This window comes from Aspergillus uvarum (assembly GCF_003184745.1).
Source record: "Aspergillus uvarum CBS 121591 unplaced genomic scaffold BO82scaffold_48, whole genome shotgun sequence".
Classification (NCBI taxonomy): Eukaryota; Fungi; Ascomycota; class Eurotiomycetes; order Eurotiales; family Aspergillaceae; genus Aspergillus; species Aspergillus uvarum.
Window position 1 is genome coordinate 1 of NW_020291345.1, and position 222,206 is coordinate 222,206.

Consider the following 222,206-nt stretch of genomic DNA (forward strand, 5'->3'; position numbering starts at 1 on the left):
AAAAAAAAAAAAAGAAAGACAACTTAACCTCTGACACCTCCCCTCCATCCCCCAATCCAGCATCCAGAAACACCTCCGATCCCATCGAAGCGACGACTCGAGACCCCTACAAACGAAACCTCGCAAACCTAATAATCGGAGCCTGCCTAGGGTCACGGGGATGACTCACTCACGAATGGAACGCCATCCTGATTCCCTGACATCCCCCGAATCCTCATGACCGCGCCGTACTTCAACCAATGAACTGGATCCAAAACGCATGCGGACGGCCGTCGTGCAACTATGCCCATCCAACCACCGTCTCTGTCCACCCTCTCTATTCCCACAGAAGTGGTCCACAACGCACCTAACCTGAATGCGGATGGCTCTCAGAAATACCAGTAGGTGTTAGTCTACAGATTCGAAGAGTGACAAGGTGTTTTGGAATTCCAATTCCAATTCTCAGAAGCTGTAGCTGGCGTAGCTGGCGCAGTGGTGGGGCGAATCATTCCATCCGAAAATTGGGCTTTGTCCTACTTTGCAGGCCGTTTGACTGGGGGTGTAAGTTTATGCTTCTTGTGTTTGTTTAGCCATCCCTCCACTTCACTCCACTCCACTTCGATTCAAGAAAAAAAAAACCCCCCAATTGGTGAGTTGTATGTATTCTGGGTAGCCAGGCCGGAACGTACACTGGGATTCCCCGGAGCGAGAAAAGCTTAATCTTAAGCTTAACCTTAACCAGCATTAGGCAGGCCAGGGTAGGTAAGTACGGCGAGTGCCCTTGTTTCTAGCTTCGTGGCGTCGGTGCTTACTGGGTAGTACTAGTGCTTGACCGGATTGGTTAAGGGTGGGTAAGAGCCTGAGGTATGCCTGCGCATGGTTGGCGGTGCCCGAGTGTCCGGGTCATTCGGTTGATGTGGTTGGCTGCGGGCAGTGAGCGATCAGGTATCACTATGTGCCCTTTAGGCGGTGTTGATGATAGTGATACTACCGCTGCGGTGGCTTCCCGCTGAATAGTAAATCTGTACATATGCATGCACTTGAGTATCTACTGAATGAGAGGTGGGGGGAGGAAAGAGAGACAAACAAGGACAAGAGGGAAGCAAGAAACCATGCATGCCCCCAAAGTGAACTTGTTGACGAAAAATCATGACTGCCCCCTTAGCCCTTCTCTCACCGGCATGAACGAGAGAGGTACAGTAGGAATGATGTCAGACTGAGTTGAGTCTCCTACACACTAGCTACGTAGCGAGTGCACCCCTCTATCACCGGGGATCCCTCCCCTTCCCCGGCCAGGACTGTCTTCTGCCGCTGTAGCCAAACCCCCATTGGATTCCTTGTGGCGGCGGATGCTTGGTGCAGTTATTCTCTGAGACTCACACCCAACTGGCTGATGAATGACCGTGGAACATATCACGGACTGGCACTAACTTACCTAGTAGACAAGTATTGTCATGGATGGATGGATGGATGGATGGATGGATGCACCGCACCGAGACGTTCCCTGCTGAATGTACCTCTGCACCTACCTGACCTACCTACCTACCTACCTACTTCCCCTTTAGGAAAATAGGATTCTCACACCTACTATAAAAGCGCCAGGTTGGTACGTAACTGCTGTCTTCCAAGTTGCGCAATGGATTCAGCATTTGGTTTGTAGAGGACTTGCCACCCACCGTCGAACAAGCGAAAAGCTTTCTCAGTCCAACCAAAACTACGGCACAACCTTTTAATTAGTGCCTGGCGGGGATGGGCCGTTGATGAAAAGAAAAGCCCTTTGGCTTTTTGCCTGTTGGGAGGAAGATTTTTTCTTCTTCTCGTGCTGTGAAGGTGCTTGGAAGTTGGGTGTAGCATGTTACAGTACTAGGTAGTTCTCTTCGTGCCCATCCGTCCTGGTCTCTCAGGAGGAGGTCATCAGACTAGCATCTTACCATGACAATCGTAAATACTGCATCTGCTAGCTGTACTTCTTCCCTCGCCATGGACTTCGCAACTCGCAGTGAACTTCACAAATCACTTTTCCGCAAAAATGTTAAGAGTTTGGGTTTGAGGTGGAACCTTCCGAGCATTTAGTTATGTCCTTTGGTCTTCAGAGTAAAAGGGAGGGTATATTCAAATCCCTTCTGATTACATTATGCCATCTATCTATATGTGTACCAATCCATCAATCTATCAATCTAAGTTTCCAAGTATCCAACCAATATATCGCTTTTGATGTACCCCGCCAGTATCAAACCACCTCTTCCCCGAGAAGGACAACGCATGGATAAACCAAGCGTGAAGAGTAAAAACCGAAAGAGGGAATGGCAAGAGTCGTGGCACCGAAGAGAAGCAAACGGGACAATCGAGAACCGCACCTCAGCCAACCACACCATTTCCCACCAATCTGAACCATCCCTCCCAAAGACACACCACACTGCAGATCCCTTTCACAACAAACTACCTACCAACAGCATCCTCCCTTCTCTGCCGTCTAAACCGCAAACCGACTCCACCCACGGATCTTCACCCCCCACCGATAGAACCCATACGGCACGGGCACCATGAGCGCACTGATGGCCCCCAGGATCGTCAGCGTCCAATGCACGCCCATGTTCTGGTAGAACGGCACGCCCACGACGGTCATCCCGCCGGCGGCACAGTAGCGCGAGACCGTCATGAAGCCCAGCGCCGACGCGGCGTAGATGTCGTACGCGTCGATGACGTACATGTACGAGGAGATGAAGACGGTGATGGTACCGAAGCCGAATACGGCCGAGGCTACGATGGGCGACCACACCGACACGCTGGCGTACGAGGTCCAGCCCATCCAGAAGAGGCTGACGGGGATGAACGGGCTGCCGATCATGGCGAACCAGAGCCGGTTTTCGGGGCGCGGGGCGTGATGGTGGTGGTGAGGCTTCTCGTCGGCGGTGGCTTGGGGCTGCTGCGGCTCGTGCGGGTTGTTCGGGTTGGGGTCGACTGGTTCGTCGGTGTCAGAAGATGATGGCGACGAAGAGGCAAGAGCGGCTTGTTTAAACTCTCGCTTCGTCCAGCGGTAGATGAGCGGCACGAATAACCCCGCGAGGACGATCCCGACGTACATCGCGACCCAGACGATGTTGGTGAGGCCCTGCGAGAGGCCGTGGATGTCGGAGAAGATGTAGGTGTACCCATCAAAGAAGGTGAACAGCACGATGTAGATCACGGTCATGTAGAGGGAGATCAACAGGATGATGGGCTCGTGGATGGTGAGACTGAATTGTCGGATGCATGCGCCGCTGATTCGGGAGAGCAGCGCGGTTTTCTGGAGATCCATGGAGGACTTGTAGCGCGGATCCCCCGTGAGGTTCCGGAGGTGGCGGGCCTTCCATTTGAGCAGCATGGGGCCATACGTTTCCGGCTGCAGCAAAAGGATCAATGCAAAAATGAGTCCGGACATAATCAGGATGATCCAGTTGGTCCACCGCCAGGAGAGCGTGCCCTCGCCCATGTACGATGCGATCACCGGACCGAGCACCGGCCCGCCAAACGACAGGATCGCATACAGAGGGAAGGTGAGTGTCTTTTCCAACGGATTCCACAGATCAGCGATGGTCCCTCCAGCGCAGGTCAACGGAGGACAGCCAAACACGCCAGCCAGGAACCGAAACACGATCTGCGCCCCGATGTTCGGCGCCAGCCCAGAGGCCATGATGAAAATCATGAACAGGGTCAGAGACCCCGTGTACACAGCGTTGCGGCCAACGACCTCGGACAGAGGGCCAGACACCATGGAGCCAGCGGCGAACCCAAGCAGGTACATGCCCGTGGCCAGAGAGGCGACGACATCGCTGACATGGAACGCAGCGGCATTCTGAGGCATCACCCCCGACTCAATCGACGACGCACATCCCACGGCAAACGCCAGCGCCGTCACGAGCAGGGTCGCCGAAATCCGCGCGCCGCGGCTGTAGTTGCGTGGGTTGATGGGGTCATGGTCATGTTCCCATTCGACGAGGAGAACGGAGGAGGTGGTTCCATCGTCGTCGACAATCTCTTTCAGCTGCACTCCGGGCAACTGAAGGTACGGTGGATGCCGCTGGGCGTTGTTGCTCGTGACATCGCCTCCGGTCAATTCGTCGGTCTTCTCGGCTCGGGAAAAGCCCGGATACTCTTCTTCGAGCTGCCTGCGCACGGCGTGGCCGATGCGTCGATACTGAAGATAGGCCTGCATGAGAGAGTCAGTGAAACAGACGCAACTGTTGCGGGTGGGATAAAAGCACCAAAAACCGGAATGACAAGACGGGAGTGAAAAAAGAAATGGAGAGAGAAACCTTGACGACATGGAGACAATAAAAGGCCCTGCTGATTAATGGGACGGTGATAAGAAATGAGAAATTGCGAGCAAAAAGGTGGCTCGAGACCGGAAGAACGCCGACCTCACATCCTTCGAACCCACCAGATCCACTTTTTCGAAGGCCAGAGAAGGAAACTAATTCCTAACTCCTTGGACTATCCGGGAGGGGCAGTATAGTCCGCCTGTAGGAGGTGAGGGATTTGGGAGGATTTGGGATGATCCTCGGGTCACCGAAGGCGAAGAATCAAGTCGATGACGCCTGAGGCCACACTAGCCACACTAGCTCAGTGGGTCTGCCGGAGATCGGCCTGAAGTCCGGTCGGTGCCTTAACTGACTCGGGCGAGAAGAGAACTTCCTGCTTGCCCGCCTACGTAAGTAGTGCTTGCAGTGCTCGCAATATTTGCAAGTCGGCTTTCCTTGCTTCCAACTCATGATCCCACCCATCATAAACGAAAAAGCCCGCAGGAAATCTCTCCCTTTGCAATTTATGAACACATCCTATTAATAAACAAAGAATAGAGATCCTGTAATGAAAAGAGGTAGGAGAGATACATAATGAAAAGATAACGGGGTCAGGGCTTCCCATGGACGCTCAGCATCGCAAGATCCCTTCTAGATTTCCATGAATCCCAATCACTCGCTCCTTACTCGCTATCTCCAAAGTCATCTCCCGAGTCATTGCCCCCTCCCACAATATCATCGCTATCATCATCGTCAATCACATAGGTCTTCTTCTTCGTGGTGGCCGTGCGCCGCGAAGGCCGACTGACCGGAGCCGCCGGCGAGTCCAAAATGTCATTGGCCATGGCATCGATGTCATCGTCGGACAGATCATCCGCCAGCTGCTTCTTCTTCGCAGCGGCGCTGGTCTTCGCCTGCTTTGAAGCATATGCCTTGGCTGCTGGAGACAGGGTTGTCTGTTTTGTAGGTGCGGCAGCTGCAGTCTTGGTGGTGGCATCCTTCTTCGGGCGACCACGCGTCTTGGCGGCCGGTTTAGCAGCAGTTGAAGCAGCAGCCTTACCCTTGGCGGCTGGCTTCGCCTTAGTGACCGCTGGCTTCACAGGCTCATCCTCATCGCTATCATCCAGCAGAGTAACGGGTTCCTTGGACTTCACCTGAAGGGAACGCCGGGGCGAGCCCTGGGGCACCAACTTGCTGTAGTCGGTCTCGTCCGCATCGAAGTCAGGTGAGGCCTTGGACGGCTTGGTGCTGGTCAGTCCCGAGCGGCTGCCCGGCCCAGACTGCTCCGAGAAGAGCTCGAGAGAATTCGACGTGGACCCGCCCGCGGTGCCACCGATCCCCTTCACCATCTTGCTCACGTCTCCCAACAAGTCATCTCCGTTGTCGCTGTCCGAATCACTCAAGGCGTACTTGGTTGCCTTGCGAGCCGCCCGCGCGGGTTTGGGGGAGGGCTTGGCAGCCTCAGAGGCCTGAGCTTTGGCGATTTCGAGGAAGGCATCGTCGTCGAGGTCGTCATCGTCTGCAGGCTTCGACTTGGGCTTCCGTCCACGCTTGGGAGCTTCTTTGACTTCGGAGCTTTCAGGGTCTTCAGACTTCACCCTAGCAGAGGCCTTGGAGGTAGCTCGACTTTTCTTGGGCAAGATCTCAATGTCTGAATCACCCGAGACTGGCTCTTCCTTCTGGACAGATTCGGGTTTCGACGATCCACCTCGGCTCTTCTTAGGAAGGATTTCCAGGAAATCGTCGTCGGAGTCGTCGTCGATCGGCTTCGCAGCGGGCTTGGCAGGAGATTTGCTCAAGAAATTGTGCAGTGTTCCCTTCGGTGCGGCCTTCTTCGCAGCAGCCTTCTTGGTCTTTGGCGCAGCAAAGTCTTCATCATCGGGATCCTCATCAAGGGCCGCCTTACGCTTCCGACCGACAGGTCCACGAGCGGCAGTCATCAACTTGGAGGAGGCACGACGACCCATTTGCATGACCTTGCGCTCGCGACGGGCCTCGTCTTCCAGCTGGAATCGCCACTCATTGATGAAGTCATCGAGATCCTTTCTCCAGATGTCTTCCTTGGACAGCTTGATCAAAGCGTCAACTTCCATTTCCTTGTCCCCAATTTGCTTCCGGAGTTTCTCCACGCGCTCCTGCGTCAAGGACCAGATAGCCATGCCCAGCAAGTAGTCGTACGCATTAGAGAGGTTGTCAGTGTCCTTCTCGTTGGCCGACTCCTCCTCTTCATCCTCGAGAGCCGGCTCAGTCTCGCCCGCCTTGACGGCTTGAGCAACCTTGGGGAACGGCTTGAAGCCCTTGTCTTTCAATTCAAGAACGAGGGCCGCCTTCTTCTTCTTCGAAACAATCAGATCCCCGTCAATAATCATCTGAATGAAGCGGGCCTGGTTGCTGAGTTTGTCCAATTCTTTTTGCAGCTCCGAGAGCTGATGTTGCTTGCGTCGCTCGTAAAACTTCAGACGGAGCGCATAAAACTCCTTAAGGATGTCATCGACTGTCGCATACTTCGTAATCCGGCCTTCCGGATCGAAAGCGACCAGATTGGTGGTGGCAACAGTCTTTGTAAGCTTGAACTTCTCTTCCAATCCTTCAGACAATGCGGACTTCATGTTCTTTTCGTCCAGCTGGATGACGAAATGAACCTTGGTGTGGGTGTTGTAGTCCTTGTAGTCCTTGATGAAAGAGGGCGTCTTCTCGGCCTTGATTATGTCTTCAAGCTTGTCCTTGAAGTCCTGAGTCCAGGTACGGATAGGGAGTTCGGTGATTTCCACTTCCTTCTCCCCGGTTTCCTTGATGACACCGCTGAATTTGAACCGATCGCCGCCAATGTCGGTAACTTCACCAGTGAAGCCTCGGAACCAAGGTTGCATAGGCTTGGTTGGCTCACCGTCCATCATACGTCTCAAGTTGTCCACGATATCCTCTGGGTTGTAGTTGGGAATAGAAGAACTCCAACCTGTACCGATACCATCTGCACCATTGATCAGGATCATGGGAACGACTGGTACGTAGGTCTCCGGCTCAATCGTAGCTCCGTCATCAACGTTGTAGGTCAGAAGAGGCTCATCCGCTTGGTGGAAGACACGACGAGCGAACGGAGACAGCCGAGTGTAAATATAACGCGCACTAGCACAGTCGGATCCACCCTGGAGACGACTACCGAAGTTACCACTAGGCTCCAGGACGTTGAGATTGTTGGAACCAACGAAGGTCTGCGCGAGGCCGACAATGGTCTGTTGCAGTGAAACATCACCGTGATGGTACGCGGTCATACCCGAAACGTGACCAGCAAGCTCGACAACCTTCATATCCTTCTTCAAGTTGCGACGGAAGCAAGTGTACAAGACCTTGCGCTGACCAGGCTTAAGACCATCAACAACTGAAGGAATAGACCGGACGTTATCCGCCATACTGAACAAAATAAGCTCCTTGTTGATGAAGTCGGTATATGTAATCTTGGACACGGAGTGGTCGAGGAACGTTCCAGGCTTGAACTGGCGAAGCCATTCCTTTCGCTCATCCGCCTTCTTTTTGGAAAAGGCGAGTTCAATGAGCCCAGCCTCGTTATCCTGCAAAGTATGGAATTCCTTCAAATGACGATCGAGATCACGGAAGTAGACCTGAGCATCTTCAGTGGTGCTGGTACCCAGACCCTTGTAGTACTTGTGCTCCCAGCCGCGTTCATGTTTGTGCTCTTCCTTCCACACCTCATATTCTGGCATCGTGAAGAAAGACCGTTGCTTGGTGGGATTCTTGGGATCACCCTTCCACACCTTGACAATGGGAGTGATGAACTCGATCAGGAACTCAGGAATTTTCAACAAACTGGGGAATTGGGCCTGGAGGAAGTTGATGAGCAACCCCTTGATGTGACTGCCGTCGTGATCCTGATCCGTCATGATCATCAAGTGACCATACCGAAGACCGCGGGTGTCGGTGTATTCCTTCTTGTGTTGAAGACCAATGAAGTTCTTGATGTTCTGAATCTCTGCATTCTTCGAGATCTGATCAAAGGACGCATCACGCACGTTGAGCAGCTTTCCTCGAAGCGGGAACACACCGAACAGGTCAGGACCAACAACTGATCGTCCAGCCACGGCCAGACCTTTGGCTGATTCACCCTCAGTCAAGATCAAGGTGCAGTGATGGCCGTCCTTAGTACCAGCTTTGTTAGCATCCGTCAATTTGGGGTTGTTCATGCGGCTGCGCCGGCCACCGTCGGTCTTCTTCAACATCTGATCGGCCTTTTGCTGGGCAAAGTGCAAGATGTTGTTCATCACTTCTGTCTTCAGGACCTTTTTGTAGAAATCGTCATCAAGAACGCATTTGCTACCGAATTGAGATGTTTTGGTCGTGAGTTGTTCCTTGGTCTGGGAGGTGAACGCTGGGTTGACAATCAGGGCGTTGACGAAGATGAAGATGTGGTTGCGGATTTGGGCTGGCTTCAACGTGGCGCCATTCTTGTTCTTCTTCTTGACAGTCTCGGCGAGCTTACTACAAATCTGATCCGCGATGTAATTCACGTGTGTACCTCCTTGGGTAGTCGCGATGGAGTTGACAAAGGACACCTGCTGGAAGGAGCCATCAGAGACCGCAAACCCGACCTCCCATCGAGGGTCCGGGCTGCAGGTGATGATTTCATCTTTGGCTCCCGCGCCCTCCTCGCCGCGCTCCCTCCTGATAGCCTTGGTGTACATTTCCATATACTTCTTGAAGTTCCGGACGGGAACGCGTGTACCGTTCAGCTTCACGGCCACCTTCGCTGTTCCAGCCAAGTCATAAACACGGCGTTTGACAAGCGCCTCGAAATCATCGTCAATGCCCGTCATTCCGAACTTGGCGAAGTCAGGCTTGAATGTGACCTTTGTGTAGTCTTCTCCCTTCGCATCGGTGATTTTGGGCTTTCCACAATTCAACATGTTGTTGGTCCAGATCTGCTTATACCTTTTCTTTTGGCGTGAGTCCTGTGTTTCCAGTATGAACTCGGTGGAGAACACGTTACAGAGCTTAGCACCATAACCGTTTCGACCACCCGTGACCTTCTGTTGCTCGTCGTTGTAGTTGGACGAGGTTAAGAGGTTACCGAAGATGAGCTGCGGAATGTACATATCCTCGGTCTTGTGCCATTCGATGGGAATACCATTGCCGTTGTTCCACACGCTGATCTCGCCGGCTTCCCGGTTGACCGTCACGCGAATCTCATCCATGCTTTGGTCATTTTGTTTGTTGTCGGCGGCGTTGACGACAATTTCGTCGAAGATCTTATAGAGACCTGGAACGAACGAGACCTCGCGGAATTCCATACCATCCATTTCCGAGTTGTAAACCCACATCTGCTGTTCTGTGCGTTCGACGGATCCGACGTATGTATCGGGACGTTTGAGGATATGCTCGCGCGGATCAAGCTAGAGGACCAATTATCAGCTTCCCTGTCTACCGGCGCAACAACATTTTCAGCATTCGCAAGTCTTACCCTCTGGAACTTTTCCGATGCGTCCATAGCAGCATCATCACCAGCGGAGTCAGCCTTTCCAAACGACTCGTTCTCAACGTCGGCAAGCGGCTTGCTGCCTCCTTTCTTCGAAGCGGCCGGTGCCTTCTTGGCCTTCTTAGGAGGAGTGTGAGACATGATAGAGTCGATATCGGACAGGGGGTCGGCGTCGTCCATTTCATCGTCGCTGTCGGGCTTGGTCCGCTTCTTGGGCGCTGGTTTGGATGCAGACTTTGCCGTCAACTTAGTCTGGGTTGGTTTCTTAGGCGCTGCCTTTGAAGCTGCTGCTTTTTTGGGCGCCGCCTTGGCCTTGGGTTTCTGTACCGCGATCACGCAACAATTAGTGTTCGTCGAATGAAAGCCGGGGGCAGATCGAAGCATACAGGAGCGGGTTCAGGGGCGAAGTCGGATCCATCGTCCTCGAAGACGGACTCCACCATGGAATCATCCATTGTGGATTGAGTACGCTCGGGGCGCGTGTGAAAGAGTGAACGAGGGGAAAGGAAGGCAAAGAGTGACAAGATAGGAGTACGGAAGAAGAAGATTAGTTAGTGTGAAATCAGCCTCGCTGGTGGAGACTTTCTGATGTACAAGAGGGAATAGTTGGGTGTTGTATGAAGAAGTAACCTGTCCCCCAACTGGTTACCTTTGTTGTCGGCCGTGTTTAGTTGTTTTGTCGTCGTTCTTTGTTGACGCGCTGTTGCGACTGAGCGGCGATTCAAAGAAACTGAACAGCGACCGGCACGGATCAAGGTTGGTCCGCCCCGCGAGTGGCGCAGGCTTCACCCGAAAGAGTAATTCCCAAACACTTGAGCCTAAAGCGGAAGGGACGACCAAAACATGCAAGGACCATTGGACCAGGCGCGGGGGAGGGGAATCAACCCCGTCATTGACTTTGACCGTTGGTTATTCTTAGCACAAAGCGAGGATTCGGGAGTGGCTTCGATGCTTTGTATGCTCTCTACTGCAGAAGAATGCCACGCGAGATTCTGATCTCTTTCTCTTTGTTAAGGTTGATTTGCCTTGAAGTTCAGTTGACAGCTCGGGACTGCAGTGAGTCTCCCTGGACAACCACCACCCGCGACTTCGGCAAACCACCTCCTTTCTTGAGTTACTGAGGTCGATCAGATATCAGTTTTATCTTATTGAAAACTCAATTATATACGAGGTATAGTCGATGGCCTTACCTATAATTCGTGTACTTAGGAGGTTCTGGTCGATGTACGACATGTTGATGTGCCAGAACTTGTTGTCTCAAGAATACTGTGTTGAGTGGTCCACAGCACATTGAAAATATGTATAGATTGACCTTTGCTCCAATCCAGTGCCTCAAGTCATTATTTCTTTTATAATGCGCTGTGACTTCTCTTTACTCGCCATCGTGCAGACTCTAGTTGCAGCATTGTAGAGTGGAACTCGAATAACCTATTTACAGACACAGCATTGTGAGACACCAAGCTTGCTTGGTCCTGCCACCATGCCTTTCTTGGTTTTGGCCCGACTCATCCGCAGGCCTTCTAGAATCCGTGGACGTTTCGGACCCTGACAAGAGCTCGGCAGTAACGTACTGTAACCAGCCTTAGAGCAAGGCCGCCAAGGCCAATCATACCACTTAGTTTTCAGGTGTTATCCAACCAGAGTGCAACCTTATATTTGCTCGGGCACTTGAAACGCGTCAAGCCAGGTTTGAAAATTACATTCAGGGGCAGTTTCTTCCAGTCCTTTCCGTCAGCATCATGTGGAATGCACACCAACATACTGAAATCCTGGGAAGATAAGTAGCCAACTTGCTGCGATCGATGTCGCAGTTAAGTGTCTGATGTTGGATTGGGTCCTCTTCTCGAATCATTGGTTTCTATCCGTCCCTGTCCCCTCTTTCTGCCCGTCATCTGCAGTGCTAGCGAACTCATAGTGGATCGATCGCTAAGATGACGATAAGTTTGCAGTCGTACGGGGTCTTGGGAGTTGTTGGATCGACCAGCTGCCGAATAAATTGGATGGCGGAAACTTGGAAGGGCGTTAGAACTACTACTATATTCAAGATAATTAATCAGGCGAGACTGGTTCATACCTAGTGCCTGTTCGAACAAGGAACGGGGTTTCGGGTTTAGATCAGGCAATTTCCATGGTTCACAATGCGGACAGATATCAGGCATCAGAGTCCCATCAATCGTGAAATCTAGACAATTTGTACTCTATAGACTGAAGATAAGTGAGCGAGCAACCGGAGTCATTGGTTGTCTAGCTGCTCCTCGGCGATAGGGAGGGATGATTATTGGCAAGCGATCGGCGGGGCGAGGCTCGGTGGATGCCCTCAAAAACCGACGGCGGCCCCTGAGCAAATGGTAGACTAGAAGAGGGGGAAAGAGGAGAGAGGAGGCAACTTGGAAGAGTGTCAGCGTTGCTAGTGGCTGACACTAACACTAAACCAGTTCATCGCGACTCACTCTCTTGCTCACTTGATTTCCCAATTCCCGACCCTGAAACCTCCCCTCCCTCTCTTCTCCCCCAAAATAACGCCGTCTCCCTTTCTCTTCTTCTTCCCTCCCCCCCTCTGGCCTTCCCTTTCCATCATTTATCTCGCCCCCTGTTCAGATCACGCAAACGACGAGCACAGGCGGTGATCACCTCTATTGACGGAGCAGAAGCGCCAATTCGACCCACGCAAGATATGCTGTCGCCATTGACGGCCCCTCTTCCGACTGCCCATCTTCCTTATCGCGTCTCGCTTTCAAATTAACCCCACCGTTCTTGTCGCGCTCATCAACACCCTCCTCGCCCTATCAACACACCCCCCTGACGGCTAGATCTGTTCGAGGAATGTGCCAGCGGACTGCCTGAACAAATAACGTCAATCGCATTTTGAACAATCATAATGGCCTCTGAAAGCTCCTATAACACTCCATCGCACGTCCATTCGGACTCGACAAATACTGTGTCGCATGACACCGACTCAATGGTCACCGTACCTTTGACCTCCAACTCAGAAGACACACAACCCGACTGGCGGACACTGAATATTCCTCCCACACCGATCGACATAATCACTCCGACGAGCGGGAGCTCAAGCGACGAAGAGACTGACGCAAGGACCACACCGACCCAAGACCCACAAACATTCGAGTTACAGCCAGTTGCGTACCGTGACGATGCCAGCTCAACTCGATCCCGCCGCAGTAGTGGGGAACATGATCGACAAGATGCGGTGGATTGGGAGGAATTGGAGAAGACGGAAGAGCAAGAGCCCCGTTGTGAAGGATCGGACGAGGTATGTCTCTCAGAATGAGCTGGGGGTGTCACTCACAGACTGACATGAGCCAGTCAACCGCTCTGCTTCTAGCACGCCTTGAGCAGGAGAACAATGCGCTGGCGACTAATCCAAAATCGGGACTACCCAAGAAGAATCATGCACAGCAAGTGTCGCAAAGACCGTCTCGATCTCAGTCCCTGCATCAGATCAAGCGCCTGATCGACGAGGACCCCCGGTCATCCCTCCGATACTCGCAACTACCTCCCCCGCCTATGACTGAGTTGGAGTTCTGGGCAGCCTTGGTCGCGGATTATCCACAGACAGCCCAGCGTCTCCCGACCTTGACCTCGAACAAGATCAGAAGCGGTGTTCCTCCCCCGCTCCGCGGCGTCGTGTGGCCCAGCTTGGCTGGTGCTCGAGACTCGACCTTGTTATCAGAATATCAGAGGCTATGTGGCGAGACAAGTCCGTATGAAGGGTTGATCGGCAAGGATATAGGGCGTAGCTTCCCCAATGTGGAGATGTTTCGTGATCCCAATGGCGAAGGACAGCAGATGCTCGGTCGGGTATTGAAATGTTTCAGTCTCTACGACACGAAGATCGGCTACTGCCAAGGACTAGGCTTTGTGGTTGGTCCCTTGCTTATGCACATGACGGATGCAGAAGCATTCTGCGTGCTTGTGCGGTAAGTTCTTACACCACACGCAACTTTAGCCTCAATACTAATGTCGCCAGATTAATGGATCATTATGATTTACGGACTTGCTACCTCCCCGACCTCTCGGGTCTTCATCTTCGAGTGTATCAGTTTCAGAATCTCTTGTCTCGTCTACGACCCGGCTTATTTGCACACTTGGAGGAACTCAACGTGGAGCCTGTCTATGTCTCGCAGTGGTTCTTATCGTTCTTCGCAGTCGCATGCCCTCTTCCAATGCTTCTTCGTATTTACGATGTGATCTTTCTCGAGGGAGCTTGCGAGACCTTGATGCGCGTGGCTCTGTCCCTCATGACGCGGAATGAAAAGAAAATCATGGCTTGCGCCGAGTTCGAGGACGTCATGCAGCTTCTATTATCGAGAAGTCTTTGGGATACGTATGTGAATCGCCATAAATACCTGGAAGCTTCAGCTAATGATCTACAGTTACGCTTGCCATGCGGATGAGTTTGTCAACGACTTCGTCTCACTCACGTCGCTCGTTACGAAAGAAAGTCTTCAAGCCTTAGAAGCCAGTTACAATCAATCCCAGGGTGTGCCGACCGGTATTTCTTTTCCTCAGATGCAAGCAACGGCCTCACGGTTCTTGGGGCGGCTCTGGGCCGGCTCTTCCCACAACTCCACCAAGTCGGTTAATCTCAACCCTAACGCCGCTAGCGCGGCTATCCGGCGATCGGCGTCTAAACAAAGCATGACATCCACACTTAACTCGGTCGAGTCGACATCCGATGCCAGCACAGCACCGACAGAGCTATCAACGGATGCCCCGAAGCCGCGCGCAAAATCGGCAATGTCGCAACACAAAGATCGTGATCTTCATACACAAATCGAGGATCTCTTGATGGCTCTGAGCGATCTCCAGCGCCAACATGCGAATCTCACACGTGAACTACAGCAAGAGCGGGAGGAACGCGAGGAAGACCAAGCGCTGGCCAAGTCAATGCTGCAGTACATCAAACAAACCAGCGATGAGCCTCCAATGGACCTGGTTCATAAGGCTGACGCACGCTTCGCCACGGTAGAATCTGCCAAGCATGTCCCGATGGACCAGACGAAGCAACAACTTCGCGATGACCTCAAGCGATGGAAGGAGATGCATGCCACGGAAGCCAGTCGATGCTCGGGCCTAACGCGCCGTATCGACGAGATTGACAAAGACAATTCGTCGTTGCGGGAGCAGCTCCGCGAAGCCCGTGGCCGCATCCAAGATAGCTATCGGGAGCGACAGCGCCTGGAACGCATGGTACGCGAGCTGCGGACTGTGAAGACCCGCAATTCGGATACTCCGCCTGAATCATACGGATCTCCCACAAGCGACACAAGTGAAGGATATACGAGTACGGGCCTGCGAGAACTCAAACTGGTACGCACCAATTCGCAGAAGAGCCAGAAGAGCACAACATTCAACAAGCGGTCGAGCAGCTTGGGGCTGCAGTCGGTCCTGGCGACGGAAAACAACAAGCCAGCAGCGGAAGAAGCATTGCTTTTGGAACTGGTGAATGCAAAGACCGCGGAGGCAGTGGCACGCCAGGAACTCGAAGAGGTCAAGGGAGCGCTCGACGCACTGCGCAAGGTGGTGTCGCGAAATGGCCAAAACACAGAGGCTCGACTTTCATTCCTGGGCCGGTCATCATCTAGTCTGGGTATACCTTTATCCAAAGCACCTGCAGAGCCTGCGAATGGGGGCGGGCTCTTCAGTGGCTGGGGACGACGAGCGGTGTCAACAAGCAATGAGACTTTCGATGGTCGGTAGAGAATGGAGGATACATATCTGAGTATGTATGGGCTTGATGCGGGATTGTATCACGAGGTGTTTGATATTGGTGTAAACAAGATTCGGTGTTGGACTGTTATGATATCCATGTATACGTATATTTGTATAGCTAGACTAGAGTTGTTGCATTCTCTTACCTTAATTTCAGGGTCAAAGAAAATCAAAGGAGATGATGAGATAGTAAAACACCTGACTTGAAACATGTGCTTTTCGGCGGTCATGGAAGGTTTCTGTGGAAATATCATCCCATACAGTAAGCTTCGTCTTCTGATGTCTGCGACTATGTCTGCGGAGGTGAATGTGAGATGATACTAAAGTCAATGTTTTAGAGTCTCTCGCTGGAAAAAAGGCAGGTAGGGGATGATCAAGGCGGTGCCTTGTTGGGCGGGGTTGGCTGAAGAGGTACTGAGGTTATACTTCGCTGATTTTGAGGCGTTCCACCCCCGATGTTCAGAGATCAGACTATAGCTGTTGAATATGACACGTCAGTTGATCTTGATCGGTTCTCTCAGAAAAGAGTGCCGACCTCAACCGCTGACTCGGTAGTAGCTGTATGGTGCCTAGCCAACCACTACCATTGCTGGGAATCCTCTACCCGCTCTTTCCGGTTTCCAGGCTGACATTGTGGTCTGAAAATTTGTTTCGCGCAATGAGGTCGCTCTTCCTCCAAGTCTCAATCTGTCACAAATAAGTTGTCAGATTTACCCAACGATCCTTTTCCACCAGGCGAGCTAACAGGTATATACTTCAATAGTGTCCATAGGCAGATTGTGATGAGCACCGAGACCGCCGAGAAGACCAGGTACCAGGTCCAGTCCGGGTTGTCTTTCAGGAGATCAATGTTCATTCCGAAGAGACTCTGGATAGAAAAGACCCAAAAATTTAGGAACTTATCGAACGCGGTCGTCATGTGGGGAGAATTTGCGATTGCAACATACCGAAGAAAACATGAGAGGCAAGAAGATAATCTGCCATTACTATAAGTCAGGGTTGTAAATGGACATGGCGGCATAGCTCCGAAACTTACAGTCATCCAGCTCAGGCGCTTGACGCTAGCTGCCTCGCTGATAGAGACCCAGGCTAACTCCTGCACACAAGGGATCAGGATTCAATCACTAGGCAAGAAAATAAACATGGCCCACTTACTAGTTGTAGGACTTCTTGAGCGGCCCGCTCCGAATCGTCCAGTTGGGACTTGATTGTCTGGTCCAGACAATGCACCGCCTCGAACAATTCCTGCTTTTCCGACCCCGGAAACTTCTTCTGAGCTGTGATCATAGTTTGTAAACCTTGAACATGTCCACTCAGATACTCACGGAGCGTACCGCGCAGTTCACTATGCTGTGCGAGATGATTGATTATCGTCTGATTTCGACCCTTTCGCCGGATCTGACTCTGCCGCTATGTGAGAGAATTAGTCTACGAACTCTGATGCACGGAACTGAATTGGAGTGAACAAGAACTCGTCTTACCAGTTCAGCTATATGGTCTCTGACATACTGGGCTCTGATCTCCCACTTCTGCCGCAGATTTAGTATGAGCTGTTTACAGAAGCTTGCAGGTGTCGCTGGTAACTCCTGGGGCAGAGCACTGATGTATGTGTAAAAGGCTTTGTTCTCCGTTTCCGATGACGTTACAGCCCATTCCATAGCCAGTGTTTCGGGTCGCAGCAGTTGTGCCTTCTTCCTGTAAGACTGCTTGGCAGGTGGAAAGAATACAGACAGACGATTCACCGTAGTGTCCGGGCCGGATGCTCGCTGATACCGAACGTATGTGGTTGACGTTATGATATCATTGAGGGTCCTGCCTGGAACCGTCGGATGAATTGGAGCGTTCTCCATTTGCACCGATAGGGACTGAGGATCGCATAATCTGCCATAGTCAGCTTGAAATACGCTTCTAGTGGGACTGCAGCATCGATTCTCACAGTAGCGATGAGGAGGTCGGCCTGGTATTCCAGTCACGCGCTTCACTGCCCGCCAGAAATGCGAGCTCGAGACCATCTAGACCTGTCCTAGTGAACCGGACACAGCGGCGGGCTCCTGTCGGGTCCAACTCTTGCCATATGTTCAACGGAATTTCAGGGAATGCCGCTCCCCGGCGAAGCAATGCGGTCACATTCTCAAGCTTTTTGTTCTCAACCGCGAGTTGGAGTGCTGTCTTAGAATCATTATCGAGCCCATCAATTGAGATTCCATGGTCAGTTAAGAGTTTTGTGATTTCGGAACCTGGCAGCTCTGCAGCGTAGTGTAAAGCAGTCTTGCCTTCATCATCGATTCTATTTAGAGACTCATCTTTCAGGCAAGGCAGAAGTTTCTGCAGGAGCCGACATGCTTCAGGAACGCTTTCTTGCCTTTTCTTGGCTTCCTGAACCAAGGACAGTACAGAGATATCGTGAGTTGCAAGAAGCGTAGCGGCCTCCAAGTTATCTTTCTCTAGGGCCCAAATTACTGGGGTTCTGCGTATGGAAGGTCGCGAACCCTTGGGAGGCATCTTGTCGCGTTGATTTCGGTCAGCACCGCGGCCGAGTAAAGCCCGCAGCCAGACAATATCGTTGTACTCGGCAGCCCAGGAGAGCAGTGACCGACCTCCATCGAATACATCAATGTCTGAAAGCTTACTGAGAATCTCAGAGAACTTGTACTGTTCGTAATATGGGCTCCCAAAGCCTGCTCTCGAGTTCCGTTTGCGGGCTTCAATGAACAACGAATAGCATGTCCTGCCCTCATTATTCAAACACAGATCTGATTCGCTCGAGCGGCCATGCACAGCCATGAGAACAGTATGAAACATTTCCAATTCACCCGTCTCCGCGGCAATGTGCAGTGGGGTTTGGCCCCCAGTGTTCTTCTGGTCTGTAGTAGCTCCCGCGTTGTCCAAGAGATATTTGACGATATCAAAATGAAGTTCACGAATTGCCCAGACGAGAGGGGTATCCCCATTCTTGTCTGCCTTGTTGACCGCCGCTTTCCTCCTGTGAAGAAGTTCAACTAGCGGCAAAGATCCTTCCCTGGCAGCAAGCGTCATGGCCGTCCGGCCACTGCCATTGGTGACATTGCAATCAATACCGGGAAGCTCCAGGAGCTTCCGAGCGGCATGGAAATTGTCTTTTTCCACTGCCAGCATGAGGGCAGTGTAGCCTGTGCTGTCTTTAAGGTTGACAATAGCGGTATGGTCTTTCAAGGCGAGCAGTAACAACTCCAATATGCTTTCCCCGGATTCTCCAGATACATTTTTGGAGTGCAATAACCACCACAAAGGAGTGCGACCTTCCTCATCTGTGGAACCAGCTTGGGCTCCAAATTCAAGCAAGATATGGACCAGCTCCGGGTCGTCTTCCTCCACTGCATATGAAAGAGGTGTGCGGCCTTGACATGGGTAATTGGGATCGAATCTCCTGGTCTCGAGAATTTTGCGCAGTATGCCGTGTCTGCCGTCCCACTCTTTGAAATCAAAATGCTCGTCCCTGTACGCATGTTTAGTGCAGGCGAGCGCTATAGATGTGAGCGCAGAAATCTTGGGTGCAGAAATGTGGTGCGCAGAATCTGGAACATCAATCATGACGTCGGCTGTGGACTGGGAATGCTGCTTCAGACGATTAACTATGTACTGTAAATTGTCATTTTTTAGTCTTGGATGATTTTGAATGAAGTTTTCTAGCTTCTCTCTGAGCGCTTCGTCGGACATAGTTGTCTGAGGATCTGGTTGCTGAGGGTATCAGTCGTTTGTATTGTGATATGGTAGCCTCGGACGTGGGGATCGACATGAGGTTGTACCTGGGGAGAAAGTCTGTTTAAATGCACTACACATGTGCGAGAGCAATCTGTAGTTACTGTACATGTTGGAAAAGCAAGGCTGAGCGGAGAACGCATCGCTGACTGCGTTCGTTAGCGCGACAGCTGCGCCGCGCCATGTTACAGATAAGGCCTCTCCAGCCACGCCCAGGCAGGGGTTTTCTCCCTAAGCGCCGTGCGAATCTGCGCCTGTCAATTCATACCAGGCGCGATGCTGCGCCAGAAACGTCACTCATTGTGCGGAGGTGGGTGCATTAGTTGGGTGAAGGGGCGCAGGGTAAGAAGCAAGACACCGTTTATGATGAAAAAGACAAACATACCAACAGCATGTGTATGACAGTGGTCGCCAAGCGCCCTCTTGTAAGTGCCCTGTGCGTCGTTTACTCGCCGTCCTAGGGTTCTCTACTCGGTATTTTGATAGAATGAAAGAACCTGCACATGTATGATCTATCTTGTAAATGAGTTGTTAGATGCTTATACTGGGCTACCGACGTTGCACGCGCACTGAGGATGACTAGATACTGTTGATTAAGTAGGGCGGTATTGACTTACGCTTCCCAGATAAGAGTTTCTTTTGCAAGGCCTGTTGGCCTAACTAGATGATATCCAAGACTGTAATTAATGATGAGAGTTGATCCTTCGATGGTGAATGGGGGACGCCCGGCACTTAAAGCTATCCCTACATTTACCCGTTGACAGCAAAAGATGCTATGCCCATACATTGTCACAGATAACGGACAGCCTGGTATCTCAGGGCTGAGAAGGTTCATGCTGATACTGGATCTTGTATATACTTCAAGGCGGAAGGAATGTGAATTATGAGCCTTCAAATGCCACACAAAATCATACAAGATGAACAATGTGCTCCTATTCAGAACTGTAGATATCATCAAGTAAGTTCAGGCAGAAGGATAATAACCTCCGAGACCCAATGATATTTGGAATTTCCGGCCTGGGAGCTTGATGGCGCTAAGCGTCCCCTACGTGGCGGCCATGGCAGCCTATGAATTTCAACTCCAAGCGCGACACAGGAGCCTCCAACACGAAAAAGCCCATCTGACTGTCTGTGGATTGGGCATCGCTAATCAACATGCCCGAGGCACGAGGCGTCAATGCCATTCGATGAACATCTGCCACAAGCCCGCATTGACAGTGTCGATCATCCCACCGGGTCGGGAATGCTGTCACCAGGAGCTCCCCTGCCACTGGCTGCACTAATCACAGCCCCGATAGTGCTTCATGGGGTGAACAACTTTGCGTCATCGTCGCGGGGTCATGAGGCGGCTCATCTGACCGAACCTTTTTATTGTACAGTACCTGATGTTCGTATTTAGACGTTCAAGCTCCCGAGATGTGTGACTTTGAGAATCTGGAACAGCATTCGATTTGACTTTGCATCTATAGTCGACACGACCACTGACTGTATCGATGGTGGAGCGCAACATCAGTCTCCTCAGCCTAGATGGCGGGGGTGTCAGAAGCCTCTCTTCACTTTACATTCTCAAGCACATCATGGAGTCTATTGACGGCGAGAATACACCACGGCCATGCGACTATTTTGATCTCATCGGGGGTTCGGGCTCGGGCGGGTAAACTGATCTTGCGCAATGCCTGCGCATCGGTCCCTAGCTAAACTATCATAGGTTAATTGCGATCATGTTAGGCCGCCTCAAAATGGACATTGACCAGTGTATCAATGCCTATCGACGACTCCTGAAATTCGTTTTCGCTCGCAAAAGACATATCCCTTTCACGAGCAACCTGTGCCGGCAGTCGAAATATGATGGACGAAGGGTGGAATCGGCGATGAAAGCAATTCTCCACGAGCTTGGGTATGAGGACGATTTACTTCTGAAGGACGTTGATACTTCGTGCAGAGTGTAAGCATGCTGTCGGACCGACCATCCTCTTCAAGTTGGCAAGACTGACCCGGCATAGCTTCGCCTACATTACAGATGACGGTTCCAAACGAAACTCTGCCCCCTTGACGAGCTACCCCAGCAAATATTGCTCCAACGAGCTGTTCAAGACCGCGAAAGTGTGGCAGGCAGGGAAAGCGAGTATGTCCACACCACCACTGTTCGACCCCGTCCCGATCGGCCCCAGCGGGCGGCAGTTCTACAACAGCACCACTGAAGCAAACAACCCGGTGCGGGAGGTCTGGATAGAGGCCAGAGGAGTCTGGCCCTCGGGGTCGTTGGACAGCCAGATCCAATGCCTGATATCGATTGGCACCGGCGTGCCGTCGATCAAGCGACTCAACAAGTCGATGTTCGGCTTAATCAAGACGATGCCCACGGACTATGTCGACACGGAGAGGGACATGAACAAGTTTATCAGGGAGCATACCGAGCTGGATGATGCAAGCCGCCTGTTTCGCTTCGATGTGCCAAACGGGCTGGCGGAGATAGGTCTCGATGGTGTGGATGAGCTCGATACGATTATCGATGCGACCCAAGATTATCTCGCCAAGGAGCTCGTTTACAAGCAGGTTCAGCGGTGCGGCATTGCCCTTGGTGGCTTTCGGTAGACTGACTGGCTTTTATCTGTTTGCCGGCCAATCCATGCTTGGGCCAGGACCGATTAGAGCGCGAAATGACCGCTTTGGGTATATCCGGTGACAACGAGCCTTCACCAGGAAGCTCAGCGACTGAGAAATTCATGTCGTGTAGTGTCCCTTCGTGAAGTGCACTGGGTCCATGAAAACAGGTGACCTTCTTCGGGAGAGAACAAGCTGCCCCGGTCAAACGCTTCTATAAATCGTTGTGGATCTGGTTTATCGTTAATTGTGCAACAGCAAAGCCTGCACATTCATGATGTCTGAATCCATGTCTGTTATAAAGGAACTAACCATAAAGACAGTCTACTTCACTGTTTGGCATAAAGTTGTCTCACGGGACGGGCGATCCTTGTCACCTTATCCAGCTACCTTTCTTGCGCCGTCCCGCCATTCTGATTGACGAAGGGTTTTGATCGCCCACAGCATGAGCCACAGCTCTGACAGAACTACTGAACCAGCAGATCTCTTAAGATTTATATGATGCTGAAGTCGTCGATACGCTCGTTACCCCGGCTAAGACCGACATGGAAGCCCCTTGATTTCTCCAACGCGAACTTCGTTCCCATCCCTTCTAGTCAGAAAGTCGAAGAAGAAACTATACCTGACTATGTTGCGTCTCACTATTATCCGACCCGGATAGGTGAAGTCCTCAAGAAGCAATATCAGATTGTGGGAAAACTTGGATTCGGGACCAGCTCGACTGTGTGGCTTGCGCGGGACATGAAGTGAGCACTCCTTGCTACTTATAGAACTAGAAATTCCAAAATAACCCGTCGATGAGCTGAACTTCAGCTACCGTCGCTATGTGGCCCTCAAGATCTACATCACAGCTGCATCGATTGGGCAGCATCTGGATGATGAGCTTAACATGTACAAACGTATAGAGAGTGGCTCAAGAAATCACCCAGGTCGTGGCGCTGTTAGGCCATTACTTGACTCGTTTGATATCAATGGGCCCCATGATAAGCATCGTTGTCTCGTACATTCTCCTTTATGGGACAATGCCTTGACCTTCTTGTACCGGAATCCGGTGCGGAGACTGCCTGTACCAGTCCTCGCATTCATCCTTAAGCGCGTATTCTTGGCCTTGGATTATCTGCATACCGAGTGCCAGATTATACATACTGGTATATGAACCTTCAACCACATGAATTGCCTCATCATTATACTAATACCTCAAGTCTATCAGATATCAAGGCTGACAATATCATGTTCGGGGTTGGAGATGAATCTGTCTTTCGTGGTCTTGTTGAAGAAGAGCTTGAAACCCCTAGTCCAAGGAAAGAGCTCGATGGCAGGACTATCTACGCGTCCCGGGAGCTGGGGTTGCCTGGGGAATGGGGTGCCCCGGCCCTTTGTGACTTTGGCTCAGCTATGCCTGGTGATGTAGAGCACCTAGAGGATATTCAACCCGAGATCTACCGCGCACCAGAAGTGATACTCGAGGCCCCATGGACGTATAGTGTTGATATCTGGAATGTTGGTTGCATGGTAAACAAATGAATGATGATCCTGGTCGCGACCTTGCTGACTTTCTCTCTTCTCTCACAGATCTGGAATGTGTTTGAAGGCGGATCCCTGTTCACCGGATACGACCCGGAATACCAGACTTATCGAAGCAGGGCTCATCTCGCAGAAATTATTCGCCTGCTTGGACCTCCTCCATCCAGTCTGCTTGCTCAAAGCCGGCTAAGACACAAGTTCTTCTCTGATGAAGGTAAGGTAATTTCCATTGTGATAACTTCGGAGTTCCGCTCATCCCGTCTGACATTACAGGTGAATTCTGTGCTGGTATCCCATTGAAAGAACCAATCTCGCTTGAGGTGAGGGAAACGACCCTTGAAGGGCAGGAAAAGGCCGATTTCTTGCGCCTAGTGCGGAAGATGTTGCAGCGGGACCCTGCCCAGCGTAGCCCAGCGAGAGAACTGTTGGAGGATGAGTGGATCTGTAGGCATACTCGCAATTGAGCATCAGGGATTCTATGGCGCACAGCGTGTTTTTGTACTGCATGAGTTTCCATCGAGGGCTATCTAGAAATGCTCTAACTGGTCACCCGAGAATCAAACCAAATTTTGAGGTCGATCAAACTCTACTAAACTCTACCTAACTTGGTGAAATTCTGCGCAGAATCTATGATCGAATCTCGGAACCGACCGCGTTTGCAGCCAGCTCAGATGCACTACACACGATGACGCCGGTGTTTGCTCGCGGAAAGGGTGACGTCACGCCTGACCGGCAGAAGGTACAAAACAGCTGGTAGCTCAACTACCCAGTACTTTTTATCCCTTGAAATACAAACCAATCCCAAACAATCAACTCCAAAATGGTTAAAAGCAAGGATACGGTTATCGAGTAAGCATAGAATAGCCATCCCAATGAAATTAGCGCTAATCAAAAAACCCCAAGCGAATTCAACGAGCTGGTCAACATGACCCCCAACGAGCTCCGCGACTGGCTCCAAGAGGAACAGTCCCAATCCTCTGGCTGGAGCAAGGATAGCGAGTCAGGCGAGACGATCGGGCATGAGAGGTAAGCCGACTTCTTTAGCTTCTTGCGTCAGGGATCATCCATGTAGCCCTGCGTGTAATGTCGCATGTATGCTGAGCTTGAGTGTGTCTCTTTTTCTTTTGGTTGATAGTGGTCGCAAAATCGTGGACATCCTCGAAAGCAACCCATCCAAGGATGCGTCCAAGTACTCGGATGAGGACATCGATCATATGCGCAGGGTGGTGTCATACTGCAAGCGGCATCTGGCCCAGGAGGAGACCGCAAAGCAGAACACCGATAGTAAGAGCTATCGGTCTTTGAAGAACTGGGGCCATGATCCGCTGAAGGAGTGAGGGCTGTTACTTGTTCTGGAAGGGGGTTCGGTTTCCTGTTTGGATGTGTATAAATAGGTTAGGGGTAGAATTATTGTATGGATATAGTGTGAACTTTGCAAGTCTGGTCGCGTTGAGCTGGAGCTGTCTTAGGTGTAATAAGAGTACATTACTTAGGTGTTGGGATTAGATCAGCGTAGAGGCGCAGAAAATAGTTAACTAGTCAAGCAGGAATCGTCCTATTTTGAGGCATTGCATAGTTCTGATCTGACGCCGAAAGGAAGTATCAAGAATCGCACTTTGTAGTACCGCCTCTACCTTCTTTTTCTAAATGCCCATTACACTTATAATGCCTGTCAGAATAGATCGAAGCTATGGAGCTAGTCAACTCACTAATTAGATCCTCATATATCTCACATAAGGACCGGTCGCACTAACGGCGGTGCTGCACGCAGGCGTCGGTGTATGTCGATCGGCTATTGCCATTAACTCCGCAAATTCGTCTCCGATAATAAGAGAAACCCGTGGGTTGCGATCTCTTGCTCCAAGTGTGTGGAGATAGCAACCAATTCAAGCAGGCCAACGGTGGCAATCGTCGGTTCATCAGCATCGCTTGTACTTGTGCTCCTTTCGCCCGCCTTCAATCGCCCTGCTTCACACCAGTCCATCATATCAGCAAAGCATCATGCGTGCGATTTATTTGCGGTGCAGAGCAAGAAAATATCTGGCGTAGCTGAGGAGTACGTAATTGGCGTCGCGATAGCTTCATAATACCCCGGCTAGTCCCCGCACAGGCCGCTCGGCTTTGCGCAAGTACACTCTGGCGAGAGCCGAGCTCAGAGGCTTCTAGATCTCTGACTTGTAGGTCTTGGGGTTTCTTGTCAGTTGGCCGATCTCCGTTAACCAGGGTATGTCCCACACCGTAAAATTGTAAGAATTGGGTGACCGCTTGGCTGACCTTTCGCATGCTGCAGTGTCGAGTCTTTGCGGGAAAGAAAGCAGAGCGTTATGGACGGAATGGGGGCAATCTCGCGATATACGAGACAACAATCTAGTCTGTCTCTTGGGGGCTTTGCTTGCAGCCAAGATAATCCCAAGGATTTGGTTGTAGGTCAAAACAAAGGTGAAGGCGGAGATGGCGTGATCCCCAACAACGTGGAGGATGGCCGCCAGTGCCTGCCTTTCCTGCCCGTCAAAGATCGCCATCTTCGGTTAACTCTCCCAGCTGCTTGCTTTCCCCTCCTCATCCGCCCACCAACAACTCTACCCCCCTCACTCCGGTCACTTCTCCTCCACAGCTCCAGGGCTAAATTGCCGATCCTGGATCTTGCTTATCAGCTAGTAACTACTACTGCGGCTACCAGAACCCCGGCAGCCTGACTTCTACTCGTGCATCGAGGTCATGATTTCACGATTGGCTGTCATGCCACGACCCGTAGGTCAACAACTTGGCACCCACCCCCGACTGCATTACTGGCTAAGAAATACTCCTGTGCGTCTTAGGTGGTCATCAGAATACGATGTACAAACACTGAAGGGCAATTTCTCAATCAGAAACAAAGAATTAAATAACCCAAGGCTCCACGTGTGCCGCGTCTTCGTGGTGCTTAACAGAGGTCCCAATGCCCAATAGCACAAGTTAGCACGATTTCTAAGCGGCATCTTCTCAACGCTAACAATTGGGACACGCCATCTCACTCTACTAGTTTGCAGTGACAGTCCTGGTCAGAATGCCCCAGCGATCTCCAATAAAGAACAACTGATCACAAGATCCCCAGGTCCAGCAAGTTGCCTCAGTACTGGACCAGGAATATTGCAGGACCAAGACTCCACCCTGGCAGCTGAATACACATAGCAGGAAGCATAGTTCATGCTACTAAGTCCCCGGATATTGGTTATTCTCGCGAATGGTCTTGCTCTCGTCAAGTTTCCCCCAAATTTGTTCTTGCGCAGGAATCATTATGCCTCTCTAACACCAGGGCTCGGTCTAGTGAGGTCACAGCGTGCACTTGGTTGGCTTCAAAATCAGCCGGGCACGTGGCGAAGTGCACCACGCGGGTCGGTCCTTTGTGCGTGCGACAATTTTCATTTCCCCCCGAACCGAGAGAGCGTTACTCAGACATAAAGATTACCGTTGGGTCGGTCCATCCGAAAGTATAGTAGCTGGAATCCAGATTCGCCAATTGGAACCCACCGCAAGGCATTCTGTGCGTCATGAGCGCGCCCGTATCTTCTCGAGTCCCTGACGCTTAATGTCTCTTCTTCAAGGAATAAGTCATGAAGTTATGTCCAGCTCATGTTCAGTGTATTTTACCCCTCATGAAGGAGGGAGCAGAGCTGGCGACGTTGTGCCAGCGCATACCGACTGCCCCTGGCGTTCTGCAGGGCATGAACTCGTAACTTTCGGCCAGGTCCTCAACTCCCATTCGGGCTCTCCGATGGGTTGAGGAACTTGAGCTTGGCTATTGTTCCTATCTCCAACTTTGAGCTCGGATTTTGGCTTGAGCCGCCATTCTACTAGTCACGTCATACGGCCCGAGTGGGTTTAGCTGGCGTGGTTTCGCTAATCGGGTTCGTATAGAGTGCATTCGTGGCTTGCGGGGCCGCTTTATTTGCCAATCTATACAAGGCCAAGATTCGTGGCTTAGTGCCCTACAATGGGCCCGGGATAAGCCTACTGCATCAGAGGCTTTCGTTGAGAATATGACTCTTCAGTTTTGGCCTGGAAAATGCCTGACAAGGCGGATCCCTCAGTTGCTTGGCCCTGGATGCGAGTGGTTCGATTTTGCTTTTTTTTCCCATTCCCTTTTTCTACCCTTCTTTTTGTGGGATTTGTTCTTCTTATCTTTCTATGCAACGCGATCATCTGGGTACCCTCAAGCGAGACGTTACATTCACTGGGGTGGCCGACGTCCTTTCCTGCCTGTTAGCAGAAATTCCGCCCCAATCGCCAAGGCCACCACGCTCGCCTGGCCCCGAGGCTGCGGTGTCTCCCCACAATTGGCCAAGGATCTTCTATCTAGCAAGGTGCAAGGTCCCACGTCATTACGTTTCCAAACAGATTCTCCTCTTACCGAAAGTTTCTCGCCTGTCAAGCTATTTGCTTCAGAAAGTCATTTTCACCTAGGTTCTATAATTAACACAATGAGCCCCATGGGTTGCTCCACCTTCAAGAACGGACCTGTGAGTGATGAGCCGCCTTTCAAGCTCTTTACGGGAGGACTTGATATCTGATACGTCGAGGGAATGAGGATCATGTCTGAGCGGTGTCAGGAAAAGACGACTAGCGGTCAGCACCATTCCCAACGCGCCCGATATCAGCGTCAGGCATGCCATGTGCTGGCGGACGGCAAATGGTGCGGGTGAAAATGACCTCTACCTTTCGGGCTTGCAGTAATGTGAGATTTCCGGTGCACAGTGTGCGCCACGGTAGTCGGCTTCTGAATTGTCCAAGACATGAATCATGACATATATCATTCTTGGAAGCAGAACTGGCTTTAATCCGACTAGTGCTTCGGCCAATCCGCTTGAACTCAATGTTCAATATGCATTTCTGGGGTCTGAACGCTCACACCTCTCATAGGCGAGGTTCCAGAGACTGATTTTCTCCCTAGGATGGCGATCCATGGTCGCTTATTCACAGCCTTGGGCCGACCATCATGCAGAAGTCGAAATGCCACGAGGTCAATGCTCATTCCTTTTCAAGCAGGGCTTGCGATGTTAGATACGAGCATGAGTTAGTTTCAAATCAAAATTTGAGGCTCGAATTTCCTCCTCACAACATTGCTATCTAAGAAACTACTAAGTTGCTGCGCTAGCGGTCATTTCAGAACTCCGTCGTGTCCGTCATTGGATGCCTCCATGGGCTCTCATATGACTGGGTGGAGATCCGTACAGCTGGGGATTGCTTGCATTAGGGCTATTTTAGATCCGAGTATGAACGATGGGTCGGAAGACCTGTCAAGGACAGTGCTGCATGGAAGTCACCGAGCCCTGCAACTCAGTCTTCCCCGGGCGAGACAGACTGGAAGGCTGATTCATGGAGACAGAGCAGACAACATGAACCGAATTGAAATCCTGAATAGGCCAAGGCTCAACATTACGGTCACCAGCTCACCCTGCTTGCTGGTAGTATAAAGCCGTGGATCCAAGGAGGGGACCCATGTCAGGATAATCAGTAATCGATCTATTCGTTTGTGGTCCTCGTTTCCATTCCCCTCTTTATTCAATGAAGTTTCTTTTTCTTCTATGGCTCCTGGCCTCATTGGCCTTGAGCAGTCCGATTACACCCGATCTCTTTCCATTCAAAAAGACGTCTCAGCTGGAGGCAAGGGCCACAAATCAGAGTCAGTCGTTACAGAACTCTCAGGTGCCTTGGAAAGGATTTGACATCAATACAAATTATTATGAGACTGCCCCGGATACAGGTGTTGTGCGGGAGTATTTCTTCGACATCATCAATACCACTCGTGCACCTGATGGGGTTGAGCGGCAGGTGCTTCTTGTCAATGGGCAATTTCCAGGCCCAACCATTGAGGCCAACTGGGGAGACACTGTAAAGGTGCATGTCACAAATCGCATGCAGGACAACGGCACTGCCATCCATTTTCATGGAATTCGGCAGCTGAACAATAACCAAATGGATGGGGTAACAGCTCTGACTCAATGCCCTGTACCTCCCGGATCAAGCTACACATATGTCTGGAAGGCAGAGCAGTACGGTTCAAGCTGGTACCATTCGCATTTCTCTCTCCAGGCCTGGGAGGGCGTTTACGGAGGCATCGTGATCCATGGCCCTTCAACGGCTGACTATGATCAAGACCTGGGCGTCCTGTTTCTGAGTGACTGGCTTCATGAGACCTACTATAGCTATTATCAAGAGGATCTCAATAGTGGCCAGCTGCCTACCATGGCGACAGGTCTGTTGAATGGGACGAATGTCTGGGTTCCTAAGCATGGTCCTACTGTCGGCCGACGATTCCAGACTACCTTTGTGCCAGGTCGAAGATATCGGATCCGGCTGGTCAATACTGCCATGCACACGCAGTTCAAATTCTCGATCGACAATCATGACCTCACCGTGATCGCGGCCGACTTCGTTCCAATGGTTCCATTCAAGACGAATCACGTCCCGATTGGAATGGGTCAGCGGTACGATATCATCGTGACCGCCAATCAAAGACGGGATAACTACTGGATTCGTGCGATGCCGCAATCGTACTGCAGCAACAACACGGCGGCAGAAAACATCAAAGGTATCTTGCGATACAAAGGGTCCAACACAAACTCGGATCCGCAGTCAAAGAAATGGGATTACGGAGGCGACGTCGACTGTCAGGATTTTCCGACGTCGACCCTTGTCCCGAAGCTTGCTCTGAACGCAGACCTCGGCGAGGCGAACACGGTAACCTCTGATACTGGCATCGGAGGCATTGGCAAGCCACCAATCTACCTATGGAAGATGGGAGGTGAAATCTTCAATACCTCCTGGAGTGATCCAACCCTACTGCAAACCTCCGATGCTCCTAAGAAGTCCAGCTGGGAGCCAGGCCAGGGAGTCATCCAGGCGAGTGTTGCGAATCAATGGACCGTGCTGATCATTCAGACGACCATTCCTGCCGTTCATCCCATTCATCTACACGGTAAGTTTTGGTCGTGCTTCCCTGCAATGAACTCGAACTAACCAAACTTCATCAGGCCATGATTTCTACATCCTAGCCCAAGGCCTTGGTACCTACGACCCCTCTACCGTAAAGCTGCAAACCGAGAACCCCACGCGCCGCGACACCCTCAACCTCCCCGCAGCGAACGGCAAGGGCGGCTACGTCGTCATCGGATTTGAGGCTGATAACCCCGGAGCATGGCTGATCCACTGCCACATTGGCTTCCACGCGGCGGAGGGATTCGCACAGCAGATTATTGAGCGACAGAGTGAGTTTGAGCGGTTTCTGGACAGAGATGTCCTGGAAGAGACGTGTAATGCTTGGAATGAGTGGGCCGAGACAAATCCCTACGGGTTCCAGCACCGAGGTGATCATGGGCCGTATGAGTCTGGTATCTGATTGGGGTTAGTATGGCGGGTGTGACCTCTGATCGAGGTCGTCGTTCGTTCGTTCTTTTCCTTGCTTATGACTGATGATGGGAAAATGGCTGCACGGGATGATATGATTTAATGTCTTAATGTTTTAATAAGGGTTACATTTTGGGGGGAGATGATAGGGGTGTGCATGATTCTACGTTTTGTGGCGATTAATGCTAACCATGCAGAGAGAATCGGGTCGTGGTTGGGAATGTGTTCCAACTCACGGCATAGCAATGAACTTATACGCTTAAATGACTTCCTCTCATCCGTACATCTAATTTGGCCGTGTTGTTCGGTAGGTAAAATCGAGGCCAGATCATGCTAGCTCACCATCTCAAGTCAAGCAGAGATAAGATGACAGTGTGGAAAGCATTTCTCTCTACAGGAGCCTGGAACTTTTCCTCTGAGCTATACACCTTCTCCTTCTGCTTTCGATGAGAATGTCATTTCTCACATTTCAAAACGTAGTGCACATGTCCCCTGAGCAAGCAATCAGACTTGAGCTAGATAGACCCCTCAGCCTCGACGATTCAGCAATAGAGTACAATATCACCCAGGGAAGGTTGACAGGAGACTCAACCAAGTCCCACTATCACCTTTTTGCTACTCTCATTCCGGTAGTCACATCTTCAACCATTACCCCCCATTGAATGGCACTGGAAGACCACCCATCCACCCATTCTCCTCCTACAATCATACATAGCCTTCACAGCAGCCCGTCAACAGGCAACTACCTTACACCATCCTGAATCCCACATCTTCTCGCGAACCGTATACTCTCTCATAAGTATCAATCAATCCGACTGCACGAGCCATCACAACAGGATGAGTGAAGGACAATACACACCCCAAAGCCCAGGCCCAACTAAGCTTACTAGATAACGTTGCTGCCTAGCTAATCTGATCTGATATGTCGTGGCTTGGCCCTCGGAATTGTACTGTGCTGTGGACACTAAAGTTTAGATAAGGTGTACAGTACTGGACGGTGGGTTGACGGTTCCTGCATCTGGGCCACGCGTCCCCAAGTACAACATCTCTGTGCTGCACATGTCAAGAAAAGGGGTGCCTGCGGCTGGTTACGTGGGCTGCATGGCTGAGTTCACGGCAAATTCTTTGACAGGTCTGGGATTTAGGGTTAGGAAGGGCGTTAGGGTTGTGGGGATATGTTGGTGCCTACGGGTTGCGGGGGGGGCTGTGGATGAGCTTGTTTTGACTTCGTGCTGGGCTTGCTGGGATCTGTTTGTTGTAGGCTGTCTGAATGCTCTGGTGTTGAGATTGGCTCGGTATGATGCACTTTGATTGGATTATAGTAAAATAAACTGGGTTGGAGCATTTACCTAGATTATGTATGTAGGGTGGGGGTGCTTGAACTAGTTCGTGGACATCCACTATCTACCATACCACAGTGCTTGAACATGAAATATGTTTACAAGAGAGTCAACAAACAAGACGACTACCTATACCCACATCTATGCTCCGCCACCACAGGGATAATCTTGAAATCCCCCCAGGAGGAAACGGTAACCCGACGCGCCGCAGCCTCGATCAAGTCATAGACCTCTTGCTCAAAGACACTCTCGCCGTCATCCCACGCGAGGTGACTTCCCAGCGGCCCCCGCACTAGCTGCTTTCCCTGACGATTCTTTAGCGTTTCCCGGTCAGCTCCCAGCTGCACCACCGCCTCCGCTGCTGGCGGCGGCGACGCCATAGCAGCTTCGGCAGGTAGCCCCCTTCCGATTGCGCCCGCACTTGCCGGTAGTCGTCCGGCGAGACGTAGACCCGGTTATCGCCATAGTCCTTGGCGGCTTCCCAAGAGCTCTGCCAGCAGTTGGTCGTGTAGTGCACAATCCCTCCTCGTGGTCTTGCCGGGTATATCGGACCAAGCAGAATAACCAAAGCCTCTCTAACGGGAAGTCTGAGTCGGCTTCGTAGGGAGGACCGCATTCCGCCGCCCGGAGCTCTTCGTAGCGAGCCAACTCTCGCCTGAGTCACTTCTCAGCAATGTGGCGGGATGTATGGCAGACTTGCTTGAGAGGTGGGACCGGGATGTGGAGCCGTTGTCTGATTTCGGGCTGCTGGCCGGGGGCGCTGTCCAAGAATCTCAGGTTCATCGGATAGAGACTTATGACATCAAAGTCTTTCCACCGGAGAAGCCCAAAGTCCTCGAGGGACATCTCCCAGACTTGGAGCTGTAGCTCGGGTGGAAGCCGGAGGAAGGGATGGAAAGTTGTTAGGCGTTTCGTGCGGGGAGACTGCGAGTCTCGACCCGGGTTGATGATCTTCATGGCTTGAACTTACACCACTTTTAGGGTCGGTTGTAGACGTGAGCCTTGTATAGTTCGTTGAAGTTGATGGTCTTGTCTTCAGTTTGGCTGTTGCTCATCATCTTATATGCTGTCAAGCGGGCTTTCGGATGCATAGGTTTGAGTATATACATGTGTATCGTTCTTGGTTGAACTTGCACAAAGTGAATGATAAAAAGGGTAAATTCCTTACTAGTCCTTTGTTCTTAGCCGAAGTTTTTTATAGAGCCTTAAAAACTCGGGGTGATTCTCGGTGCTCAAAGACCTACAGTACTGCGTGAAGGGTGTAGTCCGTAGCAGAAGGGCTTCACCTGAGGCTAGGCCGGTATCTTCTAGCTGGTCTTGGTGGCCTTAGAGCAAGTGTTCTGTCAAGACGACAGGAAGGATAAGTTCGATAATCATCGCGTTGGGAGATATTTTGATCCCAAATATTGGAGCATGCAAAGAAAGTAGTCATTGTGATGACAGTTCTCAAAGACTTGTTGCAGCTAGACAGTAGATGGCAATCCATTAGGGTAGTGACAAATCTGGTCTATTCTCTTTCACGAAAACATGACGCATCAACCACTCATACTCGGAGGCAGATCCTCATCTCGGGTCCCCCAGTCGCTTTCTGCAGTTCCCAGCGCAAGCTCGAGCACTCCACCATCCGTGAAAAAGTCATGGCTAATCCAGTTCCTGGTCCATGGTTGACCATCTCGGGTGGCATTCTGGATGTAGATTGACTGATACGTCGGATCGAAATTCACATTTCGGATTGTGGCGGTCTTGCCCGTGACTTTGTTTAGAATGCTGACCTCCTTGAAGAACGGTGGGTTGATTAGATAGACATCCTGCCCGTGGACTGGAAACAGTCCCATCATGCTTAGAGCTGCAAACGCTCCCATCGCTCCTCCGTCATCGTTGCCCGGGATACCTGAGACTGAGGTGTTGAATTGCGAGGGAATATATGCATGTGCCTGCTTTGTGGACAGTCCAGGGCGTCCAGCGTAGTGAAATTGATGAACAGTGAGGAATGCTTGCTCGTCACCGATGTAGAGGAGGCCTGAACTGTGCAAGTACGTAAGTCGAGAGACAAACATCTCACGCCCACCGAGTTTCTCGACCAAAGAAGCCATGTCTTGCGGAACGTAACTAACAGATAATTAGCTCTCATCTGAGCTCGAAGTATCAGGCATACTCACAATGAGTAAAGCCAAGCGCTGCCCTCATAGGTTTCATGGCCATTAGCATTCAGGTAGCACGAGTCAAAACTCAGCAGCGGACTACAGAAGATCGGGTCCTGGTATCCCCATGTTCCATTCGGATAGCGTGGCTGAAGAAAGCCAGTGAAACCAGTGTTCACCCCGCTGATGGTTGAGTTCTGATCGTCTTTGAACATGTTCTGCCAATTTCTGGCGCGCTGTGAATACTTCTCGCTGTCGCTCTCATGGCCTAGGACCTGGGCCATTTGAGCAATGCAGTAATCATCGTAGGCGTACTCAACTGTCCGTGAGATGCTCCGTGTGTGCAGTCCCACTCCGTACGGATCGAAGTCATCTGTTGGTATATAATTGAGAGTCTTCCAGCTAGTCAGGCCACCCCGTCCCTCAATATTCCAGTTGGACGGCTCGACTTCGGCATCTTTCACCACGGCCTCATACGCAGTCTCCCAATCAATATCACTCACGTTCTTTAGGAGGGCGTCGGCCAAGAGTACATCTGCATTGGAGCCTCCCTGGGTATAGCCTTTGCAGAGTGACATGCGGCAATCGGGGAGATAGCCTTCATGACGATAGATATCAATAAGGCTCCGGATCATCAATGACTGCGAGAGAGGATCCACCAGTGTCAGCAGTTGATGCACACCGCGGTAGGAGTCCCAGATACTAAGCAAATATGTTAGATGAAGCTTGACTGGAAGCACGGCGCTACTTACCAATAGTAGCTGTCATAGTAAGGTTCGTCACTCTGCCAGAGTGGGTTCTCCCCAGTGTAGTCCTGTGGGCTGATCATTGCGCGATAAATACCACTCCAGAACACTTTCTGCAGGTCGGTCGATGTTCCTTCTGTATCAACACTGATTGCGCTCAGTTTCTCCCTCCAGGCACTCTCCGCTGCCCATGCCGTGCCAGCAAAGTCAAAATTGGGTTGTTCATTCTCTACATTGGTACAAGCTTGATCCACGCTGATGAAGCTTACACCTACCCTGACAAGGATCGTCTCATTTGCTGTAGGTGCATTGAACCTGACGAATGTACCACCACTTAGGGTCGATGCAGAATTGCTGCCATCCGAAGTTAGTGATAAGAACGTCTGGTTGAGACCCGCCCGGTTGTTCTGCCAGACGCCAGTATCTCGGACTTGTGCTCCTCTAATGTCCGCGCAAAAGTGTAGGTCATACGTCCCAATGCCGAAGCTAGGACTAAAGGTGCCGTTGCCTGTCAGTCTGCCTGTAGATGGATCTACTGATGCGGTCCCATTGGTGCGAGACTTAGGAAGATCCATAAGGTCGACGAGGACGACAGGACTGAATGTTTCGCTAGGAGCGTTCTCGAATGTGAAACGATATAGCGCAGAATGGTTAGTGACGGTCATCTCAGCAAAGATGCCGTTGTCTAATGAGATCGAGAAATATCCTGGTCGAGCCTGAGGCGATGACCAGGCTGTGGCTCGCACTGATTGCTGCCAGGCGCATTGATCCAGGTCATCATTGGGACAGCTTGGGTGCACGAAGATAGGAAAGTTGCCCAGGGATGGAGACTGTCAATAGTTATTGAGGAGCTCAGCCATCGGCTAGGAAGGTCGAGCTTACACCACCAGTCCCAGAGTCGTGCATATGAGAGAACCCAGAGACATTTTGCGTGTCATAGGCAAATCCGGCCTGATTCTCACCAAGAGTATCAGCTACTGCTTTAGCCATGCCTGTAAAGAAGTTAGCTGTCAAGAACTTTTAGATGTGAACTAATCAGATAGGGACGTACCAAAGGGCAGAGTTGCACCCGCGAATGAATGACCTATCAATATTGTCAACTTTTGGATGCCCTTTCATGGCCATGCCATATACCTACCTCCATTGGAAGTTCCAATTAGCGGGTCAATGTAGTCAAGTACATTGGAGGACACGCTCGAATCGTCGACTATTCGTCGGGTTACAGAAGCAGAAGCTAAAGCTGTCAGCCCAAGCACTTCAAGAAGCCTTGAAAAAGAAGCTGGGGCCATTATCAGACAAGATCATCCAAGCCCGAGTTTGATGGATTGAGAGTTGTGGGGATGAATTGAAAATATAGTCTTTAGGAACATTCCACAACAACAAAGGGTCCATGGCACAGATGCGGGGGGCAACCACTCTTCTTAAAACAATGAAAGCCACCAATGCGGTCGAATCAAAGCTCATCGATGCTCACATCTGGTTATGTTTTATTTATTGAGCTCTGTCTCTTCAAACTTGCCATTTATCCTAGTCATATCCCAAACTGGCTGCATGAATGGGTATAGACCAGCCGGCCATGTAACCATAATCAAGCTACTGCATGTAACACAACCTCGACAATAGGGTGGCAGTTTCTGCAAGGGATGGTCGCGCGCTTCCGAGTGTTGAAGGGCGGGGATTTAGGATAGTCCAATACTTTCACGTTCTTAGTAGAGGGATGTTTCTTATGAGTCGTTTATCCCTTGTTAGCTTCATGACAAGTTTTTGTGTCATCCCATGACTCCTTGGTCGGGCCTCGGTCACTAGAGCGCCGCAAGCGACAGTAACAGAGAACACAGCTTTGCCGAAACATTGGCTTGTTCATCTCAAGGAGAGAAACGTTTTTATACCTGATGTGAAGGTTGACTCCCACCGTCGCTGGACGTCGTGCCGCATGCCGAGCTTTGTTCCTATTAAGCTTATTTGAAACACAAGTCTCTTTTCGCGATAACAATCAACGATAAATTATTGAACCGCTTTTTGTTTTTTTCTTCTTTTTTCCTTTTGGAGGCGTAAAGGTGTCTTCTCGAAGGCGCAAGGCGCATGTGAGGCAGACGCCATTTTCGTGCGATGTGCAGCGCCTGATGAAGCATGTTTGCAATTAGCCGCAGTCGCTATAGATCCCAGGCAGAGAACTCGGAGTTGGAAAGCTCATACCATAATCATATCCTTGAAAGTGTTGATCAATGCTCTTTGTGTAGTCTCATAGTGTACACTTGATCTGTTCTTGTGATACTCCGCGTCGTTTGCGTGCGGGGACGATGCGTCGGCTGACTTGCTAGCAAGTATCACGCTATATCAGTCCGACTCTGCACAGATGGTAGGTGAAGGTTACATCAAATGTGGAGAAGAGGACTTAGCATACAATAACAGTGAAGATCTCTGATGGAGCTTAGGTCTCTGGATGTTATTCCTTTTCTGTAGTGCGGCCATCTTTGAATGATGAGAGAACTTGAGTATGTAGTTGGTGTAGGGAGGTGGTAGGTAATTCTTAGTAAATGCCAATTTAGGAACAAAGCCGCTAGCTGGGAAATATAGCAGCGAGTCCTCATCAATTCACTCCACCGCACGGAGAGATACTCATAGATATCCAACAGATGCTCACCATGGCACTCTTGCAAACATCATTTTCTCTTCCCATGTTCCCTCTCACACACCCTCCCCATCTACACTCGATGCAACCCCCTTGAAACTAAGAATACAAACATGGACCTCCCAGCTGAGATCATTGGCATTGTAAGGCCACTCTGAAATCAAGATAAGACGCTTAAGCTGACTATTGCTCACAGATTGTAGCCTATATTGCCAGTTATGATGCCATATATTGCTTTGGTGTCTGTTTATCCCATATTGATTCAATCCCGATGCATGATCTGGCCAGCTTACAACTGGTCAACAAACCTTCTGCTATTTTACTTCCAAACACTTCTTTCGAATCTTATCGTGGGGAGGGGGGCTATGGGATGAGATTTGCTACAGTCCGTATGCGGTACATGTCCGCCAGATGCATCTAATTGGCCCTGACCACGGTTTCGACAAAATGAGCTGGGAAATGCTCACGATGCAGCTGCCGATTGGCTTGTCTTGCTTACTTTATCTCGAATCTATGGTGGTTCATCTTGAAGTCTTGAGTACAAGTGATCTAGAAGCGATCAATCCTCAACGAGTCCTCGTGCAGAGCTTCGAGAAGGCACCGCTTCTCAAATTGAGGAATCTACTTGTCTTTTTCGATGGGCTGAATGCTTATAAAGCGGGCACCCTGCGCGAACTTGTTACTCCAAAGAAACAGGTAACACGACTTCTCCAAGGACTGCGTCGTCTTAGCCTTCAGACTCCGGATGCTATGGTTCCTGACACTTGGACGAAGGCTCAATCTTTAGCTGCAGATTGCTAGGCATGCCTTCTTAACTTACCCGAAACCTCTCCAACGCATCTTGCACCCGAGACAGAGGACGAACCGGAGCAGGATGTACACCCGGACTCTTCCACGCTTAAACTGGAGTTACTTGCGTGGGCCGAACTGGCAGTCCCTGTTTCTGTACCCGCCGCTTTCGCAACCCTGGCAACGCAATCGTTGCGCTATTTCGATATGCATCGGGTCTTGCTTGTCTCAGGGAACTGGTGTGATATTCTATTATCACTGAGCCATATGCCACAGCTAGTCAAATTCAGGCTCAAAAGATGCAAGCAATGGGAAGCGGGCTCCGATCGTTAACTCATTTGCGTGAACCTGGTGCCTGCACCTGGCGTGAAAGCTGAAGTTGACGGGCGTGATTACAAGGCTCCCCTTGCTTGTCTTCCTCTGGAGCTGGGCCTAGCCTATGTTGCTGCGTTGCGTCAAGTTAATGTGAATCGGAGTAGTGCTGGAATGTCTCCACTGTGGCATCAGAGAAAGTGGTGGACCTGTCAATAGCATGATCCAAAGTATGTTAGTGTGCTTGCTCGAAGTGATTTTGTTTCCTGATTGCAAGGGCCTTCACAGCACCACTATCATTGTGCCCCGAAGTGCACCTGGAAGAGGATATTTAAGCTTCCGAAAGAGGGAAGAATCTGCTGTTACATGTCGATTTATGAAGTTACCTAAACTTGGAGATAGTGAGTCACAAATTTCGGAACTATGAACATCTAAAGAGTCTAAGAATCGTAAAACGTCAACGAATCTATAGTGACGGGGAGAGGTGCAATGTGTGAGTTTGTGCAACAACAGTACGGAACAATGTTGTTCCGCAAACGGGAAAACATACCGTTTTCAGCCAAAGGATCGCCATGCCAAGCTTCTAGCAGCTTCAACTTCCTTATCCTTATCAACCATCTCCACAACCACACCTAGAACCATGAGCATGCCATCGGTTGATTTGCGATGATATGCGGGTCCTTTCGACTCTATCACAGAAGACGCGACCTTCATGAGTTGTGGCCGACCCAGCAGACACAATGCCTGGAGTGCCGTCCAATAAAGCCTGCGAGCGGTGCAAGAAAAGACACCTGAAGGTTGGTCCAGTGTTCTGCCCTTGACTAGGAATGCTTGCTAAATCATTCAGTGTGATGAAGCGCGTCCGAAGTGTCAACGATGCATCAATGCTGGTGTAGACTGCCCTGGGTATGTTCAAACTCGCAAGTTCATTGATCAGGGCGCTGCCGTGAGGCGCCGGTACGCCCCTTATCATGGCGAGGAAGTTTCAAATCGTCACCACAGTCCAATGGGCGCCCCAACGCACGTATGTACTTAATCTTCTCCTATGGTCCAGCTGTGTAAGGTTGTGTATGAAAGTCATATACTGACATGTGACTAGACGCTTCCGGGCGATTTATCGAGCTTGAATCATGACGCCACCAAGCAAACAATGCCAAGCCCAAGTCAGTTCCCATCTGGAGCAGCAACAGCGCCAGCATCAGGATCAACCCTTGGCATAAGTCAGCTTGTGTCGCACTCCCCAGCAGGGGCCTCGTCTCAGGCAAGCTCCCCAGGCGTAAGCATGCAAGCACGTCACGCAATTCGAACTCCTGACTGGGCCGGTCGAGAGATTGATCCGACCGGCATGGTAAGTTCGGATCCCGTCATTGGTCCTGGATGGAATGATGTTCGAAGCTCAAGTGCTTCGAACCACGCATTTGATAACGCATCTTACCCTAATGCTGAGATGGCGCCTCGACAAAGTCAAGCTTCATCACATACGGGGCATACATCGCACAGTCCGTCTCAGGCGGACGAAAATGAGAGCATTCAAGACATGTATTCCGATCTCATCAGTGGTTCTGGATATGAAGAATCATTCTTAGTACGATACTACGTCGAGGCGTTGGCGCCATGGTTTGTGTCCCCCTCTTGCGTGCTGCCATTTTGCTCATCCGTATGCAGGTTAGATCTTTCCGACCCTCGCAAGTTCTTTGCGACTCATGTTCCGCTACGAGCCAAAGACGATGTGGCTCTTCAATACTCTATCACTGCTGTGGCCGCGAAGCACCTCGGTAGAATGAAAGGACTGAAAATTACCGAGAATACTGCATTGTTCACGACTCCTGCGATACTGGAAACGTACCCTGATGTGTCGGACTCGGAGTGGCTGCATAAAGCCACTATGTACGGCTACCTGGCTGGTCAGCGACTAAATACTGCTCTCTCCGAGTCCTACACAGCGGTATCTAGCTCAACTGTACTGAAATCCCCTTTCGAGACGATCAATGACTGGCTGCGTAGCCAATCGAAGAACGCCCCCTTCGACCCACACACACAATTGGCCCTGGGGAAGAAACTAGAAAACTCCCTCGCTGTTTCGACTATCCTCAATCTGTACAAATCGATGGATGAGCCGGCAGAGAAAGGGCATTCGTGAGTTTATCCCTGTGGAACTCTACCATCTTGATGAGGATTAACGAATACAAAATAGACATCTCTCCGGTGTCAAACCGCTCTTCGAATCCATCGTCAGCCTATATGAAAACATGACACCAGCCCCTACAAGCTTCCCACATGGCGTCATTGCGGCGTTCTGTAACTTTGCCCGCCAGGACTACCTGAGCTCGTTTCTCAATCGCGTTCAGACCCACTTGGACCCCAGTGATTTCAAACTCTGGAGGTTTGCCGGTATACCGCTCGATGACGAAGGGAACATTGGGCCTATCAGCGAAACTTTTCTTCTCCAAGAAGACCTCTCCTTTCACTCTCTGGCATGGCTCTCATGCAAAGTTGTCAACTTTCTAGCCGACTCGAAGAAATCGTCCCTGCAACAACTGGTTTGCTCTCCATCCAGCGAGGGCTCGGAGGGCTCCACCCCGTATCCCACGACGTCCACATGGCTGAGGCTTTCGTTCGAGTATCAAACGTGGGTCGAACGACTCCCAGAATCGATCCGCCCTTGCGTGCGCCTTGAGAAGCCCCGAAACCTGTCACATCCGCCCGACACAAGTCCTGTCCCGTTTCCTGAAGTCTTCTACTCCTTACCGTCGTATGCATATGCGATGCAAGTGTGTCATTTCGGCCGCCTCGCATTGTCTCTAAATCGCCCCACCGACGCAGTCACAGCTCCAAGCACCGCCTTCGACCGCGTGCAGGGGTATCGTGAGCTGACCAAGGAGGTCGACTACCGGTGCCGGGAGATCATCGGGATTGCGCTGGCGCGACCGTCAAGCTGTGCGCGTGTGCACATGACACCGCTGCTGTTTGCGGTGGGCCAGTTCCTCGAAGCGCCGGAGGAACGCCAGATTCTGGTGAACCTGCTGCGCGGCATCGAGGCGGATCTGGGGTGGGAGACCGAGTCGAAGACGAGGAAGCTGCAGACGCTGTGGAGTCATCAGTAGCTGGTTGCTGCGGGTGGGCTGGTTAAGCCGAGCTGAGATCCAAGGACTTGACCCTCTGCCGCTGAGTGCTGCTACCCGAGAGGATCCACGAGCCCATGGAACTAGCACATTACAGACCTCTCGCGCCAACTTTGTATTAATGACACTCAAGAACCGCCGAGTGTGGATAGTCGGAAATTTCGCAACTATATCTTGCTCATCTATGCATGTCTTGAATTCCAACGGCGAAATTTATACTATGTTCCCTTCGCATCTCGGATGCCTAATAGGTGTATATCTTGCATCTGTACAAATTGTATAGTCGCTTCGATTAAGTCAACCTCAAGTTTGAGCAATCATTTACAGTGAGATAATCCATAAGACAAATACCGAAATAATTTCAAAAGCTCGTTAGGTATGACTCAACCTTCGAAAGTGACTAACTATAGTTGCTATGCTTGCTGAGGAGATGTAAGCATGTGTCGCATCTTGCTTTGCTACTGGCAATGTGGTCCAGGTTGGATGTGCTTTCTCCAGAGCTCCGGAGGTGCACTGGCAACCTCTCACCACACAAGGCCCCATGGTAAGGAGGAATGTTTTGGTCTTGGTCTTCGACGCGGAGGTGGTTGGGTCAGGGGATGACTGAGATGAGTTCGCCATAATGACAGTTTGATACTAGAAAGCTTAGGAGTTACTGGCTAGCAGTTCTGCTTTTATATCAAAGCTCTGATGCCGACCTCATTTTTACCTATGCAGGCAGCCGTTATAACAAACACGCACAAGGCTTTTTCTGATGCTCAATGGAAGAAAACACATACCCAACTCAAGAGTAACAAGAAAGATGATAAAGCAACCACACTACATCTTAAGTCACAGGTAATTCACAGCGTAGTGGCTTTCTTTGTTGATCGAAGCGGGGCGGGCTGGTAGCATGGAGGACGTGGCAAAGAGCTGTCCAGCCTGGCATAATCAAACCTACATTTTACAGTATCCAAAAAACAGATACTACCCAACCCAATGAATTAGCATGAGAGCTAGAAGACCTCAAACCCATCGGATTATTGCCCTTTTCTAGTGTAACCGTGCCCTGTAGCTGCTAGCTGTGATACCCAGGTAATTACTCCGTAGTCCTTCTGTGCATGGTTTAAATGGCCGGTTTCAGATATATATACTCTATACGCAATCGTTGGTATCCTAGAGCACAGACAGATCACTTATAGACTATTAGGGAAACACAGAAAGTAAACAGCGAAGGGCTCTCCGCATGTGAAACTACATGGGACCCATATCCCTCGCCCAATATTAGACACATTTCGCATAAGTCATCAATCAAGACAGACCAGCTGCCACCGTACCGTACACAAGATCACTCATCATCCTCATCCGGATCATACAGATCCAAATCCAACGTAGCCTTGGGCTTCGCCGGCGGCCTAGCACTCCCACTCCCACCAACAGTAGTCGTCGCTGAAGCAGCAGACGAGCCCGCCGCCGCCGCCGCCCTGGCCGCCTCATCCGCATGCCTAGCCTGCTCCGCGACCTCCGGCCCCGGCGCGGCAGCCACCGGCGCCGCGACGCCCAACCCCTCCGCCTCGCGAATCATGCGCTCCACCTCCGCCTCAACCTGGAAACCCGGCCGCCCCTCCGCCGCCACCAACTGGATCTGACCCATCAGGCCCATGCGGATGCGATCCTCCATCGGATACGGCAACATATACACCTGCCGCGCCAACTGCGCGCTCTCGTCCAACCACGAGGTCGCCCCTTTGGTCACCTCGGCCACCGGCTCAGCATCAGCGGGAGCAGGAGCAGTGGCATCCCCGGCTCCATTCGCGCCGCCAGCCCCAGCTCCCGCCCCCATCCCCCCCATCTCCGCATCCTGCGCCGACCCCCTCCGCGCCGCAACCCGTTCCTCAACCCCAGCAGCCGCATCCGCTGCCGCCTGATGATTATACTTGCTGATGCGCCGCGCAAAGTCCAGGAGCAGCTTGTAATCCACCTCCTTCACGCCGCGTAGCTTCGTCTTCTTCCCAGCCCCTAATCCATCCGTGCCCTGCATCTCCGTATCCCCATCCCCCTCCTCCCACCCCGCCTCAGAATCCAGATCAGTATCATCCTCCTCGTCCGAATCACTCTCTGAATCGGAATCCCCACAAACCCCCCGAACCACCCCCTCGTACTCCACGACCTCGCGCACGATCCCCCGGACCTTCTCCTCGAGGGCCTGCGCCTCCGCGCGCAGCCCCAGCAGACGCGCGTAGTTGCGCTGGTGCACGCGCAGCACGTCGATCGTGGACGTGAGGGCGTCGTCGGCGGCGAGGAGGGAGAGGGCAGCGGCCGGGGCGCCGGAGGCGGTTGGCGAGGTCGTCAGCGTGGTGAGGAGGGTGTGCAGGGCCGATTCGAGGGTGGAGAGGGTGGTGTGGGCTTGAGTGTTCATTTTGCTGTCTTCGTGGGGGATGTTCGCGGGGAGGTGTTTTGGTTGGGTTGTGGGGCTGTGTTCGTGGATGGCTTGAGTAGTGGTGGTGGTGGTGTTTATTGAGGCATTGGTTTCAGGTGTATTCCGTGTGGTTGGAGTTGGTGAGTGGAGAAAGGTAGGTTGGTGGGGATTGAGGTTGAGTTTTGGTGGTGGTGGTGGTGATGCTTGCTTGGCAGCTGGAGCTTGGGCTTGGCTGAAGCTGGACGGGAGCTGGGGATTGTTCCGGGTGGAGGCACGTGAGAGGTGCGGGTGGGTCACGTGGTGTGGTTCTCCGCTGCAGGCTGGCGATGGCCCGAACAAACAACTAGCACACACCACTGGCGCAACTTGCGTCTACTTATGACCACCTCCTTGCTTTGCTTCGGGCTAGCATTAAGCAACGGCGACCGGCGTGTGCCACACAGTGGTGGCAACGGGTTAGCTCCGTGACGGAGTAGCAGATGCACATTACGCGAGAGCGCCACTCTATCCAGGGCCGTATGTCCAGTCACTACTTGATTGATATTTTCGCCGCATCGTAGGAGGAGGTCGACGGTGGCGCTTGGGTCTGCATCCGGCCTGTCCATGGATCTCGCCGCCATACAAAAGATGTCAACCTGTCGGGGCCGGGAGAGACGAGTGTGAGACCCCGGATCAATCAGAACTGCACTATCTCCACTCGGCCGGCGTTGGCCGCCACGCAGAAAGCTTCCTCACAGGCCATGCTGGAGAGAATCTCCGGGAGGAGCAGGTCGTCCCATCGCTGCTGTCGCAGGAGAAACTCAAAGACCGCTCGTCCGCCTCCAATGGCTTGGTGAATGAAACTGGCACGGCCCATGAGCAGCGGCAAGTCAAACTCGCGGTCCAACAGCATCTGCACCAGTGCAGTCCGACCCGAGCCCAGAACCGCGGCTGCGACTGTCGTTTTTCCCACACTCATCCCATCAGGGCTAGCCCCAGCTTCCAGCAGGCATCGGAATATTTCCTCGGACGGAATGGCCACCATAAGAGCAGGATTGCAGGTTCAATGGTAGACGTCTTCGTCGTTCGATTGGCTCCCGCCTCGAGTAACAGTTCAATGATGGGCTGGTAACCCCCGTGAATTGCTTGAAGAAGTGCATTCTGTCTAACCACCTGATTCACGTGTGGCTCGCGAATGATCATCGCAGGGTTTTGAACGACGGACATCTGCCGAGTTATGATCGCCTCTCTCGATGGCTGAGCGCCACGCTCAAACAGCAACTCCACAACGGCTGTGTGGCCTCGGTTCGCCGCTAAGGAGCTGTGAGAGAGCCATTGAGTGAACCCTGTACAGACCGGTTCACAGCGTTCGCATGGCAGCCAGAATTTTCCAGAAACCCCTGGACAGCAGCGAAGTCCCCTCGTGCAGCGGCAACACATAGCATCGCACTTAGATTTGTGCCGAGCTGAGCGTAGCCCTGAGGCTGCGCCAGAAGGAGGTCAACCACAGCCGGGTGCCTGCTTCTAGCGGCGCACACAAGAGGGTGTAATGGTCTCGTTCAGACTCGGCAGGCTATCCATCACGCCGTCCGCATTGATGAGACACCGCACGCATTCGAGATAGCCATGGTGAGCAGCTTCGGAGATGGGCGGCGCGGTTCCACTGTAAGATCCGGCGTTGGGATCAGCACCCCGACTCAAAAGGAACTCCACCACCTCGTGATGACCGGTTCTCGCCGCATGCGCCAAGGGGGTTTGGTCGTCGTTGTCGCGAGTCTCGAGGTTCGCGCCCGCATCGACCAGGCAGCGGACCACGGGGAGACGGCCCATCTCCGCGACGCCGATCAGCGGCGTCCTGCGCAACCCGTCGGCCGGGAAATCGACATCGCCCTTCCGCGGCAGGTAGTCCAGGAGCATGCGGGCCAGCGGCTCATGGCCGCGTTTCGCCGCAATCGCCATGAGACTCATGGTCTGCGCAGGGGAGGACGAGTAGTCCCGGTGAAGGGGGTTTCACCCAGTCGCGGGCCTGACGCAGATCGACCCCGTGCTCGCGCAGGAGTCGTACGATATCTTTCTGGCTCTCGTAGATTGCTAACGCTACTGGTCGCCAGTCCCTGTGCGGGTCGCATTCGTGGGGGGACGCGCCTGCGTCCAGGATCAGCTTGACAGTTTTTACAGTGATGCGCGATTCTTCACGCTAGCGCCGTGCTGTCCCCATGGCGCACATTGTATCCGTAGAGCCAGGGGTTCCGGACTTTGTGTAAATGCTTGTTGGTACAGGCGAGTGCGTTGATCTCGCGGTCATATTCAAGCAGGTCCCCGATGATCTCGATCAGCTCAACCGAGAGCTCCGCGATGCCCATATTTGCGAGTCGAGTAGTGATGGTGATATCGAGCCTGACGTGTGTAGATGGGTGAAAATGGGACTGGGATACCCGCGATCCGTGTGCTCGAAGGCCTGTGGGCTGGATTGTGGTTGAATATCTCTCAAATAAAGTAACGCAGCTACAAAGGAATTATTCTCGGTCCACTCTATCGTTAACAATGGAGCACAGGGACACTGCGCATCCGACGCAGGGAACAATGAGAGGCTGTTGAGGTTGCGAAAGAGCATGAGGAAATCCTCCTTTCCAGAATTCTGGATTGGTGTCCGAGCCACAGTGATGCTCTTAGGAAAGTCGAGCTTTTGCAATGGGAGGATCATATAGCTCTTTTGCTTGTGACTGCGATGGTCTGGACCAAAAACAGGATGAGGTGTCTGAAGGCCGCCATCTCGGTTGAAATGGCTACATAAAGAAGGCGCTGGATACCACGGGTCAGGTGACAATCGCTCACTACTCTTCGACACCGACATAAGTCCGCTTCCGGCTGGATCCTTGCTCTGATAATTTGCCATTTAGTTCGGGTTTTCTCTGAATGACGACCCAGATGCTATCATGACTATTTTGTATGTTTTCTGAGGGCTTGACCTAGACTAGTACGACTACCGGTGATACATAGCTCAAACCAGACAAGTTTAACGAAGAAACCTATAGCTGCTCAATAGCTCATCAATGCCTCAATCTGTGATGGACTTCAAATCGCCAGCGGAGAAGGTTAGGTTTGCATACTATAGTGGGTCATCTTAAAGAGACTAGTAATAACACAATACCACGCAACTCCACAGCCCTGAACGCCATATGCGTCTTACTCATCCTGCAAAGATCCGCTTAAGTTCTTCCGGTGTTGAGACGACAAAAACAAGATGATTTGATCGGAACATCCGCTCGAGCCAACGCCATCCTAAGCTGTAACCCAAGAATGCGCGCCTCAGATTCACGACCCAGTCTCACAAGACACTCGTGGTACCCATGCAACGACCACACATTATTCGGATGCTGTTTGGCTCGCGGTAAGGAGTCATCCACCCCCAGATCCGCGGCATAAACGTTCGCCGCCTCTTCCACAAACCCTTGCTCCAACAGCAAAGCGCCATGAACATGGCGGATGGGCTGCATCCACCCCCATGGCTCGTCATATGGAAGTTTATCATAAAGACTGGTGGCATGGCTCAAATGCTGGAATGCCTTGGAAATATTGCCACGGCGGTACTCCAGCTCCCCGTCGAGCATGGCCTGTGCGATGGCTAGAATGTCACGACAAGTGTTGTTGTGCAGGGTGCGCGTTGGTGGAACTCGCTGGAATGCTTTCTGGAAAAGTTCCTGTTCCTTACTGGCCTCGTCGATTTCTCCCAGTGCAGCCAAGGCGACAGCTTTACCGTAGTGTATCACGGCGGTAGTCACGCAGTATAATTCCTGGTCCTGTGGGAGTTTGATCGCGATGATGTCTCCCCAGCGCCCGAAGCGGATTAAGACATGCACGCGCATCGGCACAAACGACTCCAAGAACATGGCCATCGGGGGATGTGGCGTGCGTAATATCTCCTCGGAGAGTGATTTTTCCAGCTTGATGGCAGTGTTCAGTGCGACCTTGAACTGCCCCGCGAGCATAGCTGCATAGATCAGGAAGTGGTAATTGTGGGATCTGTACATCGTATAGATACCCTGAGGCCGAGACAGGGCAAGATGTTTCTCATCAGCCCTCACTGCATCGGAGTTGGAGATGATAGCTCGCTGATAGTCCCCGCAGAGGATATCTATGTGAGTCGGCATATGATGAAGATGACCCGAGTCGGGAACCAACCCACGGAGATGATCAGCGATTTGCAACACCGCCTCCGGCTGGCTGGACATCTCCATGAGATGGATGTACACATGCAATAAACCTGGGTGTGCATAGCCGCCGTCTTCATCCAAAGCGCGGTGGAGAACATCTTTAGCCTCCAATGTACATGACCCTGCTGTCGGATGTCCGGTGTGCAAGTCCCAGAGCCGCCATGGCGTTAAGTTAATGAGGCTGTCAGCATATAGTGCAGTGACATCCAGGTCACCTGGGAATCTCTCATAGACGACCCGCATTGCCTCCGCATAGGCTCTGCTCCATGACTGGAGCTCCTGTGGGTCCTTCGGCGCATGTTTCTGAGGAAAGCGGGCTTGAAGGGCTCGAATGAGACCTTGCTCGACGGGCGTCGCAGCTTCACTGTTCTCCAAGGCCTGGGTGAGCGCAGAGTGTGTGCGGCCCACAACCATCTCCAGTGCCTGGGGAGGGAAAGCCTCCCACGACATGTTATAGTTTGGCCCGAGCGCAAACGCTAGTCCCCAGTATGCCATGGCACATGTTGGGTCGTGCGCGATCGCCTGATTGAAGCATTCGGCGGCCTGCTCGTGGTTGAAAGCATAGCACCAGGTAAGGCCACGGTCGAACCAGACCTGAGCATCCCTGCTCGCAGTGGTGACTGATCGATGGAAGGATCCAAGGTCATAGTATGGGGTATCCGCGGAAATAGCGATGGTCTGTCTGTTGAGATACTGGGCCATGTTGGTGGATAATTCACATTGTGTCAACCTAGCTCAGTGATTGCAATGCGACAGGTGGCAGGGAGAAGAGACAACGGTTGTCTGATTATAACTAGCCAGCCAGAAAGACATGTTAGTCATCGAACCGTCATCTTGTGATCCGTGACATCAAGACATGGACGCGCGGGATGGAACCAAGACAAAGAAACGGGTTGTACGAAGACAACAGGCCATCGAATGTTTTATCCTGCAGGTAGAAAGTCGTAATGGCCGATGCGATCTGGGGTTTGAAGTCCGAAAACGAGGAGAAAAAACTCCGAGAAGAGAGCCAGCGTTCCATCAATCTCACTACAGAACACCGCAACCATGCTCAGTACAGCTCAAATAGAGAGGTACTAAGACAGATATACCAATGCATCTGTAAGCGGAACGTAGCAGCAAACGAGAAGTAAAGGAGGGGCAACGGGGCAGGTAAGTTTAGCCGAGCAATGGGGGACAAGCTAAGAGTGGGGATTGTGCAGCAGGAATACGAGGGAGAAGTGGACTTGTGGGAGAGGAAGTTAAAGCTGAATAAAGTCTCATTCTCGTGACTTTTGCCGACAAGGGACGGGAAGGGTCTAGCCTCTCTGCCAGTTTGCTCGCTTGTCAATTGGACTGTCACTGACTGCACTGTCACATCCGTCAATGCCCGAATCCCCAACCCCATCAGCCCATAATTACACTTTTCAGACCATTGCTCTTCCTTTTCTTCAACCCAGAAAAAGCTTTTACCTAGAATTAAGGTATAACTAGAGCCAGAGGATCTCAGGTCGATCATGGTTATCTGAGCCGAGTGCCCTGTCATCTGCTAGTGGCCTGGCCTGCTCCCGCCAAGATCCTCCGCGTCTGCTTGGCGGGCGCACTACTCCGCGAGCTACCTGCAGTGGGAGACTGTTTTTGGAAACTGGTGTCACTCCAATTTGCTCATCGTGCAATCTGTCTGTTGATTCCTAAGAATTAGATAATGATTAATTTGTGATTGCAATCCTTCATCATGGTGAAAAGATGAGTGGTGGCCCCATCGACTGGTTGCCAGTGCAAGCAACAGAACACCAAGTGGGTCCGTTCTACGAGTTGCAGCCTGCAGGAGAATCGTCAACGTTTCTATCTGACAAGCAACGAGCCTCAATGCGCAACCTGACAAGCATCTACTCTCCCTTGCAAGACACCTTCTTGCAGACTCGAAACGGTGAATACCTACCTCTTGGAGGTTGCTTCAGCCTCTTCTCATGCCACAACTGCGACGCGGAACCATCACGAACAGGAGCGAGCTATAGTTCGTGATGGACAACCCGCCGTAAGCTGAGCTGACTAGATGGATGGGGGACTATATTCCACCACTTATCTTCATCCGGCTAGTCAGGCTGTAGATCGCGCCGAAGCGAACCTGTTCTCAACTTCTCACCTGCAGGATGGAGGATATACGGAGCCCCGGTGCATACGTAAGTCTCCTTCAATAGTGCCATGAAGATAACGAACGATGCTCCATCGACCTCAGCTGAGAACGAGAGGGAAACATCCACTGCCTTGCTCACGGAAACAGGACGCGTGTAGCAGCATCAGGGCGAGAGAAAAAGCTATATAAGGGCGGTCGTTGACCCTCGAGAAGACCTCGAAAGATATCCAGATATCACATATCAACAACTCCAGCCCAAATCCACTCTATAAACCATCCATCCCATCCAAACCACCTCAGCCCTTCAAGATGATGACCAAGGTTCGCAATCACCCTCCCCGATCGTCTTCACCCCTCTATCCGAAGCCCCCCTGCCACCCTCGATCTCAGCCCTACTAACCCTCAACTCAGACCCTCGCCCTCGTCGCCACCACCCTCGCCGTGGCTGTCACCGCCAACCCCACCGTGGGCTACGCGGGCTACTTCTACGAGAACTGCACCACCCCCAGCATCGACGCGGGCAACGCCTACGCGGGCTCGTGCCTGAACGTCGAGAACTTCCCCATCAAGTCGTTCACCGCATACGTCGAGTCCGGCAGCTGCGCCGACGGCACCTCGGCCGTGCTGCACACCTACACGGCCTCGGGCTGCGACGAGTCCACCCTGTTCGAGACCGTCAGCGTTGACACCGAGAAGCAGTGCTTCGAGGCGGATGTGACCCTGGTCAGCATCAAGTCGGAGTGTGTTTAGAATTCGGACTGCATGCGATGATTGCGGGGAGTATGTATCTAGACTTGTTGAGCAGTTGAATGTGATGATGTCGATGATGTCGATGATGAAGAGGTGCATATATGCCAAGTAAATTGTATGTTGGGCGGTGGGACGGCTCAAGGAGATAAGCTATGGTCGATAGCTTGGCGTTGGGGTGCTCGCTGCTTGGTGTTTGCCTGAGGTACTGTCGCTCTCGCTTGATACTGGTTGGTTGGTTACTAAGTATGTGCCTGAGGAATCGGGCTACCGAGTAATGTGCCTGGCATTAGAGTCGACTCTAGTCAGCCATCAATAAATACCTAGATATACTTCAAGGTTCTTCGATTTCAATGCCAATCACAGAGTCATAAAAATCTTTGTTGGTACAACTCATGCTTATTCTACCAGACTAAACCAGTATGCCACCGTCCTCCCGGAGCACCAACCCAGAATACATCGAATAGCATAGAAGGGCCAGATTCCAGATCTGCATTACTTTTCCCTACTCAATTATGACAACAATTTCCGCGTCCGGATTCTCAGCCGTATGCTGGGGCTTCAAAGAACGAAACTTCTCCTGCATTCCCCTCAATCCAATCCAAGACCCGATAATCAGAGCTAACCCCTCAGTCCAATTATATCAGATAGCACCTACCTCAACTCCCATGCATAAAATCAAAAGCAAACTATCATTCAACCTGAACTGGAACAAACCAACCACCTACCAATTCCAGGATTCTATCCACTTCAACCCCACCGTTCTCACACCTCACAATCCACATCTATAAGTACGAACACAGATCTACTCGTACATCCTGATCTCGGTCGAAGGGTCTCAAAACTCAAGACCGAACAAGTACGTAGTCTCTACAACCGTGCCCGCAACTGGAAAAAAAAGAGTGCCACACGCGATCAGCGGAGCAGAGAAACAACTGCCACTGCCCTGTTTCCCCCCTGCTCGAAACCCCCACACTCTTACCCTCTAGGATCATAAAAACCGGGAAATGCAAGACATGCGATATCATATGTCTTGGATAAACTCTTCCTGCAAGATATATCGAGAAAACGATCGTCGGGGGAGTACAACTTGTCTTAAACCAAGATTCCACTGCTGATCGATGTGGTTGGCAGAAGCCTGGGAAGGTGGTAGGGTTCGGCGGGTGGATCCGATGTATGGAAAAGTGGTTCGCACGAAAATTCTCCGTGCTCACCCCCCCCCCAAAAAGTCCTATCCACATCGGATACCCCCGGTGCGAAAGTGGCAAAAGACAAAAAGTATTGACCGACGCAGGGCTCGAACCTGCAATCTCTTGATTCGTAGTCAAGCGCCTTACCATTGGGCCAGCCGGCCTTGTTGATAATATGACATAATTATAAAGCTCATATTCACTTCTGAGGATGTGTTCGCTTTCATTCATGTGCGTATGCTAGTTAACAGTAAACATGCTACATTGGATATCTTCATAAACAGGACAGTAAGGAAATAGAAGGGAGTGGAACGTGAGGCAGGAAGGGAATGTGGATTAATCGCGGGGAAGATTGGCTTCGGGATCGGAGTCGCTGTATCGCTCCATCAGCGCCTCCTTCTCCGAGAGGGGCTCCTCTTCTTCGACCGTGATGACGGGGATTTGGGGCCGGCGGCTGTCCTGTGCCCAGAAGTAGACAGAGATGATCATCCGACCAAGGAGGAATCCAATGACGCAGGCGACGCCTCCAGCCACGACGCCTAGAAGAGCAGGGAAGATGATGGCGCGGATCTGTCGCATGACGCCCCGCTCGCGGCCGCTCCAGAAGAACTGTCCGTTGTGGCTCGTGCGGAAGACGGGAGGGTACTTGGTCGAAGCCGACGTCTCGTGCGAGTTTACAGTCGCGGCAGGAACCGGGGAGTCGTGGGGGTGGGGGCGGGCTTGGTCGTGGTCGTGCTCGTGCTGGCCGTGGGAGAAGGGGGTCGTCTTCAGGCAGTCAGTTACCGCTTCCTTGGCGTTGTTGACATAGGACTCGACCTTGGACTTCCACTCCTTCATGCGCCAGATCTTGTTGCCGTGGCCGTGCTCGCGGCTGGAGTTGGGGTCGATCACGGTGATCTGGAGGTTGTCGGCGGTGTCACGGACTAAGCCGATTGCAACGGCGTGGTCGGTGACGGGACGGCCGTGCAGGTCGAAGAGGCGGAGCTTCAGGTGGTAGATATCGCCCACGGGAGCACCAGGGTGAGATGGGAGTGGTCGGACATCCAGAGCGTAGGCGACGGAGACGGATTGCTTGTTGCCGTCCCATTTGCGGTCCACGGAGAACTGCATCGGCACGGACGCGGGGAAGAGGGGTTGTTTGTTGGCCAGCAAGACGCCATTTTGCGTGGAGAAATCAATAGTCTAGACATGGTCAGTTTGAGATTCGAGTTGTTTTCCGGGGAGGATTAACATACAAGGTGTGCAAGGGGGTCGAGTGCTTCGTTGCAGCTGGAGTCGGAGAAAGCACATGGAACGGCAGGCAAGTTTATCTGGTGGGCGCTGGCCGAGCGGGGGGAACTGATGTAGGAGTAAGGCACGGCAGCAGCGGCAGCACAGCTGCTGAGGCAGAGAGCGCCTGTCACGGACAGGTGGCGAAGCAACATGGTTGATTGTAGATCGTTTGATGATTTAGAAAGAGAAGGTGATGGTGGTTGGTGTTGGCTACTTGGTAAGTTGTATAGTGGTAGGTTGGTGTGATAATATGGCGGCGGTGATGGTGGTAAGTGGTGGTGGTGGTGGTGGTGTAGTAGTGATGCAAGGGAACGAATGTTTGACCAGGTCCCAGAGGGAAAGTAGAGGGAACGACAGAATGTTTATAGGATGCAAGACCGGAAGAAACGACAGAGCCAAGGCTGGAAAAATCATGCAGGGTGCTGTGAGCCGGGAAGAGGCATATAAAAGCGAGCAGAAAGCGACCAAGCAAACGCTAAGATTTGGCCCAGCGGGGAAAGCAAGACAAAGGCACAGCAGGAAGAAGCAGACGAGGGGGCGAAACGGGAATTATTCTGGGTCAATGCAGGCCAAGTTGATGGAGTGGAGTCAGAATTCCGAGGACTCAAAAGTAGAGTTAAGTTAGTGGAAGTAATGGAAGTTAAGTTGTGAGTTAGGTAATTAAGTTGTTGTTGTTGTTGTTGGTGTTTACTGCCACAATGAAATTAAGAGTATTTTGGTGATGGTTCTTCGGCTTACTGTTCTGGGTGCGGAAGAAGTGAAGGCTCTCCGTACTGTAGACAGGCGGCTTCCAACCATCCTCCATTCCTCCACCCATTCACCCGCCCCAACAAATAAACACTGCCTCAACTCGTTGGTTTCACTACTCTACCTTCTCTTCCTTGATCTTGGGGGCCAGGGACACTTTCATTTCTTCCACCTGCGCAAATTACTTGTGCAACCGGTTCCTGCTGCTTGTGTCACCGCAGTTGAGCGCAATGGCAATCCCTTGGGTTTGAAACAACCCCCATGGGCGGTTCTCGGAGGGTATTTGGCACCCGAGGATGGAGTATCTACTCTGACTGTATACCTACAGCACGCACTTGGACAAGTCCGGCAAAGTTAGAGACACAGAGCAGAGACAGACACCCTGACAACCAGCCAGCACAGCCATTCGCCCCCTCCCTCCTCTCAGGCTCTCACACTAATTAAATGCGCTATTATTAAGTATAGACCCTTTTTCCCTTTGGGCTTAGCCGTCCGTGTTTTAGTGCCTGTCGCTCTCCACTTTTCCATTGTCCGCGGACACCGGCGAGCTGTGCTATTTCATTCCTTCTTCTGCTAAGCTCTGCCAGCGCTGCCCCCCTCTGCCAATGATCAATCCAGCTGCACCTGGTCGCCCCCACGGGCCATTCAGGCTCTCACTTTCCTCTCCCTCCATTCATGGGTCATTGGAAGCTTAGCGATGAGGTTATCGCCCGGGGATCAGTTTAGCTGTGGATTCACTTTTTCTCCCCTCGGACCTCTCTATCTTCCGACCCAGACAGAGCACCCAAGGACTCACTCTTCAGAGGTCTCAGACAAACGGCTGCCTAATTTTGGACAAATCGGCGTTCCCTAATCTTGCTACTTGTCGTTCGATATGGGCAGACCGTCCATCTCCACCCCTCAGACACCTTACCAATAAGCCTCCGTCTGTCACTTCGACCGGCCGCCTCCGTTCGGCTACCGTGGACGAAGCCTTCGGGATTCTACTCTTCGGGGAAAATGGACAATCACCCAGCCCATCAGCGTGCGCTTGAAAGGTGCAATCGGACCCTGCGATTGGCACATCATGGCTCCGGGACATTTTCTTCGGCTCCCTCTTTGGCAATTCGAGCTGTCTTATTTGACAATCCCTGTATGACGCAGGGCATAGGCGATTATCGTATTCTCAAGATTTAAGGTTATGGGAAAACATCATCTCTCATAGCCTCATAGAGTCATTAGGCGACCCCGAAATGGTCGGTGGCTTGGGCGATTGGACCTGATGTCCATAAGTTCCGTGCCGGCCAACTCATCGGGCGCCATCCCCACTGTCAACTGGAGCAGGGTCGCAGCGTCACGGACAAATGCACTTATCCATTCTAGTGCTGCAAATCACTGGAAGCTAAGGCAACTCCGATGGGGGAAGTAAAAAAATGTGCCTGAGCTAACGTGCTGAAGGTATGGACCATTGGACCAGAAGTTGAGAGGGTTTTTTTTCTCTATGGAGTACCAAACTCCAATCTTTCTTTACCCTCAAGCTGATTACGGTTCACCCTTGAAACAGTTTAGCTCACTTCATTGGTTATTTTTAGTGCTGAGTCAGTCCGCCGAATGTTCCACCCAAAGGGCAATTCCAGGCAGACAAAAAAAAAAAGCAAATTTCGAGCTTATACATTGTTTATCCAGAGGCTGAACTACATTAGACGATGTGGTCAATTAGCGACGTCGGAACATACGCTTGCATCATCTATGCGATATCTCACGTGCTTATGGCTGCAACGGCAAGCAAACTTGAACGCGGTTCTGATGCGCGCATTCCACTACCGGAAGACTTACCCCTGACTGAGATCACGGATCCGGCCCGTCGGCAGAAACTCGCCCTGTGACTTGTGACTTGGGAAAATATAGCCACCCGAAGCTCCACTGCGCGGGTGGTGAGCCTTTCGGTCATGTTCGAACCACAATGACACTGACAGAGATTTTCAGCACCGGCGGCTGGTGGCAATGATGCCCGCTAGCGCTCCAATCTGCCCCCGATCATCCATTCAAGCATGGCGCACGATCCCACGTGGGTCATATAGGGGGTTCCCTCGCCGAATTGCCTTCCTTCTCATTGGAGATGGACTTTTTGGGCGAACTCATTCGGCTGCCATAGACACTACCTCATGCGACCAACGTATAGTTCTAAAAAAACTAGTGATGCGGCTGGATGTCCACCATGTCAGTCCATGCAAGGGTTCGCAATGGCGTCCTCCTCAGGAACCATGTTCGCAGGTCACCTATACAGTATTGAACTATAGTTCCAACCGTGAGCCCCCAAAAAAGGGATCCCTGTTTCACCACCATCCATCGTTCTTCTTTCAAAACCGCCCCCAAAGCCTAAGGATTGCCAGAGTTTCTTTCAAACATGGCCCCTTTCCCAAGGCGCACCGGATGCCAAGTGTTGGCGGTGTTCGATACGAGCGGTTCCGCGCTCGGATAGTTCGAGTTCACTTTCCCCCTTGCGTGCGATCAGCCGGTGATATTCCACCACGTCTGGCATCGATCCATGTGCACCGGATCTGGGACGCTTGATATATTACCTGCTCGGATGTTCAAGACTTGGCCCTGCGGCCAATAAGAGTTCCAGGCTATCGCATCGGCAACGGAAGAAGAGGGCTGCCCCTCTTGCACAAAAGAAACAATATAATCCTGCATGACCAAAGCAACGTCGACATCGACAACGCTTGGGTCAGGGCTTGTAGGGTCATAAAAGGTGAAGTATAGATCTTCCGAGTGCAGTCCTGGAGCCACAGCGAAACTGTACCCGTATACGGTCTCCAAGGCAGTGCTCAGGTACAGGTTCTTGCATCGGAAGAAAGCGTCGCTGATTGTCAGAGTCAACCTTCCAAGCGCATCGCTATAACCTAGAATGGCTGCTGAGGTGTTGAAGCTGGGTGGATAGAGCGTTTCGGCGATATCCTCCGCCAACTCGGGACCCAGATTCGGGAGAAAGTCGCTCAGGATGGTCGAATAGGCCGAGCTGTTCACTCCTGCCGGTGGAGTGAAGATGAGGCCTTCGTTGGAGGCATGGCCTGTCATTATGCGAAGATCCTGCCATTCGAAGTCGGGGTCGAGCAAGATGTTACTCGGTAGGTTTTTGATGAGTGATCCATCCACGACCGGTCCATAAGTGAAGGTTCCGTAGACGGGGGTGTTCACGATTTGATCAGCATTGGCCGCAATCAACTGATCCGATGGAAGAGATCGTGCTTCTTCAATGGATGAGACATTCAGCAGTTCGAGGAATGCGTCTCGCGCTGACGTTTGCTGGTTTACCGTCAAGGGATACCACATTGGACTTTGGATTATGGCCTGGCGAAAGGGGATGTCTCTTGCGTCCCTGTTGCCTCCATAAGCGGCCAGCTGATGAACGATAGATCCTGCACCAGCCGACTGGCCCATGACGGTGATGCGATCTGGATCTCCACCAAACATGTCGATATATCGCTTCACCCACTTCAGTGCGAGATTTTGGTCGTAGAGACCAGCATTAGCAGTGGTTCCATTGCCATCCGACAACCAGCCGAAAGCTCCTAGCTGTAGAAGTTAGCATCGTCGTCGAGCCCCTCGGTTCAAGAAAGGGACTTACCCGATAATTGATTGCAACATAAACAATCCCATCCTCGTCGAGCATACTGCGTTGCATCAAACCCAAGGGGTTCTGCTCCGACTTGTCGCCAGAGATATATCCCCCACCATCAATCCAGACCAGGACCGGAGCCAGCCCATTGCCTTGTTTCTGCTTCTGCTGAAGAGTTTTCTGCTCAAAAATTGCCTTGGGAACAACAACATCCAAGAACAGGCAGTCTTCAGTCACTCTCTCGTCGCCCCCTATCGACCCGGCGAAGGGAGAATATTCCCTCGCGGGACTTGATGCTGCTCCCCCTTCTACTGATGCTGATGGCGAAACTGCAGCCGATGCAGAAGACAACACCTCGGCCACAAACCCGGGCATAACCTCCTCCTCCCACTTCAACGTAGCCTGCGGACACACCCTGCCCTGTGCTCCGTTCTGCACTACCGACCGGTTTACCTGAGCTGGGGGGATCGATGGTCGGAAGCGAAGGGACCCCATCGGTGGCGCAGCGTAGCGGATATTGCTGAAGTTGTAAGTTTGCGTTTGTTCCTGGAAATCGGTTAGGACCGGGTATTTCTGCGTCTAGGGATCGAGGTGGGACATACATCCAGAGAGAAAGCCTGATGGAGCTCGTACCCCAGATCTACGATGGGGAGGTTCGTTTTTGTTGATGCTGATGTTGTTAGTGGTGGTGGTGGTGGTGGTGGTGGTGTTGCTGCTGCTCCTACTATCCCTAAGTAGAGGATAGATTGGAGGAGTAGGGGGGTTGTGACGTGCATTTTCCTTGTCTGAGGGAGGGGGCAAGTTGTTTCATTTCTCGGGTGGGTTGGTGTGTTCTGGTGGGTTGATTGAGGATTTTAATTTCTCTCGTGGGGAGGGCTCCACATATCATATTATATAGGATCCTCTAATCTGAGATGATTTCCGTAGGCAGGGGCAGAAACGATCAATCAATATGCAATCAATTCGGATGGTGGATCGATAGTCTTGTAGCCGGGAACGGATGTGGACTTTCCGGATTCGGAAGCGACGTATACAGGCCGCGGATAGAAGTCGAACCCCAACAAGGGATGGCCGGCGGCGCCCCGAGGGACTGGAATGTGACGGGCCGCAACGGCGTCCGTCTCGTATCTTTCCTTCCTTACTTCGTAGTTTCCGGTTCACTGATTGCCGGGGACGAGGGGAGAAGAAGGATCCGTGATACCCCATCCCACTGGTTAATTGATAGTTTCTGCTTCACCGAATAGAAGAGACCAACGCAGAGAGGATCATAGCTAGATTACCTGCACTGAATCATATACTAGATCCGCTTCACCTCAGACTTTCACTCCATGACCTGTATACAACCGCTGTAAGCTGCAATCCTACTCTATCCCGAACGATAGCCCAGCAGGTACAAGTCGATATTCTCAACACACCCTATCCTACACATCCTAACATACCAACCACCCCCCCCCAAAAAAAAAAAAAAAAAAAAAAAACCCCCCCAACCACCCCCCCCCCCCCCCCCCCCCCCCCCCCAAACTAGGAATCCTCCACCTCCCGAACCTCAAACCCCATCATCCCATTCGACGCCACCCCAGGATCCCCCCGCAACTTCCGCGCAGTCTCCACCCCCGCCGCCGGCACCCGGTACTCCCATCTCCTCCCCGCCGCCAGCTTCTCCCCCTCGCCCTCCCCCGCAGGCACCGCATACGGAAAAGGGAGATACTCCGGCAACAGCCCCAACTGCCGCAGCACAGTCGCCTGATCCCAGGCGATATGCTCATGATACAGCCGATCACCGCGGATATTAACGACGGCGGTGAAGGGGACGCGGAGCGGGCGGCCGGTGGGCGGGATGCCAGGGACCAGCCAGTCGACGACTGTGTCGTGCGTCAAACAAAAAATAAACTCGTCGACGACGCGGTCCACGCCGACGGTGCGGCTGATCAGTTCGAGGGACGTGTCCGCCGGGTTGGTGAAGATGAAGTGCCGCTCGTAGAAGCGGGTTAGGGCCGGGCGGCCGGTTCCGCCTGTCATCTGTTGGCCATCATCATCGTCAGCATTATGGTGTTAGTGTGGTGTTGGTTTTCCAGCCAGTCAGTCGCTAACGGCGTCAACCCACCCCATCCACATCCTTCCTAGGGGGGGAAAGGGGGAAAGGGAAAGGGAACATACAGTCGGAATATGATTCACATACGGCTCCTGCACCATCGTCGCCATGGTCCTCTCGACCGACCGGTCCCCGAACTCGTGGTGCGTGTGCTCCTCCCAGATCTGCTCGAGGTCAAAGTACGGCCCGCCCATCCGGGGCTTGAGGAAGGTCAGGGACCGCGTGTGCGCGACCCCCGCGGCGCTGGGCGTGAAGTCCGCGTGGCCTGGGATGATGAACCCGGGCGAGGGGGTGTCGGGGTAGTGGTGGATCTTCGTGGTGTTAGTACTCTCTGGGAGGGTTTGTCCCGCGGGGAGGTGGAAGAGAGCTGGGAGGGTGGTGGGTGGATTCGCCCATTGGCTGAAGTAGATTGCTGCCACGGGGACTGGCGTTTCGGGGGTGCGAGCTGTAAGGGATTGTTGGAGGAGCTGGGGGAAGGAGGGGGCGTAGTCGTGTGGGGAGCCGTAGACTTTATACCCATTAGTTCAGGCTTCGCTTTCTTTGGTTTCGCCTTGCCCTCTTAGTGCAGAGGCGACTGTTGGTAGGAGAACTCACCCAGGACCCCAAACTTATCACCGCTCCCACTGCACTGCGCGAATCCGGACAGCGCCAGTACAGCGGCGGAGATAGCATCCGCTACACCCGCCGCGTCGCCGCTGCGAGCAGCGTCGAGGGTAATCTCCACCACGGTGTAGCTCTCCTCGGCCCATTTCTGGATCGGGGCTGGGTCGAGCGTGGTGTTGTTTGCCTGGCAAGTTACCAGGTGGACGGGGCGGATGAGGAGCAGGCCTGGGCCTTCACCGCAGCGGGAGAGCGGGGGTTGAAGGGTGATGATTGGGGATACGGGGATGGGGGGAGCGGAGGGGAGGGAGGGCGAGGTTGTAGTCATTGTTGATGAATGGATTGACGTGGGACTGTATTGTACTGTGCATTTAATCATCTGGGGAAAGCTCCCTGGGACGAATGACGCTTTGATATATGAATGGCGCCCCCGCTATGTCGGATCGGATCCCGGCAAGTGCAACGGGTGACAGGTGATAAGAACGGTAAAAGCAAAACATTGAAACTGGATGCGGGGATCAGACTGATATCGATAACGCTATCAGCCTCTGGTTGGGGAGGATATCGATCTGGAGAAAAATAAAAAAGATGTGCATCATCCGTGAATCGAACACGGGCCTCATCGATGGCAACGATGAATTCTACCACTAGACCAATGATGCTAGTTGATGCGTAGAGTAAAAGAGATTGATCTTATAGGTGCACGACTAGCACGATCACAAAATCGAGTTGTACGGCTGGGGTTTACTCAACTGTGACTTGTCATGATTCAAGCGTTGATTTATTCAATATGTTTTAGTGAGTCTATTAGTCCTTGATGAGGGACTCTGCAGTATCATAGATTGTTGGGATGCTTCATCACCTTGCAGCCTAATTGTCATCAGAATAGCCAGGCCTCATCACAATGAATATATCTTGATTGCCTTGCCCGGTATTGAGACGACCAAGACCCCCCCAAGAGAAGACCTACACCCATCGCAACACCCTAAACCCGAACATCTACAAAACCTACACCAATTTATACACCAACAAAAAGAACCACCCAAGAATCTATTCCGCTACCAAGCACGGAAACAAATCCCATAAATCAAGACCATAAATCACAAACAGGGGAGACATAACATACTCCCCCCAAAAAACCACCAAAGAACAAACCGCAGCATACAGAAAAACCACAGCCATGTAAACCATAAGCCACAACCTCGCGAAGCATGAAAAATAATTCGGAAGAAGAAAATGTACCCATAAACTGCGCCAAACGCTGCCCGCGCGATGCACGAATGCGAAAGAATCTCTGCCACCTCAAGGGGGGAAACCACCATCCCATCAAGGTCTACTCCTCGCCCAAGCTATCGCGAACGCACTTGCGCACCCGCTTCTTGAATTCCTGGGGATTCTCGCGCCATAACCGCGCCGCCTCGACGTTGGCGGGACTCTCGTCGTTGGGGCTGGACAGCATGGAGATGACGGAGAGCAGGATCGTCTCGGGGGTCTGCACGGGGGACCAGCGCTCGGCGGCGGATTCGTAGCCGTATTTGTCCTCCTCTGGCGGGTGGAGGATGGAGATGCAGACGTCGCCGTTGGGGTAGACTATCCGTTCGAGTCGCGTTAGTAGCATGTCCGAGAGAAAGGGGGAGCTGCTAGCCGGGTCCGAGTGCTTGTCGGGCTCGAGGCTCGAGGCTGCGAGAAGAAAAACATACTGTTCGGGTGGAAGAGAGGAGTCTCGAACTTCATCTTCGGCGGCATGTGTGGGTAATCCGGGGGGAAGGAGAGTCGGGCGCGGAAGAAACCGCCTATTTATGACTCGGTGTTAGAGCCATGCCACTGATCAAATATTGATGATGCTAGAAGACTCACCGCCGTAAAGCTTGACATCATCGGAGATCATGAGCATCACCTCCCACTCGAAGACGTTGCTGTCCACCAATCCGCAGCTGATGCCCGGAATATCCTTGTCGGATTGCATCTGCTGCAGCTGCCGTGACAGCATGCGACCGGCGGCGGTGGTGGCCATGGCGTTGACGTGGAGGGGAAAAGAGGGGGCGGCGGGGGGAAGGGAAGCAAAGGAGGGGATTGCGAGGGGTGGAACGAGGTGGAACGGGACCGTGAGAGGGATGAGAGGGGTGTGTAGCGGCGAGAGAAGCACGCGGGGCTTCAGTGGCTCTAAGAAGAGTACGCTCGTACGGCAAGAAAAGGTGAAAGTCTCACAGAAGAGAAGAGAGAATGGGAGGAAAGTGACTCTGTATAGTCTACCTGGGGGAAGAGGATCGACAAACGGACTGACTGGTCAGAGGAGAAATATTGATGGATCCAAGGCGGTGTGCTCGAAAGGGAGAGTGGGGTGGCGGGGCCGCCAGACGATAAGACATTTCATCCCCCGATAGCCTCCCCTTCACTGGCTCGATCGCCCTAGGTGGCGTAAGGGAACTGCCTGTCTACGTAGTGATGGAAGGATGTATCATTCTTCGCAAATGCCGGACAAGGCAGCTCTTCTCTTGCCCAAGGTACTCACCGCACATGCGTGACCACGCTCTTGTCATGTTATTTTGGTGTCGACGTCAGCGATTTGATCCTACCCCGGACTACAATTCAAAGCTTTAATTGATTTCAGACCGACGCATGCATGTGAGGTCCATTCCACTATTGAGACCGTGCTGATAGATACAAAGAGTGGAGGGCTCAACTGATGTTGAAACAGTGAAACAGAATTTATTCACATATATAGAACGGAGACACGTAGTCCAAATGACTGGAGGGGGGGTGATCGTAAAGGTGGAGGTAGAGCAAAACGTCAATCTGCTTAAGCGTTGTTTCCAGGAAACCCGTAAGTCACAGCTCCGGCGAGGATCTGGCCGGTGAGCAGCATCGTGAAGAACATGGCCACGCCGGCCTCGATAGCAACAGCCTTGCACATCGACTTCACGAAACGGGTCAGTGCAGGGCGATCGAGGGTCTTCCAAGCATCGGAGATGCCGAGCTTACCACTGCCACCCAGGATGGCAGGCTGCACCTTGCCGCCGTAGGAGCGGTCGAAAGGCACAATAGCCTCATCCTCTTCAGGAAGCATGGAAGCAGCCACGCGAAGGAAGATGGCCCGCGCAGGAATGGAAGCCACAAACGACACCACGGTGGGCAGAAGGAGGAGACCATAAATGGTCCAGATAGCCTTGGTGAAAGAAGGATCGGTAGGGGTGAAGGAGTTCACATCCTTAAGTCCGTCAAAGCCGCCAAAGGCATCGATGAGGAAAAGGGGACCGTACAGGCCGGCGCCAGTGACGGCATGCTCGAAGGCCGCAACGGGAGCGATCCGCTTCCACGTCTGGAAGCCCCCAATGCGCTGGTAGAAGCGCTTGGGGGAGGGCTCCGAGATGACAATGTGGACCCACGCGAGCTGGAGGTTGGCCACCAGAACGCCGCTGACAACGTACATAATGTAATGAGGAAGGAACGCGGCGGCAGAAAAGGGCACCAGGGAGTATACAGCCGACTGAGCAAAGCCGTATGCCAAGTACATGCTCAACCCGCGGAAACGGGACCAGGGACCGGCCCGGGCGCGAAGATGACGGATGGTAGTGCATAACTTGTTGGTGATGGGCTGCAAGCGGGTCTCGATCTCAGGCTCGGTCGCATCGGCGGGCTTGTTCGGGTCGAAGTCGGTATCGATGCGGACGTAGATATCAGGGTTCGTGTCTTCCACAATAGCGAGGGTAGGAATCAGCTGCCCGTAGGTGTACTCGACCTAAAATAGATAAACATTAGAATGACGCGACAGTTTAAATCACCCTGGTGGAATGCTTACCGAAAGAAGAATGGCAATGAAAGCAAGGACGGTGAAGATGAAGAAAGCCGACAACCACCCCGCCAAATGGATGGTTGGCTGGCTCTGGGAGGGCTGCTTGGACTGGTAGTCCACAGCAGCCTCCACTCCTCGACGAAGGAGGGAAGAGATAGCCATGGTGGGTGATGAAATCAGTGGGACTAAAACGTTGGATGAAGGAACGGTGATGGGAAGATTGTTTTGACAAGTTTGATAGCGAAAGACGAACAGTTGGATGATGGGATGGATGGTGGAGTGAGGAAAGACAAAGAATTATAAGCCGGGGGAGGGAAAGGGAAAGGTGGGCGAGATTCAAGGTTAGTTCATTTCGAGGGGGTGCCTGGAGGCTGCCACAACCTGAAGGATCAGGCAGCCATCCAGTCACAGGCAGTAACGCGGCTGAGCAGCCTATCAGTGGTTTGCCCAGGTTGGCTAGTCTAATATTAGTGCGGCCGATGTGGGCCGATACGATGGAGAAGTTCAGGAGTTTGAGATGTATTCTTAGCAGCCGATGATTGCCAATTGTCTTCTGAGAACAGATTCATAGAGAAACTTTAATCTTTATTTAATATATCGATAATCTATTGTATTGTCCTGATTGATGTACTCATTATTCAGACCCTTGATAAAGCAGACACCTTTACCGACTGCTCGGTGCGATGCAGGGTTACTTCAAGCAGTGGTTTCAGCCACTTACTAAACAACGGTCGTGCACTAATCGCCCACCTACCATTCGGTTCAGCTAGCATCCCTCGAGAGTATAGGCAATCTCCTTGTAACTCTCAAGGTATGCAAAAAATCGTGCATTGCTCATGACAGACATCATCGTCACAGAAAAGAAAAAGCTAATATACAGTATCATACACATCGCCCAGACTGCTCACTTGAAGAACTCAAACCTCGCTATAGAGTCATCATCGTTGTCATCATCATCATCGTCGTCGTAACTATAAAGCCCAACCAGGGGCTATCTCAAACCATAACACCAGTAACCCACCGCGCCGCGGCCCTCACAATGCCCTCCACGATATCCATCTCCGCCTCGTCGCGGGGCGCATACACCATGACCCAGCCCTGCGGCACGGCCGGCAGGGGAAACCGCTGGCCCCAGCCCTTCTCGATGACCTCGCGCGCGTCGACATCGCTCAGCCACACGTGCAGACTGTTCTCGGCCGGGTGCATGTGCGCGATCTCGTAGCTGAGGATGCGGTCGCCCGCCAGCGGGTTGAGGGTGGGCAGATTGCGGCGCGCGTACAGGCCGTCCGTGGTACGGCCCTCGGTGTGCGAGGGCATCAGGTCGAAGAGCTCCGGGTGGGCGGTGGCCAGGTCGCGGACGAGGGCGCGCAGCCGCGCCTGCACGGACGGGTCGATGGGCTCCGGGTACTGGCGCTGCGGGAGCGTCCGCGGCATCATGCGTGGGCGCGGCCCCGAGCGGAGCGGGAGGGTGCCCGTGGGTAGGTAGGAGGGCCCCGTCTTTTGCAGCGGGGCCGGATCGCGGAGGTTGTTATTCTTGGAGAGGGCGCGTCGAGCCCGGAGTTTTGACATGCGCATGTATCCGCTACATTGTTTGTCAGTGTCAGTCTCTGTAGAGAAAAGGCAGAGGGTGGATGGAGCCATTTTTAAGGGAGGGAGGGAGGGACTTACGCCCAGGTCGGCGGAGTCCCGCCCGTGCCAAAGGCTTTCCATTCTCGGAAGTCGTTGACTGTCCTATACACCGCAACGCATACCCCGTTAGCGCCTTGGACCATAGACCGCTGAGACCAGGCTTGTAGAGTGATTGTTCTGAAATAAAAATAGGGTCGTTTCATTCAAGGTACCAAACAAGGCCAATGATCGCGGTCGCACACAGCCCTGTGACCACCGGATTGGTTTTCAAGGTTTCGAAGACATACTTGGATGAAGTGGGTAGCGCTGCCATGATTTCCGTATGCGAACAGGGAAGAAGACTAAGGTATGGGCGAGTCTGGAGTCAAGAGACAGAGCGATGGGATCGGTGAGATTGATGACTGACGTCAACTGCTGGCTTGTTTTCCTTGCTGGAAGGCTTGAATTTTCCTACTCCAAGGGTTCAACTTCAGGCTCATTTTAATAGCATCCATTGTGTTGGTAGCTTAGAGCTCTGTTCGTCTTCGCTGATGGTGGACATACGCAATTGACCTCATGCCAGCGTCATGAATGGCATGGAACGCCATCGGAGAAATGAAAGGGTTCGCCACAGTGAGGGTAAAGTGAGGTGACCGAAGTATGGGGAGCTCATACACATAACGCAGTTAGCACAGTAGCACAACTCATTCACTTAGTCAGATCCTCGATTTGAGGGGAGGCGATATGCATCGATGGGAGTGGTTGGGGTATGAGGTATGTGGATCGGAGAAACATTGTTGAGAGGTGAAGATATGATGAAGAATGATGCTGATGGGGGGCTAGAACGGGCGGCGATCGTCCATAGTTCCTGAATGACGTTATCCTCGCCTCGACGGTTGCAACAACTGGCAAATGAACGCATCGTATCCCATGCCCACTGCAGTCCTTCGAGAATCAATCGAAGCCGAGCTTCAGTGCGGCATGACCCGGGGTATAAACTGCCAATTTGCTCTTGACTAGGGCCACAAAGCTGCTGAGGTGACTTCCACGATTCAAGCTGGTAAACACACAATTTCTCCAAGTCGTAGGTCGTGCAAGAATCAGATGTCAAATATGCATGCAATCAGTCATAGCCGGTCGTCCACTGTTTGTTGTTGGGAGGCAAATGCCCCTGCTGGGAAGAGCGGGGACCTGATAATAATGGCTTTGTTCAGCTCGGTGCTCATGTGGGGCCGGTCTATTTGACGGTTGCATACCGAATCTGCAAGTCATCGTGGTGACATTCCTTGGAACCATTAAGGTCGCTTCGCGAAGCCGACTCGAATCATTTTACTTGGTGGCTCTTTCGTATATGCTCAAATCTTAATGCACAGACATCTGGAGTCATAAGACCCTGAGATCTTTGCATGCACATATCGCAAATCGTAATAATGGCATAGTCCCGAGAAGCTGCGTAGAAGAATATCACAAGAATGCGAAGGAAGCAGAATTGAAAGAATGTATTGATTCAAGAAGCTAATGACAAGTCCTTCATACCATTAATCCATCCGCCCTGCTCCAACCCCTGTGGCCAGAGCAAGAGACTGGCACATTATCTACTAGTCATTATCGCATGACCCGTCATATTAGAATATACAAGCCGCATTAGAAACATCACAAGTCATAAACCATAATAGTGAGATACACCCGAGTCATAGTTGTGCTTCGATGCTGGACGCGAACGCAGCCAAGATTAAGCGACCAACCTATCGTAATCGTTCATTTAGATGAGAAGCATGGCAGCAAGTCCGAAAGCACCGAGAGCACCGCTACTGGCAACGTTCATCTGAGAGGCAGCGCCGGTGGAGGTCGAGGAGCTTGCGGGGGCGGTGCCGGTGCCAGTGGAGGAGCTGCCAGAAGAGCCGCTGCCGGAGCTGCCGGTGGAAGAAGATCCGGTGCCAGAAGCCGAAGAGCCAGTGCTGCTGAGAGTAGCAGTGCTCAGCGTCGTGCTGGTGATGGCACTAGTGATGGTGGTCTTGGTCTAGGTATGGTCAGCATACTAGCTCGCGAGATAGGGGACAAGAGTGTACTCACGGTTCCAGCAGAAGTAGTGGATGCGCCACTGGTGGTACCAGAGTTGGTTCCAGTAGTCACGGTGGTGGTGGTAGCCGCACCCGTGCCGCTAGAGGTGCCACTGCCACTGGAGGTCGAAGCAGAGTTGGTCGAGGCGCCCGCAACACCAGTGGTGGTTCCGGAGGCAGTGCCAGAGGCAGTTCCGGTGGCAGATGAACCAGTGCTAGAGCCGCCTGTAGAGGGAAGGTTAGTATCTTTCGAGTCAAAAAGCACACGCAGTGTTGCTGATTGGGTCACATACTGGTCGAGCTAGGGCAAGAAGCCAGAGCCGTAGACAGCACAGCAGCAGCGTTGTCACCAGGGCAGGCCTGAGCGGTGCAGTCACGGATACCATAGCTGTAGTTGACGTTGTTACACAAGCAGCTGAGATCGCCGCTAGAGCAACCCAACTCGGAAGCCTTGTTGTTCATGTTGTTGACGCACATTTGCTAGAACGCGAATAAGTTAGTCGTCATCGATCAGCACTTGTTGCTGTCGGGTAAACATACTGCGCAGTCGCTAACAGAGATGGCAGCATTGGCAAGGTTGGCAGCAGCCAACAGCACCATGGAAAGCGAGAAAGTCTTCATCTTGATGAGATAGAGAGCTGGCACGCGCAAAGAATGAGGATAGATTAGAGAAGCGAAGTGAGGCGAACAAGAGGGGGTATCAACGAAGCGATTGACGCGGAGCACGAAGACGAGTGTGTGTTGTGGAACGGAACGATGGTTGATGTGGAAGGTAGAAGGAAAAGAAGTGTGAGGCAACGAGGGGGGGGGGAAGATGAGCCGATTTAAGTTATGAGGAGGTGGGAAAGAGCGCGCAAATCATTCATCGCCTGAAGTGCTTTCCTTTTCTTTCTTTCTGTTGTTGGCTGTATCGAGACTGCTTTTTTTTTTATTTTTTTCCCTTTCTTTTTTTATGGTTTACCCGCTGCGTTGATCCCTAATTTCCACTCTTGTTTGTCCACTTAGTTTCCTTTCCAATTTTGATTTTATTTCATTTTTTCTTCTTTCTACCTAGCATCAGTCTAGGACTAACTAACACGATCGTCACTGGCTGATGAATGGTTGTTTTTCAGGCAGCTGTCCAGCCAACGTGGCTGAGGACAGCTTCACGGTCACGGTCACGGTGCCGGGTGAAGTCATGGAGTCAAGATCTCCACTCAAGCTAGCCCTATCGTTCTTGATCCCTACGTAGCAACAGCCTGTTAGATTGACTGCCGTGGCTCAGTAGAAGCTCCTGGCTAGCCCTACAATGCCCTCATAGGTTGATTGTGAAGGAAGATGCATTAGTTTACTGTAACCAGTGACTATCACGAGTGCCAGAATCAACAGCGCTGCAGATGCGCCCAGATGGGGTTCCGGGAAAAGGGACTGCTGCTGTGGCTGGGAGGGTTGTGATCAACCCAGACCCAGACGGCGAACTCCACCCATCATCGACAACTCGAGCTTCATTGGTCTACCTCACTTTATCTGGACGGTCTGCTCACCGAATTTTCTAAGTTATCATTTGGGATTACTTCTTCGGGGCCATTGACTGGCTTTGGAAATGGCCGATGGTTCAATTGTTGAAGCTCTGAGCGGGTGTTTCTCTGATCGGAGAGATTTGTGTAGGAATGACGGCACAATGAGAGATGGGCTGTCCTACCAACTACGTCAGAGTCGATGCCACTGCATGCTGGGTACCCAAGATTTGACTAGGGATACTCTACTAGTAGGGTTTTGCTGGTGGTCTCTGCTGGCTGGTTAAGACCGACAGGATGGATGCAGGGGATCGTCTCTGCCGATCCTTATTGGGCCCTTTGGCAATCAGCCCACCGCTGATGTGGCTGACCGTCGGCTGCCTAGCCACTTTGGGATGTGGATGGTGGATGCAAAAACAAATGAGGGGAACCGGGCACCGCACGGCACTCTTTTGCAGTGTCGCTTGAATCGCTTCCAGCAGCTGTGGGGAAGTGTTGCTGAATTTTCCACCACCACCAGCTCGAAGTCTCGAACTTTATCTCTGGCCAGTCGGTCGCTAACCATGGACCGACACGGGATCTATCGAGCATTCGCCCAGACCATCCATGATTAGCTTCGGCTGCCGCGAAAAATAGAAGATAGGTAACCAGCCACCTGTGTTTACTTCTCTCAAGTTGCCTGAACCTTGAGATCCTGTGGTGCAGGAGGGGTATGTTAGGGACTAGACTGCGTCGCAGAACCAAGGTCATCCTGGATAAGAAAATTGCTGGAGCACTGGAGCTGGAGCACTGGTCGTGGAGCACTGGTGGAGGGCTCCCATCGAGTGGTCGAAGCATGGTCCAAACAAAAATCGGGTCTTTTCCACTAGCGATCCAAATACTCCGCTCGCGAGAGAAAGAAGCTTCCAATGCGGTCAGTCAATGTCAATTGCTTTTGTGTGTGGCGGTGCAGTTGCTGTTATTGCTTTTCCTCTTTTCCTCTTTGGGATCAGCCCCGGAGCTCGACCGAGAGAAGAAATGACGTCATCTCTTCTGAGAAGGAAGAGGGAAAAGAGTGCCAGGTGAGGGCCAGCACTGCTTCAGGCTGTAAGGGATTATTCCCGTTGTCATCACCATTAACATCACTCTCATGTCACCCTCTTAATCAATATCCTGGCTGACTGCCAGGAATGTGGCTTCACGCTCATTTCTGATCGTTGCACATGCGAGGGCCACCCCTGACGCTACCTTGGGACCCATGATTATGCATCACAGCGAACAAGAAGATCCAGGGAGTATGACTTCAGAGAACATGGGCAGAAGTTTCTTTGGACCCTAGCAGCCCCTTGACCCCCTGAGCTTAGAACTTTATTTGACTCTAAAATTTAAGGGAGTAGCTGATCTGCTAGGGCTGACTGACCACATGCAGCTGCATCATCTTGCATTTCCCAAACCTACCATTGGATATACATGGCGCTTTCTAGTTTCTACTATGTACTTAAGCAGCAAATTGGCAGGAGTCTCATTACATGCCCGGTGCCTTGATCTGAGGCAATTTTGTTCGCTCCGTCATCTCATGCGACAAAAGAGAGAGACCGAATCAAGGATGACCCAATCTTTGCATCAACCTCGTATCAGTTTGTGCACCTCACGATCGTAAGACAGAATGATCAAGGCTCATGACATTACAGAAACCTGATAGCTCATGAATGATCTCCACAATTACACAATATTGACAATATTTGCGCAGAATCAGACACGTCCGAGCGCCGCTATCATGAAAAACAACCCCCACAGAAACATTAATCATGAGATGAGAACTCTACTTGCCTACTCCGTACTCATACTAGTGTTCTTGATGGAAGGCAGCAGCATTCTCACCGGCTATCCTGCCGAAGACGACACACTCTAGGAGGGAAGAACCTCCTAGACGATTCTGGCCGTGAAGTCCGCCCGTGATCTCGCCTGCAGCCCAGAGGCCTTGGATAGGAGCACCGTCCTTGTCCAGCACCTGGCTCTGCTCGTTGATCACGACTCCACCCATGGTGAAGTGAACAACAGGCGTGACATTGCCCACGTAGACCACCGAATCGGAACTCATGTCCTTCAAGGTCCAATTCCCAAACGCGGTCCGCCCGAACACGTCCGGCGTCTTCCCCGACACCACATCGGCATAGCCCTGGAGCGTGTCGCGGATGGAAGGGAGCGCAAGCGCCAACTCGCCGACCGTGGTCTTCCGCATCAGCCCCTTCCACAGGTAAAAATCGAGATGCGTCTTCGACGCCGCCGCCGCCCCTTCGTCCATCAGCAGCGTGACATCCCACTGGCGCAGACCGGTCCCCTCCAGCGGACTCGCGCTCGCCATGACCGCGGCGGTGACTTGCTCGCGCGTCGTCAATTCATCGACAAAGCGCTTCCCCTGACCATCCAGCAATATACCCCCCTCACCTCGCAGCGCCTCGGCAGCGAGAAACTTCACCCGGGCCGAGCGATCCTTCGCATCCACGAACCCCGTCGGATGCACCTGAACCTGCTCCATATCGACGACCGCAGCCCCCACCGCCTCCAGCAGCGGCTGCGTGCCTTCGCGCGCGTCATTCGTCGACGGGATCCCCGCTAGATCCGGCCGGTACTTCTCCAACAACCCATGCGTATCACCGGCAAAGCCGCCCGTGGCGAACACCAACGGCCCATACAACGTCTCAGTCCTGTTATCCCCCTCCTGCCCCGCGACCTCCACCCCCAGCATCCCTTCTTTCCCCTCCTCCTGGCCTTCTTTCACTTTAACCACCCTCGTGACCCTTGCCTCCGTCCGCAACTGAAACAGTGGCTCCCGATCCAACGACTCCAACAGCGCACTCACGATCGCAAACCCAGGCGGCTTCTGGCCGGCGCCGCCGCGGTGCGTGCGCGCGCGACTGTGGCCGCCCAACTGCGCCACGGTGCTCAGATCGACGCCCTGCTCGTCGGCGAGCCAGTCGACCGCCTCCGCCGAGGAGGTGACCAGCGTGGTGATGAGTGTCTCGCGCCGGGCGCGCTCCGCGTCGACGGAGGTGGCGAGCGGGCGGCCGGCGGAGCGGCGCGTGTCGGCGAGGAAGATGTCCGCGGCGTCGTTTTGGAGTGGGGGCTGGAAGCGCGTGGGCGCGCCGTTGATGCCGGACGAGGCCTTGATGCTGTTGCCCCCGGGTTTGGCGGCGCGCTCCAGCATGACGACGGGGATGCGGTGCGCAATCAGCTGCGTGGTCGCGCAGAGGCCGGCGAGGCCGGAGCCGATCACTATGACGGCTTGTTCGGGGGACATTGGTGGCTTGAGTTGTGGAATTTGCGTAGTGGTGTAAGGAAAGAGACGAGCTTGTGGAAGAGGGTGGGTGTGGATGGGTGGGATGTTAATTGTAGAAGGTGGTGAGATGATGATGATGGGGATCATACGGTGTGGTTCCCCGCATCGCCGGATAGGCCCTGTATCACACCACTGCACTTGGGAAATCGTACCGTGGACCACAGTCTTGTTTTGCCGGGATGACCCGTGGTATAGGGGGTAGTAAGCTTTGATCGGGAGTTTTATTCTGATTCCAAGGACTCAGTTGACTATTGATGGAGATGAGTGCTGATTGGGTGGGGGTGTCTATCTATACAATGATAGGGCCAAGTTCAATCCATGATAGAGAGGGGTATATCCAAAACAACCATTGTCGAATCCAATCAGCTGAAAAGGAAGAAAGAAAACCCCCAACACCACAACCTGTCATAGAGTATCAAGACCTCACTCTTCCAGAAGGGTCTCACTGTAGGATTTCAGGTTATGCATATGCGGAGTCCTCAGAAAACTCTACTAATAAGCAAGTGGTCGCCCATGGGCAAACCCGTACAAAGCCAATCAATATGCACGGTGTACCCGGCACATATTGTAATTTAAGTATAAGGTCTAAAGTGTGAAATAGCGTGATGAACGAATAGCTCTTGCGAGGCCTAAGGTGTCAATGTATCGCCTTAAGGTGGTGTTGCTAATCTCTCTAATTCGCGAGGCAGCCGCTTGCTCGCTTAGTTGTCACATGACGTATGCCTGAGGCCTGCTATATAGATTTCCCTTCGCGGAGTATACGCGAAGGTTGGAAGGGCTGGTTGGGCCCTTACAATATAACAGTTAACTACAGTTAACTGTTCTATTTAGCTGTTGATGTACTTTTATATCTTAATCCAACTGCCAGGTTATAGTCATGCTATGGTTAAGGTATAACAGTTAGGTTAAGCCAGTCTACCTTTTAATCGGTAGATATAAACAGTTAAAGTGATAGTTAGAGTTTGATCCAATTTTAACTATACAGTCAAAAATCTTTCATATCTTGACTTAGCCGCCAGATTATGGTTAAATTAAGGTTAAGGTATATAACAGTCAGGTTAAGCCACTTTATTTCTAATATTATTGCATTTTGCAGATTTGAACAGGGAGAGTATTTTGTAGGTCCCTGCAATGAGTCGGCGCAGGGGCCCCGCAAGGCACCCAGCAATAGCCAATATCCGAGTTAAAGTCCCACCTGGCGACTAATGAGCGGCTGGAGCCTTCGCTTGCATGGAGGAATGCGATAGCGATTCGTCGGCACCGCAATACCCGGGCTAAGCAACCGAGCCCTCCGTAGTTTAGCTAGTTTTGGCGGTACTTTATTGCGCAAAAGACGCCAACCCGCTCCTGCAACCTATGTTATGCATCCAAAGTTTTGAGACCGCACAGATTTTGCACCTGGGAGGCCTCAAGAGACCTGCAATGACCCCTACTAATCCTGCTGATGGTTCCCAACCCGTGACTTACGCCCACGGCCGTATCATCGCCCGCTACCGGGTGATCGTGGGGTCTTGCCGCAGCCCGGCCATACATTGACCTCACGATGCGGCATTGGCCGGGGTCTAGCGCATGCGCGGTATCCAACATCATTTGCTCGCATTACCGTGGCTTACGGCCGTGATTCATCGATTGGGTGCAACCACACCCGAGAGGCTGACAATGACGACGAATGCGAGGTCGAGACGTTTGTGAGCAAGCGGCTGAGAGCACTTAAATTGGCGACTTCAGGGATTGTGCAATGTAACATCCAATGAGGTGTCAGATGTGGCAGATGAAGCAGAGCAGACACGCAATCATTCGACAAGGTGGAGGACAGTGCGTCGGGATGAGAGCACGGGTGGGGCCGAGAAAGAAAGGGACCAGAGGGGGGAAGCATCGCTAAGCTTTGGAAAGGTCATTGGAGAATAACCTAAATAAGTCGCAATCTCCTTTGTATCGTGTGCACAACACAGACTTTACCTCGTTCAATATAGAAGAATTGCTTCGCGCTGAGTATGCATCGTTGGCACTATACTGCATTCTTGCTGCTGTATCTCTAGGAATCAACATTGTATTTCTCTTCTTTTGGCGACAACACAAATGGAGTTTTAAGGTTCTGCATTTATGCGCCATTATTGGATGGTCCGGTACACTCTTCTTGTGCGTTCGATCTGCTTCTGCAAACTTGGATATTAGGAACTAATTGCTCACTGTTATCTACAGGTATGAGCTGTTTAATTGTGCAGTGAGTGGCTTGACGGTGTCAGGCCCCACTACACACTTATCTTTATCTTTCTGGTACATAGGGCAGATTCTGGCCGTTTTTTTCAAGATGTTTCGACTTGCATCCTTTTCTATATCTTCTACCACATTGTTGACTACTTTTTGCTTGGATACGGTGGATCATTGGGCTCCATTTCAAAAACCCGCATTGTACACTGGACTTTGCTTGGCACCATTGGAGTGGTCTCATTGATCCACTGGATATTCCTTGCAATTGTACTAGGATATGGCTTTTGCACTTATGTGACGTATGAGACGTGTTCAGCCGACTACATTCCTGACGGAGCGATTAGAGGTCATAATCAGATGAATGCAGCGTATAGCATTTGCATGTGGCTGTTTTCGGCAGAGATAATGAGCTGGATTATCATGGCCACGGTGAGGATGACGAGAAGACGTGGGTCTTTAAGTTTCAATGTAAGTGATCCAGTCTCGTTTTAGAAAAGGTTTTCAGTTTCCGTGGAGTTTTTCATTAATAATTCCAATAGGAGCCTAATACCCTTGCACTTCTTGGTGTCTGTCTTCTCTTCGGTCAATTTCTTATGGGTCTGATCACCGCGATTGACTGGTACTTGGTGGGTGATTGGGGCTGGGATTATTATCCGACGATGATCACCATACTCAGGTCTATATCACAAGCGCATTGCAGGGAATCTTCTATTTCGACATTTACCTGGTCATTGTGCCAATATGCTTCAAGTGGAAAACAATTGCAGAAATTGAAGGGGATCATATTGAGGACGTCACACACGTCGAGGAGTCCTCAAAGTCGACACAGTTGATAGAGCCTGCGGAATTGGAATCCCAGTCCGACCCGCGCTTGAATGAGGCACATTCAAGCATGCTTTATGAAGCTGATTCAAGGCAACTTGTCGAGGCTGATGCCCAAGCAGGATACAAGAATCCTCAATCGGCACAGGGCGCTTCAAAGGCCGAGCACCCGTTGATGTATGAGTTAAATGCCACTCCACGTCCCTGAGAAATATTTTAAGTCGTCCGATTCAACGATGCGGCACTTGTCAAAGTCAATCTGATAATAGTTAGCAATGATTTAAAAACTTCGGTCTTTCGAGGACCAACGAAAGGTGTCTTATGGCCCTTTGATTGTGGGCAATTGAAACAAGAATCCCGCTGCCATTTCCAGGATATCTTTTGAGCGCGACATTGAAGAAAGGGTGAATAAATAGCTCGCTTAGTGCCACTATTCATACGCTTACTATATTGAATCTATCGCGCAGTTTGTGAATACTTCTGAACTACTCACAGAGTACTTAGAATACTTGTATTTCGGCAATTCGTCTAGCTTCGTTGGCTGAATATCTTCGGAGGGCAACCGGGTAGGTATATCTATTAACATGACTAGTTGGATACTCCGGAAGATCATTAATATACTCAGTATACTGGGTTGTCAAAGAGACACTTTCCCCTGCGTTAAAAGAGTTACAGAGTATATCTCCTATAATGAGAATTGTTGATAAGTACTTCTTAAGCAGTTCTGAGCATACTTCAGGCGGACTTAATTCATCTTCAAAACTAGCATCAATAACATAGGATAGATCCATTTTTCTGAAAGTACTTTGAAAGTACTTGGAAGGTGCTTGGAAATTACTTTATAGATGAGATATAGCAGCGATTGAAGAAAATATAAAGTTCAAGGGTGGAATAGAGTGATATATAAAGGTTCTACAACTTTAAATGAACAAGGTTTTAAGTACAATATAAGATTTGATTTTTTTTTTTGGTTCTATAAGGACTGGTGGTGAAGTACTGTAGTAAACGAATGCCTCACGCGAAGGTTGGAAGGGCGCCCGAGGGCCCTAACAATATGAATCAGCTCGCCTGATTATGGGGATTACATAATGTTCATGGGCAAAAGTTAACAAGTTCTTTGACTTTATCTATACGACAATTCAGGGCAATTTGACTTGTGCTAAGAGCGCATCTGAAGTACCTACAGAATTGCTTGCCACTTTAGGGCCGCACCTCAGAAATACTTACCCATCCACCGTTGGAGATAAAGGTAAGCAAACTGATATTATTTGTGATCATAAATTCTATCATTGGGAGCTAGTTCGCCATTGACACCAGTCATGAATAAGGATTTGCTGGCAAACTATGGTGCTGTATATTTATTATAGAGTGTTGAACTGCGGTTTTGACTAGGTACATGAATAGTACTTATTCATGAACATATTTTATCTGAAACAGTATATCTGATGAAGCATCTAATGATTATCACCCAAACAAAGACAAATCAATCAATTCAACACTCAATCCCAATCAGCTGCTGGGGCTCACAGAGCAAGTCCACGCTCCCCCCTGGCTGATCGCGCAGATCCGATGTGGACTGCTTCTCCACACCCCAACTCCCAGGAACTCCCCTTGGATCGAATGGTAGGTTCCAACAAGGGGATATCTAGTCATGACACCCGTCGGGCGCAATACTACATTGTGTCGAATCTGATTGATTCTGCGCTGGACAATGCAGGTTCCACCACCCGTAACTAAGTGCGAGGAGCGCAGGCCCTCCAAGCTTGACATCCAGTTAGCGGGATTGATGTCTTCGCCAAACACAATCCCATCCCCCTTTCCACTTCGGATCGGCTTGAGGATATAATCTTTTTTCAGGTCAGGGTCCTTCTTGCAGGATTCGATCAACTCTTCAAGTTCAGCTGAGCCAGGGAGTATCGTATCGGCAATGCCTTTATCAAGAATCTTCGCCTGCGCATGCGTGATAATATCCCTTTCTACTAGAGAGTCGAGCTCCTGTCTGACAATCCCCAGCATTCGCTTATCGTGGACAAGTAAAATAGTACGCAAGTCGTTGAAGCACCGGAGGCTGACTTGGCGGAGCATCTCTGAACTCAGAGCACGAAGTTCCTTTTGGTAGAGCTCCAGGCCAACCTGATAGATCTCTTCCATGGTCTCTCCATCATAATAGATCACTGGTTTCACGTGCTCGGTGTTTTGGGCTTCAGTATCTCTTATCACGCAACAGAGCCGGTAACCGCCTTTGGCTTGTGAACATGGCACGAGCCTGAGATCAGCTGGCAGCACAAAACGAGGCTTGATTCCAAAACGTGTTCTGAGATACTCCACAACCATATGAATGTCAATGCCAGGTTCGTCCCCTTTGAGAAGGTGCAATGGCAAGTTGGGATCGAAAAGCCCTAGAAGGCCACCCAGCATCTGTTCCGGTTTGAAAGATTAGCTCCTGTAGAACAAAACCCTAAAGAAAGCATAGTACTATCTTCAGCTCTTACCTCGGCGGGTTCAGTAGTGCCGACTAATCCATTACCTGCATCGCAGATACCCTCCTCCTTCAGTGCCTGTTGCCCACAAGCCGCATACATCATTCCATTGAACGGAAAACGAGCGTTTATTTCACTGATTCGAAAATTTTCTATAGGGCCCGGGACACCTTTGCGGCTTTCATCTTCAATCAGAAAATCCGGTCTCCACGAGCCGCGGCAGTCACGATATGGTGGGAGGTTGCTTGGTACTTGGCTATCAATCCACTAACGGAGGAGAGATCATTTAGCATTCTATACTGTACAGCACTAGGTAGGGCAACAACATACAGATATGGTCCACTCGCAGAAATGAAAGTCCCCTAGGAAGAGGAATACAACCCCACAAAGGGAAACAAGAATCAGAAGGACTCACAGAATATGAATATTTCATTTACTTAGAGCTCAATAGTCTAAACTCCTTCGGCCCATATATTCATAGTCGCAATATCATACGCAGATGACTAAATAAAAGGATGACGACCAAATCACGAGCTGAAAATTGCGAGAATTGTATGATTACTGCCTGTGTTATACGCAGACCTAGTGAATCGAGTCCTGAATTTTTCTAAGTACCAAGGAATTGAAGATCATCTCACAAGAGACAATCTCTTGCTTCAAAATAAATGACAGAAACCCAAAAAGCCCGGATCATGCTTGAATACAGCTCCACACCTGTTGGACTTTCCTAATGCAGCGTTTTGTTCCTTTGATTTCTGGTTAACCAAGTAACGCGACGTATTGTGATCAGAGTGCTATTACATGTAAGAACTAATGCATTATCTAGTATGGAGTGGCCTATATATCCACAGTATAGATTAAATAATTTGAAGGTATTAAAATCTCATATAGCAGGAAATAGTGGATACAATCTCGAGTGTAACCTTCTTATGCACCTCACCAGTCATGATCCACATACAACTAGCGCGGTGCCTTGGCTAATATGATAATGCTTTCCGCCCAAGGGTCGTCCCGGCCCCCAAGATCATCCGCCCATCAGGGTCTCTTTCTTCGCCGGACTCATCGGCGAACCCAGGATCTCTTACACCTACCCCATCCTTCATTCCATAGGTGGATCCTTTCGTTCATTGTAAGATCTTCATTCCACTTACAGGAAACTTTGTAGTGGCATGGGGATAAGTACCTGGTTCTCCGCCCTTTTTGGTTAGGGCACAGCGCTTCCTAGTAATTTACCAAGTAGATCGCCACTGTAGCAGGCGGAACTCAGTCAGTCGATTGAATGGATCGTCTGCTTTATGGGTCCCTGAACCCAGAAGATCATTGAGCAATCTCATATTTGTGATAGAGGGAAAGTTCTGAGAAGATAAAAAAAAAAAAAAGGAATAACGAGATATGGCAATGAGGTTGGGAAGGGTGACAGAAACTTCGGACTCAATACCTAGGTACAGAGCAAAAGGATAGCTTACTGTAAGCCCATCTAAATTGGGTCGCAGGTGCCAAGGAGTACGCTATCGATCTAGCTTTCAGCTCCATCCCAGAACAGTCGCAGGGCCTACATAGTGGAAGTGGTACCAAAAATGCCAACGACCTGTAAGAAAACACCTCGGCTTGCAGGATAACAGCACCGCTGACGACAATGTAGACAAAAGTGACGATGAATCCGCGCTGCTGTCCTGATCAAGTCAATTGCTCAGCGTGTCGCGGAGCATTTGTGCAAAAATCGGGCTAACTCGTAGAAGGATAGACTATGTAAGATGTGCTCTGCCTAACCAGGAATTGGCAAAGGTGCTTGTGTGGGTCGTGCATATCAGCTAGACACGGTGGCAAATGAATTCATTTAAATTGGGAATCCAGACTAACCAATTGATACTTAGCACCAAGAGCAACGATCGTGCCATTATCATCGGTCCTAGCATGTTACCTAAACAGAATTAGTTACGTCAACCGACGCGGAGTACGCGGAGTCCCTGATTCCAGAAAAGCGAGACTAGGCAGATGATCGACACGGCCATTTTCCCAAAGATCAAACGGGTTCGGAGCTGAGCGAAAAGCGATTCCTGTAAGAGTATGGCTCATTGTGGCAAAAACGAGATCTATTGTGTGCTTGTCGGAGAAGGTGGTCTTTCTAGGAGGCTAGGAGGGAAGATGTGGGCGTGTTCGATGTGAATATTTTGAAGCAATCCCGTTCAGACCTTGCATTCTTCTATGGTCTGAACCACGACCTTCGTCGAGAATCATCCAGGATGAATACCAATAACTTCCCACTGTCAGACGTGCTTGCGGTCGCGAAGATCCATCCGTTCTACAACTCCGATGTACTTTATCCACCGGACCCTGAGCAGATCCGGGCTGCTGTGCAGTCTGGAGACTCCCAACCTAGAAAGACTACGAGTAGCAGTCTCGAGTCGCTGCCACTCACAACGAAGAAGAATCTGTACGTGTGCTCTTCACCTCATTCCCCATCAAGCCCAGTCAACTAAACTCACACCTCTCAGCTATCAGGTTGTCGAGCGATTGACCAAGGACACGAGCCCGCAAAACGAATACCGTCGCAGTGCCTATGTCAGCATCACGGGTGGTGGTTCCGGGGGTTTGCCGCTGATGTTTTTGTCGGACGCGAAAGAAAACCGGCAACAACGCGCAGCATTTGGCGATTTCCTGAGGATCTGCCGCGTGGTGGAACCGCATGATTGGATCCTGACAACGCATGCCGCGGGCTATTGGTATAGGTTCGTTTCGGCCCTCCGCGGCAGAACTAAGGGTGTTAGAGCTGACCTTGGAGCTTTCCTTCACGCTTGGGCAGGTCTCTTGACCTCATGAGTGAGATTCTAGAAAACGCAGGAGGGACGATCCTCAGCGCGGGTAATTTCATGACCCCCGATGAGGTTGTGCGCGCCCTTGAGCATTACAATATCAACGTCTTGACAGGCGATGGCAGTCAAGTCATTCAAATCGTCCACCGGATTGGAACCCTTCCTGCGGAGAAGCGCAAAGGGATCAGGTTGACGAAAGTGATCTACACCTCTGAGCCGCTGACTGACGGTCAGAGACAATACATCCGCGCGACGCTGGGCCCGGTCAAGATATGCTCTGTCTTGGGAAGCGCAGAATCCGGGCCGTACGCCCTCCATAATCCGGACCTGACCGGGGATGCCGGGCTCACAGGCTCCATGGACTTTGTCTTTGACACCCGGAGCCTTGTGGTTGAGATCCTGCCCCCTGCCGTTATGGAAAATGGCTCCCCATCGGGCTTCAAGTCCCTGCCGGAAGGTCAAGAGGGAGTTATCGTCCAGACGTCCTTGCAACGGCGGCGTAATCCCCTTGTACGTTACATCACTGGCGACCTCGCATCGGTCCACCCACTCCCCGACCTTGCACGGTCCGTGGTCCCGGAATCTGATCTCGAACACTTGCGGGTTCTCCGTTTGCGGGGTCGTGATCGTCGCTTCAGTTTCAAATGGTATGGGGTATATTTTGAATTCACCAACATTGAGAAGCTTATGCAGAGGGAGGACTTCGGGTTTCTGCAATGGCAGATCATCAAAGCAACCCATGATTCATCCCCGCAGACAGTCCTTGAGGTTAGGATTCTTCGGGAGGTAGCTAGTGAACACCTGATCGCGCTACAAGATCTCGTCTATGAACTGGAGTCTTTTTTCTTCGTGCTGCCCGAGAATCGGCATCTGTTCCGGCTGGCGTTTGTGGAAGATCTGGGTGGCTTTGAAAAGAGCGGCACGGGGAATAAAGTTATGAAATTTGTGGATCGAACACATTAGTATGTTGCGGACACGCTTCCACAGGTCGGGCACAGATGTAGTCCATGTGTAGACAAGATACTTACAAAACCATAGAAGCGTTTTCCTGTTTCGCTTTAGGTAATTCGCACTCGCCTTATTACTGCTTCCTTGTCGTGTAATAGATACTTACAGCGTGTATCTTTCCATATATCTAACACGTAACTCGTCGGGGCCTGTGGTGCACCACATTCCTCTATCCGAGATAATCAATATGATATCATTCAGCGTGTTTAATATACTTCGAAACAGGTAGTCAGATTGTCTAGTTGACAGCGTGGCCACACAAGTTCTATCTATTGCCACTAGTCAGGCTCAGTGCATGCCCCAGCAATGTAGGAGTTACTCGAAATAGTATTTATGGTTGCACATCGCTCACGAGCCATATAAACCCGGTGTTGGTAACCTGTCCTGTATGATTGTGTTATATTCTTTCAAGGCTTCCAGCAAGCATGACCTCAAAAGGCATCTCAGATAGCGATGCCCATGCGACATCACTCCCAGCAGAAAAGCTGGAGGCGAATGATGACTCGCAAGATGAGGATAGCATAGAGTACCCGACAGGTGCCAAGCTTGCCATTATTCTTGTTGCCATCTTCTTGTCTTTGATTCTTACCGGGCTGGTCTGTAAAATTCCATGGCGGCTATCCCTTCCCCTCCGGATCGCTTACCAAGGAAAGGATTAGGACTTCAACATGATAGCGACAGCATTGCCTAGCATCACCACACATTTCCAGACCATCGCCGACGCTGGTTGGTACTATTCAGCATAGTGAGCGTTCTCCCTTGTTGTTTCAAGACTGAGTAGTCAGTGGTTCTAATAACGCACATCAGCCGTTTGACCTCTTGCGCATTCCAGTTTATTTTCGGCAAGCTATACCATCTTTTCTCTGCCAAGTGCGTATTTCTTGCCTCCGTGCTCATTTTCGAACTGGGATCTTTACTCGCTGGGGTAGCGCCCACGTCTAGCGTGTTGATATTAGGGAGGGCAGTATCTGGCATTGGTTGCGCAGGTATTATTTCTGGAGTCCTGACGTTAGCTTTGCCTCCCCGATCCCTCGCTGTTTCCCGGCTCCTCTACTCCCGCATGGCATTCCAGCTGACTCGTCGAATAGCATCATAGCGCAGTGCTTCCCTCTGCGCAAACGTCCGCTATTTACTGGATTGGCAGCAGCCTTTGAGGGTGTATCTGCGGCTGTTGCCCCAATGCTTGGGGGAGCCCTGACACAAAGCATCTCCTGGAGATGGTGCTTCTACATCAACCTCCCCCTCGGAGGTCTTTCCTTCCTGTTGATCCTATTGTTCTTCCAAGATCCATTGACAACAGCGCGCAAAATGCTGCCATGGAGGGCCAAGCTTCGGCAACTTGACCTTCTCGGCGCTGGGCTTTTCGTCACCTCGGTTACCTTGCCGTTATTGGCTTTTCAGTGGGGGGGCACCACATACGCCTGGGGCAATGTTCGGATCATCGTTCTCTTCGTCTTAACTGGTGTCATCCTGGCTGCCTTTGTCTGGCACCAAAAGAGGAAGGGCGATCATGCTCTGCTCCCCGCACGAGTAATGCGGTCACGAAGTGTCTTTGCCGGAGTGTGGTTTGGCCTCTGCCTTAATTCATCTTTGTCGGTGTTTGAGTATTATGTAGGCGCCCCCAGCCGCCTCGGAAAGCTCTCTCCCTCACTCTCAATGATAACAAACTGACGGACTGTATTCTGGAACTAAGATGCCCACCTATTTTCAAGCCGTCCACGGGGTGTCTGCCACGCTATCCGGCGTGCTTTGTCTGCCGATCGTGGTGGGGCTGACTCTGTCCATTCTTGTCGGAAGTTCCCTCACGAGCGCTCTAGGATACTATACTCCCTTTATGATTGCCACAGCCGTCATCAGTCCGATTGCAGCTGGCTTGCTCACCACGTTACGAGTGGAGCAGTCTCTCGTCTCGCTTATTTTCTATCAGGCTCTTCTGGGCGTCGGCACAGGCATTGGCTTCCAGGGCCCCCAGGTGGCCGTCCAGACGGTCCTTCCCGTCGCCGATGCCCCGATTGGCATTGCGCTGATCATCTTCGCCCAGAACGTGGGGCCGGCAGTCTCCGTCTCAATTGCGCAGACTATCTTCACCAGTGAACTGGTTACCAGGCTCCGGGGAATAGTGCCGGACCTGGACGCCCAGGCACTAACCCAGATGGGGGTTTTTGAGCTACAGCAGCACGTTGCTCCGGCGGACAGGTCGCGAGTGGTCGATGGGTACGATCGAGCTTTGACCACAGCATTCTTTCTGCCGGTTGGCTTGGCTTGTGCTACGATGGTTGGTGCCTTGGCAATGGAATGGAGAAGTGTGAAAAAGTGAAGCGGTGGCGGAAGAGGGCTTCGATGCGCTAGCTGGCTTTAGATATATGTGCAGAACACTGATCTGTCGTTCCTCTGGACTGACTCGCTGCTTGATAATTTTCACCGCTCGTGTCTTCATCGCCCGCATACAATCTGACGGAAGTGAAGAAATCCCGCTGCATCGTGTCCTGATACTAAACCGAAATTACCATGAACTTGGGTTAAGGATGCCGGTGGTTTCTGTCATGGTGTTCGGGGAAGACCATTGTACAACGTTGTCTAGGAAGAAGTTGCAAGATGGAGGATCCATCGGGTCATTTATGTCGGGGTAGAGAAAGTCCTGGCCGAACCATGACGGCTCAATCCCTAACGGAGCTGGGATAAGACACCGAAGACCCCTTATCTCTTATCGACAAGACAAGAACAGCACCGTCTAGTGGTGATTAGACGCGCTCTCCTCTCAATGGCATGGCCGGGCGCCATTGTATCTCGTTCCAATCATAAAAACCCACATCAGGGAAAGATGCCAATGACGAAGTGACCTTTCCGATACGTGACCTATCTGTGCTGATCACCAGTTTCTGAAGCTCTCGAATTGGGTGGTACCTCCTGGCTACTGATACGCCGTGAAAGTGCTTCTACTCTCAAGGGCACAGCACGGAAGCACTGTTGACTCGTTCAGCTTGATTCGGACTTATTCATCTGATATAAGAATGCATCCAAACTTAAATTCCGGGTATCTCTAGGTGTATCTGTATCTGTGTATATATGTCAATAAATATGAACCTCTATGCCTTCTCCGTCTGCCGTCCCTTCCGCATAGACGGAAGGAAAAACGCAGGATACACGACGGTAAGGGCGCCCACTCCCAGCGCGATCATCCTATCACACATGTTAGCCACTCTCATACAATACCAAAGCATCACCCGAGGAAGGACGACATACATCCCATCCAACACCAAGAACTCGTCTTCCTTCTGCATCAGGGGGTTCCCCCATCCACCGGCCATCTCGGGGATACTGTCAACAAGAGCATCGTTAGCAATCATCTCGACGATGCGCATCCAACAACAAGGCAAAAGGAAGCTGCCTACCGATAGATACACCGAATCAACACGGTGAAATACGCGAAGATCTCCGCATAGATAACCAGTCGAATATGCTTCACCCCATCCACGTTAAGATCACCGCCCAAACCGGGCCCGTGCCGGACGACCCGAATGAAAAACTCCAGCGCGATCAGCCCGCATACCGACATGGTCGCCACCTGAAATGCGATACCGGCGATGATGATGTCGTCTCCAACTTGCAGGAGGGTCTGGTCCGTCTTGCCGGCGGCGGCGGCGACACCACCTCCGGCCGCTTGGAGGACGAGGGACCCGACGTCACAGCTAATGAAAATCCAGGTGAAGAGGCGCGGTTTGAGGCGCGAGTACTGCGGCCCCAGCGAGAGGACGATGTGCTTGAGGGTGAGGTAGATGCCCGCGGCGACGAAGGTGGGCGCCAGCACGAGGCAGACGATCTGTAGCTTGAACGCGTTCTCGTTCCACGGATTGTAATGCATTTGTATGCGCCCGATATACCCGGCCAGCTCCATGAAGGCGCCGATGACCATTGCGATCGTCAGCGTCCAGGAGCGGAAGTAGATGCCGAATCCCAGCTGGAAGACGCCCAGGATGCCGTAGAAGATCGCAAAAAAAATGTTGCCGCCGAGGTTGGGGTAGTAGCCGTAGGTGGTTGCCTCGACGGGGCATTCTAGCGAGACTTTTTCGCAAGTGCTGTAACTCATGGTGATGGTTCTGAAGAGTTTCGCCGATTTCGAGATGTGGAACTTTCTGCTGGTTATGTCTATGTCGGAATCAAAATTTGAGATCCAACAAGAACAGAATGAGAGAATGCAAAGTTCTAACGATAACGCGATGCAGGAATAACCGTTATGATAAGCAAAAGAACGACAAAGAAGAAATGAAGAGATGGACGTGTTGTCTCCGACAAGGATTCATGCTCGTAGTCTGGAGGCCTGAGGGGGGGTCAGACCTATTTTAATACGGGGAGTTGTTTGAATTGGTTCCTTAACCCCGATTAGGTGGCGTTTTGGTGACTGGTGGACCGATATCAAGAAAAACGTGGTTAACAACCACGGTGATTGGGTCGCTTTCGTTCTCGTTCTCGTTCTCGTTATCGCAAGGCCCCACAAGCGGGGAGAGCCGATTGACTTTTTCGACCTCATCTTCGGCTAATTCAGGTCAACACGCATTAATCAGCGTTCTCGCGTCTAGGTTCCAAGGGTCAAGAATTCGTGGGAAGTAACGTGATCTCAAATGTCTTCACAAGCGGCGATTTCTGCATTAGATACCGCAACAAACGGGGCAACTGCATATGACAGCTGGGGCAGACGGCCAGTCCGTTCGAAGACCTCCGCCTCGATATGCATGGAGGCTAATTTAACCTGGGCGAATCCAACGCTTCCTCCAACTCATCAGCCATAAATCCTCATGTCGAATCCCGTCACCGTTGTTTTCTCAGAGCGACACCCTTATAATAATAGCCTAATAATACATGGACGCAGAACCGTATCCAAGAGCAAGTCATCCAACAGACATCGATCACGCCTTCTCAGTTGGACCAGCCTCTACCTCGTAACCTATATCTGTTAACTCAGTCCTGCCCATGTCCTGACATGAAAAAAAAAGACAACATACCTGACCGTCTAGGTCTGAAGGAAAGAACATAAAAGATAGCAGCCATATACATGGACACAACAATAGTCTGCCCTAGACATTCCGTCACCAGGAGTTCTGTCCATCCATTCTCGTAACCCTTCCACACTATACCAACTATATCGACAGCCCCAATCGATGCGTACCCCATCAGTGCGATGACTATGCTGTAGCTAAGCCCAGACATCCGGACGCAGAACCAGACACTGAATGCTGGCGGAGCTGCGCGGAACAAGCTGCGCCAAAAGGGAGCCCACCCCGGCGAGGGAGGAAGCGAGGACAGAATGTCTGGCATCTTATTGGATATGATATCGAGGAGTATCGGGAGAGGTCCTCGGATCATGTACTGTATGGTGACAGCAATGCCGATCCAAAAAAGTGACGACAAGACCGTCTGAAAGTTCCCCATGGCGTATTTAGGCCACAGAGCTCTTTTTCGACTTCGAGATTCTCAGTGCTCGGAAGGGATGATATAGAATGGATGATGATGGTAATCGATGCAAACTGCTGCTGCTGCCACACTGCGTATGCGAATGAAGGAGGCTGAAGGGTTTTTAATGATTTCCCACCTGCTTGTAAGGCTGATCTCCGACCATACTCCGCCGTTGAGTACCCACGGCAGTATACATAGCTGCGCTGTGCGGGGAGCTGGGACGAAACCTGACAAATCCCCATTGAAAGCTTGGCTGAGGCTCTGAGCTAAAGTCAATAGTTCAAGAGAGCCCAGGGGTTGGACAAGTTCAGCGATAAAGCATCTGATTGAATCATCGTTTACAGTCGACCCACTGCTCTCACATGTGGGTCGGCTCGCTCCTAGCGTGGGCGGGTATGGAATAACGATTCTGAGCTCACTGGCAGAATGGCTGAGCTAGAAGACAGCATACATTGAAGAAATGAACCTAGTATACTGAGGATGGATGGGGCCTCATGTGCTGAGCCTGAATTGTTTGAGCTCTGACAGTATAAGCCAATGCTGAAGGCGGGTGTCTGCGCCCATGTGATGTTGATAGGCTGTTTATTTGCGTTGCTTGACCTGTGTCGAGCAAACTTCAGGATGATCTTATGTGCTGTTTGTATTCCAGATATGAATAGCCTGAATAAAATACAAAACAAGCCGAATCAGCCTCAAGAGCCCGATGCTGATGCTGAAGTTGTAAAGAGAATCTCATACAAGCAGTGGCTGCTGGTGGCCGTAGCGGGTAAACTTCCAGAACTGCCCAGTGCCAGCGGACGGATAAGTCCGGTGCACGTGATCTCTACCGGCTTTCCCGACGTGTCGCGCTCTCTTCCCACGTGGGAGAATCACCATTGATTTGTCTTCCTCATCAACCCCGTCGAAATGGAAGATGCCGCCTCGGAGGACCCATACAAAGTCACGCAATGGCTGCGACCAGTGCAAAAAGCGCCGAGTTAAGGTAGGTTGCGTTTTTTTCCCCCATGCCTTTCGGATGTGCCTGCCAACTCATGCACTGCGCCACAACTCCGGACCTCTAATGTTTAAGTATAGTGCGATGAACAAGGCCCACCTTGTTCGAACTGTACCAGCCGCGAGCTCAAGTGTACATACTTCAAGGCTCCAATAGCTCGGAGCACTATCAATTCATCTTCTACCAGCTCTATACCTGCTTCAATCCCTTCCATCAAAGGATTATCACCCGAAATCGCAAGCCACAGCCGGACTTTGTCCCGGTATGGCAGCTCTGCTCCGCCGAAGTTTGCTAGCACACGAGAGCTGGAGTTGATGCACAAATACGCCACGGAGACCTATCAGAGTCTGAGCAATGAGCCAGTAGACCACTACACCTGGCAGACTGTCATTGCGCGAACAGCTTTCCAGCATGACTTCCTCATGAGTGGGTTGCTTGCAGTCGCCTCGTTGCATATCGCTGCCACCACGGACCCACCGGAGGCTCTGTCCTATATTGACACCGCATTGGAGTATCATGACCGGGCATTTGCTCCGTTCCGGCACGCAATAGACAACCTGACTCCTGCCAACTGCGATGCTGTCTTTGCGCACTCGGTTATTACCACAGTCATTGGCATTGCCCTGCCTCGGCTATCTTCTGACAGTCAGGAAACCAGCACGATGACCGAGAACATCATCGTCGTTTTTGAATTGCTTCATGGTGTCAGCAAAATATACACCCTCAGTCGCGACCATCTGTCCACGCAACTGGTCACTTCTCGAAAAGGATTCTGGGAAACGCAACTCTCAATCCTCGACGCCGAGACTGAGACCGCCTTCGATAGACTGACTAGCTTGAGCCACGCCATGCAGGACAGCATTACTGAAGAGCAATATCGCATAATCGATGGAGCGATCGCACTTCTGAGGCGCTGCTTCTGTAGATACAACCATGCCCGCGATATAGCATCCATTCTAGGATGGCTTGCGATGGCTAGCAAGGAGTTTGTGCATGCTTTGAGGTGTCGTCAGCCTCTTGCGCTACTCGTTCTCATGCACTGGGGAGCACTTCTAATGGAGCTTGATGGTAAAGTGTGGTGGGCAAAGAACTCGGGCAGAGCGCTGGTCTCTGAGCTACTAAGTGCTCTTCGTCCTTGTGATACACAGTGGGAGGGTGCTTTGCAGTGGCCAGAACGGAAGATCAGAGCTTAATTTCGACTGCAATCGACGCGGTCTATTCGTCAACAGCACTGCATTAGACTTTGCATGGCTTGTGCCTGCTTGGAACCGAAACCGGAGCACTATCCACAGCTACTAGACCAAAGTGAATCATCACGACGTAGCATCACGGACAGCCCGAACTAAAGCTTTACGGACCGCAACACTCGCTCCCATGCGTCTGTGGCCCGTTGCTTATTGATTCTGTCTGCATCATGTTGACATGCTGCCAAACTTAACGGACCACCCAGCTGTTTTAACCAGAATGATCGACCGCAGTCAAACAACCAATTGCGTGAACCAACCTTGACCAGGTCCGCAAGGAAACACTGCGGCGTGGTTCGATCTTTCACAAACAGTACCGTCGGTAAAGCATGTCGCATGCCTTCTGGGGCGTACGTATCCGCCAACTGCATAATTCCGTCTAGCGTCGTCTTCACATATAGCTGCGATCCAAGATGAATAACCCCTCGCGTACCCGCAACCGTGTGAAGAAGACATGCATTCGCCACAAGGTCAACCGGCATCTCATCCAACGTATTCGCGCCACTATCATAGCCCTCAGCCGCGTGCCAGGTCTGCGTTTCGCCATGCGTCATCAGAAATAGCGAGGCGAATCTCTTCAACGGGATGGAATTCTCCGGCGCATAATGCGGATATGGATCCTTGACCGCAGGACCAAAGATTGTCGGACGCACCAGTAACATGGGCAGCGTTGGGAACCGTTTCAGCATCAGCCGTTCCATCAGATACTTCGCATGGGTATATGATGACGAGAAGTGCTCGGCGTGCGCGGAACCTTCGCCTCTGAGGATTGCTGCTAGTAGCTCCTCCGGATCATCCTCCTCACCCTTTCCCCCCACTTCCACCCCAACGGAGTACAGCTTCTCCGCCACGTGCCCATCCGGCAAGAAACTATTCACATATGCCGTCGACACCTGCACGAAGAGCTTCAACCTGCGGAACCGCGCGGCGATTTTCGCCATCTCCAACGACGGGAGACAGTTGTTCTCCACCGCCTCCGCAACGTCCGCGTCCAGGGTGATTTTGGCAGCCGCGTGGATCACCAGCGTGACCTGCTGGCGCAGCTCATTCATCACCGCCACATCGATCCCAAAGTCCGGCTTCGTCATGTCCCCCACAACAAATTGAATCTTTCGGGAGTGGAGGACCGGCTGCGTCTGCACGGGCATCGCCTTCTTCCATTTCTGGATCGCGAGGTCCGGGGACCCCCGGATCAGGACGTATATCTTGTGGGTAGGGACCTGCACCGCGAGTTTGTAGAGGAGCACGGCCCCCAGCGCGCCGGTGCTCCCGGTGAGGAAGACGGTGTGTTTCTCGAATAAGGTTGCATAGCCTCTGCGTTTGATCTCTTCCTCGTGCAGTGAGGGGGTGGAAAGGAGGGCGAGGGACATCAGGGGCTTTTTTTTGATTGTGTATATCTCGTTGCGCTGTATATCGCGTAATCCGCTGTCTCTGTGATATAGCAATGTGCACTGAATAACAACTGATGCAGTATCAGCAACTTTTGGACGCCAGCAGCTTTCGCAATGCTAGAGCCCTCCTTCTGTGCATTATGCAACTACCACAATACAACGAACAGAATCCAGTGATACCTTCCTGCAACCGAGTCAGTCAAGTAAACTTTTAAAAAGAACCGAAGGGAGGTCGCACAGGCCCTTGATTCTCCATCTTGCAGAGCGACCAACCTACATAAAAGCATGTCGTAGCTACCCAGCCAGTAGCTAGTACATGTGCACGAACAGAACCAGTCCCGCGTCATTCCCTATCCTACCTATTTCTGTTTCTTTCTGTTCACATGCAAGGCCATTCAGTGTACAGTATACACACACATGCTTTGACCCCAGCCAGCCTCTTTCCCCGATGCTATACACAGAAATCAAAGTTGCTTGGCTAATGCATCCAAAGAGAGTCTCAATCCTGCCCAGACCGTTCAGCGTGACATGATCCTACATCCTAGATGTAGAGTACCCGAGTTGAACGCCCCGTAAGCCCCCCTTACTTGAATCGATGAGAAGAATCAGGCTCACATGACTTGTACAAAAGTCTAGAGAAATCACATATCTCCCCGTCATACTTATCCACATCGTATCTTCCTGGTAGCTTTTCTGAAAAGAAACCATTCGGAGGCCCGATCCAGACAATTCATCGATAAACAAGATAATTCAGCGTTTGTCCAAGTGATTTCGATATAAGGATACACCCGTGGCTCGCTCCGTGCGACCATTACGCGTTCCGTGCTGGAGGGTGAGGAGAGCTATGGTCGAGGGGGCAGGGCAGGGTCCTCACAGCTTGGTTGCATCTCATGTGAAGAGCGCACATGTGTGACGTGGCTATATGTAACATGGGGGGCTCATCCGAGGTCGACGTGGGTCGTCTTTTGTGCGTCTGGTTTCTATTCCCTTCTACCCTTCGGGTTCAGGGGTTACAGTATACCGGGCATGAGGCATATTACTCAAGGAAAACTACTTGATCGGGATCTGATGCCATGCGGTAGGAAACTCGGAACTCGGTTGCTTTGCATATATGTGTGTGTGGATAATTGAACAGGTTGCGGTCACCCTCGATTCTTATACACTCTTAGATAACTATAGTACATACTCGTCGTTACCCCTTCGGGACGACTCACTAAAAAGTAATCCAGATCATATACCTATTGGCGGACCCCGTCACGAACAGCCGCCCCAGTTGCTGAGAACATGAATGCCCCGGTTTCATCAAGCAGAAAAAAAAAACGGGCGAAAGTCAAAGGAGACATAGATACATACATACATACATCGACACATACATACAGCATCATGTGAAGTAAATTGGGAAAAAAGTCAGCGAAAACCCCTTGAGACCGGTCTAACCAGCCCTGCCCAGAGTCATCTGAAATGATTATGTATACTTTAGAAGGGAAGAAGAATTGTGAAATGGTTTAGGAAGTTTTGTTTCCACCTCCGCCGCACCAACACCGGCCGTCTCCTTCGCGCTCGACCTGAACAAGGATGTTCATGTCTTTCTCGCGAAGATAGTTGACTGTGCGTTGGCGGACGTCTTCGAGGTCAGCGCCGCGGGAAGCGATAACATGGATTACGCCGAGGAGTTTGGGGTTATGGCTGTCGTGGGAGTGATTGTGGTGGTCATGGCTGTGGGAATGGGTGTGGCTGCCGTGATCGTGGCTGTGGCCATGGGCATGATTGTGGGAGGGGGAATGAGAGTGCGAGTGAGAGTGATCACTGCCATGACCATGGCTGTGGGAGTGCGAATGGTTGTGATCATGATCATGGTCATGACAGTGACTCTGGCTATGGCCGTGGGAGTGGCTGTGACCATGATCATGGCCATGGTGGTGGTGATGACCAGAAGACTCCTTCCCTGTGTCGTCCAGCCAAAATCGAGGTACTGTGTACCCGACAACTCCTCGGAGAGTACTGACCCCGGCTAGGGCTTCGCGGACATTGTACTCCACATCAGCCGGTAATGCCAGTAACAGTGTCTTCGCTGTGCTGCTGACGAGCGGGACTGCCGAGGCAAAAATCAAGATTGCGATCAAGCACGAGGCGATGGGATCATACCCTGGCCAGCCAGAGTAGTGGACTAGAATGGTAGAGATCACCACAGCCACAGATCCCAGCGTATCGGCGAGAATATGTAAAAAGATGCCGTGCATATTTTCGTTACCATGCGAGTGTCCGTGACCGTGGTCGTGTCCATGTGCATGTCCATGGTCGAAGGCCATAATTCCGACGAGGTTCACTAGTAAACCCGCAATGCTGACAACGAGAAGCTCACCAATGCGGTGCATTTGGCTGCCAGAAGACAGTCTCTCAACCGCTTCATAGATAATTTCAATACTAATGATCCTGCATGCCGTTAGTTGTAGGTCACAGACTCAACAGTTCGCAGTGCTCACATGAGGAAGATGCCGTTGGCAAAACCTGACAGCGTGTCCACTTTTCCATAGCCGTAGGGGAACCTCGAACTCGGAGGCCATTTGCTCATGACAGCAGCACAAAGACCAACGACTAAAGCAAGGCAGTCAAAGAACATGTGAATACTATCGCTGAGCAGCCCCAGGGACCCAGTCAAGAAGCCGTATGCCAACTGCACGAGCATGAAGCTGAAGTTAAGGCTGAAAAGAGTTAGCAATGGTGAAGCATAGTAGAGTGGCACGAAAACTCACCACATGAAGTAGAAAATGCGTCGCGAATCGCTTTCTTTGAGAATACTGTACAGAAGCGGATACGATTCGCTGTGATGGAGGATAAGCTTGGTAACTTTGGAAGCATCGGCAGATGAAGGGCTGTGCTGCTCATGAGCATGCGAATGCGCAGAATGGCGCAGACTCTTTACATCATAACGGGCAGCAAGGTAGGAGACGAGTGAAACAACGATCCGAGAGACATAAATGACCTGCGCGTTGTCCTGCAGTGGAGGTGAGGAGAAGAAGGCAGCGCTACCCATCCCTAGAACGAGGCCTAGTTTATGCGGCGACTGTAGATGCGAAGGGGCAATAGCGAATAGACTGATTGCAAATGCACCAGAGGCGGCAAGGTGATAAACCATGTCAGTGACCTCAAACGAGATGTTCCCGGAAATGACAATTGTGACTAGTGTCAGAGACAAGCCTGACAAAACAGCCAATACAGAATCATTAGCTGAAGTAGCGCTTGCACCCGACTCTGATAGCGGCTTCTTGGACGATGCGGGCGTAGATAGGTCAACATCAACCGACTTGGCCCCTGAGAATGGAGGACGGAGTACAAAGACGGACACAAGCAAAGAAGCGTAACCGAAGAAAGGATGATCATCCCAGGTTGCATTCAAGCCCAAGAAACTCAACACGATGACCGCGACAAGAACAGCACCGCTTGCTTTCTTTTGACCGAATCGAAATTGGCCACTGCTGTGGGTTCCATTCCCCTGAAGGAGCGTAGGCACTCCAGAGGCTACTGCAAGAAGCAAGCTGAAAGCCACCAGGAAGCCTCCAATCTTCAGACCAGCATATATGGGCAAAGCAAGAGAAGCCGCTTGCAGAAGTGCCATCCTTGCCGTGCTTGAATTCACCGGGGGAAGTGCAGAAGCGGAGTCGGATCCTCCCCGCTGTGCCGATCGCACGATCTGTCCGCATCCATATAGTATCAGTGTAACTGCTGTCAGCATGGCGGTCTTCCGTTCGACTTGTTCTAATTTGCCGATGCTCGAGGCGGTCGCGTCGGGATCGCCTGAGATTCCTTGTTGCATCTTCCAATGCGCATGGTGTTGGTAGTACCAGGAAAGGGCAATCCATGGCAGAGCCAGGAGGGGTCCAACGATAGCATCTTGACTTCTCAAATTGTTATTACGGGCTGGGCGAGCGCGACTGGGGAACTCACATTGTATTTGGTCCAGACTCGGCTGATGCATTCAGCACTTGAGCACCAATTGGCCCTGCAGCGCTATCATTCTTCGTGTGATGTGCATGGTTGCAAGAAGAGGCGGAGTGCTCATGAGTAGATGCTTCCCAGACGCTATGATTCGATGCATGGGAGTGTGTATGGTGATGAGCATGTCCGGCAGAATCTCGAGAGTTGACATTGAGAAGTACAGGGCTGATCACAGGTTGTGGGGGCTGTTGATTTGCTGAAGACAGGTCGAAAGAGGAGGCCGAAATGGAAACTGGCCCGTGCGACCTGCGAGATGATCGCGAACGGTGACCACGAGAATGCCCAAGCCCATGGTTCGGAGGAGCTGTTTCCACGATAGATACGGGTGTCCCGGCCGACATTGTGTCTGTTTCGCTGCGCTATGCACGATCGTTGCAAGTGTCCAGCCAACAGCCGGAGGGGGTTCGTGAGAGGCCGGTGCTGGAGCCGAGGTTCCAGGAAACAGCTGCCTAGAAGCAGAACAATTGAGCTTTAAGAGCTCAGCAAAAATGATAGGTCGGAAGATGAAAGCAAAAGACGCAGCATAGCGCCCGTGCAAAGGGAATGAATGGAAGAAAAAGGAGCGACCGCGAAGGGCGCTTGTGGCGATCTTAGAACGATGATGATGATGGACGAATAGCCCCCAGATAGCGGCGCGACGATCGGCCGGCGGTGATAACGAGCGCCACGTGACCAGCTTTTCAGCTGGGGCCTATCTCGGTCGTTGCCTGACATTTCAGGAACACACGTCAAATCGAGTGTATGGAAAGAGTAATCAATCATTCCCCAATGTATTAATTTGACTTATGAGGGGATGATCCGGGGTAGGACAGATAGATAAAGCTCCAGCTAGACCGAAAGATAACCAGAGGAGAAAACGCCGAAGATACTTAATTGGTCCAGTGGCATGTAACCTATCAATGCGAGCCGCGCACCTGTTGTCAATTTGCCCGATTTGTTTATTCTGACGCGCCCGGCGTGTGTGTTTCTGTGTGTGCCGTGCCTCCGTACTCCGGTGTGGGGTTCCGTTCATCGGCCCAGGATTCCTCCTCCGGCCAGCTTGTCCCCAGAGCTCTAGATTTCTTTCTTCCATTATCGCGCAGGGTCAGGATCGATAGACATACTTCTGCTGGCTTAGCGATACATGGTTGAGACGCCTATTGATCGCGCGTCATTTATTTGATTCACTATTGCCGTGCATAATGCTGGATCATCTGTCATCGACTTCATAACCCCCTCAAGAGCTTGATCCGTCGTACATCATGCTCGCAACTCTCATCAGCATCGCCTTTTACGCATCTACAGCGCTCACGCTGGCAATCATTTTCCTCTCCCCATCAAGATATACACCCCAACTTGCCTCTGAAAGTGATGGCTCCGACAAACCAAAGACAACCGTCCAAGTTCTTGTACTAGGGGACATCGGTCGCAGCCCGCGCATGCAGTACCATGCGCTCAGCGTAGCGAGAGGCGGAGGCCAAGTGGACATCATCGGCTACCATGGTGCGCAAAGATAATCAATTGCAGTCGCATAGCTCGAAACTAATACACGGCTTCTTCAGAATCGGAAGTCCACCCCGAGATCACCGCCCACCCCCGAATTTCCATTGTCGCGCTCCCCCCGCACCCGACCTTCCTCCAAACAAGCAACAAGCTTCTCTTCCTCCTCTTCGGACCCCTCAAAGTGCTATTCCAGCTCGGCTGTCTCTGGTGGATTCTCGCCTACCGAACCAAGCCCGCCAAATGGCTTCTCGTCCAAGTCAGTCACCCCTCATAACCCACCTACCGTCCTTGCTAAACTCAACCCCCATTCCCCACGACAGAACCCCCCATCCATCCCCACCCTCGCCATCGCCACCCTCACTAGCCTCCTCCGTCAGACCAGCCTAATAATCGATTGGCACAACTTTGGCTACACGATCCTGGCCCTCAAGCTCGGCGACGCCCACCCGCTCGTCCGCCTCTCCCAGCGCTACGAGCGCTTCTTCGGCCAATACGCGACGGCGCACCTCTGCGTCACCAACGCGATGGCCACCGTCCTCGCACGAGACCTCGGGATCCGTCGTGCCCCGATCCTCCCTCTCCACGACCGGCCCGCCGACCACTTCCAGCCGATCTCCGACCCCGCCGCGCGCGCCGCCTTTCTCCGCTCCCTCCCGCAGACCGAGCCCGTGCGCCCGCTCCTCGCGACCAACGCCCTCCGCGTCCTGGTTAGCTCCACCTCCTGGACCGCGGACGAGGACTTCTCCGTGCTCATCGATGCCCTGTGCCGATACTCCGCGCTGGCGCGGCAGCAGCAGAGCAGCCCCTCAGAACTCCCCGCCATCCTGGCGATCATCACGGGCAAAGGACCCCAGAAGGAGATGTATCTCCGGCGCATTCGGGAGCTGGAAGCAGCGGGGAGGCTGGAGAAGGTGACGATCTGCACCGCGTGGCTGAGCATGGAGGACTATGCGCGCCTGCTGGCGTCGGCGTCGCTGGGCGTCAGCCTGCACACCAGCAGCAGTGGCGTGGATCTGCCCATGAAGGTCGTGGACATGTTCGGCGCCGGGTTGCCGGTGGTCGGGTGGAATCGGTTCGAGGCATGGCCCGAACTCGTGACGGAGGGGGTCAATGGGCTTGGGTTCGGGAGCTCGGAGGAGCTGGTGGGCCATCTCGTGGAGCTGTTTAAAGATGATACGAAGCTGGAACGTCTGCGGGACGGGGCTCGCAAGGAGAGTGCCCGTCGTTGGGATGATGAGTGGAATCCCGTGGCGGGGAAGCTGCTGGGGCTGTATTAGTGCCATTACCGATATAATCAATACATATAGCAATTTATTCCTTCTTCAGCGAGCGATTGGCTGAGAGCAGCATTGACTTGTTGTTAAGTATTTACTGAGCTATATACCGGCAACTAACACTATGGACGGAACTTCCCGCCGCAGAAGGTGCACGTATCGAACATGTCGAATAGCCGCTGACAAGACCGCTGGAGATCCGCGTCTGACGAGTCCATCTCGTCCTCGTTCAGATACTCTTTTCCGCAGCCAGAACAGAATTTGGACATCCCGGGGTCTTGGATAGCTAGTGACGTCAAGCCACACCGCACTGCATTCGAGAAAGGGGTTGTCAGTTTGTGATGTGCAGGATAGCATACGCTTTCTTCTGGGTGTGCTACATACCGAAGAGGTGGCCCGCGGCGCATTGCGCTTCCTGGTTCGAATACCAAGCAAGGCCGGCATCGCAGATCTCGCATCTCTCGAATAGAGGGCTGCCTGGCCCGCTGAGCTTATCGGCTGACTTGACATTCACCGTGCTCTTGGAGGTGGAACATTTGGAGATCTCCTCGGTCAGATCTGCGCCCGTGATGGTCGCGAGTCTGATGAAGACCTGGCGGGCTTGCGCCATGATCTCCTCGTTGGCGCAATCGACTATGGCCGAGCACGCTGCTGCGTATAATACTTTGCCAGACAGTGGTGACCTGTCGCCTTCTTCGTCTTGAGAATGTAGAATGTGCCGTAGGGCCGCATCGCGCCGTGCACTGGGGGCGTCAGGGCCAGAGGCAGAGTCGGGGTCCGATGTTGCTATTGGCCCGCTGGGGAGCTCGTCTGCGACTTCACCGGTGGTTGTAGAGAAGGTTACTATCACTCGGTCTTCGGCGGCTGTGCGGTATTCGATGACGTCTCCGGGGTGGAGCGTGGTAGCGCTCGCAACGATGCCTTTGCATGAGGTCAGACCCCAGATCCTGGCCACGGCGAGGCCTCCGAAATCTCGATTGAAGTCGAACTGTTCCCGCATATCGTCGATTTGATTCTTCCAGGAGGCCTTGGAGATTAGTAGATCCTGCTGTTCGGGAGAAAATTGTTTCGTTATTGCGTAGCCTCCACCTGTTCCTATATGCAGCGCGAGATTCTGAGATTCAGGCTCTCGTGTGACAGTCATGGCTTTCTCGTGTCAGCGTGGGCGAGTGTGGTTGACAGGATATCGCTCACATGATATTGGATCCCAATGCCTTGGGGCTTCGGACTGGATCTCTGTCGCCGTGTCCTCATAGAATGGTAGGTGTTGTAACTCGATTTGTGAGGCTTTCTGCTCATTTCCTTCATATGCCGAGTGAGGCATAGTAATAAGAGCGAGGCCCCCAAAGACACCTGCAGCCAAAGAAAGACTTTGCGCATTGTCCTGGTATAATGGTTAATCGAGTAATATCTCCCTGTCAGATGTGGTCTTACCAGACTGATCCATTCAATAGGACCGGTGAAACGAAAATCTTCCAGTCCTTCGCAAGATACTGAAGCGTTCTCTTCTGATTTGGCCACTGGCTCGGGAGGCAGACCCACGTCTGCTCCGTACTTGAGAGATGCTGGGTCAACTTCTAGTCTGAGGACCCGCAATTTTGTCCCGTACACAACGGCCAGATTCCCTATCGCGTGACGGGCAGTTGGGCGTTGCGCCTGATCTTCTTCTCCCGGAAAGATCCATGGGCCCCAATTCATTGACGAGACAATGGCTTTGGACTGTAGCGTAGCGGAAAAGAGCGATGATGGTTGAGCCTCAGCATAGCTCACGAAGGGATTATTCAAGGAAGTAATGGCAAGCACATCAGCTGTATACCTTGGACTTTGTACTGCTACCAAGCTTCGTACTCGGAGGAAGATCACATCCTTAGAGTCATTTGCCACTGATAACAGGTGATGGCCCCAGCGACTCTCGACGCCGGGAATTGCTAGTGATTCCGCATCTTGCTCCGCGATAGGTACTTTCAGAGGCAATGACCACGAAAAAGACCGAATGTATGATTTCCGCAGGGCCAAGCCCTCATCCTGGATCTGGGGTTGAAAGTGCAGTTTTAGGGAATCGTTGACGATGGCTACGCGCGTCCATTTCCCTTGGATCCCGACAGGCTCATAGAGGGAAAGCAGCAGATTGGAGGTGAAGACTGCGAGCACACAGCGCCGGAACTTAGCGAGTCCGGGAGGAGACCAGGCCAGACCTACCACGGTGCTAAGGGACTGCTCGCCGCCAAGCGAGAAATTGTCACGCTTCTGGGGATAGATTGTCGGCCATTCGCTTTCAGTGAAAACATTGACCCTGAACCGATTGGAATGCCAGTCGTTGATGGCTTTTTGCACAGGGCCCTGCTCCGCTTTTTCATTGGCCGTCTTGGGGGTCTGTTCGCAGTTAGGAAATCATTCGTAAAGGCTCGGTAGTGATGGGCAGGCGACTGACCAAGACCTGGACGTATTCCCCCGCACCGATGGCCAATTCCCCGTCTGCCGACCAGGCCAGGCAATCTGAGCAGGAGGGGAATAACGGTAATTCCAACGGTCCTAGCATCTTGAAACGGCGGTGGTAATCAACAACTTCTCATGATTGTGAAGAAACTTCAAAGTGTGTCAGATTTATCATAGAACATTGGGTCAATGACCGGCACTGTTTGACATCCCTTTGGTTGCTGGAATGCAGTGTCCAGCTATAGCATTGTATGGCGGGACGAATCTATAGTTGTTCCTGCTTCGGGTTAGTCCAATGTGGGCGGGAAGGAGAAAGATTGCACACTACATGCGCAATCACGTGCAGTGGGCCGAGCCTGTGGTCCGGCTGCATGCTACTTCAATCAAGCGGGCGGTGAGAGCATGAGCTCACGGGTCTGACTTCTGGATAAGCATTAGGTAATTCGAATGGCATGAGCACACCATACCTATTGTGGTTAGTTATCCAGGCTAAATCAGCGGTCAGTGAGTGACTGGTCTGACAAAACTAACAAACACTCACTGTGACGGTGCAGTAGTAGACTAGCAGCGAGGATCAACGCCCGCCATCCCATCCTCCCGCTCCGACTATCGTCCGTTCGTTCTCCTCTTTCCGAACTCCATCCGACCAATTCTCCACTGTCTTCAACTCCTCGTTGTCTTGTTACTCAAGTTTCGGCCTGAGATCTCTCATCCTCTTCGCCACATCTTTCACCCACATCGCCCACCCCTCTGTCACCCATTCGTGGTCTTTGCCACCTGCAGTCATACATCCTGACTTGTTCTTGGACCATCTTCCGATAGCTCCTCCTTCATCGTCAATACCCCGCCACAATGTCGACCTCTGCCCGTCGTCGCCTTATGCGCGATTTCAAGGTATGTACCTGCCCGCCGCGTTAGTGCCTATGTCCCTTGCGTTACAATGGGTCTCTTATCACAACTCTCGCTTCAAGCTTTGTCTCGACCAAGGCCAAGCCGAGCTACATTAGCTAACAGGTATGCTTTATTTTAGCGTATGCAAACCGACCCTCCTGCTGGAGTTTCCGCATCTCCTGTAGCAGACAATGTCATGACTTGGTGAGTAAGCCTAATCATCCCGATGTTCTCTCCCGCAATAGAGTCTGAGTCTGACAACCCCTCCAGGAATGCGGTCATTATCGGCCCCGCTGATACGCCCTTTGAGGACGGCACATTCCGGCTCGTGATGCACTTCGAGGAGCAGTACCCCAACAAGCCTCCAGGCGTCAAATTCATCAGCCAGATGTTCCATCCCAATGTCTACGGCACGGGGGAGCTCTGCTTGGACATCCTACAGAACCGTTGGAGCCCAACCTATGACGTGGCCGCGATTCTTACCAGTATTCAGAGGTAAGGACTCTTCTCTGCCTTGCTCGTCCCCAATCCATCACGAGGCGGGAATAAAACGATGCTAACGATTCCTTTTCTGTCTATAGCTTGCTCAACGACCCGAACACCTCATCCCCCGCCAATGTAGAAGCCTCGAACCTATACAAAGATAACCGCAAGGAGTACATCAAGCGGGTGCGCGAGACAGTCGAGAAGAGCTGGGAAGATTAGAGACGAGAGAGGAGGGGAGACGACTATGATATATTACTATACGCGGGTTTGGGACTCTTGGTTCATGGCGATGTTTACAATGTCTTGCCCTGTGTTCCACTTGGGCTTGGTGCCCGAGGCATTGATCATGCTCTTGTGGGAATGCAAGGGCAGTGAATCTAAGGGACTGGCACTCCGTTGATGACGTGCACAGCGTGGGGTTTTGGCGCCTGGTTACATCTTGATCTGTTCTTCTTATCGTGATCTCCCATTGGTAATTATGAATAGCTGCATCGGTTTCGTGTTTATGTTTATGTCGTTTGTTGTTTCACTTGATTGCATTTGACTTTGGTGTCTCCTTGCTCTTTGCCGCTACTGCATGTCAGATACTCGGCCCGACAATTCGGCTGCTTTGAATTCTTTTAAATTTGAGTTTCCATTCACAGACCGTCTGCCAGCGATTCCAGCTCCTTCATGATGTAGTCTCACCCCAACATTCTTGCCTAGGCAAATTTGCACAGCGGAACTAAGGCATTCCAATGAAGTAATGAAGTTGGCAGGCGAATGCCAGGCAGGATTCGGTTTGGGTAGAGAAAGTCGAGCTCGGGAACTTTAGTTATTGCAATAGACAGGTTTGATGCGCCTAGTCCATTCCCCCCCTCCCTCAATGCCCGATAAGAATGCAAAACTTCTTCAGACTTCTTAGGCAGAGATGGCCCCACGTCAGGAGCATAGGTGGTTGACTGTGTTGTACATACTTCTTTCTGTCTTCTGAAACACAGAATTGGGAGATGCCAGTCGTGGTTCTGACCGCCCGGCCTACTCGTAATCGCACGTGGACCCCTGACCCAAACAGTAGGTAGTTTAGTCTACCTTAGTCTGTCCCGTCCCGTCTGTCCGTTCTGTCCCTCTACTCTAACCTACTGACTTACTCGTTAACTTACTTACTCTCCGCTCTCCATCTCCCAAGCCCGTTCTCTCATTACCTACCTTCTTGTGATTTGAACGAACCGCTCCCCCATTTTCGCATCACCCCCTCCCCCTCTGGGGTTCCTTATTTTCTTTTCTTTCTCTTTATCGGCCTCACCTTGAGTCCGGGTCAGAGTGATCATGGCGTACGTTTGTTTTGGCTCTTGCTGCTTCCCTCCTCCTTCACACCGCTTCAACCCACCTCGTGGGCAAATCTCACAATGCGCACGCGGCAGCAAGAACCAGTACTGATGGAATTTTCGGCTTGACAGGTCATCTGGCCCTAACGGCCCCAACACCATTAAGGGTGCGCATTCTCCATCTCCCTCTGTTTTTGTGTTTAGTTCCCTCTGGTTCTTCTGCTTGAAGGTAAAATCATGGTGTCCGCTAAGCTAACCGCTCCGCGACACAGTGGTTGCGAGATTCCGACCGCAGAACAAAGTCGAATTGGCATCCGGGGGTGAACCGATCGTCGAGTTTGAGAATGAACAATCATGTGTTGTCAACGTGAGTCCTCCTGTTCAGGTGAACGTTTTGAGTTGGCCCTCAGCCATTCTCTCTTTGCACCCTCTCTTCCGAAGAGCAAGAGTGCGGGGAAGCGAGAAGAGGGAGGGGTTATGTTCCCAGACTTGCTAAATTCCGACTTTTCGCGCATGTCAACAGTCCCGAGAGGGCTCTGGAGCCTTCACTTTCGATCAAGTGTTCCCTATGGATTCGAAGCAGCAGGATGTCTTCAACTTTTCGATCCGACCGACTGTGGATGACATCCTGAACGGCTATAACGGCACGGTTTTCGCGTACGGTCAGACGGGTGCGGGAAAGTCGTATACGATGATGGGTTCCGACATCGACGACGACATCGGCAAGGGTATCATTCCGCGCATTGTCGAGCAGATCTTCGCTAGCATCCTCACCAGTCCTAGTAACATCGAGTACACGGTGCGGGTCAGTTATATGGAGATCTACATGGAGCGGATTCGCGACTTGCTCGTACCGCAGAACGATAACCTGCCGGTTCACGAGGAGAAGTCTCGTGGTGTCTACGTCAAGGGCCTGCTGGAGGTCTATGTGTCTAGCGTCCAGGAGGTATACGAGGTGATGCGCCGGGGTGGCGCGGCCAGAGCGGTGGCAGCGACCAACATGAACCAGGAGTCCTCTCGGTCGCATTCGATCTTCGTCATTACCGTTACACAGAAGAATTTGGAGACCGGATCGGCCAAGAGTGGTCAGCTCTTCTTGGTCGATCTGGCGGGTAGTGAGAAGGTCGGTAAGACCGGTGCGAGTGGCCAGACTCTCGAGGAAGCGAAGAAGATCAACAAGAGTTTGAGTGCTCTGGGTATGGTCATCAACGCGCTGACGGATGGCAAATCGACGCACATTCCCTATCGTGATTCCAAGCTCACTCGAATTCTGCAAGAGAGTTTGGGAGGTAACTCGCGGACAACCTTGATCATTAACTGCTCGCCCAGTAGCTACAACGATGCGGAAACCATCTCGACCCTGCGATTTGGTGTGCGCGCCAAGGCTATTAAGAACAAGGCGAAGGTGAATGCGGAGCTCAGCCCGGCGGAATTGAAGCAGCTCCTCCGCAAGGCCCAGAGTCAAGTCACCAACTTCGAGACCTATATCTCGGCGCTGGAGACGGAAGTTCATGTGTGGCGCAGTGGTGAAGCAGTTCCCAAGGATCGTTGGACCCCATCAAGAGGTTCGGAAGTCGTCAGTGCGGCTAAGGCTGAGGCTCGTGCCCCTCGACCTGGCACTCCCTCTCGCTTCCAGGACATTCCCCGCTCAGAGACTCCTCGTCCCGACTCCAGACTAGGGGACCGATCCAGCACACCAAGCCTGGTTCTCGAGAAGGATGAGCGGGAAGAGTTCCTGAGACGGGAGAACGAGCTGCAAGATCAGATCGCGGAGAAAGAGTCTCACATTGCTAGCATTGAGCGGGGCCTGCGCGAGGCTCGGGAGGAGTTGAAGAGCATGAAGGAGAATACCGCACGCTCAGGTAAGGACAACGACAAGCTCACCACCGAGGTGAATGAGCTTCGTATGCAGTTGGAGAAGGTGTCGTATGAGAGCAAGGAAGCTTCCATCACCATGGACAGTCTTCGCGAAGCCAATTCGGAGTTGACCACTGAATTGGACGACGTGAAGCAGCAGTTGCTCGACGTACGGATGAAGGCCAAGGAGACCAGCGCTGCGCTGGACGAGAAGGAAAAGAAGAAGGCCGAAAAGATGGCGAAGATGATGGCGGGCTTCGACCTGGGCGGAGATGTGTTCTCCGACAACGAACGGAAGCTCCAGGAGCTGCTGTCGCGCGTGGACGAACTGCACAAGATCAGCGAAGCCGGGGAGACGATTGCGCCCGACGACCTGCTGGAGCTGCGCACTAGTCTGCAGGAGACCCAGGGTTTCATCCGCCAGGCTGAGCTTACGATGAATGACCGGGGCGAGCTAAGCGAGCTGCAGGACAGCCGCAGGGCGGAGGTTGAGCAGAAGCTGGCGACTCTCGAGCGGGAATACGAGACCCTTCTGGAACGGAACCTGGGCGAGGGCGACGTGGAGGAGATCCGGGAACGGTTGGAGAAGGTGTACGTCACGCGCAAGGAGGAGGAGATGCAGGCTGTCACAGACTTGCGCAGCGAGATTGCACGCAAGGACGAAGAACTGGGCAAGCTGCGCCAGTCCCTTGCCGACTCGCAGACCCGGGTGTCGACCAACGGCGCAGCGGGCAAGAACCTGCAGCAGCAGATCGCCGACTTCGACGCCATGAAGAAGTCCCTGATGCGGGATCTGCAGAACCGCTGCGAGCGGGTGGTCGAGCTCGAGATATCGCTGGATGATGCTCGGGAGCAGTACAACAACGTCCTCCGCTCCTCGAACAACCGGGCGCAGCAGAAGAAGATGGCGTTCCTGGAGCGCAACCTTGAGCAGCTGACCCACGTGCAGCGCCAGCTGGTCGAGCAGAACAGCAGCCTCAAGAAGGAGGTCGCCATCGCGGAGCGAAAGCTGATCGCCCGGAATGAGCGGATTGCCAGCTTGGAGAGCCTGCTCCAGGAGAGCCAGGAGAAACTCACCCAAGCGAACCACCGGTAGGGAATTCTCTCGGCTAAACCCCGTATAGGACAAGACCTCAAGCTAACCACGCACCTCACCCAAAACAGCTTCGAAGCCCAACTCACCGCCGTGAAGGAACGCCTTGAGGCCGCGAAGCAGGGCTCGACCCGCGGACTCCCCAGCATGGACGCCAACGGCGGCTTCAACTTCAGCGGCTCCCGAATCGCCAAGCCTCTCCGCGGCGGCGGCGGAGGAAATGAGAGCAGTGCTCCCGTAGCCGGCGTCCAGTCGCAGGAGACTGGCGCCAAGCGCACGAGCTGGTTCTTCGATAGACGATGATATCTCACGATTTTTCTTTTTCATTGTGTATTATCTTTCTCATTCTCCGAAAATACTTTTTCTGTCGCATCATGTGTGAAGCCGAAAGGAATGAAGCCCGCCTCGTGTTGTTTTTTTTTTTTCGCCCTCTCGTATTGATTGGGGGGGAAAGAAGATATCCCAACCATTCTCTCTCTTTTTTTTTTCTCTGACTGTGAGGCATGAGGCATGATTACATATGATATCTCTCTCTGTTCTTGTGCTTCTTGCCTTGCCTTGCTTTACTTGGTCTCGAGAGTTGCGGGGATATATTTTTGATTCTCTGTTTAGATGGAAATCTCATACCCCCACTGGCCCCTCGCCGCCCTACAGTGCCTCTACCTACCTATCTCCTTCCCACCTCTATCTATACCCATCCCATCCCACTATCACCGCTCTCTGTTTCATAAGGATTCGCCCTACAGATTATAGATGGACAGCCGTTGTGTCTGGATGACAAACACACCGGATCTCGATTCTTCTCTTGTGCGTGACGATGCAAGATAGAAAAAGAACTAAGAAACGTTGTTGCCATTCCATGTAGAAGAACATCCTCTCAAGCGGAATCGCGTTTTGATATTGGGACCATCAAGTTAAGGAAACCCCCCAAGAGGAGTGAGTTGTCATTCAAGATCGAGATTAACTTACATCCTTATGGTTTCCTGATACTGTGATTACCACCATGAGAACCAGGCCGCGGGTGATGATGGTAACGAAATATCGCAACGTTTGCATGAGAAGCTAAGCTAGCAATGGCGTCTTGAAGTGTAACGTTATTTACAAATCGCCTTCCTCTTCCCTACCCTACCCTCGAACCCGCTTCTGGGGATCTATCGCGTATGCAGCACCAGCACCAGCACCAACAAACCCGTACATCAAGCAGAAGAAGTACCCGGAAAGGAAGGGAAAAGAAAAAAAAAAAAAAAAAAAACCAAGCACATGACCAGCCGCCCGCATTCCACGATACACAGAGGAGGACACCTGAAGCCGATGAACAAGGCAAAAACCATGGTACAGAAGGAAGAACGAGAATACCATCAAATTTCAAGAAGAGAGAGAGGGAGAGAAACTGAGCAACAACGCTGACTATGACGTACCTCCCACCCGCATCCTAATTGGGACTGTCTTGGAGTTGATAACTTGAAACATATACACATACAGCCACATAAAAAAAAGATCCCATAAATGTCCCGCACACATCATAACGCAAGCACAAACATATTCGTAGGGAATCCTTGGCAAAACAACAACAGCAGCAACAACAACAACAAAAGAAAAAAACATACATGTATCACGTAACGTAACGTAGAGCTCACCACATCGCACACGACACAGCTAAAAAACAGGCAGGCATGAAGTAGCAGAAGACGAAAAAGCGAGAACGGGTAAGCGCCGGTTTCACCGAGTGGGGAGAGAGAAAGTAGAAAACAACATGCAAGAGGACTGGCTCTATACCAACCCATCGTACAGCGAGAGGGCGCTCACGATTGTCTCGTCCCGTTTGCTCCCCTCCTTGAACTCCTCCATGTCCAGGCTCCCGTTCTCGTCCTTGTCCATCATGCGGAAGATCTTGCGCACCCGTTTCTCGGGGGTGTCTTCGTCCTCGGGGAGTTTTACCATCGAGCCGACCTGTTGGACGGGAATGTTAGTCAGTGCGGGAGGGTGCGGAACGGAATTCCAATTGATGAAGGAACAGCCCGTGCCAGAATTACAGGTAAGGCCGGGGAAAACAACGCACCATCTTATAGATCGCCTCCACGATCGCCAACATCTCATCGTACGTGATCTTCCCGTCGCCGTCGATGTCGTACAGCTGGAACGCCCAGTCCAGCTTATCCTCCATCTTGCCCCGCGAGGTCACCGACAGGGCACAGATGAACTCCTTGAAGTCGATCATTCCGCTGTTGTCCGAGTCGAATACCCGGAACACGTAGTTCGCGAACGAGGACGGGTCGCCGAAGGGGAAGAACTGGCGGTAGATCTTCTGGAATTCTTCCTTGGTGAGGGTGCCCGACGGGCAGTCTTTGAGGAAGCCTGGTTTATAACCGGGGAGAGTTAGCTCTTGACTATTTATTTTTGGTTCTGCTTATCGCGAGTGCCTCTTTTCGCAGGCGGTTCTTGGCTTTGCGTCCCATGCTGCTGGTGGGCTGTTGTGCTCGCTCGCAAGTCATATGCTGCATGTGTATAGATCCGATGGAAAAGGAACTCACCCTTATACCATTGCTGCAGTTCCTTCTTATCGAAATGTGTCGCCTTTTGGAGTTCGTCCAGCTGAGCGGGGGAGAGCTTCGACTGTCTGCAGTGGGAAGGATATATGATGTTAGCCTTTGGTGTAGTTTGCGGGTAGGGTGATAACATGAGTACATGTTTGGGACGAGGGAGAGCGAGGGCCGCCGCGCGGTAGCGGATAAGGGTTCGACCGGGGGGAGGGGGGAGGGGGGAGGGGTTCATGCAAGAGGTTTCGCAGAAGCATGGGGTGCGCAGAGAACCAGGAATCAGGTCTAGACTGGGTTTGTCTCTCTGGAGAGAGAAGTCCTAAGAGATTCATCTGCGACACAAGGCCCTATGCCATTGTATCGCGCCCTTGCTTGCGTCCCCATCTCCCTTCCCGTCTCTCGAATGGCGACGCGGGGCAACTGGGGAAGCGCATCACTTACGACTTGCCCATTGTCAACTATGCGTACACCACAGTGTCAAATTCGGTGATATATGAGGGTAGGAGAGGGGTGCGTCAGGGATGCGTGTGCGGGATGGACGGCGCAGCGAAGGACGAGAGAAGACACGGAGTTTCGGATAGCGCGGGGTAAAACAAGCGGCGGTGGTGGGACCGATAAGAGGGAAGAAAAGGGACCGAGGCTGCTGCTGGTGGTGGTGGGAGGTAGTAGGTAGTATAGTGGTTGGGAATCGTGTAAGTCTAGTGTAGTGTAGGTGTAGTCGAGTGACGTCGCGAAAGAGCAGGATAATTTAGAAAGAACAGAACACGAGCGAGACGAGGATCAAGTCCGACTTAATTAGAAATGGGTAGACTAAGAGGAAAAGTAGTGGCGACGCCCGAGGGATCGAACCGGTGATGCTTCCTTCATAGCCCCGAGCCGCCGGTCCAGAACATGTTTATGTGCGGCCTTGGCAATTGCCCTTGCGGTCGAAACACGACTCGCGTTGGCCTAGATCCCAACGACTTGCACATCTCTTCGTCACCCTCTCCCACTGTCTCCACTCCGGGCTTGTCCATCGTACTGTACACATACAAAGAAATATCCAATGCCGCCGGGCATCCCCCCATCATTGCCCTTTTCAAGCATCAACGGTCGATCCGTCCGTCACTCATTCCCCCGATTTATGTACAGCCCTCCCCCCCAAAAAGAAAACAACAAAACAACAAACACCAGCGCAGTATGGCAGAGGAAAGCAAGAATCATGCACAGAGCAATAGAACAATGAACTGCCGCTTTACATGGGATATCCTAGACAAGGGACCGTGATAACTATCTCATAAAAATGACAAGAGCAGCGACCAGCGACCAGCGACCGACTGGGCTTACGAGGTACAAAAACGACAAGGTTCCCAGGGAATGGCCATGCTTCACAAATGCGAACCATTGTCCCAGAGTCTGCGAAAGTCTAACGCCGGGGCAAGATAATAATAACAGTCATACCCCGAATGAGGCAGTGAGGGGGTTTTTCCTGGTTGGCCTGGGCGAGGCAAAACGCCTCGGTGGCTCCACAGGGAGCGGGCCGAGTTGACGACGCGATCAGTTACTCAGTAATGTCACGGCAAATTCTCTAGTCGACCTTGATCGAGCCGTAGATGCGCTGCACAAACGCCCAGCTGGCGAAGAAGCCAATAGAGCCTGTTCATTAATGGTCAGTTAACTGCTCTTAATGCACCCTATTCTCAGATGGGACGACCACATACCTGTCAGAATAAAGACCACGAAGCCGATCAGGGCGGAATAGCCGATGTACAGAACAGCACCCGTGAGGCCACCAAAACTGACCCGCGTGATCCAGAACAGCAGAGCGTTCAGGAACACGTACACTCCGGTCATTCCCGCTCCGGCAAACGCCCTCCAGTGCCACCGGTAGTTCTCCGCACACAGCAGGAAATAAACCAACAGCACCGTCGTGGCAGCCGAGGTGATGACCATCAAGCCATAGCAAAGGAACAGGAACCCAAACATGTAGTAGATCTTGTTGGTCCAGAGCGAAGTCATGATGAAATAAAGCTCCACAAAGATGGCTCCAAAGGGCAGAATGCCGGTCAACAGGAGCGACGGAATCGGGCGGAGCGTACCAGCCATGGGCGGCACTTGGCGCGGGATTTGGTTGGTCTTAGTCGGACCCTCAATTGCCTGTCAACTCGTTAGCAAGACTCGCCTCGGCACGCTCGGGTGTGATCTACCTGTTGCTTGAATCCCAGCCAGCTTCCGGCCACACTGAGAGGCACGCTGATGACGAACCAAATCAGGACCAGGGCGAGCATGGTGGTGAAGGGTACAGCTCCGCTAGATCCCTTGGCCCAGACAAAGAGGTTGAGCAGGAAGAAGGTGCCGAAGATAAGGGCCGGAACCAGCACAGGGGTCATGATAATATTGCGTTTCCAGGCATCTCCACCCAATGACTTGTAGACACGAGCCGATACATAGCCCCCGATGAAGCCAAAGAGGGTGTAAATGATGAGAATGGCCGTCGCAAGGAAGCCACGGTTTGCAGGGGAAAGGAGACCGAAGAGGGCGAAAACTGTCCACAAGAGTCAATAACATGACATGCAAATCGATCGCAACGCAGCTTACCAACGGTGACACCGGTCATCATGAAGAGCTGAGCACCATTGCCCACAAGCACACTGAGAAGCAGAGGAGCTTTAGGACAGCGAAACACATCACCATGAACTAACTTCCAGCCTGAATCCTCCTGAATGCCGTCCTCCACGGCTGCCGAAGTGCTGTCAAAATCATCCAGGTTGATCATGTCGAGTCTGTTATAGCGAGCGATATCCTTCTTCAGAGCCCGGATAAGAATCATGCTCACCATACCCACGAGGAACACAACAAACACGGCCGAGTTAATCAGAGAGAACCAATGGATCTTGGGATCGTAGACGTGCAGGTACTTATCCCAACGGGTCGCCCACGGGGTGGACGACTCACGCCAGTAGACACTGTAGGTCCAAGCCACGGTGGTCTCGACCTCCTCGTTCAGGACAACGCCAGTCCCATCCGTTTCGCACTCCGCGGTCCCGTCCTCCAGGATCCGAGCATTGGCCCGAGATTCGGGTTGCACAAGCACACCGACGACACGGTACTTATCCTGGGCCCCGTACCCGACCCGATGGTAGTCGATCAGGATCTCGAAATGGTTGTTCAGAACCGGGAGGCCGTCATCGTTGATCGAACCGAGCGCAAATCCCGGGCTGTAGAACTTGTCCTGGGTCACAGCTTCCATGTTGATCTGGGCGCCGGGCAGGCCGTCGACCAGCCAGTTGATGTTGTATCCCTGCTCGATCCTCCGGTTGACGAATTTCGCACTGCGGGCGTCGAAGGTGGCCGTGCCACAGATGGCTTTGCAGGTCTCATTCTGGCCCATATGCAGCTCCAGCGGTGACGTCTGGATCCGGTCGCCGAACAGAATGGACCCCAATGATTCCCGGACATCCTTCGGTCCGCCCTCGGGAGCGCAGAATCTGAAGGCTGGGTGATAGTAGTCGTAGGAGAAGACGGAGTGCAGCTGCTCATCCTGCTGCGCGAGACCGGGGGTGAGGTGGTTCACGTAGAGCGGCACCGACTGACCCTCATCGTACGAGGTCGGGGCGACACCGGGGAGGTAGAAAGCGGCGGACAACGAAGGGGCGCAGAGAAGAAGGGTGGTTAGAGGTAGGGCTCGATTGCTGAACCACATGGTGGGCGATTCTAAGTAGAAGCGGGCGGTGTTAGCTCGTGTCCGTGGCTCTGAGAGGCCAAGAGATAGGATGCTCGGGGCCGGGCCTAGGCACCGATTGTAAGCGTAGCTTTCTGGGGGGATGGAACTCACAGATTGTAGCTTTCCACGCCACAAGCGAATCTCGAAGATCGCACGAGTTGGCCACTCGGGGGAACAGTAGCAGAAACCAACTCGAAGGGCGGAATGCGGCACCTTTAATAGGGAACGGAATGGGAGAATGGAAGAATTGGGAGAGACCAAACCGAGCTGTTCCCAGAACGGCGGGAGCGTCGTCACTTCACAGGCTCTCCCGTTGTTGAGGCCAGCTCGTCGCTCTTGGCCCACGTGACATCCCGTTATCCATTGCTGCACGAATGACTAAGGACTTAATCGGCACGTGCCGATAAGCCATCTCTAAAAATTTCCCTTCGAAATCTTCCGCGGCGGCCAAACACATCAGAACGAAACCACACACATCAAATGACAATGGCGGCCGCAGTGTCGCAACCTGCGCCTTCGGGCCTACGGAATGTCTCCGCTCTGCTGGAGACTCTCACCACATGTTTGAACAACACCGGCTCGTCCTTGCCCCAGGCCACCCGGGAAGCCCCCTCCGATGTGTCGATCGAGCCGCCGCAAGACGGCATTTCGCTTCTCGACACCAAATCCGACCTCCTCCTGTCATACCTTCAGAACCTCGTTTTCTTGATCATTTTCCAATTGCGAGGCCTGAAGAAAGATGAAGAAGAGGATGAAGAGGTCGACGAGTCCCTCCCGGAGGATATCGTTAAGAAACTTGTGGAGCTACGCGTCTACCTGGACCGCGGTGTGCGCCCGCTGGAAGGTCGACTCAAGTACCAGGTGGACAAAGTCATCAAGGCCGCGGAGGATGCCGAGCGCGCAGAGCGGGATGGTGTTTCTACAGGCAAGAGCAAGAAAGCCAAGGGCTCCGACGCCGATGAGTCGGGATCGGAGGGTAGCAGCGACAGCGAGGGCGACAGCGACGAGGAGGACGAGGAGGAGGGAGATGGAGCGGACATCGACGAGATGGCCTACCGGCCCAATGTCTCGGCCTTCTCGAAGAAGGCGGAACCCCAAGCCAGACCCGACAAGCTCAACAACGAACCCGCCGGCGATGGTATCTACAGACCGCCGCGGATCATGCCTACGGCCCTACCCACGACTGAGCGGAAAGAGCGCCGCGAGCGTCCCGCCCAACGGTCAAATGTCATTGACGAGTTCGTTAGCGCCGAGATGTCGTCCGCTCCTATGGCGGAGCCGAGCATTGGTAGCACGATTGTGCAGGGTGGTCGACACACGAAGTCGAAGAAGGACCGCGAGCGGGAGGCCGAGCGGACCGCATACGAAGAGACCAACTTTGTGCGTCTGATGAAGGAAAGCAAGAAGGACCGGGCCAAGCGACTACGGGCCGAGGGGCCGCAGAACCAGTACGGTGGTGAAGATTGGAGGGATCTCACCGCGGGCGCCGACCGGATCACGAAACTCACCCGGAGGGCCAAGGGCAGCGGAGGTGCATTGGACAAGAGTCGGAAGCGCAAGATCACCGAGGATGGACAGCGTGACGACGGAGTGGGAGTTGGTCAGATCTTCGAGAAGCGGCGCAAGAAGGTGGACAGCTGGAAGCGGTGATTTGTGCCATACTTTGTTTGCTTGGTTTTTGTGTGGAGTATTTTGAGATAACATTCGATACCATGAAAAGTAGTGATTCTATTGAGAGAGTTTGTTACTGTGTGTGGGTGGGTGGAGTTTCATCGTATCCGAGAATCCGGGCTTTTCACATGCAACGCAACCGGTGACATCATCCCTCAATCACTTCATTGTATCAACCACTGCCTGCCTATATTTAAATCTATTCCCAATCAAACCAGCATTATCCCGACATCAATTCAACCTACTACCTAGGATCATTTCACCAATTAACCTCCTCCCTCCACATTAAGCACTAATCAAATAGTCAACATGGAAGACCCAGGTAAGTGACCACCATCATCACCAACACGATCACAGTTACTATCACCACCACTAGTATGACCACCACTAACCTCAAACCTCAAATAGCCTCCGAAATCAGCACCATAATCCACCACCTCACGCAATCCACCCCGCAAGACCAAGAGCGCACGATCCAGAAATTCTTCACCCCGTCCGCCGCCTTCGTGCACCCCTTCTGCCGCGTCTGGAGCTACCCAGGCAGCCGCTGGTTCGTCGAAAAGATCTACCAATGGTACAAGATCATGTCGCCGCGGATTGAACTGGAGGTGCAATCGGTTGGTACGTCGCCTAGCGCTCACTCTCATCAAGCCCCAGCCCAGCCCCCCCCCAACCCTCAACAAGACACAGGACCAAACTAACCCCCAACAGCCTTCGACAAACCCTCCCTAAAACTCTACCTCACCATCTCCCAAATCTTCTCCATCTGGCTGGTCCCCTTCCACGTGGCGCCGGTGACCCTGACGACCGTGCTGGACCTGACCACGGACCCGGAGGACGGGCGGACCCCCGTGCAAGGGTCCGGGAAGCGGTACTACATCAAGAAGCAGGAGGACTTCTACCAGCCCTCGGAATTCATCAAGTTCGTCATGCCCTGGGGCATTGGGCAGTTGTTGGTGCTGGCGGCGCAGACGTGGGCGACGCTGTTCTGTATCGTCGGGTGTGCGGTGTTTTGGCCGCTGATGTGGTTGGAGGAGAAAGGGGTCGTGCCCGGTAGGGTATTGAGGAAGGGGAATCTGGGTGGGGATGTGGTCGGGTGGGAGAAGAGGAGGTTCTTGATGGCTAATGGGACTGGGGAAGAGGATGGGGAGGATTCCGGGGAGAAGAAGGGAGAAGGGAAAGGGGGGCAGAAGGGGGAGTAGGTTAGGCTTTGAAGGATCTGAGTGCGTGATGGGAGAATTGGGTTTGAGAGTGTAGGAAACAGGCTGGTGGATATGAGTTGGATGCCGGAATTGTCTAGGCCTAGTGTTTCTCTTGAGTAGATATGTTTATGATCGCGATTTAATGCAATGTTTCGTGTACAAAACTACACTGGTTCAACGTATAGCTGCTATAGTGATATACCGGTGAAAGAATGTTAAGAAGCTCAAATCTCTTCTCATTTTGGACTCAAATAAGTGAGATACCTAAAAAGCATCGCACAGTGTCAGTGATACGCACCATTGTCACAGCTCTCAGCAGGACCGCGGGTGTTGGACGGGCTCTTCAAGGTTAGCACCACCGGTGACCCAGTTAACGGACCAGCGACACTGCTTCACAGGCACTGATTTTGAGATCGGCATTTTTTCAGGTATACTAGATCCTGGTTGCGTCTAGAATTTCAGCATACAAAATGTTTACTGATCAGGGCCCTTTTTCTCGGGTTCTATCAAATATATATATCTGGTGAAAAAAGAGAAAAACAGAGAGGTATATTATCCGCGAAATCTATATCCTAAACATGCGATTTATCCTAATGCTGCCTCGGATTCGTCCGTGCTATATCGAGGTGACATCTCCAGCGACAGCGGCTTGTATCCGCGGCGCTGCGACCTGCGATTTATAACCCATCTCCAGAGCAGAAAGACACACCAGCTCAGACAACCACCCACTAAGACCAGCGTCGTCTCCACTTCACTCGACATGGGGTCGAGATATCGGCTCGCGAACCGCTCGCCCCAGCCTTGGGATTGCTGCCCCATCACTTGGGAGACTCCGAGCACCTGACCCTGCGCGTCTAGGGCGGCCACTCGGAAATAAACCGTCGTCCCTCCCTCGTCAGAGAGAGGGATCTCGGTCTCAAACCCGTCGCGAGGGACAGTCTGCTCGGCAGTAAAGGCCATCTGCTGACCCATTTTCTGACCGTCCCAGCGCTGGACCCGCCACCTCGCCACCTCCGTAGCGCCATTCCAGCTCACGTATACAGAGGACCCGCGGACGACTGCGTCAGGTCGGGTTCTGGGTCGGCCAACCCAGCGGCCCCTTGTGATCCGATAAGACATCACTTGGCCCAGCTGGAACCAGTTACCAGCCCCGAAATGGGTGTCGCACAGCACTTCCCCGTCGGGCGCAAACTCCGTGAACGCGGCGCAGTGGCCCCAGCCGATGAAGACGTTGCCTGTGTCTGGCAGCAACTGCATGCTTCCTTGCGAGAGCGCCCCGGTTGGCTGCTCTACGGGGGTCTGGTAGGTCGCCTTGACAGTCGCGATGCGGTTGGGCACGTCCAAATCTAGAACTAGCCCACGGCTGGCGGTGGGCTCGTCGAAGAACCACTTGGCGCCGTTATCGAGCAGGGTGATCGTCTGGCTATCCTGCCACCGCGCATGGTGCTGCCAGGCAAAGTCGGTGGCGGAGCCGTTAGAGGCATCCGCAAACTCGTTCAGCGCTCCTCCAAGGGTCCAGAGCACCGCACCTGTGCGGCCATTGATGCTGGTGATCGAGTGCGTGTGTCGGGCAGAAACCAGGTAGTTGCCGGCCTCGTCCTTGTCTACGCTGTTCATGTGGAAAACGTCGTAGGGATGCGCGGGGCTCCACCCATTGCCCAGTAATGCCTCGTAGGAGCTGGTTAGGGGCACATGCTCTGACATGCGCCATTCAAAGAGTAACTCCCTGGTGGCGATGTCGATCTCCTGAAAGAGACAGTCGTGGATATAGCCGTGCTGTGGCCCGCCCAGATCGCTCAAATCCGCCGGTTCGGTGGTGTAGACAATGACGAGGGCGGTGTTGTTGGGTGTAATGCGGAATTCGTGCATGTCGCCCTCCGCCATGCCCACGGCGCGGACTTCGATACGGGGAGTATAGGTCGAATCCATCTAGCCAGCGGATCTGTCAGAGATGTGTCAATTGACGCAGCATGGGAACGGGTCAATATACCATGATCCAGGAGCCGCGCCCATGGCCATTCTCCCCGACCCCATGCCAGTAGGTCAAGAAGGTCTCTCCGCGGTACTTTTGCACTTGAAAATTGTCCAGCCGCTCGGAGGTCGGTGGCAGCTTCCATACCAGTTCCCCCTGGGCATCGAAGATCATGGGTCCCGGCTGCTCGACCGCGTCGCCGCGAGTCGAGAGGAAGACCAGGTCGTTGCTGCATCGCGGGTCCCGCGCCACTTGTTCCAACTTCGGGGACGCAAGATCAGTCGAGACATATTCACGAACGGGGTACAGGCCTAGAAATCCTGAGTCGTACAATGAGACGCCGATACGTAGGCGTAAGCGCTGTAGACTAGGGATGCCCAGAAAGATGATAGCTGCAAGCAATGTGCTCAACACAAAGAAACAAGTTATGAACCCAATCCAGGGGCGGCGAGAGAGTGGACACCGCATATCATGAGGATAATCGCAGGTTGAACAGAAGAGCAAGCCAGTGTCGGCGTGGCTGACACTGCCGACGGGAATGTATATATTTCCATCTCATCACTCATCCACATCTCCTTTGTTGCTGAAGGGAAGTGGACTGTCTATAATTAAAGCATGACGCAATCAAAGCACTGCCAAGCAAGATTGGGAGAGTTCGCGTATCTGTATGGAGGGAAAAGAGAACAAGTGTTGCTCCAGACATGAAGGTCAAGGTGTTATTCGCAAGCCGGTTCCTGAAGGGGATGAGATTGAGCGGCCGGGCCAAGCTTTGCAGCTCCACTTTTGGATGCCGTCGGATTGCGCAAGCCAAAAGGCATCCTCATCAAAGTCACCAGTTTCTCTTATCCGCTGCCACAACGACTGACGTGGGAGAGTTACTTGCCTGAAAGAATAACACTGCTTGATGCACCGATGTATCACTCTTTTTCTCATAATTTCCGTCATTTTCCGGATACTCATGGCCGGAGAGAGCTAACAATTCTCACATTTCCATAGTATTTATCCGGCTCGACACCCCATAACCCATTCACAACACCAACCATCTCACAAAGAACATTGAAAAGTGGGTCAATCAAGATATCATCACTCCAACTATGGATACTCAAACGTATGCCTTCTGTCTGCTGCGCCACTGTCCGAGCGCACGGGTCATAATTTTGGGGAGCTCATCCGACGCTCTCCCCTAAATGCATATCGCGTCAACCTTGTTGAACGGCGCAACTGCGCTACAGCATCTGTCACAGTATATATGTCCCCAAGATATTATTCTCTTGGCCACAGGCTGCAGCTTGCCTATCAAACGTATCGTTTGCTCACCCGGTCAAGGTTATCGATACTGTGATGGCCTCATGTTTGCCGATCGACGCTAAACAGCGTCCCAGCGGACACTGATCTAAAGACGTTGGAATTTAGGAACGACATTCGTCACGGTCTTTCTTAGTATTCTTCTTATTCTTGCCATTCGACAACCTCCGCGCAGTTTTATTACTCATGTGATCGCACGGACATGGCCTCTTTTACTTGCGGGGTTTATTCAAGCTACAACCCCCCTTATCAGTCTACGACTATTTTCACCTAGTACTGTACAAGACTTGACCATTTCATGTGCTTCATTCAAAGGATCTTTAAATTTGATTCCACGATAAAAAACCTCGGTGCCGTCGATTCTGCCATGCCTCAGATTGTCTGTCAAGTTTCTAGAATGGTCTTTTGAACAGACCAGGCTTACTAGCAGTCCGTCGTCTGAAGCACCACAGGCAGGACGGCATAGTCACTAAAAAACACCCGAGTCTCGTCCCGATGCGTTTCGAAAGATGGTCTGCGAACTTGGTTAACCGCATTATCAATCTCTCCAGCACCTGAGAATCGTTCCAGTATATAGTACCGTTTCGGTCGGATAAGCCCTTTACCCGGTCCAGAGGTACACCCCTCACTATAGAAGGTGCTTCTAGATCCAAGAAGATATCTATGAGTATGCTTCCATCTGCCGCCTCGAGAGACGACAAGACATCCCGCAGAGCTCAACCTAGGAGGAACAGTGTCTCGAACGCCTGGCCGGGGTAAACACCGGGAGTACCGTACATCATACATCATTCCCTACAGTTCCCAAAGCAGAACAGGAAGCTTCTTTCACTTCCTGCTTCAGACTGGTCTGGCAGCACGCTAGAGCGTCCACACCTCCGTTATGCCAACGCCTACTTTTCCTATACTACCTCCATCTCTTAGGAAAGATTCGTCTCTTACCAATCTCTACTCAGGCGGGACCTCTTCATCAATTTCTTCCGGGGAACCAAAACAATATACCCATATTCTCTACTCTCTATTATCTACTTGTGTTATATACCAGATCTTCTTAAAATTTGTAAGATAGTACATGATATAATATATATTATATAAGAAGAATATAAATAATATATCATATCTGAATAGTTCTTCTTCCTACTTATCTCCAAGATTTTCAAGGTATTTGGCTCTCCTTATTAGGTTATGTTCTCTCACAGATTGAATTGATGTATTCAGGCGGTGATGGATGCAGGTAGCGTGAATCTTCTTGGAGAGTGTACTTACTATAGGAAACGAGCTGCTGTATATTGACTTGGGTTCTTTGGATTTTTTGGGTAGTTAATTATTATTTCCACGTAGATATATTGTGGACTCTATTTGATGCGGTCAATCTAAATATGAGACGAAACCACACACAGTTTCCAAGTAAAGTAGCTGCTATATAGTAATATACATGTGAAAGAATGTGAAGAAGCCAAAGTCCCGTTCCCATCCGGCGAGGACTCAAATCAGTGAGATACGGACAATGTCCGAACTCAAGCATCGCACAGTGTCATAGTGCCACTACACAACCGATACAATCCACCAAAACAATTACGAACCGTCCCAAACTACCACTCAGGCATCGTCGCCATCCAGCTCTCCACAAACTCAATCCGCGCATCTTCAGCAGAAAGAGGGCCCGAGCCCCAGGAGTTGCCCAGCCACATGGTCTGCTGCTTCTCCTTAGTGCTGGGGGGGAACTCGGGCAGTCCATCTCCGTTGGGGTTGCCGGTCCGAATGAAGTTCACCCAGTAGTTGGACATGCGCTCCTCCACAATGTAGTCGTAGGGGTACCAGGTCACGTTGGAATAGTCCGAGTAGGGGATGTTGTTAAAGGTGTACCAGAGCTCCGAGCCGTGATAGGCACCCTCGTCGCGGTTCTCGGCAGGGCTGCGGGTGAAGTAGTAGGTGTAGACGGGGCTTTTGGCACCGCCGGCGGCCCAGTCAACAGACCACTCCCAGGTGCCGACGCGGCTCAGGTCGCGGTAGAACTCGTTGGAGTTGTTGTTCGCCTGGGCGAGGCTCTGGCCGGGGTAGAGCTTGAAGAATTGGCTGGCATTGTTGGCGAACAGCTCGGTGTACAGTTCCTTGTAGCTGGCGACGGTCAGGCCTGCGTCAGTGCTGGCGCCTGACTCGTCCTTGTTGTTTCCAGTGAGAATGGGCACGTCCAGGTGCGCGTCAAGAGACAGAGACTCGCCGTAGCCGTAAGGAAGGACGTAGCCATCGATGTTTGGGCGCCACATGGGAGGCTCCATGAAGAAGCTGGACAGGTTCTGGAACTGAGTGCCTTCGAAGATGGTGTCGCTGAGCGAGTCGTATCCGATCAATGTCTCCGTGGGGACCTTGCGGGCCGCAGCAAGACTGGTAACATTCAACTCCTTGAGAAACTCGACACCCTGGGCTTCAGCAGCAGCTTTGGTGCGGTAGCTGGTTGCTGCACTACCCGTCATGGGGTCATGAGGGCCACGCGCACCACTCTCGGCGATGACACCCGCCACAAGGCCCTTGTTCAAAGGACTCCACATGGAGTCGAGGGCACTGGCAGAGCCGGCAGACTGCCCGCCCACAGTAATTTGACTGGAATTTCCACCAAAGTTGGCGATGTTCTCGTGGACCCAACGCAGCGCAGCCTGCTGATCAAGAATGCCGTAATTGCCGGAGCTGTTGTGGCCCGACTCGGCGGAAAGCTCAGGATGAGCAAGGTAACCAAACGCGCCCAGACGGTAGTTGATGGTCACAACAATGATGTCTTTGGCCGCGAGACCGGTGCCATCGTAGGTCAGCACATCTCCCGAGCCTCCTTCGAACCGACCGCCGTAGATCCAGAAGTACACAGGTAGATTCTTAGATGTGATGTCCGAGGTGTCGTTGTAGTTGGGTGTCCAGATATTCAGGTATAGACAGTCCTCGCTCGTAGTAGTCTTGCCACTGCTGAAGATACCCGCACTGCTGATAGTCTGGGCACACTGAGGGCCAAACTCAGTCGCATTGAGAACACCACTCCACGAGGTGGCAGGTCGAGGAGCCTTCCAGCGGTTGTCTCCTGTGGGAGCAGCAGCAAAAGGAATTCCTTTATAGACAACAGCCACATCACCGCCACGAAAAGGTGAGTATTGACCCTGGACATCACCCAGGGTAGTATTGATGACTGGCAATTGCGAGGTGGAAGATCGTGCCAGGGGACCAGCGAACACTGCCAGTGGCGCAACGGCTGCCAGACCGGCCAGGGTGGAGATAAAGTGCATAAGGAAAGATTTGAGCCCACGTACTGCCACTGAGAAGAGGATAAATGAGGACGAGATTGGTTGTTGGACTAGAGGATGTCTGGGTACAACCCTCCTTATATACCTTCAAGCTCAAGTCGCAAGCAAGCTTGTCCCGCGGATTTGTCTCGCAACTCGGTACGGAGGATCGTCCGGCGTCGTCATCGTTTCAGGTAGCTAGTTTAACCATTGGAAGTGCCTTCGTGCAGCTGCACTATAGATTTCTCAACAAGAAAGCTGAATGATGTGGGCCGCAACCACCGGGAGGATCCGCAGGCCGCAGCCAAGATTTAAATCCTATCCTTCATGTGTGCTTACAGATTCTGCTTGCAGGATTACCACCATCTGGACTCGAGCCAGGAAGTCTGCAGAAGCAGGAACCCGCCTATAGTCGGGTCGGCTTTAAAGTTGCAGATCACAGGTTCGGATGTTGCGATAGGGCCGAGATCTCGGGCCCGACCCCGAGCGTCAACGTCTGATCTTTCCCTAGTCACGGCGCGTGATCTAAAGCAAGTGTCTCGGGGATTAGGATTAGGCGGCCGTAATTGCTCGATATGTAATGGTCGGTCTTCGGAAGTTCGGATCTCCGAGACTCGATACCAAATGCGAGTATATTGAACTGAATCTCATATTACTCTGCCTTTCGGGTTCAAGGTGTTTCATAGTCGTCTAGTTGGTATAATGCGGGAACAAAACACGATGCTTATATACAGGAATCTAGCTTGTCGATGTGGTGAATGGAAATTGTGCCGAAATCGTACTTCATTGAACGCCAACAGGTCGTGCTCCCGAGAGATTGACCACTCTCCCTCCGCCAGCCGTAGGAATTGCTGCCGCAGCTGGAGGCTGAACCCAGCCTGGAACGTTATCATCTTCACTTTCTCGAGCGTAAATTGTCTGCCACACGTTGGGAAACCCGGTAGGTACGGCCCCACGAAGGCGTGCGCCCGGGATGGCCAAACGGGGATTCTTGTGGGTCAGGTAACCGCGCATCAGACCTTGAATCAGGAGGGAAGCGAGAATTGACTCAATCTCTCGCATCATCAATGTAGGCTTCCCCTCTTCTGGCTCGAGATCAGGGCGGCTGGCGTAGGGGTCAAGCTCAAACTGCTTGTAATCTGCTGATGGCTGGCCATCAACCAGGTTCCCTGCCGGGTTGGCTTGCCATTGCCCTTGAGCATCGAAGTACCCATCAGGCGCCAGGTAATCAGCATATTTGGCTATTAGGCTGGGTCCGGGCATGGCTTCTTGCGCATCAAGGTCGTTTACACCTTCAAAGTCCCAATCGAGTGGTTTGTAAACTATCTGGGAACCAACACGATTGTTTCCAGCCTGTGCATCAAGCTCGGGTCGCGAGGCGAAGAAACCATAAGCCTGCTGAGCTGGGACCGTGTGCTGAGATTGTATCCACTGGATAGCGACCTCAACTTTGCTAAGATATAAGAATGGTGGCGGTCCGCGACTCTGGCCCTGAGGGTCACCGTGAAAACCACCATGGATGAAAACTTTACGAGCAAGCGACCTCCACACAAGAATCTCACATCTATTGCGCAGCGGAAGAAGAATCCCCTTACGCGCAAACCACTCTGTTTCGGGTGAACCAACAGCCAGGTGCTCCCGGAAGGCGATATAGTCGCCACGAGCGATCAATCGGCAAATCGGAATGAATTTATCTGCCAGTCCCTCGGCTTCCGGGCGTTGTAGTAGTTGTAGGGTGGGAAACCGGCCCAAGATGATATTGCACGGGATCAGGTAAGTGAGGATGGCTCGCTTCTGGCTTAACGCTTGGTGATGGCATTGGTCGTACGAGGCCTGTAGGGCAATCTGTGCAGGATAGAAGAGATTGTTGGCGAAAAGATAGCGCCCGAGGTAGTATAGATAGGTCACCCTCTGGGAGGCCGGGAAGTATTTGAGGGGCGGGGATTGTGCGCTAATACTCGCGAACATTTGCTCCGCATTTCGAAGTTTGCCGCACTGTTGTATGGTCATGGTTAGAGCACTAGATGCCGAGTTCACAGTTTGGTATTACCTGGAAGAGTAGCTTTAGGCAAAGGTTGGCCATCAAGTAGATACCAATGCGCTTGCCTTCGGGCTTTCCATGGATCCCTGGCGTACCACTTCGGTCCGTAAGGCACTTGATGAAGGCCTCCCGAACCACGTTTGCCGATTTCTCCACCAGTGTCACCTTCTCCACAGCTTCATCCTGGTTTGAACGGCCGTCGAGTCGGAGTAGGTGTGCAATCAGTTCGGGACGACGGTCGAGGCCCATGGCCAGCTTCGCGAGGACTTTCGAGAGGTACAGAACAGTCGGTAGGACAATAACGCCCATTTGGCTATCACCCAATGCAAGAACACATTGACTTTATGCAGTTGGTCAGTGTCCGCGAATGTGATTTGGAGAAAAATGCAATGCATACTTGACAAGTCCTTTGAGAAGGTCATATGTCTCGAGCAGATTATCGACATTCACGTCTCGTAGGAACGTGCAGTAAAGTTTCATGAAAGTTGCAAAAGCGGTCCAGGAGCTACCCTTGGACTTTGGAACCAATCCTTCACATCGTCGCAATAAATCTGTTTCCCGTGGACCAGAAGGATGGTGTTGCCGTAACTCGTTGGTCATCTGGCGATAGACATCGGGGAGAGGAGGCTCAATCTGCAGAAAGTCCTGTAGCTTGGCTCCATCGCGGGATTTGACGATATCTGCGACGCTGGCTAAGAAGCGATCCAGGGTTGGTGTGGCCATTTTGTCCGTAGTGGAAGGAGTGGGAAGCGAGGCAGCCCAAGATCGCGGATTCGCTGTCGGCGCGATGGTCATCGATGTCGTGCGAAGCTGTTGCAGAAGGCAATTCAACGAATGTCACACATGATGCGACGGCGAAGAGAATGCACGAGACCCTGGTCTAGGGTCTGGAAGGTAGAAGCCGGCACGCAGCTTGGATGAATTGTAGCAACAACGGAGGTCTGGACGGCGGCAGAATGAATGATGGGATGGATAAGCTCCCACCGCCGCAGCTTCACACTAGCCTCAATCAGGAAGTCTGTGCTGAGGCTTGGCGGCCGTCCTTCGGTCGTAGGCAACTTGCCTAGTGCCTTCAATTCTCTACTCATCTCGCACTACACTGATGACTTCACCATGGCCATTTGGTACTTCTCGAGAGCACCTGAATACTGCTGTTTAGGGACTTGGAAGGGATATAGCACGAACGATCATTCAATGCTCGGGACATTCGCAATGGTTCGCGACCGAGGCCTCGGCTATATATAGAACCACTCAGATCAGCAACTCATGTACGCCATAGCCCGTCACCATACTTGCAGTCGGAGCTTTTGTTGCAGACACCTGCATTCGGAGTGTTGTTTGAGCATAGCCGCTCTCGAGTCACTTTAATTGAGACCGGCACCGTTGAGATTACCACCGTTGGTAGGTAAATCAAGGTGGTCTACAGACGGACCGTTCAGATCGAGGTTACACAACCACGTGGGAAGCGATATGGTGTTACAAAAGACCAAGCGAATAGAGTCAAAACTTCACATACTCGATCCCATGAAATGCTCAAAGGACTCTTGGTTCTGGCATCTGACGACCTGATTCGGAGTGGACAGTCCCACCAGCCGGAGGACCCCGGGATCTTACGCGCAAACATGAATGAAGGGACAGATAACCGAAGAAGAACAAGGCCAGCTCTCTCGGTTGGTCCTGCGGGAATTATGCAATCGCAGTCATTAGTGCATGGCTCTTTCATCCGGAGTGTGGGTGGTTCCCGCATTCACATGCTTCGCACGATGGCCGATCCACAACTACGTCATGCTTTGAACATGGCTGTTTCAAGCCCCCATCATCATCGTTTTCCCTTCTGAGTCCCATTGAAAAGGTTCCTGCTCCCCCAGGGTTCTCTCTCAGTCCCGATCTATTAAAATCGAGAAATCTATTCGAGTCTTACCTTATCAGCTACTTTTGAGTGGCATCCAACCCCCCTCTCTCCCATTGCCTCCGAACAACTGCCTATCATGGCGGAAAAAAACCAGTCGGGACTCTCCATATCGGCTTTTCTGAAGCATCCATTCCTCCAGACATGGACTGTCTTTTACATGCTCTTTCAACACCTGATCACTTGGATCTTTGCCCCCAATCCTCCCAAGCCAACGGCTGATACAGATGGTCTCCCGAAGAAGAGAATTGCTGTGATTGGCGCCGGTCTGACCGGAGTTTCAGCGGCAGCACACTGCGTTGGTCATGGGTTCGATGTCGAAATCTTCGAAGCGAGATCGAAGGACAAGGGTCTTGGAGGTATCTGGAGTGTAAGATTCCTCGCACTCCTGCGCAATCGAACGAGCTAACCCAACCCGCCAGCGTGTCAACTCGACATCCTCTCTGCAAATCCACAGCCTTATGTACCGGTTCCACCCGTCCGTCAAGTACGACGCCGCCTACCCAACACAAGCAGAGATCAAAGAACAGATCGCAAACCTGTGGAAGCGCTACGACCTGCAGAAGCACACGACCTTCAACACCCCTATCACCTCGGTCAAGCAGACCAAGAACGGCAGATGGATTATCAACAACGACGAGTCCAAGTATGGTCGCTTCGACGGCATCATTGCCTCCGTCGGAGTGTGCGGTGACCCGAAGATGCCCCCCCTCCCGGACCAAGAGAAGTTCAAGGGCCAAGTCTACCACTCCTCCGAGCTCGACGGCAAGTCTGTGGAAGGCAAGAAAGTGCTCATCATCGGCGGCGGTGCCAGTGCCATTGAAGCGCTGGAATTTGCCGTCAAGAACCACGCCGCCGAGATCGACGTGCTCTCCCGCTCCGACAAATGGATCATCCCGCGCAACGTGTTCGTCCAGTCCCTGCTGGCGATGAACATCCTCGGCCAGGAGACCTCCTTCTCGTGGATCCCGGAATCGCTGCTCCGCAAGTTCTTCTACCGCGACCTGTCCGACATCGCCCCCTCGGGCGGTCTGTTCACCGGCACCCCGATGGCCAACTCGGAGCTTTTCGAGCAGATCCGCCAGGGCAAGGCGCGCTGGCTGCGCGGCGACATCGTTTCGGCCGAGGCCGACGGGATCCGATTCAACTTCCGCAGCCGCGGCGTGCCCAAGGGCGGCCCGGGCCACGAGTCCCTCGTGCCGGGCGATGTAGTGATCATGGCGACGGGCTTTAAGCGGCCTTCGCTCTCGTTCCTGCCGGACGACGCCTTCGAGGAGCCGTACTCGCCGCCCAGCTGGTACCTCCAGACCTTCCCGCCCAAGTACCCCAGCATCTGCGCCAACAACAGCACCTACGTCAACGCGATCGGCACCGTCGGCAACATGCATATCGGCATCTACACGCGATTCCTGCTGATGTTCCTGACGGACCCGCTGTCGCGGCCGAGCGAGGGCCGCATGAAGACGTGGATCGACTTCACCCGGCTGATGAAGAAGATGTCGCCCGTCGGGGCGTTCGATTTCTTCACCTACACCGAGCTGATCTACTGGTTTGTGTTTTGTATCTTGGTGAATCCGTTCCGGTGGAAGTGGGCGCCGTTCGTCCTGTTTGGCATTGGATACATGCTTCCGCTGGAGGTGGTGAAGCAGGAGGCGGCGTTCAGAAAAGAGCTGAAGCGACAGCACTAACGTGGTTCTTGGATGTAGATACAGTTGGACACTTACATGATTGTCAGATAGTTAGCCACTGTCTCGACATATTGTACATCTAATGACCTGATGATACTTTTTTTTACTTTACTTGTATTCATAAATGAATTCATTGCTATGTGCGTCTAATCTCCACACAATGTACAGCCCCTCCTCACACAATCCAAAAATAGTCCCAACCCCCATCACAAAGCCCTCCCCCATCCCAAAACAAACCCCTCTATTCCTTCAAATAATACTCCCCCCCCCACCAAGCCCTCCAAACCCCATACAACCCCCGAACCGGCCACACCCTCCCCACCAACCCCCTCCCCCACTTCACCCACCCCACCCCCTCCCCATTTTCGGATTGCCCTAACCTCACCCTTACCTTCTCAAACAAATCCGGCAAATACACCGCGTGATACCTCTCCCTTAACCCTTGGTACCGGTCCCAATCATAGATCTCCCAGAACTCGTCTTCCGTGTAGTACGCATGCGCATACAGCCACTTCTTGCCGCCGAGGGCGTGGACCTTCCGCTCGAGACGGCGGTTATGGTCGATGAAGGCGGCCCCGCGGTACGGCGAGGGGGCCCATAGGCCGAAGTTCATGAGGTACTGGTCGTCCTCGCTGTCGTCGGCTTTGTCCGGCCGAGTACTAGGGGCTGTTTGGGTTTGGGGCCGGCGTCTTCCGGAGGTAGTCATCAGCCCGCCGCCTTCCTCGCGCACGCGCAACGGACACAGCCAGATGGGGTAGTGGCCGAAGTTCTCCGACGAGTCCAACCAGTCCAGGAAGGTGGGGGTGGCGGCGTACGGGACGGCGACGTCCTGGATCAGGTACTGGGCGGCGAGGCCGCTCTGGTGCAGGGCGTGGTACATGACGCGGGTGTGCATGAAGCCGTCGAGAAGGTAGCGGGTGAGGTGGGTGAAGGGGGTCAGGAAGTAGGAGTAGGCGTAGCGGCCGGTCCAGAAGGCGCCGCGGTCGTAGCGGAAGAGGTAGTCTTGGAGGGGGATGTGGTCTTTCGGCGGCGGGGTTTCTGGATCTGGAGAGGAGGAGCGCGGGGCGCGAGATTGGGCGTGGAGGTAGAACCATGGGTCGTGGGGGCGGGTGAATTGCTGGATACTTGGTGGGGATGAGGCCGTGGGGAAGGTGTCGGTCAGCTTGCCGGCGCAGATGACGATGTGGTCTTTGGCGTAGACGATCCCGTCCAGGTACTCGACTGTCGGGTCGGCGGTGGCGGCGCGGATGGTGTCCAGGGCCTCGGGCATGCTGGTGGTGGAGAGGTAGGTGAGCTCGACGAAGGGCAGCGCCGGCCGGCATTGGATCTCCAGCATCGTGACGACGCCCAGCGTGCCGAAGGCGGAGGCGGCGCCCCAGAAGAGATCGGCGGTCGGGCCGGTGCGTGACGCAGACCGGATCTCCCCGTTCGGGATCACGATCTCGATCTGCAGGACGGTGGCGTCGAAGAAGCCGTGGCGGAACGAGCTGCTCTCGCCGGATGTGCCGGAGAAGCCGCCGCCCGCCGTGATGCCGGGGAATTCCATCACCACTAGCGGCACGAGGCCGTGCTCGAGGGTGGCGGCCACCAGGGCGTCCATCGGCACGTTGGGCTCGACAGTCACGGTCTGGGTGAGTTCGTTGACGTGCAGGACATGGTTGAGGTCGGCGGTGCTGATGGTGTTGTGCGCGTGGTGCTGCGATTGGCGCGTGGAGTTGGTCGAGCCATGATAGATGCGGAAGGGCTGCTGACGAGCGTGGAATCGCTTGACTTGAGCGGCCAGCGTGTCTACGGCCGTTTTGTGAGCTTCCATTGCGAGGTTGTTGAAGGTGGTCAAAATCATGGAGGATAATGGACGATATGCGGAGAGTGCGGAGGAAGCGGAGGCAGCGGAGATAAGATGCGATGATACGTTCATGGTTGCCTGATCGACAATGATATCATCCACTCATGCACTCATGCACTACTAAATCTTGGCTTCTTCTGCACCTAATGACTCAATTGAGACTGTTCGCATAATGAGCATAAGTATTGCTACCTCCTCTCCACTGGTAGAGCCATGCCGCCATTTACAATCGGATTGCTGATTATCTGTTCTCTATAGACAACTGTATGAAACATGCTTTATGGAAGCCAGGCACCGGGTTATGCAGAGTCTGAAAGATATTTTCACCTGTGGAGAGCCCTTAGCTCGAATCGCACTCTCGAGTGCTGATACTTCTCTCTGGCATCCTGACTGAGTGTGTGCTCATGGATGAACAACGACTTATCCACTGTGTGTGGATCAAGTCGACCTTCTTCGACCACCATTTTAGCCCTACACCCTTGTACAAGAAACGGAGCTTCTTGTGCGCAGTCCTTGGCTGGAACTTCCCTTCCTTCGTGCGTGCGAAGGTCCTTGAGATCTGCAGGAAAATAAAAAGTTCGAGCCTTACACCAAAGATTTTGATCCCTTTTCAACTCTCAGGTCGCAGCCTCTCTTCGCTGCACCAAATGACAGGTGAGATGTCCATCCGACGGAAATATTGTTTCTTTCTGCTGCAGCCACCAAGAGAGCAGGTATGCATAACAACGGAGTTAAGATAATCATAGAGTACATTAGCCATGGCATTTTGGCTGGAGTAGGATGACTGTAGGTTTCGGTGATAAATGGTTTGGATGTTGACCCGCGTCCAACGGATAGATTGTTGCAATTGTAACTTCCAGCATGTGGTAGATTCCTTTTGTGCAGCTCCTGTGGCTGAATGCGATGAGTGTTCTCAACATAAGCAGAGACTTGAAGAATATAAGCATTGAGTACCCAAGTCTCAAGACAAGGATTAGAGATGCTGTAGTGTTCAGCAGGAGCTGAAAAGGCATAAGAAAACGAGGAGGATCTTATTACTCTCAGGCACCGCCGGATGTTAGATGCATGGCCGAAGACCAGCAACGATATGCATGCAGGCAAGTACTATCGGAAATGGATAGACAAATCATAAAAGAGGAAAGTCTGGATAATAATAAAGAGTAGAGAAAGTGAATTGTAGGGATCTCGTTTGCAGCAGCCTCTTTTAGCCGGAGCCAGGCTAGTAAGGACTCACGGTTACTTGCTCAGAGCTATTAGTGGTAGTAGCAGTAGAAGTATCAGAGTAGGTAAGTAGTATCAGTTTAGTATACTTCTGAGATGCTGTTAAAGGGCTTTGATTGGGTTCCGGTCCAGGACTGTGGCGCAAGGTTCTTGTTGATAATATATTGTAATTCTTTGGTAAGCTGATGCAGCGAGAGCTGAGCCATGTGCCATCGAGCATTATTTTTTCGATTCTTTTCAACCGGACCATCCCTACCCTCGAGTGGCAAGATTGCCCGCCCAATGTTGCACGTCATGGAGGCCGGCCCACAGGTGGTCAACAGCGATTTCATAATAGAGCTGAGCATTCAGGTCCGATGTAAGTAACTGAGCCTTCGAACTATTGATTAATTAGATGTGATGGCACCCAATCATGGTGTTTCAAGTACTTGACAAGTAGTTACCACCTTCTGCAACCCGAGCCCCCATGATTCTTGTGAGAAGTACATAGGCCATAGATCTGGCCCTATGGTGGGTATATGGCTCTCGCTTCACGGCCTGATCATCGCAGTGGGGAAAGTATTGTTTGAGGACATTGGGTCAGAAGTGGTCCACTGCTTGCTTACTGCGCACCATGCAGACAGTTCACATACACATGCAATCACCTCCAACCTGGGGTATTGAAGTCTCACCAACTGCGTCCTGGATGCAACGTCTGATATTCGTCGCGAAAAGGCCGGATTTTCTAGAGAAAACTTGATCTGGGAGATGAGGAGTTACACTGTGCGGCTTTAATCCTTGCCTACCCATGTGGGAAGCCGGAGCGTTTGCGAACTCGCCCACAATGATGAGGGCTGGATCGGATCGAGTCGTCGCGCAGTGGTAAGTATCCGTATGTCTAGAGGATAGTTCATTGGTCCTATCTCAGGCGGAGAAATGAGACCAGCCAGAAAGGCAACGAAACACGTTTTGGAAAGCATACGAACTATGTCGTGAGCGATCCGGTAACAGCTAATCGTGTAAATATCTGCACTTGACGGGGGATAAAATCCAATCCGAGCTCTCCGTGACAAATTATCATATTTGACCACTGCCCACTATCACGTTCTGAGGCATGCCTGGGCTGTGCTCTCCCCCGAGGCTTTCCCGAACAGCTCGATCTTATCAAGTGTCAATAGATCACTGCACCCAGCGAAGTCAAACACTCATTGCAGCCTCAGCAGTCACTTCTCAGATCGGCTACGGCAGAGCTCCGGCAATAGAACAAAATTATTGTCTTGACTCAATTCGTTTGCAAGGATGAGAGAAATGACCGATATGTGCCATCTCGAGGAAGTCATGGTCAATATTTGATCTGAACAAGAGAATCACCAAAGCAAGCGCCAGGGACGCTGTGGATGAATTGCTTGCTGGTGTCCATTTTTCGTTTCGATCCATCGTTCTCGCTGGCTTGGGGCGTGGTGGTCGTTGGGCCGGCTCGCTGTAGGTATTCATGGCTTGTAAATCGAGCCCCGAGATTCTACCTATTTTCAAGAGTGTACACAGTCTACAGTCCTAAGTTCTAGGATAAGTGCGATCGTAGTAGAAGCCGAGAAGATTGCAATGATAGCAATGTGTCGCTCTCAAGCCGTCCTCGACACCTTGTTTTTTCCATCTTTACCTTTCATGGAAGGACGGCGTTCTGAGCAAGGCGGACTTTCCCTCAGATTGCAGCACATCTGCAGCCCTCGCACAGACCGTGCGCTTCGCCATCGTTGCCAAGATTCTCCGTCAGGGCATCGATATAGTCCTTTTATGACCTTCTTGTTGTTGTTGTCATCAAAACCTCGTTCTCTTTTAACTTTGTCTATGCCGGTCTTCATCAACCAGGATAGTCAGAATCAACAAAGGTAATGACCACTTCCTCAACATGTGAACGCCACAACCGTTGGAGAGGGCAGTTATCAATGTGATGACTGACATACTGCCGACACCGACAGTAACGCCAGAAAGTTTAGGGCACTGGTATGAAGATCGATCTAGTTCCGTCCAACAATAGACTCTGGTGCACTTGATGGTTCTAGGTCAGGTAGTCTCATAAGAGAAATCCCGAGCATGTAAGGCTTTTACCTCCGTATCTTGGTCCTCTTGGTTCTCTTTAAAGTGTGCAATAATAGCTGGACGAGTTTATCACCGCAAGAAAGAAGGCGAGAGCTATCCCTACTGTTGTTAGTTGGCAGTAAATGTCGTGTTTCCTTGAAGACTCACAACCTCACACCCACCGTGTCGACATCATTTCAGCCGTCCACGAAGGTTTTTGGAATTCGAATGAACTCGAACTGCTGAGGGTTGACTATCTGAGCCTATCTAGACCTTGGCGTTTCTGATTCTGGCAGTCTGTCACGCCAAGCTGCTCTGGCGCTGTTCGATTTCCCACGGCCCAAGACGCTCGCTCTGGAGACAGGCCGCGTAGATTGCAGGGGCGTCGGCTCAATCCGGCCATGGGGTACTGTACGCATGGCGGAAAGGTTAATGAGTAAGCTACGCGGTGGCCTTGAACTTATTTGTTCGCCCTTCTCAGGTCCTGAAGACACAGGCGTGCTGATACCACCATGAATATATCCAGTCCTCTCTCGCGGGCTATAGGTTGGTGAACTTCACATACCCAGACCGCGCAGCATTCAAGGCAGTGAATCAGCACAGAGATGCAATGGTGGTAGGATTGCTGTGTGTACCGGATCTGGTGCTCAGGTTGATGAGCTGAAGATATCGTGATTCTATCATATCATAATAATCTATAATCAATGCCTCAGTGCACTGAGATTTCAAAGTCTTCAAGGTCACTGCACTCTTCGTCTGCGACATCTTCCGCATAACTCTTCGAGTAGGTTTAGAATCTGCGTGAAGTACGCCTTAGTACCCACTTCGTTGCCTCCAAAGCACGTTCCCCACACTTCGCCCTTGCTGCCATATACCAGTGTTTCAGAATCGCCCGTGTCGACCATACCGTAAGCGATGCTTGAGTCAATGATGATCTTACGAGAAGCGAACCTGGTTGAGAGACCACTGCATCTGCACTAGATCATATAGACCGGCGTTCATTAAACTGAGTGATTGATGCGACCTTGGAATACGGTATGATCAGATGACGACGTTGTTAGGGACAATTGACCTTGACAAGAAAAGCACAAAGGCAGCGAGGGAGGAGTTAAACTCGCTAGTTGTCTACTGTAAAGCGCTTTCATCAAGTTCTCCGGGGCAAGGCCGATATCTCCCAGAGTAGATGCGAGCCTTATCCGGATCCAGGCAACAGTTCTCATATCTGGCGGCACCACATATTCGGTCCACCTTCTCCAACCCAAGCAGCACCGTGACATCAATTGGCATTGTGTTTGGCGATTCCACATGTCTGGATTGATCTCGTCTTTCGTTTATATGAGTGGTGCAGCGTATCGCATGTATAGGATAGGCTGGGTGTCGCGGACGCGTAATGGCAACCGCAAGTTCTCGCTGAGCACCGCGGAGTGATATTCCGGGAGGACAAACCAAGTGATACACAGGGTTACTGATGCGTAACGAATTTGCGCGTGTGATGATTGTGCGGATTGGCCTGCCACATTAACAATGCGGTGGACATGGGCCGCCTCGCCTCCGCATAGAATATACTATCTTCATAGTTGGGGTAAAAAGTAAGTCATAGAGTCTGAATACGAAAATGTGTCCGAACAGGACCATGTGGGCTCTGATCCTGCCCTTAGTATCGAAATCACCGGGGTAGCGCTTGTTGAACCCCCCGAGGTCAGTGGAAAGACCTGTTTAGAGAAATAGAATATAGCAACTGCAATGGCCAGAAAGTGTTGGCAATACTATGAAGTCGATAGTGCAGGGGGTCCAAGAAAGTGCCGGGAAGTGATCTGGCAAGTATCATGACCTTTTCATCTCTGCTCAATTTTCTCATCACCGAACCGCAAAGATGAGCGCACGCGCGGAGAATTTGGGCCGAGTGCACTCCTGATAGCAAGTCTTGTTGCGAACAGATAATTGCGCACCAAGCTTGTATGCTTCATACACGTGAAAGACGTAAGAAGACGATTTGAGACGAATGTGGCATATGTTAGATGTACGCGTAGGTTCCGATCTCCCAACTAGTAGACATCGCAGCACGGTGATAACCACATGATTCGCCTTTCTGATTTTCCGGTAGCTTGCAGATGATGTCAGGTTCTTTTTCTTCAAGTTTTTGATCGCTTCATGAGGCGTAACCATACGCCCCCGAGAGATTTTGATCTCGATTAGAGATGGTTATAGTGGTAAACCTCATTTGATTACGGCGTGGTGCTGAATGTCTACTTTTCGCCGGCCAGATTCAGATTTTCGATGATGGTGTTGGCAGTGGTGGTGGTGCTGCTGCATATGCTGTGTGTCCACGAAAAGGCTGGGAGATAATAACGCCCTGTTAAAAGGCTCAAAGCCGCTGAAGATGGTAAAGCCTTCTTAAGACTTTCGACATTGGGGCCATGGAAAGCTCTGAGGTGAAATTACGTTCTCGAGTATAGTCACCATCCAAGTTGTATCCTCAAGGATTGTCTTGTCGTCCACTGATTTCCCAAACTGAGCAACGTGTTGAAGATTTGGTCGCCGAGCGGAATCTACCCTAATAAAAAGAGCGGCATGTGCACGAGAGCGCGTATGAGGGCTGGAGCAGCGCAGCTAGAAGCATCGTAAGCATACTCATAGGATGGCTGAGGCACCCACACATCCCAAGCGCGATTGGAACCATCAGGGGCAAATCCAATAAGTTGTACTCCCCATGTGCACATAAAAAAGACGTTCCAGCCGTTCTCAATCAGATGATCACAAAGCAGGCGAGCAAGGATTCGTCTTTCCGCTCGCAGGAGAGTGCCCCGAACATGTGTAGCTAGACTGGATTCGATGATGTCGGCAAGTACCGAAACTGTGTCTTGTCGAGGACAGAGGTTCGGGTCCTGCGCCTTAGGCGTGACTATGACCGCTGAGACCTCGGAGTTTGGACTGTGCTAGTATACAGCAGAGTCATAGTAGGGTCACAATTGGAAAACCTGGTGTAACCCGACCAGGATAACCGAGAGGCCGCGGATAACAACTGCTTGAGTTCCGTGTGCTAAGACATCTGAGAGATAGAAGATACGTGGCCCCTGGTACCACGACGATTATCACGACGAGAGGATGTGCATCGCCATAGAAGAGAAGGAAGGCAAGCTCTTGTACCCAGGATCCAATGGAGTACTGCACCCAGAGTTCATATCTCGTTGGTCGAAACTGTAGTGCTCGTCGAGAGTCATTGGCGCTTATCGTAAGGTCACAATTCACGCGACAGGTTCCTGCCACTTTGGATGGTCACGAGAACATGCTCAGTCGTCTGAGCTTGGCGGCAAATGTGAAATGCCGGAATTGGCTCCTCGCTCAAGGCATCATAGAGCAACCCTTGTACTCAGGGAAGCTGTATCGTCATCACGGTCGCCAATTTAACTTCTCGAGACGCAAGGATAACTCCCAGCCCTTCAATTATTTCCTTGTACGATTCTCTACCCTTGTCTGGCGGGACGGCGCCGTGGACGCAGATGAGGCGTCCGCGGTTTGTACAGTACTTAACGTAATCGTCGCGGTAGATGCGAGACAGACGGTCCGCCTCGTCCCCCTCGCCTGCAGCCACGGCCCGCATCCAAGCCACGACCACATATTCAACTGCATCGTCAACCAGTGACTGCGATAGGCAACCAACCATGTCAGCCTTGTCAGACAACTGGGACGCGAGAAACTTACGGGCGTGCACCCACCGGCTCCGCGCTTGTGCATGCGGCAGCGCGAACAGTAGGTCTCCCCCGCCGCCGAAGTGACAAGGGGGCACGCCAACCCTCATCGCGCAGTGGGAGCAAAAAGCCCATGCATGCCATCAGAAATATGCACAGCTCGGGGCTTTGAGGTTGGAGCTTGGCTAGGACGATGGCATACTTCGGGGGATGCTGCGTTTGATTTGCAGGGGTTTGACCATCGCGTTCCGCGCTGCCCGAAGGATGTGACTGGAGCTTGGACGTTTTAATAGCCTGCATCTGATTTGCAGGGACTTGATCATTGCGCCTCGCGCTGCCCGAAGGACGTGACTGGAGCTTGCCGCTTGCCTAGCTGACTTGGTTCTCCTCCAAATATCTGGGCGCGTCTTGCGTGCGGTGCAGTACGAACCATCAAGCTCCGTGCTCATTCGGGATTCCCTGAGTCGCCGCGGTATGATGGGACGTTCAGGTGGCTTGTGAGAGGCGCCGTTTATTCATTTGCCTTGACATGTTGGAGCAAACCATGGGTTAGCGGAGGGGCTATCATGACCAGGAGATTTTTGTATTCCCGTTCGGATACCTCCGTATGAATTTAATCACTCCATCTTTGGGGAGACCAGACTTCTTCATGATACAGAGCTCACGTTGGCAGGTGATATATGATATTCTAGCAAGCGAGTGTCAGGTCGGCGCCGGAATAATTGAATGCAGCCGGCCTACATACCTCATATGGTGGACTTTCCAAAGCCATTCAGGCCATTGAAGGGCCTCCGAGGCTACCTCCGCAGAAACGTCTTCGTACACGACGTTTGTAGGAGGACATTTGCATAAGTCACAGAACCGTTCTTGGAAATCATAAATTCGATACTCCACGACGGAGATGCGTCGATGGCGATACCCTCCGAGATGGCATGTGGATCAATCGGCGCGCAAAAGCTTTATCAACGGCCATCGATCTCAAAGCCAGCCGCAAAGCCGAGAGAATACCCAAAAGGTACCGCGCACGTAAAAAATTGCCACGCGACAGTTACACTGCAGTGTAAGATGAATCGAAGCCGGATCGATGTTGTCCAACCATTGCTGCTTTCCGCGCTCCATGAAAGAATGCCCCTAGCAAATTTTCATGCAGACAAGAGATGCCATCAATGGCAAATCCTCCCCCAAAGGGTCCAGGTGCATTGGAAGACCCTGTACGGACTGCTCCGAAGTATAGCCCGAAGCAACACTATCCCAACACAGCAGTCAGAAGCACCAGCCTGGCAGATAGAAGCTTCTTCTTGTAGTTCTTATTGGAGCATTGCCCAAGCTACGTATCGAGACCCAGGACAAGAGATCTGACAGTGCCCAATAGTTTGTGGCACTGTACTCCAATTGGATGAGTCGTTTCCATGTAATCGGAACGAATGACAAGACAGTCCAATAAATAAGGCCGTAAGTCAGTGGGACACTGTATTTGGGAGTCAGATACCTATATTCCCAGTCAGTCACTTTCTTATATGGCCCTCGGGAGTCCAAACGTACCAGAAGCAAATTACTGCTTATTCAGACGATAGAAGTGGAATTGATCACCGTCTGACAAAAGACTAAAGAGCGGTCTAGTAGTTATGCCAGCAGCTTGCTGGTAGTTCTGGCAGCAGTTGAGGATGTTCCGGGATATTTCCCGGAAGTGATGTCTACTTACGCATGTACCCCAAGAATTGGCCTCAACCACAACAAGGTGCTTCCAGACATCGTCTTCGGCGCTGAGATCAAAAAGATGATAGCAAAAAGAACAAAAAGACCAACAAGCAGTGCTCGATACGTTGGTGTATCGATACTAGCCTAGCCAAGCTCTCAGAGGAGATATTCTCTGATATTGTGCGGAATGACAATCCCATCTCACGCTGGGGGCTTAGAAAAGCAATGCCCTAATCGTTGCCCAGGACAGCCACGCCACATGTGCTTGGCGATAGACGTGAGATACCCAATCTATGGTCGGGGTTCCCAATCATGAAGGCATAGATATGACCCCCGCAGAAAGCCAAGACAACCAAGGTACCACAGGGCAAGCAGAACGCAGACGCTGGGATAGGATAGTCATCCGCAACCGCAGCCAGCGTTCGCAATCTCATGTGACACCATTCCCTGTATCGACAGCAATTCCCCTCGAAGGAGGAATCCCGAGCAGCAGCTGAACACGCACGGCTCCGAAAGCACTGACGCAGCACACGCCACCTTAACGAGGTGATGCTCTTCATAGCCTTTTCCAGGAGCAAAAGGCTACAAGGAAGACTAGAAAAAAAGAAAAAAAGTCGAAAAGTCGAGGACTGTGAGTACGACAGTGGCCATCGCATCTCGCCCCTTGAAGGACCCGTTGAGCTGCCTCGGATTATTGTTTGTCATGTCTACCTCTGCATTAGCACCCCAATTAAAATTCCGGGAAGCGCACTCACCTAATTCTGGCACTTCGCTCAACAGCCAGGACACAGCTATTCCTGATTGAGCTTATCGCGGATCCTTAGCTTGAGCGCTCGTGTGACAATCAGAACCAGACAGAGTGCAAGTTCCACAGTGGGCGGGGGTAGAATGGCTCCGCAGAACGAAGATCTCGTCTTTTCGGATAGGGCAAGTCTGGGTCGATGGTGGAAAGCCTCGATTGTCTGTTGACATGAGGTAGGTTAGGTAGGATAACCTATGGTACTTTTCGAAGGCAGATGGAGTGAAGAAAGGGACATGACAGCACAGACCCAATATCTCCTCAGTATGAACCAAAATAACCGAAAGGGATACGAGGTTTCAGGGCTCTGCCTGGCTTCCAACGCAATGCCCAAGAGTGACCCTTGGGTGTGGAAAACAGGCCTGGATCATGGGGAATCGAAAGACTAGCTAGGGAATTGAGCACCAAAGATCTTTATGTAACGGTTAAATGTCGCCATGATCCAGATTATCCAGGTTGCCTTGGGGTGTAGAAGAAGAATGTAGAATCAGGATCAAGAAACAGGATATAGAAGAATGAAAGACTGGCTACAGGAGGCTTGATGTATCACCAGAATGTATCACCAGTATGTAGATACAGGCAGGACATGAATACAGAAGTAGATGAAGCTAGGAAGGAAGATAATTGAGAAGAGGGAAGTGGGAAAGAAACTGAGAAGGAGGAAGATTTTATGATAGACCAAGCTGGCTGGCCAAATGGTAGTTAATTCCCACGAACCTAAGAGTGTGAATATGCCTATTGAATTCTACATTCACAAACTGGGAGTATTCATCGTTTGTGGAAGATGCTGAAGTGTATTCACTCACAAGAAGATCATATTGACTGAATTCCATGGCAGGGTCTGTTCATCTTTGGTAATTGTCTGCACTATGTATCATGTGCCTCATTCACCCTTAGATTGAACGATGTTCTATGCTACCTAACAATTAGGTTCTCAAGACAAATGGGATCATCAGGGGAGGGACGGACCTAATCAGATGGATGCGCATGACAAGATCTAGATCGCCGGAATTTATCCGAGGTCTCGCATAATATTCGCCACCGTAAATCCGTTGCGCGATGCCATCCGCCGGATTGCATAATAGTAAGATTTCCACTCTACGTGTATAGACAGACATGATTGATGATTCATAAACTATTATTTATGAGTCTATTATGATTATGACACACCTGAAACCACTATGCCAACGCTGTATATCATGACTCATATCAAACCCGAAATGCTCTCAAATGCTTGTACCTTAGACAAATCAATATTCAATCCAATAATCCACACCCACCAACAAGAACTCAAACTCCTTCAATAACAATCCTCCCTTCTAATCGCGGAGAAATCCCCGGCGTCCAGTTCGGGGTGAACCCGCCCAGCTCTTCGGAATCGTTGATCGGAGATGGCTGCAACCCGGCCTTGCGCATCCAGAGCCGAGTCACCTTGCGGGCAAGCCGCAGACGGCGTTCCTCCTCCGTAGCCGACTTAGCCGGGTGAGTGACATAATTGGTGATCGGCTGTGGCGACGTCAAAACCTCTGGGTCGGTGTCGGAATCCGAGTCCAGCGACGCCTGGTCAGATCTCTCTGACTCGGATGAGTCGCTGGGGGAATAGCGTCCGTAGTAGTATTTCTGCTTCGTGCGATTTAAGGTAGGCCGCTGGACGTGGTAGGGCACTTTCTCCGAGGCCGGTGAAGTCTGGGTCGAAGGGGCCTTCAGCCATTCGTCTCTGTGCAGGTTCTTGTGCACTGTGTCCCAGTGGCGCGTTAGGCTCTGGCTCCATCGCTGCCACTTCCCTAGGACTTTCAGACTAAGGAAGTACTGGCGGAGCAGGGTGCTGATGAGGATGCCGCTTTCCTCGTCAACCACCTCTTCCACTTCGCCACCCTCCGACTGCACGAGCAGTGACGCAAAGCCATCTTTACCACGGCCCATATAGCCGCGGGTGGCAAGCAGGTAGCTTTGGCTAAAGTCAATGGGCTGCCCACCGATCTTGGCCCAGTTGATCCGCGAGCCGGGCGGCGAAGATGGATTGTAGCTGAATGAGATGTTCGACACCTGCGGGAACCGCCCCTCCAACGCGGGAAGCTGACTGACTCCATTCTCCAAGGCATCAAAAAGCGCTTGGCCCTTGATGCGGAGGAGAACAACAGGGTCCTCGAAGGGGAAGCAGTTGAGAATATCCTTCACCTTCAACACTCCTGGCTGGTAGATCTGATCGCCGCGAATCGTCCCACCAGCCATCATCGCGCAGTCGGCGCCATGGTAGAACCGCATGAGATCGCATGCGAAATTTCCGAGATTCGACTCCCGTTGACGCACGGTCGAAAACCGGCCGTCCAGCGGCCGCGTAGTGTATCCGATGGGCTTCTCCAGCTTAGCCTTCAAACTCGACGTCAACCGACCGACCATGGCACTGGCAGACGGATCCTCCGGGATGGATCGAACCAAGTCTCTGCGCACGATGTCGAAGTCCCATCCCGCGCCGTCCGCCCTGCGCCAGGCTTCCAGATAGCTCAACTGCTTGAAGTCGGTACCCGACCGGAGAATATGCACTCCGTTGACCACAGCATGCGCATAGAAGTGGTCGTGACCTCCCAAGATGATATCCACCAGCCCCGGTGTCAGATTCTCGGCCAACTTGTAATCATTCGGTTCGCGTTGATGGGTGACAGCGACGACGATATCGGCCCCTTGCTCGCGCAGCCGGGGCGCAAGCTCCAGCGCCGTCTTCGACGCCGATTTGTAAATGAGATCCGGCGGGAGGGCGTTGATCGTTCCCAACCTAAATCAGTGAAACATGCAACATGTCAGCAAATATGACCTCTCAAGTAGCGGTGTATGTGCGCGGATGCCAACGTACCATTCCCTCTCCCCCAGTCCAATCACCCCGACCTTCAGCCCATTCGATGCGGTCAGCATCACGGTCTTTTCACAGTCAGCGATAGGGACATCCTCCCCCAGCGCTGGATCGATAACATTGGCTAATAACCAGGGAAACTGGCATTGTGTGCGTAGATGGCGAAATTGCGTTACTCCAAAGTCGAGATCGTGGTTCTAAATACGGCAGGTGAGCTGTCAGCTTATCTCGTATCCCACACCACACCCAATGGCCTGACCGAGCTCTCGTATTCCACCACCAGCCAAGCTTGCCAGCCCATCTTCCAACAGCCCCCGAAACAACATGGAAAGGAAACGTACCCCAACACAAGCCACATCCGTCCCAATCTTATTCAGAAACGGCACCATATGCTTGCCTTTCGTGACCGAACTCTCTAGACTCGGGTTGTAGGCATCGCCGGAGAAGAAGGTAAGCACGCCGGGTTGGCCGGCAAAGGCGGGATCGGAACGATAGTAGTTAACGACAGACTGGAAGCGGGGGACGCCTCCTACGGGCTCGGCGGAACCTGGTCTATGGCGACAGTCGGATGGTTAGCAACATGATCTCTGTGGTAAGGTCTCTACCCCCAATATGCAATGCGAACTTACTCTACGTGGTAGACATCATTGTAGTGAATCAATCGGAGATCCGGCGGGCCTGTTCGGCCACTAGTATGGATGACGGAGAACCCGTCGTTTGCGACAGCTGACATGCCTTGATTGGGGGTATGTGTATGTACAAACAGAGGTAGAGACAGACAAGAGAGGAGATTTCACAAGTCCAGACACTAAGGGAAGAGGAAGAGTAAGAGAAAGGGAGATGAGATAAAGGGATGGACAAGAGGGAGGCTATGTGTACAAGTACGCCGTACAAGGACAAAGACAAGGAATGGGCCCAGTGACGCAGTTACGCTGGGTCTGGCACCGCGCCAGGCATCAAGGCAGCCATGCAGGCACCCGGAAAATGCGGAGGTCGCCGGCCAATCACTCCACCACGATTGGGCACACCGGATCGACGCCGCGGTGGCGGAAAAGACAGCGGAGTCATTCTCAGGGCCCTCTGAATGCTGGATCCCCAGGATCCGAGGATCCGGTTGTCCTCACAGCCTGCAATTGAGTCATCACACAAATAAATGTCTGGCGCAGAGTTGACAGCATCCAAACAGAGTCGTAGTATCCGCCACATTCTGCTACCACTCCCATGTGACGGGTGATGATCTCGGGGTTCTGTCGGTAAACACCGCCCCACATTCCCTCCCATCCTTGGAGTGATCACATGCCCGCGTCTGCTTATCAGCCCGTCAATAGCCCGATAACTTATCGCCTATCGATCATCCGCACTAGTGCTTCTAAAGATAGCGGATACGCAAGGGCGTCTGGTCTCAATAATGAGCGTTTCCCTCATACACGAGTTGTGACGGAGTTCCGGAGTATCTGTCCTCAACAAACAACAGAGTCATCGGCCAGAATGAGCCCTGTCAGATCCTACGTCGGGTTGCAGCTCAATAAGAACTCTTAATTGGAACCATCCCGCTCCAGCTGATGCAATGTACTGCATGCGCTGACGTGTATTCCGCCGATTGCAATGTAACGCTATATGGCATTAATAACCATTGTTGCCCAAGTACAATTCTAACAACCTTCACATCGCAGACGAAACTTGCAGGAAGCAAAAGAATTCGACAGAACTGAAAATAAAGAACAGGTGGCAACACGAAATACAACATTATGGAACAAGCAAAGTGCACTTCGTCTTCCACTCATCACAAGAAAACCTGCTCACTTTTTGCTCGTCCTCAGTCACACAGAGGGGGTATATGGTCATAACATGGTAGGTTGGGGGTGATAGACACATCTGCATCTGCATCTGCCCACAGTCATCGGCTTATATCATCAATCATTTCCATATCATGAGGCTATGTCGGGCTCAAGCCCAGGAGGCCGTGGATCCAGCTGTGTCCGGGTAGAGATTCTCAATCCACCGGTACAAATCCGTGCCGTCGTCAAGGGTGACAGTCTCGCCGTTGAGCCAATTGGTTGCCAGAACATCGGCGGGCAGGGTGGCAGGCATCGGGGATGCGTTGACCGTCAGGACCCGATCCAGAATGTTGGAGATGACCTTCCGTGCACGCTGGCAGACATCGTACATGCCATCGTGCGGGCGGACGACATATTGGAGATGGGAGGCGAAAACAGTGAGTTTCTGGATAACCTCCGATCGGCGGAACGGGGCGGCTTGGACCTGAGCCTGGGCTTCGGACTGACGGAGGAGCTCGATAGCTAAGACCCCGGCTGCAGGGAGACCAAATGACGATGCCTGCAAGCTGTTAGCGCAGATTCATAGCAGAGAAAAGACATTGGCGATCCTCACATTCCATCCGACATTATAGGTGCCAGCCCTAGACCCAATTTCCTTCCCAATGAGCTCGAGAATGGTGCTCAGTATGTTCTGTGACACACCGATCAAGCCCTCCCCACCGCTCTGAGTCCGCTTCAACAAAACCCGGTAAAGGAGGAAGTCATTGTAGAGAAAGTTCAAATACAGGGGCAGAAGTACACTGCTCGAACCATTCGGGTCGGGAGAGCCAGGCCGCCAGCGAAGGAAGCTGGGTAGCTCGTTCCAAGTTTTGTGCGATTGCTGAGACACCTCCCTAAGCGGGCAACGTAAGCGATATGTCTTCAGTAGAGGCCGGGACAATGCACTTACTGAACCTTGCGAGATAAATCGTCAATACGACGACTGAGCGACAGTTCCAGAATCTGCTCCCTCGTCGAGCCAATGAGCAGCGCAATCCGAAGCCACGCGGACTTCCCCACGACTCCCTGGGTATTCCATCCCGTCTTGTCCAGCTTGCTGATGGCGGTCTCGCGGATCTTCGGCTCGGCCAGAATCTCATCGTAGCTCAGGTCGAGCGGGAACTGGACGTCATAGTAGCGCCAGCTGATCTGGGGAGGTCTGCCCAAGGAGGTGGCCAGCTGTTTGTCGATGCTGTATGCGCCCGCGACCAGACGTTTGCGAAGCTCGACCACGAAGAAGGGGGTCCTCGTGTCCTTCTCTGATTGATTGGAACCGAGGGTGAAAGCCACGGTCGCAAGCTCGGCCAGCTTTCTCCACGCTCGAGGATCTGCCAGTCGTTAGCCTGCGTCTCGATTCCCCGCACCAAGAGAAAGCCATCCAACCTACCGTTTTCACCATAAACCAAGGTCAAGAGATGAAGGTGCTGGAACAGCAACCAGCCAAGCGAATCATCCACCGCGCCAAAAGTATCACAGAACTGCAGACAGGCATCACTCGCCGAGACCGCCTGGGCCGCCAACAACTTCTGATCACGGGGGACGTTACGTTCGCGCTCGCGGATGGACCGCCAATCGCGCTCCAGCATGGCGCCCTGCCCGACGATCGAGTACACCAGCCCAATGCCCTCCCACCGGGAGGAGATCCGGCGGATGTAGTCCTCCGGGGTCGTGGCCGCATGCACGGTCAGGGGCTTGGCGCTGTCGTCGAAGATCTTCTGCGTCCACCGCAGCATCGTCGAATGGCGATCCTTGACGTAGCTGGGGTCGGACGTCAAGGCCTCCAGGATATCTTCCAGGGCCTCGAACATCCCCGTGATGAGCCGGTGACCCAGGATGCACCCTTCGGGCCACACGTCCAGCGAGGTCTCCGCCAAGCGCTCGTACAGGGGCAGGTTCTCGAACAGCAAGGTCAGCAGTCGGGCGCCCATCTGGACCTGCCTCGGATCCGGCGTGGTGGGCTCGGCCCGGCCCGCGGAGGCAGCATCGAGGTACATGGACCCCCGAAACTGGTCTTCCATCTCACTGAACATGGCCGAGTTATTGTTGTTGTTGTTGGTGTTGCTGTGGGCGGTCGTGGCAGTGGTGGGGAGACCCAGGGCGGCTAGTTTCTCGTCACCGTTGGGGGTGGACCGGCCACCCTGGGTGAAGGAGTCCGGGCGGCCCTGCGAGCGCGGAGACGCGGTCGGCGATGGAGCATTATCCGAGTACCAGGTGCGTGTGGCGGGAGGGGCGGGATACACACAGTTCTCGGCCTTGCCTCGACGGATGCAATTCTGGCAGGCGGGGATGACATTGTCGCAGCGCATCTTGGACTTGCGGCATGGTTCACATGGAGGTGGTGGCTGGCCATTGCGGCGCGGAGCAGCAGACATGCTTGAAGGTTGCTGCACTCACTGCAGGAGATATAGGAAGAGGAAGAGAGAAACTGTAACAATGCCAGGTGATGGATAGAGGGAGGAAGGAAAGGGAATTTAATTGTATTGAGAATGGGGGCTGGAGCATACAAGTAGTGACAAGAGCTCAAGAGATCGAGGCCCGCCTTGGTGGGCGGCGTATTTAAATTCATGCTCTTAGCTTGCCTGCCCGCGCGGACCAAAATAGTAAAATCCAGTGGCTGGAGGAATCGAGGACAGGGAAGCTGTCTCCGCACTTACGTACCTGGCCGACACCTCAGGCAACCACGCCCACAGCCCGATCAAGTCCACATCTGGCCCTTGCACGAGCTTATGGTCAGAGCTTCCTCGACCTCAACTGAAGCTGTATTGCATTCTTTTGACAGTTGACAGCCATAGCAATAATGACGGGAGGATAATTGACAGGCACGGCACCCGCCATCCACCTTCCCAGCCTCTTGAGAAGTCGCCCTGATAAGCTGCCTGCCTGATAACTACCCGATAACTAAGACACAGGGCAACAAGCAAACAGGGGTCTGGAATGTTTCAAATGCATTCTACGACAAGGAAACTAGCTCTTTGCACTCGGGTCTTTTTGCACTCTCATCTCAAAATGACATGAAGCGACGAAAGTCCAGCCGTCGGGACACACAGCACTACGACACCCAAGGAAGAGGATATACTATAGCAACACAGATAGTCAATGATCCAGAGACAAGAGAACCATTTCCAACGACTAGCTGAAGAATCGAATCTTCCAGGTCGCGACCAATCTTAGATCATTGACTCATTGACTCATTACAAGCGAGCGACCCTTCCGAAATCCCTAGCAGCAATACCAGACACGGTGTTCTCGCCATAACCTGGCTGCTACCGAAATTGACAACCTCACTGGGTGGGTTCGACATTTCGAGATGCAAGGGACGATCGAGCAGCCAGTGATCTTCCGTGAGCTCATCGCCGCAGAGTCCGCGGCAGGGGTTGAAATGACAAGACACTGCGCTTGAAAGGAGCAACTCTATCCAGAAATCTCTTCATACGAGGTCCGAAGGCGAATACCCGACTCCATATCTCCCCGACGGGCAGTATCAACAGCACAAATAGCGAGATTTCAATTTACACGATCGGGTGGAGGCTGTTGAACTAACTTTGTGTCACTAAATTGTGCAAGAGTCTCAGAAAGGGCGATAGAAATAGGCAGTCTGCATCGATGCGGTGACGTCAAAGAACAAGAATGCTGTCCTGCATGATCACGGATCCAGAGGAGAACATTTCAGACTTCGACCTAAATGGTCGCCCTCAAGCGCAGATCTGCTTTCAATGACATTCTAGCTATAGTCTAAAGTAAATAGAATCGGTTGTTGGTATCTTGAGAGAATGGGACAAAGTGAATACGCTGTATCCAGAAACTTACATCATTGCAGTCCCAAGAGAGCGAGGTACTATGCCGCGTAGCAAAACAAAACAATTGGTTATCCGGACTTGGATGCTGGTAGGGTCATTCCACGTGCGACATGTGAGAAGAGGTAAGAAGAATAGACTTAAGCAACGAACGATCATCGTAGACTATATCATGACTTCGCATAAAACTACCTAGTAGGTAAACAGTCGCCTCTGCCCACCCGAGTAACCCCGACTTCTGCAAGCACGCTAATCGAGAACACACACATACCGCGGATCCCTCCCACATCCCCCTCCTCACGCATCGAATGACAACATATCTCATAGAAGGAAAATGCCAGAAATCAACCAAGAAACACACCTCCGCGTTGGGCTCGGGTATATTTAGAGCCCAAAAGCGATGCAAAGGCCCACACGAAACCGATAAAACCAACCCATCGCCCCAATATAGCATCTACCCGTATACTCTCTACTTCATACTTGCGAGAGACTATCCTTACGACGAAGCGCCATGGAACGGTACGCATCCCAAACCCACATCCTACAACATGAACTAACAACCATAGCACCATTCCCCAGGACCCAACAGAAGAATACCTCGCCCTCACCCAAACACTGGGCCAACTCGACCGCGCCGAGCTTGAAACAATCTACGACAGACTCAACCCGGTAACCCCGGAATTCTTGGATGGAGAATGGAGCATCCACCTTCTCGACACGGGACATCCGGCCCAGGCCATCGCGGAGGACGGGCTGCCTCTCGTCCGGACACTCTTCTCTTTAGAGGAGACTGAGAAGGTGAGACCTAGCCGTTCAATATATGGATTCGCGGGCAGTGCTGATACGCAGTGAGGGAAAAGGTCCGTGAAATCAGGTTCCACGGGATCGGCGCCTGCGCTGTCATTCCCGACGGCAAAGACAGGGTAGATCGGTTTCGGTATGTGAATGAGAGTACCGTGGCGGCGACAAATGAGTATAAGCCCTATTATCGGGACTCTGGGGTTTTGCATTTCTATCTGACGCGTGTGGATGGGTGATCGATAGGTGACTGGTATGATTACAAACCGTGTTGATCTTGATCTAAGGACATGTTGATTAAGCGATTTTTGTACTGTATTATCTAAAAATGGTTTTGCTAGATAAATGGGAGTAGATGATTTACGCAACCCTCTTGAATGATGCCCTCTCGTCATAATCCCACCGCTCCGGGATAGCTTTGATCAAAACGACTTGGCGCGAACTGAGGCCTACCTCTCTCCCCAGCTTCAGCGCCAGACGTCGGACATCGAGGCGACTCGGCATGCTTGCGGGGATACACACGCGGGGGTGGGTGGCCAGCGTATACAAGGCCCTTGGGAACTGGGCGGCCTTTGCGACAGCCACCAGGAGCGGAAAGGAATCCCGAGCGGGGCTGTTGACCTGACGCCACAGGCGCATGGCGTCGACGTCGTGCATGAAGTCTATCTCGTACTCGGGACGGTCCAAAAGACCCGCGATCAATCTCGTCTGGCCATTGGCGATGGCGATGGTCAGCGCGTTCTGCCCGTCGTTGGCAATGGGCCATGCCGTTGATGGGAACCGGAGCAGGGATTGCGCTAGACGCCACCAGTGAGCTTGCACGGCTTGGTGAATGACGGTGCGCCCCTCGCCGTCGGTGATATCCATCAACCGGGGCGCAGCCTCAAGAATGCCCCGGAGGACCTCGTCGCTGACTTTGTCTTCGGGCAGGGCTGGGTGGTGGAGGATAGTGCTCAGCGGGTTCAGACTTACACTCTGGCTCTCCCAGCGCAGACTGAAGAGATCGACTCCGTTGTGGACCGCCTGGTGGATGAGGCCTACACGACCAGTCCATAAAATGATATCCCATGGCCCCTTCTGGGTGAAAGTCGCCCCGCGAGTGAGCAGTGTTTCCACCATCGCCACGGCGGCCTTGATCTCCGCTGGGTCACCTGCTGAGTCAGGTCCACGGAAGGGGGATTTGATATAGTCTAACGGCTTCAAGTGAGCATTTTCGCCTCCGTAACTAGGGTCCGCGCGATGCTTCAGAAGAACATTCACCACGTCCTTTCTTCCCCGAAGAACCGCCCGTGACAGGATTGACAATCCACTTAGGGTCACGGCATTGGCAAGCTTGTTAGCATAGTCATCTACCTCATTTTCACTTACCGCGCCGCGCTCAACTGTCCAGGCAGGACTTTCCACAGAGTGCAGATCGAAGACCGTGTGTTGGGCGGTTTCATCAGCGGCGGCCGCCGCGTGATTGTCGTATACCTCCTGTGGAGTCAAGATCTGGTCCTGACAAGCAGCACAGCGCTTGTGATTCCCGGCGTCGTAGACACCGTGACGAGATTCAGAAAACGCAATCAGGTCGTTCTTGTTCAGGAAATCTGCTACCACTTCCCAGAGGCCAGTTTGCAGAGGGATTTTCCGGCCTGCACCGGTCGTCCATTGCGAAACACCCTCTGGGAAACTTGAGTGAGTACTCAATCCACACTCTTGCGCCAAAGAATCCGACATCTTGTATGTAAGAAATATGCGAATCCGCACAAGAGAGGTTCGTTTCCCTATCGTGACGAACGCGATCAAGCAAGTGGATTGGCATCATGATGCCTCCTTATATTCTCTCCGTCTGCGAAATCTGATCCCGTAGTAAAACAAGCATGAGAACAACATTCTCCGTCTCCTTGTGTCCTGCCCTTGTGAAGACAGTTATCACCAAGCTTCATTCACCATAATACAGTGAAAGAGCATTCGAACAAAGACCTTGTCCTTAAAATTGGAGTTCGTTCATTGATAACAACCGGAAGGAACCCACAGCGGAAGCTAAGCCCAAATCAGCCCTGCCAAACCAAACCCCACTCACTGACGGACACTCGCCAAAGAAATTTCTTGCATCGCATCATCAAACTCCGTAAATCGGCCGGGCCACCAGAAGAGGCCTGGCGGGTGAACCATCGCCCCCCAAGAAAATCTTCTCAGCGGGAGGTTTATTGATGATTACAGCATACGGAGTAAAGTTCTAGACAATACGAAGAGATCCATCCCGGGTTGGCAGATTTTTTCCGCAGCAACTAGAGACAGTAAGATGATTAATCATGTCTCCGAGGATGTGCGTGCGGGGCGGGAAGGATGGGAATCTCTCCGACCTCTTACAAATCTTCGATAAATAGTAGCCTTTTTGCAGTCAAGGCTGGGTGAGCTGCCGAAGGATGGATCGAACGAGTAATATGTTCTTGGCTTGCATGAAACCCCGCGATCATTGTTGTCTTTGCTTGATGGTGGGTGTGTACTACGTGTCAATCCTCCTGTCGATTGCGCTGGTCGAGAGCAGGGATGGGCAGGGGCCCGCGGCCACCTATTTCCATTTAGTCGCCCAGGCGGTGCAACCAGATGTCAAGCTTGTAAAAACAGGCCATCCTACGATTCGAAAATTGCAGTAGGATTTCAAGAATGAAGTGGAAAATATGTCTGTTTTGATTGATTTGGGTATATTGTGTTTTTTCAAAACCATTAGTTAGTACATACATGCCATGTTAGCCGAGACTCTGAGGTACATGGCTGGGCCTAGTAAATCCCGTAGATCCCCTCCTCGGTAGTTCGTAAATTCATTACTGACGTCCACGGACGATGCACACAACGCCAAGAAACTAATGTGCAGGATCACATGCTAAATCACAGCCTTCGTCGTTCCGTCACGGTCCAACGCCGTTTGGTGCCCGCTTCTCGATCCTTTGGCAGGGGTTCGCTACCCCACAGACCACGCTGCGACATGGTTCGCTGCGGCATTTGACTGGTCCAGGTTTGTCCGGTGGCGGCCGGCTTATCCACAGCGTGACCGATTTCATTCGTAGACGATGTAGGAGCTGGCGTGGTCCAATCGCCAAAGTTGGGCACAATGTCATCTGCTGGCTCAGTTGAGGCAGAGACGGACCCCCAGAGCCCCGTTGAACCACTGGGGGTTACAGCGGTCGAGGGCCGTGCTGCTTTCCACGACTGGGACCCCATGCCAGATATGGAGGAGGGGCCGATGATGAACATCCCCTGCGACATCGACTTTCGCGGGGCAGTACGCTGGCGATAGGTTGGGATGCCTGGTGATGCGAGGTTGACCGGTGACGAAACACCGGGGTTGCTAACTCCAGTCCGTAAATGCTCGGTCGAAGCTACCTTTTTCAAGCGATAACTTTGCAAATTGGACGGCTCTTCGAAAGACTGCTCGGATCCTAGGGACCCAACAGACACAGTTGATGCGGTCCCAGTGGACTCGTGCAGGTCAGGGTAGCGTACTGCCAGGGTGAGAGACGCCGTGCCAATATCGACCAGTGCTGGCTCCCCGGATATTGCCCCAATGAGTGCATTGCAGCCAGCTCCATGTGTAATAACAACCAGAATGGTTTCGGTTTCGTCGTCAGTATCGTCGAGGTGATTGACGTCGCCGGTTCCGTTCAACATCTGCGAATGGCGCTGACTTTGGCGGGTAGAACCTGTGAAATCATGTTCGTCGTACCAGCTAACCATGCGCTCCATCCCATTGCGAAATCTTGCATGCATTGAGCTCCATTCCTCCCCGTATTCGCCTCCATTCCCCCAATTTTGGTCACCACGCATGCTGTCCCATTGGTAGTCGACATTGACGCAGGCATCACGGGCATGCGTCACATATCCAGCAGGTATTGGATTGGAGGGAGAAATGGCATAGCTTGGAGTCGGAGGCACATATGCGCTGTCGGGGATGGGCGATAAATTGGTGTTGATTTTGTTCAGTAGTCTCTTGCTACGAGGGGCGTCACCAGCGCCCAAAGCGTCACAGCTACCCGCACGAGTTCTGTGCCCCGGCACCGACTGTGTTGTCGATGTAGACTCAGCCTCATTAGGCGCGTTGAGGTCGGGAGCAGGAGACACTGGAGTTGAAACGCTTCCCCAACCACCCGGGAAGAAGCCAACCGATGGTCGGGACGTTGTGTCTGCCACCGGGACAAAATGTTGCTCACGTCTTAACAGCTCAATCTTGGCGGCGGCAACCAACCGGTCGGAGGATGGAGGAGGCAAGATTTGTTCGAAATAGTCAGGACTGAGCCATTCTCCGAGAAAAGCGTCAACACGCAAAAGGCATCGCGTGTTGTCCATGCTAGACCTGGGGCTCGAGCTCGGAGGAGTGTCCAAAGTCAAGTTCTTTAGGGATCCGGGAGTTGCATTGTGAATCTGGCCTGCAAGCGAGCCATACGGCTGGTAGTCGTCCGGTTCAGGGGAATTTTGGCAAATTCCTGAGCTGACTGCGATAGCTGTCTGGAGGCAACGAAGGAATGGAGAGGTATGGATGATGACTCGGCGCTTGCGCGGTGGAGTCTTCACGCGGTCGAGGAATTGTTTCCGTGCAGCATCGCTGTGTGTCGAAACGTCTATCTCATCGTCCAGGGACTGTAGAAGATCGACAATTCTAGCACCAAGAGCGCGGGACTGTAGCCAGCCGCCGTAGGAGAGGGGAGGATCGTAAGGAGTGGGAGATGTCAAATGCCAATTCTTGTCGGCAGCGTCCAGGCGAGCGCCATGTCTATTGAGTAAGTGGGTATAAGTAAATGATCTAATACCTGCAAGAACGAGGAGCGTGAGGCCCTACCTAGCAATAATGATGGCGGCGGGGGGTTTCCCCATGACGGCAGTATAAGGCACCCGTCGGGAGAAGCAAAACAAAAAGTGATTGTCGAAGACAACACCAAGTTGGACAAGAGAAAGAAGGAGGGAGTTTTCAAGGAGGCAAAAATGATCAATGTAAAATTGAGCGAGTTCGAATTTGGTAAATCAGTGACTCGCAGGTCACAGCTGGAAAGGGGTGTTGGTTGTCGCCTTATTGCAGGTTGTCTAGTCGCTCCGGCGGGGTAGACAGCAACACCTCCACAGCCACGATCACAGCGCGTTTAGAGGGCGATCCGAGATGTTAAGGTCGCTAACAAAGAACTAGGAAAGAGACACAACATGGTGAGGGAGAGAGATCAGTTGAGACAAAGGGGGATGTTCCCGGTCACATTCTTCCTGATTGCGATCGGTCGGATGAAGAGTCTTCCCGGTGAGGAGGTGAATTCACGTTTCTTTTTTTTTTTTTTTTCTCTCACTCTTTGCTCACCTGCAGTGACTCTCGCAATTTGTTTGCTGCTTCGTCACCGGGGCATGTGATTGTGATTAGCTAAGGTGCTGAGATCATGTGGAGCAAGCCACCGGATCCACTGCCTTCCGATGCCGATATTCGGCAGTATCCTGAATACAAAGTACACCATAGAACGCGAGAATGGGAGCGGGACTTTGCGGAGAGCGCTTGAATCTGTATGTAGTCACACCACCTGGAAGACAAGTTTGCCTTTTTTCTTCTTCTTCTTTCCTTCTCACAGGGTCACAGGATTGATTGATGAGCCTGTTTGGGCAATAGAGAAAAGATTCTGCCATATCACATGATCTTCGGTTGACCGCCTATTGTTCCGTGTGGGTTTTGGCACCAGAACACGGAATAAAATGCCATTCGTGGTCTTTTTCCTCAAGCAGTAGCAGAGCTCCGAAGGATCTTTTAGGTTGTTCTTGGTTCCTACTAGGTAGTCTCTGCCGGTGATCATCAACTGACTATCAATTACATCGCATCAATAGTACAATGCTCGTTATTGAACTTGAAAGAAACCGCAATCTCAGAAAAGGAACGTAATTTATTCCGAAGCTCAGCCGCATCAGAATCTGGCATCCACACGAATGTGTAAAGCTGCAAGTGGGTACTTGATACAGCCTCAGCATATATCCACACTTCATGTTGCGAAGGTTGTTTACCTACATCATGTGCCGCCAACAATCAACCCAACACATACACTAGTGAACGGGAAAGAAGATCAGCAATGATATGATACAGAATGGATTGATTATCTGCGCCAGAGTCAATAGCCGCCAGCGCCAAGAAACTAGAAACAGGGGGTATAACGAACACTACTCAGAATAAACAGAACTATCTGCACGCGGCGCAGCAAGCGCAAGCGCAAGAGCCTCAGGAGCCTCACCGCGCCAAGAAGCGTCTTGGGGCCTAGAAGCCTCAGGAGGCCGAGGCGGCGCAAGCATCAACTTATACACACAACGATGCTCGGTGCCGAGTTTCTGCAGCTCCAGCTCCGGGCGGGTGAAGCTTTGGCTCCGAACCGTCTGCCACGGAGGCCGGGGCTGCCGCTGGTGGACCTGGAGCGGCTTCCCCCAGCAACACCACAGCAGCTTCCCGTCCCCCTTGGGCAGATGCATCAGGTCCTTCAGGGTCGAGTGCATGAACCGCAGATTCTGCGTGCCGCAGTCGTTGTCCGTGATCCGGTCGTGGTCGTAGTAGACCAGTCGCTTATAGTACTCCCGGTAGGGCTCGTCGATCATCTCCATCCGCCAGAGGGGGAACGCGTTGTCGCTGTCGACGGCGAGCGACGGGTCCCGCTGGCGCGCCCCTTCCTCGTACCGTCGGAGGAACAGGAGGTAGTCGATCCAGAACTTGAGCGACCAGTGGCCCGCGGAGTCGCGGCAGGCCAGCATGATGAAGGCCTCGATGTACTTGGGGAAAGTCAGCACCGTGACGGGCAGTTTGTCGGCCAGGGGCAGGTAGCTGCGCAACCCGGGCTTGGGAAGCCCCCGCGCCTCATAGTGCGGGTCCCGTGGGGTCACAAACCCGATCGGCGGGCTGGGAAACATCCACAGCAGAGTCGATTGCTTGTACAGGTCGACCGAGGTGGAGATGGGGTAGCCGCGGCGGAATTCCTCCACCGTCGGGTACTTGGCCGAATGGAAGTGGTAGTCGGCCAGAGGGCGCAGGAACTGCTTGCTCCGCGTGGCGCACTCCCTCTTGAGCCGGCATTTCGGCAGGTCGAGCTTTTGCTTGAGTAGCCAGACGGCTCGTCCGAAGTATTCGTCCGGGATCACCCAGCTGCTCGAATTGTAGTCCGGGCTGCTCGACGTGACGCTGGGCGCCAGGAAGTAGACATAGGGGATGCTGTTCTTGATGAAGAGCTGGGCGACCTGGCACTGCTGCCGCTCCGTCAAACCCTCACGCGGCTTCAAGGGTTGAATCTGGCTTGTCAGGGGCATGTTGGTGGTAGGGGCTCGTATCGCTATCGCGAGATTTCTGGCTTAGATGGGATGATGGCAGCAAGGATAGTATAATAGACCATGGGACAATGAATGGTTTTTATACGTCATCGCCGCATCGGAGCAATAAAGACGCTTTTCAATACAATTTGAGTCAATGTTGTGTCTGTCCTGAGTCTTTATAAGGAAATCAGTATCAAAGACATGATCAATGTAGTTGCATTGCTATACCGGAGAGCTACATTAATGGCTTTCATTGTCTCCCTGATTGCAAGTTTTGAATCTACACCTGATTTCTTGACCCAGTTATCAAAAATGCTTGTAAGGGTCCGCAGCAATAGCGCAAAGAACATTCTAGGTCCCGAAAACCAGGGGTCATTGTAGCATGGTAATTATTACCCTACTAACAGAAGGCTGGTGCTTCTAACCACCCGCTGCCATAGAGACCACTGGAAGCAGACTGTATAGCAATGGGAGACCTGTGTGTAAACGTGGCGATCACATATGATATGAAATTACCTTAATCGGTATCACAGTGCCGGCCTAAATCATCTGTTCTAACCCCTATGTCGAGTATATCTGTTATAGGGTTGATGCCCTTAGTATAGAGCTCCGCCTCAGGGATTTGTAGATAGCTAAGACATTGCATGCTATCAAACAGACTAGTATGAGCTTAACATAATGACAGGAGTTTGATATTGAAAGAAAAAAAAGAACTGCAAGATATAGGAGTCATTGATACTATTCCTACTGCGTTACAAACATATAGATATTCTTCCAGGCTAGGTAATTACAAAAGCGTTTGAATCACTTATAACAAATCCAGTAAGTATTATCCCATTCATTTGCAATTTCTTAGATACTATAACTCAACCACATAGCTAACTAAGTATTATAGTACTATATAGCTTAGATTATCTAAATCAAGAAAAAGAGCATACTCGTTAGTTCAGTAGTCTATACAATAGTAATCTGGCATATTAATCATACCATATAGATGTAGAAGAGAATACCTGTAGGACATCTACTTTTTAGCTCCTGACAACAGATAACACACACCTTACACTACCGATGGTAACGAAGTCTTGTTCACGGATAATGCTAATGTTGGTCTAGTCGTAGTTAGATTTTGCTTTCTTTCCAGCGCCGTGGCAAGATAGAGAGGGTAGCCACCTTGAGTAGATCTGGATTCAGTCGAACAATTAGCTTCATTCAAGAGTTGAAAGCTTCCCTTGCACTGATCATCCCTTGTCATCCCCGGCTTTCGAGCAATACCAGCAGTCACGACCACAACATCGCGCCCGTAAGCGCCTTGTTGAGGCCAGAGTCCTCGGCAAGATACCCGTCAACATTGGCCCTGGTGTCAATGTGCATCAGATCAGTGGCAATGCCAGGGACAAGAACCAGATCATAGAGTGAGGCCTCGCTGAATAGGTCACTCTTTGTGCAGCGAAGTCAGCATGATTCGTATGTGTTCACAACAAGTAGTACTCACAATTTTGCATAAAAGGCTAAGAGGAGTTCCTATCTGGCCGGCGGCTCCGATGAGTGCAATCTCATGATGACTCTTGGGTACTGAAAAGCCAAAGATGAAGTAGGAAGGTTGGATTCTGGTATATGCACAAAAGAATCTTAAGCTCCAAGCCACACAGGAGACTTGCAGCATGGGAATCTGCACCCCGGATCTTGGTGGGAAAGCCGAGACCGTGGAGGTGGCGGGGGCAGCCATTGCCCAGATCCGGAAGATTGCTAGCAATGCTTAGATCTTTCCGGATCCATTTGATTAGACCCAGGTAATAGATCCCACGATCACCAAAAGAAAAATAAAATACCTCTTGTTGTTACCAGGAGGTACCTAGTGAGTACCTTTGTGTGCGATGTTTTAGTGGTTTACTGCAGTGGGGGTAGCACAGATTACTTGACAATCCACATTTGTATCTTATTCTCAGCTCATGCCCTATGTTGAAAGCAAACCGTGCAAATGATTGGAGATGATGATAGAAGCCTCCAACTCTTCCCAGCGATGCAACGAACAAGGATGACCCCGGCGTCTAACGTTAGGACTGCTGTCTGTCTACAAGCGATCCACTCTGGATTCATCTAGATGTGAAGCCATCAAGCTATGCAATTAAGGTATCTAGATATCTCAGAAACACTAGAGCTAGGCCTACACTCGGAGTATAAACACTGGCCCAGCCTTCACTCCGTCATGTAGGTACTGCTACAATGAGTCTCAAATTTATCGCTTACCCAATGTCCTTCTCAACATGCTTGGTCTGATAATGAGCAGAGTATTTACCAGCACGACCAAAGCTTCTAAAGCCATCTTTATCTTGCAGAGAGCTCGGAAAATGAATATTACCAACATTCAAATCAGGATATGTTTTTTGGCTTCGAAAAGGAGGTATAGTTTCTAACGATACATGGGCTCTGGATAAATCTAGTAAGAGACGGAAATATAGCTCTTGGGGCAATTCGTCGATCTGAGCAAGGGGCCTATTGATGCGTTGGCGATATGGTAAGCCATAAGCAGCGCGTTGAGTAGATAGAAGGTACTGCAGCCACATGATTTAACCATGGACAATCACCGATGAAATCTTCCCTGAACATTCCATTGCATTCCAGAAGATGCACGCTTCTATGGCAAGTGTAAAATAGATAATCAACATAGACAAGGCTTAGCGCCGCGCTTAACATCAGAAATCAGGTTCTTATGAAACATGGTGGCTGACGCAATCGAATCTATCGAGATCAATCTGAGCTGGGCAGCCGGCGTGCAGAGCAAAGACTCTGTATTGATTAGCAGAGCTAGGCCCTAGAAAGCTTGCAGTAAGAATACTAATAATAGTTAAGGGATATCGGTCTCGAGCAATCAAGCAGTAGATGTCTTTGTGCGCCAAGGTTTTGCTGCAGTCCCTAAATCTTCGTACATCGCAATGATATCGATTCGGGCTGTCGGTGGCGCATTGCAATCCGTCGGGCCCGGAGTGTTTTCCGACGGGACAAGCCTGAAGTATGGGTCCGCCAGGCCCGACTAGCTATTCTGGGACATTTCCTCAGCCTTGAATAGCGAATTGGATTACAGTATACCTCTACTGTGGCGACTGAGTGGGTTTAGATAGATATTATCAACAGCGTGGGCTACAACATTTCGCAATACTTAAGATAGAGGACTCTCCCAAGCTCGGGCCCGGAGCAGTTGGCTGTCCTCCAGATTCGGTGTCTTGTTGAATCGGCTGCATCTTCATGAGGCCTAAAAGCGTTTCAGAGAAATGACCGTCGAGACAGAATACTCCGATCGTCAGTTCCAAGTCGAATCCACCCCAACCGATTCCGAGTCTACCTTTTCCCGCAACGAACTGCACGATAAACCAATTGAAAATGAGGCCGACGAGCATGACCCTGAGGCACTCACTCGACTCGAGACTGCCCAGTCAATACTCAAACCACCGTCGGTGCTTTGGAAAGAGATTTTGTTCATTGCGGTAGTATGTATGGCTCAATTCATGACGCAAGCTGGGCTATGTATGTCTATCGCGCCGGCGCATATCATCGGGGACAGCTTCGGAACCACCAGCGCAGGAGAGCTGAGCTGGTTTGCCGCAGCCTATAGTCTGACGGTCGGCACTTTCATTCTGGTCGCCGGTCGGCTTGGAGATGTGTATGGTCATCGTCGCATGTTCATCATCGGCTTCGCGTGGTTCGGACTGTGGTCACTTCTCGCTGGGTTCAGTGTATGGTCCAACAAAGTGTTCTTCGACTGCTGCCGGGCCCTTCAGGGCATCGGCCCAGCTTTGCTGCTCCCGAATGCGATTGCAATCCTCGGCCGCGCATACCCCCCGGGCCTGCGCAAAGAAATGATTTTCAGCTGTTTCGGTGCCACTGCCCCTGGCGGGTTCATCATCGGCGGTGTGTTCTCGTCGATATTCGCGCAGCTCGTGTGGTGGCCTTGGGCGTATTGGGTTATGGGAATCGTTTGCTTCGTGCTATCGGTGCTAGGCCTGCTGGTCATACCGCAAACTCATCGGCCGCAGTTCAAGGATGACCTATCGACATGGGCTCGCTTAGACGTCGTCGGAGCGACAACTGGTATTCCAGCACTAGTACTGATCAACTTCGCCTGGAACCAAGCAGCTCTGGTTGGCTGGCCCACGGTGTATACGTACGTCCTTCTCATCGTCGGCTTTTTCCTTTTCGGCATCTTCGTCTTCGTCGAAGGCTCGGCTTCGTGTCCGCTGATCCCCCGGTCGGTTTTGACAGGGGATCTAGCATGGGTGCTCGGATGCATTGCTGCTGGCTGGTCCAGCTTTGGTATCGTCATCTATTATTTCTATCAGTTCATGGAGGTGATCAAAGGAGACTCGCCGCTACTGGCGACGGCGAAGTGGTCTGCTGCCGCACCGTCGGGGGCAGTCGCCGCCCTTGTCACCGGCTTCCTTCTCGGCCGACTGCCGCCAAGTGTGATCATGTTCTGCGCCATGTGCTTCTTCACCGTTGGTCAGGGCCTTGTTGCGACGATACCATTGAATCAAACATACTGGGCCCAAGCCTTCGTTGCTAGCTTGATTACTTCATGGGGAATGTGAGTATATACCTAGTTTCTACATCAGTGGTAGCATGTGGCTAATCTGTTGCAGGGACATGTCATTCCCATCTGGCACCCTGATCCTGAGCAATTCGATGCAACACCACCACCAAGGGCTCGCAGCCTCCTTGGTCACCACAACAGTGAACTATTCGATCTCGCTTGGACTGGGATTCGCTGGTACAGTGGAGTCGAACGTCAACAATGGGGGAGAAGATGCACTCCAGGGGTACCACGGTGCGCTGTATCTAGGAATCGGACTTGCTGGTCTAGGGGTGGTAATCTCGGTTTTCTTTATGCTTGTCAGTTGGAGGCGATATAGAAAGGAAAAGCTGTCGTCGTGATGTTGATTCGAGTTGATATTGATAGAGTGATAGACTATTTTAGCACTAATTTCATGTACTCCGCCAGCGACAATTGAATTTAACTACGTGCGAGAGTGATTCGGACCTGAGGCATTACCATTCAATCGTTTCCTCCCTCTATTCTTAGCCAGAACAAACCCTCTGATGGACCGAGACAAGCCCTGTTCTCCTGAACAGAGACTGGCAACCCCAATAGTCGATGTTGTACGAGCACTACCTACATGAGCCTGTGGTGAGGAGAGGCTTGACAAAGTCAATTAGAAATGATTAAATGGTGACCTTGGGGCGGTCTAATCACCTGTATCATCTTGCGCCGAAAGCTAAAGTGGGGAGGTTTATGGATAACATGGTTGGATCATCAGAAGAACGTCGCAATTGACTGCAGTGTTGCTGTTTCAATGAATCATCTGTGCTTTATGGAATACTAGATTGGACATGATTTCCGTTGCCAATTCCAGCTATTGTGGCACCTTGACCAATCCAATCCTCTCGTTCTCGCTCTTACTCCGCTGACTCCACTCTGGCGCTTCATCCTCACCCGCCTCCTCTTGGGCGTCGCCTTCCTCCTTAGTCTGGTGCACCGTGCGAGGATCGTGCTCCGCGGGAGCATAGATAGTCACCAACTCGAGGGGCGTATTGCCCGCATTCAGGAACTGGTGCTGCGTTCCCGCCGGCACAATCACCACATCCCCCTGCTTCACCTCTTGCTCCTTGCCAGCGACAATCGCCTTACCCGTCCCGTGTGTGAAAATCAAAGTCTGGTCAACTGTATGCACCTACACCCGAAATATCTGTGTTAGCTCGCGTCCCACAAAACACCTGTTGAATAGAGAATACCTCATCCCCAATCTCCCCATTAACCGGCACCTCCATGGCCACAAACTGCGAGTACAAGCCCGTGTGGAGAACCTTGCGGAACACCCCGAACTTCCGGCTCGGCGACATGACGCCGGGGAAATAGACCATCTCGTTTTTGGGGGGTTGACTCGTCATGTTCCCGGCGGTGTATTTGTTGAGATTTGATGTTGTGCTGTGGTTTCGTTTGGGGGATGTTGCTGCAGGTAGAGGGAGCCGGATGATCCGGGAGGTAGTGAGGGTGAGTGTTTTTGGGGTTGATATGTTGAGGAGGGTTCTTGTTGCAGATGGGATTTGTCTTGTCAACTTAAAAGATGGAGAGGGGATGCGAGGCATTTTATTTTTTTTTGGGCGAGGATTGATTGAGCTGGCTAAGTTAGGTGGCATTGACTAATGGCGTGAAAGGGGTTATAAATCTGGATGGTCTGGGTTTCTGGATCTGGGGGTGGTGACGTAATGGGGATGTATGCCATCATCGATGGTTTAGGAGTATCTATAGTGTGTGGGTTCTTTGTTGAGGGGCGCTAATGTGGGGAATTTTGTGATTGAAGTGGTGATGAGAGGGGGGGAGTAAGCTACTTCCAGTAGGTGGTCTGGACTTGATTAGTTATTCAATACGGTTGGTGTGTAATTGGTTTGGTCGTGACTCTTGAAGATCGGTTGATCGCGGAATTGGGGGTTCTAGAACGTCGCGATTAAGTCATGCGCCGTGGTATGATGTCTAACCTTGGGAAACAAGGGTCGGTAGGGCTGACCGCCTTACGTGCGGGGGAGGGATCTCCAACCCGTGCGGGGAATTTGCTCGGTAGCTCACCCAGGCAGGAGGATCATAAGGTATAAGGTCCTCGGGCTCCAGCAAAGGCCAGACAGATCTATGCTTCAATATAGTTCACGGTGATAAATTCTTAAGCTACTGTATCAAGCATATATTCTAAAGTGTAAAAAGCCTTGAGTTGCAACCATGTTTATAGGCAGGGGAATGATGTTAGAAATATTCTTTTTCTATCACGATGGCGAGACAGGCAATATGGCCGTCCAAGATATAGATACTATGAACAGACAGCAGCAGAAAGACTTTCCAACGCTACATATACAGCACATATAGCGAAGCCAAAGACGCATCAACGTCCCGGTATCTACCCCCCCCCCCCATCGTCAGCCATCTGCCCCGTAAAGGAAAGCGTAAACCACACGCGCCCCTCAGAAGAAACTCACCACATCCAATTCTCCCGACATAGGCCTAAGCCGCAGTGACCTTGTACGAGTACATGACGACCTTTGAGTTCCACTCCTTGAACACCTCGCACTTGTGAGGACTGATCTGCTGGCCGGACCACGCCGCCGTCCCCTTGCAGTTCTCTTTGGGGTAGATCGTGATGTGGTAGTCCTTGGTGTTGAAGTTGCCATTGATCGAGCGGATCCCATACCCCTCTTTCTTGTCGAAGTTGAAGCACCCCGTCTTGGGCGAGTTCTCGATGTGCGTCAGCAGCGAGCCGCTGCAGTTGTCGCTGTGCCAGGCCTTGATGCCCCAGGCTGAGAGGGCGGGGGTGCTCAGGCTGAGGACGAGGGGGAGGTAGGCGAGGAGTTGCATTCTGAGGGTTGTGGGTGGGTTTGAGGGTGGAAAGGTTGGAGTTTGTTGGGTTGGGAGCTGAGCGGGTGGTGGGAGTGAGAGGGTCGAAGGGTGGTTTATATAGGTTTAGCTCTTGGGGTGATTGGTCGGATTGAGGTTCGAAGACTAGGATATTTGGAATGTAGTATCCTGGTGAAGGGTAAGTGGAGCTGGAGGTGATAACTGAGATCCTTCGGTGCTGGGCGTTTCTTGGTTTAGTCGTCATGGGTGGTGAGATGGTTCTGGGCGCCATGATGGAAGAAGTGAGGGTTTTGAGGAGCTTGTGTACTCGATGTTGAGTTGCCTATTGCCATTGCTCTCAAGGTACAAATTGGTGATGCACCGAGTAGAGTCGACATGGTATGTATCTATGCCGCGAAAAGATGTGGATGAAGTTCAAAAGGCTACGGGTAGAGCTCAGGACGGTAGCTGCCATCCTCGGCTACCCCGCGAGACCAGCTCGGAATCTTACTCTGACATCCAAGGTGGAGCGACATAATGTGCATTCGCGATGTAGTATTGCATATTTGGAATTCTCTGAGACATGAGACCCTTGTAGTAGTATAGATGTTAAGACAGCGTCCCACTCTGTAGTGTGATTAGAGTCGGTCTGCTACTTAGTCTAGACTAGACTCGGATGAAATTATCAAAGCTTCAGATCTCCGGTCAGCCTAAACGAGACCCTTCTGTGCTAGACCTTTTCAGGTAGGAGTCTCGAAGCGAATGAGTACCTTTGCGTTCGGTCAGTTCGTAGATGAGCACGGCGCCTAACTAGGGCATTATACGTGGAATGGCATATGACCCTGCTCTGAAACACGGTTCTCAATATGTCCCTAACTGAGGACTGTATCACCTATAATGGCGCAACGGAGACGTCAGACTGTGCCCTCCGTGCGTTAAGTAGTCTGACCGAGCTATTCATATAGGATCTGTGACAAAAGAGGCAGGCTGAACATGCAGCCTCGGCAGCTCTGGGCTATGTCATCTTCCTACAACAGTATAAATATGCCGCGGTCAGTTCCTTCGATATCCTCGGACTGGAGAAATCGACCACGAGACGTGCCGGATGAGTGCTGAAAGCAGGCCAGATCACTGGCCAACGCATATGGTCGGGTGTATTTCCCATCCTGTCAAAGTCGCAAACTTGTAGCAACCGCCAAGTAAGTCAATCCACTACTAGATGCATGTTTCTCGTTCAGACATGAACATCATACCCTTTAGTGATAAATCTCTGCTTGGCGGAAGCACTAACACACGCTAGTAACTCCGCTCCGAGCAAGTCTGGATCATCTTATTATCTTGTGATTCTGTTGAGCTGTGAGTGAAGAGAGATATAGACTTCTTGTGTACCTAGTAGGCTCACTTAACTTCAGATCTGTGATATGCTTTCAAGATGGAATAACGTGAGCAAGCACTTTGCAGTGATTGTCACTACGGAGCAAGTACGGAGTACAGGGACAATAGTTTATTTTTCGGCCCGCGGCTGGAGACCCACTCGATTTAAGCATGAATGCCAAGCTAAGATTGGCCCCACACTATATACATGTGAGGGGCATTTTTCTACATCAGGTAAAGGCGGAGATAATTTGTCGAGTAGAGCGTAAGACAAACGGCATATCCTGTGCCGATAGGTCCTGGTCGAATTGTCTTACTTCCTCTAACTCGACGTGGTGGCAGTATTTGACTGTGCTAGCCTTGCTGCCTCAGGCCTGCACAGTGTGGGCCCCACCGCCCGTCGCTTTCTGCCAAAGTGGGCCTTGCAACCGCCTTCCCAATAGAGTCAGGAACGCGGTACTTACAACAAAAACGAGTATAACTGTCAATAACCCAGACCCTGTGGCGCAATCGGGAACGCTTGCGGGTTTGATCAGGAAACGGCGCAGTGGTCTGGGTTCGATCCCCCTGGGGATCGGCCCATTTCGTAGCTGCAAACCTCCTCAGGATAACTGGAAGGGGGGGTTTCGTAGCCTGTCCGCGGTGCGGCGCCTTGCGCCACACCCGACAGGTGAGCTTTTTAATCTTTTTGTTTGGTGCTTGATCTCCTTTAGCCAATTTTCGTGCTTTCTGGGATGATATTGGACTCTGTCTCGAGTGCTGTGATGCTGAAGTTGTCGCTTTGAGGTGTTGAGATTCCTGGCGACAGCCGACGGCGGGCTCTTGATTTCCACGCTTCTTTCTCTTCTTGTGATGTCTTAGATCTGATGAATATGTTCCAGCTTCTTCTCCGTATTGGTACTCTTCCTTTGAAGATTTTAAACATACCTCCCCTCTCTTGAGGACTGATAGCGAGGAGTACGCCGCCTCTTGTTCCTCTCTGAGGTGCGGTGTTTCCGCTTGGGCAGAGAGTGACTTCCCCGCGCTTCGAACACTCCCTGATCTTTCAAGCATCACTTGTTCTCTTGCAGTCGATCTTCTTACACATTGAGAGGAACAGCAATTGTCGTTCTTTTTGTTCGTAGAACAGTCTGCATCATATATCCCAGTGACTACGCTAAGATCGCTTCTCTATACGCCCCCTCAACAGAAATATTTTCATAAAGACAAGATTTGGAAGGTAGTTGAATGTCTACTCGGTCACTGATGTTCATATTCAGGCATTAGAGCGAGAGTTTTGGCCCGTGTCCCATTGTTTCGTCTATTGTGGACACTTTCATCCAATCGACCAGCAGGCCCAGGTACAATAACCTGTTTGTCGCCTCCTCCGACCGCAAACTGACGGAGTCGATCCTGTTATATAGATACTGTTATAGTCTGCGCTGCTATGTGTCCTCAAGCGCTCGATGCTCCATTTCAATAACCGCTCCGAGTGAAGACCTCGACCTCACATCGAACCGATCGTCAAGAATAGCTTCCTGCTCCACATTCCGATCGATTAGACCCGCATAGTCTTCAGTCAGAGCGGCTTCGAGAACCACGAGCGCATTCCATGGGTGGGCTACATATTGGCATCGCAGAGGACGTATCTTGAAGTAGGGTTTCCGGCACGCTAGTTCTTTGGAGCTGGAGGCAGCTTTGCGGGGCGTGATTTGTCTTCTCCACCTGAGCGGCATCACGGTTTCAAACACCTCGCGTCGCGATGAGACCAGGAAGACTCGTCAATCAGCAGCTACAATCAAGTCGTCCGGGCTGCCAGATCGGCCTGGGCATTTGAGAGCAATAACTTGCAGCGAGCTTCGGAGTCCTGTTGAGCCTGATGCTCCAAGGAGACTTGCCTGCTTGGCTCTGCGCAAGGTCAGGCACACCTGTCGATGTCGCACTGGGTTTCTGGTTTATATCCTTCGTAGGTTTTCTTCTTTTCCATTCTCATTTGATGAGTGCGTATTTGTGGTCGAACGCTATTTTCACAATCTACTACCACTTGTTTACATGATCATCATCTTGTCTATATGTCGACCCGATCTTGATGCCCCTCCACCTTTGGAGCTGGGACACCTACTCATCGCCTCGGATAGAGCATGGTTGGCTAAGCCGAGGCTCGGGTGGGATCGGGTCCACTTTTTGTGGCCGTGTGGGGCGAGGCTTAAACTCAAGGAAGCTACAGTGAAATAGAGAGTCAATCGTTGAGTGTATTATGGTAGAAAAATTGAAATCGACAAAGGGGTATCTTGTTCCGAATGAAACATAACAAAGGGGTGATAGCAGCAGCGGTGAGGCGTTGCGGGGTTGATGTGCTTAGCAAGGACTTTCTAGATGATCCCATGGAAGCCAAGGTTGAAGAGCTTGTGTGGTCAGGTTTTGTGCTGTCAGAACCCCGGCATCCTAGGAGTTGTAGTGACGATTGCAAAGACTGACGAGACGTTCGGCGTTTCTGCTGCATGATCCTCGGCCGGTGGTGATTGGATCTGATTCATTTGGAGATATGTGAGTTTGAAGCCCGGGTTGTGGAATGGGACGACGAGAAACTCACGTTGAGGTTGAGCAAAATCTGAACAACCACCTTCTTCAGTTCCAGCCAGGCGGCGCGGAGCTTTAGATTGGCGCGTAGCCCCGGATGAAAGAGTAGCATGGTTTGATCCATGAGCTTCCTCTGCGGCACGCTGGCAGTGAGCCATCGCTCCGGCCGGAACGCGTGTGTGTCGTCTCCGTAGATTGAGTCACTGAAATGCGTGACGTAGGCGTTGCAGCTGATGATCGTGCCACTCGGGAAGGCGGGTTCCGATCGTAGATCGTCCGAGACCGCTGAGGCTGGGAACTCTTTGTCCATGTTCGTGGTGCAGGTTAGGCGCATCGACTCCTTCATCACGGCACAAAGGTAGGGTAGACGTGATAATTCCCTCCAGCGTGGATTGGAGGAGAGTGACCCAGTATTGTAGGCTGAGTCGATCTCATTTTGAAGCGTAGTTAGCTTTTCGGGTTGTTGAACCAAATATGGAAAGACAGAGGCAAAGGCCGTGATGAGGGATTCGGTCTCGGCTGTAAGATCGTCGCTCGTCAGGGAAGTGTCGTTAAGGAGGGTGTTGGAGCTGTCTGAGTTTGGTTTGTGGAGGCTAGCAGGTGTCGTGAGGGCAGGGACGGGAATCATGGAACAATGTGTAAGCTGCCGACCTCTGTACCTTTTTAGCGACGATATTGGGCTCTGGAAGAGTAAGTATTCTATTATGGATGGCTTGATGGGAAGCGAGAGGGCGTTTATTGCTTGGGTCTGTATCTGAGTTGTGTCTGGCGCTGGGTCGGATATGCATTGATCAATGAGCGTCGCGGCGAATATCCTGAGACAGGCTACCAGCTCTATACTCTGATGTACTCTCAGAGCGCACAGAAGCTCTTTCGTTGAGATTTCGTTGATACCCTCGTATTCAAAAAACCTCGCCCACTTGCTGGTTGGAATTTGGAAATCGCGTCCACTTTGTGCGCAAGCATCGGCATCCCGAGGTTCAAATCCCTGCGAGTTTGAACAACACTTCTGTCAACAAGGCTTCTGGTCTAGTCAAGCGCGTGATAGACATACGTTAATATTATTGCACTGAAACTGGTATAGCTGAGCAATGATGTTGGGATCTGAGACACTGATCCGGTTTTGTCCTAGATGAACGATTCTTCCATATCTCGAATGGAGTTCTGAGAGCTTGAGACCATCATGAGGTGAGTTACGCAGGTAGATGTGCCACCACCACGAGATGCGCGATATTAAGGGGTCGGAAACCCAGTTCAAGTGCGCGTATTGGCGGAAAGTGTATGCAAAAGCCAGCATTGATGACAGAAGTGCAATCACGAGCAGCAACATGGTTGCAGTCGCTCGGAACCGCTCATCCTATTCCTCCAGAAAACCTTCGCATTGAAATAGAGGTCAAAAGGAGTGGTGCTCTCATATAAGGTATCCGGCTGTGTGACGGTTTGGGGGATATAATTTGGGCCCAGCCGCGTCATCCCGAAACCGGGTCGAGAAAATAAAACGGAGGAAACATCCCCTCAACGTCATTGTCGCAGCATCACCGTGCGACACGTCTGAAAGGTCCCCAAGCACGGGCTGCCTCGGGTGGATTCAGCCTGACATTTAGCTAAGAACCTTGATTGGCGCAGACGAGGAGTTCCCAGGCCAGTCAGTCGAAATTACGTGATGGGAAACACGATTCCCCCGGGCGCGCGCATGGTCATGGGGCGGTCGGGCCGAGAAGTTTGATTTTAAAGGGGGTGGTTATGAGAGGTCGGATCTGCAACAAGGGAATCCTTAACGGGCCGATAATACCTTAAGTTGTAGATTGATTATTGATTGATGAATGTAGAAGTCGATCGCGTGGCTTTCGGATGGCTGTAAAGGTAACTGGAAGTACTACTAAGCGGATCATGGGACTGAATGGGAGTGACTACGACCATTCTGGTTACCGCCTTGGCTGTTTCCTCGAATTTCCCCGCAATGTTTGGATGCCAATCTTCTATCTAGCCTTGCCTCGTGTTTCTCGTCCTGTTCTGTGGAACACCACCCACGAGGGCAGTTCGCACCAAGTGGAGTCGGCCTCAGATCCCAATCCTCGTGTTCAGAGTTCCTGTCCGTTATCTACTTGGTCCTGGACGCTTATCAACGTGACCGTGACTCAAAAGTCCAACGTGCGCGATCTCTCTTATCAGTTGCCGTCCCCCTCCGCATTTGGGTTGAACTGGACCCGACCCCCACAATCCTAGCCTCATACCAACATCTTCAACCCTTTCAGCCATCTTAATGATGCATATTCTGCCTTGAGACGAGCAAAGAGTGCTTGAAAATGGCTCATGGGAAGGTCCACCGTGGGTTGCAGCACCGATCTGCCGAAGAGCGTGCAAGCGCAAGGCGATCGATGGTAGCGTATGGACGGACCCATGTTCCCTTCTGCCACGTGGGTGAGACTAACGTCTTCGTGCAGATGCAATCGATGTCGCTCCAGGAAGACCCGCTGCGCTGGCAATCCTCCTTATCCGTGTGCTGCGTGCGAAGATGTGGGCTATGATTGTGTGTATTCCGAAGCTGAGAAACGTGTGTCTATTACCGAGAGGTGAGTGGACGACTACACCTACACATCCATTATCTGACTGAGTAGCTACTTCCGTCGCTTGCTATCCGATGCACAAGCCGCTCGTCAAGGTTTGTTTCGTCCGATCTAGGCTATCGTATTTCCAGCTCACTCTTATCCAGATGGAAATCGCCCTCCACCACCCGCTCCCAGCTCCACATCAGCTTCCCAGAGCACTTCCGTAACCCCAGCGGAAACATCTCTGGAACGAGACGACTGGTGGTATAATGGAGCGGATAACCTCTTTCTTAACCGGTCGGGCGAGCATCGTACGTACCACTCTTACCTTCAAGGGAAAGATACTAAAGGATTCATGATTCGATCAGAATTTATTGGAGCATCCTCCGCCACTCATCTAGCCAAGCGTCTCAACCCAACCTCAAAGAATTTAGCGTGGGATGTGCGCCCACTTTATGATGATCCAACATCCTTGCGTCGATCTATATCGCCGGCTTTACCTCAATTACCGCCTTTCGAATACGCCAAGCGTCTTTATTGGGTGCAGTACAGTTACATCGGAACAATCTTTTCCCTTATACAGCCACAGGACTACGAAGATCGACTTTACATAGTCTACCACCAACCTCGAGACCTACTCAACCGAGAGTCATGTCTGGTCTATTGCCAGGTCCTGCTTATTATCTCATACGGCCTGATGTATTCGGTGAATCAGTGGTCGGGAGATGATGGTCCTCCCGGCTTCAAATACTTCAAGCATGCTCTTCGCTTCCTACCAGACATTCATGAAGAGGGTTCTATCTTCTTTGTCGAAGTACTATGCTACGTAGCATATTATATGCAAAACTTGAATCGGCGGGATGCTGCATTCCTCTATGTATGTGGTTTTTGTCACCCCACAACACGACAAAAGCTTACAAGTATGACTAGATTGGCACCGCTCTGCGAATGGCCATCTCACTGGGACTTCACCAAGAGGCGTCGGATCCAGCAATGAGCGAAGAAGACCGGAATCGTCGACGTCGATCCTGGTGGTCCGTGTACAGTTTGGATCGGTAAGCCTGTGTCGGCTAGAAGAGGATATGACGTTACCTGACAAACACTAGGCTCCTTTCCGTAAAATCCGGAAATCCTATAACCATCCAAGATGAAGACATAGGGACAACTTGGCCGCGACCGGTTGTAAGTTTTTGAGTTGTCAAGGGATGTGAGCATGAACTGACTGCACGTAGGACCCCGGCGACGTGGTCCCCTGGCCTTCTGTTGTTCTAATACACTATACGCAATTATCGAGAATACTTGGTCGCATTGGAGAAGGTAAAGATGGCTTCGCCAACCTACAAGACGCGATCACTAACTTATAGTGGAAAGAAATATATCGGAAGAAACCTCGCTCCGGGTCAAACCTCCTCCTCTCAGTACAAAGTATCATGGACGAACTATTCGACTGGCTAAGACGGGTACCTGACCGCTTGCGTATTGATTTTTCAACTCTTGGAACGCACATAAATCGCGAATCAGTGTCGTTGTTTTTACATTTCTACTCGTGTGTCAATATGACAGCAAGACCATTGGTCTTTTATGTCATCCAGCGACGTCTTGATGCAGACACAGCAGGCTCGGTAACAGATGACTGGAAGAAAGGGCTTTCCCAAAATGCCGTGCAGGTGATAGAGAGCTGCATTTCCGCTGCTCGTGCCACCATCATGATCATGGATGCTGCTTCTAAGCAGAACCTGGTTGGTATGTGCATTCGAAGCCCCTCGATCCTGATGCTGTTAGCACTCTAACGCTCAAGCAGCGACCTACGGATACTTAGATGGAGAGTATATTTTCTCTGCCGCTCTTTTGCTGGTCATGGTCAATGCGGCTTTTCCGCACAACGATTCCAATGCGCGATCCATGGCGATCGCGCTGAACCTTCTTCGAGGGATGGCGGATCGAGGGAATACCATCCTCGAGGCTCGTCACTCATTGCTTCTTGAACTACAGTCTGCCATTGGGCCGAACCGCTCAAGGGATGTGGACAACAATGCTTTGGATATACCGGCCACCCCCGCTAGCACGCAAAAGCATACACCATCTTCTAGCGTCGTGGAACAGGCTGCACGAACAGGACCGAGACCTCAGAACCAGGATATCTCTTCCGTGCAGGACATATCCTTCAACTTCGATGTAAATGATGATCCCGGGCTTTGGGAAGAGGTCCTTCATCAAATTGATATCGACATGGACAACGATTGGATTGAGCAAGCGTTGCGCAAATAGGAAGATAGAAAAAATATAACCCTTACTCACTGTCAGGTTCCCTTCATCTTCACCCTCTCTAAATGATGTAAGGTAATGCTTAATGAGCACATGTAGGCAAATGCACACCCCTTGGCTGACACGAGCAATTAAACGAATGTTACCCATGGTATTATTATACCAGCTTGATCTGATTTCACTCACCTGTAGAGACCTCTGTGTCAGCATCATGTTGCTTTACTTCAATGCTCTTGAATTGTGAACACTGTTCCTCAATCTTGTTGTATCTGTGATATTTTCCGTAGGATGCATCTCGAGGTGGACTTACCCAAAGCGGTAATCCACGGGGCGGCTGTAGGCTGCAGCTGGGAGATAAATAAGCCGCTTGCAAGACCACCACATTTCCCCGCTCTTCCGCTCCATCAACCATCTCAATACCACCATCTCAAGCCATTGATCTTGGGAACGTGCTATCACCAACTCTGTTCATTTGACAAATAGCGAAGCCCCCGTCGACGTCAGCACTATTTGCCACAATGGTTCTACGGCCGAACAACTCTCCCCTGACTCCGGAGTTCGACGCACTGGTTGAGGAGAAACTGGCCAAATGGAAGGTGCCTGGACTCACAGTGTCAGTGATCCATGGCTCCAGCACTTATGCCAAAGTACTGCCAAGTTCCAACGTCGCCATATAGTATGAGCTAACCCTGGAGTACAGGCATACGGGATTGCGGAATTTCCAGACAAGAAAATGACCGTCGAGTCTCTCTTCGACACATGTAGCACCACAAAAGCCTTTACTGCGGCCCTCATGTCAATGGCTATTGACGAAAGCAAGGACACACCAGATCCAATCTGCTGGGACACTCCCGTCTCGTCTCTGATCAGGGATGATTTTGTCTTGGCAGACCCGTACGCTACCGCGAATACCACAGTTGAAGACATGCTCTCCCATCGCTCAGGTCTACCCGGGCATTTCATCCCAATGAACCTCGCCTTTCCGAATGAGACCCTGCGCGAAGAGGTGCGGAAGCTACGCCACCTGCCTCTTGCATTTGCTCCACGGACAACATTCAATTACTGCAACCATATGTTCATGGTCGCATCGCATGTGCTAGAGCAATTGTCCAGAACAAGTCTGGGGAGCGTCATGAAAAAGCGGATATGGGAACCACTCGGAATGAACGATACCTACTTCTCGAATAAAGAAGTGCTCGCGTGTCCATCCACTGCACAGCGTCTGGTGAAGGGCTACACCTGGGATCCTACCACGAATCGCCACGTCGAGCGACCGTACATGGATTATGCGCCTACCACCGGCACGGGCGCTATTGTCAGCAATGTGCTCGACTATGCGAAATGGATACGCACGATGATATATCAAGGAGCACCAATTTCACCACAAGGGTATAAAGAAATTTTAACTCCGCGGACCATCATCAAAGACTGGGAAGACATGAATATCCCGCCGGGACAAGTCCACCTCTATGCGCTCGGGTGGTTCGTGGATAACTACCATGGCGAGCAGATAATTTGGCACTCGGGGAGCTGGGAGGGGTTCGGAATCATGGTGGGCTTTGTCCCGAGCAAGAAATTTGGCTTTGTCATGATGGGCAATACGCAGAACGCGAGATCCGCGGAGTTGGAGCTCTATCTCTATCTTCTTGATCGGCTGTTGGGCAGGTCGGGCGAAGACAGAGAGGCCTATATTGCCAAGATCGATGCAATCGTGCAAGAGCGGCAGAGAATACAGCTGCAGAGCCTAGACGAGGTTAAGGATCGGCTGTTTCCAGGAATCCCTCACTTGTTGCCCCATCCTTTGTCACTCAACGACTATACAGGCACATACTCGCATCCAGGCCATGGGCCCATTACACTTTTCGTGAAGGATGCGAAGCTGCATGTGAACTTGATGGATCGAGTTGCCAAGAGCTGGATGCGCTTTGAGCATGTGAGCGGGGTGTTCTTTGTTGTGAAGTGGTATAAGCCAGAAGCAGAAGGGGTTGATCCTGACTACATGGCGGCGCAGTTCCACGTGGGCGTGACGGGGGTGGTGGAGAGTCTGGGCTTGGACCTAGAGCCTGCACTAAATGGACAGATGATGTGGTTTAAGAGAGTGTCGGGCCGACAGTGATCTTTACATGAACATTACCATGGTTATTTTTAAACTCAGGGGACCACTGTTGTAGATGTCCACCAATCTCAACATCAATTATCTCCTCGAGAGACTCCTACACCCATTACAGTGAGCTCCACAATTCCAGCTCAATAACCTTTTCCACGACGAGCACCCCTCCCAAGAAACGCTTATCTTGGAGCACTTCTCACTCCTCCCCCCGGACCCAAACAGCACCGTCATCCCGCGCGCTCCTCTCCTCTTCCGCCTACCTCCTCATCGGCACCGCTGAAGACCTTCGGCCGCTTTCGCTCACACCCTCAGTTAGCACCACAACGCTGACATATGAGTCTCACAGTCCGACTCAAAGTCCCCAGGGTGAATGACAAAAAGTTATCAACCAAACAGAAGAAGTTCGAAGATATATACAGAAAGACTCGAGCACCCTTTCAAATGAAGCTATATAGGTAGGATAGTTTCACCAGACCAGAAGCTGTTTGCCGAGGTAGTATGGCACTCACTCAACCTTTTGGGCCCGATTAGACAAACATCCCCACCCAACATCCACGATGAATGTTCGGCACAGGACCTCCAAGATCTCCTGGACTGCTTCCGGACGGAGAAGGGCCTGCGGCGCATTGATGAACAGCATCCTTACTACGAATTCAAGTATCTCCGAAACCAACAACTAAGCGACATCGCCCGCCGGCCCGAGATGAACCTGCGCATGCTCAAGGCCGAAGAAGAAGGTGGAGGCAGGTGCTTCTAGACTGTCTGATTTGTGAGCTGGTGGGGCACTCCTTCTCCGAGTCCAACGGACAGCCCGGGATCTCGGAACAGACCCGTGAATCGAGAAAAAAACGATCCCGGAGAAGTCGGTGCGACGCGATAGTCCGGGGATAGAGGTGCTTCTCCCCGGAGCTTATAGAGGGATTTTGAGCAATGGCTCTTATGCGACTCTGCCTCTGCAGTCTTCCCAGACTCAAGTCAGGCTTGCATCGATGTGGGGGAGATTATCATAGATAGGTTGGCTGCCATGCGCCTGGAGTGTTACTGCCTTCAGCGGGCTAACCGTGAATCCACTAAGTCGAGCTCATAGGACACGAACGACTGCTTCCTGCTTCAGAATTATCTGTCTTAACCTCGGAGGCTCAATCGTGTTTACAACGTAAAAAGGATGAAAATAAGGAAGCATGACCGATGTGATCGCCTTATATACCGGTTAATATTCCTAATTAAACATCCAGAGATGAAAACATAGCACACGATTCCAGTTGCCCGATGCATCAGTCAAAAAGTTTTGAGTTGATCGGCAGACTATCCAACTGGGGCCAGAAGTCCAGCATCAAATCTTTATCCAGTGCAAAGTAATCCAACAAGGACTCTGTACGGGGATCTAGGCCAATCGAGTCGATGTAGTGGCCGTGCTCCAATGCAGGGTGAGAAGTGGCGCCTGGATTGTTATTGCGCTCTTCGTTCCCTGTCATCGAGGCACTCGCTTCACCTCGTGTCGTTTGGCCGGCATGACCCGTCTTGGCATGGGGTTGCGCAAGCACCATACCTGTTACCACGGAGCCATTTGTCTCCGTCACATCCTCGGGAAGTGGTGCGTCCGTGTTGTGTAAGCCCAGACGAGTCAGTTCCTGGCGCAATCCCTGGAGAATGACACTATACTTCCAGGAGGGTGCGTTTCGAGCCGTAGCGTTGGCTAAATGGTCTTGAGCAAGCGTGGATAATTTGTAAAGCGTTGCTTCATCCAGCTCGGCATCAAGCGAGCCCTCTGGTCTTGGCAGAAAGGGAGGACGAACGCGGAAAATCCGCCCCTGTCGAAGCTGGATCAAATAGATGTAAATGATAGATAGGGCGTTGAAGGCAATATACTGCGAGTACCAAAATGCTGTATAAAGCTCGTCATCATGCACGAAGCCCAGAATCAGCTCAATGGCATCGCAGGCTGCTGTAAGGCAGGTGCAGAGAAGCTCCTGGTAGGTCGTCTCACACTCCAGCCACATCTGCCCATAATTCCGCAGCAGCAGCGGCCTCGTGATTAACATCACGGCATGGTATCGAGCCAGTCGGAGTACGGTCAGCTGGCGCCGAAAGACCGGCACCAGGCTGCTTGGGTGGATGACGCCTGACAGGAACGGGGGCAATCCAGCCTGCCACGACTGTACCTGTTCATGCAACGTGCAGATAGTTGCGATCTGCTCTCGGGTGGAGATTCCCGTTTGCACGTAGGGCTCTTTGACAGCCCGCGTCAAGATACGAGCTAGTAGAACATGAAACACAGGAGCGTCCATCAAGCAGTCACGCTTTGTGAGTCGATTCTCCTGGGGCGTCAAGTCTGAATCATTGACTCGTGTAGGAAGATCCTCGTCGATATCTTCATCCTGCCATAAGCGTGGTCGACCAAGCATGACGCTGAGATACTTGTCCAAGGTGTATGAGCACCATACGAGTCGCCGTTGGCATTCCTTCTGCACCAAGTTGTGCCCATCGTGACCCCTTCTTGTGCGTCCGTTATGTAATCCAAGGGCCATCATCAGCTGGACCATGGTCCCAAACGTGAACCATGCTTTGTGGGGCCTCGAGGAACTGAGCAAATATAGTACCATGAGGAAGCGAGCCTGGACAGATGCCATGCTCGGAGCACCTGTCTCACGAGAAAGTAGGTGGTCCGCCTGGGCATAATACATCTCACTCTTCTGCCAGCCATGCTCGTCTGCATCGCGCATACGTCCATCCATGTCTACCCGAAACATTGTTGCAGTGCTGAAAAGAAGCAAGAGAATGGCCTGCGACGCCGCCTCGAGCGATGTTTCTACAGGCGATGAGCAGGACTGGCCGTGTGGCGTTTGGCTCTTGTAGATGCGGTTAACCAGCCTCTCGACAGTCGGCTGATGAAGAACCCGGTAGGTTGGTGCAGCAAAGTCGAAATATCTCCGAACCAGGTCTACGGCAACTGTCTTGTCAGGCCATGTAAATCTAGTGACCGAGGCTAGCGGCACAACGCGGTCTCCATAGGAGAAAATTGAGATTGTCGAATGCGTGTCATGATTATGTTGCTGTGAGGGCGACAGTCGCGTCGCGGGATGAAGATCCTGGACGGCACGGTCTAGGAAGGAATGCGCCGAGGTAGGACCCCAGTATTGACCGGTCACCTCAGGCGAGCTTCCGTCTCCTCCCACATCGACCAAGGACTCTTGGATCGGACGTGCCGACTCAGATGCCTGGGAGATAAGCGGACTGTGCGAACTCTCCACAGCGGTGTATCGGAACCCACCCGTCGGAGTCTGCCGATTGCGAGGGTAAGGAGAAAATGCATTGCCGTCAATATATCTCCTCCCCGGGCCTGGGGTTGGAGGTTGATGATCATCGTTCGAGGCGGATGGTGGGGGGCTGAGGGCTACCCCGCGATTATAGGCCGTCTGGTAGGTGCATGTCAGATGCTTGCGATTACATGGACCACAAGGAATATTTCCGGTGCAGGCCTTTTTCTTGGCCTTGCAGGCATCGCACGCCCTAGTGACCTTTCGAGCTTTGCGTATGTGCGCGTTGGAATCGTCCGACCTCATTTTCCGCCTGGGGCCATTCCCGAACGACGGTCGAATGCTGGTATCAAAGTAGGAGACAGCGTACTGCCATAGAACGACTGCATCATCAAGTAAGCATACTATTGATTGCCTTGCGCTCCTCAAATGCCGTGTTGACTTGAAAGCGTAAAGCTAAAGCTACAGAGGCATTGCTTGCGCTTGTATGAGGACAGAGTGGAAGTGACTTCCTTCTCTCCCGACAGTTTCCGCCAATTTTCCGCCGGTGGGCCCTGCTATGCTGACATATCTCTTACTCAGCGGCAGCAACCGACAAGCAACACTCGGTGAATTGGCAGCATGCAACAAGTTTCCCAGTAAATAGTGCTCCTCCCAGCAAGGTACATTCCTCCAACGGCTCGCTTGATGACCAGAACCGACCTGCCCGAAATAATGCATCATTTTAGCTCTTCGATGGCAGCCTAGTCACCTTCACCGAAGGTCAACATGTCGTTCGAATCCGAGAGGTCCTAATCCCAGGTTCATTACTCCGTACTGGTCAAGGATCCGGCGGCAGGTGGGAGAAAATCAAATCATCGGTTGGATACCGGCAAATGACCCTGAAATGATTTATCGAGAACAGTGGAATATGAGAAGGTGTATGCGAAGTCAAGACAAAGATCTATTCAGACCGCAGCCGACCGACTTGGCAGGGTCTATGCTGGGACCAAGATATGTGGCGCGGCAATCTCAACGGAATCACCTCAATTCAAGATTCCGACCCACAGGTAAGAGTCATAGTGACTACTAGATAGTTGTCATCGGGTTAGTTCCACTAAAATTCCGACAGCAATGCCACAGCATGGAATGAGACAAGTGCTACAGAATCAAAATTGAGGCCTTGTGGGCCCACGGGTTCTAGCTTATTGCTTCATGGTGGAACTCGCGCAGCTGCACGGAGACTATCCGATACTAGAGAACTCTAGCGCGGCGACTCTGAGACATCTTTCAGCGACTATCCTTCAACATTACTAGTTACTGGTTAATGTCTGCTCTAAGCCCTTAAGAAGCTCCTCATCCTGGGCACTTACCTGGGAACATGACGGAGACGAGTGCATATAATGTTTAGCCGCTTGCGCCGTACTTGCTCGCTGTTCCTCAATTGTCATTATTCCCAGCCCGGTAGATTTCCGGCCAACTTACATTTAAGCATTGTTTATCTGCCTTTTTACTCTGCAATTGACCTTCTCCTTCCCTCTGTCGGGTTAATTCATCTTAGAGCGCCTGCGAACTTGACTTGAAGTCTATTCTTCTCAACGCAATTCGGCCCTCCATCATAGGCCATCTTCGTTTACCGATGACCAACTCATCAACGGCCAGCGATCCCGTGATCGCCCGTACAAAACCTTCTGTCGAGACAGCAAAGCAATCTTCCCCGGGTTTTGATACTACCTCGTCAACCACCCGTGAGCCGGAGACTGTCAGCACGAGTGGCTCCAACAAGATCTTCCGAACCCGGGGCATTTTCAAAAGAGTACTCCTATTCACAACCGCGGTCGCCGTCGCATGGGTGGCTTGGGCAGCCTCCCATCGGGGTGATTGCTCTCTCGTCTCGGGCGAAATCGATGGCTGGCGGTATGAGTACCATGCTCCGGGCGGCAATTGTGATACTTCCGCCTCCCGGCATATCATCGAGTCAGCAATTCGCCATTATGTTTCGAAAGATGAAAATAGCAACAGAGCATGTGACACGCAGTGTTTGTTGATGGACCAGGGGCAATCTCTTGAAGGTCACGTGAAAATAGGAAAGGCGGAGGTCTTCAATGCCTCCGCCTATTGTGGGCCGACATGGGATTTGGAAGGTTGCGGTTTGAAGGGAGTAAACAGCTTTTGAGGGAGGGCGGCCGGGGCTTCAGATAACGTGTAGGAGAACTACGGTGTGCGAAGAAAGGCTTCAGGAGGATTGCTTTCCGGTTTGTTGTGCTGCACGAATAGAAGGCTCGGGTGGGGTGAGCAATGGGACTAGGTGTAGGGAGCCTTCCTTTTGAGTTGGTACATTGGCATTTGCTCGGTTCAAAGCCATCTTTACACCACATCTCTTCGGGTCTGATAGTTTGGACTGAGCTGGACATTACCGCATTTTAGCATGATAATAGAAGAGATATTCTGACCTCAACGGCCATGGCAGATGCATCGTTCGCAGGATTAGAGTTCAACCAAGCTTGAATCTTCAAGATAACTCAACATGTATACATCAAGGAGAGTTACAACCAGCCACCAAGTACTCCGAAGCGAGGGACGCATAGCTTGGAGACACAATGTCAGATAGAGAGTGTTATGCCGTGGACAATTATCCCAGAAGCTCGCGATCTACATAATTGCACTATCTGCCCACGTATGTTATGCTTGACGAGAACCGTATCTCATCCTGGGCTGCATGACTGACATTCATCCACGTACCGAACAGAGGACTTACCTTCCCATCTAGTCGAAAGAGTCGTAGTACTTCACAGTGGATCCGTTATCCTCGCCCTGGGTCACAGTAGCATAGAATCTCCCCGCGCCCTCGCCACTGCTAAAGTCCACGACAGCACCATCTCTCTCCATAGCAGCCCGGTCGACAATTATCGCCAGGCACCTGCTGGCTCTCCGTAACGAAGAATCTCATCTTAGGAGTGACTTGAATGCTCTGATCATTGTCTGGAGCAACCTTGTCATGGGGAAGAGCCCATCAGTCTATAGACAATGAATTGGCGGACGTGTGCTTACCGATCCGACTGGAGAAACCTGTCCCCTGTGGTTGACCTTCGCGAGACCAACAAGGTAATTGTTGTTAGGCATATTAAAGTCCGTGCCAGTTTTGACTCCGTACGAACCCCGTCGTCGCAGAGGGTACAATCTCTTGAATGGTTGGGAATGATTCGATAAACTGCATCTCAAAGGTGCCTATTTGCGAAGCGAGGGAACTTGGTTTTTATATATTTTCCTTCTGCTCTCTGATGTCGTTCGACTTTTTGTTGTGAGATAGCTATCCACAGGTCCTTGGGTAACATACTCCCGGGTACGCCTTCGGAGCCCAGCCGGGCGAGCAGGCTCATGCCACTAGAAACTACTACACCTAGGGCAGGCGAAGTAGGCACAGTCCCTACCCCTGTACAGCTCTTGTCAGCTCATACATACACCTCGGAGAGGCACAGATGGCAACTTACAGACATAGAAGTTGTCGCCAGTGTTAACTTCGAAACTTCCATGGAAGGGGTCGAACATAGTATACCAAACATTCAGCCACGGTTCCTGGTCACCGGTGAACACTGGGGTGTCCATCATGACTGCATAGTTCGTGTTGGCCCCACGCCAGTTCTCCACCTCGATAGTATAACGATTCATTTAGCTAGTGTCTTACAAACGCGATGTACCAAGTAGCTTGTCGAAATAGAGAAGAGGCGGTAATATTTGAGATTGAGAGACCACGGGTGGATGGCAGGTATTTGAACCTTCTCGAGTCGAACCAGGCTTGGAGGCTACCAGACAGCCTTGGTAGGGCACCATATGTTCATTACATTTTAAATCCAGGTCTCTGCTACGGCCAGCATTTTTCTGAACTTTCTGATCTTTGTTTCTTTTCGATTTCGTTGACAAGGCATGATGCGCAGACGGTCTCCCGAGTAGAAGCAGATACTAGCTTCAGTATACATTGAAAGCAACACAATGATGAGGCAATCTGAATCCAAGGGTTGTCAGGGGCCATAAGGCCATTCAAATGAGATTGCAGAAAAAGAAAAAAGTAAATGGAACAGGACATAGAATTGATTCTACAGTACGAAACACACACCTACCATTATTGCGCCTCGGTACAACATAATCACTGATTGTACTATCACTAGAAGACTAACCAGTCCGTAGCCACAGCGGCGCACATAAATGTTGCTTTCATCGGCCCCCCTTCCGACTCTCCACCTGTTCTAATAGTTCTTCATAAAGTATACAATCCTCGCATTCCATTCCAAAAAATGCTCCATCTCCATTCTGCCCATCATATCCATATTGCACCGACAGACCTTCGATTGTTGCAATCTCCTGGCTCGGGACATGTTCATGGCCTTGAAACCCCATTCCACCCAGCGGACTGAACCGATGCAGTTGAATCTCTTCCGGGACTTTGGCAGTAGTCGACTCGCGAGGACGATATTTCACTTTCAATTCCATGAACTGGGCGGCCCAGATCTTGTCCTCGAGGTCGTCACCTGTCGATCTTCCTGTCTCGATGCCCATGTGCAGCTCCTGGTCACCTGCATCGGATAAACCGGTCAGTGCAGCCACCGTGGGATCCAGAGTTGGCCCAGGAATTCCCGTTAATACATGAGGCGAATGCAACCAACCAGCCTCTATACGAGCCTGTCTGATGTACTGAAGCCCCGTCAACAACCATATCTGGGGTTGACGAGCAGTGCCAAGTATGGCGCGGCTGAGGTAGTGCATAGTGCGCGAGACCGTCAATTGCGTAGCGAGCCATCGCTTTGCCTCTGCTGACGGTAGGATTACTTGTTCGAGGAACAACTCTGGTCTGATTGGGTCGAGGATGTCAATACACAGAGGAATTGTTTGCGGGTATTGTTTTACCTTTGAATCGTTACTCGTCGACTCTGCTGTCCCTCGAGTCGGACCTCAATATTGCTATCCTCACCAGTCCCCTGAGTAATAATATCGAGGCTGTTCGCGCCCGCAAGCCATTCACGTGAAGCACTCAGATTCAAGGTGCAGTTGATCTCATCACCAGAGCTGCTTATCCATGGCGACAGTTCCGCGTCCCTATCACGAATCAACTCTGCGCTTGGCCCGATTCAGTCTCAACCACAAAAGATTGGCACTCACTTGATTGCACATCGGCATGTTTTTCGTGAATCACCCACAGGGCTTGCGGGGTCAAGACAAAGACTACCGAGTCGCAGGTTCTCGGGTCTCAGTCCCTTGCTGTAGACTAAGAACAGCCGTCCTCGATCATATTCGTCCATTTTTGTATGACCAGAGAATCCACATACAGTCATTCTAATGAGCAAGTGGTAGATAATTAAGTCGCCGCGTTTTGATTCTCCCGCAGGGTCATCGCTGCAGCCACTGATGTTGCCCAAATCAATGAGATGAACCCCTCTTTTGGGCGCCCGAACAAATCACGGTTGCCTCAGATTACCCCAACTATGATGTGACTGAGGGGACATCCATTTTCAGATTTGTTACTGCCCGGTCTCTGCTGATCTACTTTCTCAGTACTTCGCTCCTCGGCCCTGCCTCCCACATAGGTCGAACTGAAACTTCCAAAACTTGCTTTTGGTTGGATGCAGGGTAACTCCCACACATACAGGCATGGCATGGTCTACGATAACTCGATAATCCATGTCTTTTGCCAGCTACAGATCAAATCAAAACTCCATCGTATTGTCAGCCAGTATGGCAAGAACATTCCTAAGAACGATCTCGAAGCCTGCGACGCGTTGTCAGAGTTCAAGACGAAACATGACATCAAGAAAAATGTCCTTGAACTGATCCCGGACTGGATTACTCAGGCTGAAACAGCTCTGGCAGACTTCGACGAGGACGCAACCATCTGGCAGGAAGCAGTTATAATTTGGGAGATCAAGGCCCTCCGTGCGACGCTCAACCTGCCCGAAGCCAAATTCGAGGAATTGAAGAGCGCGGCCTTGGGCACTGATCATCTCGATCCTGCATGACTAGCCGGGATTTTGTGTTCGGGATCACTTGATTGGCTACGGCTTGATAGATCACAAGAATCTTGTTATCGGTAGCGATAGCATAACAGCGACCGCTTCTACGAACTGTACAGTATGCCTGTCAACGTAGTATGCTGCAGTTCGCCCTTCAGCTTCAGCACATCTCACTAGCTTCATATTCGCCCCCTCGAATATCTTATTTTTCACGACTCATATATCATTTTCAATGGTTCCAATCCATTTCCTTGCAGATTTTCAAAATGTTCTATAAATCAGCGAAGTCGCTTTCCTCAAACACGGCCATAGTCGTCAAGCTCACGAGCGGAATGATTCGCGAAGCAAACTCAGCATGAATAGTATCCACATTCTTATAGAATTCGCGGTCCTGCAGAGAGCCAAACTCGACGATGAAGACGTGGCTGGTATCCTACAACAGATATTAGTACCGGTGTGAATGCGACACTGGACACAATGGCACCATACTGAAGACACTCCTGGGGTACATTCCACCCCGCCTCGTATACTCCGGATATACAATCTTCCCGACTGATCCTTGCACTTTTGAGGAAGACCCTTGAACTCGTGGAGAATCTGGCATGTGTTAGAAGAGGTCATGGGTGGGTCCATAGAAGTCTTACGGCTTGCCGACGGCCTCGAGGGATCTCGGGTTTGAATCGGAAGAGGACTAAATGTAGGAAGGCCATGTTGTGAAAGGAAAGAACTTACTGAATTGATACTAGAATATGAGAGGCTGCTACGAAGTTTATCTAAGTCTTGGATCTTGAGGATCTTGGGCCTCGGGTCCGGGGGACGCGGAATTTGCTGGCCCGGGTAATGCTCTTCCGCGCTCTCGGTCATCTGTGTTCCATTGGTTTGTTTGAGGATAAGTCATGATCATTGTGGATCTTGAGATTACGAAGCACAACTCACCGGAAGGATAGTTATCAATATTCTTGATGACAAAAGTTCCCGACCATAGACAGGGGATTTTGAATATTTGCTCACCAGACCGCGGATAGAAGTGTCCGCACCGGAGTATATAGAGAGACTCGGGCCTCCCAACCCTTCGTTTTCTGAACCTCACTCAGGAACACATTCATCGAACACTGCACCAGACAATCTTGTTTCACAGGAGCCAAACTACAAGCTCAGATTCTACCTTTTGCCCAGCACCAATATGACCATCAGCGAAAACCGCAACATCATCATCGTGGGCGTTGGCTCCCTCATGTCCAAGTCCCTGGCCCTCTGGCTAGCAAGCCTAGGGTGGAACATTGCCCTAGTATCCCGCTCCGAGCAGAGCCTGTCAGCCATCGCCTCGGAAGTGCGCGAAGCGCAGAAAACCCCCTCAGCCAAAGTTCTCTACCGCACGGCCGATGCTGGCGAACCATCAAGCCTGAAGGCAGCGCTCGAGTGGTGCCTCCAGGAGCTCGGAGGCCCGTTGGACGTCCTGTGCTACAACGCGGCCCGCGTCACCGTCACGGATATTACTACCACGTCACCAGAGGAGCTGCAAGAAGACTTCAAAGTCTCCGCTGTCGGTACGTTGGTGGCCGGTCAGTGGTTCGCGGAGTGCAACCGCGCCCGGGTCGATCGCGTGGCCCAGGGCGAATGGCCGCTCTTTCTTGTTACGGGTGGCATTCTGGACAAGGAGCCGCAGCCGATCTTCGCCTCGCTATCCTCCGTGAAGGCGGCGTCGCAGACACTCAGTCGCCTGTTCGCCGCGGCTTTGCCGGATAAAGCCAAGATCCTGGTGGGGATGCCGCTGATTTCGGGGCGGGTAGTGAGCCCGGGCACTGAAGGATATCAGCCGAAATTCGACGCGGATACGGTGGTTGCTTCGGTGTTCAAGCCCTTTTTTGAGGAGCGTGAGGCGCGACGGGATGGAAAGCTGGGATGGGTGGTGGAGAGGGTTTACTGAGGATTGAGGAAGATTGGGTCGGGGTGGATCATCAGTAAGGTTTGAGAGAAGAGCGGAAGGGCATCATCCGCCATCCGTGGGAATCTCAACCGCAGCTTCCCGCTGGCTTTACCCCACTGTGGCACATCGTCAGACAGACCACTGCACTGCAATCACTGAATGTTACCTATGTGACGACGTCTACCCACCGAACGGGGGATCAATGGCATTTCATTTTGCGAATTTTCGTCGCATCCACTAGTTAGATCAGAGCGCATGCATGATGACCTCCCGTCAGCGCGTATCAATAGCATGTCAAGCATGTCGAAAGAGACGTGTCAAAGTCAGTATCGCCATTGTCCGACTACGGAAGATCCCTAAACGATTCCTAGTGCGATGGAGCGAAGCCATCGTGTTCTAGATGCGCTAGACTTACGGAATCCTGCGAATACCTACACTCCGAGGAAAAGCGCAAGTACATCATCACCCACCATATTCAATCATCGATGTAGCAAACAACGTCTGACAAAACTGGCAGACCACCAAGCAAGCGCTACATCCAATCCTTACTTTCGCGCATAGAAAGCCTAGAACGACAAGTCGCACAGTACGAAGGACGAGAAACGCCCTCCCGGGCCTCCGCTCCACTTCAACCACAAAACCATCATTCGCCCAACGGCTCCATCCCGCAAGACTCGGTCCAGGAACTCGTCGACCTCTGCGGCGGGTTGAGTCTCGGGGAAGGCGAGGAACTGCGCTTCTTCGACTCGCGCAGCAATCTCGCCTTGGTGTCCGAGCAGCTCGATGAACGGTGCCACGACCACCTGCTGAAGTTCTCCGCCGATCGAACGCAGCGGCCCGGCGTCGGGGAGATCGACGTAGACCCCGCGATCCAGAAGACGCTGTTAGATCTCTTCTGGCGGTGGCAGAATCCCTGGCAGTATCTGTTGCATGAAAGCGCCTGGCGTCGGAGCTATGAACGCCGGGATAATGATTACTGTACCCCGACCCTGCTGTATGCGATGCTGGCGGTGGCGGCGCGTTACTCGGATGAGCCCACGCTTTCTCACGATTTCGGCAAGTATACGGCGGGAATTACCTTTGCTGCTGAGGCAAAGCAGCTTATCTTTGAAGAGATTGAGGCGCCCCGGGTGGCGACGGTGGTAGCCGCTGTGTTGATCTCGGTGGCGGAGTTGGCGTTGGATATCGAGCCGGCTGGGTGGACGTATATTGGTGGGCTGGCCTCTAATCCTGACTGTGTTGAATCCCACTGATGGCTCTTAGGAATGGCTGTGCGAATGGCATATACCTTGGGTCTTCACACGGATTCTCGTCCGTGGGTGGAATCTGGTCGTCTTACGGCCGAAGATGCGGAGATTCGGTCGGTTGCTTGGTGGGGGTGCTATTTGATTGAGAAGTGAGCTGTCTTCAGTCAATTGTCAACTGAATTGCTTTATTGAGCCGTTTTATCTTTGGCGTTGCACTGACTCAAAGCGAGCAGGTTTTACAGCCTTGCGTTAGGTCGGCCGAGCGCATGCATCGACCGGGACATTCACGCCCCTTTACCCACCATCTTACCTGTTGTCGAATTCAAGGGCCTGGAAGAATCCTTGAAGCCATCAACAGCTCAGCATCTGCCTATCGGCTACTCCATCACAAATTTCCGGTATATATGCGAAATGCTCAGGCTGGTCACTGGTCCCTTGGACGAAATGTGAGCCGTCAAGACGGAGAACGAAATCCATGTGGAATACAGCTCATGTCTCGATAGCTACTCACTCAGCCCGAAGATCACACGAGAGAACAAAGCGGATATCGTCTTGAAGGCCTCGATAGCGCTATCGGCGTTCTACGATCGGATCCCAAGTGTCATTCGACTCCCGTCCTCTGGCTTGGGTGGTCCCTTGGCCGTGCATATCTATTACCTCCAGTACGTCCCTTCATTTCCACTGTATGAAGACTCTTTTCGAAACTAATGGGCGAGCAGTATCCATTACCACGGCCTGAACATCCTCCTCCATCGTCCGTTCATCTCACGACAGGCAACCTCCCCACAGACCGATGATCAAAAGGGCGCCGATTCCTCGCATCTCGAAGAATGCACCCGATCCGCCGAAGCATTGACGGCGATATTGAAAGAAGTTGAAAGGCATTATGCCCTGGTAAGCTGGCTGCCATGTCCTTCAGTCCAGTCCACCCACAACAAGAATGAATAGCTGATGCAACGCTCCCCAAAGAGAACCGCCACCATCTCCATCATTCACCCCTGCCTCACCGCAGGCCTCATTCACCTGTGCAATTGGACCCTCCCGAGTCCCGGCGTGAAGACCCGAGCAAAGAAGCACTTCCTGTACATCATGCACGGCCTTTACCAGATGAGTACTGCGTGGGTGTGGGCGCTCCGCGCGATCCGGTTACTGAAGTTAGTCGCGTGTCGTTGGCTACCATCGAAAGAGTTTGCGGGGTTGATGGCGAATGAGCTGGCATATTTGGCGAGAGAGGATGGGGCTGAGGATGTGGTTCCAGTACTGCGGGGAATACCAGACGCGGTGGGTTATGATCCCTGGGCTGAGCCCTTGTGGTCCGAAGGGGACTGGGCACGGTCGGGGCTGTTGTTCGATCTTGATCTGTGGGAGAGTGAGAATTTGCTTCCGGGGGTGAGCGGGCAGACTTGATTGCTTGGTGCTTGCTGTGAGGTGTCCGTGGTGGCACTATCATGAGGTCGGTCTCACTGTCATGATGAGAGGTTGTATTTGGGGACGCGAGGTACAAGGAGGAGACTTTAGACCTCGACACTGTTAGACGGACTACAGCAGTGACGGATTCATTTTTTGGGGTTGCGAAGCCACATGATGCTCTTTTGGGGAGCTCAATAAACATTAAAATTTGGCGATCTGCACCGTGGAATGTAGCAGTGACTCGGGGCAAAGTGAAGCGTTTCCCGATTCGTGTGGTATGCTACGACTGGCAACTTAAAGGCGGGATCGACACCAATAAAGAAGCGGGGGCGGTGCTCCACTCACCGCCCGCCGCTTCAAACCCCAGCCTCTTTTCCTCCCCGCCCCGATTAAAGCAGCGTTCTTCGCCTGTCCATCCATCTAAATCGCATCCACTATCTATACAGTATAACATACGAGCTGGCTGCTTTATCATTATGGACAATTCCCTCTGCATCTCGTCCGGTAATCTACAACGCTCCACTCCACATCCAACCTACCTCGCACCTTCCCTTCCCTCTGTCGCCGCAGACGCATCCACCCTAGCTGCATCACAACATCCACAGCATCATCAACAAACCCACCAATTCACCTCTCCCAACCCAAACTTCCATCACAACCACCAACAGCATACCACGCACCGACAGACCATTCCTCCAGCAGGTGACTCCCACTGCTCCCCCGGACCCTCCAACTCGACTCCGCACCAACCCCAATCCCAACTCCACACGCAGTGCCAGCCCCTCGACATCCGCACCATTCTCTCTCCCCCCGACCTCGACCTCTGGCGCACGCGCCTCTTCAATGTAGATGAGCTGATCGTCCTTAGTGAGGAACAGTGCGTTCTTCCCATCCAAGACCCCCTCTCCCCCCTCTTCACCGCGCATCTACCAATCGAACGCCAAATCTACGTACTATACTAAACCCCAAGACCGACGAGCAGATTCCTCACCTACTTCCCGCACATCGACAACGTCTACTCCCACCGCTCGACGCAGCACTACAAGCGCAAGCCCCTCGTCTCGCACTACTGGGACTGCCGGCTTAAGGGCCGCCCGCCGGGCACGCCCAAGTCCACCGACCCCAATAAGAAGAAGCGAAAGCGCACGGCCCGCGAGCGGGATCTGTGCGATGTCAAGATCAAGATCACTGAGTATTTTCCTCAGTCGGGGACGGGGATGGGGGAGAGTGATGGGCGGGTGAGGGAGGGGGAGGGGGTTGATGGGGAGGGTTTGTCGATTGGGGAGGGGGACGGTTCGGCTTCTGCTGCTGCTGCTGCTGCTGCTGCTACTACTGCTGCTACTGCTGGTGAGCGGATGGAGGGAGTCTCCGGGTTTAATTATAATCATCAATTTGGGATGCTCACGCCGAACTCAAATGTGCTGTTGCCTGAGGGGCATCCTGGTTTGCAGGGGCAGCGGTTCTTTACCATCCAACGGGTGAATGGGAACGGGGCGAACGGGAAGAATGATGGGGTTGGTGGGGGGCATCGGCATACATTGGAAGAAAGTGATCGCGTGAAGAAGAATAGTGTGCAGCGGTTTCTGTTGAAGGAGGCGAGGCAAGAAAGGAAGAAGGCTGTCCCGGTAAGTTCCAAGACGCCCTTTCCATCGATTTAGTTCTCTATGTTCCACTACTGTCGGTGGGCGGTGGTGTTGATGGGGGTTACGTCACAGGTGCGGCGGGACGAAGAAGCCCACCGCACGCGTTTCCCCGCTTCCCCTTCTTCTTTTTCCTCCATAAGTTTTCCTCTTGCGCTATGTTCCTTCGATCTTTCTGGCAGACGAGTCCTTGTTTGTGGAAGGGTCTGATCGCTCAAGCTCAACCGCCAATTGTACACGCTCCATCAGCATATCTCCGTTCTAACGCCGGTCGTCTACAGACGCGAACCATGTCTAACCAGAACCAACCACAGAAGTCGTACCACACCAAAGCTACCGGGTTCGCGGCTGAGACCGTTGCAGATCACTCGGCAGACAACGATCTGAAATTGTTTGGTAGTTGCTTTTGGTGAGATGGTTCGCTGTAACCCGCCGGCTCATGTTGCTGACCATCTTCTGCAGTCCCTTTGTCCAGCGCGTATGGATCGCTCTGCAGTTCAAGGGCATCCCGTACCAGTATATCGAAGTCGACCCTTACAAGAAGCCCCAATCTCTGCTTGAAGTCAACCCCAGGGGCCTGGTTCCTGCCTTGCGCCACGGGGACTGGAGTTCGCACGAGAGCACCGTCCTGCTCGAATACGTAAGTGGTCGGCTTCAGACCCCGCCGGCCCTTTCTGACACGCCTCTAGTTGGAAGACTTGAACGCCGGCCCTCCGCTGCTGCCCCCCAGGGACCCAAAACTTCGAGCACATTGTCGACTGTGGGCTGATTATGTATGTGCAAAAGTCCAAAATGAGACCATTCCACCTAACCAAGACAGGTAAATCGCCACATTGTACCTACCTTTTACCGCGTTCTCCAAGCACAGGATCAAGAGAAACAGATCTCGCATGCAGAAGAACTTCGCGACTCGTTCAATACTCTGATTGGCGCGGCCCATACCGAGGGTCCGTTCTTCCTGGGCGACAAGCTTTCCTTCGTCGACGTACAGGTTGCGCCGTGGATCATCCGGCTCCGACGCGTGCTGAAGCCGTATCGCGGCTGGCCAGAGCCAGAAGCGGGTAGCCGATGGGGCGCGTGGGTTGACGCGATCGAGAAAGATCCCCACGTCGCGGCGACCACCAGCGATGATGGCCTTTACCTGGATAGTTATGAGCGATACGCGGGTAGGTATTCGTGCCCTGTCCGAGCTGATGATCTGCTGACACCTCCAGAAAACCGGCCCAACACATCACAGTTGGCCAACGCGATTAATTCTGGACGAGGGCTCCCGTAGTATGCGATAGATGTTCGCAGACTAATCAAGCGAGTTAATGGAGAACTTTGTGGTTGAACCTGGCGTCGCATGGCCAACCGTTCGGATTTGTGTTGCCCTGTTCGGGCGGAGGGATTGTATGCCGTATCATAGATAGTGCACGTAGATTAACCACCTCGACCCCCTCGAAAACCACCTCGGAAACCACCTCGACCACTGCTATCGGGTCCCCGGGGGCTGCGGATTGGCTGTCGGGGCGACTGGGTACCGTCGGTATTAGTCCGACCTGCGGGCTGTTTCTCTCTCCGAGAATTGTAGCCGGGATTCGTTCGAGGAGAGTCCGGGTCATACAGCTGCCCGGATTTCCCGGACGCCGCTGAAGAGTCGCGTTTGCTGCTGTTGGAGCTGTTGTCCCGTCCATTACCACGACCTCTACCTTTTCCGCGTCCCTCGTACGGTTTCGTCGGAGGCGTGGCACTGCGCGGGGACGACGCCCCCGATGTGGGAGCGGAGGGACTGCCGAACAGGCGCTCTCGCACCTCTTCGTATTTGCGCTGCCTGTCCTCCAAATTGCGCAGCGCCATCGCTTGGCGTTCCTCGGCGGAGGGCAGAGCAGCCCTGCCGTCATCCTCCGAGTCGTCATCATTCAGCCCCAAACGGGACATTCCCGCCGTGGCCCCATTCAGCCCGGAACCGCGCGTCGCTATCTGAGGATTCCGACTGAGTACTGTAACTGCGGGCTTGAATTCTTGGCGTAGGGGCACATCGGAGCGCGCTTCGAGGAAATGGAATGTCTGAGGAGATTCGCTACACATCAACAGGATAAAAAAAAGTACGTGTTAGGACGATGTCATTATGATTTTTTTTTTCGGAGATGGGGAGAGGCTTACGCTTCCGCCCATAATTGTCGATTGAACTCAGCCTGTTGGGCTCTGCGCTGCGCTTTGGTCACTTTGGAGGAGACTTTCTTTTCCGCCGCCGGGGGTGGGGTGGTGTCGGCCACGAGTTTCTGGGGAAAATTTTTGAAAATATCAGCGATCTGAAAGTGGAGGAGAGGGGGTCCCTGCAATGGGGAGACAGCAACATGGGCCTAGAATTCGAAGATAAGGTCTAGACGTACATCAGCCTGTTCTTCCCAATTTTCCGCCCATGCATCGGGGCCTGTTGAGGACTTTGCGCTCATGGCAGTATATTGTTGTTCGGTGGAGGAGGGCGGATCGAAAGCGATTTGGGCAATAATTTGCTGCAGCGGTGTGGGGGATGGGAATTTGAGGATGTAATGTGAGTTGACACGAGGTTTGCTGTTTGTTCAGTGATATACGAATATATAAGTAGAAAAGGAGCTGAGTGTTGGTTTAGAAAGAGGGGAAAGAGGAGCAGACTCAAAGAGAGAGAGGAGAACAGCAATGCTGAGGTGGGAAAGGAAGGATTGCTTAACTAAGATCCTCCAATAGTCTCCGGAGCCCGCCCGCACTATCGTCCTCCATCATCACTACCCATTCATACTACGAAGACGCCCTCCGACAACCACCCACCACTAGCGCTCCTCTACCTACTCCCTTACGCTCCCTAATCTCTACCGAGCGTACAGCAGACTACGATTCGAATTCTCCGCCAGCCACACCACAGACCTCACCATGAACCTCGGTCAGTCCCCATCTCGAGCCTCCGCCTCACGCCGGGGTTGCTGGCTTGGCCCCGCTTCCCAGCTCGAGCATCCCGAATTTCAACCCAGCCAACTTCCGCTGCTGCATACTGACTGTCTCTGCAGACCGAGACGGCGATTCCCAGATGGCCTCTTCGCCAGAGTCCTCCCCCTTGGCCTCCGACGACTCCAACCCGGGCACCCGCACCCCGACCAACAAGCTCCCAACCCACATTCCTCATTTCGACGGCTCCGAACTGTCCCCGCCCGGCTCGCAGACCCAGAGCAGCGCCTTCGAGGGCCCCGGAAAGTCTCACGGTCCCGGGGGGCCGATCGCCTCGCCGTTGGCAGCTCAGGGTCTTCTCTCCCAGGGCGACCCGCAGTCCGCCCCGGTGGCGTCGTGGATGAACAAGCGGGCGGAGGAGGAATACCAACGAGCAATGGAATTTGTCATCGATCAAGACTTCAGCTTGGGTACGTTCCAATACATCTGGCCGGGTATTCTACGGGATCAATGGGGTCTGCGGTTTTGAACGTGATAACTGATGCATAGCGTTTGCAGCGGAGTTCGGCGATCCGTTCGATGAGAGAGATATGGAGCAAGGGCTCTAGACGGGGGAGGCGGTCTATTTGCGAAAAATGTCTTGCATCAAAGCCAATGAACAGCGTGGAGACTGGAGTTTTGGGTGTTGGGTGATCTTCTTGTTCTGAGCGGGGCGGAATTTTTGATGGAACCGCGATGATTACACGTTTACGAGCTTGATTTGCATTTAGCCAATCATAGAATAGCATTCGGTATTCTTCACCTCGATATTGTGGCTCGAGATTTGGACAGGGGTGCACTAAGAATAGAGTACCTCGGCGTTTGTAGAGTCTAGGCTGAAGTGCTTGATGGTGCAGTGAATGGGCTGTAGGCTGGTTGGCCCAGCAACGCGATCACCGCCAAAACAGCCCGGTGGCTCGCCCTCCCCGGTCCAACCAATAACTTATCCATTTCCATTGCAGCCAGCTCTGCTCTGAAACTCTGCTCTTAGACTATCGCGCCATTTATTTATTGCTATCGCATCCCGACAACTGACGCGACTCGGACGCCTCATTTCAATCAGTCTCATAGTGGTGTATCTTCTACCCCGTTATCCACCGTCGTATCGCTCCTTCTACCCGCTCCTTGACGTCAAAACACGCCGCACATTCCAACTCGGTCGCGACCATCAAGATGGAGGACTTTGTCTGTCCGTCCGTCACATTCCAACCGTTATGGTACGTGGAGAAACTCTTATCTTCTTCGTGTCAGGATCAGCAGCTCCCCTCGATGAGAGTTGCAATGTCGATCCAAGACAGGCCAGCACTGGCTCACTCACTCCGGCCTGGGCCCCTTTCTTGCATCTCCTCCCTCCTTCTACCTTGATCTTCCTTCATCACTTGCGTGGAAACCCCATCGCCACCAAATCTCTAACATGCGACCTTGAATAGCCCCCCGCATCTTAAGCTTCCTCAGAACACCAAGTTCGGGTTCACCCCGACCAAAACCCTCACCCGATCAGCTCCGCACGTCTGGGACCGCAAGCCATCCACGTCGTTTCGCGCACGCGGCCGGTCGCGCAAAGTCTGGAAGCGCTTCCGCTCCTCGTTCAACAGCATGAAAGCTCTGCAGCAGATCACCGTCGGCGAGCGGCACGCGATCGACGAGGAGCTCCAGCTCGAGATCAACAGCACGAGGCATCTGGGACTCGTCCGCGGAGTCAAGCGGAGATGCTTCGCGCTGGACCCGGATGACCTTGCCAGCGGAAACTCACGAGGGAGGTCATTCCTGGAAACACAGTGGGAGTCTGATTCAAAGGGGCGACGACGTAAGTTCTCTACCTTGGGCTTTGGGGGCTATTATATGCTTTTCTTTCTTGGCAAGCGGAAGACGTCATGTTTCACGGAGGAATTAACGATGATCAGGCAAGCTGCCACTTGTTTACAGCGAGTTTGTGGACCTTCCCGATGAACCGATGGCGACGGACAGTCTTCTTCAGCCACATGACAATATCGAGAGTACCAGCGACGAGCGAGACGCGTCCACGTCGATGCACGAGAACCTTGTTATCAGCGAGCCGGACGAATTAGCGACGGGTGGCCTCCCGGAGACCCCTACGAAGTTGGTGCCCGGTGCGCCCTACCCCCGCACGCTACCTGGCGATTCGGAGGGTTTGTCCCCCGGTTTGGACGGGGACATAACAAACATAAAAGGGCACGAGATCAGTCATGCTTCGCCGTTTACTGTGTTTAGTCCGGTTGTCGGAGGGTCACATACTGATTCGCCTACTACAAATACTGCGGAGGAAGACAGTAATGATGATGGTGATGCCGCTGCTACGATCAAGGAGGTCCTGCTGAGCGCGACGAAGCTGGACTCGAATCCGGAGGTCCCTGCTATCGTCCCCGATATTACCGTCGAGCAGGAGTCGACTATTGTGCGGTCAGCTTTGCGCAGTTCGTTGGGCGGAGAGGACGCCGAACTACTGAGCAACTTCCTCTCCAAGGCCCAGGCCAAGCGTGACGCCAAGGCTGCTGCCGCTGCCGCTGAGACCGAGGTTGCTGCTGAGATAGAAGCTGCTGAGGCCGCAGAGATGGTCGCAAAGAAGGCCGTGTCGGTCGAGAAGGAGGATGAAGCCAAGAAGATGCAGGAAACGTCACCGGTCGAGATGCCGACTCCGCCGTCGCGGCGCGCGTTGGAGGATCTCGACGCCAACTCGCCCTCGCCGCAAAAACCGCAGCGGGTATCACCCACCAAGTCGCTCGAGAACGAGAATCAAGAAATCGGCAGCCCGCGTCGTAGCACACGTCCGCGTGCCCCACCGGTACGCCCCTCTACCGTGGCGGCTGCAGTGCGCAGCACCTTCGCCCTCCGCCGTGCCAAGGGCAACGAATTTGTCTTCCTCCAGCGGACCGAGGCCCAGGAGCTCGCTCTGGCCACGAAACGCAATACGCGGTTCAACAAAGGCAGCTCCACCATGCCAAAGCAGACACTGCATGTTCTCCAAATTCACAAAAGCTACACCACCCCAATCGGTGACGATAAAGCCAGTCCTGCTCCAGTTGCCGCAGAAACTGCAAAGGCCAAGAAACATGTGTCTTGGAACAATAACCGACTCGTGGAGTTCGAAGGTGAAGACGCCAATGCGACCGGTCACAAACATGACGTCGCTGGTGTGGGCCGTGGGGTAACGCATCAGCGCAGCACGGACAAACCCTCCGATATGAAAAGAAAGGCAGCCAGTGGCCGCACGACTCGGTCGCAGACGGGGCAGAAGATTGGTGGTGAGACGGGGCCCGATGCAGCGACTACTGCGCCCGCTACTGCAACACCGCGGGCGCGGCGCGTGCGCGGAGCGCCCGAAACCACAGCCGTCGCTACTGCTGTTGCTGTTGCCGTTGCTGCTGCTGCTGCTGCTGCTCCCACTTCTTCTCCTACCTCGTCGTCTGCATCTTCCGGCAACGATAGCCCCCTTGGTCAACGCAAGAAGTTGATCCCCAAGTCCCCCAGAAAGACGCTCGAGACCCCGTCCAAGGAGAGCAGTGCCACTGCCAGCATGACGAGCCGCAGCAGCAAGACATCACTCCGCAGCAGTAGCACGAAGACGAGTCTGCTGAAGGTCAATGCGGGATCGACGCCGATTGCCAGACGGATTCGCTCACGCTCGTGAGGGCCGTGGAGGCGCAGGGGGTCGTGTGTGATTGTTTGATTATTTGTACATAACATACTAGCATGTATGGCGTGGGTTTTCTTACTGGATGCATAGGATAGGCGCTTGGGGTGTTATCTCGTTTATTCGGGTACTCAATATTACATACTGCTAGTCTTTCCGGTTTGAGTGCACGTGTTGAGTTTGTCTCATCTATACGGTGCGGATGTTCTCGACCTAGAGCCTTAAGTGTATGCCTCGGGAAGTGGACTTGGTGCCTCAGGCATACGTATGCTCCTGCACCCGGGTACAGCACAGTTACTTGGTCATGTGACCGTCGCTTAGGATGCAAGCTCTTATGCAGCGTGCACTTCTCGAATCTCAAATTTATGCCTTTAGATTGATAAAGTCCTGAGTCTTATAAAGGATAGGGTTTCTGATTTCTTCTATCTACGAGCCGCATGTCTTGCCCCTGAAGACGCTGTTCTGGGATATCCGCTGTATATAATTTCCCGTCAATGTAGCCGGCCCTGAGCGTCAACACTAAACAGCTATCAGGAATTACATTTTCTTCCAGGAATGAGTTTCATCCTGATCAGGGATAGTAAGGTACAGTATCTGGTAGATCTTCTTTCCAACTCACAGAAAGGACCAAGTAGCAGACATTATCCAATTTTAGCTCCTACTACTACACAAAAACTTATACTTTTGTTGATTGACTTCACCTTCACATGATTTTATCGCCTACCTAGCAACTATAGCATAGTATAGAAGGCTATGGAGACAGAAGGCGTGAGCCGATCCTCGTAGATGTAGAGAATTGATAACATCCTTGTTCTTCATTATTGTCTGCCTGTCTACCTTGTCATTTTGTCGGACGTCATTCGATGGTCTTAGGTTTATCTTAGTAGTCAAAAAATAGTATACATGTTCGGTAGATCTGCACTACGAAGTGTCGCAGGTATGAAAAAATATCTAGGAGCGAGACTGGAGAGATTCTATGGTCAAGGTTCGTCCTCCCCCGTTTTTGCTTGTGGGTGTAGCACTGTACTTCTTGCATAGATCGCTGCTCGAGGTCGAGACTAATCCATGTGTCTGAGATCTACAGAAGTTGTCGATTCAAATAACGAGAGAACAAGGAAGAAGTAACGCGGGAAATCATACGCTGAGATTTCGGGCAGCCTGGACAAGACAAGAAAGAACTCTTTAGCTGAAAGCGGGGCCGATTGGATGCCCTGAAGTTCGCCGGTTCATGAACGCGCATACTACTGAGAACGATAGCATGTATATCCTTGAATACCCACGCGGCTCGTACAGATGAAACCAGAGTATACTCGACTGGAATGAGCCGAAGAGCAGATAGAGAATCCTCCACTCACCCTCAGCCCAACTGACCAACCCCTAGTCACAACAGAGCCTCAGACCGATATCAGAAAGCAGAACACCCGCACGCGACATGCCCTGCACGATGATACAATCCTCTGCACGGCTGCTGCAACCCTTTCCAGATATACATGTACATGGACATATGTGGCATTGCCTTGGCCGTCATTTGCGTTTCCAACTTGAGTCAGACCACCGCTAAAGCTAGCTACTGACTTACCGACTTACAGGCTGCAGACTACAGCACACCTTAACTTTAATGAGATATCCAAATTCGGACCAACGGTCCCTCCTGCGGGTGTCAAGCCACGAAGTAAGGGGGCTGGATTGTAAGGCTACGTGCATGCAGCTTTCTCTCTTGAGATGTGCGCAGCACCTGGCGAGAGAGATCGCTACATTATGTCCAAGGCAATTGGTAAAATGAAAGGGAGTACTGTAGCCCGGTAGGGCCTGGCTTATCCGCCAGGCAAGGAAGTATAGTTACTACTTCGGATAGGTTTGGCATCAACAACCATCCACCTATGACCATAGTTATCCAGCACGATTGACCTAAACATAAACAGAATACCATACGGATTAACCGTAGCAGAGAACCAATCCATCCGAAAATCTGAGATTTACCGCAACTGCCGAGAAAACATGATTCTTCGAGTTCGGATTTACTACGTAGCAAGACAATAATAATCGCGCAAAACGAGGATCTCCAGTTTTTATTTCCCTCCTACCCCCGCCGCGCTCCTCGCTTGAAACCCTACTTACCTTCACTGAGGTACACGGAAATGGATATCGCAGTAGTCGGATGGGTTCAGTCGGGTACAACACTAGTAGTTCTTTTGTGATTATCATCGAGGGTACGGGAGATTAGTTCTGTCGTGATTGGTTAGGATGTTGGTGGACATCAGCGACAGAACCGGTTGCCTACATTGTGGGAACCCCATCTAACGGACGTTGCACTTGTTGTCGTTGTTGTTTGGTTGTTGAAATTGAGATATCGTGTCGGAACTCGGAGAACCCGGTTGGTCGATTTCTGTTTGGTTCGTTGGACGGACGGAGATACTGTATGGAGACTGTTGGATTGGAAACAACGCCGCTTACTCATGTTGACCGTGTTTTCGGTCTCCATCCTAGCTCAATGGAACGGGCTATCTATGGCTATCAGCATCGGAAAGATGACGAGATTGGACCATGTGCAGGACATACTTGGCCGAATTCTGAATGCTGGGAGTCGACAAAAGAAACGGTGTAGATAGCAAACCAAACAGGCAGAGACAGACCAGTGCAATAAACACCACGAAAAGCATTAAATGTGTACCTGAAATTATTCTAATCGATATCCATCAAACCCGACGAATCATAAGCAAAGCAACCACCACCCCACTTGTTTTTTGTAATTGTACGGAAGCATTAATGCCTCAATGCCTCACTATACAAATTCTAATCAAACACACCCAACCTTTCCAGGCTCATTCATTCCAATCAATGCACAGTATACATCTTCCACGTCACTAATCTCCCTGCCCCCTCCCCCCGGGCCCCCTTTTTGTGTTGTTCCCCTGGTTTAGGTCTAATTGGAATGCCGAACTGCAAGCCACCGAAACCCAAGTGAAATTGATAGGGTTAGGGCAGCCGCACCTGGCGCAGGGCGGGGGATCCACTTTTGGCCAGGAGCCCCGGAGCCTAGGAGCCTAGGCAGTGCTGAGCTGAGTGCAGAGGTGGTGGTTAGGGCTTTGCCGGATTTGTCCACCGGGCCGGGAGGGGGAGGGTTGCCAGGTGTTGTTTCCCGGGATTTTCCGGGATTCTCCGGTAAAACTAGTCCCGTTCTGGGAGATTGGATGCTAGGCTGGGATGGGTTTAGTGAGGGGCTTTCAACACCCCCCTCTCTATCGGGTGTTGACGTTGACGTTCAGTTGCTTGCTGGTGCTGGTGCTGTTGCTGTTGCTGTTGCTGTCGGTAAGCTCGCTACTTCCCATGCTACAACCACCACTTTAGAGTCGGGAATCAAGCAGAAAGGCTTAAACCAACAAGCACCACCCAAGAAGATTTTCTTCACAATCCGTCACGAGTAATAATCCAATCCTGGTAAGGTACTAAGCTTACTGAGTGGTTACACATTAAGTTACACATTACACAACCTTTTTTTTTTTTTTTTTTTGTTTTTCTTTTTGGGGTGCTCGGTGATTGACAGCAAACGACGTCATCCCGCAGAGGTTAGTTTTTTTTTTTTTTTCTCCTCTTGCATGGAGGACTGTCCTCCGAGCTTCGAGCGGTTTGGTTTTTGCTTTCGGCGCGCGGTGTGTGTGCGTGTGTCGGATGTCGCATTGCATTACTGTTCCTGTACTATGTGCTCTTGTGGACTTTAGGTTGCACCTCGTGTTTTCAAGGTTATTGGTGGGTGGTGCGGATTTTAGTTTTCTTGGGGGGCAGGGGAGGGGAAAGGATTAGTTAGTTGTCTTGACTAATTTGTTACAAGTTTGGGAGATTTGATGGTGGGGGGGGGGGCTGTTGCGTTGTCTTGCTGGGTTGACCATTGAAGGGGTGAATTACAATGCTTTACTTTGTACGGTTTACAATAATTAAATTCTGGTCCGAAATCTTCAACAAAAGGTCATAATTCTGTGTCGTCTAGCTGATAAGAAGATTATCTCATTCCGTCATTTTTTTATGTCCCGCATAAATCATTAACGCTTGGTCTCTACTTCCGTGCCAGGAAACCGCTTAAGCAGACAGGTTCTTGGCCGTCTCCTGGGGCCACACGTCGTAGCCGAAGGTATCCTTCATGTTGACGAAGCGGAAGTGGCGGCCCTCGGCGACCTTGTTGACCGCCTCGAAGTCCTCATCGGACAGCTCGATGCTCTTGAAGTTGGACTCGATGCGGGCGGGGTTGGAGCTCTTGGGCAGGACGACGTAGCCGCGGCGGATACCCCAGGCGATCAGCACCTGCGCCAGCGTGTTGTTGCCCTTCTGGGCGATCTCGTTCAGGGTCTTGTTCTCGCTGACGCGCTCGCCCGTCGTGGGCACCTGGTTCTGCGAGCCCAGCGGCGAGTAGGCCTCGGGCAGGATGTCGTGGTCGGAGCAGTACTTGACCAGCTCCTCGTTGGGCAGGAAGGGGTGGATCTCGATCTGGTTGACGTGAGGCTTGACATCGGCGTACTTGAGCAGCTTTTCGAGCCCCTCGATGGTCCAGTTGGAAACTCCGATCGCCTTGACCTTGCCCTCCTTGTAGATCTTCTCCATCGCCCGCCAGGTGGGCTCGGGGTTCTCAGTCAGGTCCTTGAGGATGACGTACTGGAAGGGTTGGTTAGCTGGGATGTTGTCTGTGGGCTGCCAGGGAGGGAGGGGGGGTCAAGGGATGGGATCCTACCTTTCCATCAGGGCCGATCTTGGGCTTCTCCTGAGTCTCCTTCTCGGCGGCAATGGGCCAGTGGACCAGGAACAGGTCAATGTAGTCGAGCTGGAGCTTCTCCAGGGAGTTGTTGACCGACCACTCGACATCTTCGGGGCGGTGCAGGTGGTTCCAGACCTTGGTGCAGATGAAGATGTCCTCGCGCTTGACGGAGGGGTTCTTCTTGAGGAAGTCCTTGACCGCCTGGCCAACCTCGTCCTCGTTCAGGTAGAACCAGGCGCAGTCGAGATGACGGTAGCCGATGTTAAGGGCGGCAGTGACGGCGTCGTAGGTCTCACCCTTGGATCCCTCGCTGGCGAAGGTACCGAAACCCACGGCGGGGATCTTGACGCCGTTGCTCAGAGTGAAAGTTTTGCCAGAAGACATGATGATGATTTGTGGTGGATGTGGGTGTAGTTGTTGTTGGGAGGAAAGTCAATTGATGGGAGGGAAAGAAAGAAGAACCGGCTTCGGTCGGGGGTCGTGGGAGGAAAGGCCAAATAAAGCTGACTACAAGTGGTTTGGGTACTGGTGGTGGTTTGTGGTGAGTAGAACAGGAAGGATGGAAGTGGGGGAGGAGGGCGTCTAAAGAGGGGTTATGGTGGTGGTGGTGGTTGTGGTGGTGATGGATGATGCTGCGAGGCGTGGTTGTCACCTCGCCATTGGCTCTCAACTATGACATTAACCTTTTTTCTGAGCTATTCTACAGAGTCCAGATGGGTTCTACATTGTTCGATGGAGTTTGCTGAAGCTTCTGGCAATGAGGTTCGAGGGCAATGGCATTGTGAGCTCATAGCAGTAGATTCATAGCAAGCTTAGATGGATACTATGAGTAAGGTAAGTAACTAGGTAGCTTCCTCCTCCACCGAAGCTCGTCTTGTCCTCTCTGGGTTCCCGGAGCGAGCTTCACCCGGCAACATGACGGCATCGCAGTGGAAACCGTCATGAAACCCTCGGGCTTCCCTCCTCTTCCTCCTCTTGCCAGTGCTCCTCTTCTTCCTGCCCCCCTCCCCTCTCCACTGCGTATTTCAGACCAATCCCAATCCAAAACCCCATGACATCACCGGCTCACAATTGAGAGCGAAACGGCGCGAGCGTTTTGAGACCCGCTACTGCCCGCTCGATCGTCATCGGCTCCACCGATCTCAGACTCACCCATGGCTGGGGGTATTGACCTTGACCCAATTATCCCCCATCCAAGACACTTGCTGGGCCCGTTCTGCCCCCCTCCTGTCCACTGGCCATGCATTGTGGCTTCATGCCGGTCGGAAAAGAGGATCCTCTTGCCCCCCCCCTTTTTTGCTGAACTAGTCTAAGGCATCTAGGGGGTTCGTCCTGCAGTGGAAATTAGTTGTTGGCGGTGATGCCACAGGAGAGCCTTGTTCCGCCCCGCCCGTCGAAGGTGGTGTGGTGATGGCAGTGATGGTCAGTGATAGCCTTAAAGGAACTGCAGACTTGTTGCAGACCTGCAGATGTGTCGGTGATGAGGGTGGAGCAAAATCCCTCACCCTGATACCGTACGGTACATCCCAGTACCCCTGGGTACTTCTGATTCCCTGCCTGTCAGGGAAATGACACGCTGGGCGGTATGGTACCAAACAGGGTCCGGGTGGTATTTGAGTGGAAAGATTACCATGGATCTTTCCAAGACTCCACCGGACTGCTCACCAATGGCAAATCCCCTTCTGACTCCGCTGGCCCCGCTCCTCCCTATCAGCACTAATCACCATTCATGTGTGAGTGATGACGATAATTCCTAGGGATGATGATACGCCCCGGTGGAGCCCGGATTGTGGGTTCGAACAACTGCGGATGGCGGATGGAGAGCAGTAACCCGCAGTAGTAGTAGCAGCAGCAGCAGCAGCAAGCAGCAGCAACATGCACCCATCACCACCAACATCGACTCCACTATCATTCCTCCTACGTATCGGCTGCAGTACGCCGTACCATCCCAGCACCACCACCACCAGCACTGTGTGTACTCCATACGTAGTAGTCCGTAGTCTTGAACCATCCATCAGAAACATCCCCCATTTCTAGTACAATGACTTCGGCTGGTCCGCCACTATCGCTCTTCAAAGCTTGTTATATATGATCCCAGCTCTGCCCTCCTCTTTTTCTTCTTTCCTTCCGTCATCCTTCTATCCTTCTCATCTTCTTCCATCACTACCACTTCCTTCCAGGTGAAGAGCTCTTCAGTTCATTCCCTGGTTTTCATCTTATAATAGGAGTGATATCATCTCCCCCGTCTCTTATCATCTACGCTTTAAATTCTCTCTCCCCCCTCAGTCTCCCTGGTGGTGCTCTTTTGCTCTTCAACCTCGAAACTCAATTCCTCCGCCTCTAAACCAGTCAATAAACTCATCCATCATCATGCCTCGCATCGAAGACGCTGAAGGGGTTGACCCGACTGCTCCTGCCCCTACTCACCGCGAGTCTCGCGGTTCCCTCCCCATCCCCGGTGACATCGCCGGCAACACTGTCGAGGTCCCCGCTACCCGCAGCTCCATCAGTGATGCTGCCCAGTTCATGCACAACCTGAGCTTTGCTCCCTCTTCCCGGGATCGTCGTGCCTCTCGCAACTCCTTCGGCACCTCCCTTCCCATCCCCAGATCTCCCCGTGTCTCGCGGTTGTCCTCCGTTGTCACGAGAGATGTCTCCCGGGATATCCTGGCATCCCAGGTCCAGGACATGTCCAAGGAGAAGGTCGCCGCCGCCAAGAATATGGCTTTCGCCTTCGACATCGACGGTGTCTTGGCTCACGGTAACCACGCCATCCCCCAGGCCAAGGAGGCCCTCAAGATGCTGAACGGCGACAACGAGCTGGGCATCAAGATCCCCTACATCCTCCTGACCAACGGTGGTGGTAAGACCGAGGAGGCGCGCTGCGCGCAGCTCACCGAGGTCCTCGACTGCCCCATCTCCACCGACCAGTTCATTCAGTCCCACACCCCAATGCAGGCATTGGCTGAGTACTATGAGACTGTCCTGGTTCTCGGTGGTGAGGGCCAGAAGATCCGCGAGGTCGCTGAGAACTACGGCTTCAAGAACGTCATCCACCCCAAGGATATCCAGGCTTGGGACCCCACTGTCTCTCCCTGGAGCACCCTGACCGAGGAGGAGAAGGCCGAGGCCAAGCCCCGCGACTTCTCACAGGTCAAGTTCGACGCTATCTTGGTCTTTGCCGACTCTCGCGACTATCAGACCGACATGCAGCTCATCATGGATCTCTTGCTGGCCGATGACGGCAAGCTCTTGACCCGCGCCAAGGACCCTGTCGCTTCCCGCATCCCCATCTATTTCTCGCAGGGTGACTTGCTCATGCCCACCGACCACAAGGGCCCCCCCCGTCTCACCCAGGGTCTTTTCCGTATCTCCATCGAAGCCCAGTACAAGGCTCTTACCGGTGTTGATCTCGAGCGTGTTGTTTACGGCAAGCCCGAGCGCGCCACCTACACCTACGCCGATGAGGTTCTCAAGTCCTGGATGGAGGAGATCCACAACGAGAACAAGCTGCCCGAGAACATCTACATGGTCGGTGACAACCCGGCCTCCGACATCTGCGGTGGTAACATGCACGGCTGGAACACCTGCTTGGTCCGCACCGGTGTTTTCCAGGGCGGTGACAACGACGACAACAACCCGGCCAACTTCGGTGTCTTCCCCAACGTGCTCGAGGCTGTCAAGGCCGCCGTCCGCAAGGAACTGGGCCAGGAGTTCAAGTTCAAGTGGAACCCCAAGGTCAACCCTGTCCTCCACAGCGAGAACGCCTCCGCTGTTGAGTAAACGGGACGCTTATAAACGATCAAAAATAAGGAATTGGGCATCTCGGTGTCGAGTTCCTTCTCTTTATCTTACTTCTCATTCCCCATTTTCTCATACATCATGTTTGACCGATCAAGTACATTGATGTTAGACATTTTCATCTCCCCCCCCACACTTACCACCATATTGTTACGGCTTTACGGGTTTGGACTACTGATATCCATCGTTGTCGCTTGTCTTGGGCAGTTAATAAACCAGAAAGCAGACCGATTCTTTGTCTCGAGTGATTTTTTTGTGTCATGTTATTATTTAGACTGCGATTGATTTTTTTTCTCATATGATGAAGATGCGATATGCAAGGCATGCATCAATGAACGGTATCTTTTTTTTCTCTTGATTAATAAATCCATGTAACTTCAGCTTCCTAATACTGAGTAATTGGAATATTTAGATTTTCTTAGACTTTTTTTTTTTTCAAAAACAATGTCTTCAACAAAGAAAGTCATGACGTGATATATGGTAGTTACAGCCGGGAGCGGTCAGTGTCACACACACACAGACCGCCCGTTCCGCCCGTTGCATAAGGCATAAGGCCTCTTTTTTCCTATTCCGTCCACGTTTTGCTTCAGTGGGAATTAGTGTATCCTCTCCGACAAAACTTTCCACCCAACCGGACGGAGCGTCGCAGCCCAGAAACTCAATTCCGGGGGGGCCATGAATCAAGTATCATCGCCTCATTTTCTGCTGTTCTTTGCAACATGCCAACAAGGAATTTTGTCGCAGCCTAATGAATACGACCGTCTCTGTTTTTGTTCGTGGTATTGAGTTACGATTGGACGATAGACCAACTACTTCCGGTTAGTGTGATGGCACTGGGTACAGTACCTACTGTTAGACACCCCTCGGCGGATCTCCTGCCGATTCCATGATTGTGATTGCAGTAGATTCCCCCCATCCGGTGGACATGGCATGGGCATGGCACTGCATGGCATGTCTCCTTCCCCGAGCGAGTCCCGAAGCGAAAAGGAGCTGAAAGGTCGAGTCGGGTACATGCGGTCCTGGGGTTTTTGGGGGGGGGGGGGTGGGGTCCGCCGAGAATATCCATCTGGCTGATGTTTCGGGTCGGGTTTGTTCTCTAGACCGAGTTCGATGCCTCTGACGGACTTGACGCCGGTGTACAGTACAGTAGTTCCCTGTACTCCAGTGGATGGAGGGAGTTCTAATTTACCGTGTACTGTATGTACCTGCTCGGCTAGAGTGCAATGTCAAACTTGCCGCGCGGGAAAAGATTACATGCTGGAGTTTCGGTGGGGCTTTGCTTGGTATTGGAGGAAAGGAGGGGGGATAACTGTATGGTTGGTTGGTTGAGTAATTTCATTAAGATGAGTGGCGGGGATCGGTTCCTTGACGACTTGTGTAAAACTTCGGGTTCGTCTGGTTTGTTGTCATGTTAGGGATTGAGGCTTGGGAAGGAATATCGTGGCCGTAACTTGGAGGGATGATCAGTGAGCTTAATGCTGACTGATGAAAGGAATGACTAATTGTGCGCATAATCCGCTCTCGGGAATCAATCTGGTGGTGTTGTTGACATCGGCTCCCGGTGCAGCTATCCGACTCGGGAGGTTGTTGTTCGATCAGTGGTAGTTGTTAAGCTACATACTTTTCTTTCTGCTTCATGGCTTACTCTCCCTGCTGAATTGGTCGATCAAGGAGCTGCTGTCGGTCAAATATGTACTTGTGCTGTACTGTACACTGATCGTGTCTGAGTGCGACAGACAAAGAAGAGTATAGCATATACTGCCAGTAGACCTGTTAGGTGATGCTCTGCCCTTTGGAAGAGAACTCAAACTACAACTACCTTCTTCAAACTCCAAGCAGTTGCCATTTGAAGAAAACTCTCGAGAATATTGCCTGTACATTTCCGCCTATGTGGACCACACCTACTGCTGGCCGGATCACCACTCCCCCCCAGAGGTCGACTCGCTGATGATAACCGAAGAATGATAGAGAAAACAGTGAACTGGCTTCTGCTGGCCCACTACTACAGACCCGTGCTAGACCACGGCAAAGCTCGCGCCGGGTCTGTCATGCGCCTCTACCCAATGAACAGCTGAGAGGCAATAATTGTGTGTCATTATTCCTGGTGATCTTGTCAAAACAGTCATGAGGCTCAGGCCGAAACTATCTGTTTTTCTCCAGTTCTAATCCGCTATCTACCAAATGTACCTATAGCGTTGCTGACCATCCTGCTCCTCCGCCTTCTTGGCCTTCGTGTTGAGAAGATGAAGGTACACGGCCAGCAACGACGTTAACACAATCCCCGCCGCGGCAAAGGACGACAGCGTGATCCCGCCGGGCCGGTACTGGGGGCCGTCCGAGGTGGGGAAGAAGTAGGAGCCGTAGATGTTGGACGAGTTGCCGAACAGATTCACCAGCGCGTACACGATCGCGCGCTTCGTCCGCGTGCGGGGGATCGTACTCGCGATCCACGCCTGCACGACGTTGAACGCCGAGTACGACCCGGCGCACATCAGGAACATCCCGACGTATCGCACCGCCGTGGCGTGCGACGAAATCACCATGATGTTGCCCACGATGTCCACACACAGAGGCCAGATGATCAGGATCGCGCGGTGGTTGGTGCGGTTCGCGATCAAGGAGTTTCCCAGCGCCGTGAAGAATCCGAAGACGTACACGGGGGCTGTGATGAGGAGTGTGATTGTGTTGTCAAATCCCAGGGTCTTGACGATAGTCTGCAGCGTTTCATTAGTAGAAAACGAATATGGGTGGGGTGGGAACTTGACGTACGGGGAAGAAGTAAGTCCAGCTCTGGGAGGTGAGCTGGCAGATTTGGATCGAGATCAGCATCCATGCCTTCGGGTCGGTGAGTGCCTCTCTCAAGCCGTCCTTGACGGACCCGTTCTCATCGACCTCATCGTTGGCCGCGCGCGCCAGGCGCCATTCGGCGAACCGCTGCTCCTGCTCGTTCAGCCACTTGCGCTGTCCCGAGCGCGGGAAGTCGGGCAGAAGCACCACCGCGAGTAGACCTGCTACCATTGTCCCGGCGCCTTCGATGATGAAGAGCCACCTATTGTTTTCCCAATCAGAACCGCTGCACGAAATAGTTTTCTGCCGACAAAAGCTCACCTCCAGCCAGCAAGACCACCCTTGCCATTCAGCCCGTCCATGATGCCTGCGGCAAGCAGGCCACCAAACCCGTTGGCCACTGTGTTTCCGCAATACACCAACGCCACCCGTACGGCAATTTCCGACGGCTTGTACCAGGAGCTGATGAGAAGTCTGTACAAAGGTGTCAGCCACACTGCAACAAATCGTCATGGGCAGGATACATACAATGCTCCGGAGAAGAAAGGCGATTCAGCGAACCCGAGAAAGACTCGCACACACATGATCCCGGCAAAGTTCTTGGTGGCGGCTGTGCAGAGGGAGATGCCGCCCCAGATGAATATTGCTGTCGGAATGTATCGTGAGGGCTGCAGGCGGGTGAGGAGAATGTTGCTCGGGACCTGGCCCAGCAGATACCCGACGAACTATGGCGAGCAGTCTGTAAGCATTCTGCTATGCAATGTTGGCACATTCAAGTGTGACTCACCATAATGGCTACTGCGGTCTGATACTGGGTATCCGACAGATGGAGGTCTTCCTGCATTCCGCCGAGACGGGCATTGGCAATGTTCGAGCGGTCGAGGATGTTAAAGATGAACAACAGGAACAGCGATGAGATCAGGTGGAGATCGATCTTTCGAACCACTGTGCGGCATCAGCTTGTTAAACCCCGAGCATGAGCAGAGCCGTCAATGGGACTCGCACATTTCTTCTCTAATGCCTGCGTCTCTTCGTCCGATAGTCCTTCGAAGGACTCCGAGACCCGGTCATCGTACGGTTTCGTGGTCGATTCTACATGGAATGATGATGATTTGTCGACATCCGCCATGTTGCTGACTCAGGAAGGTAAGGAATTTCTGAGCCTCCGCAAACCAAGTGGAATGACTGGGAACACAAAGAATCAGACGAGAGGATTGGACGCAAGTAGCAGGGTCGATTGATGAAGGGAATATATACAGAGAAGAATGAGCCGGCCTTGGTCACAGCAGAAGGGCATATACACCGGAATCGATGCAATGGAGTACGGCTTATATATTTTGTTTGGGGTACTATGAGGGCACATTTACCCCGGTTCTGATGAAGTGCCGCATCAGACAACAACCCGGGGAAATGCGGGACTCGCAATTCGCCTAGCGGTTCATGCGGGGGACCCCAGACGCGGGACATTGACATCTGGAGGTCGGTTCATCTCCGCTCTCCGCTGGTCATGGTCTCTCACAAACATCCACCGTCATTCGATACGAAAGTTTAAATTCAGTGGAGCTCAGCCATAATTCGGCGGATATGTCACTGCTAGCAATATCTTAGACTGCGAGCTATGTATTGCACACTCTGAGTTGAACGTGTGCTTAAACCCAAATGGATTTATGAATCCCACATTGTTGAGATGCGATGGGCATCAACTATCTGAATGCCATCATATCTGCCGATCCGAGCTAGAAGGTACTGTCACGAGTGTACAGAAGCAAGGTCGGCACCGAAAACCGGATCAGATATGGCCCCGCCCACTCCCCCCTCAAATATCTCCGCTCATTTTCCGCGAAGTTTCCGACACGTATCCGGCGCGCCGGGTTCCTCTCCAAACTAGCTTTCTCTATTGAGTTTCAAAGCTTGGATCATGTTAGGCTTGGGCTAAGCTTGTGGAACAGATAGGCCCTCCGAGTACCACGGATCTACTCCAATGCACTACACTACGCATCAACCCCTCGATAGTCGCTCAAGTGACTCCATTTCCGCATGGGCATGAGCTTCGATCGTACAGTATCCCCGTGTGGAGCCTGCCCCCATGGGGGAGAGACTTTTTGGGTCCGTGCATTATGTTCATGAGCAGCTCCTGGGTTGCCTGAGATCTCATACTTCGTGAGCTTTAGTCATCCTATTTGATACAGTCAATGTCTACGCAGGCATCTTGTTACTCTGCGTGTCTATGCAATCTTCCAGTTAACACCGAAAGGATAATCCGACATGTCCAAAAACCTTGCAGATCATGTCGAACATGTGGCTAGTCCACCTATTCAGAAGGACAGACTGGGCGTATCGAGGCAGCAATGGGACCCCAGCTCTATCGACCCAGAGACACGGAAGAGGGTGGTGCGAAAGATCGATTGTTTCGTTATCCCCTTCATCTGCATCACTTACCTCATCACATACATAGACAAGGCAATGCTGGGATATGCAGCTGTCTTCGGTTTGAAGGAGGATCTGCACTTGAAGGGAGAAGAGTATAGCTGGCTAGGCAAGTTGATTTTCTGTTTAACCACTTCATTCAATCTGACTGGTGCCATGACAGCAAGTATGTTCTACTTCGGGTATCTAGCGGTGCATAATCCATCCCAAGTTTTGAGATAAGCATATGGGCTGCGTTGCTGACATGATGAAAACCCAGTTTGAATATCCTTCGAGTCTGGTGATGCAGAAGCTTTCAGTACCGAAATGGCTCGCGGCCAACATGATTCTTTGGGGTGGGATCACAATGGCTCTCGCAGCATGCCATGGGTTCCAGAGCTTTCTGGCCCTGCGGTTTCTGCTAGGAGGCCTGGAGTCGTGTTCCACGCCTGCTTACCTCCTGATCACGGCTACTTGGTATACGATCGAAGAGCAACCCATTAGAATCGGGTGGTGGTCGACGTTCCTGGGAGTTGCCAACTCCTTTGGTGGTCTGTTGGCTTTCCTGATCGGCCATATCCACGGTTCTCTTGCCTCATGGCAGTATCAGTTCATTATTCTTGGGGCTGTTTCGGTGGGATGGGGAGCCTTCATGATGTTCACACTGGCAGACGGGCCGTATAATGCGTGAGTCTGTGCCTCGCACTTATACCCGGTTTCCTTTTACGCTCACCCGTCTCTCCTTAGTTCCTGGTTGAGCGAAGAAGAAAGGAGAGTTGCTGTCAGACGCCTTGGTCCCGCTCATTCTGGGGAACCTATCCACGAGATCAAACGGTATCAGATCTGGGAAGCACTGACTGACCCCAAAACATGGCTCTTCTTCCTCTGCGGTGTGTGCACGCAGATCGTGAACGGGGCCGCCAGCAACTTCGGCAGCCTGATCATCGAGGGATTCGGGTACTCGAACCTCGTGACGACTCTCTTCCAGATCCCGTACGGGATGATCATCCTGGTCTCGAACGTCTCCGCGATGTATCTCCAACGCTGGCTGCCCGGCCAGAAACGCTGCATCGTGGCTTGTCTCTACGTGTGTCCAGCCGTGGCAGGGGCTGTAGGCCTGCATACGATATCCCGAACGCATTCCATGGCGTTGCTGGTGTGCTACTGGGTAGCTATTGTACTGTCATTCCATACCACAGGAAAGAAGCTAATGCTATATTCAGTTAACTAGTACATACACCGCCTCGTTCGCGATGATCATGTCGCTCATCACGGCCAATACGACGGGCGCAACGAAACGGTCGACCGTCAACGCCGTCTTCTTTGTCGCTTACTGCGTGGGCAACATTGTTGGTCCGTTCAGCTTCAAGAGTAGTGAGGCGCCGACATATACGTCGGGGATTGTGACGATGCTGGTGGCGTATTGCGTGGAGATTGTCCTTTTGCTTGTCTTTGCGGCTTACATGGTGTGGCTCAATCAGCGGAGGGATGCGGTCGTGGCTGCTGAGGGAGTGCATTTGGATGATGCTGGGGAGCGGATCGATCTGACGGACGGGGAGAATGTGCATTTTAGGTACTCTTATTAGTTGTAGGGTCAGATTGGTATCATGGACTTTTGGTAGAATGGTCGCGTCTCCTCACGGGGCTGAGTGAGGTATCTCTATTGGGATGAAAGAGCGTATAGTCGATTTGTCATAATATGTCTCCGCGGGGTAGAGTGGTCGAAACAGGCTGAACTTGGGAGCACTTTCTTCTTAGAGACTATGATGTCAATGCTTGTACTGATCTCGTAGCTATTGACCTTGATAATTCGAGCGCCAAATCAAGTCTTTGGTACTGAACCAAAGATCGAACGCGGAGGCTGGTTGCCGGAGTCTGAACATGAAAGCGGGGAGGAGTTGGGGAGAAGGGGAGAGTGGGGGAGGGTGGATTGCCATCGCCGCCGCGTTAGGTTGATTGATTTCCGCTGCGCGCTTTTCCGTCGCAGTTAGGGCTGCGGGGGCGGAAATCCGACCGACCGCCCACTTACTCTTTTCGGTTGCGCAGTACGACCGTCAACTCGAAAGAGCCAGACAACAAGTTATATTGCCAGGCAACCCATCACCCTGCCATTCAATCACTAACAAACACTCACCCACAGCCACCGAGTCACCATGTCCCTCCCCACGCACTTCACCCTGAACACGGGCGCCCAGATCCCCGCCGTGGGCTTCGGCACCTGGCAAGCCAAGCCCCTCGAAGTCGAGCACGCCGTCGAGGTCGCCCTGCGCGAGGGATACCGACACATCGACTGCGCGGCCATCTACCGCAACGAGACGGAAGTGGGTGCCGGCATGCGCAAGGCCGGCGTGCCGCGCGAGGAGATCTTTCTGACCGGCAAACTGTGGAACACCAAGCACGCGCCCGAAGACGTCGAGCCCGCGCTCGACAAGACCCTGCACGATCTGGGCGTCGAGTATCTGGACTTGTATCTGATGCATTGGCCTGTGTATGTCCCGCTCCCCCCCCCTCTCTATTGAATGTAAACATGCCACTAACACACGCATCAAATGGTGTGCAGGGCCTTCAAACCTAGCGACAAATGGTTCCCCCTCGACCCATCCGGGGTCTTCGAGCTCGCCCCCGGCACCGACCCGATAGCCACCTACAAGGCGATGGAGAAGCTCCTCGCGACCGGGAAGGTCCGGGCGATCGGCGTGTCGAACTTCACGGCCGCCCGGCTCGACGACCTCCTGGCGAAGGTAGACGTGGTCCCGGCGGTGAACCAAATCGAGGCGCACCCGTACCTCCAGCAGCCCGAGCTGCTGCAGTACTGCCAGCGCAAAGGCATCCTGGTCGAGGCGTACTCGCCGCTGGGCAATAACCAGAGCGGCGAGCCGCGCGCCGTCGACGATGCGGTCGTGCAGGCGGTTGCGGAGGAGGTGGGGTTGGATGCGGGCCCGGTGCTGCTGAGCTGGGGCGTGCAGCGCGGGACGGTCGTGTTGTCGAAGAGCGTGACGCCGGCGCGGATTCGGGCGAATCTGCAGGTCAGAAAGTTGGAGGAAGGGGTGATGCGGCGGTTGGATGGGCTGGAGAGAGGGAAGAGGTTTAATTTCCCGGCCAGGTGGGGGTGTGATATCTTTGGGGAGGCTGGGGAGGATGCGGTGCGTCGGGCGGCAGTGGAGGCTGCGGAGGAGAATTTGGTGAAGTTTAATGTGTGAGTTTGATTTCGAAGGCTGCGTTTATGGTTGGGTTATGGTGTACTGTACTTCATAGAGGGTTCTCTGATAAATGAATATGACTTTATGTCGGTTTTAAGTGAGATGGTCAGGAGCTTGGCTCGGAAGGCTGTTCTTACATGAGTTGTCTAATAGTCAAAGGCTAGCATAGTTCTCTCAAGCTATGAATCTGAACGAACTTCTTGTGCGATGGTACATGAGAGATGCTTAACAAAGTTTGTGTCATCTTCATACGCCAGTGTGTCTGGGCAATATCACATGCGGATCCCACTTCTTCTCGTGCAATCACTTCAGATCAGCAGAGGACTGGCTGCCCCGACTGTCCGATCCCAGTCTTTTATTCTCATTCTTCCTGAATATATTCTCTCTCTTCGGCAGTGTTTTGGTTTCAGGGCTGTCGACGGCACGAAGGATGTCGCACAACCGGGCGAAAGTCTTGGATGAGATTTTGTTACGCAGAGAACAGTCCAGAATGTCAGTGTGAAACTGGGAGACGGAGTCTGCTTGCTGTGTTACTATATGATCATCTGCACGCGAGTTCGATGAAAGGATTACCTCGACTGGACTGGAGTAATTGTGGATGGTTCGGAGGGAGAAGGTCTGGTAGAAGCAGAAGAGGGGTCCGAGGCTTGCTTTTCGGTGGCCTTGATATGAGAAGCGACTTCGGTGGGTGGCTTCTCGTCTGAGGGCATTTTGTCAGAGGACTTTTTCTCAACCGACTGTGAGTCGCAGAGCAGTTTCTGGGAGGGCTGCCTGGTAGGTAGGTGGTTGCTTCTTGCGGCACTGCTCACGAGGAAACTGGCCCCTGGGGTTGTTCTTCGGGCGCTGATTCTTGGGTTGTTGAGTCCTGGGGTGCTGATTTTCAGAGTCTTGTGTTCTGGTAGAGAAGGTCGTGTTCGCGGCGGGGTATACGTGAACAGACAGGTTATGGAATTGCTGGATGTTGACAGTCACCTGATTTACACGTCTGACATTCACAGGCGGTTGGTGACTCCTTGAGTTAGTGGAAGAGGCAGGAGCGTAGCTTTGGCGGTGGGGCGGCAGCCCAGCTGAGCATGACCCATTGAACGGAGGTTCGTCGTAACATTGATTATCATTAGGCGGTCCATCGAAGTCTTCGTCATGGAGATCTTCGTCGTCGAAGAAAGGTTGATCTGGATGTTGATAATCGAAGGGTGGCTCATCGAAGTACTGGTCATCAGAATACGGCTCATGGCAGTACTGATCTTTAGAGGGCGGTCGATCATAGTACCCTTCTTCATAAGGTGGCCCGTAGTTGGACGGATCATAAGCTGGTTCTTCGTAGTAGGGGTCATCACAGTCTGGCTCATCGTATTGCTCGTCATCGCGATATGGCCCGTCACAGTAAGCGTTACTGTCACCCGGCCCATCGTAGTAAGCATCACTGTAATATGGCTCTTCGTAATAAGAGCCACTGTAGTGTGACTCATCATAGTAAGGGTTATTGTAATCTGGCTCATCATAGTCATAGTACGGGTCGCCGCAATCTGGCTCATCGTAGTACTGGTCATCGAAACACGGCTCGTCGTAGTAGTCATCGAAGGGTTCTTCGTCGCAAGACATCCTGTCACAGAGTACAACCCAGCCCTGCTGAGTATATGTATCACTTACTTGAGATGTTGTAGATACATACGGTTCTTTTGATAGAACAGGGAAGTGTAAGAGTACCGATTCATCTACGAAGGAGTGGCTAGACTCGACTACTCTCGACATAAACGGCAGTAGCGATGCCTGACCTACAAGGTTTAAGGTTGGCATTTGATAATGCCTTTTTTTTGGACCAAGATAAAATTCACAGTCTAGCATAGTTTTCTTCGTAAGTCCGGGAAGATGGGGTCATCTGCATCAGTATGCTCTTATACATTAGTTATTCTTACATCTAATATTCTCGTACGGATTAGAGAATTAGTGCTCACAACCTACGGAAGTCACATAGCATAGATGCTTAGTTAGAGTGAAACTATAAGACGCACATGTTTTTAATGAATTTTAAATAGTTGAACAGAGAGTAAATGGGATTCCATACGTCGCATTGCTTTGCCATCCTGCTTGTTATGTGCTAAGCTATCAATGTAAATAGTTGAATAACGAGCATACCATGACTAAGCATAGCCATTACTATGCATAAACCACTCCAGCCGAAGTATAGAGACCATGTGACTTACCAGGCTAGAGAGAGAGCGGCAGAGGCAGCAGCGCGGCGGCAGCTTTGCGGAAGCCGTGGCGGAAAAAGAGCGGATTTCCCCACGCCTCGGTTGTTGGTTTCCTCCAACCCCTCCTCTTTCGAATCCACTTGCTCAAATCCCATGACTGCATGTCTCCACGTCAGCCTTGGATGCTTCGACCGCGGATTACATCTCCGAATTGATCATCTGATGCCACCAGTCCGGAAAATGGCCGACCGACAAAATCCGGGAAGTCCTGCGGCCATCCAGAGGTACCTGGACAATAGCATAAGATAGAAGAATAAACGTACCTCTCGCCTCACTCCACTCCTGTCGTTCTATTGCAAACTAAGCACTCATCATGGCATCTGCAGTGCTACAGTCTGTGGTGCCAACGCCATCTCGCTCGCCTCCAACCAGTCTGACTCCCGTGAGCGTTGCCTCACCAGCCACCTCTGTCAATGAGCTAGATAGCCTGGAAGAGCACTTTGACACAATAAATCATCTACTTCAAACAAGAGCGAAAGGACGTCTTGGTCATGAGCCAATCGTCGCCTATCCGTCATCTGGCACTAACTACGTCTACTACAGCCCCCAACAGGTGAGACACACATCAAATCATAAATAGCTTCTTTGATCGCTAACACCATTTTCATTAGCTTAACACTTTTGTCGAAGCAGCAGCAGTTCATTATGCCAAGTTAATCCCCCAGCGACGTTCATCCGACGACGCGGTCCAGGTAATCGGCTTGTTGGGCCCCTCGGACTTTGAGTACTTGATCACGCTGCTCGCTATTTCGAGACTAGGACATACGGCGCTTCTGCTATCCACTCGCATTGCCGAAGATGCCTACGTCAGCCTCGCTGAGACCACCAAGGCCTCATATCTCGTTGCCCACACCACCTTCCTCGCCATGGGTGATAAAGTGGCGCAGAGAACGGGCATTCGTCTCCAGCCATTACTGGGACGTGGGGACTATGACAAAACTACCACAGCCACTGTGACGCTACCACCAGCTCAATTGGATGGGCAGATCGAAAATAAGCATATTTGCTGGATCATTCACTCCAGTGGCTCAACAGGACATCCCAAACCCATCTACCAGACGCATGCCGGGGCTCTCAAGAACTATGCCAATAACTTCGGCTTGTGTGGGTTCATCACTCTGCCTCTATTCCACGCTCATGGAATCAGTTGCTTGTTCCGCGCAGTACACTCACAGAAGCTCATATATCTTTACAATGCCGAGCTTCCCTTGACCGCCACTCATCTTCTCACCACCCTTCAAGAGCACCAAGAAATCCAAGTTCTTTATGCCGTCCCATACGCCCTGAAGCTGTTGTCAGAGTCACCTGAGGGTCTTCAAGTAATGGCTCGTTTAGAGCTGGTGATGTTTGGCGGCTCGGCTTGTCCGAAGCCTATCGGTGACAAGCTGGTGCAGAATGGAGTCCGCCTCGTGTCCCATTACGGTACCACCGAGACGGGTCAATTGATGACCTCCTTCCGCGAACGTGAAGACCTGGACTGGGACTTTGTCCGGCCTGGTCCGACCTTATTGTCATACATTCGTTGGGAGGAGCAAATGCCTGGCATTTACGAACTTTGTGTCCTGGAAGGCTGGCCGTCTAAAGTAGCCAGCAACCGACCGGACAACTCGTATGCCACGAAAGACCTCTTCGAGAAACATCCAACAACTCCTAACGCCTGGAGGTATTACGCCCGTCTAGACGACACACTGGTGCTGGAGAACGGCGAAAAGGCCAATCCCCTTGTGATCGAGGGGGTTGCCCGCAATGACCCCAACGTGGCTGAGGCCATTGCCTTTGGAGCAAACAAGCCTCGTCTGGGTCTATTCTTGATACCCGCGGAAGGTTCACCCTGCAAAACCGCAGAGGAGCTCATCGATGCCGTGTACCCTGCGATTGAGCGGTGTAATGCAGAATCACCGGCCTACGCCTACATCTCGCAGGAGATGATAAAGGTGCTGCCGCCAGACGCAGTATTTCGAAAAACGGACAAGGGCACAGTCATTCGCTCGGCCTTTTACCGTGACTACCAGGATCAGATCGACGAGATTTACAATATCGAAGATGCGACCGGAGATCGAGTTCTTGAAGGGACTGCTCTTCTCGCATTCCTTCGGGCACAGCTACTCGCAGTCGCGCCGTCTATTGATTCTTCCATACTTGAAGATCAAACCGACCTGTTCAGCTTAGGTGTTGACAGTTTGCAGTCCATCCGACTGCGCAGCGCTATCATGAGAACGCTCGACCTCGGACAACAGAAATTATCTCAAAACTTTGTGTTTGAGTATCCTTCACTGAAGGCCATGGCCGATGAAATCACTCGGGCTCGTTTGGGCCAAGAGCCCAAGGCTGAGATTCCAGTGGAAGAACGCATGCAAAGCTTAATCGAGAGATACAGTACTGACTTCAAGGTTCATATTCCTGTGTCGCGGGAAGAAGACGCTGAACGGGTTGTTGTGACAGGGGCCACAGGCTCGCTGGGCGCGCATGTTATTGCTCAGCTAGCCGAACGCGAGAATGTCCACACTATCTATTGCTTAGTCCGTGCCGAATCTCGCTACTCAGCCCTAAAGCGAGTTCGCCAGTCACTACGAGCGCGGGGACTATCTCTCACCCAAGCCCATGCCGCCGAGCACAAGATAGTGGCTTTACCTTCGAATCTCTCAGACCCAACTCTAGGTCTTGATGGAGCGACTTATGAGCAGCTGGTGCAATCAGTAACGGCTGTCATGCATTGCGCATGGTCTGTCAATTTCAACTGGTCCCTGGAAAGCTTCGAGGCGAGCTGCATAGCAGGCACTCGGCACCTACTGGATCTCTGCCTCAATGTGCGCAGCCCCAAACCAGCGCGCTTCTCATACTGCTCATCCGTAAGCACTGTGGCCCGAACTCCGGGCAATTGGGTTCCAGAAGCCCTGCCTGAATCGCTCTCTTACGCACAGGGAATGGGATACGCCCAGTCTAAGCTCGTCACAGAGCATATCGTCAACCGTGCAGCTCACTTGACGGGGATGACGGCTCGCGTTTTGAGATCGGGGCAAATCATCGCGGATTCTGTTCATGGTATCTGGAATGCCACGGAAGCCATCCCCATGATATTCCAAAGTGCAGAAACGATCGGAGCACTTCCACAACTGGATGATATTCTCTCGTGGACACCTGTGGATGTTCTAGCAGCAAGTGTCATTGACTTGACTCTTGCGCCAGTTGCAGGTGATGTGCTCAATGTCACTAATCCGAACCTCAACCACTGGGGGAAGGATCTCCTTCCACTCCTCCGACAGGCTGGGTTGAAGTTTGAAACACTGTCTCCCCGCGACTGGGTTCGTCGTCTTCGGAAGTCCAACCCAGATCCCAAAGTCAATCCACCTATCAAATTGGTCGAGTTTTTCGCCGGCAAGTACGACAAGGACACGCCTAGCCGCGTTCTTCTCTACGACACCAAGCAAGCCCAAGCGGCTGCTCCAGCCTTGCGTCAGGCCGGAGGACTGACACTAGAGCTGGTCGATCGATTTCTGTCATATTTCCGCACCCAATGGGCGAAGTCGGCTCCAGAGGCACCTCGGGAGGTTATTGTCCTGACTGGGCCTTGTGGCTGCGGCAAGAGCACTGCCGCCCAGGCCTTGTCGCAACGGTTCAATATCCCTGTTATCGAGGGCGACGACCTTCATTCCCCAGCGGCGCGTGCTAAGATGGCAAACGGAACTCCTTTGGAGGATCGGGATAGGTGGGATTGGCTAGCACATATTCGCGGTGCAGTCATGGATCGGTTGCAGCACTCGACCGGGCCCGCCGTGGCAGTGACCTGTTCTGCGTTACGCACGGCTTACCGCGATGAGCTGCGACGCCTTTCGGAATTATTTGATTTTCCTGTTAATGTCACGTTCGTGCTTCTCTCGATCCGTGACGGGGAACAACTCAAGGAGCGAGTAGCCGCTCGTTCGGAGGTAGAAGCACACTACATGCGAGCTACACTGGTGGATTCTCAGCTTAACACATTGGAGAGCCCGGGTCCATCGGAAAGCGATGTGATTGTACTAGACTCGAGCCGCTCGAAGGAGAAGATGATCGAGGATGTTGAGAATACTGTTGGAGGGATTCTTTCTGCATAGATTTTGATCAGAATAGAGCTTCGTATATACAATGTTCAAGTCTTGAACCACGTCTATTCACTAATTCACATAAAAATGCTGTTTCTGTCAGCAACAGCAGAAGAAAAAAGGCTGGCAAGCTTTTATGCACGGTAAAGATAAGATAGTCGTAGAGCTGGTATGCCCCGGTCTTTCCCGAAGCAATCCTATCTTGAGATATGGTTTCTGCTCTGCTTCGGGAATAAGGATGTTCTTGATCTGGAAGCCGGCCAGTGCAGTGATGGTAGCGTGGCTAGTCCTATGTGTTGTTTACGAATTAAGGCCTCATCGCCTGTCTCTCTTCCTTTTTCTCTCGGGGACTCTCCCAGAGCTATAGCCCTTTTGATAGGCTGCTATCCAGCCCTGCATAGCTCGCCACGTTGGCCACTCCACGGGGCTGAGCCGAGTTTTGATGCTTGATTCCCGAAGTGTCCATTCGAAGCTTTAGATCCTGTTCTGCGCCCATGATGCTTCCTGTTCCGAAGTGGTCGTCTATTTCGATGGCAGCAGGCCACAAACTCTGTACTGGATGTTCACATGGGCTATTTACCGCCCACACTCCCACCTAGCTTTCTGGTTCCAGGGACGGAAGACGAAAGATGATCTCCCAAGGTGATGTTGTCGGAGTGAATATATGGATCACATGCAGCAGTAGTGCCGTAGCTGCGAGGAGATGATCCGAATAATCCATGCACTGAGCCCCCCTGGGTCGGATATCACACCTGGTCAATAACATGCAAATTTCCGAAGTAACGGATTCACAGTTACATAGCTTGTCAGCAGAGGTAGTCAAGTCCAATTGTGATCAATTGCGGACGACGACCTTGAAGGTGGGCATATGGAAGAAACTGTCTTCGAAAGCATATTGACTGCTGTATATCATCCGAACTTTTTCCCGTTGATCCAGCAAAGTTATCATCTACGCGTCCCATCTTGTTTCAAGACCGTAAAGTCTAGCACAGTTCTACATCCTATTGAATCTGAACGGCTTTTCCTAGCGAACCTTCTCCTTTCCATCAATTCCATTTTGCCGTTGAATCATGGCTATCTCAACTCTCGACAGCATAGCCAGAATGATCCTGTGGGCAGCTGCGATATGGCTCTTTCGGCAACATCATAAAGCTCCTGAGGATTTCGCCGTCTCCCGTGGAGCCATGGTTGGTTTGTGAGGATCGTGCTCAAAAGTCTCGTCATCAGCCTACGGACATTGCACCGCCGACATTCCAGTCCCCTCAAGGGAATACCCGCGCCAGAGGTACATGTACCATCTCATTCTCGGGCGACCAGCAGTCACTAACATAGACACAGTCCGTCAACTGGCTTTACGACCACGTGTTTGACATCTTCGACGAACCGCTCGCATTCCCTATCACGAAATGGATCAACCAAAGGCCCTACCCCGCCGGTCTGATGCACTTCTTCGGCCTCTTCGGATCATCCTACATTATCCCCACCACCCCAGAGACCCTGAAGGATGTCCTCTCCACGCACGCCTATGACTACGAGAAAGCCACCGCCTTCAAAACGTACACGACCCGCTTCTGGGGCCACGGGATCGTCTCGCAGGAGCAAGAGGAGCACCGGCAAAACCGGAAGCTGTATCTCCCCGTCTTCAACCAAGGCAATGTGCGCAAACTCGCCCGGACGCTCTTCACCAAAGCCACGCAGTTTGCGGACCGCATCGCCGACCCGGAGGTCGCTGATGATAGTCCTCTTCCACACCTCCGCCGCGCCGGCGTGTCCTGCGCGGTCGTCCCCATCGTGAAGGTGAGCGCCCTGGTCTCCCTGGACGTGACCGGCATTCTCGCCTATGGGGTGGATTTCGAGGCCATCCGGGGCCAGCGACCTGATATCTTCGAGGCCCATGAGATGCTGCTCGCTAGCACCAGGGAGAAACGGATGTTGTTTCTCTTGTACAACCTTGCGCCCCGGTGGTTCCTCAATCTCATGCCTTTTCCCGGTGGTCAATGATGGCCAGCATCTGGTCCTCGCGGTGCACGGTAACAGCCCTGAAGCTGTGACGTAGAGACTCTCGATGCTCGGCAGTAAACCCCACCGAGTCGACGGCGCCGAGGTCGATGCTCACGCCTGGGAGACTCTGAGACACACGTAGCTGGGCTACTGGAGCAATCGTGGCCTCAGGCTGCAACGTCCCAAGTACGTAGCTACACTATTGAATTTATACTGTATACCAAAAACAAATGGATACGTTGACACAATTATTTCATTTACCTCGCGTCTATGTTTCAATCCTGGGTATCGTTCGATTTGTCCAGACCGAGCAGGGATAAAGAACTTCATATACAAACTTGAATCGTAGATAAATACATAGACATCATAAATCACAGAACGCCTTATGCCAGGGCTTGGCTATGCAGAAATCTATGTGCAACAACCATAACTCAAAGAAGCACGGTGACCAGACCCGGCACTTCTAGAATTGACACTGAGCTTCTCGGACCAAAGGTTAGAGCCTATGGCTCCTCCACCGGCAGCTTCGCATTTGCAGCATTCTGCTCCTCGGCAATCACATCGGCGGGAATCTGGTCTGGCGTCGTGTTGACTAGCATGATCATGGGTATTAAGGCAGCGCCGAGAAGGCCGAACGTCACGCAGCTGGAAGAGATCAGTTAATACTCAAGCCACTGAGAGAAAACAGACCATAAAATTGAAGAAAAGAGATTATACTTACAAGCCAACGAGCGGACTACTCGAAGTCTGAGTGTTCATGCCATAAGCGATGGCTTGGCCAATAGCCTCAATACACCGAAATGCTGCGCCGTTGCGCACGTTTTCTAAAAGCGTGTTGGTAAACTCGACCTAAAGTCTGAAAGGGTGTAGCAGATGAAGTCACCTTGCGCATCCGTTGCAAAGGATGAGAGCAACCAGTACATATACGACTGGGACAGGGGGCCCGTCGTCTGTACGAAGAAGTAGGGAAGAAAGGCCGTGGCGTACAGGCCATCGTTCCAGTCGATGTTACCGGGGTCGTGACGGTCAAATTTCACCTGCATGATGATGGACCAGATGTAAACGCCGATGTTGAGGATGACGACGGTGTAGAGACCGATCTGGGCGCGGCGACGCTGGCTCATGCCCTTCATATCGAGGATGAAGCCGAGACCAAAGCAGCCAATACTAGAAATATGGTTAGGGTTTGGATGGTGCGGTGAGATCATGGGGGGGG

At 52.1% G+C, this 222,206-nt stretch overlaps 83 protein-coding genes and 2 non-coding genes across 85 annotated transcripts in view; 35 read left to right on the plus strand and 50 right to left on the minus strand.

Annotated features, from left to right (window-relative positions):
- Nucleotides 1-2,066: 2,066 nt before the first annotated feature.
- Nucleotides 2,067-4,373, minus strand: BO82DRAFT_356564 (MFS transporter). The gene has a single exon (XM_025635763.1). The coding sequence runs from the start codon at nucleotides 4,283-4,285 to the stop codon at nucleotides 2,453-2,455; it is 1,833 nt and encodes a 610-aa protein (XP_025489386.1). The 5' UTR covers nucleotides 4,286-4,373; the 3' UTR covers nucleotides 2,067-2,452.
- A 369-nt stretch (nucleotides 4,374-4,742) lies between these two features.
- BO82DRAFT_434278 (DNA topoisomerase 2) lies at nucleotides 4,743-10,425 on the minus strand. The gene is made up of 3 exons (XM_025640934.1): nucleotides 10,134-10,425; nucleotides 9,733-10,068; nucleotides 4,743-9,664 (listed from the first exon to the last, which is right to left on the minus strand). The coding sequence occupies exons 1-3, from the start codon at nucleotides 10,200-10,202 to the stop codon at nucleotides 4,943-4,945; spliced, it is 5,127 nt and encodes a 1,708-aa protein (XP_025489387.1). The 5' UTR covers nucleotides 10,203-10,425; the 3' UTR covers nucleotides 4,743-4,942.
- A 1,202-nt stretch (nucleotides 10,426-11,627) lies between these two features.
- On the minus strand, nucleotides 11,628-12,076 carry BO82DRAFT_356566 (uncharacterized protein). The gene is made up of 2 exons (XM_025635764.1): nucleotides 11,822-12,076; nucleotides 11,628-11,757 (listed from the first exon to the last, which is right to left on the minus strand). The coding sequence occupies exons 1-2, from the start codon at nucleotides 11,904-11,906 to the stop codon at nucleotides 11,657-11,659; spliced, it is 186 nt and encodes a 61-aa protein (XP_025489388.1). The 5' UTR covers nucleotides 11,907-12,076; the 3' UTR covers nucleotides 11,628-11,656.
- A 197-nt stretch (nucleotides 12,077-12,273) lies between these two features.
- On the plus strand, nucleotides 12,274-15,671 carry BO82DRAFT_385249 (putative GTPase activating protein (Evi5)). Its single transcript, XM_025638164.1, has 4 exons — nucleotides 12,274-13,018; nucleotides 13,072-13,685; nucleotides 13,736-14,092; nucleotides 14,142-15,671. The coding sequence occupies exons 1-4, from the start codon at nucleotides 12,626-12,628 to the stop codon at nucleotides 15,466-15,468; spliced, it is 2,691 nt and encodes an 896-aa protein (XP_025489389.1). The 5' UTR covers nucleotides 12,274-12,625; the 3' UTR covers nucleotides 15,469-15,671.
- BO82DRAFT_315483 (ankyrin) lies at nucleotides 15,587-18,687 on the minus strand. The gene is made up of 8 exons (XM_025632539.1): nucleotides 17,417-18,687; nucleotides 16,962-17,361; nucleotides 16,636-16,890; nucleotides 16,517-16,576; nucleotides 16,428-16,457; nucleotides 16,226-16,348; nucleotides 16,016-16,167; nucleotides 15,587-15,957 (listed from the first exon to the last, which is right to left on the minus strand). Exons 1-7 carry the CDS (start codon nucleotides 18,613-18,615, stop codon nucleotides 16,081-16,083), a joined length of 2,154 nt encoding a protein of 717 aa, XP_025489390.1. The 5' UTR covers nucleotides 18,616-18,687; the 3' UTR covers nucleotides 15,587-15,957; nucleotides 16,016-16,080.
- Nucleotides 18,688-20,637: 1,950 nt separating this feature from the next.
- Nucleotides 20,638-21,870, plus strand: BO82DRAFT_136095 (uncharacterized protein). The gene is made up of 3 exons (XM_025630022.1): nucleotides 20,638-20,872; nucleotides 20,927-21,163; nucleotides 21,222-21,870. The coding sequence occupies exons 1-3, from the start codon at nucleotides 20,712-20,714 to the stop codon at nucleotides 21,811-21,813; spliced, it is 990 nt and encodes a 329-aa protein (XP_025489391.1). The 5' UTR covers nucleotides 20,638-20,711; the 3' UTR covers nucleotides 21,814-21,870.
- Nucleotides 21,871-22,323: 453 nt separating this feature from the next.
- BO82DRAFT_340730 (putative protein kinase) lies at nucleotides 22,324-23,915 on the plus strand (the record flags this gene model as incomplete). Its single annotated transcript, XM_025633521.1, has 5 exons — nucleotides 22,324-22,568; nucleotides 22,636-22,970; nucleotides 23,033-23,334; nucleotides 23,395-23,560; nucleotides 23,620-23,915. 5 exons carry the CDS (start codon nucleotides 22,324-22,326, stop codon nucleotides 23,808-23,810), a joined length of 1,239 nt encoding a protein of 412 aa, XP_025489392.1. The 3' UTR covers nucleotides 23,811-23,915.
- A 334-nt stretch (nucleotides 23,916-24,249) lies between these two features.
- On the plus strand, nucleotides 24,250-24,806 carry BO82DRAFT_356571 (DUF3140 domain-containing protein). The gene is made up of 2 exons (XM_025635765.1): nucleotides 24,250-24,372; nucleotides 24,482-24,806. Exons 1-2 carry the CDS (start codon nucleotides 24,272-24,274, stop codon nucleotides 24,681-24,683), a joined length of 303 nt encoding a protein of 100 aa, XP_025489393.1. The 5' UTR covers nucleotides 24,250-24,271; the 3' UTR covers nucleotides 24,684-24,806.
- Nucleotides 24,807-28,890: 4,084 nt separating this feature from the next.
- On the plus strand, nucleotides 28,891-30,940 carry BO82DRAFT_393992 (extracellular dihydrogeodin oxidase/laccase; the record flags this gene model as incomplete). Its single annotated transcript, XM_025638706.1, has 3 exons — nucleotides 28,891-29,008; nucleotides 29,090-30,304; nucleotides 30,360-30,940. 3 exons carry the CDS (start codon nucleotides 28,891-28,893, stop codon nucleotides 30,722-30,724), a joined length of 1,698 nt encoding a protein of 565 aa, XP_025489394.1. The 3' UTR covers nucleotides 30,725-30,940.
- Nucleotides 30,941-33,385: 2,445 nt separating this feature from the next.
- Nucleotides 33,386-36,315, minus strand: BO82DRAFT_340740 (glycoside hydrolase family 92 protein). The gene is made up of 7 exons (XM_025633522.1): nucleotides 36,257-36,315; nucleotides 36,098-36,193; nucleotides 36,011-36,043; nucleotides 35,842-35,951; nucleotides 34,966-35,789; nucleotides 34,232-34,915; nucleotides 33,386-34,181 (listed from the first exon to the last, which is right to left on the minus strand). Exons 4-7 carry the CDS (start codon nucleotides 35,947-35,949, stop codon nucleotides 33,608-33,610), a joined length of 2,190 nt encoding a protein of 729 aa, XP_025489395.1. The 5' UTR covers nucleotides 35,950-35,951; nucleotides 36,011-36,043; nucleotides 36,098-36,193; nucleotides 36,257-36,315; the 3' UTR covers nucleotides 33,386-33,607.
- Nucleotides 36,316-39,319: 3,004 nt separating this feature from the next.
- Nucleotides 39,320-41,991, plus strand: BO82DRAFT_136222 (Zn(II)2Cys6 transcription factor domain-containing protein). Its single transcript, XM_025630023.1, has 5 exons — nucleotides 39,320-39,489; nucleotides 39,540-39,716; nucleotides 39,792-40,309; nucleotides 40,358-40,828; nucleotides 40,887-41,991. The coding sequence occupies exons 1-5, from the start codon at nucleotides 39,433-39,435 to the stop codon at nucleotides 41,794-41,796; spliced, it is 2,133 nt and encodes a 710-aa protein (XP_025489396.1). The 5' UTR covers nucleotides 39,320-39,432; the 3' UTR covers nucleotides 41,797-41,991.
- A 935-nt stretch (nucleotides 41,992-42,926) lies between these two features.
- Nucleotides 42,927-44,421, minus strand: BO82DRAFT_385256 (uncharacterized protein). Its single transcript, XM_025638165.1, has one exon. It carries the CDS (start codon nucleotides 44,210-44,212, stop codon nucleotides 43,142-43,144), a length of 1,071 nt encoding a protein of 356 aa, XP_025489397.1. The 5' UTR covers nucleotides 44,213-44,421; the 3' UTR covers nucleotides 42,927-43,141.
- A 467-nt stretch (nucleotides 44,422-44,888) lies between these two features.
- On the minus strand, nucleotides 44,889-45,236 carry BO82DRAFT_434289 (uncharacterized protein; the record flags this gene model as incomplete). The annotated part of the gene is made up of 1 exon (XM_025640935.1): nucleotides 44,889-45,236. The coding sequence occupies one exon, from the start codon at nucleotides 45,234-45,236 to the stop codon at nucleotides 44,889-44,891; it is 348 nt and encodes a 115-aa protein (XP_025489398.1).
- A 479-nt stretch (nucleotides 45,237-45,715) lies between these two features.
- On the minus strand, nucleotides 45,716-46,554 carry BO82DRAFT_366945 (ankyrin repeat domain-containing protein; the record flags this gene model as incomplete). Its single annotated transcript, XM_025637063.1, has 2 exons — nucleotides 45,716-46,162; nucleotides 46,417-46,554. 2 exons carry the CDS (start codon nucleotides 46,552-46,554, stop codon nucleotides 45,716-45,718), a joined length of 585 nt encoding a protein of 194 aa, XP_025489399.1.
- Nucleotides 46,555-47,106: 552 nt separating this feature from the next.
- BO82DRAFT_356578 (TPR domain-containing protein) lies at nucleotides 47,107-49,596 on the minus strand. The gene has a single exon (XM_025635766.1). It carries the CDS (start codon nucleotides 49,105-49,107, stop codon nucleotides 47,401-47,403), a length of 1,707 nt encoding a protein of 568 aa, XP_025489400.1. The 5' UTR covers nucleotides 49,108-49,596; the 3' UTR covers nucleotides 47,107-47,400.
- Nucleotides 49,597-50,830: 1,234 nt separating this feature from the next.
- BO82DRAFT_366947 (uncharacterized protein) lies at nucleotides 50,831-51,271 on the plus strand (the record flags this gene model as incomplete). The annotated part of the gene is made up of 2 exons (XM_025637064.1): nucleotides 50,831-50,842; nucleotides 50,933-51,271. The coding sequence occupies 2 exons, from the start codon at nucleotides 50,831-50,833 to the stop codon at nucleotides 51,269-51,271; spliced, it is 351 nt and encodes a 116-aa protein (XP_025489401.1).
- A 1,279-nt stretch (nucleotides 51,272-52,550) lies between these two features.
- BO82DRAFT_t237 lies at nucleotides 52,551-52,622 on the minus strand. Its single transcript has one exon. It is a non-coding gene; the product is annotated as a tRNA-Arg (tRNA).
- Nucleotides 52,623-52,794: 172 nt separating this feature from the next.
- On the minus strand, nucleotides 52,795-53,882 carry BO82DRAFT_289286 (uncharacterized protein; the record flags this gene model as incomplete). Its single annotated transcript, XM_025631646.1, has 2 exons — nucleotides 52,795-53,640; nucleotides 53,694-53,882. 2 exons carry the CDS (start codon nucleotides 53,880-53,882, stop codon nucleotides 52,795-52,797), a joined length of 1,035 nt encoding a protein of 344 aa, XP_025489402.1.
- A 3,085-nt stretch (nucleotides 53,883-56,967) lies between these two features.
- Nucleotides 56,968-61,098, minus strand: BO82DRAFT_404447 (alpha/beta-hydrolase; the record flags this gene model as incomplete). Its single annotated transcript, XM_025639435.1, has 5 exons — nucleotides 56,968-58,035; nucleotides 58,088-58,624; nucleotides 59,624-60,097; nucleotides 60,236-60,678; nucleotides 60,765-61,098. 5 exons carry the CDS (start codon nucleotides 61,096-61,098, stop codon nucleotides 56,968-56,970), a joined length of 2,856 nt encoding a protein of 951 aa, XP_025489403.1.
- Nucleotides 61,099-61,361: 263 nt separating this feature from the next.
- On the minus strand, nucleotides 61,362-61,432 carry BO82DRAFT_t236. The gene has a single exon. It is a non-coding gene; the product is annotated as a tRNA-Gly (tRNA).
- A 547-nt stretch (nucleotides 61,433-61,979) lies between these two features.
- BO82DRAFT_136330 (putative ubiquitin conjugating enzyme) lies at nucleotides 61,980-62,999 on the minus strand. The gene is made up of 3 exons (XM_025630024.1): nucleotides 62,628-62,999; nucleotides 62,471-62,563; nucleotides 61,980-62,360 (listed from the first exon to the last, which is right to left on the minus strand). The coding sequence occupies exons 1-3, from the start codon at nucleotides 62,782-62,784 to the stop codon at nucleotides 62,104-62,106; spliced, it is 507 nt and encodes a 168-aa protein (XP_025489404.1). The 5' UTR covers nucleotides 62,785-62,999; the 3' UTR covers nucleotides 61,980-62,103.
- Nucleotides 63,000-63,570: 571 nt separating this feature from the next.
- On the minus strand, nucleotides 63,571-64,725 carry BO82DRAFT_289310 (uncharacterized protein; the record flags this gene model as incomplete). Its single annotated transcript, XM_025631649.1, has 2 exons — nucleotides 63,571-64,509; nucleotides 64,570-64,725. The coding sequence occupies 2 exons, from the start codon at nucleotides 64,723-64,725 to the stop codon at nucleotides 63,571-63,573; spliced, it is 1,095 nt and encodes a 364-aa protein (XP_025489405.1).
- Nucleotides 64,726-65,169: 444 nt separating this feature from the next.
- BO82DRAFT_356585 (uncharacterized protein) lies at nucleotides 65,170-66,652 on the minus strand. Its single transcript, XM_025635767.1, has 3 exons — nucleotides 66,480-66,652; nucleotides 66,232-66,294; nucleotides 65,170-66,145 (listed from the first exon to the last, which is right to left on the minus strand). The coding sequence occupies exons 1-3, from the start codon at nucleotides 66,503-66,505 to the stop codon at nucleotides 65,560-65,562; spliced, it is 675 nt and encodes a 224-aa protein (XP_025489406.1). The 5' UTR covers nucleotides 66,506-66,652; the 3' UTR covers nucleotides 65,170-65,559.
- Nucleotides 66,653-67,185: 533 nt separating this feature from the next.
- Nucleotides 67,186-67,510, minus strand: BO82DRAFT_136437 (uncharacterized protein). The gene has a single exon (XM_025630025.1). It carries the CDS (start codon nucleotides 67,465-67,467, stop codon nucleotides 67,279-67,281), a length of 189 nt encoding a protein of 62 aa, XP_025489407.1. The 5' UTR covers nucleotides 67,468-67,510; the 3' UTR covers nucleotides 67,186-67,278.
- Nucleotides 67,511-67,654: 144 nt separating this feature from the next.
- On the minus strand, nucleotides 67,655-69,060 carry BO82DRAFT_434297 (CFEM domain-containing protein). The gene is made up of 4 exons (XM_025640936.1): nucleotides 68,772-69,060; nucleotides 68,525-68,711; nucleotides 68,245-68,456; nucleotides 67,655-68,191 (listed from the first exon to the last, which is right to left on the minus strand). The coding sequence occupies exons 1-4, from the start codon at nucleotides 68,850-68,852 to the stop codon at nucleotides 67,934-67,936; spliced, it is 738 nt and encodes a 245-aa protein (XP_025489408.1). The 5' UTR covers nucleotides 68,853-69,060; the 3' UTR covers nucleotides 67,655-67,933.
- A 916-nt stretch (nucleotides 69,061-69,976) lies between these two features.
- BO82DRAFT_356589 (uncharacterized protein) lies at nucleotides 69,977-70,201 on the plus strand. The gene has a single exon (XM_025635768.1). The coding sequence runs from the start codon at nucleotides 70,025-70,027 to the stop codon at nucleotides 70,193-70,195; it is 171 nt and encodes a 56-aa protein (XP_025489409.1). The 5' UTR covers nucleotides 69,977-70,024; the 3' UTR covers nucleotides 70,196-70,201.
- Nucleotides 70,202-71,038: 837 nt separating this feature from the next.
- On the plus strand, nucleotides 71,039-71,459 carry BO82DRAFT_136477 (uncharacterized protein). Its single transcript, XM_025630026.1, has one exon. It carries the CDS (start codon nucleotides 71,130-71,132, stop codon nucleotides 71,364-71,366), a length of 237 nt encoding a protein of 78 aa, XP_025489410.1. The 5' UTR covers nucleotides 71,039-71,129; the 3' UTR covers nucleotides 71,367-71,459.
- On the minus strand, nucleotides 71,127-73,016 carry frdA (putative FAD dependent oxidoreductase). The gene has a single exon (XM_025635769.1). It carries the CDS (start codon nucleotides 73,005-73,007, stop codon nucleotides 71,553-71,555), a length of 1,455 nt encoding a protein of 484 aa, XP_025489411.1. The 5' UTR covers nucleotides 73,008-73,016; the 3' UTR covers nucleotides 71,127-71,552.
- A 2,661-nt stretch (nucleotides 73,017-75,677) lies between these two features.
- On the plus strand, nucleotides 75,678-76,287 carry BO82DRAFT_404453 (uncharacterized protein; the record flags this gene model as incomplete). Its single annotated transcript, XM_025639436.1, has 3 exons — nucleotides 75,678-75,725; nucleotides 75,797-75,883; nucleotides 75,934-76,287. The coding sequence occupies 3 exons, from the start codon at nucleotides 75,678-75,680 to the stop codon at nucleotides 76,285-76,287; spliced, it is 489 nt and encodes a 162-aa protein (XP_025489412.1).
- Nucleotides 76,288-77,533: 1,246 nt separating this feature from the next.
- BO82DRAFT_420090 (uncharacterized protein) lies at nucleotides 77,534-78,826 on the minus strand (the record flags this gene model as incomplete). Its single annotated transcript, XM_025640126.1, has 2 exons — nucleotides 77,534-78,497; nucleotides 78,572-78,826. Coding segments are annotated over 2 exons (1,164 nt in total), but the record flags the coding sequence as incomplete, so codon positions are not given.
- Nucleotides 78,827-80,450: 1,624 nt separating this feature from the next.
- On the plus strand, nucleotides 80,451-82,529 carry BO82DRAFT_356591 (uncharacterized protein). The gene is made up of 3 exons (XM_025635770.1): nucleotides 80,451-80,993; nucleotides 81,055-81,288; nucleotides 81,363-82,529. The coding sequence occupies exons 1-3, from the start codon at nucleotides 80,803-80,805 to the stop codon at nucleotides 82,333-82,335; spliced, it is 1,398 nt and encodes a 465-aa protein (XP_025489414.1). The 5' UTR covers nucleotides 80,451-80,802; the 3' UTR covers nucleotides 82,336-82,529.
- Nucleotides 82,530-82,805: 276 nt separating this feature from the next.
- Nucleotides 82,806-84,697, plus strand: BO82DRAFT_289290 (MDR family MFS transporter; the record flags this gene model as incomplete). The annotated part of the gene is made up of 5 exons (XM_025631647.1): nucleotides 82,806-82,976; nucleotides 83,040-83,125; nucleotides 83,188-83,388; nucleotides 83,469-83,991; nucleotides 84,074-84,697. The coding sequence occupies 5 exons, from the start codon at nucleotides 82,806-82,808 to the stop codon at nucleotides 84,695-84,697; spliced, it is 1,605 nt and encodes a 534-aa protein (XP_025489415.1).
- Nucleotides 84,698-85,466: 769 nt separating this feature from the next.
- BO82DRAFT_289238 (RTA1 domain-containing protein) lies at nucleotides 85,467-86,467 on the minus strand (the record flags this gene model as incomplete). Its single annotated transcript, XM_025631642.1, has 3 exons — nucleotides 85,467-85,560; nucleotides 85,624-85,698; nucleotides 85,773-86,467. 3 exons carry the CDS (start codon nucleotides 86,465-86,467, stop codon nucleotides 85,467-85,469), a joined length of 864 nt encoding a protein of 287 aa, XP_025489416.1.
- Nucleotides 86,468-87,225: 758 nt separating this feature from the next.
- BO82DRAFT_136596 (uncharacterized protein) lies at nucleotides 87,226-88,087 on the minus strand. Its single transcript, XM_025630027.1, has 2 exons — nucleotides 87,381-88,087; nucleotides 87,226-87,322 (listed from the first exon to the last, which is right to left on the minus strand). The coding sequence occupies exons 1-2, from the start codon at nucleotides 87,805-87,807 to the stop codon at nucleotides 87,285-87,287; spliced, it is 465 nt and encodes a 154-aa protein (XP_025489417.1). The 5' UTR covers nucleotides 87,808-88,087; the 3' UTR covers nucleotides 87,226-87,284.
- A 657-nt stretch (nucleotides 88,088-88,744) lies between these two features.
- Nucleotides 88,745-90,018, plus strand: BO82DRAFT_376555 (Zn(II)2Cys6 transcription factor domain-containing protein; the record flags this gene model as incomplete). The annotated part of the gene is made up of 2 exons (XM_025637530.1): nucleotides 88,745-88,813; nucleotides 88,906-90,018. 2 exons carry the CDS (start codon nucleotides 88,745-88,747, stop codon nucleotides 90,016-90,018), a joined length of 1,182 nt encoding a protein of 393 aa, XP_025489418.1.
- A 74-nt stretch (nucleotides 90,019-90,092) lies between these two features.
- On the minus strand, nucleotides 90,093-91,522 carry BO82DRAFT_136608 (fatty acyl-CoA reductase). The gene has a single exon (XM_025630028.1). It carries the CDS (start codon nucleotides 91,437-91,439, stop codon nucleotides 90,168-90,170), a length of 1,272 nt encoding a protein of 423 aa, XP_025489419.1. The 5' UTR covers nucleotides 91,440-91,522; the 3' UTR covers nucleotides 90,093-90,167.
- A 1,059-nt stretch (nucleotides 91,523-92,581) lies between these two features.
- On the minus strand, nucleotides 92,582-95,631 carry BO82DRAFT_340780 (metal cation transporter MSC2). Its single transcript, XM_025633523.1, has 4 exons — nucleotides 95,406-95,631; nucleotides 94,214-95,356; nucleotides 93,944-94,162; nucleotides 92,582-93,893 (listed from the first exon to the last, which is right to left on the minus strand). The coding sequence occupies exons 2-4, from the start codon at nucleotides 95,272-95,274 to the stop codon at nucleotides 92,966-92,968; spliced, it is 2,208 nt and encodes a 735-aa protein (XP_025489420.1). The 5' UTR covers nucleotides 95,275-95,356; nucleotides 95,406-95,631; the 3' UTR covers nucleotides 92,582-92,965.
- A 917-nt stretch (nucleotides 95,632-96,548) lies between these two features.
- Nucleotides 96,549-98,261, plus strand: BO82DRAFT_340781 (chitobiosyldiphosphodolichol beta-1,4 mannosyltransferase). Its single transcript, XM_025633524.1, has 3 exons — nucleotides 96,549-96,938; nucleotides 96,998-97,194; nucleotides 97,259-98,261. Exons 1-3 carry the CDS (start codon nucleotides 96,698-96,700, stop codon nucleotides 98,213-98,215), a joined length of 1,395 nt encoding a protein of 464 aa, XP_025489421.1. The 5' UTR covers nucleotides 96,549-96,697; the 3' UTR covers nucleotides 98,216-98,261.
- BO82DRAFT_340783 (uncharacterized protein) lies at nucleotides 98,262-100,888 on the minus strand. Its single transcript, XM_025633525.1, has 5 exons — nucleotides 100,644-100,888; nucleotides 99,647-100,585; nucleotides 99,407-99,596; nucleotides 98,597-99,358; nucleotides 98,262-98,522 (listed from the first exon to the last, which is right to left on the minus strand). Exons 1-5 carry the CDS (start codon nucleotides 100,749-100,751, stop codon nucleotides 98,335-98,337), a joined length of 2,187 nt encoding a protein of 728 aa, XP_025489422.1. The 5' UTR covers nucleotides 100,752-100,888; the 3' UTR covers nucleotides 98,262-98,334.
- Nucleotides 100,889-101,188: 300 nt separating this feature from the next.
- ubc2 (E2 ubiquitin-conjugating protein RAD6) lies at nucleotides 101,189-102,718 on the plus strand. Its single transcript, XM_025635771.1, has 4 exons — nucleotides 101,189-101,542; nucleotides 101,679-101,743; nucleotides 101,810-102,034; nucleotides 102,121-102,718. The coding sequence occupies exons 1-4, from the start codon at nucleotides 101,501-101,503 to the stop codon at nucleotides 102,242-102,244; spliced, it is 456 nt and encodes a 151-aa protein (XP_025489423.1). The 5' UTR covers nucleotides 101,189-101,500; the 3' UTR covers nucleotides 102,245-102,718.
- Nucleotides 102,719-103,182: 464 nt separating this feature from the next.
- Nucleotides 103,183-106,777, plus strand: BO82DRAFT_315549 (putative kinesin family protein (KinA)). The gene is made up of 5 exons (XM_025632540.1): nucleotides 103,183-103,338; nucleotides 103,465-103,499; nucleotides 103,605-103,699; nucleotides 103,856-106,281; nucleotides 106,354-106,777. The coding sequence occupies exons 1-5, from the start codon at nucleotides 103,334-103,336 to the stop codon at nucleotides 106,583-106,585; spliced, it is 2,793 nt and encodes a 930-aa protein (XP_025489424.1). The 5' UTR covers nucleotides 103,183-103,333; the 3' UTR covers nucleotides 106,586-106,777.
- On the plus strand, nucleotides 106,695-107,135 carry BO82DRAFT_136664 (uncharacterized protein). Its single transcript, XM_025630030.1, has one exon. It carries the CDS (start codon nucleotides 106,803-106,805, stop codon nucleotides 107,058-107,060), a length of 258 nt encoding a protein of 85 aa, XP_025489425.1. The 5' UTR covers nucleotides 106,695-106,802; the 3' UTR covers nucleotides 107,061-107,135.
- Nucleotides 107,136-107,846: 711 nt separating this feature from the next.
- BO82DRAFT_136688 (EF-hand domain-containing protein) lies at nucleotides 107,847-109,586 on the minus strand. Its single transcript, XM_025630031.1, has 4 exons — nucleotides 109,261-109,586; nucleotides 108,814-108,899; nucleotides 108,342-108,637; nucleotides 107,847-108,232 (listed from the first exon to the last, which is right to left on the minus strand). Exons 1-4 carry the CDS (start codon nucleotides 109,269-109,271, stop codon nucleotides 108,053-108,055), a joined length of 573 nt encoding a protein of 190 aa, XP_025489426.1. The 5' UTR covers nucleotides 109,272-109,586; the 3' UTR covers nucleotides 107,847-108,052.
- A 649-nt stretch (nucleotides 109,587-110,235) lies between these two features.
- On the minus strand, nucleotides 110,236-112,789 carry BO82DRAFT_136691 (transmembrane 9 family protein). Its single transcript, XM_025630032.1, has 5 exons — nucleotides 112,634-112,789; nucleotides 111,397-112,512; nucleotides 111,006-111,343; nucleotides 110,520-110,955; nucleotides 110,236-110,454 (listed from the first exon to the last, which is right to left on the minus strand). The coding sequence occupies exons 2-5, from the start codon at nucleotides 112,499-112,501 to the stop codon at nucleotides 110,387-110,389; spliced, it is 1,947 nt and encodes a 648-aa protein (XP_025489427.1). The 5' UTR covers nucleotides 112,502-112,512; nucleotides 112,634-112,789; the 3' UTR covers nucleotides 110,236-110,386.
- A 201-nt stretch (nucleotides 112,790-112,990) lies between these two features.
- Nucleotides 112,991-114,377, plus strand: lcp5 (small subunit rRNA maturation protein LCP5). Its single transcript, XM_025635772.1, has one exon. It carries the CDS (start codon nucleotides 113,009-113,011, stop codon nucleotides 114,170-114,172), a length of 1,164 nt encoding a protein of 387 aa, XP_025489428.1. The 5' UTR covers nucleotides 112,991-113,008; the 3' UTR covers nucleotides 114,173-114,377.
- Nucleotides 114,378-114,502: 125 nt separating this feature from the next.
- On the plus strand, nucleotides 114,503-115,551 carry BO82DRAFT_394017 (uncharacterized protein; the record flags this gene model as incomplete). The annotated part of the gene is made up of 3 exons (XM_025638707.1): nucleotides 114,503-114,515; nucleotides 114,602-114,814; nucleotides 114,905-115,551. 3 exons carry the CDS (start codon nucleotides 114,503-114,505, stop codon nucleotides 115,393-115,395), a joined length of 717 nt encoding a protein of 238 aa, XP_025489429.1. The 3' UTR covers nucleotides 115,396-115,551.
- Nucleotides 115,552-115,980: 429 nt separating this feature from the next.
- On the minus strand, nucleotides 115,981-117,840 carry BO82DRAFT_376566 (arylsulfotransferase family protein; the record flags this gene model as incomplete). The annotated part of the gene is made up of 4 exons (XM_025637531.1): nucleotides 115,981-116,065; nucleotides 116,183-117,324; nucleotides 117,386-117,759; nucleotides 117,801-117,840. The coding sequence occupies 4 exons, from the start codon at nucleotides 117,838-117,840 to the stop codon at nucleotides 115,981-115,983; spliced, it is 1,641 nt and encodes a 546-aa protein (XP_025489430.1).
- A 2,194-nt stretch (nucleotides 117,841-120,034) lies between these two features.
- On the minus strand, nucleotides 120,035-122,251 carry BO82DRAFT_385279 (carboxylesterase/lipase family protein). The gene has a single exon (XM_025638166.1). It carries the CDS (start codon nucleotides 121,936-121,938, stop codon nucleotides 120,262-120,264), a length of 1,677 nt encoding a protein of 558 aa, XP_025489431.1. The 5' UTR covers nucleotides 121,939-122,251; the 3' UTR covers nucleotides 120,035-120,261.
- Nucleotides 122,252-122,718: 467 nt separating this feature from the next.
- Nucleotides 122,719-124,699, minus strand: BO82DRAFT_376568 (uncharacterized protein; the record flags this gene model as incomplete). Its single annotated transcript, XM_025637532.1, has 3 exons — nucleotides 122,719-123,930; nucleotides 123,986-124,316; nucleotides 124,374-124,699. The coding sequence occupies 3 exons, from the start codon at nucleotides 124,697-124,699 to the stop codon at nucleotides 122,719-122,721; spliced, it is 1,869 nt and encodes a 622-aa protein (XP_025489432.1).
- Nucleotides 124,700-125,822: 1,123 nt separating this feature from the next.
- BO82DRAFT_356607 (flavin-containing monooxygenase) lies at nucleotides 125,823-127,718 on the plus strand. Its single transcript, XM_025635773.1, has 2 exons — nucleotides 125,823-126,255; nucleotides 126,308-127,718. Exons 1-2 carry the CDS (start codon nucleotides 125,965-125,967, stop codon nucleotides 127,571-127,573), a joined length of 1,557 nt encoding a protein of 518 aa, XP_025489433.1. The 5' UTR covers nucleotides 125,823-125,964; the 3' UTR covers nucleotides 127,574-127,718.
- A 96-nt stretch (nucleotides 127,719-127,814) lies between these two features.
- On the minus strand, nucleotides 127,815-129,412 carry BO82DRAFT_340815 (FAD-binding oxidoreductase; the record flags this gene model as incomplete). Its single annotated transcript, XM_025633526.1, has 1 exon — nucleotides 127,815-129,412. The coding sequence occupies exon 1, from the start codon at nucleotides 129,384-129,386 to the stop codon at nucleotides 127,815-127,817; it is 1,572 nt and encodes a 523-aa protein (XP_025489434.1). The 5' UTR covers nucleotides 129,387-129,412.
- A 588-nt stretch (nucleotides 129,413-130,000) lies between these two features.
- Nucleotides 130,001-130,240, minus strand: BO82DRAFT_356608 (uncharacterized protein). Its single transcript, XM_025635774.1, has one exon. The coding sequence runs from the start codon at nucleotides 130,182-130,184 to the stop codon at nucleotides 130,005-130,007; it is 180 nt and encodes a 59-aa protein (XP_025489435.1). The 5' UTR covers nucleotides 130,185-130,240; the 3' UTR covers nucleotides 130,001-130,004.
- Nucleotides 130,241-140,010: 9,770 nt separating this feature from the next.
- BO82DRAFT_356609 (putative 5'-nucleotidase) lies at nucleotides 140,011-142,830 on the minus strand. The gene is made up of 4 exons (XM_025635775.1): nucleotides 142,362-142,830; nucleotides 142,074-142,284; nucleotides 141,736-141,929; nucleotides 140,011-141,657 (listed from the first exon to the last, which is right to left on the minus strand). Exons 1-4 carry the CDS (start codon nucleotides 142,463-142,465, stop codon nucleotides 140,175-140,177), a joined length of 1,992 nt encoding a protein of 663 aa, XP_025489436.1. The 5' UTR covers nucleotides 142,466-142,830; the 3' UTR covers nucleotides 140,011-140,174.
- Nucleotides 142,831-143,310: 480 nt separating this feature from the next.
- On the minus strand, nucleotides 143,311-146,044 carry BO82DRAFT_356610 (putative C6 transcription factor). The gene is made up of 4 exons (XM_025635776.1): nucleotides 144,937-146,044; nucleotides 144,460-144,877; nucleotides 144,124-144,403; nucleotides 143,311-144,069 (listed from the first exon to the last, which is right to left on the minus strand). The coding sequence occupies exons 1-4, from the start codon at nucleotides 145,919-145,921 to the stop codon at nucleotides 143,680-143,682; spliced, it is 2,073 nt and encodes a 690-aa protein (XP_025489437.1). The 5' UTR covers nucleotides 145,922-146,044; the 3' UTR covers nucleotides 143,311-143,679.
- A 1,781-nt stretch (nucleotides 146,045-147,825) lies between these two features.
- BO82DRAFT_356611 (uncharacterized protein) lies at nucleotides 147,826-148,434 on the plus strand. The gene is made up of 3 exons (XM_025635777.1): nucleotides 147,826-147,862; nucleotides 147,910-148,141; nucleotides 148,204-148,434. Exons 1-3 carry the CDS (start codon nucleotides 147,855-147,857, stop codon nucleotides 148,378-148,380), a joined length of 417 nt encoding a protein of 138 aa, XP_025489438.1. The 5' UTR covers nucleotides 147,826-147,854; the 3' UTR covers nucleotides 148,381-148,434.
- A 17-nt stretch (nucleotides 148,435-148,451) lies between these two features.
- BO82DRAFT_356612 (uncharacterized protein) lies at nucleotides 148,452-150,347 on the minus strand. The gene has a single exon (XM_025635778.1). It carries the CDS (start codon nucleotides 149,858-149,860, stop codon nucleotides 148,502-148,504), a length of 1,359 nt encoding a protein of 452 aa, XP_025489439.1. The 5' UTR covers nucleotides 149,861-150,347; the 3' UTR covers nucleotides 148,452-148,501.
- A 454-nt stretch (nucleotides 150,348-150,801) lies between these two features.
- BO82DRAFT_356614 (uncharacterized protein) lies at nucleotides 150,802-153,431 on the minus strand. Its single transcript, XM_025635779.1, has 2 exons — nucleotides 152,961-153,431; nucleotides 150,802-152,894 (listed from the first exon to the last, which is right to left on the minus strand). The coding sequence occupies exons 1-2, from the start codon at nucleotides 152,993-152,995 to the stop codon at nucleotides 151,016-151,018; spliced, it is 1,914 nt and encodes a 637-aa protein (XP_025489440.1). The 5' UTR covers nucleotides 152,996-153,431; the 3' UTR covers nucleotides 150,802-151,015.
- Nucleotides 153,432-153,833: 402 nt separating this feature from the next.
- On the minus strand, nucleotides 153,834-155,555 carry BO82DRAFT_434324 (uncharacterized protein). Its single transcript, XM_025640937.1, has one exon. It carries the CDS (start codon nucleotides 155,429-155,431, stop codon nucleotides 154,304-154,306), a length of 1,128 nt encoding a protein of 375 aa, XP_025489441.1. The 5' UTR covers nucleotides 155,432-155,555; the 3' UTR covers nucleotides 153,834-154,303.
- A 1,157-nt stretch (nucleotides 155,556-156,712) lies between these two features.
- Nucleotides 156,713-157,160, minus strand: BO82DRAFT_404482 (uncharacterized protein; the record flags this gene model as incomplete). Its single annotated transcript, XM_025639437.1, has 2 exons — nucleotides 156,713-156,871; nucleotides 156,927-157,160. 2 exons carry the CDS (start codon nucleotides 157,158-157,160, stop codon nucleotides 156,713-156,715), a joined length of 393 nt encoding a protein of 130 aa, XP_025489442.1.
- A 1,543-nt stretch (nucleotides 157,161-158,703) lies between these two features.
- On the plus strand, nucleotides 158,704-160,450 carry BO82DRAFT_340828 (MFS transporter; the record flags this gene model as incomplete). Its single annotated transcript, XM_025633527.1, has 2 exons — nucleotides 158,704-160,013; nucleotides 160,069-160,450. 2 exons carry the CDS (start codon nucleotides 158,704-158,706, stop codon nucleotides 160,358-160,360), a joined length of 1,602 nt encoding a protein of 533 aa, XP_025489443.1. The 3' UTR covers nucleotides 160,361-160,450.
- Nucleotides 160,451-160,694: 244 nt separating this feature from the next.
- BO82DRAFT_356616 (cupin domain-containing protein) lies at nucleotides 160,695-161,756 on the minus strand. Its single transcript, XM_025635780.1, has 2 exons — nucleotides 161,219-161,756; nucleotides 160,695-161,157 (listed from the first exon to the last, which is right to left on the minus strand). The coding sequence occupies exons 1-2, from the start codon at nucleotides 161,372-161,374 to the stop codon at nucleotides 160,840-160,842; spliced, it is 474 nt and encodes a 157-aa protein (XP_025489444.1). The 5' UTR covers nucleotides 161,375-161,756; the 3' UTR covers nucleotides 160,695-160,839.
- Nucleotides 161,757-162,269: 513 nt separating this feature from the next.
- Nucleotides 162,270-162,873, minus strand: BO82DRAFT_394030 (uncharacterized protein). Its single transcript, XM_025638708.1, has 2 exons — nucleotides 162,452-162,873; nucleotides 162,270-162,372 (listed from the first exon to the last, which is right to left on the minus strand). Exon 1 carries the CDS (start codon nucleotides 162,825-162,827, stop codon nucleotides 162,477-162,479), a length of 351 nt encoding a protein of 116 aa, XP_025489445.1. The 5' UTR covers nucleotides 162,828-162,873; the 3' UTR covers nucleotides 162,270-162,372; nucleotides 162,452-162,476.
- Nucleotides 162,874-166,550: 3,677 nt separating this feature from the next.
- BO82DRAFT_356619 (putative cytochrome P450 monooxygenase) lies at nucleotides 166,551-167,741 on the minus strand. Its single transcript, XM_025635781.1, has 2 exons — nucleotides 166,753-167,741; nucleotides 166,551-166,687 (listed from the first exon to the last, which is right to left on the minus strand). The coding sequence occupies exons 1-2, from the start codon at nucleotides 167,365-167,367 to the stop codon at nucleotides 166,589-166,591; spliced, it is 714 nt and encodes a 237-aa protein (XP_025489446.1). The 5' UTR covers nucleotides 167,368-167,741; the 3' UTR covers nucleotides 166,551-166,588.
- A 1,014-nt stretch (nucleotides 167,742-168,755) lies between these two features.
- On the plus strand, nucleotides 168,756-171,586 carry BO82DRAFT_315596 (transcription factor domain-containing protein). The gene is made up of 10 exons (XM_025632541.1): nucleotides 168,756-169,125; nucleotides 169,184-169,312; nucleotides 169,358-169,401; nucleotides 169,453-169,599; nucleotides 169,657-170,165; nucleotides 170,219-170,343; nucleotides 170,395-170,470; nucleotides 170,521-170,605; nucleotides 170,660-171,031; nucleotides 171,090-171,586. Exons 1-10 carry the CDS (start codon nucleotides 169,046-169,048, stop codon nucleotides 171,554-171,556), a joined length of 2,034 nt encoding a protein of 677 aa, XP_025489447.1. The 5' UTR covers nucleotides 168,756-169,045; the 3' UTR covers nucleotides 171,557-171,586.
- A 485-nt stretch (nucleotides 171,587-172,071) lies between these two features.
- On the plus strand, nucleotides 172,072-173,669 carry BO82DRAFT_289247 (beta-lactamase/transpeptidase-like protein; the record flags this gene model as incomplete). The annotated part of the gene is made up of 2 exons (XM_025631643.1): nucleotides 172,072-172,200; nucleotides 172,254-173,669. 2 exons carry the CDS (start codon nucleotides 172,072-172,074, stop codon nucleotides 173,667-173,669), a joined length of 1,545 nt encoding a protein of 514 aa, XP_025489448.1.
- A 1,192-nt stretch (nucleotides 173,670-174,861) lies between these two features.
- BO82DRAFT_340842 (Zn(II)2Cys6 transcription factor) lies at nucleotides 174,862-177,226 on the minus strand (the record flags this gene model as incomplete). The annotated part of the gene is made up of 2 exons (XM_025633528.1): nucleotides 174,862-176,822; nucleotides 176,931-177,226. 2 exons carry the CDS (start codon nucleotides 177,224-177,226, stop codon nucleotides 174,938-174,940), a joined length of 2,181 nt encoding a protein of 726 aa, XP_025489449.1. The 3' UTR covers nucleotides 174,862-174,937.
- Nucleotides 177,227-178,379: 1,153 nt separating this feature from the next.
- On the plus strand, nucleotides 178,380-179,253 carry BO82DRAFT_356626 (uncharacterized protein). The gene has a single exon (XM_025635782.1). It carries the CDS (start codon nucleotides 178,539-178,541, stop codon nucleotides 179,073-179,075), a length of 537 nt encoding a protein of 178 aa, XP_025489450.1. The 5' UTR covers nucleotides 178,380-178,538; the 3' UTR covers nucleotides 179,076-179,253.
- Nucleotides 179,254-179,665: 412 nt separating this feature from the next.
- On the minus strand, nucleotides 179,666-180,568 carry BO82DRAFT_376577 (uncharacterized protein; the record flags this gene model as incomplete). Its single annotated transcript, XM_025637533.1, has 5 exons — nucleotides 179,666-179,782; nucleotides 179,820-179,891; nucleotides 179,951-180,045; nucleotides 180,237-180,332; nucleotides 180,391-180,568. The coding sequence occupies 5 exons, from the start codon at nucleotides 180,566-180,568 to the stop codon at nucleotides 179,666-179,668; spliced, it is 558 nt and encodes a 185-aa protein (XP_025489451.1).
- A 556-nt stretch (nucleotides 180,569-181,124) lies between these two features.
- On the minus strand, nucleotides 181,125-182,267 carry BO82DRAFT_137105 (uncharacterized protein). The gene is made up of 4 exons (XM_025630033.1): nucleotides 182,054-182,267; nucleotides 181,802-181,990; nucleotides 181,541-181,745; nucleotides 181,125-181,470 (listed from the first exon to the last, which is right to left on the minus strand). Exons 1-4 carry the CDS (start codon nucleotides 182,224-182,226, stop codon nucleotides 181,378-181,380), a joined length of 660 nt encoding a protein of 219 aa, XP_025489452.1. The 5' UTR covers nucleotides 182,227-182,267; the 3' UTR covers nucleotides 181,125-181,377.
- Nucleotides 182,268-183,088: 821 nt separating this feature from the next.
- Nucleotides 183,089-183,851, minus strand: BO82DRAFT_356627 (Dabb family protein). Its single transcript, XM_025635783.1, has 3 exons — nucleotides 183,546-183,851; nucleotides 183,391-183,498; nucleotides 183,089-183,334 (listed from the first exon to the last, which is right to left on the minus strand). Exons 1-3 carry the CDS (start codon nucleotides 183,609-183,611, stop codon nucleotides 183,173-183,175), a joined length of 336 nt encoding a protein of 111 aa, XP_025489453.1. The 5' UTR covers nucleotides 183,612-183,851; the 3' UTR covers nucleotides 183,089-183,172.
- Nucleotides 183,852-183,924: 73 nt separating this feature from the next.
- Nucleotides 183,925-185,156, plus strand: BO82DRAFT_137118 (NAD(P)-binding protein). The gene has a single exon (XM_025630034.1). It carries the CDS (start codon nucleotides 184,085-184,087, stop codon nucleotides 184,826-184,828), a length of 744 nt encoding a protein of 247 aa, XP_025489454.1. The 5' UTR covers nucleotides 183,925-184,084; the 3' UTR covers nucleotides 184,829-185,156.
- BO82DRAFT_289237 (Zn(II)2Cys6 transcription factor) lies at nucleotides 185,091-187,482 on the plus strand (the record flags this gene model as incomplete). Its single annotated transcript, XM_025631641.1, has 8 exons — nucleotides 185,091-185,150; nucleotides 185,200-185,282; nucleotides 185,346-186,040; nucleotides 186,092-186,224; nucleotides 186,309-186,521; nucleotides 186,579-186,737; nucleotides 186,795-186,969; nucleotides 187,045-187,482. The coding sequence occupies 8 exons, from the start codon at nucleotides 185,091-185,093 to the stop codon at nucleotides 187,480-187,482; spliced, it is 1,956 nt and encodes a 651-aa protein (XP_025489455.1).
- A 479-nt stretch (nucleotides 187,483-187,961) lies between these two features.
- On the plus strand, nucleotides 187,962-190,401 carry BO82DRAFT_376579 (glutathione S-transferase family protein; the record flags this gene model as incomplete). The annotated part of the gene is made up of 7 exons (XM_025637534.1): nucleotides 187,962-188,362; nucleotides 188,468-188,754; nucleotides 188,851-189,110; nucleotides 189,269-189,534; nucleotides 189,588-189,765; nucleotides 189,815-189,898; nucleotides 189,946-190,401. 7 exons carry the CDS (start codon nucleotides 187,962-187,964, stop codon nucleotides 190,399-190,401), a joined length of 1,932 nt encoding a protein of 643 aa, XP_025489456.1.
- Nucleotides 190,402-190,556: 155 nt separating this feature from the next.
- On the minus strand, nucleotides 190,557-191,734 carry BO82DRAFT_315614 (uncharacterized protein; the record flags this gene model as incomplete). Its single annotated transcript, XM_025632542.1, has 3 exons — nucleotides 191,501-191,734; nucleotides 191,271-191,389; nucleotides 190,557-191,187 (listed from the first exon to the last, which is right to left on the minus strand). Coding segments are annotated over exons 1-3 (813 nt in total), but the record flags the coding sequence as incomplete, so codon positions are not given.
- Nucleotides 191,735-191,867: 133 nt separating this feature from the next.
- BO82DRAFT_356632 (uncharacterized protein) lies at nucleotides 191,868-192,879 on the plus strand. The gene is made up of 3 exons (XM_025635784.1): nucleotides 191,868-192,027; nucleotides 192,152-192,499; nucleotides 192,588-192,879. The coding sequence occupies exons 1-3, from the start codon at nucleotides 192,018-192,020 to the stop codon at nucleotides 192,635-192,637; spliced, it is 408 nt and encodes a 135-aa protein (XP_025489458.1). The 5' UTR covers nucleotides 191,868-192,017; the 3' UTR covers nucleotides 192,638-192,879.
- Nucleotides 192,880-193,931: 1,052 nt separating this feature from the next.
- On the plus strand, nucleotides 193,932-195,848 carry BO82DRAFT_356634 (uncharacterized protein). Its single transcript, XM_025635785.1, has one exon. The coding sequence runs from the start codon at nucleotides 194,098-194,100 to the stop codon at nucleotides 195,715-195,717; it is 1,620 nt and encodes a 539-aa protein (XP_025489459.1). The 5' UTR covers nucleotides 193,932-194,097; the 3' UTR covers nucleotides 195,718-195,848.
- A 3,899-nt stretch (nucleotides 195,849-199,747) lies between these two features.
- Nucleotides 199,748-201,063, minus strand: gldB (putative glycerol dehydrogenase (GldB)). The gene is made up of 2 exons (XM_025635786.1): nucleotides 200,441-201,063; nucleotides 199,748-200,364 (listed from the first exon to the last, which is right to left on the minus strand). The coding sequence occupies exons 1-2, from the start codon at nucleotides 200,846-200,848 to the stop codon at nucleotides 199,795-199,797; spliced, it is 978 nt and encodes a 325-aa protein (XP_025489460.1). The 5' UTR covers nucleotides 200,849-201,063; the 3' UTR covers nucleotides 199,748-199,794.
- A 1,357-nt stretch (nucleotides 201,064-202,420) lies between these two features.
- Nucleotides 202,421-204,607, plus strand: BO82DRAFT_356636 (phosphatidyl synthase). Its single transcript, XM_025635787.1, has one exon. The coding sequence runs from the start codon at nucleotides 202,835-202,837 to the stop codon at nucleotides 204,245-204,247; it is 1,413 nt and encodes a 470-aa protein (XP_025489461.1). The 5' UTR covers nucleotides 202,421-202,834; the 3' UTR covers nucleotides 204,248-204,607.
- Nucleotides 204,608-206,358: 1,751 nt separating this feature from the next.
- On the minus strand, nucleotides 206,359-208,181 carry BO82DRAFT_394040 (MFS general substrate transporter; the record flags this gene model as incomplete). Its single annotated transcript, XM_025638709.1, has 6 exons — nucleotides 206,359-206,979; nucleotides 207,035-207,314; nucleotides 207,374-207,526; nucleotides 207,581-207,777; nucleotides 207,840-207,997; nucleotides 208,058-208,181. The coding sequence occupies 6 exons, from the start codon at nucleotides 208,179-208,181 to the stop codon at nucleotides 206,440-206,442; spliced, it is 1,452 nt and encodes a 483-aa protein (XP_025489462.1). The 3' UTR covers nucleotides 206,359-206,439.
- A 1,061-nt stretch (nucleotides 208,182-209,242) lies between these two features.
- BO82DRAFT_420147 (MFS general substrate transporter) lies at nucleotides 209,243-211,192 on the plus strand. The gene is made up of 5 exons (XM_025640127.1): nucleotides 209,243-209,592; nucleotides 209,647-209,671; nucleotides 209,739-210,145; nucleotides 210,206-210,626; nucleotides 210,682-211,192. Exons 1-5 carry the CDS (start codon nucleotides 209,318-209,320, stop codon nucleotides 211,042-211,044), a joined length of 1,491 nt encoding a protein of 496 aa, XP_025489463.1. The 5' UTR covers nucleotides 209,243-209,317; the 3' UTR covers nucleotides 211,045-211,192.
- Nucleotides 211,193-211,611: 419 nt separating this feature from the next.
- Nucleotides 211,612-212,658, plus strand: BO82DRAFT_289378 (Aldo/keto reductase; the record flags this gene model as incomplete). Its single annotated transcript, XM_025631651.1, has 2 exons — nucleotides 211,612-211,946; nucleotides 212,019-212,658. 2 exons carry the CDS (start codon nucleotides 211,612-211,614, stop codon nucleotides 212,656-212,658), a joined length of 975 nt encoding a protein of 324 aa, XP_025489464.1.
- A 729-nt stretch (nucleotides 212,659-213,387) lies between these two features.
- On the minus strand, nucleotides 213,388-214,328 carry BO82DRAFT_366995 (uncharacterized protein; the record flags this gene model as incomplete). The annotated part of the gene is made up of 2 exons (XM_025637065.1): nucleotides 213,388-214,261; nucleotides 214,309-214,328. 2 exons carry the CDS (start codon nucleotides 214,326-214,328, stop codon nucleotides 213,388-213,390), a joined length of 894 nt encoding a protein of 297 aa, XP_025489465.1.
- Nucleotides 214,329-215,217: 889 nt separating this feature from the next.
- On the plus strand, nucleotides 215,218-219,001 carry BO82DRAFT_315631 (acetyl-CoA synthetase-like protein; the record flags this gene model as incomplete). Its single annotated transcript, XM_025632543.1, has 2 exons — nucleotides 215,218-215,463; nucleotides 215,522-219,001. Exons 1-2 carry the CDS (start codon nucleotides 215,224-215,226, stop codon nucleotides 218,999-219,001), a joined length of 3,720 nt encoding a protein of 1,239 aa, XP_025489466.1. The 5' UTR covers nucleotides 215,218-215,223.
- Nucleotides 219,002-220,059: 1,058 nt separating this feature from the next.
- On the plus strand, nucleotides 220,060-220,990 carry BO82DRAFT_366997 (uncharacterized protein; the record flags this gene model as incomplete). Its single annotated transcript, XM_025637066.1, has 2 exons — nucleotides 220,060-220,176; nucleotides 220,328-220,990. 2 exons carry the CDS (start codon nucleotides 220,060-220,062, stop codon nucleotides 220,988-220,990), a joined length of 780 nt encoding a protein of 259 aa, XP_025489467.1.
- Nucleotides 220,991-221,303: 313 nt separating this feature from the next.
- The window catches only part of BO82DRAFT_340875 (MFS general substrate transporter), a 2,457-nt gene continuing 1,554 nt past the window's right edge, over nucleotides 221,304-222,206 (minus strand). The window contains exons 7-9 of the mRNA XM_025633529.1: nucleotides 221,874-222,157; nucleotides 221,712-221,814; nucleotides 221,304-221,635 (exon numbers count right to left, since the gene is read on the minus strand). Coding sequence (XP_025489468.1) covers nucleotides 221,494-221,635; nucleotides 221,712-221,814; nucleotides 221,874-222,157 — 529 coding nt within the window. The 3' untranslated portion in view covers nucleotides 221,304-221,493. The remainder of the gene's footprint in view (nucleotides 221,636-221,711; nucleotides 221,815-221,873; nucleotides 222,158-222,206) is intronic.

Excerpts from the sequence above, each read along its gene's own strand:
- BO82DRAFT_356609 (XM_025635775.1), bottom strand. The coding sequence starts at position 142,465 with ATGTCAGCTGTCGCAAACGACGGGTTCTCCGTCATCCATACTAGTGGC. Across the intron at positions 142,285-142,361 it reads AATGATGTCTACCACGTAGA|ACCAGGTTCCGCCGAGCCCG; the intron begins GTAAGTTCGCAT and ends CTGTCGCCATAG. Across the intron at positions 141,658-141,735 it reads GGACTGGGGGAGAGGGAATG|GTTGGGAACGATCAACGCCC; the intron begins GTACGTTGGCAT and ends TCACTGATTTAG.
- BO82DRAFT_356611 (XM_025635777.1), top strand. Across the intron at positions 148,142-148,203 it reads CTTTAGAGGAGACTGAGAAG|GTCCGTGAAATCAGGTTCCA; the intron begins GTGAGACCTAGC and ends GTGAGGGAAAAG.
- BO82DRAFT_385256 (XM_025638165.1), bottom strand. The coding sequence starts at position 44,212 with ATGAACACTCAAGCCCACACCACCCTCTCCACCCTCGAATCGGCCCTG.
- BO82DRAFT_356589 (XM_025635768.1), top strand. The coding sequence starts at position 70,025 with ATGGATGCAGGGGATCGTCTCTGCCGATCCTTATTGGGCCCTTTGGCA.
- BO82DRAFT_315483 (XM_025632539.1), bottom strand. The coding sequence starts at position 18,615 with ATGCTGGCAGTGGAAAAAGACAATTTCCATGCCGCTCGGAAGCTCCTG. Across the intron at positions 17,362-17,416 it reads CCGACCTCCTCATCGCTACT|ATTATGCGATCCTCAGTCCC; the intron begins GTGAGAATCGAT and ends TGACTATGGCAG. Across the intron at positions 16,891-16,961 it reads GAGACCATATAGCTGAACTG|CGGCAGAGTCAGATCCGGCG; the intron begins GTAAGACGAGTT and ends TCTCTCACATAG.
- BO82DRAFT_356610 (XM_025635776.1), bottom strand. The coding sequence starts at position 145,921 with ATGTCTGCTGCTCCGCGCCGCAATGGCCAGCCACCACCTCCATGTGAA. Across the intron at positions 144,404-144,459 it reads GATTTATCTCGCAAGGTTCA|GGAGGTGTCTCAGCAATCGC; the intron begins GTAAGTGCATTG and ends TTGCCCGCTTAG. Across the intron at positions 144,070-144,123 it reads CCTATAATGTCGGATGGAAT|GCATCGTCATTTGGTCTCCC; the intron begins GTGAGGATCGCC and ends AACAGCTTGCAG.
- BO82DRAFT_356619 (XM_025635781.1), bottom strand. The coding sequence starts at position 167,367 with ATGATTCCCGTCCCTGCCCTCACGACACCTGCTAGCCTCCACAAACCA. Across the intron at positions 166,688-166,752 it reads AGATTTTGCTCAACCTCAAC|ATCCAATCACCACCGGCCGA; the intron begins GTGAGTTTCTCG and ends CAAATGAATCAG.
- BO82DRAFT_356566 (XM_025635764.1), bottom strand. The coding sequence starts at position 11,906 with ATGCCTGATATCTGTCCGCATTGTGAACCATGGAAATTGCCTGATCTA. Across the intron at positions 11,758-11,821 it reads CTTGTTCGAACAGGCACTAG|TTTCCGCCATCCAATTTATT; the intron begins GTATGAACCAGT and ends CGCCCTTCCAAG.
- BO82DRAFT_137118 (XM_025630034.1), top strand. The coding sequence starts at position 184,085 with ATGACCATCAGCGAAAACCGCAACATCATCATCGTGGGCGTTGGCTCC.
- BO82DRAFT_356626 (XM_025635782.1), top strand. The coding sequence starts at position 178,539 with ATGACCAACTCATCAACGGCCAGCGATCCCGTGATCGCCCGTACAAAA.
- BO82DRAFT_385279 (XM_025638166.1), bottom strand. The coding sequence starts at position 121,938 with ATGCACTTTATCTCCACCCTGGCCGGTCTGGCAGCCGTTGCGCCACTG.
- BO82DRAFT_356585 (XM_025635767.1), bottom strand. The coding sequence starts at position 66,505 with ATGGCAGCGCTACCCACTTCATCCAA. Across the intron at positions 66,295-66,479 it reads GCGCTACCCACTTCATCCAA|GACAGTCAACGACTTCCGAG; the intron begins GTATGTCTTCGA and ends TGCGGTGTATAG. Across the intron at positions 66,146-66,231 it reads GGGACTCCGCCGACCTGGGC|CGGATACATGCGCATGTCAA; the intron begins GTAAGTCCCTCC and ends CAAACAATGTAG.
- BO82DRAFT_356607 (XM_025635773.1), top strand. The coding sequence starts at position 125,965 with ATGGCGGAAAAAAACCAGTCGGGACTCTCCATATCGGCTTTTCTGAAG. Across the intron at positions 126,256-126,307 it reads GTCTTGGAGGTATCTGGAGT|CGTGTCAACTCGACATCCTC; the intron begins GTAAGATTCCTC and ends CCAACCCGCCAG.
- frdA (XM_025635769.1), bottom strand. The coding sequence starts at position 73,007 with ATGTCCCCCGAACAAGCCGTCATAGTGATCGGCTCCGGCCTCGCCGGC.
- BO82DRAFT_136330 (XM_025630024.1), bottom strand. The coding sequence starts at position 62,784 with ATGGCCACCACCGCCGCCGGTCGCATGCTGTCACGGCAGCTGCAGCAG. Across the intron at positions 62,564-62,627 it reads TGATGTCAAGCTTTACGGCG|GCGGTTTCTTCCGCGCCCGA; the intron begins GTGAGTCTTCTA and ends AGTCATAAATAG. Across the intron at positions 62,361-62,470 it reads TCCTCTCTTCCACCCGAACA|TCTACCCCAACGGCGACGTC; the intron begins GTATGTTTTTCT and ends TCGAACGGATAG.
- BO82DRAFT_385249 (XM_025638164.1), top strand. The coding sequence starts at position 12,626 with ATGGCCTCTGAAAGCTCCTATAACACTCCATCGCACGTCCATTCGGAC. Across the intron at positions 13,019-13,071 it reads GTTGTGAAGGATCGGACGAG|TCAACCGCTCTGCTTCTAGC; the intron begins GTATGTCTCTCA and ends GACATGAGCCAG. Across the intron at positions 13,686-13,735 it reads GCATTCTGCGTGCTTGTGCG|ATTAATGGATCATTATGATT; the intron begins GTAAGTTCTTAC and ends TAATGTCGCCAG.
- BO82DRAFT_356612 (XM_025635778.1), bottom strand. The coding sequence starts at position 149,860 with ATGTCGGATTCTTTGGCGCAAGAGTGTGGATTGAGTACTCACTCAAGT.
- BO82DRAFT_356571 (XM_025635765.1), top strand. The coding sequence starts at position 24,272 with ATGACCCCCAACGAGCTCCGCGACTGGCTCCAAGAGGAACAGTCCCAA. Across the intron at positions 24,373-24,481 it reads GAGACGATCGGGCATGAGAG|TGGTCGCAAAATCGTGGACA; the intron begins GTAAGCCGACTT and ends TTTGGTTGATAG.
- BO82DRAFT_434297 (XM_025640936.1), bottom strand. The coding sequence starts at position 68,852 with ATGAAGACTTTCTCGCTTTCCATGGTGCTGTTGGCTGCTGCCAACCTT. Across the intron at positions 68,712-68,771 it reads TCTCTGTTAGCGACTGCGCA|CAAATGTGCGTCAACAACAT; the intron begins GTATGTTTACCC and ends TTCGCGTTCTAG. Across the intron at positions 68,192-68,244 it reads CCACTACTTCTGCTGGAACC|ACCAAGACCACCATCACTAG; the intron begins GTGAGTACACTC and ends GACCATACCTAG.
- BO82DRAFT_340740 (XM_025633522.1), bottom strand. The coding sequence starts at position 35,949 with ATGGCTAAAGCAGTAGCTGATACTCTTGGTGAGAATCAGGCCGGATTT. Across the intron at positions 35,790-35,841 it reads ACGACTCTGGGACTGGTGGT|TCTCCATCCCTGGGCAACTT; the intron begins GTAAGCTCGACC and ends AACTATTGACAG. Across the intron at positions 34,182-34,231 it reads AGCGCTTGGCTTTACTCATT|TTACGTTCCGCAAGACATGG; the intron begins GTGAGTATGCCT and ends ATTATCTGTTAG.
- BO82DRAFT_356614 (XM_025635779.1), bottom strand. The coding sequence starts at position 152,995 with ATGGGGAAACCCCCCGCCGCCATCATTATTGCTAG. Across the intron at positions 152,895-152,960 it reads GCCGCCATCATTATTGCTAG|ACATGGCGCTCGCCTGGACG; the intron begins GTAGGGCCTCAC and ends CTTACTCAATAG.
- BO82DRAFT_356564 (XM_025635763.1), bottom strand. The coding sequence starts at position 4,285 with ATGTCGTCAAGGTTTCTCTCTCCATTTCTTTTTTCACTCCCGTCTTGT.
- BO82DRAFT_136596 (XM_025630027.1), bottom strand. The coding sequence starts at position 87,807 with ATGGGGAACTTTCAGACGGTCTTGTCGTCACTTTTTTGGATCGGCATT. Across the intron at positions 87,323-87,380 it reads CTTCAGACCTAGACGGTCAG|GTTACGAGGTAGAGGCTGGT; the intron begins GTATGTTGTCTT and ends TAACAGATATAG.
- BO82DRAFT_356616 (XM_025635780.1), bottom strand. The coding sequence starts at position 161,374 with ATGACGAGTCAACCCCCCAAAAACGAGATGGTCTATTTCCCCGGCGTC. Across the intron at positions 161,158-161,218 it reads ATGGGGAGATTGGGGATGAG|GTGCATACAGTTGACCAGAC; the intron begins GTATTCTCTATT and ends TTTCGGGTGTAG.
- BO82DRAFT_136664 (XM_025630030.1), top strand. The coding sequence starts at position 106,803 with ATGATATCTCTCTCTGTTCTTGTGCTTCTTGCCTTGCCTTGCTTTACT.
- gldB (XM_025635786.1), bottom strand. The coding sequence starts at position 200,848 with ATGTCTTCTGGCAAAACTTTCACTCTGAGCAACGGCGTCAAGATCCCC. Across the intron at positions 200,365-200,440 it reads AGATCGGCCCTGATGGAAAG|TACGTCATCCTCAAGGACCT; the intron begins GTAGGATCCCAT and ends CAACCCTTCCAG.
- BO82DRAFT_356636 (XM_025635787.1), top strand. The coding sequence starts at position 202,835 with ATGCCTCGCATCGAAGACGCTGAAGGGGTTGACCCGACTGCTCCTGCC.
- ubc2 (XM_025635771.1), top strand. The coding sequence starts at position 101,501 with ATGTCGACCTCTGCCCGTCGTCGCCTTATGCGCGATTTCAAG. Across the intron at positions 101,744-101,809 it reads GCAGACAATGTCATGACTTG|GAATGCGGTCATTATCGGCC; the intron begins GTGAGTAAGCCT and ends CAACCCCTCCAG. Across the intron at positions 102,035-102,120 it reads ATTCTTACCAGTATTCAGAG|CTTGCTCAACGACCCGAACA; the intron begins GTAAGGACTCTT and ends TTCTGTCTATAG.
- BO82DRAFT_356608 (XM_025635774.1), bottom strand. The coding sequence starts at position 130,184 with ATGCCATGGCTAATGTACTCTATGATTATCTTAACTCCGTTGTTATGC.
- BO82DRAFT_434278 (XM_025640934.1), bottom strand. The coding sequence starts at position 10,202 with ATGGATGATTCCATGGTGGAGTCCGTCTTCGAGGACGATGGATCCGAC. Across the intron at positions 10,069-10,133 it reads TCGCCCCTGAACCCGCTCCT|AAACCCAAGGCCAAGGCGGC; the intron begins GTATGCTTCGAT and ends ATCGCGGTACAG. Across the intron at positions 9,665-9,732 it reads CATCGGAAAAGTTCCAGAGG|CTTGATCCGCGCGAGCATAT; the intron begins GTAAGACTTGCG and ends TTGGTCCTCTAG.
- BO82DRAFT_340781 (XM_025633524.1), top strand. The coding sequence starts at position 96,698 with ATGCTCGCAACTCTCATCAGCATCGCCTTTTACGCATCTACAGCGCTC. Across the intron at positions 96,939-96,997 it reads GGACATCATCGGCTACCATG|AATCGGAAGTCCACCCCGAG; the intron begins GTGCGCAAAGAT and ends CGGCTTCTTCAG. Across the intron at positions 97,195-97,258 it reads CCAAATGGCTTCTCGTCCAA|AACCCCCCATCCATCCCCAC; the intron begins GTCAGTCACCCC and ends TCCCCACGACAG.
- BO82DRAFT_136222 (XM_025630023.1), top strand. The coding sequence starts at position 39,433 with ATGCCTGGAGTGCCGTCCAATAAAGCCTGCGAGCGGTGCAAGAAAAGA. Across the intron at positions 39,490-39,539 it reads GCAAGAAAAGACACCTGAAG|TGTGATGAAGCGCGTCCGAA; the intron begins GTTGGTCCAGTG and ends TAAATCATTCAG. Across the intron at positions 40,829-40,886 it reads CCGGCAGAGAAAGGGCATTC|ACATCTCTCCGGTGTCAAAC; the intron begins GTGAGTTTATCC and ends AATACAAAATAG.
- BO82DRAFT_434324 (XM_025640937.1), bottom strand. The coding sequence starts at position 155,431 with ATGCCCCTGACAAGCCAGATTCAACCCTTGAAGCCGCGTGAGGGTTTG.
- BO82DRAFT_136691 (XM_025630032.1), bottom strand. The coding sequence starts at position 112,501 with ATGTGGTTCAGCAATCGAGCCCTACCTCTAACCACCCTTCTTCTCTGC. Across the intron at positions 110,956-111,005 it reads GGCTGGGATTCAAGCAACAG|GCAATTGAGGGTCCGACTAA; the intron begins GTAGATCACACC and ends ACGAGTTGACAG. Across the intron at positions 110,455-110,519 it reads CGTGGTCTTTATTCTGACAG|GCTCTATTGGCTTCTTCGCC; the intron begins GTATGTGGTCGT and ends ATTAATGAACAG.
- lcp5 (XM_025635772.1), top strand. The coding sequence starts at position 113,009 with ATGGCGGCCGCAGTGTCGCAACCTGCGCCTTCGGGCCTACGGAATGTC.
- BO82DRAFT_136437 (XM_025630025.1), bottom strand. The coding sequence starts at position 67,467 with ATGGTTCCAAGGAATGTCACCACGATGACTTGCAGATTCGGTATGCAA.
- BO82DRAFT_136477 (XM_025630026.1), top strand. The coding sequence starts at position 71,130 with ATGCAGCTGCATCATCTTGCATTTCCCAAACCTACCATTGGATATACA.
- BO82DRAFT_137105 (XM_025630033.1), bottom strand. The coding sequence starts at position 182,226 with ATGACTGTATGTGGATTCTCTGGTCATACAAAAATGGACGAATATGAT. Across the intron at positions 181,991-182,053 it reads ACATGCCGATGTGCAATCAA|GGACGCGGAACTGTCGCCAT; the intron begins GTGAGTGCCAAT and ends GATTCGTGATAG. Across the intron at positions 181,471-181,540 it reads GTTGGTTGCATTCGCCTCAT|GTGACCAGGAGCTGCACATG; the intron begins GTATTAACGGGA and ends TATCCGATGCAG.
- BO82DRAFT_356591 (XM_025635770.1), top strand. The coding sequence starts at position 80,803 with ATGAATACCAATAACTTCCCACTGTCAGACGTGCTTGCGGTCGCGAAG. Across the intron at positions 80,994-81,054 it reads CTCACAACGAAGAAGAATCT|CTATCAGGTTGTCGAGCGAT; the intron begins GTACGTGTGCTC and ends CACACCTCTCAG. Across the intron at positions 81,289-81,362 it reads GCCGCGGGCTATTGGTATAG|GTCTCTTGACCTCATGAGTG; the intron begins GTTCGTTTCGGC and ends ACGCTTGGGCAG.
- BO82DRAFT_356632 (XM_025635784.1), top strand. Across the intron at positions 192,500-192,587 it reads CGATCAAGACTTCAGCTTGG|CGGAGTTCGGCGATCCGTTC; the intron begins GTACGTTCCAAT and ends TAGCGTTTGCAG.
- BO82DRAFT_315549 (XM_025632540.1), top strand. Across the intron at positions 103,500-103,604 it reads CGGCCCCAACACCATTAAGG|TGGTTGCGAGATTCCGACCG; the intron begins GTGCGCATTCTC and ends TCCGCGACACAG. Across the intron at positions 106,282-106,353 it reads CTCACCCAAGCGAACCACCG|CTTCGAAGCCCAACTCACCG; the intron begins GTAGGGAATTCT and ends CACCCAAAACAG.
- BO82DRAFT_136608 (XM_025630028.1), bottom strand. The coding sequence starts at position 91,439 with ATGTCCCTCGCCCTCCTTTCCACCCCCTCACTGCACGAGGAAGAGATC.
- BO82DRAFT_136095 (XM_025630022.1), top strand. The coding sequence starts at position 20,712 with ATGGTGGAGCGCAACATCAGTCTCCTCAGCCTAGATGGCGGGGGTGTC. Across the intron at positions 20,873-20,926 it reads GGGGGTTCGGGCTCGGGCGG|GTTAATTGCGATCATGTTAG; the intron begins GTAAACTGATCT and ends AAACTATCATAG. Across the intron at positions 21,164-21,221 it reads GTTGATACTTCGTGCAGAGT|CTTCGCCTACATTACAGATG; the intron begins GTAAGCATGCTG and ends GACCCGGCATAG.
- BO82DRAFT_356578 (XM_025635766.1), bottom strand. The coding sequence starts at position 49,107 with ATGGCCCAGTATCTCAACAGACAGACCATCGCTATTTCCGCGGATACC.
- BO82DRAFT_394030 (XM_025638708.1), bottom strand. The coding sequence starts at position 162,827 with ATGCAACTCCTCGCCTACCTCCCCCTCGTCCTCAGCCTGAGCACCCCC.
- BO82DRAFT_356634 (XM_025635785.1), top strand. The coding sequence starts at position 194,098 with ATGCACGAGAACCTTGTTATCAGCGAGCCGGACGAATTAGCGACGGGT.
- BO82DRAFT_340783 (XM_025633525.1), bottom strand. The coding sequence starts at position 100,751 with ATGCTAGGACCGTTGGAATTACCGTTATTCCCCTCCTGCTCAGATTGC. Across the intron at positions 99,597-99,646 it reads CTATTGAATGGATCAGTCTG|GACAATGCGCAAAGTCTTTC; the intron begins GTAAGACCACAT and ends CCATTATACCAG. Across the intron at positions 99,359-99,406 it reads GCATTGGGATCCAATATCAT|CCATGACTGTCACACGAGAG; the intron begins GTGAGCGATATC and ends GACACGAGAAAG.
- BO82DRAFT_356627 (XM_025635783.1), bottom strand. The coding sequence starts at position 183,611 with ATGGCCTTCCTACATTTAGTCCTCTTCCGATTCAAACCCGAGATCCCT. Across the intron at positions 183,499-183,545 it reads CTCGAGGCCGTCGGCAAGCC|ATTCTCCACGAGTTCAAGGG; the intron begins GTAAGACTTCTA and ends AACACATGCCAG. Across the intron at positions 183,335-183,390 it reads GTACCCCAGGAGTGTCTTCA|GATACCAGCCACGTCTTCAT; the intron begins GTATGGTGCCAT and ends TATCTGTTGTAG.
- BO82DRAFT_340780 (XM_025633523.1), bottom strand. The coding sequence starts at position 95,274 with ATGCAACAAGGAATCTCAGGCGATCCCGACGCGACCGCCTCGAGCATC. Across the intron at positions 94,163-94,213 it reads CGCATTTTCTACTTCATGTG|CCTTAACTTCAGCTTCATGC; the intron begins GTGAGTTTTCGT and ends AACTCTTTTCAG. Across the intron at positions 93,894-93,943 it reads GCCAACGGCATCTTCCTCAT|GATCATTAGTATTGAAATTA; the intron begins GTGAGCACTGCG and ends AACGGCATGCAG.
- BO82DRAFT_315596 (XM_025632541.1), top strand. The coding sequence starts at position 169,046 with ATGGCTCATGGGAAGGTCCACCGTGGGTTGCAGCACCGATCTGCCGAA. Across the intron at positions 169,126-169,183 it reads GCAAGGCGATCGATGGTAGC|ATGCAATCGATGTCGCTCCA; the intron begins GTATGGACGGAC and ends GTCTTCGTGCAG. Across the intron at positions 170,344-170,394 it reads TCCGTGTACAGTTTGGATCG|GCTCCTTTCCGTAAAATCCG; the intron begins GTAAGCCTGTGT and ends GACAAACACTAG.
- BO82DRAFT_136688 (XM_025630031.1), bottom strand. Across the intron at positions 108,638-108,813 it reads ACTGCAGCAATGGTATAAGG|GCTTCCTCAAAGACTGCCCG; the intron begins GTGAGTTCCTTT and ends GTTATAAACCAG. Across the intron at positions 108,233-108,341 it reads TGGAGGCGATCTATAAGATG|GTCGGCTCGATGGTAAAACT; the intron begins GTGCGTTGTTTT and ends CCCGTCCAACAG.
- BO82DRAFT_420147 (XM_025640127.1), top strand. The coding sequence starts at position 209,318 with ATGTCCAAAAACCTTGCAGATCATGTCGAACATGTGGCTAGTCCACCT. Across the intron at positions 209,593-209,646 it reads GAGTATAGCTGGCTAGGCAA|TATGTTCTACTTCGGGTATC; the intron begins GTTGATTTTCTG and ends CATGACAGCAAG. Across the intron at positions 209,672-209,738 it reads TCTACTTCGGGTATCTAGCG|TTTGAATATCCTTCGAGTCT; the intron begins GTGCATAATCCA and ends ATGAAAACCCAG.